At 39.6% G+C, this 288358-nt stretch overlaps 4 protein-coding genes and 1 long non-coding RNA gene across 12 annotated transcripts; 2 read left to right on the top strand and 3 right to left on the bottom strand.

Annotated features, from left to right (window-relative positions):
- Positions 1 to 86547: 86547 nt before the first annotated feature.
- INSIG2 (insulin induced gene 2) lies at positions 86548 to 103652 on the bottom strand. 5 transcript variants are annotated; one of them, XM_065671344.1, is made up of 6 exons: positions 103452 to 103652; positions 99040 to 99378; positions 94070 to 94194; positions 91608 to 91774; positions 90732 to 90831; positions 86548 to 89502 (listed from the first exon to the last, which is right to left on the bottom strand). In XM_065671344.1, the coding sequence occupies exons 2-6, from the start codon at positions 99281 to 99283 to the stop codon at positions 89461 to 89463; spliced, it is 678 nt and encodes a 225-aa protein (XP_065527416.1). In that variant the 5' UTR covers positions 99284 to 99378; positions 103452 to 103652; the 3' UTR covers positions 86548 to 89460. The 5 variants fall into 5 exon arrangements, with proteins under 5 accessions (XP_065527416.1, XP_065527417.1, XP_065527418.1 ...); XM_065671345.1 differs by having other exon boundaries at positions 103375 to 103462; XM_065671346.1 differs by lacking the exon at positions 103452 to 103652 and adding an exon at positions 102920 to 103306.
- On the top strand, positions 103637 to 129782 carry LOC136010328 (uncharacterized). Of its 3 annotated transcripts, none has more exons than XR_010610847.1 (5): positions 103637 to 104194; positions 112717 to 112790; positions 116821 to 116915; positions 122015 to 122112; positions 129462 to 129782. It is a non-coding gene; the product is annotated as an uncharacterized LOC136010328 (long non-coding RNA). The 3 variants fall into 3 exon arrangements; XR_010610845.1 differs by lacking the exon at positions 103637 to 104194 and adding an exon at positions 105891 to 106082; XR_010610846.1 differs by lacking the exon at positions 103637 to 104194 and adding an exon at positions 105891 to 106082 and having other exon boundaries at positions 112717 to 112838.
- An 11761-nt stretch (positions 129783 to 141543) lies between these two features.
- CCDC93 (coiled-coil domain containing 93) lies at positions 141544 to 192069 on the top strand. Its single transcript, XM_065671343.1, has 23 exons — positions 141544 to 141723; positions 142903 to 143016; positions 144723 to 144817; positions 147227 to 147338; positions 151863 to 151961; positions 153315 to 153371; positions 158845 to 158945; positions 161540 to 161579; positions 163001 to 163093; positions 163567 to 163617; positions 164634 to 164720; positions 169323 to 169439; positions 173707 to 173769; positions 173938 to 174011; positions 174563 to 174644; positions 175969 to 176040; positions 177153 to 177224; positions 177495 to 177603; positions 180774 to 180856; positions 183964 to 184001; positions 185410 to 185494; positions 189369 to 189482; positions 190901 to 192069. The coding sequence occupies exons 1-23, from the start codon at positions 141682 to 141684 to the stop codon at positions 190952 to 190954; spliced, it is 1854 nt and encodes a 617-aa protein (XP_065527415.1). The 5' UTR covers positions 141544 to 141681; the 3' UTR covers positions 190955 to 192069.
- A 7403-nt stretch (positions 192070 to 199472) lies between these two features.
- LOC136010052 (5-hydroxytryptamine receptor 5A-like) lies at positions 199473 to 211315 on the bottom strand. The gene is made up of 3 exons (XM_065670658.1): positions 210928 to 211315; positions 209945 to 210825; positions 199473 to 199853 (listed from the first exon to the last, which is right to left on the bottom strand). The coding sequence occupies exons 1-3, from the start codon at positions 211313 to 211315 to the stop codon at positions 199521 to 199523; spliced, it is 1602 nt and encodes a 533-aa protein (XP_065526730.1). The 3' UTR covers positions 199473 to 199520.
- A 9574-nt stretch (positions 211316 to 220889) lies between these two features.
- DDX18 (DEAD-box helicase 18) lies at positions 220890 to 232111 on the bottom strand. Of its 2 annotated transcripts, none has more exons than XM_065671342.1 (14): positions 231866 to 232111; positions 231610 to 231762; positions 230479 to 230616; positions 229922 to 230057; positions 229327 to 229427; positions 229023 to 229222; positions 228828 to 228942; positions 227573 to 227712; positions 226645 to 226725; positions 225367 to 225519; positions 224534 to 224647; positions 223760 to 223816; positions 222290 to 222467; positions 220890 to 221647 (listed from the first exon to the last, which is right to left on the bottom strand). In XM_065671342.1, the coding sequence occupies exons 1-14, from the start codon at positions 231981 to 231983 to the stop codon at positions 221505 to 221507; spliced, it is 1827 nt and encodes a 608-aa protein (XP_065527414.1). In that variant the 5' UTR covers positions 231984 to 232111; the 3' UTR covers positions 220890 to 221504. The 2 variants fall into 2 exon arrangements, with proteins under 2 accessions (XP_065527414.1, XP_065527413.1); XM_065671341.1 differs by having other exon boundaries at positions 226564 to 226725; positions 231866 to 232110.
- Between the last annotated feature and the right edge of the window lie 56247 nt (positions 232112 to 288358).

Raw genomic sequence — 288358 nt, 5'->3', positions numbered from 1 at the left:
AGACCATCAGACAAGTAGTATGTATGTAGCATTGCATGTATATTTGGTCATAACATGACTTCCAGATACACTGTGCCTGGGGGTTAACTTCACCCTCTAAGCAGCAAAAATTCCCAGCATCCACGAAAGGTTACAAAGAGAAACTGCTGAAGTCTGCAGAGCTGTCGGTCTCTTTTAAGTGGAAACTCCCTTTGCTGTAAACTCAGAGAGCATGGCTTTAGGCTGAAACTGGATGTTTTCATTTGCATTGATCAGCCCACTGCAGAAACAGTAGTGACATTAAGGTCAGTGATGAGTATCCCAGATGGAAGTGCTATAGAAGATCCAAAGCCTTATGCAATCAGATCACACTCATTCTAGCCTAAGGTGAGAGGAAAGCCAATTTAACAGTATTTCAATAATAATATCAGTATGCAACATCAGACAAAAATCATGTGCTGCTGAGCTGCCATCTCAACAAGAAGTCATGCTTGGGGTGGAGTAAGCATGTGGGTGGGGATGGAAGAGAATAGGTCTTTGTCAGAGATCACACCAGGGCTCCAGATCAAAACATTCTTCAGCCTCGGAGGGGATTCACCATCCAAACTTCGATCCAAACCTGAATCTCATTGCTACTCCTCTTAGCACACTCTGCTAAATCAAATTCCCATGCGCAAGACTGAAACACAAATCCCAGTTGCATAGCTTGGTCCCATTTCTAATTTATAATATTATCAATAATAAGCTTTCCAAGGAAAAATGAAGGGCCATCACACATCTATCATGCTGTACTTAAAACATGCTGGACCAAATTCTTGCATTTACATTTTGCCATCAAAGCCTACAGAAAAGCACTAGGGGCTCTGTGCCTATGTCTCCCTGTAGATATACATGTTGCCCCTGTGTCAAAGCCAGAAATGAAGTCTTAGGGTTATTGAGGCAGAGGAAGCTATTGAACTCATGAGAGACTGGAAGAAGCTCAAAGCCTAGTGTTTTTACTAGGATTTCTTTCATAGTAATGGAAGCTTTTAACATTGATGATTCTTCACAGAAAGGGGTAGCCAGTCAGGGTACGCGAATATGCCTATGCATGTGTAAGGGAGGAGAGAGGTAAAGGTAAATGTGGGTAGCTTTACACTAAAATTAAATCAGGCTTTCCATAAAGCAGAGGTATGGTTCCCTTTAAAAAAAAAAAAAAAAAAAAAGAATTACATTAGCAGTGAACAAAAATGTTCAGAAGAAGGAATTTGGGGTTGGGATTTTGGCATTAGTAACTCCCTATACTTAATCCATAGAAGTTTTCTATTATGTTTACAGAAGGAGGTTAAAAAAAAGAAGCAAGTCTGTTACTAAAGGATTTTAAGATACAGTGGAGATGTGAAAGGCAGAGAAGATTTTCATTTCCTGTGTTATAGGGTGCAAAAAATATCAGTATGAAAAACCTGGCAGGAAGATTTAAGATAGCAATTTTTACATTGATAAGTATTTGTTCATTTCCTGACAACAAAAAATATAAATCTCTTCAGAAATTAAATACCCTGGCTTGTTGAAGCACTTTTGTGACGTTCTGTGGTAGACTGGCTTGCTTTCATTGGAAATCCACAGCTAGAATAATAATCACAGCATCAGTTATTATACTTGTATCAGTTCTGTGCGGCAAGAGGCTAATACAGTGTATGGCCGAATTCTCCTACTTTTGTGTCACTTATTTTCTCTGTGGGCCAGATTTGCATTTTAATGGAAGTAGTTTATAGACTTCTTTGCTGCCTTCATAGTGCCACAAGTGGCATCATTAAGTGAGTTAAGCCGGATTAATGCTGATAGTAAAGTCAGATAATACAATAACAGAGGCCTTCATTTCCATTTGGATTAGGTGAAGAGAGCAGGCCTGTCTGGTGCAGGGTGATAATTTGTAAGCGCGATATGTTGTACTTGAGAGGATAAGATTAAATTTAGTGGGTTTAACTGTCATCCCAGTAAGTCAATTACTTCATCTTTTCAGCCTTTGAATTTATTTTATAAATAAAATAAATGGAATATTGAGCTGCTCCACAGCCATTTCGAGCTTCCATGAAGAAGAATTACACATGCTGGGCCAAAAAAAAAAGAGAAAAAAAGAAAAGAGGGAGAGGGGAGGGGAAAAGGGGCTTCTGATTCAGCTCCATAAACAAAATATAAGCTGCATTCAAGTGCCAGCATGGCAGCAGCTCAGGAATATTGTCCATCTCTCAAATCACAAGCATGACAGATTCCATTGTGACTTTAGTTTATCCATAATAGGAAATATTTGTGTTGTGCCTGGCCTTTTCTACTTGTATCTATTAGATTGTAGAAGGAATACACCAAAATAGTGATCCCTGCTATCATTTAACTCTTTTACTTTTTTCCTCTGCTTGCTATCTTCTGTATTTTTAATGCTTACACCGTGCTGCTAAGAGAGTCTCAAATGGAAATAAATAAAGGAAATCTGTTTGATTTTAATCCATATCAGATAAAACCTTTTTTAATTCTCCTGTCTTCTCTCCTTCTCTCCACCCCCACTTCAACACCAAATCCCTGCAATAACATTTCTCGGGCATGGAAAGTTTGACAACAAGCTTCCTGTAAATCAGATATAGATAGATAAGCACCAACATCTTCATTTCTATCCACAGACCCAGAACACAGGTGGTGTCAAGGGATGCTAAGCTTGTCAACAAGGGAGTGCTTATCCATAACAAGAGCTGATTTTAGAAACCTCACAAACTCAAGATCCTTTTGTAACATGATTTATAAGTACTTAGCTTTCTCCTGTGATTCCTGCTGTGGGGCATTATCACATGCAAGGGGAAAGAAACCTCTGTTAGTCTCTTTTAAGCTATTGATAAAGCTCAACACTACAACAAACCGAAGTCTTAAAGTCTGGTGTGGCAAGGTGCTAGGCACACTTGCCTCCCACTGATGCTGAGAAAGAGCTGGGATTAATCTCCTAGGAGGGAGGAGAACATATCCAAAGGCTAAGGCAAGTGATCTTCTTTCCCATAAGAGTACTTGATACGCAGACCATTACCTAATTCAGTCAAATGAACATCCAAAGACCCTGGCATTAGAGGGCACTTTACAGATGATTCTCAGCAGCTTTCTGGACTAAATCCATTGTATGAACCCAGATATCCTGAAGAAGTAGGGCACCTGGAGAGCTGGCTGTGAGTGAGGGAGAGATGGAGACAGGTTTGCTTAGGACATGTCTTTTTATTTTCCTGCAGCTCTCATGCATGGCACCTCTCTGATTTCACTGGAAAATATAACTGTGGTACTACAAGGTGAAAGGCACCCTTCTGGGTTGAAGTGTGTAGGAAAAGTATGTACTTTGACACTTATTCTGTGCCAAAAGGCAAGATATTTTCTACATAATAAAGCTGACACAAATCATAAGTAAATAACTATTTGCAATGGGCATTTATGGCATGTTTGCCTCTCTTTTATCTAAAGTGCATCACGTACAGCTTCCAAAAGTTAGGGGAATCACCCAACAAAGAAACCTGTAAGGCAAAGAACTAGGTCTTTTCATGATACAAAGCTATATCAAATAAGATGGGATGTATCAAATCACAGAATCTATATCTTAAGCAGAGATCACCATTTAAAATACAAAACTTTCCTTTCTAGGTAGGAGATAATCAACAAAGAAATTGTGCTTTGAAAAGTATTAAATAATTCTGATTTCATAATTTCATGCCACACTTTGTTGGTCAGTTTGACTTTCAGGTATCTTAAATCTGACTAACATCTTTGAATTTATCTTATTAGCTGACATTTACATCTTCCCATTTTTGATTGTGAACATTTTCTATAATTACTTACATAAAGATACTAAATGGTTTTTAATATTCACAGGTTTGATTTGCTGATATACGGAGTCTATAATCAAAATCCCAACCATGAGTCTTCTTACAGATATCAGTCCCATTTTCTCTCAAATTAGAATGTCACGCAAGCTTTGAGAGGCTGTAATTACAACCTCAACAGAGCAGAAAAGCCTCAACAGCCAGTGAGCCTCTCCTTCTGCTCAAAAATGAGTCGTCCCTTGTCTTTACCACTGAAGAGTTCTTCCTTCTTAAATCTGAGTGTTGTGACTATGATCCAAATTCTGCCTTTTTTTAGACCCAGCAAGGACACATTTTTTTGCGCAAATGTCAGTAAGGCAGAATTTGACCAGCTTGACTTTAATCTGCCCTGATTTGTCACACAGTTCTTCCAATTGAATTCCTTAGCTGGTATGAAGAATCGGTGCTGCTTTTCTCCAGAATGCGTGTTTGCACACTAACGCGGTGTACAGACAGTCAAGTGTGCAGTAAACAAAAAGCAAAATAGCTCAGTGTGTTTGTCAAAGCAGCTGGGCTGCTGGCCCCTAGTTACTAGGTTAGCTAAGCTATTTCAAGGAAATTAGGCTGTATGTCAAAATTACTTAGATGTCTTCCTCTGCTGTGCTATCTGAGCGTTTCACTAGTATTGCAGTTGGTGTTACAAGAAATCTATGAAATAAGGCAGTTTTAATCTTCATCTTTTAGGAAATGAGTCACAGAAAGGGATAAAGGCAGGTTTAAAGGTAGTCAGGATGATAAAAATGCAGAGAAGTTAGTAGCAAGTACAAGTTAATAATCCTCCTTCATTGACTTTTCCCCCTTAATCTTCCTAGGACTAACCTGACCTGCTTAGACTGGGATATAAATCTGCCAGGGGACACCTGTTTCATATCTTTTGCTATTGAAATATTTTTCAATCAGCTTTTAAGTGATATTAGCAAGCAGTAGCCCTTATACTCAAAGAAGAACCTCCATCCCTGTGTTATGTTACTGTTGGTAAGGCTGAGCTGAAGCTCTATGACTAGCCCAGCAAGGAAAGAGGCATTTCTGCAGTGATCTGCAAGGCTACAATCCATTGAACATTCTGTTTGAAGAACAGCTCAGTCAAAAATCTTGGCAAGCTTCAATTTATTTTTTAAAAAGGAGAAATGTGTCGAAAGCCTTTGCCATGCACGAGTCCAAATGGACTGGTATTCTCATGATGAACACTAAAGAGCAAAATCAAAGGGGTTGTACCAGTGCACATGAGATCTTTAGGATCAGATGTCACCCCACTTTACAGGACTTTGTGGAGATACAAAGTCTCTTAGGCTGATGAGGTTGTTCTGGGCTACTTACTTGAAGGTACTTGAAATTTATGTCTGCACATGTCACACAGGGCTGGTTCGATTAATACTTGGCTAGAACATGCAGAAATATTAAGTTCTCTAAGTGCCATTTCTGAATAAGTTTTCATTTAATAAATGAATTCATTTGATAAAGGGCAGCTTCACTCTTACTGATATCAGAAGCCTGTATATTTTTCAGCCATCAGTTGTCTTAGAGTATATGTGTGTTTTAAAAAGGAACAGAAGCAAAGACAGAGATTGATCCAAAAAAACCTGCATCAGTATCTCAATTTTGGTTTCAAGTAACTCTATATGGGCAAATGATAAATTGTGTGACAGGGAAGGTACTACTCCCACCAAGCTTTAGCTAAAACCAGGCCTTTCCTTACTGCATTTCTATTCTCTGAAGTGCAGGAGGTTTGATAAGTTTGTATTAGACAACTTCTGACAAACAGTTTTTCAAAAATATTCTAAGCCTTCTAGACACATGATAAAGAAACATGTATATTACAAATGCCATACAAACCCAAGGGTTCTCAGAAGCTGAAAGCAGAGATCAGTGCCAGCAAGTCTCAAAGGGAGAATTTCTACCCCTGAGATCATGTTATCTCATTCACAGTACAGAACAGAGGAAAAGTTTGGGAACTCAAATCCTTTTGAATGTGATACTCTAGCTGCAACAGGAGGAGAAGACTTGTAGATCTGTAGAGTGGTTAATACGTTTTTGTATTTACCAAAGTGTTATATCTTGTATGTTAGGTCAAGTTCTCCTGCACACAACAGTCTGGTTTTATCACACAGTTAGTAAAATGCAGCATAAAATCCATTTTAGCTATTGCAGTGAAGATCATTTGACACTAGCAGCAGCTCCTGACAACTGCGGAGTTGAAATCAGGCACTTCCAGACTGCAAAGCTTTCTCCTCCAAGACTGAATGAAAATGGGTACGTCAGAACGGAAAAAAAATCACATGCTGGGTGAACATGAGCGCATCTGAGATTTGCTGTCCTTTGAGGTTGGTGTCAATGAAAGAAGCTAGTGAGCAGCTCTATAGAACGTAAGGGACCACCACCCTTTAGAAAGCAGTGAAAGGATTAAGGAGGGCAAAAACTAATTTTAGGCAACTGCAATCAGCTACCCTACAAACTGCTGAACACTGCATATATAAGAAGTGTTGGCAGTAACATATGAGTCTAAGCTGAGTTCCGGCTCGGCTCACTTCCATACCCAGCCTGTGATTTTTTTCTTTCTGGCTAAGACCACCAAATACTGGGCTAATCAAACATGAGTATCATCACATTTTTCTCTTTTGTCCTTCTTTCATCATATATTCTTGGTTTACTATGCAGAATATACTGGTTCTGAGAAGAGGAATAAGAAGAATTCTTTCAGAGAAAGAAGAATAAATAGGTGTGAACTGGGTAACGTAGTCTGATTTAAGTGTTGGGAAATAGGAGATGTATATGCAGCTACATTAGTTCTGCTGCCAGCTAACTCAAACTCTACACTGCATCTAAGAAAAGCTTACCTGCCAGAAGGAAGAAAGTACAGCACATTGCAGCTGTATACTGAGGAACCTAATGGAGCATTTTACGAATGAAAAAAGAGTGCAGAAAGCTTAGGTCAATAAAGATGGGCTGAACTTTAGAAAGGAAATTAGTGTAAGTAATAATAGGAATAAATATTATACAAGAATCCATTTGTGCAGATTTAAGTTCTATGATGATTTTTCTTGAGCCTGTAATCATTCACTTAGTGACTGCATTATAATACATATATACAATATTAATTTTACAGTTGAATATGCTGCCTTTTCCTTTATATCTTTTAGATCTTAAAACTAGAACCATGGGGGTTTTTTAAATATAATTCTGTCTGGGGAATTTTTAGGCCTGATATTATATTTCCATGTGAATGGAAGAACATCCATATGTACCTCATGGCATTTCCACATGCCTTGCGGCAAATAATAGAAACCCTTTCAGAAGATGTTACTTTGAGGATTGACTTGTCATATATTAAAATTATATCTGCCTGATAGTTGAGAGTTAGAGAGGCCTTTGGACTGAAAATTCATGGGTTGCCACTTATATGTTGGTTTTGAAGATTTTATCATGCATTCTACATGACTGGCATAAATTTAAACAATTCCCAAATTATGTATAAGCTTTTAATAAGTTTTTCCTTCTTTATAAAGAAGGTTAAGGTGACCTACTCACCATGTTTATTATATATGAAGTTGTTGAAATAATTAGGGCAATAAAATTGAATTTAGCATTTTCTTTATTGGTTTGAAGGTTACATTCATAAGCTTTGTTTGTTTTAATAAGTTTATTGTACAGTCTTAGGCATGTGCTGTTATGCAGTAATGGATATGCCTTGAATATTTTTGTGATTGTGAATAGTATAAAAGTCGTTTTCTGTTAGATTGCACAAATCCATTACATTAGTAGAAAGATACATTATTGTAATAGGATTAATGTGCAACACATAAACATGATCAGTAATATTCTTTTTGATAAATTATCTCATTTTAATGACTTGGAATGTAGAGAGATTTCAGGATAGTTCCATCTTTGATTTGCATAATTGTATTACAGACAGACAAATTGCATTATATTCTTCATTAACAATAGATGGCTTGTATAACTATTGTATTTTTGAAGGCACTGCTCTTACGTTCATCGTGTAATTTGTCATTTTATGACACCACTGTTTAGCTTAGTTTGGAGAGAATAGAAACTAAAAGATTATTTGATTTTAGCTGAGTACAGTAATGTCTTTGCATTCAACTGTAATGCGTTAAGCTATTGTTTGTTTTAACAAATTATAATCCAACAGCTAAGGTTGGTTAAAAAATGCTCTTCCTATTTGTGGCAGATCCAACATTCACAGTTTTTCATAGTAAAGTGCCAGCACTTGTAAATGAACTGCAAAATAAAAACACAACATAAAATTAGATTAGATCCATCAGAATGTTTTCTACTTCTCTGCTTGGACTTGCTCTCTCTCTTTCATGTTTTTTCTCCCTTACACATGCACACACACAAAAACACATGCTCTGTCTAGCTTTCACTGTGTTCTTTAGGGTTTTGTAATTCCATAGGCTAAATAAAATAGCTGAATTTCAAATTATATCGTAAAATGTATTGTTCATTTTTTCAATGACAAATCTGTCTAAGATTGTGTGTTTTCTCTATGAAAAGCTAAATATCCTCAAAGACATTTTAGGATAAAACAAATTGCTTTCTCATTTTTCTCTAACCAAGCCTTTTTCAATCATTTTTGACTGCTAGGAATGCGAGTAAATTAAAAGTTAGCAGCTCGAGACACATTTGCACTCCTACCAAGTCAAAACCAGCTTCTTATTTTAGAAAACCTAATTGTTGCACTCTATTAGGGCACCTTGACTGTTGTGATTCTTTAAAAAGAAATTGGGTTTCGAAATAAATTATTATTGCTAAATCACAAATAGATAAGTTTGATAATGAAACACAAAACTTGAGTTCCCAATTTAAATGCAAATCAGAATTCAGGCCTAGATCACTGAAGTTTTCTACGTTAAACAGAATTTTAAAAATATGGGCCAACATTCTCATAATTTTATCCTAAATTTAGGTTTTTGGATTACATGCTAATCTTACAAGAGCATACTTATTGTTGCATGTAAAGTGCAATTCTATCACAGCTTATATAACCAGTCTCAAATGAAATGTTATAAAACCAATGGGAGTATGGCCATCAGTCAAAGAGTCCAGGATTTTTCCCTCTTACACTCAGTGCAGCTCTGGCATCCCTAATAATTTTTATTTTTTTTTTCACTTCAGTACAGACTGAAAATAAACTTTACAGAAAATAATAAATTCCACATTTTTCTTCGGCAGCTAAAATGCAATGTTGCAACACTTTAGAGTCTTGTAATATAATATATTTGTAAAAATGAGTCAAAAATGGGTCTTGCAGTTTTCATTCTTCTGGAGAAGAAACATAAAAAATTACCAAAACACAAGTTCACACAGATTTGTTGGAACCCCCTGCATCTTCTATAAGATAAAAAGGATAAAACTTGTACAACAAAGGTAGAAAAAATATAGCGGAATCTATTCACAAGGAACTGAATAAAAGCTCTTGATTTGGTTATGATTTTTCAGGTATTCCTTTTACTTTTCTCAAAATAACATTCATACAAGTTGTATTCGCCTACCCCGATGCTGAAACTGTTATGAGATTTTTTTGCAAAAGGCCAAAGGCTCGTATTTTCATATCTGTCTTCTTGAAATGTCTTTAAATGTCTCCACTGTGCTTTGCAAAATCTTAGGGTTCCAATAAGGGAGGATAAACGTTTTCCGCACCATGACCTCCATGGCCGATTAGATTCTAAGAATTATCAGTTAATGAACTCTGCATATGCAAGGACAGTTTCTGAAACAAACTGGCAAAAGGAGATCACATCCTAGTGCTGATGAATAAGAAAACACATAAAATTCAGAGCCTGCTTGCAGATAATTCCCAAACACAAACTAGAATTACATTTGCAAGCAATTTTCTACCAACAAATTGCCAAGCAGTGTGTACATTTACATCAGCTCTGTCAAAAGTCATTTTCAAGTGTTTCAGCACTGATATATACAGCTGACCTCCCCAGACCACACAGCATCATATGTAGCTGATGTGTCAATCTGAGAGGTTTTATACTGCTTGACACCTCAGGTCAGACATAGAGAAATACCGTTTTTTTCAGTTCCAATATTTTTTGTGTTTTGTAAATATGCACATTGCAAGGCAATTGAGACTTAGGGTCATACATATTTGATACTCTAAAGAACTCTGGGAAACATCTTTTTGTTGCTTATACTAAATAGCCAGAAGTCTCACAAAACCAAAAAAAAAAAAAACCCCAAAAACAACACCCAAACAAACAAATCAAACTAAACCAAAACCCCCAAAAAACCGAAGGTTAAGCTTGTGCTGTTATTTACCATCACAACAACTCCTCTAAGCAAATGCACACAGGCTAGAAAGAAACTTTCTCAAAACCAATTCTTTAGACTGTTTGGGGAAGGGTAAAATCTCTGAATTCTCCAGATAAAATGTCAGACTGCTCTGAATGAGGTTTCACCTGCTGTAAGCGGTCCATGTGACCATCTCACATGGGACAAACTGGGCTTGGAAAGGAGTATGGAGAGGCTTGACTTCAAGCCACCACTGACTCATCCTCTGGCCTGAGACAACCGTATTGTGCTTTTACCTCTACATGTATTGCTTGTTCTCTCCATTAAGATGCCCCAAGGCAGATTTACCTCCCTGTGTGATTTAACCATGGATATCAGAAAGTTAAATAGGGAGCAGTATTTTGGATGCATATTTATTCTTCTCCTAATAGCTTGACTTCTGCCATCTAACTTACGAATGCAGTTAAGGAAGTACCTGCAGAGAGTATATATCATAGCATCAGTGTTTTTAATTCTTGAAAGTTTTCTTTGCCCACCAAGAGGATAATTGTAAATATCAACAGAAATAAAGCCCACCACATGTAAAAATGTATCAAACGAGGGTGAAACCCCCCTCAAAAAAAAAAAAAAAGGGCAAAAAACCCCAAACCCCCACCCTAAAAAAAAAAAAAAAAGACAACAAAAAAAAAAAAAAAAACCACAACCAAAACCCCAAAACAAAATCCAAAACCAAGTCTTCTTTTCCCTTAAAATCATTCTTCTCTCTTCTCTCCCTCTTTCAGAGACCTGCTGTTTTCATACACATATTTCACTGGAGGAAAGGAGGAGAGCACCAGCTTCCATCAGGTAAGCAGTCACCTTGTCCTTAGATATCTTACTAATGGTTGAGATACTCTCCGGCTCATCATCAGCCACGTTATGAGAGGTGGTTCTTGGAGAACATGCTTTACCTTGAAAAATCCTTTTTTTCACTGCTCAGAAATGTCCCAGGGTGGTACTGGACATCTCTTCTGTAGGCCACCACATACAGATCTGGGAAAATTAGGTTTCTTTCTCTTCTATCTTCTACCTGCTATTTTTGCTTGTTGTGAAACAGTGATTTTAAGTGCAGGTCTTTGAATACAAGCTATATCCAAATCTTAGCTGCCTTAAATTAAACATTCTTCTAATTAGGTTTAATTTTTCAGAATATAAACAACTTTTCATATATCCAAAAAGGCTAGAGGAAAGAAAGGACATTCTCATTTACAAGATATCAAATTTATTAATGTTGTTGTTTAGTGCACTTTACAGTATCGAAGAAGAAAGATTCCAAGATTTCCACAGGGTGCCATTTCCTCATCTATTAAAACTCGCTCTTAGAAAGCATTTTCCATCATTTGCATGTGCCTATTTTTATTCTATTACACCTACTTATATTGCAGCTAGGATCACTAACTGCTAATCTATTTTGATGGTTAAAGCTAACCCAATATTTTATAAAATAGTCATAACACATTTAAGATTCCCAAGTCTGAGATTTTTTTGGTACTTTAACATTTATGGTAGCTGTTGGAGCTCTCAATGCATTTAAAATTCTCCTTGTGATGTGCAACTGTTACATAGAGTTTAAATATCTCACCAGTAAGCAAAGTGATTATTTTATATAATCCCAAGTATCTTAGAGATATAAAAATGCATCATATCCTTCTTATTCTTTGTCCCAAGGTGCCCAGTCACTTTAGACAAAGGAAATGGCAACTGTTGAAGGATTTAAGTGCATTTAAAATTCAGTCTCGAATAAATGTTTTTAACTGTGGGAAACAGGAAGAACTTCCACTGTTCCTTTCAAAATTTGTGGTACACACACAGATCAACAGAAAAGAAAACCTCTGAAATAGGTAGGTCGTGGCATCATACAGGGAATAAATATAACCACAGGAACAATTGGTATTTTTTTCAGACCTTCCATTGGAACTAATTCTTAGCTCTAGATCAAACAAAGAGGCTATTCTGGGATCTGAATATGGGCTTCCCAAAAACCTAAAATGCTCACAGGATTCATGTTTCCCTTTTAACCATCAAAATAAACACTCCATAGACTTCCAAGCAATGGATTTATTTCAAATAACAGCAAATGGCCTTCTAAGGTCAATATATTAGTTTTCCTCTAGATATACAGTTTCAATAGCAAGCGATGCATGAAGTCTGTTAAGCCTTTTGAATTGTCTATCAGTTCTGGGAATTATAGATTTTAACCCATATAGATACTTGGCTCAACCACAAAATGAAAAATCATTAAGAAAAAAGCACTGTATATTATTACTCCAATATGTATTCATGATATGGAATAGCATTTCAATACACAAAGAAAATTCCTGGATTCATCCAGCTAAATGCAAATGGGTTCTCTAAATACTTTAAATAACAGAACAAAAAAAAAAAGCTCATCAGAATTTACTACTCATCCAAGTGTATATAGCTTTTTCTATCACACGTCCATAAACATTCTTTGTACTTCTACAGTTGATTGAATCAAAACATGAGAAGATCTGAAAACACTTTTATAGCGTTCTTGAAGCTGTACTACTAACAGTAATATGTTTCCTGGTAGTACACTGGCCATATCGTGTAAATAAATGTATATTTCATTTTCAATTGGAATTTCATTAATCAAACCACAGTAATAGTGGAGTATTTAAAACACATTTCTCTAAAAAAGGGGTAGAAGATGCCAGTAAACTACTGATACAGTTCTGCTGCACAATGATTTAAACCATCTGAGGAGATGGCCTTCTGCCTTTGGAGTCTATAACAGACTGGGCTTGAACTTCTTCCCTTTTTAGAGGCACTCAAAACAACACCAACACAGTAATGAACTCTCATATCTCCCTTTCTGGTAGTCAAACGTGTAATTCCATTTTCTTTTTTCATTCACAGAGAAATTCAAGCAGAAAGATGTAGGTTAATGCACAGGTGCCATGTCTATGAATCAAACCAAGCGCACACAGGTTACTGTGACCTACCTTTAGCAACAGTATCTTCCCATGTAGTTGGCAACTGCTGCCATTATATACCACATTTCATCTGAAGTTGGAAAAGTACTTTATGGACGAAGAAATAGGAAAACTGAGAACAGAGTGAACTTTAAATGCCCTCTATTTACTGAGCCATGAACAAACAGAATCCAGCATCCAAAACCTTTGCCTCCGCCTTCAAGAAGTAACAAGATTCCAGTGTCTCACCACCCTAACAGGAAAGAATTTCCTCATATCCAATCTAAACTTCCCCTGTTTAAGTTTTAACCCATTACCCCTTGTCCTGTCACTACAGTCCCTGACAAAGAGTCCCTCCCCAGCATCCCTATAGCCCCACTTCAGATACTGGAAGGCTGCTATTAGGTCCCCACGCAGCCTTCTCTTCTCCAGGCTGAGCAACCCCAACTTCCTCAGCCTGTCTTCATACGGGAGGTGCTCCAGTCCCCTGATCATCCTCGTGGCCCTCCTCTGCACTTGTTCCAGCAGTTCCATGATGACTAATAAACTGTAACAGCAGCAAAACCATCAGTATCTGTTTCCTGTATAAAGTTGGGTTGTACATGAAGCTTTCAATTACAGTGTGGAGAGCACAGCTGCACAAAGACTTTCCTGATTCCCAGGAATACCTGTGGCCTTGGTGTCTGCTAAATTGGAATCATACAACAGAATCATAGAACTGTTTAGTTTGGAAAACTCGTTCAAGATCATCAAGTCTAACCGCTAACCTAGCACTGCCAAGTCCTCCTCTAAGGTCAGAAATGAACACCATACCCATTAAAACTAACTAACACTTGCTGTCAGCTTCGTATTTTGTTTCTTAATGTACAATGCTGCAGGTAAAGAGGGAAGGAACAAAAGAGAGAATTAGTTCTCTGCGGATTTCAGGCAGAACAATAAAAAATTAAATTAACTTATTCATTTTTATCACCTGATGAGCATAATTAGTGCTCATAATTAGTGCATAAGCAGTGCATAATGACAGCAAATAATAGTTCTTTCCCCCCTGTAAAGATAGCTTAATGACTGTATTTTCCCAGTCTTAAGGCTGTGCTGTATTTACTAGCTGTACTTACCGAAAAATGTTTTGTCTCTCAATATTGAAGTTAACATAATTCTTAACTACACCGCATAATGATCCTAACACAAAACAGCATTTGAGCTGCGGATGGAGGCTTTTGCAGCTCTTACTGTGCTGAAACCTCTGTGACACCAACTCAGGAAAGAAAACTGATGTAGAGTGATGTAATAATTCACTTCATCTTACCTGTATGATGACTAATAAGCAACTTTCATTTGTGATGTGCTTCTTTCTTTTATGAGTTTCACTAACCATGTATGAGTCCCAGAACAAGCATCTAAGGAAACCTGACGATAGAACTGCATTTTAATGTAAGCACTTCAATACACAGCTTCAGAGTACAGGTACTCTTTGGTAACATTGAACTATCCCTTTGGGTTTCAAGGTTGGAAATAAGGTTATCAAGCTAGCTTGCTCTATGCTCACACTGAGAAACCTTGCAATTAAATCTGGGGAAATGGATTTGCTGAATTTACTAGTGCTGAAATCAGCTTTTGCAACAGGAACAACATGCAAAATATCTTGTCCAATGACAGAGTTTTCATGCTGTATCTTCAGCAGCAAGTATCACTGATTACATTGGCAGCTGTTGCTATCTACCACCAGACAAAACAAATTCAAGCTAATTTGGATGGAGTATAATATATACCTTTCCTCAGGGCACACTCTTGCAAGACCCCTGGAGACTGAACTCCCATTGATTTCCCTTGATTTAAAAGGCACAAATGATTCGCATGACCAGATCCAGAATGGATGAAGATGGAGAACAGTGATTCCAATATCATCCTAAAAGCCTCTCTGACCCTCTCTGTACAGCCATCCTTTGTTTCATCTGTCACAGCTGTACCTAACAGAAGTATTTATTTTCAAGGATCTTCCCAGCTTATCGTAGTTTACCTACAGTTTCCCAGTCACGGCCTAAATGTCAACTTCTGTCTCTTCCAGATGTCTGTATTCCTCTGATATCTTGTTACCTTATGAAGAGATCAGAAGTATCTCTTAGTTATCTTTTTCTACAGGAACCTGCCCAAAATGACAGTAGTCTGTAGACAATAATCCATAGTCAATTAAAGCAAACAGTGTATAAGAGAGAAACCTATAGAAAAGTATTATTCTCCCTTCTCAAATCAAGGGGTTTGGCTATCTGAGAAATAAAAATAGATCTTCTTAAGCCTATCCTAGCTGATTCTTTTGGGAGATTTAACACTGACTTTTACAATATGCCAGAACACCCTTTTTTTTTTTCTTACTTTTTATTTCATTCCTTGGTAATAGACATTGTAAAAACTTCTGCAGCTGTACAGAAAGACAACATGTGGCACTTTATTATCGCCTAGATGATAATGTTGGTAGTCTTTCTGAGGCTTCTAAATTCCTATTATTCCATATAGTTGTATTAACTAAATGTGCATTATGCTGGTGGATGTATGGCTTTGCTGATGAAAAGAGCTTTCCTCATGCCTGGTGCAGTGTGGGGTAGAGAAATATAAGCCAGGAGATATTTTTACAAGATTTTGGCAATTTTGGAAAAAGTGCAAAAGTTCTGGTCTTCAATGTTGTTACTTTGTTTGGTTTTCTGCTCTTCCTGCAGAGGAAGAACTTCCATCAATACTGCCTCTTCCAAAGACCTGTGGTTCTCACAGGTCCACAGCTCACTACGTGCTCATTCGGTAATTAATTTACTTCTTTAGAAGGATCTATGATTGAGTCAGTAACAAAAAGGTTTGAAACTATGGTTGCAGGAAGTTCACATACTTTGATATAGAGGTCAACACATTAAAAAAAGAATAAAATATATGTTTTCTTTTACTGCCTCTCACTACTTTTTTCATGGTTTTGTTTTACTTCTTTCATCAGATATCAGTAAGGCATGAAATACTGATGAGAAAAGACTTGCCAACCATTCACACTTCTGTTACAAAGGAGGACTATGAATGCTAGACCAAAGCATTAAAGGAGTAGTCTTCACTGTACCTGGTTTTTCTGTATGGCTAGGCAAGATAGGCATTGAATTTTATTAGGTCTGGTTGACTCTATCCTCTCATTAGAATGAACATGTGGCATTGATGAACTTACTGTTTCTAACAACATCCCACTACAACAGCTTATTTAACAGAAGATTCAGGAAGAATCTCAGAACTCAGTCCTTCTGCAACTGGACTTTATGCCAACAAGTAATCTGACAAGTAAAGAAACACTGCAAAAACTAAGCTCATAGTTTGAAGTATCTATCATACACACAGCCTTTTTTTCATCTTTGTCACGTTTATTTCCAAATATACTTTAGAATAAGGAAAAGTCTCATGGCTTGTGAACCAAGTTTTTCTGGAGATACTAAAGATTGGTATGCCCTGTATCAAATGGAGTATTAGTATCTATTGCAGATTTGAATTGTGTATCTTGGGTACAAAGGAAAGACTGGAAGAATGAATAAGAATCCTGTATATGTAAATACGTACTTGCAAATATACAAATACCTAGTGAGACTGTGTTATATAATAAGCTGGCACTTGTTCAAAACTTTGAGGCATTGGCATTATTTTAATCATTTTTCCATTGAAGTAATGAAACTGCATGTATAATTAAGGAGTTGTATTGTATTGTAGAAATAACCATGTAATGACATAGTTAGAAATTCTTGGTTTTTCATGGTAATACCAAATATAATTACCATGTAATCTGCAGAAAGCAAACAAGGCTGTAATTATTCCATAATCCAATTAATTACAGGGTAGCGGGTTTACTATTCCTCCCAATAAAACATACATGCAAAGGAAATAAACAAGTAGAGAAAAGATGCATTTCTTTTTCCTTTGAAGAAGCTTATTTAATAAAAAAAAATAAAACTGATTCACTAGCTTTTTATGTCAAAGGACACAACTGAACCTAGCTACGGACATCCCTCTGACCAAACCTTGCAGGGTACAATCTGGCATCATTCCGTCAGGGGAGATACTTTCTTTACTTTTCTCTTTCCTTTTTAGCTGCTAAAGCTGTAACCTTTCCATTACAGTAACACCATATATTTGTATGATTCTATGGGAAGATGCTGAATTAAAAGCATAGAAAAAAGAAGCTTTGTAAGTATTCCCTAAATAGGCATGTGGCGGGTTGGAAGTCTTAGCCTCCTTATGTCACCTCTGCAGTCATGTGGGACCAATAGAGGATGAGCTGATGGTGTCTGTTCCATCCTCTGCCCCAACAGCAACCACATCATGTCCCTGACTTGGGCTGAGACTGTTCTTTTCATTTTTGCAAAGAGCTAAAGAGCTCACTTTCAACTACTCAGAGAGTCATTTTGGTTTTCCCAAAGCTAAAGACATAACTGAAACATCTACTTCTATCCAAAAACTGTTAGAGGTCAGATCATCCCCTAGACAGAAAGGAAATATTTCTACAGGCTGTACACAGGGTATTTTGTGACAGCACCCATATTCCCCTTTCAGTTCTGTAATTCCAGTCAAGTTAAATTTTATGATTTTTTTTTTTACTTGTTAAATTATAATAATTGTGAAGCATGCCACAGAAATCTGGAAGTAAATCAGTGAAAGGCTGTGCTGCATGTGCAGAGAAATGAGTGCAGCTGCTCCCATCCATTCCTGCTGTAAATTTGAATGACCATCCTCTGTAGTCAAGAGATTTATGTCCAGTTTGAAACTGCCTAAAGAATTTGACTATCATATGACAGAAAATACTGTGTTCTCTTATATACGTGATATAAAGATGCTTTTGAAAATGCTGGTTCTGGTTGTAATTTTATTTTGCTATCCTTAAAAAAACCCCACCCAAAACAAAAAACAAAACCAACAAAAACAAACAAACAAAAAAAAAAAAGAAAACCATCTCCCCTCCAAAAAAAACCCACAAACACACAACTCCCCCCCAAACAACCAAAAAAACCTCCACCTTTGGATCCTGTGAGCTATTTCTACTGACCTGCTTCTTCTCCAGACATTTATTTCAGCCCCCCACCACTTTCAGACTACTTAAGACCCCAGTCTTGCAATGACAAGATCAGGTCTCTAAGCCCACAATGCTCTACTTTTCTGGACTGTATAGATTAAGAACATACACAGTCAGGACAAAGTCATCAAAGTCAAACTGTTGCCTTCATGTGCTTTTCTGCTCTATTCCTTTGCTTCAGAATTTTAATTGGAACAGCATCAGAGACAGTAGGTACCCTTTGCACCAACAGAGACTGAACTGAACACTTGGTGCTAGCCCCATAATCCTAACAGCCCTCAGTCCATAGGTGTAGCCCTACATTCTTTTGTCCACAGTGCAGTTCTGTACAATGCCATGGTCTAGCTCCAAAAAGGAAGCTGCAATTAGATCAGAAGGTCACTAAAGAAAGCTCCAACCTACTTCTATTTACCATGCAAGCAAAGCCAGCAACAGAATTCAGTGGCCATTAGAGTTATAAATTACTGTATTGCAAACAATCACTTCGCCCTGCTCTTGTCTGCCTGGCCTGCTCTGATCTCTTTTCTAACCTTGTACTACAATTTTCAGTGTTCAGTTGTTAATCCTTTTGAGAACATGATGAAAATTGGTGTAGTAAAGCAATGTTTTAGGGCATGCAAACAATTACACATCTGCTGTTTCTATTTCTGGAAATTGTCTAAAGCTTTTCAAAGTATGAATAGATGGAGAGTACTCTTTCTGTTCTGTTTCTTCATCTGTAGCACCTTAATGAACAATACATTCCACATTAAAGGAGTCCTGGGGGTCAGGTTTTCACTTAGAAAACTTGGTTATTCCTCATTAGATACTAAATAAAGCTCAGGACATTTCTTCTGTTTAGATGCAAATATAATTTTGAATGTGTATAGTGTTAATTTTTAAAGTGTGAACCACATACACCACTTGAATGAATTGGGACAATAGACTTCTGTCTCCTAGAATATAAGTGTGAATTTCTTGGGGGGAGATAGGAAGAAGCAAATTTCAAGCGTTTCACAGTCCTCTAATACTTTTTTCCTATCTGCCTCCTGAGACAAGTTTAGAAGATTGAAATGAGGAAAGGCTATTACACAGCAGTAGTTCTAAAAAGGAAAACTTATACCAACATGCCCACAGAGAAGCAGTTTAGGCAGTCTGCCAAACTTACACAGACTTCTGCCCCGTGTTTTGAATTTATGGATTTTCATTTCGGGATAAAGTACATCAGCTTGGGTGTGTGGAGCTGATTCTTTTTCCTTGGTCACACTGTTGGAAAAGTTGCAATTGTGGAACCACACTGGTGTAGGAGTAATGGTAAAATCCATTCCTGCTTTAAGATCACATGTACTCTGTTGAATGTCTTGGCAGGGTGGAGAGGGAGTCTGCCTTTTGCATGTTGCCTTTTACATGCTGCTTTTCCCCTTTCTTCTGAAGGGAATGAATCTTACGCAATCACATCAGCAAGTACAACTGCAGGGCACAGGTCCATGAGGAAACAGGTTTCACTGATTTCACTTTCACCACAACTTCTTGATCCTGGCTATAGCTCAGGGTGTAGTTCCCCACAACAACCTGTGAAAAAAGCCTCTAGGCATTATCAGAGCAAAGCCGCATACAAACAAATGCACTGAAACCATTAGGAAATAAAACTGAAAGGACGTTATTGTGACAAAATCATACTCTAAAACTACTGGGAATGTCAGTTGATTCAGTGTGTGCACATACATGAACTGTATCAGTATGTGGGGTCTGGCTTCATTTTGATTCAATCTTTTTACTTTCTTACTTGATACAGCCCCACACTAGTATTGCCTATCTATCCAGTAAAGAATTGGGGATTTTGTTTTTCAACTCTCTTTCTGTGTTGCTACTCTCTAGAGTAACCAGTAGCTTCAGAAGTGTGCAGCCCATTGCACTTCATAGCACTCTGCAGAACAGATGATTTTACCCGTTTTACAGCTGCAGAACAAAGGCACAGAGCAGCTAGCACCAGAACTGTCAAACAGTGTCCACTAATCCCAGAGATCTGAAATCAGTTTGTTTGGGTTTTTTATTTTTGGACATTGAGTGTCGGCATTGCTACAGCACTTTTTATGTTCAACACACAGATCAACTTGACTTCTGCTACAGCTCTAAGAACTCAACATCTCTCAGAATTTGCCCACAGATGAACTGCACTGGGCAACCAGAAAATGACAAAATCATCCTAAAGGCCCAGCTATGCCAAGACTGAGGATATGTCCAATTTTACAGACAGTGTGAAAGAGCAGCAGGGAAGGAATCCAGCTTCCTTGAATGGAGGAGACGGCTTCTACAGCTGTTGCCCCATTGCCTCTAACATGTGCTTTCCAGCACTGGAAAAAACGGGGTGAGGCTCTGCACAGAGAAGAACTTCATTGGTTGCACAGTACTAAGCAATCCCAGAGCATTATCTGCTCTGTACACTGAATAAAGCAGGGTTCTGGTGAAAGATGGTGAAAACCTCCTTGAAATATTTTGAGTGTGGATGAGTGAAACATTATTCATACCATATAAGCAGAACATGACAAAGCTTTGAATTTTCAGTATTAATTCTTTATATATATATATATATATGCACATATATATACTTTCTGGATCAAATTCAAAATTAATAAATTAAATTATCTCTTTCTTCATCTTTCTCCACATTTCTATGGTGCAAAAAACCACGTTGACTCCATGAGAGGTCAGCAGGAGGTTTAGGACAATTGATATTTCACTATTTTCCTCGAACTGTTGACAGCTGGTGATTTAAGAAACCTCCTAAAGACATTGAATAGGCATCAGTCAGCCAAGGCAGGCACTGATCTCTGCAGAAAAAGTAAAATATGGAAGAATGGGTTTTCTATTTCAGTGCTCTTCTAGAATGAAATCTTGCTGTAGAGACCGTCAGGAAGATGGGTTAGAATATTGTTAAGACTCACTGAACTCAGTGCTTAGCATGTGCTCATGTGCTTCGATGAATAAACTTCTGCCTAGCACTGCTGTACTCAAACTACAGCTTGAAGTATCCCTCAGCCTGACTAAAAGTCACAACATTCAGAACTTCTTTTTCCCTAAATGTCATGTTTTCCCTCTTAAATCAGAAATAACTCATCGAATCTTAATTATAGGGATTAAAACAGTACTCTCACCAAAACTCAGTCTCTAATAAAATATCAACCACATGAATTTTGCTCTTATGTTTGTCTTGGAGCCTCACATTTTATTTTCATTGAGGAGTACAGAAGCTAAGTTAAAGCTATGTTTTGAATTCAGTGGAGTCTTAATTCAAATAGCATTCTCGTGCACATTTTTGAACAACGTGTTCATTGTGTGAGAGCATGTGCACTCTGTTGTGGGGAGAAAGCAAGGAAAGAAATTGGTTCAATACGTTAGAATTCATCTGAATTTAAACGTAACATTAAAATACATTTCTATGTTATTTAGATATACCACTTGTCCAGGCTTTCAGGAAAAGTAATAAGGGAAGGTAAAAGATGTGAATAGGAGGGTGTAGGAAAAAACCCAAACCACCAAAAGCAAGCACCTGTCTGCAACTGGCTCCTTCAGGACCATTCTAATCTTTTATGTCAATGCATACTAGTAGAGATTCTTAATTGATGGATTATTGACACCACAAGCAGTAACAGCTCCCTTGGAGTTGTTACACTCAGTGCTGTTGGTGTCTATTTAAAGAGCTTTACTCTGCCAATTATTGACATGACACAAAGTAATGGCTCCTTGGAAACCATTATGCTGCATTATGTCAAGGCAAGTTTTCCTGCCTACCCAAAGTGATACCCTGTGCGATTCCATGCTTTAATGAAAAATAAAAGTACTGTAGATAATAATAAGAAATACTGCAGAAATTCAGCACCGTGACTTCAAAATCAATGCAATTGGCAGCAAAATATCCACCAATGGATTGCAGTAATTCATCCTTTGTCCAGTTTCATCTGCCTTTATAATGAAAACAAAATAATAAAACCAAAAGAAGGTGTGTATCAGGTTCATATCAAATGTGGAATGTGTAAAAAAATCTCAATCTAACAGTTCCTGTTAGATGTTTGTTAGTGTTCGAGATGTAAGTGCTTCATCCCCGAAGCTCGTGAGCGAGCACAGTGCAGCTTAAAATGGCCAGCACTTCTCAAAATGAGATAAGGAGTAGCTGGTTACCAACACCACAGTGTGTTGAGTGATTGTCTGTGACTGAGACCTGGATGCAGATGATTATCTTCAACATCACTTCTCTGTTGACAATGCCAGTATTGAGATAAAAGGCCAAGTACGTGCTTTGGGAGCTCTTTCAGCACAGCTATCTCCATCCTGTACTATTGTTTGGCCAGTACACCTGTGCCTCTGTCAGGAGATTTTACCAGCATGTTTATACTGGTCATGAACTGCACAACACATAGCCCTCAACCAATCTGGTGAAGATCTGTGTGTCTGCAAGTGTGGTCTCACCTTCCCTCCCCAAGCCTTGCATTCCCGTCTTCTCCATTCTGACAGCATTAATGATCACACATTTGGCTGTAAGCAAAAAATTACCATATTTTAGGGGGTAACATTTCTTTTGAGCAGCTCACTGATCCAGCCAACTGCACAGCTGTCCCCTGTTAATACTAACACAAAAGAGAGGGAACACACAGCAGGATCCAGGGCTTTCTTTGGCTTAATCTGCTTCATAAAACACACTCTTTGAGCAGTGCAGGGAGTGATAGATAGCTCATCCACCATAAAGATCACTGGTAGAAAGTCATCAGAAGTGACAGCTTTGGTCTAACAGAGAAAGTCTACCCAGGCTTGGTGTTTCACATAATTCAGTCAGAAAATATTTTGATTCAGTACTAGAAAGCAAATTTATTATATCCTTGAACTGTGGTCTCACTCTGTACCCCAAACTATTTTCAGTTTGAAAAGGAAAGTTAAAAAAGGCTAGAAGAAAGGATGCATTATTTAACTACTTTCAGTGGAAGATGTAAGGTCAAGTGACCTGACCAAGATTGCATGTCAAGTCTATGGCTGAGTGGGGAATTTAATCTGGATTTTCCAAATCTCACTTTGATGTCTTAACCATATAACCACCCTTCCTCACTCTTATGCATATCCTTTTCATTCCAGAGACAGCAAACTATAAGGCAGGATTTTTCAAAAAAGCCTTACCCTTTTGAAGTGCCACAAAACATGTTTGAAAATCTGACCTTTCTGCAAACGCTTAAGCAAAAAGTGAAAAATCTGTCTCAATTTACAGATGACGTACATTTGGAAAATCAAAGCAGAATAGTTGTTTTATTGCTTCATTGTTTAGGTAAAACTTTAAAGATGACCAAAAGTTGCGGTCATAGAGAAAAGACATAGGCAAAGTAGTGACTGTTCTACTCTCTTCCATTTCTTATTGTCAAATATGGTTAATAAGAAGATTCAATATGTAATATCTGACTATTACAGAAGTGGTAGAGTATTCTGGGGTTCAAAGTAATGGCATTTCTCTTCTTACAGTGAAGAAAATTAAGCACAATTGTGATATAAATTTTTCTTTTCTGATAGAATTATCTACCGGCAAAACTATCACTTTCTACAAAATAAAGTTATTCTAATGAATCTGTTCAATCTAATCTCCATAAACATGATATCTCCAAGGTAGAAAATTAATTGAATGATGTTAAATACCCCCTTTTCGTGTCAACAAAATTGGTTTCTCTGGGGATTAAGGGATTAATGTGGTGTTAAATCCCTCAAAAGGTTAAAACATTTTATTATTCATTACAAAACACAAAGATTTGACTGTTGTTTTGTTCTTATGTCACTGTTTGTCATTTTATTGAAAGAAGAAAAACAGGACAGGAAAACCTTAATGATTCGAATAAAACACCTAATGAACAATATTTAAAAAGGTGTTGAAATTAGCAAATATTTTGTCTACCACAAATTACTCATCTTTTTAAACAATGAGTGTCTTCAGTTTTCAGGCTATATTAAACTTACAGATGAGAAACAGGAAGGCCAGGCTGGACACGGCTTTGAGCAACCTCACCTGGTGGAAGGTGTCCCTGCCCAGGACAGGGGGCTTGGAACTAGATTGTCTTTAAGTTCCCTTCCAATCCTAGCCATTCCATGATTCTGTGATTCTATGATGTACAAAGTGAAGATGCAGTCCTGCATTGATACATTAGAATTTCAGATAATTTCACTATTACCAAATTTATCTTTTCTTTTAGTTTTCTTTCATAATGCTATAGAATGAAGAAAATGGTTCATTACCTTTCTGTTCGGAAGGAATTCTTGCTAAGGGGAAGGTTCTTTAAGTAGAAGAATTAATCCTCATGAAATACTTCCCTCATCATTCTGGGACTGACCCATTAAAGTCAGTGAGATCCTTTCCAGTACCCCCAGTGAGCAATGGACCAAGTCCTAAGAACTGTGCTTGGGCAACATCATTAAAACCTACAGTTTTTAAAATCTGTTGCAGAAGCAAAACTTTGCACTAAGATGTTCTAAGATTGACACCTTTAATAAATTTGAATACATAAAATACTGCTTACGTTAACAGCTTCTTCTGCTAAGTCCTGTAGCCACTACTGCTCTGGCTAAATCAATGCAGTAAATAGCTCACAGTTTAACAGTGCCAAAAGTGGGATTGGTGTACTAATTTCCTGGTGGAATTCAGAGACTGAATCCTAAATCCTGTGGAAAGCCAAGGGTGTAAATGGGTATGTGATTTTAAAACATCTAGATTCATGATGGACTCTCACAGCCATCAGCAGAAGTCAGTGGGCTAGACATACCTGGAGAATGACAGATTTACATTTTCTAAGTGCCCATAAAGCAGGAATAGATTCACCAAAGCAAAACAATAAAAAATGCCTCTTTCACTAACCGCACCCTTAAAACAAAGTTTAAAATGTCTAGCTAGCAGCATCTGGAAGAATTATCTTCGATCATCTGTCAGTTAGCCAATAATCAACACTTCATTTGTATGGAGCACTGAGAGAAAATGCATGCATGTAGGTATGTCTGGTGAAGCACACCATATAGCTCACTTTAGTCTTGTTTGTTTTTATCGGGAGAAGGTCCTTCGACACTGAGGAATGTCCACATGGGAAAATTATAAGAAACTTGATTGGGTTTATTTTGTTATCTGTTTCACTGAGGGTTTGGCTCACTTACTCCACTAACAAGACACAGTGCTGGAATCCTTGGCACCAATACGCCATTCTTGGAGGAAAAATGCCTTACAGCAATACTTTAGCTTCTGTGAATTCAACCCAACTTTTAGTCCGTATCGCATAAGATACATGCTTTACTGCATACAGCATAGATTCAGCCAAGGTGTAAGTTCAGGCCAAAATAGAAGACAAGCTGGTTGCATAAGGGGTATTTTAGAGAGCTATCAATGCTAGTTATAGGGAGAGCAAAAGAGAACTTCAGGAGCACAGGCTGGGGGAAAAGAAATCGTTTTAAAAAAATATTTGAAGAGAAAAGGAGAATCAGGGAGGTGAAGACATGGGAAGGTTGTTCCAGATGGCAGGAGCTGCAGAGAACAGTGGGATACAAATATGTGGGCATTTAACTGCAGCCTAAGAAGCACCATATATCACACTGAAACAGATTGTCTCCAGCAGTCTGAGTACAGAGATACTAATCTGCTTGCTTAGAGATGCTCAGTCCCTAACTGAACAACATGCAGTAATATTTCCATCACTGTTTTGGATACAAAAGCATAAGGCTAGGCTATGCTTTCTCCCCAGATCTTGCTTTTGGCTGTGAAACTATCCCAGTCCCATTTCCTCAGCTAATGCCACTCTGATAAGAGCAGTAAATTCCTCTAACTTCCACTCCTCAATCTTTTTTCTCACTTCAGTGTCCAGTTCAGCTAGACTCATCTTGCCATCTCCTCTGCAGAGGTTTTAGTACAGGATTAAGCTAGTGAAAAAGGAATGACAAAACACAAATACTTGAGAAATGGAAACAAAAAAAGTGCCAAAATATCGCAAGAAAGCTGATTTTGGAACATTTCCAGGCTGAACCAAAGGAGGAAATTTTAAAACTATCACAATAAATATTATCTTCTTGATATCTCCTGCCAAATTTTAGTGGTTCAGTAAATAGGAATAAACTGACAAACTTTGAATGCTTATCCAAGGAATGCAAGCTTTGACCCATATTAGTTATACCCATTTTTAGTCAAAACTCAGCTACACAAACCCCCTAGGGTTTCTTGAAGTCTTGCCACTTTGATGTCTGTATAAGGAAGATTTATACTTGGAGATTCTGGAGTGTGTCACATGGTTCAATTTTCAGCATTGAAAACCAGCATCTTTTATTTCCTAATTCTCACCTCATTTATTATATTAGTGAGGGAATCATCTGTGCTGCTACTGACTCCACTGCAGAGGAAAACTTTTCCAAATCTTTCCCAGCAACAGACACCCTCTTTATGGCTTTGTTTCAGGAGGCCGAGAGCTAAGGGAAAGGGATGAGACTCCATGGAAACTTCCTTTTTGCTGGCCATTGTTGTCAGTGTGGGTGAAAGTTGCATTCCTGGCACTAAAAATCCCATTGTTGCAATTATACCACAGTGTGCTGTGGCGCAATGTTGAAAGAGATGCTGGCTAGCACACATACATGACATACACTTCAAACAAGGCAATCTCAATATTAGCATCACCTAAAGAAACAGAATAATTTTTGAGTCAGGAAAAGAGTTAAACCACTGATATGTATTGAAGGTAATGCACATTCTTTGGCTTTTTGTTGTGCTCAGCAGGTGGCAATCAACGACCTGATAAGATTAGTGAGACCTTTAACATTTCAGAAAGGACTGTAGGAGCCATGAAAAAGTCTTATAATTGAAGAGTATTGCTGCAAGCTCACCCAGGGCAAAAGCCCACTGAGCTCATTTTTTGGTTATCTCATCCCTGAAAGTAGATATCAGACTTGTAATGCATTTTTAGAAAATAATAAAGTATCAAGACAACACTCCTACAAGCCTTTTCTTTTTGGCTAATGATGGATACTCTAACTAAATCAAACACTATCTGGACTTGCAATTGAGAAAAATAGAAACCCAGAAAGTTGTCACTTGATTTTAGAGAAGTTGTGCTGGATTCATCTAGCAGATTTCATAGCAAAGAATAAACACTTAGGAAAGAGGTGAGAAATTTTGAGGGTAGATACATTTAATAACAGCAATATTCTACAGTAATGACGGCTGCTATAGTTTTCTCAAATTAACCCATGGTTTGAGTGAACTATCATGCTGTTTGTCCAAAAGGTAGTAAGTGACTACTTAGAGCTGTGAATACAGTCAAACTTTTCAGTTTGTTCATTTCCTGTATGCCAGAATTAGGTATATTGGAAGTCATCCAGCATTACCTTTCCTTGCAAACAAGTGTTTTCAGTCCTACAGGAACAGTGTGTGAGCATGGATAGAAAGCAGGTAGTTTTTCTGGCTGGGAAGAGAAAAGAAGAATTGTATGGGCTGACCTCTTTTATAGCTGCTTTGTGTGAGTTTGGAGTACACTGATTTCAGACTAAATGTTTGATGGTGAAGCAGGTTTAGAATTTCATTCAGGATTCAGAGCTACATTTCTAAATTTCTAAATAACAACTCTGAAAAGTTTCAGTACTGAAATGGGGGAATTCTCACAAGACTAATGATAGCAGTCATTTATGAGATCTGATCTCACTATATTTCTATATAGAATGAAAAACTGTTGTAAGCAAAAAATGCATGTCAGCTCCTGTCAGTTGAATCTAGGAAACATCCTGCTTTTCTCCATAAAGGGTTGGGGTTTTATAGAATCATTGTAGCCTGAATTTCTGTAAGTTTGGGCTTATCTGTAACTGTACACTTTGCAAGGAATAATTGGATTGCAAAAGTAAAGGGACAGAACATCAAAGTTTCACTGGTGTTAATAAAATAATACTGACTCACATGTACTGTAATTCAAAGGTTTCAGCGGGCTCTCATGCCAATATAGTCTCCATCTTCACCAACCTTACCCTTACCCATGTGCAGGAGTATCCAGCTGCTGGAGCAGTGGCCTCTGCTGTAATAGTTCCAGACATCCTCAAGTACACATTAGCAAAAGCTGGATTTAATGAACATTTTCTTTATTTGTTTGTGTTACATGATGCAAAATTAACTTTTTTGTGTTAATAAAATAAATTGTGGGAATAAAGTCTGACTTTTTCTTAGATTCTATTTCTTTAATAGAAATCTGCTGCATTGCTTTTTTAGCCAAATTATTCATGAGTGAGGGGTTGCTCACTTTGCTTGCATGTATGAGTTATGCCAGAATCTAGTCTTTGAAAACTATGGAAGAAAATAAAGGTTTAAGATTTAGCAGTGGCTGGAAGCACGTTTTGTTTGTGTTAATGCTAAGTACGGAGAACTGTTGAGCTAGAGGTGGACACAACATTATTCTGGCTAGATTTATGGTCTATAAGCTTAATTTTGGACAATTTTCTGGGAAGGAAGAGAAGAATGTAGCTTTTCTCTCTAATTTATGCAGAATCAGCTTCCAACCACCTGGAGCTAAGACGGTGGATATGGTTACACCTTTGGTATGTGACAGGATGTTTGGGGAAAAGGGAGTGCATTTGAATCCCCAAAATGGGACAGAAAATGAAGACAGGAAGATCAGGACTGAATTATTAAGTGATATGAGTGCAAAAAACAACACATTTGGGAAATGTAGGAAAAAATAAGATTTGGACTGTGTGCAGTTTTAAATTGCATTGTTGGCCTTGTCCTCAGCAAATAACCCAGAAAAACCTCATTTAGTTTGCCAGAACTCTGGGATGATTCTCTACATGAAAGGGAAGACCTCTCACATGCGAATAGGCTGCTTCCGCCAGAATTAGGTCCTTTGATTTATCTTTCTTCTCTCACGTAGCCACAGAGAAACCACTTTGTTCCTGGGCCACATATGAGCAAATCCTCTTGAAGAGCAGAGATGTTGGATAGATAAAAGCAGGTCCCAGATCAACACTTCCACTACCAAATGAAGCAAATCTTATTCTTAAGCCTAGGGTTCCCTTCCAATCTGAATTATCGTATATTAAAAATAAAACATTAAATGAGAAGGCAGCCGTACTAGACACTGCACACTTTATTTTTCAACTCATGCAGGCTGTGTACTACAGCACAGCCACAACTACCTGCATAGTCCTTAGCATTAGTTGCACACATCTTCATGTGACTGCTGTGCCTTAGATGTGCAGTGTAGGCATACCTAGTTTTGAAGCAGCTCGACAGAATACTGTTAGCATTGTACCTGGATTGTCAAGGCTCAAACCTGTACTCCTCTCCTTTAGCAGATTCTTGCCCTGAGTTCTGGCCTGCTTAAGTAGGACTGAAACACATACACAGGTCAAGTGGTTTAATGCCAGTGTGGATGTACCTATACTGCATTTCAATGATAATGTGCCATCCCCACCTTTTTTACCATGACTTCTTTGAGAAGGAAGCAGTGGACAGAGCCTTCCAGATTGCATGAGCTGCAGTCTATATCTTTCCATGTCACCAAAATAAGGCAGAGAGAAGCAGGGTTTGGCAGACCTATGACAGACATGAGATAACCTCTTTCTGCACTGAATGGCTTCACAAATCCTTACAGAAGTTCAGGCTTCAACCAGGAAGGGGTTGAGCCACAAGCTCTTCAGAACTGCCTGTAAGGGTGACTAATAAGGGTGTATTCAGGGGTCATCTGTTTGGAGGATGAATGGAACAATGACACTTCTGCCTCTCCCTGGCTTAGTCGTCTTGGTCATGGCTCTGCAAATTCACAGCTCAAAAGTTTTCCAGTAATTGCAACATGAATGGAAGTATTTTAATTAACTTCAAAGTCCTTGAATCTGGGTCTTGATGTGCAACTGAACTTTGGACAGTAAAATCCTTAGGGTAGGAACAGCAGGTTTTTATTAACATGGCAGTCACTTAAACCTCCACCCAGTTTCACTTTAAAAGCACTATAGAAATGATTAGTGTGAAGATCTCAGCAGTACAGTACTCTGTTCTTGAACATTGCTATCTCTGGCCACAGCTCAGCTGAATTAAAGTTCACCAGAGTCAAAACCCGGCCATATTAATAGATTGCAGGCACCACAGTTCCATCTGCCAGAAAACAAAAAACCCAACAAAAAAACCAAGCCACTATAAAAGAAAAAGGACTAGCTGCACTACACAGAGATCAGTAAAACTGATCAGATCTTCCACGACCTTGTCTTTGCCCTGCTTAAAAGAAAGGGTTAAGGGGAGCATCTCTGCTCTGAATAAGGAGAAAGAGAGCCAAGTGGAAAATGGATCCAGAACACGATGCAACAGAACCTCCCTCTGCACCAGCTGACAGAATTTGGTTATAGCACTAATTTTGCGCATGTAGCTATATTGCGCAGAGGAGCATGTTTTTTATGAGAGGTTGAATTGAGAGCCTCCAAACTATCAGACAAGATGCTGTCTGCTAAACCCATACAAATGTCTGTCAGCTTGGCATGGAGAATCAAACAGAACACCGCTAACAGCACTCTGACACCATCCCACCAGAGAAAAAAGAGAACTGCCTTGCTGAGCCTACATACCTTGCAAACATCATTCACAATATAAAACTTCTAATTTTTAATTTAAATTATTTCATTTTAAGGATAAAATAATTAGTAATTTACCTGACTTTACCTGCTATTTTAGTATTTTAGGTTTAGTAAATAACATAAAAATCTAAAAGAAGCCCTTTTGATAAAACCAGCTTTGATACTCATCCATAGATTTAAAGCTAGACAGTGTTTTGTTGGCCAAGGAGAAATCATTATTCCAGCCAAGCTGTAACAAATCTCTATGCTGTAGTTCCTAAAATATTTTCCTGGAATTTATGGCATCACTGGAACTTATTCCTTACATTTTTAAACACATAACTTTATTATTTTGCCAGTAATTTTATGTTTTACACTAAATCACTGGGTTATGAATGTTCTCATTCTTTTTAAACTCTGTGTTTTGTAAATCAAATTAATCACAATTGAGAAGTACATAAACTTGATAGGACATTTTTATAACTTTGTTGAGCATTTCAAACTGGGTGTACAGAAAAACAACTAAAATAAGAAAATATCCTGAATCAATATTATTTTAATTCATTTATCAGTGATATAGAATAAATTACAGTGATTTAGACCACTTTGTAGCTTCAGTAACAACCACAAATCACATACACGCATACAGATTTCCTTACATCTCTCCAGTCTCCTCTGCAAACAAATCTCTTTCCTTTCTGTCCACTCAGCCTTCTCAATTCTGTCTTTCCTCACTCTGAGTCTTTGTTTTCTATTAAAACAACACACTCAACTACTTAGCAGCAAGCACTAAGAGTGAAGAAGTGTACTCCTTTGGTGCTGTCCTAGAATTATCTTTACATACAAGATGTAACTTTCTCTTCTTCACTTTCTCCAGCTATAAAATGTTAACCCTCTGCAGCTGAAGAGAGGCAGAGATTTATTAACCTGTCTAAACCAGACTTTGAGAAGTGCAGAGGAAATTTCTGCTGAGCAGATGCCCCGCAGAAGGCATTTGCGACACTTAAAATTAACTTAACATTCCTTTTCAAGGGACCAAGTAGTCTATAAAACTTAGTCCAGCTTTCAGTCCTGCTGCTAATGTTATTTCTGTTATGGCTCTTGCTTACCATTGATGGTAGAGTTTCAATACGTGCACCATACTCAACAGCTGCTGCAATCAGGAAGAATAACAGATAACAGCTTAGAGAGAGACTTGTTTTAAAAACAGGGTGCAAGCCCCCTCATGCAAACTGGCACCAGGGGGGTGCTGTGGATGCAGTCCAAAAAACTGAACTCAGAAGAGTTATGAACTGTGTTAATGCATTCTGATCTTCTCTGATGTCTCAGCAACAGTCCATTTTAGGACCTCCTAAATCTCACACATATACACTTTGATGAAGCCCGCAAGTCCATGCCAATACCTATGATCTTACTTGTATTTTTTAAGGAGCAGCTGGTTTGCCAGCATGCCTTCTACAGGGCGGCTTCTGTCCCAAGAAGCAATTATAGTTCAAAGTTAATTCCATGACTGAACTATAAAACCTGAAAAGAAGCATTCATATGGGATACTCTGAGAGACTTTTAACAAGGACAACACAGCAGCAGATGGTATGATTAAACTTATACAAACAATTCACCTGGCAAAGAAAAAAGTGTTTTATCACTGTTTATCTCAGTGAGCTGACTTAAAATAATAATAAAACAAACAAGAAAACAAATAAAAACACCCTGGGAAATATATATATAATTTATATTAATATATCTATTTATAATTATGTGACTTTTTAGTCAGATCATTCAGAAAAATAAATATGAATGGTAGTTGCAGAATAAGACTCTTCTTTTAGTCAGTCTATCTATATCACATGATCATAGAAAATCTGTCAGGTTTAGTGTTTCTTATCAAAGGGCTTCCACAGCAGCACTGGAATCCTACATATGAATAATATTTGACTCATTGCCCCATCTAAATAAGGTCTAAATAGTCCCATACAGGCCTAATTCCTTGGTGCGGCAGGTCTCAGAAGTGAGCATGGCACCTGGTAGCAATAGCACTTGCAGAATCAGAACCAGAGAGCAGGTGAGCGTTGTTAGGTTTTGTTAAACCTGACAGTTTAACTTACTGCTGAAAAAGGAATTTATGGACTTCTAGTTTTGATTTAAATCATTGATTTATCACTTTCATTCTATCCTGAGCTTTTTCTTGTGAAAGACTTTGCATTAACAACTCCACTCTCTGCAGAATTTCTTGGTGGAGATTCCTTATCTTTCAATCCACTTTCGGACAGTGCTTTACAGTCACACAAGGTACTTCAAACACAGCAGGGCAAATTTTTTCAGATAAATAATATACTCATCAGGAAATGTCATGCTGAGACAATATGTAGAATATTTGAAAATTCAGGTCAAAATAAGCAAATAATTTGAAAATAGCAAAGCAGAATGGATAAATAATGCCTAAACATTTCATCTAAATGTTTGCTAAATGAAGCATTTCAACTTCTGATGTTAAATTATTGCATTATTTCATGAAATTTACCTATTTTTTTAAGAAACATTTAAAGGGTAAAACCAAAACTTTGAAATTGTCTATGTTAAAGCTCTTCAAAAAATAATCTTAAGCAATTCCATGAAAGAAAGACTTTTAGAAAGACTTAGCAAGTCATTGTGGATCACAATCCCCTCAATATTTTGGTGACTTAATAAGAGGTAGGGGTCAGGGTAGGGTTTTTGCCCAGCTCTGGTTATTAGCACAGGCCTCCTCTTGATTCTGTACTGCGTAGGCAAGGATGGGAGACCACCGTAATTCATAATGGCCCAGCAAAATGGCCATGATCTATCAGAGCTTGGAAAAGTGCATGAAGCTCTAATATAAGTACTGGTGCACACAGAAATAATTTGATTTAAAAAAAAAAAAACAAACCCACAGCATTAACATTTAAATTAAAGGTTTTTCCTCATATATGTAGTTTCTTATATTTCAGCTACATATCTTGAAAAAGTTATTGCAATGTGAGACTACATGTAAATGATGTGCAATGCCTGTAATGAAATGCAGGAAATGTCAAGGACATTCGTTTTAGCACTGCTTCATAGGATGTCCCAAGAAGAGACACAAGTAAAATTCTGAGAGCAGACAGGTGCATGAAAAATGGACCTGCTTCCCTTCCTGAAATCCTGAAGTGCTGGCTTGCCGGCAGCACCACAACTGCTCTTGACTACATAGCAGTAAGCAAAAAAGATGTTGAATAAGAAGAACAATGTTCAGTGGCTGTTTATTATCAAAGTTACAGCTGTTTTGTTTAGTGTGGAAAAACTCAGTCCGTTTGTTATACACTTGGAAGGGCGAGTTCTCATGCCTACAAAGGGACTGTACTGTACAAAACACATAGCTATTAGCATTCATTTGGATATTCTGACTGGATATCTTTTCTGAATATTATCCATATAAATCATTCATTGTTTTTCATGAAAGCACAAATGAAAAAGGTGTGGAACAACCCCAACAAATCTTAGGGAAAAATCTGGTGCCAAATAGTGTGTGAAGGCAGAACTTTATGCCATTTGAAAAATGAAAGCACCAGTAAAGATCTCCATATATTGTCCTTCAGCCTATTTCTGTGTGGTTTACGATGCTATGAGCAACACATCTAAATATAAGGGGAATTTTACCCTCTTGACAACACCACACACCAACTCTTTACATTTTTAAAATAGACCCTAAATGACACATTATCTTGCACTGTCTCTCTGCATAGGAGCATTTCAGCTAGCATAGGTGTTGTCTGGCATATAATCCAAAGGTTGTCCTTCACAATCTTCCAGTTTACCCATTATTGAAATGTGTTCCACTACCATAATTCCCTTAAATCTAATTGCCAATGTCCAGACTCAACTCAGCTAAGAAGGCAGGTACGTCTGGCAAAAGAATGAAAACTGAAAAGAGAAATAAACTTTATCCAAGCCACTGACAATGATTTGTCAAGCTTAGTCGAGCCTTACACTTACTCAGTGGTAGGAAGCAACTAGACAGATCTTATACTGAATCCAGCCCACTTATTCTGTTCTTGGGTTATACAATATATCATACCTTGAAAGCAATTCTTATGCAAGTAAAGTTACAGTGGACTCACATTTCATATGTAGAGAAACAGCTGCTTTTTTAATTTAAAAAATCGAAATTAAATCATAACTTAAAAGCTATGTTTTGTCATCTACAGAACATGCCAAATCATATGCCTGAAATACAAAACTGATGCTGAAATTCTAGTAATATTTAACATGGCCTTTATGAAGAAAACATTCTTCTTGAGCTTGGAAACTGGATGAACAATAGCAGCTTTAGGACCTCCAAAGCAGAAAGCGTACAAAGGTTATGAGAATGTGTCTGCCCAAAACTACAAATCAAAAGAGTAACAACAATACCATATGTTACAGAACATAAAGTATCCTTCACAAACACTATAAAACCCCCACGTATCTCTGCCTTGAGAGTCCCATTGGCCAGTGGAAGGTTGTGTTTCATTACACTATCACCATATAAGAACATTTTTTCTCCGTTTCTAATGGCATGCCGAAAACCTAGCAGTACCACTGAATGACCTTTGGAGTTTTAAGATTAAGTAGCAATGATAGAAGATTGTCTTTGACCTAATACTTTTTAAAAATGCTGAAGCTGATTTCATGGTGAATGGCTTCAGCTGGCTTTAAACTGCAGCCAGAAGTGGCCATTATTGATGTTAATTTATTTTATTTAATTTAGGGAAGGTACATCGATTTTTCCACTCCCATAAGACCCATTTCTTGTTGGAGTATTTCTCTTCACACAGTACTGTAAGTCCCTGTACTCTAAAGGATTACAAGAAATGGACACATCTGGACTGGCACTGACACCCTGCAACCAAACAGGGAGGATAAAGATCTAGTGACCCTCCTTGTTCAACTGCACAAAGGCCCCAGATTCTGAGCCTTATAACAGACATTCACCCATCACATCACCGGGCAAGGAGCAACTTGGGAGAAAGGTAGATTCTCCCACAGCTCATTTCAGCAGAGGGAAGGCTGCACTGGAGTGCTACTCCAGAGCACTTCTGTTAACCGCTTATTTCTTTTCTTCCTTGCAAGAGAATGGAAAGTGACTTGGGAGTGATCTATTCAAGCATCCACATGCCACAGATGTGTTGGAGTTGACATGGTTTTGCCCTAGTAAAGGTGTAGAAAGCTCAGTCAGTCCTTCAGCACTGACTCCTTCAGCAATGGGACCTTTGTAAAACCGTGAATTAAAAGCAGCAGATGTGGAGACATTCCTACAGTCCACTCAAGACCCCTCTAAAATCAGTGCATTAAGCTTTACAGCAGTCCCAGGAGAAAGCACAATGAGACACAGAGGAGTTCAAGCTTTGAGCTGTAAAGTGTCCACACCTGGGGCTTGGGCTATAGTGTGCACACATACAGATTCATCCTGCACGTAACTCTTCGTTGAAGGTCACCTTGCTTTTGAGTAACATTAATATAAAACTGTCTGTCCTGGTTTCTGCTGAGATAGGGTTAAATTTCTTCCCAGTAGCTGGTACAATGCTGTGTTTTTAATTTAGTATGAGAATAATGCTGATAACACACTGACGGTTTTAGTTAAGTAGTGTTTATACTAAGTCACGGACTTTTCAGCTTCTCATGCCCTGCTGGCAAGAAGGCTGGAGCAGCACAAGAAGCCAGGAGGGAGCACAGCCAGCTGACCCCAACTGACCAAAGGGATATTCCATACGGTATGATGTCATGCTCATATGTAAACTGGGAGGTGTTAGCTTGAAGGGGCTGATTTCTGCTCAGGGACTGGGTGGGCATCAGTCAGTTGGTGATGAATAAATGTCTTGTGCATCACTCTCATTTGGTTGGGGATTTTTTTAGTTTTTTCTCTCACGCTCTTTTTGATATCTCCCCTTTCATCATTATTATTATTACTATTACTATTATTATTATTATTAATTTTTGTTGTTGTTGTCATATTTCACCTTATTTCAAATATTAAACTGTTACTATCTCAAACCAGGGTTTTTACCTTTTTCTGATTCTCCTCCCCATTCCACTAGGGACAGGGGGAACTGAGCAAGCAGTTGTGTAGTACTTTGTTGCCAGCTGGGGTTAAAACAACGCTGTCTTAAGGTTCACTAAACATAACCATCTAGCATAAATTTTATCAATAGCTCCCCCAAATTTTAGAAAGTACAAGAAATACTCTTAAATGGCTCTTTAACTAGAAGATTATGAATAAAACTCTCGGCCACTCTTTCCTGTATCGATTTCAGAAAGATTTTCCTTGCTACATTAAAATTACCTTTTCAGATTCTCAGCAGGGACATTCAGTCTTGCTCAGCAGAACTTAATCACACTCTATGTGTGATTTACATGGAAGCTTAGGTAGACCCTTTCAATATGCTTATGAAAAGAGAAATTCTCTGCCTATACAAATTCTCATACTAACTTGTGGATTGCTCAGTATACTTGTCCAATCAAAAGGAAAATTACACAAAGCCAAAATGGAAAAGATTATAACTACATGAAATGGAGAGTAACACTCCTGTAGAATCCTTCTTAGTATGAGGGTCTCTTCCTCCCTGGAGGAGGCTGGCTAGAGGAGACATTTACAGATATTCCCTGTATTTAAATCTTACATCTATTCTTGAACTCAGCAATCCAGAATATTACAATTTTAAGCAATTCACAGCAACTGAAAGTGTTATAAGTGTTGTGGTTCTAGAGAGGGAAGCTTTTGCATGCCCACTTGGAGATGCCTGAGACCTTGGAGGTGGGCTGTAGATGGAAAACCATGCAGAGGATTCCCCGCAGCATGGAAGGTCTGTATAGCCCAGCACTCCTCATACGCTGAGCACAACCACCGGACAATGTCCCCTTTCTTTGCCTCATGCCACGTGAACAGACTCATCTGTAGACAGGGCTGAGGAGACAGTGATGAGAAATCTTTCCAGGCTAGGACTTAAATCCTTGCATTTCTGTTTGAACTGCAGATTACTGCGGCCATATGCTGCCTTTCCACAACAGGTGGAATACACTTTATCAGATCTGCCATTGCCAAGAGAGCCATCGTTTTACTCATTTAAAAGATTTATATCCTAGTTGTCCTCTTTCTCTCAGATAGAGGGCTTGTCTATGTGGCAAATTTGGTGTGGTGTAAGCCAAGCCACAGATTTTTCAGCAGACACACTTTTCCGCAGTAATGCTCTGAATGCATGCTCTTAGGACCTAGCATTGTTAGCTTTGGGGTTTGGGGGGGGGGGGGGGGGTTGAGCACCCTGAAGGACTATATGGTTGGAAATTGGTGCAGAGAAGTTATGTAAAATTCATGGCCTCCCATGCCACGGGCTGGCTTTCTCTGGTGAAAGTGTAAAGAAGCTCCAATGAAACTAGCTAAGAGAGATTAACAAAAAGGTGTATAAGATCCAGCCTTCCTCTTCCTTGCTTTTCCCTTGCTCCCCTAAAAGCTCTAGACCTTTCAGAAGTCTGGCAGACCTGAGGCTTAGTGCTATGTTCTGTAGTCAGTCAAAGCAAACAAAAAAAGATGAACAGAGAACAGAGCAGTGCAAAGCGAAGGGGAGCTGGTGCCTGCTGTCCAGGCAAGTGGTCTCTCAGGTGTGTGACGAGGCTGGTGTACATGATGTGCCTCAGAAATGGACATCCCCATGGTTCCTGTTTCCTCAGCATTTGTTTTTAGACTAACATCCCCAAGCACCTCACACAACGGGAGAGCCAGGAACTGAGCAAGCCCTGCTGGGCACAGCCCCCCTCTATTGAGTGAGGGAGCAGGGCAGGCTCCAGGATGGTGGCTGGGGTCAGCCCAAGTCCAGGCCCTCAGGAGGGTTCACCATGATGAAGCAAGTCTGAGGCCAGGCTGGGACATCAGTGGCACTGCAAACCAGCATCCCCCAGCCTCACTGGGGCAGGGAGGAGGGCCCAGGCTGGGCTGTGATAGGGTCCCGGGCCATGAACAGCGGGAGACTGCAGTGGTGGGGGCACAGCCAGTCAAGGATGCGTGATGGCTGCAGGACCATGGCAGTGTTGGCGTCCCCACACACCAGTCTTACTGGTACTGAGGACAGGCCAAGCTGTGTGCAATTTAAACTGAAGAAGTGCTTATTCTGATTTTTAAGTGCCCTTTTCCTTGCATGCTGACAACCTAATAGTCTTTATCCATTTCACAGAGAGCACATTCCATCTTACAGCTTCCTCTGCCCACTTTCTTGTTCAAACCTTGCACAAGAAGAGGTATCACAGGACAAAAAGAGCAGCCTTCATGAGGGGCAAAGTAAAAATAGGTGGTGAGCATGGAGTGGAGCACTCCAAGCCTGGCTGACATAGAGTGCCACAGCCAGACCCAGGGTCAAGGGAGCCCCAGGAGATCCATCAAACAAGGTGACGGTGCAGCTCTGCCATGTCTTGAACAGACAAATCCTTGGGAAATATCTTCTTGTGCTCACAGCTGGAAACCAGGCAGTTTGTCAGAAAAAAAATCCCATCCCTCAGTCCAGCTAATTACATAAAGAAAAGCATTGGCCAGGGTGGACAGATTTATCATCAAGAGCACCCACATCCATTTAGTTTCAGTAAGAGGTAATTCTCTGTGTTGACTGGAGGTATTGCACTATCACATTTATGGCAGTGCCACGTATGGAGACCATAAGGTGCTGCTGTGCCAGGTACTGTACATTATTATTATTTGTACTAGCACCACGCCAGGAGCCAGGTGCTGTACAACATAAAACAAAAAGTAATTCTCCTCTATGGACAGGTTACAGAGTAATAGCAAAGGGACCTCTCCTGACCTGGACAGCTTAGTCTAGATCAAGACAAAAGAGAACATGCATCAGATGTCACTGTTAAATAAAATATTTGTTTTCTTCAAGGAAAAGGTCTTTGTCTAACAGGAGTCAGGATTACGACGTAGACAGTCAGAAGATAAGGTGTGAAGAGACACCTTTATCACACCACGTTTATTCAGGGTCCTTTTTGAAACATTTCATCAGAGACATCAAAGTGCTGAAGAGTCTTAGAAACCAGTTGTGAAAAGTTTAGTCCTGCAAGTGGTAGAAAGAACCACAAGTCTAAGAACAGTTAAACACCTGCATTTTGCTCGGAGTAAATACTTCATCTACAAACACACATGTAAAGCACTGCCTACCTCATACACTGAAAAAGAAAACATTATAAATAGATCTTAAAAGCCCAGTAAAGATGTTTCTTCTGCAGGTGAAGATGGAAGAACATGCCCCCAGCAGACAGCCAGGTTCTGGCTGCACTTGCATATTAAGTCAGTCCTACGCACTGACCTAACATAGCTTCTCTGTGGACCTCTAAAGAAAAGCGGTTTCACTGTGTTAGACTTGCAGGTCTTTTCTGAGGCTAGACAGATAGGGTGAAAAAAAAGGAATCCTGAACCAACATACTAGGTTTAGAGCTGCTTTTTTTTTAAGTCAAAACAGCAATTTATCAAGTGTCCTTACAGCAGTGACTATGGCCCTACCATCTGCAGCAACCAGGAAGTAAGCAGATCTGAAATGACTGCAAAGTAGCACAGAACAAGTGAGATGTAAATTTAAACAGGAGCAAACAAGAGAAACAAAAAGGAATTATTAGTTATTCTTATGGGAAAGACATTACTGTTACATAGTGATTCAGAGATGGATGGAGAGCTAACCTGGAATAAATGACAACAGGAAATCAAACCTGCCTGCTCGGGGACTTGAGAGCGACACCAGCCTCAGGCTGGTAGACATGGCTGAATGGAAGAGATGGAACAGGGAATATCTGAAGGAGTTTGCTTGACGTTTTACTTTTTACTGTGTACGCAAATTTCAGATTTTAAAGTTTAAAATTATAGTGGAGTTTCAAAATGATTAGCAACAAACTGTGGGATTGGAACTTGGTTTTTTGTCTTTGCCGTAAAGATTTTCTGTCTGCTTCACAACTGGAAGGCAATACTCAAAGCCTCTAAGAGAATGTCATCAAAACATCAGTCCTTACTGGTAAATGAGGATGTTTTTTGTATGCTGATAAGCAGATCTTTTAAGACTTGCTTTGCCAGAATGAAAGTCCTCATGACATACGTTTTTCAAAGGAAAGCTATAGCAAGGAAAAAATACTTTTTTTTTTTTAATTTATAGAAATCATACCATCAAAAGAAAACTAAAATTCATAATAAAAAATGCAGATAAATTCAAAAGCTGTTCCAATTGTCAGACCATGTTACACTGTATTCACTAGGAAATATGAGTAAAAACTAACACAAACCCTTGTAAAGACCTTTAGAAAAATCTGACTGGCATGCCTATCTTTTGATTTGGCTGAATTTTAAAGAAAAATTTAAGATATTTGGGTTTAGGGCAAACGTGCCCTAAAGGTCCATTCAAAGCCCATTACAGAGGCCCTTGGCTTTTGCTATATAGTCCCTCCCCCAGTGCTCCCTTCATCTTGGTGCTCATTGTCATGTATCTCAACTCCACACACAGGGTCCAAACCAATGAACTGCAGTTTCACCATTGTCCCTATGGGTTGATGGATCACAGTCCTAGTCTTTTACCTGCCTAATCCTTTCTCACAGAGGGATGCCCCTAATTCTAATTAACTGAGTGCCTTTGGGACCCTAATCTATGCAAAATCCTTTTCAAAATTTGTACTGATAAAAGTCCCAGGAAAGTATGTGTGTGCCAGGATTCTACATGGAAAATACAGGAATTTGCTTATTCAGGCACAGTCCTTGTGAGTATTTCTTGATATGCATGCATCCTGCACCTTTAGTATAGAAACTGCAGCTTATTTGAAAATGGAAGACACTCCTGAAAGAGTCTAATATTGGTTTTAAGACAATGAAGGCATACTGTAGTTAAAATCAAAATATTTTGTAGGAAGGCTGGAGAAGGCAAAAATTAAAAATTCTGCTTGCTGAAAGAGAGATTCAAAGATGGTGTAGAGATGGGCTGAAACTGGTTGTACTAGCTGGCATTGGTTATCATCTAAGTAGCAAAAACTGAACACAAGAATAGTACTCAAAAGGTAGCCTTTCCAGAAAAGGCTTCAGGTGTCATAACTTGGCATAGTGTTGTCAAAGTTGAGATACCAAAGCACACACCTTAGAGCAGGGTATTCTGGAAAACAGCATTAGGAGTCTTCCACACAATTGCCTTCATAACTTTGGTTGGAGTTAGCTCTCTCTGCCTTGACAGAAGACACCAACACTTTTAGACATGCAGCTCATACAAGAGTCTCACCTGCTATCCCTCTCTGAATGAGACACTTTAGAAGCCCTACTTTAGGGAAGCAACCTAGCTAAAAGAATTTAGCCTTTTTAAAAATATGTTTTCTAATTTCTGGAGCTAGATCTCGACATGTTAACTCCTTGGCTCTTACCCTACAAGAAGTTAAACATGAAGCATTGTTCCTAATAAACAGTAGTCACAAAAATCTGTCTGGGAATGAAATGTATGAAGCAACACCTCTTTCCTAACTAATTTTGTAACCCGTGAAAATAACTTTAGCAAAATACAGGCTCCCTGTCCCACAGTGGTTCTTCCTCTGCATGCTGAGTGTTGTGGGTTTACCAAAGAGCCCCCTCTGCAAGCTGAATGAGAGCCCTAGCCTTTTGAGAGTCTCCCAAATCAACAAAATGCCCCCTTCTAATTCTTTCTCTGTTAGAATTTGTTTTGCATGGAATTTACTTGCCTGTTTTGCATGAGCTGTTTGGCTGTAATCTAGGCAGCATGCAGCCTTGCCAGATTTCAGAAAGATGAGTAAACTTCTGAATCCGATAGCGACTTCAACAGAATACCAAAAAGGGGCTTCTTTGTTCTCTATAAACAGACTATTTACTTTGATCTGGTAAAATGAATTAATGAAAGGAAATGACACCTTCCAATTTTGTATGTGCAGGAGAAAGAGAAGTGGGCTTAATTTTTTGTTTTGGTTTGTTTTTTCTTCCTTTTTTCAAGGATGGAAAAAGCTAAAGGGCATCTTTCTGAAAGTACAGAGCTCTCAGAAACAGACAGATCTTTTCTCTGGTAAAAAGTCTCCTCATAACACTGTAAGGCCCATGTATATGCAAGCAGTTCAGAGTTATTACAAATCTAAAATAGGAAGCTATTCACTTGATCTTTTGGTTCAATCCTATTAGGACCCCCCTGGAGCTCTAAATGGATACCAGCCTGTCACGGGCCTGTTGCTGTGACGACCCAGTCTTTACAGAACAAGAAAAAGAAATGATAGTGATTGGCAGACCTTCCTTGCCCTAGTATGTAACACAAAAGGAGACAAAATGAAGAGGAAGTCAGACTCTTATTATAGGTTTGATGCTTCTTAACCTTACAGCACCTTACACCTGGTAAGTGTCACCCTGCAAACCTAAACCTTTGGAAGATGACTGTTACATTTCAGTATCAGATGTGAAGAGCTAAGTCGGGTATTAGTTTATCCATCCTCTTGTTTTAGTTGTTTGAAATGCAAAAAGCATCCCAAGCAAAACTGCATTTGCAGAAAGAAGAAATAAACACAAAGCACCAAACCCAGCTCACCATGCCCTCAGAAATAAGTTTGTGGGTGTAAAGCAGTTGATCAAGCAGGATTTAGCCCACAGAGAAAATTAATGAGTGGCTGGCAATGCAAGGACTGCAAGAGGGAACTGTCTACAGACCCTGTTCGCCCTGCACGAGAAAGGAAAGAACTTGATAAATTCTACCATATGGTGCCATACTGTATCTTGCTAGCTATAAATAATAGTCTTTTTGTTTCTGGTTTTCTTTAGCTTTCTTTGGTAGCTGTGACAGATTTTCAGCAATGGTTATAAAGAAGTGCAAAATGCAGTTTCGCTACATTATTTTTTTTACAAGCTAAACAAAAGTAAAAAGATCAAAAGAAAGGGAATAAAATAGGAAATTTCCTATTAGCTTAACAACATGAAGATCCAGATAAAGTCATTGTGATGTTAGAATATTGTACATTCAATTGTTGCTATCAAGAGCTGTCAAAGAAAATGATCGATTAAGGGTGACAGATTATACACCTGCATCTGCAATGTTTGAGCTATATCTGTACCCTATGCGTGTTTTTCCCAAACTTAATTATAATATTTTTCACTATCATATAAGAATCTTGGAAAACTCCTAAGAGCCAAATTGCTTTCCCATAGCACCACAAAGAAGCTTAATTTAAAACTTCTATTTTCATTCCTTCTGGGTTCTCTTAAAGGCAACAAAGTTTTTACTCATAAACTTTCAAACAGCATTTCTGATATTTGCAGTCAAATCTTGTATTTAAGACTGTTACTAAACAAATGTTTGCTTGAGTAGTCGGATGAAATCCAATAAACCATGATCCTTAATAAAGTATAAAATTTTGTCTCATTAGCATGCTCGAAAAATGACATCCTGTAAAGATAATAAGGGAAAAATATTAGCAAGAACAGAAAACCTGGTTATATTCTGAAATGGCTTTTTAACACTCAAAATCGTAGTTCAAAATATTATTTTTCTTGAATAAGCAAAGCTGAACTTTTAAAGGTTTCTAGAAAAGCACATGCACTTATAATAACATTTAAAACAATAGCACAGATTCTTGGCTGATACAAGCCAATGTATCTCCATCGACTTCAGTGAAGTGGCACTGACTTAAAGCAACAGAGATTCAGATCCAACCTTCTAAAAGATTTTTAGCCTGAAATTTAGAATAATATGTTATTGAGCCTTTTGTATGATTCTTTAGATATTCACATTTACAGCATTTCGCCATTATTCCTTCCAAACCACTCACTTCCAAAGTGATACACAACTCCAAGGTAAAATGAAAAAATAATATGTCTCTATGTTATTATTAAGGTAGGGATAAAAAGAACTTAGAAAACCCAATTTTCTTTCAACCTTTGTCAAACTTAATTTCCCTTAAAAAAGAGTGTTTAATAACGTTGAATGCAGATACACTTTTTACAACATATGTACATAATGCCTGAAGAAGTCTGCATTCATAAAAACAATGCAAGCTTTTGTACCTGGAACAGATTTAAAATTTGCATGAAAATATATTTGTTAGGCAGGAGAGGAAAAAAGTTAAAGGTGTGAAAAAATAAATTCTAGGAAGAATATATTTAATTTTGTTCCATAGACAGTATGCTGAAATATACTGCTTTTTGTATACTGGAAGTCTAAACTATCCCACAATAGGCATTGCTAATCATTGCCAATTGAGAAGCTGAAATGAATACTGCTTTTTTAGACACTTGTTTTTCTTTAAAAACCAAACCAGAACTTCCGTAATATGAGAAGCAATAAACTCCTCATTTTTTTGAGGAGTTTTGAGGCTATTTTTTAAATTTCTGCTTTAGATGAACTCATACCTTTTTTTCGTACAGTGCAAAACTAGTTTTCGCATGGCAGCTTTATAATCATACACTGAGATTTTAAAAATTGAATTAAAACTTCAGTTTACCTGAAACTTCCGTATTTATTTTGCTAATCTTTCAAGTAATTCAGCAATCAAGATATGTTTTACACAGTTTTGTCACAAAGATACATTAGTTGTTTTGTTGAATTACCACCAAGTGCCATATATTTGCAAACTACTTGATACTAATACACAGTATTTCAGTGAGAAGAAAGGTAAAAAAACATTTAGCAGTTTCTATTTTAAGTAAGAGATAACTGACAACACACCTTCATTACATAACTTTTATTTTGTTTTTAATTACTACACATGGAAACAATGTTTTATGAAAATCTATTTATTTTTACTCTTCAAATTTATTTTTTCTATTATTTTACGAAGAAAACTTTTAAAGTAAAGAAGAAATCAATAGTACAAAGTGGGGAAAAAAACAAACACAAAGAATCTAAAATCTGATCACATATTTGCCTGCATTCTGCACAGCAGGAATTGTTTGTCCCATAAATATAATACTTGAGAAGTCATTTGGTAATACCTTTGTTTTATTACCATTATTGCAGCAAGATAATAGCAGTTCGCAGTTCCCCTGCATTTTCTTCCTTTCGCACAGTTAATACTGTCAGCCGTAAATACATACCAAAATATCAGAGTTACCAGAAGCATGCTGGGGAGGGTTAAACCTCTAGTATTTTTCCTGGGTAGTACAAGCTGGAGAGCAGTCCCCGAAAGCATTGTATTTGTCTCCTGTCTAAAGGCTGAGAAGGGCCTTTGCACCACCTCCTGGTGCTTTGGGGAACAGCCAGAGACCAGGGGTCTAGCAATCTGATCCTTTTTCTCTTTTGTTTTTCTCTTTTTTCCTGACTTTCACCCCTTTGGTTTTTTAACCCCTCTTTATTACTTAGAGCCCGATAGCACCAAAAGCCCTCAACCTGCCCTGGTGTCCCCAGTTCCCTAAAACGCAGGGGTGAAGCACTGGGTCTTTACATCCACTCTCATACTGAACCCCCAGCAAGCATGCCTCTGCAGACAAAACCAACAGGATGCACATTGCTTACTTAACACAGCTCCCAGTCTGGAAAGCATGGAGATCCCAGAGAAATGGATAATCTCCAAGCTTGCACCAAGAGGTGCTCTCCGGATTGGTAGTGCTGGGCAGCATTGCCACAGGTTGTCAATCCTAGGCAGAATTTTTTATCAGGGCCTTTATCACAGCCCTGGCCTTTGGTCATAGCTGCTTTTAGGCTTTTACCATCCTGAGCTGCAGGTTTTTAGATGAGCCCCCAATGGTCTGATATGAGGGCTTATAAAAATTAAGAGAAATATTCCTGGGGTTCCAGTAGGCTTTGAGTCAGGCCCAGAGCTAACAAACTCCCAGCAGCAGACCTTTCCTGGGACAGTCTAGTCCTGCCTCTTCTTGTGCTTGTTGAGCAGCATCATAGACAGGTCTGTGGGGTTTCTGCTACTGAAAAGCAACTGAACAGAACAAAAGGAAAAAATACAAAATTCCAGAGCTGCTGGACTGAATCCTTGTCTCTAGCACTGACAAAGCCGCTGTGCAATGGGGATTTGGCCCCATAAGTCTAGCAACAGTCTAAAGCAAAACAAAAGAGCTAATAAAGGGATTTCGTCATCCATTTGGCTTTGAACACCCAGCTTTAAAACAAAACAAGACACTACCATATTAATACCAGAAAAAATAAATGCTTTTCTTTCTTAGGTTCATAAAACACTCATTACCCATAATTAATCATAATGACATGCTTTATTCAGGCCTCTAGCTAGGTTCTGGCTGGAAGTATAACAAACTGGCTTCCCATAGCTTCCAGTACTTTACCCAGTATGTTGTTCAGGATGCAAAATTGATTATCCAAAATAGAAATCTCTTTTTTCCTTTGTTTTTGTTGTGATGAAAAGCCTATTAGTTAGTCGTTAAGTCCCTGAGTTTGCTACTTAAACAGTTGCCTATTTAACTTGATTGACGTTAATGGGTTTACACTGCAGTGACATTAACCTAACAGCCACAGAGTCCTTAAAAGCTTGACCAAAGTTGACTAAAACTTGACCTGATCCTCACTAAAGACTTTGGGCCCCTACAGAGATGATTAATAAATTATGCATATCTTAATACTATATGCTCACAACAGACCCCAGGATATAATATGTAATATTGATTGTAATGCAATCTTTCCTTGCTGAAATGGTAATTGATAATATTTATAAATATGAATCTGAGATTTAAAGTAAAAAAAAAAAACCACAACACCATAAACACTTCAATAATAAAATTTCCAAGGTATATAAGCTCATATAAATATCTTTGATTCTAGAAGTAAGAGTGGAAGCAGAAAGCAAATGTTAGTATATATCCATCACTAACTATGACATTTAAACTAAGAGTACAGTTCTGCTGGAGAGATTTTCTTCGCCCTTGCATCACTTACTTACACTGAACTCTGATAATGGAAGGTTAGTGCTTGAGCCAAGGTCTATTTAGTCAGCAGCTTTCTACTCATTTCAGCCTACAGGTTGAATTGGATCAACCCCCTGGAGACACCATGCCTGTTGGCTTCCTCTATTCCATGCATGATATCAGGTCAGTAACAGAAAAACACCCACTGGCTCTTGGAGTAATTTCTACCTCTTCAAATTGGCTCCACACAATGCATATATACCCATAGCAGCTTGCTCATGCCAGCAGCTCCCTTCTCCTCATCCTCCAAGGACATATAGTCATTCTGGCCAAGACAAGTTTTGAGCATCCTTGATAAGAACCAGGTTATTTTCCAAAGCCCAAGGAACTGAACAGACAATAGCTGCTCACATAATTAAGCATTTTTCTTTCTTTTTTGACAAATCTGTCCATGAAGTGTGTTCGATGTTGCAGAAACAATCACTACTGACTGCCCCTCAACAGGGCATTTACATATCACAAGCAGGACACCTCCTTCTCACATGTTTCAGAAAGTGGGTTTGCTTAGACCCACTACTTAGACCACTTGCTAAGACCCACTTTTGTCACCCCCAAAAGTGACACATCTACAAAAACTTTCCTGAGTCTGAGTGGACATCATCATGATTTCCTTATAGGGATAGTCCTCAGAGTTTTAATAGCTGTGATTTTTTATGAGTGCGCAAAGACTGCACAAAGAATTACAGATTTCTGTAGAAATCTAAAACAGACTTAAAGGAAAACGCCAAAGAAAAACTCAATAAAATTATGTGGGCCAGACTGTGCTCACTTTCTGCTGAGCTTAGCACACTGGTAAGGCTGTCAGTTATGGCTCCCTAACACATCCCCATGGGCTGCTCTAGCTTTCACCAGATGGCAGTGGTGCCTCAGGGACTATCTATCAGATGAGGTTAACAGCAGGCTCTCCTCCCCCCTCCTGACATGCCTACCAAATAGGGACTTTTGGGAGCAAAGCATTGCACCATCTTTATCGTGTTCAAGACTCTCCCATTTCCTACGGTATCCATTTCCTATGGCATCCACCGCAGAACTTCATAGGAAATCTCTAAATCCATAGGACTACCTAAAGAGCAAAGAGAACAACACTGAAAAATAAGCAGTCTTGTTTCTGTAGTTATATCTACAGACTTCTGTGAAATTCCATAGTCCCTTCTGTTACCAAACTCAAAAGGATTTTTCTATAAATACAAAGAATAGTCACATGGAATCAGAGCTTATGGATTCACTTCCACCACAAGCCCTGTATTTGGGCTAAGTCACCTAACCTTTCAATTTTTCAGTCTGCATGATGAGCACAGTAATTCTTCTTTAAATAATGTATTATGGGGTTTAAATCAGTTGTCATCTGCAAAGTACGAAGGCTGATGGATATAATGGAAATATCTATATGACTGTTTGTTTAAGTGTACATTCTTGCAGTATAGGCAATATTTATATTTATGATTGTGGAAACAGACTGGAATTTCCAGCAAGAAATTTCCATCTACTCTTCCCAGCCTTTCCATAGCCCCCATCACACCCCACACTCATTCACAAACTTATATTCACTTCTGTTACAGTTAATAGCCTATCTTTTCTCCTATATAGCAAAGAAATTTGCACTGTTTTATTCTCAGTGTCCTGCACTAGCTAGCATTTTGGGCAGGTGGGATGAGAGGTTTCTGACAGCAAATTCTACCTACAGGTAGTAGATGTGGACAGTAGATATGGACTGCATCATCCTTTTACATAATGAGCTAAATCAGGACAACATGTGAGGAAGCCCTAGCAAGCAACTTTCAGCCAGTGTATGAAGTTAAAAAGGCCAGCCAGGAGATGCAGACCAATTCAGTTGTCACAGAGAAGAATGGATTGGGAAACCATACCTCAAAAGACATACAGATGGACACAATCTATTTTCTTGAGAAAGTTGTTTCTTACCCTTTAATAGGTCAAGAGATCAAGCAGGTGTCATTCAAACTGTTCATCTCTTCAAAGAGTATTTATATATGCATACCCTGAGAGGTAGATACTCATGTACATAATGGTACACACAGTTACTTTAGGTGCACTCAACAGGAGCACACATGTGATGTGCCACAAGTCTGTTGTTTGTACTACAGCCCTGCTAAAGATTGGAGGTTTTCCATGTTTTGATAAAACAATTGTACTGTTAAGGGAAATGTTGTTTCCAGTGACGCTTCCTGCTTGTCTAAGTTGTGGAAAGTGGGCAGAGAATTGCCTGTGGTATGTGGGCTGAGACCTTGTACCAACCCAACCCTCAGGAAGTGTGAGAAACAATACATTCTCTTCTGTGTTGTGAAATATGTTCAGAGGAACAGGAGAAGCCTTGTCTGTTACATGGAATTGCAAAGCAAAAGGAAAGGGCTGGCCAGTACAGGTTCTGTTTCTATGCTGAATTTATATTCCAGCAACACTGAATTTTGAGCCACAGCTTCATCCCCATCTCACCACAATTCTGCAGCTGTGCAGATGTACATGCTGTACTGCACAAGCTAGGAAGAGACACATTTTTAATAAGTTGTTCTGACATTTCTACACTATGGCATTTGTATTTATTACAGCAGACCATCGCTGTGCACATTACAAATCAATAAAGTGAATGTGAAGCCGTTCATAGCACTCAAAACCTTGTCCGTTACTGTAATATCCAGTTGTTTACAGTGCAGTAATGAGGCACTTGTAGGCCTGACTCAAATATGGCTTTCATTCTCCAGCATGATCAAATGCCAACATGCTGTACAATGGTTCCTTTGTGGATTGGGTATATCCTGATTTAGCCTTGGGTAACACTACAGAAGTCAACAGGGTTGTAGTTCGCTCACATCATCAGGTAAAGATAAATTAAGCCAAAACCGCAGACCCAAGCAGTTTCCAGAATTAGGGAACTTTTGGCTCTGATCCCTTTCTATTAGGAAGAAGAATTTAAAGAGGAGGGAGGGAACACAAGGAGAAAGGGGGTGTGAAGACTGGAAAAATATGCCATCTCAGGCACGCATTGGCAGCTTCCATAGGAGAGGTCTTGAGCACAGCTCCAAAACCTATTTTTCAGCTTAAACAAAGCCTGAGCAAATATCTGTGTTTCATTTCCTAACATTAAAGATTAAAGGACTGCAGAGACACATGCCGATTCTCTTTGCCATGCCCTTTGTGCCTTCACAGGTCCTGGCTGTGGACTGTTGAGTTGTCATTTAGCAAATATTCTGGAGAGGTACACTCTGTCTCATGAAGATAGGCAAACACTCAACTGGGAAGTTTTTTCAATGATTTATTCCTTGTTTCCACATCAGAAGCATTAACCCTTATGGGGAAGGGCTTGCTGACTACGAGAGAGTAATTCCATCCCAGGTTTCCAGGTTTCAATTCTAGATAGGACTTTTTGTTCTTTTTCCACAAGCAAGATAAAGGGTTTGTGATGGTGTGTGGTTTGATGGCTACAGTTCCAATATGGTGTTGCACTGGGAAATTCAAAACCTAAAGAGCTGGTTTGCTTGCAGATCAGAGAGACTTCAATGAGATGCCATGACCAGCACAAGGTTATTGAAGACAGGGCTTTATCCTTCTCTCAAGCATCTTCAATGAACACATTAAAGGTAAAAAAATTATAGTGGAGAAGAGGAATAGGTGGAAGACAGGTATTCTGAATTCTCAGTTTGCCCCCAAATGCTCATTTCCTTCTGGCAGCTACTAATTTCTTCAAAATTTTCCTCCTGTACTTTCTCTCTTCAAATTTCACCTCTGTTCCTCCTTTTGGTTTAGTCTTTTTGGGTTTTCTTTTCTTTTTCTTTCTTTTCAGTCTCTCTTTTCCTGCAAAGGATTTCTCTTTCCACAGCTCCCTTAGCTTACTTCTGTTAAACCCAGCTCCTTCAGTGGCCCTTCCTGCATGGACTTCACTCTAATTTCAATCCTTCATTATCTTCCTGCAGCAGCAGGCTTTATTATACTGCTGTTCCTAACCCCAACCCAAGCTACCTGTTTTTCAGCATCCCAGCTCCAGTGGAGGTCCAACTCAGAAAAAACAGCTCAAGCTGGCTATACCAGTTGCTGCTTACAAATGGGGCTAAGGAAACAGATTGATCTACCCAAATACAGAATGGGAATCTTCGCCCAGGATCACGGCTACAAGATTAAGGAAACTGGGAAAAAAACCTTTTTTTGCTGGGATGGTCATGGCTTTAATTTAATTATTTTGTTGTGATACAGTAGTCATTTTTTCAGCAGGTTATGTCTTTTTCATATGCATGGATGTACTTCCATAACAGCATGTCATTTGACCTTGTAACTATGAAGACTGATTTTGCGAATCCAACGTAAACCACAAAAAAAAAATTTTTTTTTTTCTTTTGGATCCAAAAAAAGCCTATATTTGCTGATTTGTTCATGTCAGACTTAATGCACTCCTCCAGGCTATCTGCTTAGCACCCGTGCAGCAGGGCTGGTATATCGCATATGCATCAGAGTAACTTCACATGCATCATCCATCTGTCCAAGATTTCAGCAGCCTGGTCAGAAAAGCAGCAACAAATCTCAAGCCCTGTTCAAGCTAAAACACTGGGTAGAAAGAGGACATGCCTGGCAGTTAGCCTTCAGTTGCTGAGTTTCATTCAGCTTCATGGAGCCACTATAAAGCTTTCATTCCCGGCTCCTCCAGATGGTCTGTGGAAACTGAAGCTATGACTGGCACAAAACTTATTCAAGAACATGCAAAACCAGCCCTAGAGTAGAAAGGTTGACTGACACATTTAGTGAACAACACTTAAACATATTAAACATAGCAGTCTTTGCAGCAGCTTGAGTGGTAGTGTACTGTAATCATTGTTATCATGCAGAGGAGAGGGTGAAGACAAGCCTCATCTAACCACCAGCACACCAGCATACATGATCAGGTAGCTACAGCAGCAAGGCTAGATCTTCAGTGACAGCTTCAACCAATGAATGACAGGACCATACCCACATCAGCAAATCATCTGAACCCAAAATATTTTTCAGAAGTTAATAGCCAGGCAAGGCTGCCTTTTCCAGACTCTTGCGGAATACAAGGAATGGCTGCTTTATCTGTTTGCTCACTTTAACTCCTTTTTGGCTTTATTTGCTTATCTGCATACTATAGTAAACCATTTCTTTTAGCTAATTTAGAAAGATGTGGGGTTTGAATCCCCTATATTGTTTTAGATGTACATAATCTATAAAATTTACATTTTACTCAGCAGCTCATAATGAGCTGCTTGCAATTGACGTCTGAGTGAAACTTACTTCAGCAGCTGCAGAAGCTGGGTTCTGAATGTGAGGACTTGGTGTACCAGACGGGAAGAAACAAATCCTCTGGCTAATGGGTTCCCCATGTTGCATCTACCTTGACTTAGTACAGTCATGTCAGAAGGAGCATTAGTGCCTTAGAGCTGTGCTCTTCTGTTTCACAAATCCACACTTCTTTAGTATGTACAAATAACAAACTCCCTTGCGACTACTCCAAAAATATTTAACAGTAGCAGCTCCAGGGATCATTCACATTACTGAAATGTAATTAGTCCTACAAGAAGTGTAGGAACATTTACTACTCTTGTATTAGCATAAAGAATAATTACACTGCATGGATTTTCTAACACAGCTGTAGAAGCAGATATTTTGCACTGTCAGCACATGGAAAGGCAAAGAGATTTGGTAAGCCCACAGGCAAGTGTTTATTTGACTCATGGGAAGAAGAAAATATCCAAGCATCCTGAAAAAGGGACAAATGTGCTAAAGCAATTCAACAAAGTGCTTATTCTTTTAAATATGCACCACATGTATCTTTCATAACTGTTACGTTTTGCAGTATTTAGGCAATAGTCAGTATTGAAGGTTTTGTCAGCTATGCCTTAATGGATTCATAAAAGCAGCTTCCATTTCAAGAAAGAGGATTTCATAGTAATGGGCAAAATTGTAAGTGCTGTCAATGGCTACATTTCATCTCATTGATTTACACTGTGTAGGATGATTGCCTGATCTGACCCACATATATGCTGGAGATGTGCTGCATTCAGTGAAAAACAACTGGATTTCAGAAAAGAAATGAACTAGCAAAATCCACTAGTTCTCAGTATAGTGACTCTGTCCATGGAAACTTTACAGGGTTGCACTGAGATAATCTCAACAGTGCAACAGTGAGTGGGAACTGGCTAACTACAAGTCTGTCTAGGGCCAAAATGCACCTACTTAATTAGGGGGTATTCAGTTTTAGTGCAGAACATTGTTTGAAAAGAGGCCTTGGGCTGAGACAGCCTCTAACTATAGCTAAGCAGAAGGGAATTTCAAGACAAAACTCGCAGATTGGGGTGGTTGGCACTGTCAGCAAAGCACTGCCAAAACCTAACTCTTGATGTTTGCTAGAGCTTGTTCTTGCCTGGTCAAACTGTCTGTAAGGAGGGAGGAAGCGCTGGATGGCTAATAACCTTAACTATGTAAGTGGAGTGGTTTATGCAGCAAGGTGGAGTGCTGTTTTGCACACAGTGCCGGTGTGTTTATAAGCAGCCTGTATTTGGCACTGTAGCCAAATTTGGGTAGTAGCCTAGCTTCTTGGCACATAACTTTATCTTTTCCACCCCTCTGGAATCTCTCTGTGTAATACGCGTTCAAAAGGTCAATGTATTTGGAGGCTCTGATACTTTAGGGTTGAGCTCTGCAAGCAGTAACTTACGCTTGTCACATACCTTACTGGGACTTTGTTATGGTCTTAACAATCAGTGATGAGAGGTAACACGCTGGCAAACATGTACTCTGCTTAAACTGTGCTAGCAGAAGTAACTCAAAAGGCAGAAGTCTGGTTTGCCTTGCAATTCACAGCAGAGATCAGATGCAAGAGACCACATTTTCTCTCCTGATCTATTTCATATTGGTCCCCAGCAGTTAAATTTCTACTCCCCCAATAGGTGAATAGTCTGGAAACTACAAGCAAGATTAAATTTTTATTTTATCTGTCTCAAACAGGGATTCAGTCTGTGAACTCATGTACAGTAAATGCACACCTCTTACCTCAGAGCATAACATCAGCGCAAGAACAGAGTGAGGTTTTTTGATCACTTGTAACAGCTTAAGATTTTGGTTTAGAGATGGGCTGATTATTTGAAGTGCGCAGTGTACAACAAAGTTTCCACAAACCAAAAGCATCGTAATAATGGGACACAGAATACTTTTAGCACAACTAAAACCCTTAGTGTAGGAGAAACTTGAAAGTTTGGCCTGGATTAAAATGTAGGATATAAGCCTAAGCAGACAAGAGGTTAACTCAGAGTGCAGAATAACAGGACAAAGGAGTCTGAGCAAGGTCAGGGGAAGGTAAAACCTCCATGCAGCATGGCAGAGAACCATGCTGAGTTTGCGTCCCAGGGGCAATACAAATGCACCAGTGCACATGTTAATAAGCTTCATCTCAGTAAAAACTATTAGCATGGGCACAGCCTCTTGCTACATCAATTATTCTGAATTGAGCCCTAGTTTATTTTCTTCAAGGTGCTCTATTGCAAACAACAGCCATGCCCTCTGCTCCTGTTCTTCACACAGCTATTTTGCTACAAATAAATCTGTGGTACGCAAAAAAATGGACAGGGCTTAGTTGCGGCTCAGCCTTGCTTCCAGTGTTTGCTTTCAGGATCCCAGAGCTATAATAGCTTGGCTTATGCCTGAGAAGCTCCCCAGGGCATTTTTGCCTTGGCACGTCAAGGGTGATAGAGGGTATGGATTGGGAATGCTAGCAGGGACCCTTGAAAAACCACAGAGCCAAGGCTGGCCAGAGGAGGGGGCAGGCAGCCAGCTGTTTGCAAGCAGAGACTGCTCACCTTTACCCTCACCCTTTCATACGTGTTCAGCCCTGGTTGATATTGAGTTTCCTCCACGGCCTAGGAGCCAGGACCTGCCAAGTAAGGACAGCTCTGGTGTACCCAGCAGCTCGCTGTGCCCATAACCTGTCACTGCTGCAGGAGTGAGACTGCCCACAGGCTTAGCAGCTGCTGCCTAGCCTCAGACAGAACAGGACTTACTTTGGGTCACATCTGCCCCAAAAATGGTTTGGCTGAACCAGCTGTTTCAGCATGCCTCCTGTGTTTCTCCCCTATCCCTCATGTCTTTGAAGATGTCAGCCCAGGGATTTGTTGTAAGGTTCTGGATGTCCCCTGAGAAAGGGCTGGAGAGAGTGCATCAATGCCAAGCACACTGGAAGGGGCTTACCCTCTCCAAACCCAGGCATCAGTGACTCTTTACTGCCCCATGGAAGTCACCTGGGGAGGTAAGAGATGCAGCCAGGGAAGAGCATAAGTTCTGAAGCCAGAGGAAATAAAGCTTTAATCAGAATTATAAAGTTACTGCATGACATCGCTAGAGATCATCAGGAACTTTCCAGTGTCCTTCTCTTCAGACTCATTTTAACTGAGCTAACTTCAGCCGAATTTTCTATGAATTATAAGGCTTGCTTTGGGGACAATTACATCCCTTTGATGTGTTTTATGCTGCTGTGATTGATATATATATCATCCTCAAGTTTTTAACGCAGGGGTTTTGGCACAGTTCAGGAACCAATTCTCTTGGTCCCACTTAATTTACATTTAAATGTAATAGCCAGTACTAAGGGGATTTTTCTTGCACAAAGGGCCAGATGCAGAAACAGGTCTAAGATGTCTGAAATTAGATTTTGGCACTGAAACTTAGATCCTCCTCAAGGATGATCATTTTGCAAAGCCTCTGAAGTTCATCTGAAGATGAACATCTGAAGATGAAGAGATGGGAGAGGAGCAGCAGCAGCAGAAAATGGCTGCTGCATTGGACAGACCGCGGGCGGGCAGGTAGTGGGTAAATCCACAAGCGTCACTTCTTCCAAAAGATACTGTGAATTTATCCCATCTCTGCTGCCATCCATTTCATCTTGCCATATACAGAGAAGACTTTGTGTCTCAGAAAGGAAAACAAACCTTTTACCCCAAGCAGCCCTGGGAGGCTGCACTGTGGTGTTAGGATCAGGGTATAGACTAAACTATGAAAAAAATCATGCAAGTCGTATGTTCTGAGATACTGCTGAAGCATGAGGAATTTCCTGCTGGTGTTCAGCTGAGGTACAGTATTGACATGACTAACCAAAACAGGCTCAGTGTATGGAGAATTCAGCAAGAGAAACTTAAATATGAGTCATGGAGAAATATGTACTGCACTTTTCCTGAGAAGGGCATTTCCTGCACCCCTTTATGTAGCTCTTATTTTTGCCACATGTTAGTGCCTAGACAGAAGAGCTCTAAACCACGACCCCACTGTGCTAAGCACAAAACTCCACCCTTTGCCTGATCACAGTTTAAAATTGCCCAAGTATTCAGAAACCAGGCATGCTCTGCATGCACTGGTACCAGCTGGCAGTGTGAGCGTCATGACCTTTGGCACAAAGCAGCACAGTGATGTCTTGTGCTATAAATCTCCCTGTTGATCTGCAACTTTTTCCGCTGGTGATCTCTTTATGGTGAAGTATTCTGCTGTTGAGTTTTAGCTTTGCTGAGCCTTTTGACTTTGGCCATCCTTGAAAGAAAAGTTAGGCTAGCTTTCTGCTATTAATTTATCATCCTGTTAACTGTTCAGGACCCTGTGGATTACAGTGCTACAGGTTTTCTTTCCCCTCAGTCTTTACATTGATAAGGAAAGAGTACTTTATATAATCTGCTCTGCTTGTCCCTCTCAGCAGAAGTACTCGTACGCCCAAATCCAGGAGAAGGAGCCCCCATGTAGTACGTAAGTGACAAGATCTCCTTGATGATGTGTTGAGGAATCAAGGAAATTAATTCAGGTTTCCAAAAAATTTCTGAAACACAGCAGGCAGCAAGAAGGTGCCTCGGCAAAGACTCTGCCATGGTGCTGGTCAAGTTTATCACGTAAGGAAAAATGCATGCTGGTGCTTAGCCTACAGAAGAAAAGTGCTAGTGCTGAAAGGGAGCTCGTAGCCTGTTGGAAGAAAAAACACATGTCTAAGAAATTAACACAGGAAGGGGTATTCTAGTCAGAAGACATACGGGGACCCAGAATGGCAAAGGAAGGTGAGGAGAGCAGCACAACTGAGGTCAAGTAACCTGGGAATGGCCCAGGTCCATGGGGCCTGGTCTTTGATACAGATCTAGGCAGGGAGCAGTATGCAAGTTGGATGCCAGTGCAAAAAGGTCATAGGCATTTACTTCTGCATGCTTGCTTTGGCCTTGAAGTTTGGTAGTCTTTTTCCCCATCCCATCTGGCAATTCACCATGGGTACGAGCAGAGTCAGGCTGAAGACCCTTGTGGTGCTACGAGTGGTCCCACACCTGGGCCACAATGAATATCACTGTGACTTGGCAAGCAAGTGGAGCTGCCTCACTTCTTCTTTGGCTGGGCTGGAAGTCTGGGTGGTGGAGCTGAACGCAACTGCTTGAGGAATCTATAGGTTGCTTGTGAGAAAAACATGGAAACTGCTAGATATTGAGAGGAGCAGTAATAAGAGAAAAAACTTTAATAGGAGAAATGAAAGCTGGTGTAATAATTACTACTAATAACCAGAGTACAGTATTGAGGGACTGGGTACCAATTCCTACAGTCTACACCCACTTTGGAGTCCAGCATCTGAGTATTTCATGAGCCTTCACACCTCAGTTTCCCTTCTGTAAAGGCAAAATACCCCTTTCTTACCTCTCAAGCAACTTGCAGGAATAAATATATCAATGGCTGTCAGGAGCGCAGGTATGGGATGATGCAAACCGCCAAATGCACCTGGGCTTTTCTTGATTGAGAAGCAAACATGCCATAAGTGCATAGGGGCACTGGGTGTGTAAAGCCCAGCTGGGCCTGGGGGGTCCATGCAGACCCTATGCGCACCAGCAGTGTGGGGGGGGAGCTGGTGCCACAGTGCAGGAGATTTACATCTCGGCTGACTCCACAGTAATGTCCTTGTACGCACAAGTCCTCACTGTACCTGCAATGTTCCCTGCAGGGATATGCTATTAATTCATATCCCAGCCCCATGTGCAATAATTTTTCCATAGAGACAAGCCCCAAGACAGATGTGAGAGTGGAAATGCAAGGCAGAATAAAACTTAAGGCCAGCTGGAGCAACAAGGTGGTGGGGAAGGAGGGTTGTGTATCCCTTCACCACCGTCATGAGCAGGACCAGCAAGGGCTCCTGTAGTCCTTTCAGTGTTCTCTCCTCCCTGTGCCTGAATATGCGGGGGAATCAAATCTTGTAAGAGAAACTTTCATAAATCAGTGAAGACAATGTGGAAAAAAATGGAAAGATTTGTTTCTCCTGGCTTCTTAATGCAGACAAAACTGGAGATTGCTGCAGAATTGAGCATTTGGCTGCAGTTTGTGCCCATGGACTCGCACAGCAGCACAGGGTCGGAGGTAGAGAAAGAGAAGGCATGTGAGGAGGAGACACAGAGGAAAAGCACGCTAGGAAAAATGAATATTAGGCAAGAAGAGAAAGTGGGTATGCCTGCTGTGAGTGAGTGTGCAGCTCTGGAAAGAAGCATATGTGAGACAGAAAGTAGAAGAGGGACCTGCCAGCAGCAAGTGTGAAGATGAACACCCAGTAGCAACAGTGATGTTCTGGCCAATCAATGATGCTTGATGCATGGGGGACTGGATAGATGTCATTATTCTACAAAATCGTATACAAGCAAAACCAAAGCCATCTTTTTTAAATGAAAATGAAAGAGACATGACAGGGGAAAAGCAAAGTATTTGTGGAATGATTTAAACAAAGAGAAGTAAATCCAAAGAATATATTTTTTCCCAACCAATATGATGTACTGTATAGTTTACGAGACAAGAATGAAAAAAATCAATCCATGGCAATATCTGATGTGCCTCTGTGTAATAAACTTCTCTGCAATTATATGAACAAGGTGGTGGTGGTGACGAGAGGTAGGGGATTTTTGTGTCTCCAAATGTGCTGGGTTTGTATCATCCTGTCACCAGTTGTTCAATATTGTGATACCAGACAATCTCCGGTGTTTTTCCCAGTAGGTCAGTGAACTTATTTTCTTATCAAGCCTTAAGGCAGGTGCAGACATGAGGACGGCATTTGCCTTTGTTTTTCTCCTTCAGCCCAGCCCAGCAGCTCCTTAGTATGCGGGGCCAGTGATTCAACCACACAAGTTTCCTCCTCCCAGTGTTTTCTTTATAAGGATTGCAGTGAAAAGCACAATGAGGAGAAGTTTCATCTCCCCTTGTAAATTTGAATGAGAGAAATGTCTAATACCTGTTATAAAAGATGGCATTTTAATTACTGCACCACACTACGGCAGCACACACACACATCTGCATGCATGCACGCACACACAGGCATATAAACACACACACACATACACGTACCCAGTGGCACCTCTCCCCCTCCCCGCTATAAAGGTCTTCTTCCTCCTCCAATCCCTTCTTCGTCTTTATGCAACCCGGGGAACATGGGTTGATTGGAAAGGTCTCTTTCCTTGATAACAACAATTCAATGCGCCTTGACATTTTAATAGCCTGCCATCCTAGTGAACACAATCGAGCTGAGCAGTGAAGCAAAAATCATTAGGTAAGCAAGATAATCTAAACGAAAAATCAGCCTCAACTGGCTTCCCACATCTGGGGCACATCTGGGCAGAGGCTACCCTTTCCTGCCTGCTTCCAAACAGGAATCCTCTTCTGGGAAGGCGTCAGGAGAAAGAGGGGTGTCCATGGATTTATTGCTAGGGGAAATCCACCTTCTCCTGGCCCCCCACCCCTCCCACCTGCACACCCCTTCCCTTGGCACACCCTTCCCCCCAATCCACTCGCTGTAGAAGTGAGATGCTGACTTTGCAAGCCATTCTCTTTATGAATATGACCCTCAAAGGAAAGAAACCCTCCCACAAGCCCAGAACTATGTTATCATCGTTATTAAGGAGCTTAAAAAGGAGCTGGGAAGAGGAGACACCGGTGGAATTGCAGCCTGATTGTGATTGATGTGTTCCTATTAGCTCCTCACTGTTATCTCTCTGGATGGCAAGAACAGCCAGTGGCTTGTAACACAACAGATTACCTGAGTTTTCAGCCCTAGACGGATGTTTAAATAAAATATAGTCCCTTTTAGCGAGAAGCTCATTTTCTCTCCGAGGCTCCCAGACTATTTCATGTCAGCTGTGATTCGCTGTGACTCTCCTCAGTAAACATGTCTTATCATTAATAATTCTTTACAAGCACAATTTCATGGAGTCCTTTTGTATGCGTTCATGGCGGGGAGGGGGCGTGCATGCGCAAATGTTGGTCTCAGCCTCATCTCGATACAGTTTGGGAACCCAAGGTGCTTCTCTTCAGAATTTCACCTGCCTTGCCAAAAATGATTGATTACCCCTAGCAGACTGGGTGTCCGGCTATGCCCAACAAATGACTTTGGCCCCTAACAACAGGCCTTGGCCAGATAGAAATCAATATTTCACCATTAAAATCTATCAAAGAAGAGTTAAGGCACCATCTGTCCCTGCCGCCTTTCCATGGTGTGTGAACATTAAATCCGACACTTGTAGTACATGAGTAATCAATATATAGTAGTTCACAGATCATTTGTGGTCCCCTTTTAGCAGTGATGGATGCTTGGAATAGTTGTGATTCATTTTGTCACACCATTAAACAAGATTCTGTCCAGTTCCTTCCTGATTTCATTTAGAGGATCATTCTTCACAGTTCATAAGAGAGAAACGGTTTTACCAATCTGCTTCTATTTCAATAAGTCACTTTATAGAGATTTTGTGTCCTGCAGACTGTAAAAATGCTGGAGAGATAGTACAAACATACCTCTAAAACTATTCACTGCATGACATATGCATAAAGTGTGAAAAACTGAATGTAAATATGTTTACCTCTTTATCTACAAACATTGGTTTTAACCTTTCCCTTGCTGGAAGGGTTTAAAGGCAGAAAGGCATGGAAATACAGCCCTGCTTAGGGCAGATATAGTCCAGTTTGGAAATGGACTATAATTAAAAGAATGAATAAAACAACTGCAAACTCAGTGGTAGAGCTTTACTTCTGAAACGATAATGGAGAATCCTCAGTAAAATAAACACCTTCCTTAATTACTTCTGTTGATATTCACCCAGCTTTTTCTGAATTGTTCATTTTATGCTGACAGTAAATGTAGAATTGCTAAACATGTTTAAATTGTTACAAAGAAATGGCTTTTTTGTAAAAAAAAAATCTTTTCTTATAATTGCCATTATCATGCAAACTTCTTTCTTTTTGGAGGAGGGTGGAGAGTTACATATTAATGTTTCATAGATTATTAATCTTATAACATACCCACACTTTCAGTCCCCAAACCATTCAATCAGATCCTCAGATAACAGTGTAATTGGGCATCGTGATGGGGCTTCTCAGATTTAAACATTTTAAGAATTGGCCTTGTCTAAACTTCCCCTGACTGCAGTAAGGCATCCAAATAATATAAACAGCAAACTTGGATGCAGAGGTAAAGTCAGAGGGAACACCGAAGATCTGTCAGAAGACATCTAAAACCCATATTGTACAGCAATTTTCTTAATTAAAGGACATAAATAGCAGTGATTCATGCAACTAGCAGTGCTAGCCTGTCCTCCATGGAGTGTTCAATACAGTAATTTTTAATCAGGTTGATCATTTATAACCTGTACATTTTTAAGAATCCTATTTGGCTGCTGGAGAGCACTGGCTCACTAACCACAGTGGCAGAGGAGGAGGAAGGCAGAAGCACATCCTCAGATGGACGAGATTCCAACAAAGCCTTCATGGCAGTAGACCAGACCCCACAGAGATTTAATTCAAGAGCTCCTTGAGGGAGAACCTGTTTGCTAGAGTACAAACCACCTCAAACAGGGGTTCCCCACTTTGTATGTGCCTGTGTCCCAGCAGTGTCCAGCAGCTCCAGGCAGATGGGAAGAAGCAGGTGGAGAAGGGAAGAGCCCTGTCCTCTTCAATGGGCTCCATAGAGATCATGGGGAAGAGGAAACCCGGAAAGCTGGTGAGTTAATACTCATACAAGAAAAGGCACAGGGCCAGTATATTAGTGATAAAGCAGTACAGATGATTTCTGTTAGTAAGCCTGAATTGCTGGAGCAGAAATCCATAGTGAAGAATTCCTGGGGTTAGGCGTGGCTTTGTCACAGCTCTCAGGTGGCAGGGCTCAGGTTCTTCAGATGGCTCTAAGCAGGAAAAAATGCCTCAGCTCCACATGCTGCTGGGCTCATGTCCCAAAAAGCCTGCCTGCAGTTTTATGCTCAGTGTTCCAGTGAGAGCTGCGGAGTTGTGCCCAGGAACCAGGCTCTGAGACACTGACTTAGGCTGTAGTTGTACCTTTAATTTCTTCCTTTATATACATATCATTCATTAATTCCATAAAAAGAGCTGGGATCCCGGGAAATAACAAATGTAAAGTATTATTGCTAAAAATGAGCTACTTAAAAAAATACAGCCAGAACTTCAGCACAAATCAGATACTCAGGTTTCAGTGAAGATGCGCTGATTTGCACACATGGAAGCCCCTGTCCCTTACGTTTAGGCTTACTGTATTTCAGAGAACAGAGATGGCAAAATAATTACCAACTATTTTCCAGGAAAAATACACTGAATCACTGTATGGAAGCAGTTCCTAAATTCAGCCATACGCCTGATGTGTCCTGGGGCTGGAGCTTGTTGAAGGTACCGTGGTTCTCCTGTTACGTCTGAGCAATTCAGCAGGTTCAATGCAAAAGGGAAGAGAAAAAACAGATTTTTAAAACAGAAACCCAGCAAGAAATCTGAGTTATTACCTGGGAAAACACTGCAGGAAAAAAGAAGAAAAAATGAAAACATTCATCATCTTTACTCTTCAAATATTATGCAGAGCACCCCCTGTTTAGCTGAACCTGTAATACATGTAAACAGATACCTGTATTGATTCTTTTTTTTTTGTTAATAAACTGCATAGCTGTGATTCCCTTATTATAAATCTCTCCCTAAGCACAAAAGTGAGCAAAGGGAGGGGGAAAGGGTGGTAGGGTAACAAGACTAATCAGGACTTCACCATCAAAGCAAATACATCCAATTAACATCTATTAAAGAAGAATTTTATGGCATCATGCACAGTGAAGGCCATTATATCGAGTGGAATTAATCTTAATTATTTGTACCTCTGTACATACATGCAAAGGAAAGCAACTCGCATTAATCTACATTAAACTTAATACACAGTTGGTGTATTATCTTCTGAGTCAAAATTGACTGCTGGTTTCTGCATATATATCCGCGATGCTATCTTGAGTTCTTACACTACCGTGTGTCTAAAGATACAATTTGCTCCATATAGAACTCAGCAATTAAAAAGCTTTTTACAAAGACTTTAAAAAAGCTAAAAGCCAGACCAGTTTAGGCAGATATTATCTTCTCAGAAGCCTTTCTTTAAAAAAAGACACACACACACACAGAGAAAAAAAAAAAAAGCCCAGAAGAAGCTCTACAGATTTATTACCCAGCTTAAAGGGAAACCGAACAAATATAAATCTGCAGCTTTCTGAGGTTTAAATAATGACAATTACTACACCCAAAATATTGCATTTCATGCACTGTGGACAACGTTGTTAAAACCACCCACAGTATTTTGGACTGCAGGGGTTTTTTCCCACATTTTTACAGTAGTTGACAGTAAATTATGTTGGTTGGTTGTTCACTTGGTTTGCATTATTTGGTAGGACTAGCTGTAGAGGTCTGTGCTGTAGTAACAGTAATGAATGGCGTACTTTTTACTTTAAATCCCTGCCTAATGGATATAGACATAAGCAAATAGCTACTCAGGATTCCAAAATATAACTAACAACAAAGCAAAGCTCCAGCTGGTCTTACCTCCTGGTGCATTGTTCAAAGGGCATTTTCCTTATCAAGAAATAGCTTCTGTGACCTGATAAGCAAAAACGTAAGTTGATGTTGCTTGTGCCCAGCAAATGCACTTCTGATGTGGTGGTGATCAAGCATTCACCTGCTTGATAGCCTTACAAATGTTTACATCTAACAGTGGGTTTTATTCAGTTCATAGTATGCAAAATCCTGACCATGCAGAAGTCAGTACGTCCCAGTTCCATGCTGCATTTCAGGTCAGGATCCCCATAGCAGATATTATCTACTTCAGTAAACATAGGTCAACACTTTGTCCTGTGTGAAAGCCTAAGCACTGGATTTTAGTTATGTTTTAATATATGTTATTAACCTTCATTAGCTATCAGTATTTTAAAATCCTGTGGAGACATTATACCAAATATTTCTCATGGGCTAATCATAGCTAGCAGCAAGTTAAAGGCCTTTCCATGCCAGCATTGCAGATGTGTCGATATATGCATCAAAGTACTACTGTGCACTTCAGTTGTTATTACTGTGAATTTTGGGTTAATGTTTGTCACCATAAATCTCTGGTAGGTGAACTGGTAGATTCATGAATATTTAAAGAAAAGGCTTGAAAATGTTTGGTGCAATCAGGCTATTTTCAGTCCTTCAGCAATGTTTGATCTCTTCTTGAACGGTTTAGGAGACGTTATATTTCACTCTATGCTTCTTAATGCATGATTACCAGCTAATAAACCATTACTGCTGAAGAGATCTGTCCTGCCCAGGCCACTCCTGGAGCTTACTGCAAGTAAACCTGCACAGGAACTAGTGAACTGCTGTTCAGTCTGGCATTTTAGCATGAAATCGCATTCTGATGTCTACCTTAGGTTTTGCACTGTCAGGGAATATCAAAAGGGGTTGTGCTATCACCTTTGCTTTAATTCAGACACTTACTGAAGTGACTGTCCTTTGCTCTGGTTGTGCAACAAACATGAGGCTTTTTCCCCAAGCCCACATCACTTTTCTGTTTTTGCACATTAACCATAAATCCTGAGATTATGTTGCCTCTGGGTTTTTCCATCAGGAAAGGGTGATAATACAAACACAACAAACCAGAAAGTCTCCCTGCTCAGGGGTATCCAAGCAGCAAGGAACCTAAATGGAGAAGTTCCTGTGAAGGGAGGAAGTACAGAAGATTAATGGGGATGAAGGAGACAAACTTTAAAATAAAAATGGGAGAGTCACCTGCCAAAGACTGACATGCTCAGAATGATCTCAGGGACTCTTTTTGAGAGGCTATTAGAAGGTACATCATCCCTCACTGTAAAACAGTAAATTCAGAGCTCTGATGCTCTTCAGAGCAATTTTGCACTAGGATAAGTTTGCAAGTTCATATAAGGCAGGTGGTGGTGAACCTTTGAGAAAGCCAGTGGGCTCCATGAAGGAGTGAAGGCAGGAGGCAGATGAAGTATGCATCAGTACAAATACCATCATTAGCTACATTTCTGAGGTCTGCAAAGAACAACAGAGATGTCTGCTCGTACAAAAAACTTCTTAGCCAGCCTCAAACCACCAAATAAGTGGGTGGAGATGAAGATTTGTATACAAAGATGTGTCTTTGTGAATAAAGACAAAAACAAACCACAAATGGAAGTTTCTGAATATATCTCAATCCTGAAAGATTAGCCTCAGCAGAAGTGTCACTGCAGAAACCATCTGCATGCTGAAGAGGTTGCCCAGTAAGGGTTGTTTTCCTCATTATTATTTTCTACTTAGATTGCTAAGAAAAGATCTCTCAGGAGAAACAGCAGTAGGATCTTAAAAATAGTTCCAAATCTGCCATTAAAAATTCAACACAGATATTGTCTAAGCCATCTGTACTCATGCTGTTCTGATGCCATCATGTTAAACATGATGAGATTTTCTGCTGAGCTTCTGTTTAATACTAAGCACCTGCTTAAGTCTTTCACTGAATCAGGTGGCCAAAGGGTAGCGTGATGCTCAGGGAGCAGCTGCGTGGGTTTGGAGGTGCTGTGGCAGCATGGTGCAGTGAACAGGCTGTGTCCTCCTAATGAATTAAAACAGGACAAGGAATTGCTCTGAAACCAGAAGAAGCAACCCAGAGGAGTTACCATAAGAAACTCCAGCAATAAAAGTGAAAAGTAGGCTAGTACCTGATGTGTTTTTATGCTTCGTCCCTTATGCTATGACACATACGTTGTTATACTGTGACTGGCACTGTTGCATTTTGCCCTTTTCTGAAATCAGACTAATAGTTTTTGCCATGTACTATATTTTCTTTCATCTTTCCCCCACACACACCTTGAAAACTGGGTATTGCCCATACAAATTTGTTCTCTCCTTATCTAGTCTTCCTCTCTTTGTTATTTTTCCTTTTCACTGCTTATCCCATCAAAACCCTCCGCTACTCCCTTCGCCTTCCCTGGAGAGCTACTTCTCACCTCACAGTATCTGGAGAACCCAAAGAGCTCAATAAAGAGCACTGTCCTTTGGAAAACAGGAATGGCACCAGCTAGCACATTTGGTGGGTTATTGCTGTATTACACAGTTTGCATATTAAACACTTTTCTACTGTGATTTGTGTGCCTCGACAAGGTAGGAGCCTCAATGGCAGAAACACCCTCTTAACTTTGTTCCTGCAGTGACATGTCCAACCAACACTTGGTTGATCGAGTCTTCACACTCAGTTGGATGTAGGATGAAGCACTCTTCTGTGGTGCAGCTGTTTCCTTATATTTTTATTATTTACTGAAGCAAATGTTATCTGGATACATTTAGTGAGGATAAAGGAAACAAGGAGAAACCTGTGTTAAATTATGAATGTCTACATTTGGACGAAAGTGGGGAAAATATGGACAGCGGTTAAGAATTTTCATAATTCATCTTGTGTAGAAAATAAATGGAAGCGGGTAAAACCTCAGCCCTAGTGAAGCCAATACAAAACTGCTACTGACTCCTTCAGATGCCTGGCAGAAGCCATAATTTTAGGTGGATAGGAAACCCTGCAAAGACTTACTGTGTCCTAAATTCTCCATCACTGTAGCCTCTAAACACTTCTCAAATAATATGACTCATTGTTTCTGTTGACCTCCCCCTGGGGAGAGCAGAGAATGCACCATGAAATGGTTTCTTTTGCCACCAGCTGTATTTTGAGGTGGAGTTGCTGCGCATCCTATTTGTTTCTGTGAGAGAGGAAGCAAGTCAAAGATGTCTGCGCCTTGTACTGGGAAGGGTGGGTAATTGCACCTGTGATGACTATCCATTCCCACAGGAGTTTGCTTCCTGGGCTCTGGCTGGCCTCGCGAGCACCCATCCTCCATCCTTGTAAAGAGGGAGACAGGAGGCTGCCTGGAAATTAATTCCAGTGTGCCAGAGGCACAAGGTGGGCAGACACTGCCTCTGTCGCAAGCCTTGTGCCAGTCTCTTGTATACCCTGGTCACAAGCCAATGACCACTTTAAGGTTTCGGACCTGTTTAATAACGTCAGTGAGTGCGTAAATTCTTTCTTGTGGTGCTGCAGAATAATTAAATATCCATCAGTGCTGCTGATCTTGCCAATGTAACAATACCAGCTACTGCACGCAAAAGCAATAAAATCGCTGTTTCCATGAGCCGCCAAATGTAATTTGAACTCTTCAGTTCTTTCCAGTTATTTACAAGTACTGTATTTCACAAACAGACCACCTCTTTTGTAATGTTCTTTAGGAAAGCTGTGTATTATATTGGCATAATAGTCTTCTTCAGGGAGAGCATTTTGTTTTAATAAAATGTGTGCCACCATATTTAATCAATCAGATTGATTGACACCAGCACTAGCTGCATCTCCCAGCAGATGCTGCTACTACCTCATTCTTATTCCAGTTTCATCTCTCAATCAAATCCATGTGTAAAAAACATAATGTGCTGCCAACATAATGTAATAAAACTTCAACTGAAATGCACACCACCACAACTGAAACTGATAAGTCAAAGTATGAGGAAAGTTAACTTTCTCAAAATCATTTTTGACATGAAAATATTAAAGTTTTACAGTTCAGGTATGCCTAGACTAACCCTAACATGAATGCAAAAGTTTCAATAGTGTTAAAAAAATCCTAGAAAGAAATCTTTTCAAAAGTTATTGAGCTTTCAGCTCTCTCCCAGCATTTTCTAATCTTTGGAGTTTGTTAGTGTCATGCTGGTTGGATTTAAGCATGGGCTGCCCAAGTGAGATGAATTATAACTTTTACCCAAACAGCTCAGGTGCCTGTGTTGAGGCAAGTGGTGATACATGGCTCTGTGTCAGAGGCTGAACTAGCAGGTTGGGAAGTTAATGATTCGTAGGAGTGTAGAGGGTACCCTAATTGTTAGATGTCACACACAGGATGAAACTACTCTCACCTCTATTACAGTTCATTCTAAATAATCTGCACACTACAAGTTACCTACATGGCATGTGTAGCTCTCAGAGCAGCTTCCTGGGGAACATGTACTCACAGGAGCCAGTTTCAGACCACTAAAGTTGAGACCCCTCTTGATACACATGGGCCCCTCAATTCCTGCAGTTTATACCTCAGACCCCCACGGTTTCAGCCTTCCAGCAGTCCCCCAAATACAGGTGGGGGTTAAAGCCAAGCATCTCATTGCTTGACTGATTATGTACTCTGTGCATAATGTTTTCATGTGTAATTACTGAAGGAGGCATGAAAAGAGCTCCAGACCAATTTTTTAAGGCCCCACAATGACTTCCCGTTCATTTAGTTTATACTTCTCCCAGTGATGATCTGATAGGAAACACATGCCATGAATTCATGTGCCATGAATTTCCGTACTTTGTTAAAAAGCAGAATAGAGGTTTTAATCTGAGAAAGTACCTGACGCTTCAGAATGCCTTTTTCCCTTCCATCACTCATTTTCTCATTAAAAGGTTTCATTAAATGCAGTCCTGCTGGACAGTGCTTTGGACAGCCTGTGTAGCAACTGTGGTTACACAAAGAGGGAGTGATGGGGAAATTTTAGGCTTCAAGGAAATTGGCACATTTGAAAGTTTTTTAACTGTTCCTTTAGGCAAAATGCATGCATGGTAAATATATAAGCACAAATAACATGAAGAAATTGCAGGTCTCAGATATTTTCAACCTCTCAATTTTTATCTTCCCAGAGCACAATGATGCCTTTGGCAGGTGGGCTGGGAATACCTCACCAGCAGCACCGTGGGCCATGCTGAGCTGTGCCAGCCACTTGAGATCACTCTTTTATTCCCATTGGATACAGGACGTCATGCTGCTGAATCAGCCCATTTTGCTCAGAAATAATGTGTTTTCAAAGAAGGTTCCTTTAATACAGCCAAATGTCTGGGGGTGCTCTAGCTGCACAACACATGGGTGATCACACATAGGCTCCATAAAATGAGTGTGAGGATGGTGGTAGGTGTTGTTGAAGCTGACCTTAAACCCAGAGCTGAGAGAGGTGGGGTTTGATCGCTTGATGCTGCCATCCCACCATTGCTCTCCTCCTTCTCCTCCTATGCCTTCCAGAGGGGCTGGTGCTCCCTGGCACCAAACACAGCAAACCCACCTGGGCAGCCTGAAATCTGTTCAAAGAAAAAGAGCCATGGAAAGGATTCAGTGTTCAGATAAAAACTGCTTTGTACTGCCAACTTCAGTCCATATCATTTAGTGAAATGAAAATTCAGCAATAGTTTATATATTGTCTACATACAACAGACAGGTAGGAAATTCCTGACAGCAGAGGGCTCTTTAAGCCAACAGGCTGAAGTACAGAAATATCTGGTAGCTGCAAACTGGAGCTAAACACATTTGGACTTGAAATAAGCTGAAATTTATTAGTCATGAAAACCACTAATCCCTAGACTTCCTTGCTTTAGAAATCTGTTGGATTCCGCAGACCTCAACAGCAGATTAAACCAGAGTGGAAAGGAATAGGTTGTTCCAATTGGATTGTAAAGATAATTTTCATTCAAATTAAAAACACTTTTTAAAAGAAATTAGCTTGTTTAAAATTGCATTTGTTACTATGACAAGCTCCAGTAAAACCTTGGCTTACTGTCATCTTGGAATAATTCAGATATATAAACTAACACACTGCGTCAATGAAATAAAAATGGTTTAAATTCCATAATCCTTGGGTTTTAACATGTAGTCCAAGGAAACAACTTGAACTTCTGAAAAGATCTCAGGCTTTAGAGACTTATCAGAAAACCATGCAATGTGTTGCCTGTATAAGTCCTCAGAAGTTCATTATTTGCTCCCAGCCATTTCAGAACCCTTAGGACACCACACCTCAACACTGAGACCCCGTTGAAAGGTGCCAACCAGATGTCCTTTGTTTCCCTCAAGAAACACATGCTCTCTCTTTTTGCATAATGAGCATCCTGAGTTCAATGAATTTTGACCGTGAATGGTTCATGACTTTTCTGCCTCCAAGAGCATGCACATATTGGCTATGCAGCATTAAAGTGCTCAGCTCTAAAGACCTTGTCCATATTCATCAGATCCCAGCAGACATTTCTGCCAGGAAAAACAAAGAAAACTGCATATTTTGTGAACAAGACACCCTAAAGAGTGTGGTGTATCACAAATGTGAGGAAAGGTAGAGCCAAACGGAGGCAGAGCAGAGCTTTCTCGGAGGTTATACAGTGAAAACATTCCTATGTGGAAAAAAAAAGAGGAACCTATCTAAGAAGTTTTCCTCAGTGCTGCACTGTGTCTCCACGTCACATAGTGCAGTGGCTGGAGCAGGGTATTTCATGGCATTTTGAGTGTGCCTCAAACACAACATGGCTCTCAGCGTGGCTTCAGGAGACAGAACTGATGGCCAAGGCCTAGCGAGAAACAGCTCTATTAAAACATGGGTGAGGAAAAAAACAGCAACATGACTCCTGAGCCTAAAATATTTGACTAGATTTAATCCAAAACTGCACTAAGCCTTTTTCTGGCACATACCTAGCAATGTCCTTCCAGGTAGTTGCTTTACACGTTATTCCAGATAGTACTAATGGAATATAATTACATCTGGACTTCATACTGCTGTTTTCTGATTAACAATACAGTCACTTATTTAAGTATCTGAGCATGTTGCCTTCTAAGGGTGGTAATTTGCACTGGAGATCATAAAGCCTTTCCTTGCAGGAGCTCTGCAAACAAGGCACAGTTTGCCAATGCATATATGGAGGAACTGAAGCCCAGAAGATGAAGCTCAGCAGCTGAAATATAAATCTCAAGTGGCAGGTGGGGTGTTCTGGAGGACTTGAGACATTATTATGGGGTTGGCAGGTAGGAGAGATGGCCTACATGAGACCTTGCCTTCTGTAGTGGAGGCCAGTGCTGGCAGCTGAGTTCAAAGGAGCATGAGGCTTGCGTGTTACGGCAACTGAATCCCCTTTAAAGTGGTCAAAATTTTGCCTGAGCTCTCCTCCAGTATAAGAACTATTTATACAGCACAAGGCTGCTCTGCAGCAGCCTCCCAGAGCAGAAGCTGGACATGGATCTGTCTCATGGTCTTCACCTGCTCCAAAGTACCCTTGGTACTGACAGAGCTTCTAAACAAGGAATGAGAACCAGCATCCTTTGCAGGAGGGATGGACATTGCTTGTCTGACCCAGACACCCTGGAGTCTCTGCCACCTCCTCATAAGGATGCTTGTTTGACTAGTACCTTTTCCATGAATGTCTCTCTGACCTTTTCTGGTTGTTGTTTAACATGTAGTTCAAGCTTGTCAAAGATGCAGCCACTGAAGTGTATTTTCGTGTATACCTTTGTCTCTGAACACCCAAGCCAGCGCATTTCAGTCTTTTGCTGCTGCTCCTTGCTGCTTCCGCATCTTTTTATATATATTTTGGGGTTTGTTTTAAATTATGTATTCCCTCCCCCCAACACAATTTCTTAGTATACATAAAGGCAACAGCACTTTTCCCTTCCATTTAAGCCCTGAAAGAGAATGTGCTACAACTGCACTAATGGACATGTTTTCTAGCGGAAGAGAGGGGATGCTGTGTAGAGGGAGAACAGATGGTCCAGATGCCTGTGGTCAAGGTGGAGAGGACAAATCTTTCCTGTCTCCTGCCCTTCCCTGCCATTCCCCAGCATTTGGCCAGTGTAGACTCCTCCTCCCCAAGAGCCTGAGAGCTGTGACCCCATGGTTTGACTGTGTGTGACAGAAAAAAAATGAACCACAGGAGCGGGTGATGAGGGCAGAGGAAATGGTGCTGCTGCTCCTTGCCCCCGGCCAGCCAGCGCCGTGCGTGCCCCAGCAGTCCCAGGCATTCCCAGCACAGCCCGTTCCCACTGGCTCCGCTGCACTGCTCTGCTATGGGATTTTTGTGTTCAATTGGTTTTGGCCACCTTCCAGAATTTCCCTCAGGAATGCAATGGGGAGGACGGAAATGGCAGTTTTTATCACTTCATATTTCAGCCCAAGTGGAATGAAATTTTAGCAGAGCAAAAACATGGTGGCTGAGCACCTCTGTAGCCTGAGGTACTGTCTGCTCACTGAACACCGCCATCATCCCACTATCTGAGTGTCAATGTTGTGAAGGGAAAAGACATAGGATAGTTTTGTGATGGGATGTGTTGCAAAGCCTGGAATAAATTTTTCATCACACACCCTCCTCTAATACATGCAGAAGAAGTCCAAAAGTATTTGGACATTAAGATTTTGGAAAGTTTTGAAAGCTCAGTCTAATAGAAATATCCCCAAATTTTGGAAACTTTTCAATTTCTATTCAGTATCTTGGCCTGACTCAGTTCTAATATGTTTGTTACTGCACAGGCATTAAATGTCCTGTTCTGTCTTCCACACTGAGCTCTCTCCCTAGCATAGTAGTGTTTTGCAGTCAGATTGCAGACCAATCCAACACACTGTTCACACTGCGGGATTATTTAGTCTTCCCCATCATACAAGACAGGGTGACAGTTACCAACTGTACTGGTGGCTTTTGTGATGAGCAAACTGAATGCTCTGAATTTGGCTGGAAACTTATAATTCATGGCACATAAATAAAGCCTGAACAACGTCAGATGTGAACACTCATTTTAAACGTCCCACTGCTTGGCACAGATTTCTCCTACATCCGTGTGAAGAAGTTGCTGCATGGCCCCAGGACCATGGAGGAGCTGGGACTGCAGCTGTGCTGCAGTCATCGTTTTGGAAAATTGCTGGATTTGAGGCTAAACTTACAAAGAATTTAGCAAAGTATGGAGAGGAGGAAACTTCAAGGTATCTGGCCAACCTTGGGAATGTCCCACTACGAAGAAACTCTTCAGACTGAGGTGTTGATGTTGAATTAAGTTGATTTTGTGCAGATTTACACTTTCCCAAAGAACTCAAGGAACAGCTGAGTAGTACCAACTACTTGTACTACCAGTAGTACCAGCTGAGGAGAGGGCAAGGAATGGGGGTTAGTCTGGAGTATCCTCATCCCTGCCCACAGACAGATGTGAATTGTGCAGCCAGCGTATACTAAAGGTTTTTTTTATACTAAAGGTTTTGTTTTCTCTCATCCAAGGCATCTCTCCTGACATTTTTCTTGCTTCATCCAGTTCTTATGGCTTATCATTTATATCAGCAGACTGTTCAGACTTATAAGAATGGAAGTGTAACAGAACCATGATTTGCACAAAATTATAGGTGATGCCATGGCATAAACCAGGAATTATCTCATTCACATCTAGGACAGGAGAATATACGTATAGGCTAGTATGCCTCTGTATCAAGTATGAAAAGCTTCTTGCCATAACATCACAATCTCTAGAATAACCCAGCTGATTTGATTTCTTCACTCCACAAGTGAAACCATATGGACAGGGACTTGATGAGAGTCATTCAAGGGGCTGATGTTATCCCAAAATGTGAATAACATCTCCTGGAGAACAGAAGGTAGAAGGATCAACACTTAATCGAATTCAGGATTTCATTTGCCTTGGACTAACAGCTAAGGAAACTAGTTTAATTTCTTCTGTGACAAAAGTGAGATAAATGATGTGTATACATGCATCAGGTAAAATATTTGATTGCTTACCTTCTTTGTCATCACTGGTCTTTAATCGCGTATTACGTAATGTTACACCCAACACAGATTACATTGAGGGGGAAAATCATCACCATGCAGCCTGCAAAAACTAGAAAGTAATTTGTCTGCAAGAGAAAGGATGCTTTTATCTGCACACTGTGTTCAGCATCATTTATCATCTGGGAGAATCATCCAGCAGCAGCAGAACAATGCTAAAGTTACAGCAGGCCAACTGTCTTCTTCGAGGCTCCTCTCCTGATAGCAGCCAAACCCTATGACTTTCGCAAGGCAAAGGCCAATAAGCAATGCTAAATCAGTCAGCCCAAATAGGTTTATAAGACTTTTAAAACTCTCAGGCACTGCTGTGGCAAAGTATGGTCTTTTCCAAGCTACCTGTGTGGCAGTGCTGTATTCAGAGACCTCTTGTACTTGCAGATTGAAGACAGATCTATTTAGTAACAACAAAAAAGAAAAAAAGAGAAAGGAGAAAAGAGAAAAGAGAAGGAGTAAAGAAGGTAAAGAAAAAGAAAAAGAAAAAGAAAAAGAAAAAGAAAAAGAAAAAGAAAAAGAAAAAGAAAAAGAAAAAGAAAAAGAAAAAGAAAAGAAAAGAAAAGAAAAAGAAAAAGAAAAAGAAAAAAGAGGAGTAAAAAAAAGGAGAAAGAAAAAGAAAAAAATGAAAGAGAAAGAGAAAAAGAAAAGAAAAAGAGAAAGAGAAAGAGAGAGAAAGAGAGAAGAAAAAGAAAAAGAAGAAAGAAAAAGAAAAAGAAAAAAGAAAAAGAAAAAAAGAAAAAAGAAAAAGAAAAAAGAGAAAGAGAAAAAATTAAAAAGAGAAAGAGAGAGAAGAAAAAGAAAAAAAGATAAAGAAAAAGAAAAAGAAAAAGAGAAAGAGAAAAAATAAAAGAAAAAGAGAAAGAAGAAGAAAAAGAGAAAAAGAAAAAAAAGAAACCCAAAGCCGAACTCTCCAAACAAATTATTTCCTACTGAAGAAACTTTTCTGGTCCTATGAAAACTAGCTACAGTTTGGCATGTTTTCTCAAACACAGCATGCAGAAGTGGTAATATTTTATGTTGTGATTATAGGATACTGTGGGCTGCAGCCATCTGCTGAGAGGGACGTTCTGCTCCCTGAACATCCTGGCTGTAATTTACACAATATTTGAGTTTCTGAGAGATACAGGGAGCTCTAATATGCTGTGGATAACCTTCAGCACTAACAGCACATAAAACATGGGAGAGCTGACTCGGGGGTGACAGTGGATTTTAGCACTTCAGGATTTTTCCGTGGGCACTGGAAAATGTTACAGCATGAATTAAACATGTAAAAGATTTCCCTGAAGCACATGCTGCCCCTATGGCAAATAGAAATCACAAGGGAGTGTCTCATGCAATAACATTATCTCCCCTTTCCTGAATTATAGTTGGGTTCAGCTTTCTATTATTGTAGATCTTTGGGGTGGGATTTTTATTTCTCTTTTTAAGCATTAAACTTTGCCCTAAATCCTCTCCTGTTGAAAACAATGGGCCCCCCAAACCCTCACTGCTTTAATGGCAGAAGAGCTCAGCCAGCACAGAGCGCTTCAGGAAATCCTTCCTCATGCGCCCAGTCCTGCACAATGGGTCAAATGTTCCATCCCTGTGTGAAGCCTGAATAAACAGGCATTGCACAAGGAATCACGGTGGGGATGCGAAGCCACTGTGCCAAGGGAAGGCATTAATGCTGCTGCAGCCACTCCGCATTAACTGCTACAGCTCAGGGACTGGGCCTGTTCCCAGGAACGCTCCTGGGGGAGCCTGCATCCCCCTTGCTGCTAGTTTGACTGACGTCCATGAAACTCTGTGAGTGGTGTCTGACGGGCCCAGGCTGGTCACGATGTGTTTCATACTTCCACATCCTCCTACCAATAACAGAGTTGGCATTCTCTGCACTCTCCTGGGGGATGGCTATTTATTTTAAAGTCAGTTTTGGTTCCCCAGCTGCAAATATTGATGCATGTTAATGTAAGTTAATAATGCAGTCATGAGATAGTCAAGTTCACGATCCTCAGGACAGTGAGAAGAGCGTGCAGCAAGCTCACTGCCCTGGACTTCAAGAGAGCAGACTTTGGCCTCTTCAGGAGCCTACTTAGTAAGGTTCCATGGGATATAGCCCTGGAGGGCAGGGGGGGTCCAAGACTGTTGGCTGATATTCAAGGATCACCTGCTCCAAGCTCAGGAGTGCTGCATCCCAACTAGAAGGAAGTGCAGCAGGAGGGCCAGGAGACCTCCTTGGATGGATAAGGAGCTGCTGAGGAAACTTCGAGGGAAAAAAGGAGGCTTATAAAAGGAGGGAGCAAGGACAGGTGGCCTGGGAAGAATACAGGGATGTTGTCTGGGAAGCTAGGGTCCAGGTTTGGAAAGCTAAGGCCCAGTTAGAATTGAACTTAGCTGGGGATGTTAAGGATAACAGGAAGGGATTCTACAGGTACATTGCAAATAAAAGACAGACTAGGGACAACATGGGCCCTGTCTGGAAGCTATCCGGAGAACTGGCTGCCCTGGATTTGGAGAAGGCTGAGGTTCTGAATGACTTCTTTGCCTCGGTCTTCACTGGCAAAGGCTCTGACTGCACCACCCAAGTCTTGGAAAGCAGACACTGGGACTGTGAGAATGAAGACCTTGGGCCCACTGTAGGAGAGGATCTGGTTTGAGACCATCTTAAAAATCTGAACATACACAAGTCCATGGGACCTGATGGAATCCATCTGCGGGTCCTGAAGGAGCTGGCAAATGAAGTTGCTAAGACACTGGCCATCGTATTTGAAAAATCATGGCAGTCAGGTGAAGTTCCCAATGACTGGTAAAAGGGAAATATAACCCCCATTTTCAAGAAGGGGAAAATGGATGACTCAGGGAATTACAGACCAGTCAGTCTCACCTCTATGCCTGGAAAAATCTTGGAGCACATTCTCCTGGAAGGCATGCTAAGGCACAGGAAAAACAACAAGGTGCTTGGTGACAGCCAGCATGGCTTCACTAAGGGGAAATCCTGCCTGACCAATTTAGTGGCCTTCTATGATGGGGCTGCGTAACTGATGGACAGGGGTAGAGAGGTTGACATCATCTACCTGGACTTGTGCAAAGCATTTGACACTGTCCCACATGACATCCTTGTCTCTAAATTGGAGAGACATCGATTTGATGGATGGACCACTCGGTGGATAAAGAACTGACTGGATGGCTGCAAGCAAAGAGTTGTGGTCAATGGCTCAATGTCCGGCTGGAGATCAGTAATGAGTGGTGTCCCTCAGGGATCGGTGTTGGGACCGGTCTTGTTCAACATCTTTGTTGGTGACATGGACAGTGGGATTGAGTACGCTCTCAGCAAGTTTGCCGATGACACCAAGCCGTGTGGTTTGGTTGATACGCTGGAGGGAAGGAATGCCATCCAGAGGGACCCTGACATGCTTGTGAGGTGGGCTGATGCCAGCCTTATGAAGTTTAACCATGATAAGTGTAAGGTCCTACACCTGGGTCGGAGCAATCCCAGGCACAGCTACAGACTGGGCAGAGAAGAGATTCAGAACGGCCCTGTGGAGAAGGACTTGGGGGTGCTGGTCGATGAGAAAATGAACATGAGCCAGCTTCAGTGTGCACTCGCAGCCCAGAAAGCCAAGCGTATCCTGGACTGCATCAAAAGGAGTGTGACCAGCAGGTCGAAGGAGGTGATCCTGCCCCTCTACTCTGCTCTCGTGAGACCTCACTTGGAGTATTGTGTGCAGTTCTGGTGTCCTCAACATAAAAAGGACATGGAACTGTTGGAACAAATCAGAGGAGGGCCACGAGGATGATCAGGGGACTGGAGCACCTCCCGTATGAAGACAGGCTGAGAAAGTCGGGGCTGTTCAGCCTGGAGAAGAGAAGGCTGCGTGGAGACCTCAATAGCAGCCTTCCAGTATCTGAAGGGGCCTATAGGGATGCTGAAGAAGAACTCTTCATTAGGGACTGTAGTGATAGGACAAGGGGCAATGGATTAAAACTTAAACAGGGAAAGTTTAGACTGGACATAAGGAAGAAGTTCTTTACTGTAAGGGTGGTGAGGCACTGGAATGGGCTGCCCAAGGATTTCTGAACGTTCCATCCCTGGCGGTGTTCAAGGCCAGGTTAGACAGATCATTGGGTGGGATGGTTTAGTGAGAGGTGTCCCTGCCCATGCAGGGAGGTTGGGACTAGATGATCTTAAGGTCCTTTCCAGCCCTAACTATTCTATGATTCTGTGATTTTTTCAAAATCAACCCATTTGATTCATTAATGAAAGAATACCAAGGCCTTAAATCATTACATAAGACCTTCAGAAGCAGAAAAATTTACTGTTGGTTTGAAATAGCTGACAAAACCAAACTTATTACTTAAAGACAAACTAATCTTGGAGATAAGACTAGGGTGAAGGCATGGAGAACTAAATACAGGCTTAAGAGCCTTGAGCCTATGCCTATAGCACCCCAGCCAGAAAACTAAGCTCATATTGAGTGAAGAGTGTTAATTTTCTGCTAACACACACTTTTACATCATTGCTTCTTCTTTGTCTTGAATGTTCCTGGTGTGGTTCATCAGTGCTTTGCCCTGATTTTCAGAATGTGTTTCCATAGGTCAAAAGGAATAAATAGCTTTCTCTTTTGTATTAGGTAAACAAGCATAGTAAATGGACTCTCGCAGTTTGCATTAGTTGAGGATCTGTCCCGTCATCTTCAATGCCAAGATAGCTGAGCATTTCCTATAATCCTTCTGTTGAAATGGCTACAGCAAAGGCATAAAATGTTTTCTTCAGACAGCCCTGTGAATACCATGCTCATTTAAGAGGTATGTAAAGAAGACATCACCGTGGGATGTGTCCCCTCTGGTAGCTATCAATGCACAGCATATACTTTTGATGAGGTTAGATAACAAGCATCACGTGGAGAGAGGAGTACCATGCACACACAACCTTCTGAATGTGTGTCAGCAATAAAATGAGAACTACAAAGGCAAGCAGTAGCTGCCCACTGTAGGATGTCTCATCAAGTTCAGCTGTGCAACACAAGCTGAACACTCTGCAGTTTGATTTAAAAGAACATCCTAAAACAGAAAGCCCCCATACACTGCTCTGAAGGATTAGCACAGGATATAGCTTTATTCATAGAGCCCTTTTTAGTTTTGAAAAAGGAGCTTCTTACATCAAAAATAGAGAATTCTTTCATGTTACTGTCAGCTCCTAAACATAAAACTGCATTATTACCACTGACAGCAAGACAGGTGTTAACAGCTGGAGAGAAAACAAATGTAGAGTGCTGTGGCAAAATTTGAGGAGAAACAGATGTGTGAGCTACTTTGTCTTTGATATTTATTTTAATAGTGATTCTCAAATGTGTTTAATATTTATGCAGCTACAGTCTCAGCTTTCACCGGCATACTAGAGCCAGCGCAGTGCGCTATTCACCTCTGCCACCACTTCTTTTCTCTTCCTCTATTCCAACCCTCACAGAACAGCATCTGCAAACCTCTCAGGAAATGCCATTTTATTCCTCCTCCCCTCCCCCACTATAAAATGGATAGAGTTTTTTAGCTGTGGGAGTTCAGTGTGATTAGTATGCTAATACGGGAGAGAGAAAAGGAAATGGAGATGAGAGATATGGCCCTTTAGTGAAGAAAAGCAGGAACAACTGAAAGGAGGATCTCTGCTAATCAATTAACCTACAATGGACCTAATGCCATAAGAAGCTATTGTGCATAAAGGGACAAAATTCTCGGTGACAGATGGCACTTGGGCTCATGATATTACGGGGTTACTGCTCAAGAGCTTGTTTACCTCCCGTACAGGGGTAAGCAATAAAGCAATAAAATTGCTTATTTATTTTAAAGAGAGAAGTTGAAATGCTTATTTACCAAATCAATCAAGGTTTACTAAGGCAGAACAGCCACAATCCTAAAGCCCTAAAATGCTGGATACTTCACTGATTTCAAATAGCAATTATCTATTGCAGTTTCTTCAACCCGCTTTGACTGCATAGACATTTAATTTGCAAATTTTGATCAAAATTGTCATTTTTTTAATTGCCTATTTCACCAATTTGAATTTTAAAACAAACGATTAACTAGAAACTCATTTTTACTTGCCTTGGGCAAGCCTGGAAAATATTTGTCAAGACCTAAGCCTGTCTGCTTAGCATTTGAGTTGAGAAATGCACAAGTGCCTTCAAGTCAACATTAGCCGTGACAGAAGCAAGACTATTATTTAACAGTAGCTGAAAATGTCAGAAACAAGCGGTGTCTGGCATTTTGACAAGATGTCGTGGAAAAGAAACCACTTTTTTTCCACCCAACACTCCGTTAACTGTAGAGCAAAACTGCACAATTATCCTGACTATGGCTTTGGAGGGACCCTTTGAACTGCCGGGGATGGAGGAGAGCAGGTGGGTCACCATCTTCTGCTCACAGGTGCCTTCAAGGTCTGACTATGGGACAGATGCTCTGCTTCAAACTCATGCTCTGCTTCCAGGAATGGAGACAGCATCGTCCAACAACTCATGTCAGGCCTCAGGCACATCAGCTTGATGAAGACATCCCGAAAGCTAAGGACATAATGTAAATATTTAGAGGTATATGTTCTAGATGTTAACTGGCTGTCAGAATAAAATGCAGGCAGTTTTAAAATACAGGTATTTTTAAAATGTAGGTATTGTGCCTGGGCATTAATCAGCCTTTTTTACATTAGAATTTAAAACAAAGCATCAGCACAGGCAACTAAAACCAGTACTGTGATGAAGAGAAGACTGATATTGAAGAAGCGCAGGGAAAATGGTATCTAAAATCATCTCAGGGAAACAGTGCAACAGGCGGCAAGATAGTGTTTTCAAGAATTTTAGATAGCAGAATGAATAGGCCTTGATAATTTAAGAGATGCCAAACTGATGAACATATTCATCTTTGCTGCACACACTGGACACTCTGCAGCATTCACCTGAGCTCAAGCAGAACAACTTTCTAGCAGCTTTTCCTACCCATTAAGTCCCTTTAACATCAGTCAGCATTAGGTGGGGTATCAAATCCCATTAAGATTTGCCTATACAAGTGTCAGTTGTCTGTTTATGTCCTTCCTCAGCAAAACATTGGTATGCGCCTCATGGCAGCTGTGCAAGAAAGATATCACAAGATGTGCTGCAAGGTTCCTTTTCCTAGGTTGTACCCCTTAGTAATATGACGTGTAGCAGCTACACCACCAATCTTACCACATCTCTCTCGAGTTACTGCGATCTCAGTCACTGTGACCTTAGAAATCACAAACTGTCAAAGCCTGACAGTTCATCAAAGCCCAAAACATTCCATGAAAAGCTGATGCAGATTGTGCCAGAAAGCACATACTGTCCCCCACAGCTTTGAAACTTCCCTGATGGAATAGTTGGGGGTTTCTGGTAACCACTGACTCCCTTTCCTGTGGCACAGTATCTCTGGTGCCTTGCTTTTATGACCAGTGGAAGGTAGGAGGAGCTAAAACTGCTGTCAAGAAGAGGCCTTCCCTTTGCACTGATCTGTATGTTGGTGCTGTGAAGGAAAGGAGGGGACTGGGGAACTCCTCCAGCTTCAACTAAACTTACCTTATTTCCTGGGAGCAGATTAAGGGACCACATTTGTCAAGCCACAGGCTGCAGAAAAACTGCAGACAACTTCGTCTATCAGTGAGCTGATCCAGAACGGTGAAACCCCGTGGTTTTCAAGTTCCAAGAATCACACCAAGTCTTGGAATTCAAACAAGCACCTTAAAGTGGTACACGTGCATCTGAAAAAACAACTCTTCCTTTCACCTTCAAGTACACTCCCATGGAGGTTAAGGTTTGAATGCAAATACAACTTGTGATATCCCAGTCTGTCCTTTGGTACTTAAAGGTGATTCTCCTTCATAAATCTACATCTAAAAAAAGCCAAAAAGGCAGTGTGTGTGGACTATACAAATACCACTGGTATTTGTCTTAGTGCTGGGCATTTTGACCTGACATCTAAACTGAACTCCCTTTTGTATCTAGACAGCTTATCAAGTGACCCTTACCTTGCTGCACTTCGCTGTTCCAGAGTTCATTCTCTGGACCAGTGCATCAAACAAGGTCTGCAAAACAAACCTGAAAAAAATGTTTACAGGAATTCTACGTGTCTCACTATCAGCTTAATTATTTCTTAACACTGCATTCCCACATTTATTACTTACATAATACTACATGTCTATCATTTCTTATACCACTTATCACCATAATAGATACATTAATACACCAATTCATGTCCTTGAAACATCAGTCTTCAAGATCTTTCAATTCAACTTCTTCAAGCCACTTACCCAGCTGTATTTTTCCTTCTTAAACTGATTGGAGGAAACTGGTTGGTAAGAGGAGTCTGAAACCACACAAAGCAGTATTATTTCTTTTCCCCTGGTTTAATCAGAACAGGCAAAAGTCCAACACAAACCCTCAGCTCAATTTCCTACAAGTGAAGTACTGGGCAAAAAATAAAAATAAAAAAAATAAAGCAAGATCGTGGCACGCATTTATGACAACAAGCTCATCAACAGCCACTGTTTTGCATTTGCATCATTATTAATCTGATATGCCAGATCTGATTCTTGTAAGTCAGTCTTCCTCAAGAGCTGATACACTATAAAAAAAGCACACATTGTAAATCACAGAATGATGACAGTTTTCATCAGTGGTGAAAGAGAAGAGAGAAAGGCAGATTCTGCAGTGTGCCACTTTTACTTGTTGCACAATTTGGATTTTTGTGACCTGTATCACATTAGAAAAGAAGCGAGGTCTAAACAATTTCATCCCTTTCAAACACTGCGGGCCAAATTCGCAACCAGCATAAAATGCTGCATAACCACTGAAATAGATAGAGCTACGCCAGTTCAACTGAGAACTTGGCTTTGCATGTCAGTTCATTCAGCAATAATTGCACTTGACATGCAGCACAGAACAAGCATTTGTTTTTAAAAAGAAAACAGTGGAGTCTTTGAGTGCAAACCCAGCCTATACATAGTCCCAGTTCCAGGAACAGGATTAACTGTCCTTAGCTCAGGCTCCTATGTATTTGTGCAAAGGAAGAGTTAAGGAGGAGGAAAAAAAAACATATTCTTCCCTCTTTGGCACACTGTTGGCAGGTCTCACCACTTGAGAGAAGAAATGACAGTGTAGAGGGGGGCAACTCTGCTTTTTGTTAGACTCTGAAACTGACATATGCATTTAAGTGCCCCTACAGGGACTTGCACCCCTGCCTGAACACCACAAAGTCACTTCCCCCACCTTTTCCTCACCATTACCAGCCACAGTGCCCAGGGCCAGATCATCAGTTTCTCACAAAGTTCAAAAGAACTGTGTCAATCTCAGCAAGAACTTGCTAAAGCCATTTTCCCATGGTGGCATAGCCAGGCTTACCCTGGGCATCCCTATTCACTGAAAAAACATCTGACACAGCTGGGTTAGAGGAAAACAGATGAGTCAAAACACATTCTGGTGATCCTGGCCAAGAAAGTGGTGCCTTTGTAGAACAGGGAAGAAGATCAGAACAAGTCAATACAAACGCACTGCATCTGTAGGGCTCCCTTTCCCCTCTCACTTTGAAACCCAGGATGAAATCAATATGATCACATATTGTCTTTTTGTGTCTTGCAACATTATGCAAAATGTTAGAGCTTCTCCTTGCATAATTTCTATCCTGTGAATCAAGTTGCAATCCTATTCATCACAGCTTGCTTTAGTTTATACATTTTCCCTGAGTAATGGCATGAAACAAATTTTGCTTTGAGGTTTGACTGCCAAGCAGTATTAAATATCTGAAGTATTGGTTTATCTCACATAGCACAAGGCATACAGTGAACTATCAGGGGACAGAAATAGCAGAATTATACTGTGAATTCAGACAGCAACATATTTATAAATACAGATTTCCTTTCAACAAGTATTTTGCCGTATTTGGTTGAAAGGTAAAATTTCAGGATTTCTACCAACATAAAGCAAGCCTTATGGCTGTACCTTTGGACTTTGCCTTTGCGAATACTCTGCAACATGAGCACATACCCCTGCGCAACTACAGTACGCTCCCTGCACTGAGGTTTTTAAGTGCAAAAGTCAAGAACTGCTGCCAGTACAGGAAGCAAACCCTATGAGCTTCAATCTGGGCATGTTTCAGGTTGTGGGTCTGATGCTGATGTACCTGGGGCACTGGACACCTCTGACCTCTCAACTGGCTTGGCCTGGGGAAACTTTGCAGCAACCCTCCCACTTTATATTCTTTCTTATTTGCACAAATTGTTTTGTATCTGATATAGTGCTAAAAAACAACCAAATGTGAAAGTGTAACAGGAGCTGCTAAACTTCTGCACTCAGAAATTAAGAGTAAGAAAGGAAAAGATCAAAAAAATGCAAAATTACATTTCAACCTGGATTTTGGTTTCAATCAGATCAAGAAATGATCCCTACTTCTTCCCCCAGCACAGCTTTCAAGCATTCAAAGTACAAACTCCCAGTGTGTTGCCTGAAAAGCCCAGGCATGAAGTTTACCCTTTAATTTGAGGCTTTGTCATTTGACTGGGGGGAAGTAATCAGGACAAAGCCCTGGACCATGCTACTCAAAACATGACAACAGTCACACCAAAAATCCAAGCTGGCTGCACGAAGCAATTAAAGTACTGTTTACTATTCCATGACAGTTAACATGTTGGACTGACCTTTCATTTACTGTTTAGTACTGAACATTAAGCTGCAAAATTACTCATGCTTTGCATTTAGTACTGGCATCAAAACTAACCACATTGGATAGCTATTCCCACAGTGAGACACACATTCCCTCTGCCCAGCTGTGCGCATACTTTTATAGGCCTTGTATTTGATATTTAACATCACTTTCACAGATTATATTCATCCCTTAGTATTAAAAATTATTGGTTCCAAAACGTAAAAAGCATATGTAAAACGTCAGGGTGACACAGCTGGTAAAATTATGTGCCTTCCTTCCATGCTGGGAGAGATAAAAAGAGAAGGCTGGTGTATGCCCACAGGTCCCCACGGCAGCTCCCAGCCAGATGGCAAGTACAGAAGCTACGGCAGAAAAGTTTCTTTGTTTGCTCTCTTTCTAGCTTCTTACAGCAGCCATGTTATGGAGGCACAAAATGTGTTTCACAAGAGCCTGGCAGACCAGCAGTTGGAATATTCTCTCTGAAATGGGCATGTTTCCATTCGACACCCTCAGGCTGAACTTGGGCAGTAAAGACCTGGAGTTTCCATTCCCTGGGGTGATGCTCTCATGGAGAGGCTATAGATGAAAGGGAGAGATTAAGATTCCAGCAAAGCACCTTTGCCAGCATGCTTTTGACTGACCTTAGTGCCATGGCTAGTTAAAATTATGGTTATTTCTATCCTTGGCTGTGATTTGCCTGGCCAGACACTTGGCATGCTCAGGACACTGCATTTTGACAGCGGAGCTAGGATTTTTGGGTCACGGGTTGCCAACACAAACCCAGGTCTTTTCCTTTCACCTCGTCCTCTTTCCAACTTTCACTCATAGTGCTGTCCTGCTGTGGGTACTGCATCTCAAATACCGGAGGCTTTTTCATTACACATTTCTAAACCTCTTATTTGTTACATTGTTTTTGAAACAGAGTCATAGGCACTATGAATGGACAGTCTGTGAATACCAGAATAATACTCAGTTTGTATCCAGACCAGAACATTAATAAATACAAATATATTAAGGGATTCCCTGCCATTTATAGGGTTTTTTCATATTCATAGTGGCTATTTATATCTAAATCTCTATTTTCTGTACTGTGATGGAAGTTATCTTGCATATTCTCCTCCAGTTCAAATATTCTCATTGCAGATTCAAAAGGGCAAATTTTTAAAGACTGCTCAGTATGCTAATTATGACAGAATCACCTCTGATTTGATCTCGCCTGCTTCTTTTTCAGTATTCCTAAACAGGTGCCTGGTGCAACCAATATGCTAGCTCAATGGCCAAAATTATTATGAGATTGCTGACAGAAGGCAACTCAGTGTATTTTAAAAAGCAGTATTACTTCCTGAAGAAAGAAGCAGCCTAGTAAACAAGGTTGTAACTGTATTTAATGCATATTTTGCTTTTAACAGCAATTTGCCAGTTTAAACAGCATAGACCTTACAATGCTTAATTAGTGAAGAGGTTATAGTGCTTATAAAGTTGTATCTAAAATATACCTTATTCATCCTCTATTGAACAACATTTTTCAACAGCTCAATGTTATAATTACATGCTATACAGCAGCAGCTTGTTCAGCCCACCGCAGTTAAGGCAGTGCCCAGCATTTCCATCATGAACATTTTTCAAGGTTTGAACAAATCAGCCATAAAACTACAACACGGTTTGAAAAATGACATCCCAGAAGTGAATCCTGTATTGACTTCAGTCAAATAAGAGTAAAAATAGTAAAATGAATCTAATAAAGGACTCAACCCAAATTTATTGTGGATGATTGTTACCTTTGCACAACATGCTCAAAATTTCTAAAATGAAATTTAAAAGAAGTCAGTAGACAGCACAGCCTAATCAAGTTTCAATGAATCTGAGTACAAAGTGTTGTAAAGTGGGTGCCACAGATCCACAATAACCATCTCTCACATACTGCACATTTTAACATACACAAGGCTTCTTCTGTGTAAATATTTAGACTGGCAGGTAAAAGCAGTTCTACCAGCAAGTGAATAATAAAACCTAACCAACTCCACTTGCATACACTTATTGGTTGTGATGAAACTAATTGTTTACCAAGTCAGCACACTGGCTACCGAGGTAACATATTATTCCCTATAGTTAGGATAGAAACATCTGAATTTTTATGCTGTTCATGCTGTGATAATTCAAGAAGCATCATGCAGCCCACCAAGCTGAAGCCATTTGTTTAAGTAAAGACAGATGTGGCAAAATACTGTATGGAAAGGGACCCAACAGCTTCTTCAGTGCAATGCCAGAGCCTGCCTAAAGAAACTTACCCTTAGTTCACGCCCTAACAGTTTTTTGTTTTTATTAATAAAATGCTTCTTTTTGGAGTAGAGTTTGATTCAAAGAAAATCTCTTGTCAGGGATCTACTTAAACTTGTTCTACCTCTGCTTAAAGCAAAGTGCATCTGTAAGTGCTTTCCTGAAAAATTTCCCACAAAAGTGGGCTTCAGGAGTTGAACTGTCATGGAACTGTGACAAGCTGATGAAACTTTGGGGAGCTGCAGAACCAAGTTCTTTATGCATCATTTACTTATTTATTAATTTTACGCTTCCCCATTTGAGAAATCCTCCTTCTGTGACCACCTCTTTCATAACAATGCTTTTGGAAGCACTGTACTGCACATTTTTCAGATTTAGAGATGAGCATATAAGGCTGAAAAAGTTTCCTATTTCAAGCTTTCATGTACAATGCATACACACATTTATTAACAAAAACTTGTCTATTAAAACACCATCTATTTGTTCTTTGGACCAACTCCAGCCTCCATAGGTGACTGTAATGTCTTACAAAACTTTCATGGAAGATTAAAAAACAGTACTTCAAGACAAAAAAATGAAAATTAATATATTAAACATCATCAACACAGATACAGAAAGGGGAAAACAAAGCAGGTATAGCCCATTCCAAATTCACTGCTGGCACAGGTTAGCAGTGTCCTCTTCAAGTCTATTTTCTGCCTTCTTGCACAAGTTCCTTTATCTCATAGTCTTAAAAGGATGCTGCAAAGCCAAGAGGAAATTCCATGTATGCCCCCAAAGCTGGGTCACACACTAAAATCCTTCTTCTTAATAAGGGAAGAGATTAGCACGCAGCCGATTTCAGCTGTGTCCTATCAGACTTTCTGTACACGGGCACCTGTAAAAATGGGGTAACAGTATTTCTCTACCTCAGAAATACCTTTACTGCTATGAGAATAAACGCATTCATGGCTGCCTGGACCACAGTCACAGCAAAAAAGACTATACAAGTACCTAAAATACAGCTTTGCCTCCTTCAAGCTGATCCCTGCAAACAGAGCAGATAGCAGACAAGAACTATCAACAGTAACATTGCTAATGGAAGGTTTTATGACACCATATAGTAGTGGCTGCTTTAGTTCAGCAGAATTAAGTTTTGCAATAAAAACTCCCTAAGTTGTTTTTTGTTTTGTTTTTTTTTTTTTTTTTTTTTTTATAAGGGCTCAACACAAGTCACCTTAAGGGACTGTAAAAGAATGACCTGAATTGTACTCTGTTACTCAATAGTTTCAGAACCCGTCCACACCTGATGATGGCCCACATAAGTTCACATACAAACATGTACACTGGTTGTACTAGGGGAAAAAATAGCAAATGATTTCCAGTTTCAGTTTCCATTTCTGTATGCTGTGGTCCTGGACACATACCACAGAGAAATGAAATGCTACAGCAGTAACCCATACAATCCATATTAAGATTCCTCACCCGTGAGCAAGAACGATAAAGTGTGTTAACAGGCAAAAATCAGTTACTTACTGCATCAAAGCTCACCTGTAACCATGAATTTCACAAAGATATTATGGGCTATCATCATGTAAAGAAATGATCTTCATTCCTGAATTTGAATATTTTGTATTTTACTGGGCTATTAATAACAAATTCCTCAAAACTTTCAAGGTAAAGTGAAGCAAGAAGTTTCAGCTACAGAAATGTAGTGCAAAGGTTCAGTTTGGCACTGCAACATTACGGACAGACAAGAATTTATGGTAAACTGTCTGGATTTAGAAAAAAGAACCCTATAATTGAACCAACGTTGTCAAATGTATTGCATACTATTGTAACTTCACAGTAATCAAAATCAGACATCAAGATTTCTATAGAAGCAGCAATCACAGATTGCAGTAAAGTATACCACTCAAGGGAAAAAAAATTGCATTTTGGCAATTTCATAGTCAACTGTTCCTTATGCTCCTCCAACAGTCATTTGTCATTTTTCCTGCTTAAAAGGTGCACACTGTTTCTCTTCAGTCCTCATGAGACTTCTCTGCAATGACTTTACATTCATACTGCAAAACAGAAATTGACAAAATGAATCAATTTTATTAATTTACATAACTAATGAAAAAGATTGTTATGAGGGTGATTTTTCTACAAAATGTATGATAAAATAGCTTAGCTTATATTTCACCTAGGTAAGTTTGGTCTCCGTAAGTTCTGTGCACACACTGTTGGCTGCAATTTCTGTCTCTGAGCAGCGGAAATAGCAGTTCAGAATTATAGGATGGCCTCACTTCTCTCTAAACAGAGGAGCTCTTATTTAGCTCCTGGTTCTGAACGGCCTAGTAGCATGCAACTGAGAGTGTACAGAGCAAAGTCATGGGCTGTGCTCTGAATAATATGAATGATTCACTAACTAGATCAAAAGCAATGATTACTGTTTTTACCTTACTCCACATCCGTAAGCCAAATAGCTGGTTGGTATATATGAAGGAAGGAATGTGCACTGGGTTTCATGGCAAGGTTTTGGTAGTGGGTGGCTACAGAGGTGGGTTCTGTGAGAAGCTGCTAGAAGCTTTCTCCATGTCTGATGGAGCAATGCCACCGGCCCCAAGATGGACCCGCCACTGGCCAAGGCTGAGCTCATCAGGAACTGCAGTAGCACCTCTTGAGATAACACAGTTAAGGAGAAAAAACCGAGCAACAGCAACTGCAGGCAGAGAGAGGAACGGGGCTATGTGAGAGCAACAACTCTGCAGACACCAGGGTCAGTGCAGAAGGAGGGGAGGAGGTGCTCCAGGTGCTGCAGCAGAGATTCCTCTGCAGCCCACAGTGCAGACCAAGGTGAGGCAGGCTGTCCCCCTACAGCCCATGGAGGTCCACAGTAAAACAGATATCCAAACGCAGCCTGTGGAGGACACCATGCCAGAACAGGGGAATGCCCAAAGGAAGCTGTGATTCCATGTGTGCCTGTGCTGGCGCAGGCTCCTGGGGGAAAGGTGTTTTTAAGATTTGATTTTTCTTCTCATTATCCTACTCTGATTTGATTGGTAACAAATTAAACTGATTTCCCCAAGCCAAGTCTGTTTTGCCAGTGACAGCAACTCATGAGTGATCTCTCCCTGTCTTTAATTTCTATCTATGAGCCTTTTGTTATATCTTCTCCCCCCTGTCAAGAAGGGGGAACGATACATCGGTTTTCGTGGGCAGCTGGCATCCAGCCAGAGTCAACCCAGCACAGAATGACACGGAGACTAAAATTTACTAGAAGACACTCAATCCCCCCCTACAAACTTACCATTGCCAGCTGCCTGCCGATATTGCCCATAGTTATTCCACCAGCAAAAAATATACAGGGCAACCAGGAACGAACGTAGAGGAAATCTGGAGATGTGTATCTGGAAAAGGAACAGTCTGAGCTCAACATTGTGTAATACACAGAATCCTCAAATCACATGATACAAAGTCACAGTTTTAAGTATTAGGAAATTTTAGCTTTAAAAAAAATGTATTACAGACATTAAATTACTTGCAACAAATAACAAAGAAGGCTTCTTATTGATTATAATGCCATTTGTTCTACTAAGAAAAGCATGTTACATTGTCGGTAAGGTAGCAATTTTATTGAAATAAGCAAGCTCCAACCAAGTGTCTTACTTACAAGCACATCAAAGCTTTCATGAACAGTCCAATTTACACTATGCTCAAAATTATGTTTTTATGTTTACAAATATGTGAAGGGTAGGTGTCAGGATGATGGAGCTAGGCTTTTTTCAGTGATATCCAGTGATAGGACAAGGGGCAATGGGTGTAAACTGGAACATAGGAAGTTCCACGTTAACATCAGGAAGAACTTCTTTACTGTAAGAGTGACAGAGCACTGGAACAGGTTGCCCAGGGGGGTTGTGGAGTCTCCTACACTGGAGATATTCAAGGCCCGCCTGGACAAGTTCCTGTGTGATGTACTGTAGGTTACCCTGCTCTTGCAGGGGGGTTGGACTAGATGATCTTTTTAGGTCCCTTCCAACCCTTGGGATTCTGTGATTCTGTGATTCTGTGAAATTAAGTACTGTCAGCTTTGCAAATCATGTCAAATTCTACCCCTTCAGTTATTCTGATTTTACATTATAACTTCAGGAAATAATCATTTAACCTTAAAGGAGCAAATACTTACTGATAAACTCCATTGTAGACCAGAAACTGGGACACCAATGTGGCCAGGAAAGCAATTCCTACTCCAAGACCAAAGCCACTTCGTGATCTATCAAATGTCCACCAGAGTCCAATTGACAGGGCTGCTAGTGTGAGAGACAACTGGATATTGTTGGCAAAATCCACTTTCTGTTTTGATCGTTAAGGATAAGCTTAGAAATATCATATACAACTGTAAAGCAGTTTTGTGTATTCTGCTTATCATATTTTGGCTCAACAGAAAAAACATGCCATTTAAAAAATACAGCATTAGCTCTATCGGCTACCATACAGCTATGAAGTATACGGAAATAAACCTTGTAAGTGTTGCCAATATATCAGGAAACCAAAAACTTGTGACGATTCTTCACATTTTAGCGTCTCAGCCCTGTACTAGAGAGAAGAGACTACTCACCTACCAGACAAAGCAGATGTTTTATACAGACATACAATGCACATGTTACTGTTCAGAGTAAGGACATCTCATCCTTACCTGGTCCTTTATTACTCTAAGCATGAAATCTTAAATCTAGCATTAGACTCCTCCAAATGACAGGGATTTACTGAAAAAAGGTATTTGTTACTCCAACTTAATTGCAGTTTTGTTTAATTTACATGGTAGTTTACATTCAGCTAAACATTAAACACTGATGTTTTCTATAAAACAAAATGTAAAACAAAATTCACGTAAAACAACACTGAAAATCAGTTTTGTCATCCTGTGATAAAAGCGTGAAGTCACACAAGGTATCTCTGTGGTGTTTCACATTCTTCAAAGTATTTTTGAAATACTAACTCATCCTCTCTTCTCCTGTCAATAACAGATTATTAAAAAGGATGCTGTCAAGTTTTGTAAGCCTGAAACCAAAGTTATGGGATGACAACATAAAAACACTGGCCTATTTTCTCACAAAGACCTGGAGAGAGACCAAGAAGAAATGAGAAAAGTTCAACTAACTGAAATAATAATTGCAGGATAAAAATCAATAGCATCAGAAAAAAAATTCAAACAAAACTACACCAAATATGGCTATGTGCAGAACTGGTAATATGAAAAGAAAGCAGTCTGGAGAGCTGTCAAGTAGGAAATACAGACTGTATACAAATGACGTCCTGGAATAAGTGTAACAGCTGTTAGAAGCCTCCAAGAAGATTTGCTGTGAATAATCTGACCCATACAGCAAGATGGTGTTAATTCTTGTTTATTTCTTAAAAGCGGTGAAACTGCATGTGCTCACACAACATATACAGTCCAGGTCAGGGACACCACAGGACCAGATTAATGTACCTTTGGAAAGGAGAGCAAGCTTAGTGAGGGACAGTGGGTATGACTCTGAACCTTGGCAGCTTCAGCTCATCCAACCAAACCGGACAGGATGGCTGGTGGGAGCAAAACCAAACAACAAAATCCATCTTGAGGGCCAAGTCACCTCTGTAAGAATTCAGCCAGCTCTCACATCTTTCACTTGCCCTCTTTTCTTGAAAAAGAGGAAATTCAGTAGTATGCAGTAAGAACTTCTTAGCATGATTTTTGCAAACTGTGTTGGAGCTGACACTGAAGGAGATTATTGTTCCAGAGATGATCAACTTTCCTTCTAATTAGTTTACAAGAACCCAATTTTCACAGATAGATCCTGGTATTACCTGACAGAGGAGTCAGTACGAATGACTACACAAAACCACTAAGGTTCACACATGTAAGGTGTGCCAGCCCACATGAAAAGCACCCCATCACACAACATGCCCTAGCTGCTTCAGAGGGAAGGGATGCCGCCAGTTTTGAGCACATTTTTGCAAGAAGTATCTGAACATCTACACAAGTAGGAGAAGCATAATGTGCTGCAACACACTGACTGATTTCTAATTGCTCTTCCTGAATGACCACAGGAATGGTAACTACTCTCCCAGCATCAAAGCAATATTTACAGAATGGGGTAACAAAGCCTAGCTGCTTTGTGTAGTCCTGAGTACTACCTGATCCTGAGTTTTCCTCATGCTTTCAAAGTGCATATGCTTCACTGATGACCTCGATACTGGGCTTTGACCTCTTACTTCGGTGTTAAAAGGACATCAACCGTTGGAATCTCTTAAAGTACTTTTCCATAATACCTGCCACATAAATATTTCATAGAATCACAGAATGGTTTGGGTTGGAAAGGACCTTAAAGATCACCTGGTTCCAACCCCCCTGCCATAATAAATAAAGGTTGTAAGTAAAAAAAAAGCCAAATATTGAGACATTTCTAATGAAAAGATTTTTCAGAATGAAAAAAAAAAACACCTACAACACTGCCATGACAGTTTAACACTAACATATATTCTGCATTTCCCTTGCAAAAATGCTGAACATTATACCTTTAACAAAATTCACCATGACTGACTATGTGAGCTTTGTTTTAGTGGAAACCCATTTGTTAACACAGATTTCACTAGAACACAGGATACAGCACTGGCATGATTTATTCCCACAAAGACTGCTACACATCGCATTACACTGGACCATTCTCTCTTAAATTTGTGTGGCTCTCCCAGATGTCTGTCCATGCATGGATACAATAACCCAATCACAGCTGTGGAGACAGGAAAGAAAAAAGGCATAGAAGTTAAAGCACTAGCAATATTTAACTAAAATAATCTTTTAGACTCTGACAAATCTTGTCACTACCAAAACAGATCTTTTAAGGATACACAGTACAAAACATACATTGTAAAAGAAGGAAATTCAAACAACTATTTGAAAAAGACCTGTAAAACTTCAGCAGCATGTTTAACCACTGCAGCAGTGACCTGGCAAAAAGGAGCAAAACAGAGAGAATTTGAACTAGGGGCAGAGGATGAAAGAACTCTGCAACCTACTAAAATATGCTGTCTCACACTGTAGTTCAAAAACAGCAGTAACAGGTTGCAGGCTGGCACTTTCGAAAAGTAACACATAACAAACATAGTGGTTATGGTTGGAAGCAACATTAAAGCTCATCCAGTTCCAACCCCCTGCCATGGGGCAAAGACACCTTCCACTAGACCAGGCTGCTCAAAGACCTATCCAACCTGGCCTTGAACACTGCCAGGGATGGGGCAGCCACAGGTTCTCTGGGCAACCTGTTCCAGTGCCTCACCACCCTCACAGTGAAGAACTTGCTTCCTTAGATCTACCCTAAATTCACCCTCTTTCACTTTAAAGCCATTCCCCCTTGTCCTACCTCTACAAGCTGTTGTAAAAAGTCACTCTCCAGATTTCTTGCAGGCCCCTTTAGGTACTGGAAGATGCTCTAAGGTCTCCCTGGAACCTTCTCCTCTACAGGCTGAACAAACCCAGCTGAACAAACCCAGCTCTCTCAGCCTGTCTCCATAGGAGAGGTACTCCTGCCCTCTGATCATCTTTGTAGCCCTCCTCTGGACTTGCTCCAAAAGGGTCATGTCCTCCTCATGTTGGGGGCCCCAGAACTGAACACAGTACTGAAGGTGGGGCCCCACAAGAGCAGCTTAGAGACAAGGATGTCGTGTGGGACAATGCCAAACATTTTGCGCAAGTCCATGATGATGGATGATATCAGCTGCTCTTCCCTTAACCACCCCCAACATAATCCTGTCATGTTTCTCCTTTTCCAGTCAGTGGGAACTTCACTAGACTGCCACAACTTCTCTGATATTGATAGTGGCTTAGTCACTTCATCCACCAGTTCACTCAGGACCCATGGATGCATTTCATCGGGTCCCATAGAATTGTATACTTTCAGGGTCCTTACATGGTCTCAAACCTGCAATTCTCCTACAGTAGGTGGCTCCTCACTCTCTCAGTCCCTGACTTTGCCTTCAGCAACTCTGGCAGTGTGGCTGCAGTACTTGCCGATGAAGACTGAAGCAAAAAGTTTATGGAGTACCTCAGCCTCTCCATATCCCAGGTAAACAAGGCTCCCGTTTCATTCCACAGAGGGACCACATTTTCCCTAGTCTTCTTTTTATTTCCAGTGTACCTAGAGAAGCTTTTCTTGCTGCCCTTGACATCCCTAGCCAGATTAAACTTTATCAGAGCATTAGCCTTCCTAACTTGATCCCTGGCTAATCAATTTCTCTGTGCTCCTCACAGGTGACCTGTCCTTGCTGCCTTCCTCTGCAGGCTTCCTTTTGTGCTGGAGTTTATCCAGGAGCTCCTTGTTCATCCACACAGGCCTCCTGGTATTCTTGCTTGACTTCCTTTTTGCCAGGATGCATTGCTCCTGAGCTTGGAGGAGGTGATCCTTGAATATTAACCAGCTTCCTTGTGCTTCTCTTCTCTCCAGGACTTTATCCCATTGTACTCTACCAAGCACATCCCTGATGCCAAAGTCTGCCTTCCTGAGCCCAGAGTAGTGAGCTTGCTGTGTGCCCTCCTCGCTGACCTAAGGATCTTGAACTCTACAATGTCACGGTCACTGCAGCCAAGGCAGTTCTTGAGCTTCACACAGAATTAACATTCCTTACCTGCCTCTCCCTGTTGGTGAGAACAAGGTCCAACATAACACATCTCCTCCTTGGCTCCTAAATCACTTGGAGAAGGAAGTTATCAACACAATCCAGGATACAGAATACAGAAAGCAAATAGGACTTTCAACCCCAGGGAATTGCTATGCTCTTTGATCATTTCTTCATAAATGTGTTCTCTACTGCAACTGCAGCTAAAAAGACCGTTACCAGCATCACTAAGAAATAACACTGGCACTTAAAACTGGTGCTGCAGGAGTGGGGCAAAGACTGAGTTACTGACATGGAATCCAGTGCCCTCAGCCTGGCATCCTTTTGGAAATTTGTTATTGCAAATGCTCTTTATTCTGCTAGAGAGGAAACTAATCTCCAGGATTTGAGAAATAAATCACCAGTAAAGCTGGAGGAAAAAAACTCCCTGAGCAACTTTCTTGGCAAAGGCATTGCGCCAAATTGATGACTAATAACAGTGACAGATGAAAGGACTTCTCTAAAAGTAGCCTTGATCACCACTGATTATAAATATGAAAAATACCTTTATTCTGTTCATAATAATTAACTATATGTTCATGTCAATTTCAGGAAGGCTGTGCAGGTGTGAACGGTAAGAAAATGGCAAGAAAAAGAGGTTCCCTGTATGTATGCTAGCAGAGAAGATCAGAAAACAGAGAAGACTGATAATGAAAAAGAACGAACTTGAACACCTCAATGGGATCATTCCTGCTGGGAAAAGCCAGTTAACGCAGTAATATCTTTAAATCAGGTGGCTTAAAATCAAGTAGTGCAAATGCCTAAGCAGGTGACTAACTATAAGCCATATCTACTCCTTCTAACAAAACCACCAATCCATCAGAACCAGAAAGGCCCACAAGTTTCTTCTGAGATGATGGCAAGATCTGGCTGTCAGGACTACCTGATACCACAGCTGCAGACAGTGTTCTCAGACAACCCAAGGGAGAATAAGGTGCAGTCTGCTGCAAATAGGCGACGGTGCAAACAATACAGTGCACTTTGTAAACCTTATGTGTTGCTCCTGCAACTTAGGATTCTGTCATTTCAACCCATTACTCCGCACATAAAAGATCAACCATTTACCAGACATGTTTGTCAAGGCAATCAGTTTAAAGTATAAAAGAAAAATGCAGCAAATGCAGGGTGCAGACCAAAACCTAACCAACAATCTCAGCAAGACAACCAAAACAGGACGAAGACAACTAGCAGATAAAGCAGGTATGTAACTCCCACCATAACATGCCAAATGCATTTCCACAGAACAAAACTGACATATTCAGAGAGATATTTGGAGGGTTTCTTTTCAAGTTAAGCTCCTCATGACATCTGGGGTGTAGTGTTTCAACAAAGTATCACAAGGAAAGTAGTCAGATGACTAGGAAAAAAAATAGGCTTAAGTATTACCATTAGCAAAACAGTGATGCCACTCAAAGCTAGTTTATTGACCATACTGACCAGAAACCTGAGCTGCTCAATCTTACTGACACTGACCTCTAGAAAGATACCACCTTCACTGTAAACATTTGTTAAAGCAGAGTCCTCTGGTACTGCCTGCTAAGAATATTCCCTTAGTAAAGCGATAAACTGCTCCCATGGGATCAATGATCTTCAGGACTAAGTAGAAATCCAAATTCCCTCAGGCTTATAACACGGAATACTTGATACTTGAAAATGAAAGAAGAGGTATTTCTTACTGCCTACTGCAGACATCTCACTTAAACTTGCTAAACACACAAAAGCCTCAATTCCCCACATGGTCATGGGAAAAATGGAGCATGTTCACATCATCTGACTTGGTACATGAATGTAACTGAGGTGCTCTGTTCTACAATGTGCCCCTACAACCAAAAACTGCACACCTGGCCTCAACTCCCTGAGACACAGTCAGGTATTCCAGCTTTACTGAGCTAAAGCTACACCTCGAACTGGAATGAGCAACAAAAGGAAAGCTGAGCCACAAAAGGGAACACTGCTCATAGTTGTTTGCTGTACTCAAAAAAGGGTAGTATGCTGCACAAACTGAGACATCCACGGTATTTTAAAGGGCTGCATGTAGAGCACACTTCTGTAATCCAGTCTCAGAATTACAAATGGCACCACCTTCTAAAGTCTGCTAAACTTGTACTCTAGCCCAGCAGAAATAACAAAGGTTATGCTCTGTTAATAATACTACAGTAAAACAAGTCGGCAGAACAATTTCTGGACACATGCATGCACACTTGTGTATACATGGGGAGATCAGAAGGATAGCGTGACCAGCAGGTCAAAGGAGGTGATCCTGCCCATCTACGCTACTCTTATGAGACCTCACTTAGAGTATTGCGTACAGTTCTGGTGTTCTCAACATAAAAAGGACATGGAACTGTTGGAACAAGGCCAGAGGAGGGCCACAAGGATGATCACCTCCTGTAGACAGGCTGAGAAAGTTGGGAGTGTTCAGCCTGAAGAAGGCTGTGTGGAGATCTCATAGCAGCCTTCCAGTATGAAGGGCGCCTATAAGGATGCTGAAGAACTCTTCATTAGGGACGGTAGTGATAAAACAAGGGGTAACAGATTAAACTTAAACAGGGAAAGTTTATACTGGATATAAGGAAGAAGTTCTTTACTGTAAGGGTGGTGAGGCACTGGAATGGGTTGCCCAAGGAAGTTGTGAATGTTCCATCCCTGGTGGTGTTCAAGGCCAGGTTGAACAAAGCCTTGGGTGACATGGTTTAGTGTGAGGTATCTCTGTCCATAGCAGGCAGGCTGGAACTAGATGATCTTAAGGTCCTTTCCAACCCTAACTATTCTATGATTCTATGACAGTAATAGCTTGAAAAAGGCAGCAATGCTGGAAGAGAAATTTTTATCTTCCACACCTTTCATACAGCTTTTTCTAACTATATAATGAGCTTTCCACCCTTTCCTCTCCATGCCAGGTATACATAGACAACTGAACTTACCTGACGCTGTGCCACAGCAAGGTGGTACCCACCAAGCTGAGGAGAAGATGCTTGTGATCACATCAGGAGGGAAGAGAGTAACGTTTCTCTGGATCTGAAGCAAGTTTAATACTAATGCAAGAAATACGCCAATAAAAAACAGCACTATACCACGAATTACCAAATTCATGCCACGACTGGTTACAGATGAAATGTATGGGCCACACTTTTTTGGCAAGGTTGGCATTGCACCATTTTCTGCCATGACTTCTTATGTTCTCAGAGACATCCAACAGGCTGACTGAGGAGGGTTCACTTGCAAGCAGTGTTTTGACTCGTCAGTTAGGAGACACCCAAACCCTGAAAAATAATTAAAAAAAAGGTGAAAATGCAGATATAAGAAACATTAAATGTATTTCTCTTGAATGAACTGGAGATTTGGTTAAAAAAATTACTATTATATTTTCCTGAAATTTCTCAGGAGGCAATTAGTCATTTTGAGAGCAGAACCAATCATAGCTGCTTAACTGCCTTACAAAGAAAACAGGTTTTACAAATAGCTTTGTGTATGAGAGAGGCAGATGAGGAGGAAACATGGGGGATGGGAAGGTTAGGAATGTGAAACCGCAGAGAAGAGGTGAAGAAATGAGACCAGTATCAGATGGAGGAAATGTTAGCTTTGCAGTAACAATAGTTTTTCTCCCCTTCTTTAAGGGACAACTGGAAATTATATAATTCAGAAGGAAGTAAACACAGCCTTTAGTTTCAAGTCAGCCACAGAGGTTCACAGATCTCTCCCTGAAGAGACGCCATGAAGTATTTCTCAACTGGTAAGTGAAATCCGAGAAATATTTTTTAGGATGAAGACAGAATTTCAGCAAACCCACAGCACACCCATTTTCATAACCCCAGATAAGAGTAAACAACTCAGCATGCCAGGGAAGCTATCCCAATACAGAAAAATGTTTACCAGAGTAAAACATTTTTGGTGAAAACTGCCTCATGTTATCACAAACCCTAATTGTAATCAGGCAAAAAGAACCTGAGAGTGAAAGGAAAAGGAGCTCCCTCTGCCCGTGCACTAGGTAGCATCCTACATGAGTAACTCTGCTGGCACCACAGGAATGGCAGAGTTTACATCACAATCACTCCTTTCTAAGAAAACCTGTCCATTGAGTCTTGTTATACACAGATTCAGTGCCATACTCATGTACATAACAACGGTTCTGAGCGACAGCTTAGCCACCTGGAACTTAAGAAAAAAAACCCTGACTTTTTTTAAATTTGAAACTGCCAACTGGTGGAGGCTTTTGTTAACTCTTATTTATGGCCCTACAGGCACAAGGGGAGCCAAAACAGCGCACCCATCTCCCTTCCTCCCTGGCTTCAGCAGATCCCGAGGAAGCTCTCTGAAGGGGCAACAGCAGCGCAGAGGATGCAGCATTCACTTCTGCAGATTGAAAATCAAAACGGAAGTTAAATACATGCAAGCTAGTTAAGATACTGCAGGTAACTGCACAGAAGATGCCATTCATCATTCAGAAAAAGTTTCAAGAAGCAAAACACACAAAGAGAAAGCTCAGATTACACATAACTTTCCACTAGCAGTTCAGGGCCTGCAGAATCCTCAGAACACAGGATCTCTTCTACACAGCCAATTCTCTGTGTTATTTGTAATCATGAACATGTCTTGAGGGGAATGAGAGCAACCACAGTATCTGGGTTCTTAGTCAGCTTCCTGACTCATCCCAAACAGATGTCTGCATCAAGGCTGGCACTACACCACACTTCCCTCAAGCAAAAAGGTGCTGCTCCAGATTTGTTTGTTTTTTTTTTCCTCCTCCGGATGGCATGGCAGCAGAGCTTGGATAATACATTTAGCCTCCAGGAAAGAAAGCACAGAGTCACAAATACATCACTACTGCAGCTGAGAGACTCCCCTGTCCCTGGGAGCTTTTCCCACCAGATGATCACAGGAATTCCCAGGATTTACAATATTTTTTTCCAATAGGGTGCATTGCAGACTGTAGGTCCCAATTACAAAATCTACAGGACAACATACATAATGGTTTTTTTTTAATGCTACTGTTATACCCCTTCTTAGCTTTATCTCACCTGTGGAATCACGCTAAACTCTTGACTCTTCACTTACTTAACTATCCCAACAGCTCTTGGCACTTGCTGAAGTCTGCACATCCCCCCCTTTTTTTTTTTAAATGCATGACCAGAGCTGTTGTATACAATCCCAGGTTTGGATCTCTCTGACTCGTACAATAAAGTTCACATTTTTGTGAACTCTTTAAATGAGTTTTTGTGTTGTGCACCAAGGACAAGTTATGTTTCCACTGTCATAAAGTGGTGCCTCACATCCTGTGATCCATTACTACATTCAAATCTCTTTTCTTCCCTATTACAAAACTTGTTCCTTGGTAGCAGCCCCAAACCTCACACACCAAATTTCAGCCCATAGGTATTATTTATTCTGACACTCAAACATAATTCCATTTTTCCTGTAGGATATCTCAGTCCTCTTTGGCCCTGCAAACAGTTCCCAGCTTTGGGTCATCAGCAAACATCACTACTGCATCCTGTTTTGTGCATGAAGGTCATCAATTACAATACTGAGTGATATCAGCCCAAATCCCTGTCTCTGATGAAGTCTATTAATAATTTCCACACAGCCATTATTTCCCCATTTTACAGCATCTCTTGATCTCTCTAACAAGACTTTGCTTCTTGTAATTCTTCAAATATTATAATCGCCAACAAGTAATGCAAGGTCCCAAAATGGCATGATGCAGTAGTTTCTGGCCTGTTTTTTCACCCTAGACATATTGTTCCTATCTGTCTTATCACAATTTCCAAATTCACTTCACTCATTCGCTCTGAGACCTTCTCACATACCACAAACAGAGCAATGGGGGAACAGAGCAAGATGACTGACACTCAGGTAGATTCTTCAGTGCCTCAGACTGCCAGTGTTCATGATGCCCAAGCACAACAAAGGTATTTACTACTGTCACCTTCCCTGAAAACAGAAATTAACATCTCTAAAGAAGACATAAAATGGTTTGAGTTGGAATGGACCTTAGAGATCAAGCAGTTACACCCTCCCTGCAATGGACAGGAACACCTTCCACTAGACCAGGTTGCTCAAGGATCTGTTCAACCTAGCCTTGAACACTGCCAAGGATGTGTCAGCCACAACTTCTCTGGTCAACCTGTTCCAGTGCCTCACCATCCTTACAGTAAAGACTCTTTCAGTTTAAAGGCATGACATCACCTCCTTCTTCTGGACTGGAAGGTTAGCATGCCTGCAGACAATGGAGACCATCTCTCTCTGTCTTTAAGCTTGTATTTTACTGAGGGTTTCCACTCAAATGGGAATAGTTCACATATTGAACCAACACTACTTCTGAGCCTTCATCTCTTGGGAATACATATTCAAAACTGTAACACCACATTGAAAGCTACATGGTTGGCACTGTCACAAAGCCTCAGCTGCACTTCCCCTGCACGCTGGCCCACAGCTTCAACCCAAGCTTTTTAACATAGCAGGCAAGAGCATTATGTACCATTCATAAGGCAATCACACGATGTCTGGCATTGCGCAAAACGTTAACAACTAAATTATGACCCTAGACACTTTCAAAACACTTAGTCACTTAACTGTTTTCTAATTAAAAGATCCGTCCTGCAAGCACTCCCCATGCTCATGAACAGCCTTCTGTTGTGTGCGATTCACAACTTCTGACACAATACAGACACATTAGGAACAACAAAGCATAGTGAGGGCCAAGAAAGAGAAGATTTATTCAAGCAACCACGCAGGAAATGGCAAAACCGGTAAAATTACAAGAAACCATTTGTCTTCAGCGAAGAAAGGCCAAAAGCAAAATACCGAGCTTCTCCAGGTACCAGAAACTGCGGTTCTCCCGGGCGGCCTGCTCCGGATCCCCCGGTCTGAGAAGTCTGACCCGCCCGGCCATCAAGCCGATAGCTTCAAGCCAGCGCTAGCACCTCCAGGCCAGGCCCATTAAGCAACTCCGGCGAGGGGGGAGCGGGCCCGTCCTCGCACAGCCCAGCCCGCAGGCACCCGGCCCGGCCCCACTGCCGGGGGGAAACGGCTCCCACCGTTCCCTCCTGCTGCGCACGGGTACAACGGGCGGCAGCTACCGCGACCTCTGCAGCACCGGCAGCCGGACGGCCCGCTGCAGCTCAGCCGCGGCGGGGCCCGGCGTTATCCCCACCCCGAGGCAGGGCTCCGGCGGCGGAACCGCCAGGGGCTCGGCCGCCCGCCCGCAGGGAGGACAGGGCCGGGGAAAGCCGCTGCCAGCCCGGCTCAATCCCCTTTACCTCAACAGCGCCCTGGGGCCCTGACGCCGAACCACCCTTTCCCTTCGCGCAGAACCCGCCGCAGCCCCTAGACTCACTCGGCCTCCGCCATCTTCTCCCTTCCCGCGCCAATCCCCGCCCCGCGCAGCCTGCGCAGGCCCCGCCGAGCAGCTGACGGGGCGGGCGCGGTGCGGAGCGGAGCGCCGAGGCAGGCCTGGCCCGGGGGCCGCTTCTGCCGACGGCTGCGTCCTCACGGCCGGGCGTGGCTCCGTGAGCTCCCTCGGAACGCGCGGCGGGGCGGGTAGCGCCGGAGGGCGCTGCTCGGGAGCCCTGCGGCGAGGGGCGGGTGGGGAGGCTGGCAGTAACTTGGTTGTGCGCCTGTTCAGCCTGCGCAGCGCTGCGCGTCCTTCGGAGAGGGGCTGGTACCGGCATGAAAAGAGGCGTATGGCGATAGGTTTTGTACATGGCTTGTGCTTCCACCGGGGCATGGTTTACGGTGTAGGGTTTTCCAGTATCCCTGATAGACGTTTTGATCACAGAAACGGATGAAAAGAGCGTGGTCTAGCAAGAAGATTGCCCACATCGAAGCCAAACCTCACGTGCAGTACTGTGTCAAGCTCTGAGGCCCCCACGATAAGGACACGGGCCTGTTGGAACAAGTCCAGAGGAGGGTCACAAAAATTATCGGAGGGCTGGAGCAACTGTCTTATGGAGACAGGCTGGCAGAACTGGGGTTCAGCCTGCAGAGGAGAAGGTTCCAGGGAGACCTTAGAGCAGCTTCCAGTGCCTAAAGGAGCCTCCAAGAAATCTGGAGAGTGACTTTTTACAAGGGCGTGTAGAGGTAGGACAAGGGGGGATGGCTTTAAAGTGAAAAAGGGTTGATTTAGGGTAGATCTAAGGAAGCAAGTTCTTCGCTGTGAGGGTGGTGAGGCACTGGAACAGGTTGCCCAGGGAAGTTGTGGATGCCCATCCCTGCTGGTGTTAAAGGCCAGGTTGGACAGGGCTTTGAGCGGCCTGGCCGTGTGGAGGGTATACCATGTATTGCATATATGGTGGGGTATAGGAGAATAGCGCTGTTATTTTCCTTTATAAACCATATATATTAATTATAACATCTTGATTATTATTCTATTACTGAACTTTTTCCTTTGCATTAATAATGAATAATAAAAATGAATAATGAATCCTTTGAATGAAATAATTAAGACAATTTATTAAAAACATTTGCACACTGCACTTCCTCAGGCTTAGTATTTTATTGCAAAGACTTTGATAGAGCTTTCCATACTACAAAGTCTGAAGTGATTCAGTGCAGATCCTATTACAGTTCCCAGAATAATGATTGGATAGTATGGAATGTGTAACTGTTCACTACAGTGGCGTCTTTAGTGATAACTGTGATTTCTTTGTGCTGGTATGTTGTGAACAACAGTGTCACCAAACATGTATAAACTCAGAGGAGAGTATATAGGTCTGTAATAGACATATTAAAAATGTAAAAGGAGGAGATTTACAGCAGCAGAGACCCATTGTGGTTTAGATGAGCAATAAATTTTAAAATCATTCAACTGGTTTGTGTCACACAGAAGCAAAGTCTTTTTATTCTTACTGAGCTGCTTGCCTTGTCTGTGGTTTAGATAGGTACTTTGCTGTACTTGAACTCAAATTTTGGGTCAAGAAGCACAGAAGAGTTTTTTCAAATAAATTAAAATAGCTTTCCCTAATATCAGATAAATGCCTTTGGTCAGCCAAGTGCCCAAGGCAGAGCAAAGTGCCCTATCTCTTTATGCCTTAAAGATCAGGACAGCCAGTCTGAAAGCAGAAATTTTGTGAACATAAAGTGTGTGCATGAGAGCGAAAATGTGACATAAGTATATGGAGACTGAAAATGATTGCTGGATCTGTGTTTCTTTAGACATGAGTATATATGGTCAAGTAAGTATTTGCCTACAAATACATTTGGATTAGTTACAGTCGGGTCTGCTGCTGTGTTTGGTAGTATAAAATTACAAGAGCTTAATTCCTACAAAAGGTAAAATGACCATATGAGAAAAATTAGCTGTATTAGTAGAGGGGTATTAAGGCTAATATGTGAGAAAATAAATAACAGGTGTTGGTGTAAGTGCAAATACAGGACTTTATTGGCACTGCCAATTTACACCAGCTGAAGTCTCAGTCATTGCACCCATCTGGTTATCCTACAGGGTACAATGACCTGTTGCACAAAAATAGGAGGAGCATGAGGGAAAAGCATTTGAAAGCATATCTGAATTGGAAATTGCAAAATAAATACATCAGCAAATAGTTTTGCAGACAAAGGAGACAGACATATGACCTGCAGAGAAATGTCACTTGCTCCAACTTTGACTGGAATTGCTATGAAACATCGTGGGAAAAGCATCTCTTTTGGAAAGCAACGTGGGGTCATTCCATTGCACTGACTGCAGAACAGGACAATACAGAATGTTCTGGGTTTAGTTTTGAGACATAAATATTTGTTAGTTACGGTAAATCTGGCAATGAAAAACTCAGCAAAGTTCATACAAAGCAGAGGAGCCTAGAGCAGCTACATAGATACAGGAAAAGTGAAATTCTTCACATGTCCATAACAGTTCCTTGTCTAAAGTATTTTTGTTAAGATCTTAAAAGCTGCCTGATACATCGATTCAGTGAGCCATGGCCAGACAGGTTACCTGAAGGTTCTTCCAGAGCTGGACAGTAAAGGAAGGGTGAGAAGATGATGGATAGCTGGAGAGAGGGAAGAAACGAAAGAGGGAGAGAAGGGGGGGAGGGAGGGAGGGAGGGAGGGAGGGAGAGAGGGAGGGAGGGAGGGATGGATGGAGGAAGGGAGGGATGGATGGATGGATGGATGGATGGATGGATGGATGGATGGATAGGAGAAAAACAAAGTAAGAGAGCACGTAGGAAAACCTAACCTGTCTTTCTGTGGTGTTCCATGATAAAATGACCAAATGCTTCTGGAATTATGTGCATGTATAACTTGGGAAAAGCCTATATGTATGACAAGAAAAAGCTGTCTGTAGAAGTCTGGAGCTGATTCCTGGTAGGGCTTCCAGAGTTTATATAGATAAGGACAACATCAGGCCCAACGTTACTGTTCTTTTCCTAAGCATGCTTTTAGCGTATGGGACAACCACAGAGTGCATTCAATATAAAACAACCATCTGGGTAGGAGTCTTGTTCTCAGGAATTTTGCAAAGTTTGCTTTCTGTTATTTGTATGATTGAATGTCAGTAGAGCTCTCCAAGCACAGTCTACAGATCCTGAATATCTATGGCATCTCTTTAGCAGGAGTTGTGAAGAAGCATGTTTGTGCACTGTGCTGAAGGACAGCCAATGAACAATAGGGGTTTCACAACAAGGAATGCCTGTCCCATCCTCATTCCATTTTCCAAACAGCTATGTCAAGTACTACTGCTGTTATTTGGGGCCTATAGCTAGTATTGTAAAAAAAAATGTAAATTATAGAATTTTCTTCATTAAAATATTCTTCAGGAATACAAATCTCTTTCAGAGCCTTCTTAGAAGTTCTCCATGTATAGAGAAGGCTTCTGGGAGGCTGTCAGAAATGAAGCATTATAGAACTGGGCATGTTTTCCACAAATGCCTTTTATTTTACCAGCTGAGGCTACAGTCCTGACTTTTTTTATTATCTGCAGAAGGCATAGTAGCCATCCTAGTTAGCACACAGCTGGGTCACAGGCAAAGATCAGCATGGCTGACAAGTCCTGCAACTTATGGGGTGGGGTTGCTTGTTAGGCACAAAGAGGCAGTGTGCTGTGAATGAGTCTGGGGTCTTGGCAAGAGCATGGCATGCAGTGGGTAAGTTCTATAATACTGATTTTGCAGTAGGTTGGCATTTCCCAGAGCAAAGGAAAAAGAGATAGTAGAAATGTGAAACCATTGGATCACATGCATTCTTAGATATGAAAAGGGCTTGTGCCTGTCTCAGGTTAGCAACATGATACACAGTTCTAGGGCTGATATCAAAGACATTTTTATTTATTTATTTAGCCACTTGCAAAAGACGCTGGATTGTCAGCTCCGGAGGCTAAAGTCCTTGATTTATTTACTAAAAGGTACTGCATGGGAAATGCAGCACAAGTTTCCCTCTATCACTCTGCCAGCATGGCTCAGCCCTGATCTAGGTTCCATACTCATTCAGTACTTGCTCAAATAGTTATCTAGGGATTAAACAGCGCCAGTCACAGCCGTGGTTTCTGAGATATGGAGTCCGGCCCAGTCAGAGTTTGCCAAGATAACCTCATTGCATCACATGCCAAAGAACCACAAACAGCTGTAGTACTGAAGGACTATGATATTTAAATAAGATACTGAAATATAAAAGATAAAATACTGAAAATGCAAAGTAATCATCATCATGTTAGAATACAGCCAAATATGGGATTTAGGAATTAAAGACTTCCTTCCATATTTTTATAGTTTAATATTTAACATATTTATGTTACTAAAACATCTAGATTCAATGGACAGGCGAAAGAGCTTCATCGGGGCATATTTTTTGCAGTGATAAATTCTGGTAGTAAGCAAGGACAGTATGGATCCTGAAGTTACAAAGAGGATGTATATGAATGCATTTCAGTCCTAGGTGTGCGTGCATGTGTCATAAGTGTGTCACTTGCTAAGTGTCAAAATAAGGTCAGTGCAGATGAATAAGTATATGCGAAAAGGCCAGGAAGGAAATGCATGTCCAATCAAGCTAAAAAAAATAGGTGGTTGAGTGAATGAGAAGAAAACCTGCAGTGTCTGAGAAGGAAAGGAGCCTTGCACAAGAAGTTAAAATATTTTCTGAACTTGAGAGATTGAAAATCTCTTAAATACACGTGAAGGAAATTCAGATTTTCCTCCCTCCCTCCCTCCCTCCCTCCCTCCCTTCCTCCCTTCCTCCCTTCCTCCCTTCCTCCCTTCCTTCCTTCCTTCCTTCCTTCTCTCTTTCTCTCTTTCTCTCTTTCTCTCTTTCTCTCTTTCTCTCTTTCTTTCTCTTTCTTCCACCTCCTTTCTCCCTTTCTCTCTTTCTCCTCTCTCTCTCTCCATCTCCCTTTCCCCCTCTCATTCCATTTGTGGCATCTCAGGTCCAAAAGGAAGCAACGGATTCCAGCAACTGTATTTGATAGACTCCTACCCAATATCACAAGGCCTGCTGTATAGTCATTAGCAAGCAGTTGCACTGCCAGCTGCATTTGGCAATACTGTTGACTGAACTTATTGCTATTATTTTTATAGCAATACAGACCTTATATTTATGCCTAAAAAAAATGTCAGTAACTCATTTTAGCATATTTTGAGACAGGGCAATAGCCCACCCCTGTTTTGCTGTTCACTGTACAAATACAGAGTGTAAACCAGTATGTTCCTGCTGATTTTATAGTCTAGAGAGAGCAGCAGATTCCTCTGCAGGTGGTAGAGAGAAATAGCACAGAGTGATCCTTCTGCTCATTTGATGTATCTATTTTAAGTTTAAAAAATTGTCTTTTGGAGAAGGCTGCTTCTTTCCTTCACCTGTGGCAGATGGAAAAGATGCCAACCTTCGTAGACATATGAGTTTTAGACCTCAAATAAGGAGATAATGATGTTATCCTATGTAATTTATTCAACAGCACAGGTTATCTGGGTCAGCATTGAGGAACATGTTGCAGTGAGACTCAGGCATGGCTGTGTCAGCCAGCAGTCACTGCTGGCATTGACATTGCTGGGAAGGACATGTTATAGAGCAGTTTGGAAAATGTCTGTTTCTCTTAGCCAATGGAAATCTGAAAATTTACAGTGACAACTCAAATACCAGAAGTTCTTGTTTCCAACAAATATTTACATTTTGTGGCATTCAACTTCCTCAAATTTGACCTTTCCCTCAGAAAGCACACAGTGCAAAATGCAAGAGCTTGCTTAGAAACACATTTTTCCATTAAAAGCAGTTTTAATGACATATATTCCCTCAGCCTTAGTTGCTTTTGACAGTCAGTAAGTGATTCAGGTGCCCAAACATAGGATTCATAGTCTATCTTAGAAACACTTTCAGGCATTCAGGACACCTGCATGAAGCTAGGGATGTGACAGCCACCTGTGAGACCCTTACCTTCCAGAGGCTGCAGCTGGAGCTGGGGAGGGATGCCCTGGGGCATCTAGAATAGCATTACACACTTTCGGTTAGGCAATTACTCTCTGAATCTCTACAATTTCAGACAAGAAAACATCCCATGATGTTATTAATGGGCTGTCACTGCCCGATAAAGGAGGAAGGTCAGCAGCATAGCATTCTTGAGTCTCAACCTATATTCATGCCACTCTTTTGGCCCCTCCTGGCTGTTTTACATCAGAGTAGCCAAAAATTCCTGTGATGGCAGCTTCATGCTGTAACCTCCAGCAAGTGCTGAGCACTGAGTAGGTGGCTCACCCACTACCTGCAATGCCAAGAGGCCTAGAGCAAGAGGCAGGTTGCAAATCCAGGCACCCACAACAAAAACCTGGGAAGTTCCGAAGTTCCTGGGAACCCTCCTAGCACATGGCATGCAGCCCCAGCAAGCTTGGTGAGAAAGAAGCCTAGTATTTGGCAACCTGAAAGTGGAAGGAAAGCAGGGATAAATGAGTGATAGCTAGCAACCAACTCCACCTAAGTCTCCCTGAAGCTATAAAAAGACAAGAAGAATAATTGTCTTGAGTCAGCTTGTTTGGGTTTGGGTTTCATGGGTTATTTTGAGTCTCAGTATGACAGGGGCAAGAGTGGAGAGCCATGTGCTGGAGAGAGAGAGAAGACAGAAGACTGTAATATAAAATACTGTGAATGGCATTTTTATTGTTCAGTTCTCGGGTCCCAGAAATGGAAACCCTTTTCCTCTTTCATAATTATTTTACACTTTTGGCTGTAATCTTTGTGATTATATATAAAAATATATAAATAATATTCTCTCCTCTAGTGACCTACCAGATAGTGTCAGCAGAGTCCTGGATTTCTGGGCTACTGCCTCAACTTGTCCTTTTCTGAGGAAAGCAGGGGTTTAGCCGTGTTGTGTAAAATTCAGTGTTACAACCAGAACATGGGGTATGAGCCTCCTGAACTTAACGTTTTAATGTGACAACAAATGGATCTGTTGACAGAATTAGTTATCTCCTACATGTTTTTTAAGGTTTAATGAGGAAGGTTTAAGAAGTTCCACAAGGAACATTTTTTTAATTCTTGTCTCTTTTAGAGTATTATTACACACGAGCTGAACCAAAGTACAGAGGACTTTACATGTACTGAAAAATATGTACCCAGCTGCACTGCCGTTGTGGATCACTGAACTATGACCAGCCTAAACTATCTCCTGGATTTTTTCTTGTCCCTTTACTCCCAGGCTACACATTTTGGACCCTAATTTCTGCTGGCACTGTAAATTTACCCTAGTGAAAGAATTTGGCCTTTACGCTGCAGAGAAACAAATAAAATCTCAGTATTGGTTTGTGTTTGGGTTGTTGCTAGTGGGGTTTTGTAGGTTTGGGTTTTTTTTCCTCTCTTCTTTTTGCTCCAGTGGTTCATTTATGAAAAAAGATGATGAGATTCAGGTTTCTGATGGTATTTCCATTACCCAGGAATTGAAGTACTCTGAGCAGGCTAAGACTTGCATAAAAATAAACACACATAGCCAAAGTGAACACAAATGCTTTAAATACAGAAAAACATTATAACTTGTGATCTGTGCTACTTACCCAGCAGACCTTCTGCTGTGGATTTATGGCTGTTGTCACAATACTTCCCTGTTTTTTCTCAGAAGAAAGCTTTTTCGTAACTAAATTAATTAAATTCAGAGAGAGCGTTAAAGTAAAAATATTGCCCATACAGATAACACACATATACCGGCATATACCTATAATTAGCAGTCCAGCAGGTTAGATCATCTGATGATAATTAGTTTGGTTTGAGTCTAGATCTTCAGGGTAGATGCTGGACTCCAAATAACGTAATTAGTTTCTGAAAGGACACCAGCTTCTCAGCAGTTCACTGTCATTTTCTCAAATGTGCTTCCTGAGAGTCGAATTAAGATCTTGCATTCCAAATAAATTCAAAGCCATGTGTCAGGTGCCAAATATATTAAAAAAATAAGAGGTTTTCATGCACCAGTCTTTGAGAGTAATCTGCTTATACAGTTTCTTGACTCCTATAAGCTCAATATTTTCCAACACTTGTGATGCAGCAGAATAAAGATCATGTTTTAATCTAGTTACGAAATTTTAGCTATATATTATTAGAGACTTTAGAAGTAGTTTGACATTTTTGTAACCAGAACATGGGCCAAAATGAGTAATGTTTTGTCATCAGTGAATTTCTGCTGCTTCAGGAAAAGTGATCTTACCTTCACAACCAGCAGTGATTTCACATCTCACATCTTCAGAGGAAACTTGGTTCCTTATAGCCATGCTAGAAAAGCGATGCATTTTCTATTTGCTCTATAAGCAGAATTTCAGTTGCTGCATAATAAATAAGGAGGTTTATTTTTCCTATTCATAAATAAGAAATCTCATTCTCATTTGGTATAGAGACTCTTCAGATGCTTTACTAACACTTTATTGTCTGCCTCAGTAACAAATATGCTGTCTATCCAGAAACACTGTGGCTTCCATTAGACCGTTCTATTCATTTGATTCAAGTGGACAATAAAACATGCTGAATGACAGTGTGTCACTGATGACTATCGAGCTTTAAAAAAATCCCATTCTGACTCCTGCCTTTTCATCAGTTTTCCTATATCTGAGTGTACCCCCCTCACTATATTTTAATGGAGGTATGGCCTTCTTGATACATTTCTATCAATTTTTAGTGATTAGCCCACTGTAAAGCCTTGGTGGATAAAACTGATTACATGTTTTTTTCCAAAGGGTGGTACCAAGTGGGTACCAAGATGTCAAAGACTAGTAAGCACCCTGCTGCTGGGAAGTGTTTTATTTTTGGTAAATTATTCTGCAGTGCTGGAAAAACATTGGAAAGCTGGGTGAGGACCTTTAAACAAAAGTATGCAGATAACCATTTGCTCTGGGAATAGATGGAAGAGGTGAGTGAGAAGCAATACTAAAAATGGCAAGTAACTCATATTAGGAGTATGAATTGGTAGAATATCTGGTATGGTAACACAGGACATTTCTTCCACTCATGTTGGAGTTTACCCTGTTGCAGAAGCCTGGTACAAAGTCAGCACTACGTATGTTCGCATTGGCTTACACAGTTCGTAGGTCTCATGTGCTACTCAGGGATGAGGTGTTTGCATTTACATTTACAGTTACAGTTACTTTTTTTTTAAAGCCCTAGTCAGGCAGAAGTGTCAATGACTGATTCTTCTCTCTAATAACTAGATGTGACACTTCAGCAACTTCTGCCTGACATACTTCTGGTTTTCTGGAGCCCATCAGAGGTGCCTTACCCTGAGGTATGAACTGGGCCTTCAGCTATTCGATGGCAATATATGATTTTCAAGGTAATCCAGGAAATACTTCTTTCTTTCTGAAACGCAAGTAGGTGTCTGGAATTTTTTTTCCCATTTGTTATATTTTTCTTCTGTGGGGAAGGAACATTCCCCCAATTTCTGAATGCTTATATTGTGTTCCTTAATCAGACAAGTATCTAGAGGCCATAACTTGGATGCAGTGACCTTCTTTCAAGAACTGGTATTTGAGAACTTGGTCACAAGCAATCAGCTACAAGGGTTTTCCATGAGTGGTTTTTTTTTTTTAAGATGGAAGACCTAACACAGCATTATTACAGAAACACACAGTGCTTCAGCAAGCACACAGTAAGCGATGTCCTACCTTGTGTGCAACCATGCAGACCCCAGCCTTTACCCTGTGGTAGAAAGAGCTGTGGGACAGCAACTGCTTTGGGAAAGGCAGCATCTTTTCATTACATTTGAGTGCAAGATGTAGCATAATTGTGACATCTAGAAGCCACTGCTACATTTCTAGGACCAGACTCTGAATGTATGTGGTAATAAACCTTTCCTTACCCAAATGACCTCTATGAAACTGGTGCTTGCAATATGGACCACAATAAACGATAGTGACAGAAATAATAATAATAATAATGCATTTCTGTGGCTCCCTCCCTTTTCTGTTTGAAGGGAGAGATTCAGTTATTATGAGATGGATACAGTATAAAATATAGATATATTTGGAAGTAGCAATAATGGCAGCACACATGAGGTAACTAAATGATCTTGAAGAGTAATGATTCTGTATGCCCAGGGTGTTACATCTCTCCACCTCTAAATTATATACTATTTACAACACCTCTTGACTGAGTAGGGATTTATTTACATTGCTTCATCTCCAACTAAATGTTAAATATGACGTCATGCAGTACTGCTCCATCTCTGGGTGAAGGTACAAGTGGAAAGACATACAGAACTTTCTGCTGTGACATTCTCATCTACAGGTACGTATGCATTGATAGAAATAACCTTTTGTAATACCCACAATTTTCCATAGTTCTAATTTTTATTGTGCCTGCTGCCTGCAACATGGTAAGACTTATTCATAAATTCACACTCCAGTGGTCTGATAAATATATAACAGTCTTAAAAGGAGTTTCTTGATGGAGCGTATGTTATTCATCAGGTCTCAAGTTTTCCTTGCTTTTGGTCCTAAGGTTTATTGTTTTTTGGTCGTGGGTTTTGTTTGTTGTTTTTTTTTATTTGACATTTTTGGTTAACTTCTCTGATCCTCTTCATCCCAATAGCCACAAGGAAAAATAGCACTTGGGACAACTAAAACTAAATATGGCATGATGAAAAATATGTTTATATACCTTTATTATATTATCTCTTATTCTCTATCTGACAAATAGGAGGTGAGAATATTGTAAAGTGATATTCTATAGCAGGCACAATGCTTATCAGTTATTTTCCTTTGACCTTCTGCCTTAGAAAATTAATTCACTTGAGCTGTTCATACACTAGAACATTAGGAAAAAAATAATGTTAGCACTAGTGAATATAATCTCTGCAGGAAAGCTGGGCAATTATTCAATAGTCTAAGCTTATCTCTTGTTTCATTTTTATATGGCAAGTCTACATTTAAAGTATTAGATATACTGTGCTTCTGCTCAGTACCATCAAACCACAGTAAATAAATGCCGCTAAGTGCCACCATGAGTGAAGGAGCTTATAATGAGAAGTGTGAGTAGACATGTGCGCCATTCATCATTCTGTTCAGTCTGATATTGGGGCTCTTTTTATCAGCACTATTCGTAGTGGTGTCATCACCTCTGGTATAAATCTTCTGTCAGTGTCTGTCGTCCCCGTGCCCTATTAAACTCATGCTCTCACATAATCACTGAATGACCTTTGGATGTCTTTCATTAACCTGTGACCTGAACCCCACTGGCTTCTTGTTGGTAGGTAAATCTATAACATGACATTTGCTTATGACTCAACCTTTATCCTTGCTTAATAGTCATGCCTTTCAATTTTTTTGTTCTGGAGTAAAAAGATAGTTGCAATCTTAAGCCACAGCTTGGATTTCAAAGGTTGGAACACAATATTCACTTAAGTGTCTCTTAATAGACTTTATAATATTTTCCACTGCTGCTTGCTGAATCTTATCAATTTTGTAAATTGATGCAGGATGTTAGCCTCACAAATAATATTTTTGTTTCTGATGGAAGTTTATTTTCTCTCAGATTTTTTCTCTTGCTGTGTTCCCCTAATCAGGGATTGGGGATTGATTAATTCATATTCAGCTATGAAACTGTGCCTAAAATTTTTGGTGCTGGAGATGAGGGTAGCTGTCTCACAGTAATAATAATAAAAATAATGCAAGATTTTGCTCTCATGAGGAGCAAGTGGGCTTGAAAGTAGCTAGTCCAGTGCTCCATGATGCTGATGTCTTACTGCAAAGCCTTGGTGAAGCTGCTTGCTTTTTCTACGATTCCTTTACCTCACTTGTAAAATGGGCCATGGTAAAACTATACTCTGCAGAATAAAACATGAAAAATGGCTTCTATTTACTTCTTATGTGCTTGGAAACCAGGCTGATGCTCTTATTAACCCTGCTCAGCTAAGTGTGTGTGCAGAGTTGAAAGCATACTGAATTATATTTCTCCTCTTTCAGCCCTACCTCCCCCCTGTGAATGTGCCCCTAATTACATTTAACTGTAATTAGTAGCAATTAACTAACATTCTTAGCAGTTGTATTCCTGAAAACCCATTGATGAAAGGGGCTAACAGCAGCAAACAGGCAAGTAAGTAGTTAGGATTTATGTGGGCATTGGAAGTGGGGGGTTCATGGAAAATTGCACGTCTGGGTGGTGCTTCCTTGTGGAGGGATTGCAGGAATGGGCTCAGTCTCTACAGGGAAGTGGGAGAGAGAAAATGGGTATGGCAGTGAACGAAATTGGGGAGCATTAAATGTATGCATTGACTGTGAGGAAGTTTGTGAGAAGAGAATGGGGCAGATAGGTTTGATGGGGGTCTATCTGCAAGGTGCTGCGGTTCTCATTCAGTCTTTTGAGTGACCACAGAAATAAGCACGGGGCTTCCTACAGGAAAATTAATGTACAAATCTGACTAAATGTACACGGCATGGCTTTTGCATTTTCCACTATGCTGTAAATCATTCTGAAGCAATGTTAAAATAAGAAAAGACTGGATGACATTATTTTCTCAACTTTATAGATACCTTTAATAAGGGTATTTTAGCAGACTTGTGTTCTTATAAAAATTTCAACTAACTTATGTAATGGCTACAGTGTTTCCTGAGCAATGTAATGCACACACACTCGTTATATTCATGTCTTGATGATTTTGCTATGTAGAAAGCTGAGGCACAATGCCAGCAGTTAGTTCCTGAGTTTTTCTCTCTCCATTTCTTTTTAATGTCTTTAGGAATGGCAAGTAGGTTATACTTCTGTTTCCTGTTCCAGCATGAGGCTGTCTCCTCACAGCTGGAGGACCCATCTCTCCTCAGCTTGTGATCAGTTCTTCCCTGGTTTTGTCAGTGTTGCCCTCATTTCTCCTTTTTCTCTTTTCATTTTTTTTATTTTTAATACTTGGGTATGCCTAATTTGATATCAAGGGCAAAATCCCCTATTGCTGGCATTTTGCACTTCATAAAATACTTGGAACAAGTTTCATGGTTAGCAAAGGAAACTGCAACAACCCCAATAAACCACCAAGACCAATAGATCCCCATCCCTGGTGCTGGCTGACTGCCATAACTCTTCTGCTTCTCTAGAAAGAGATGTTGTTCTAGGCATCAGCCATCTCCAGTAGAAGGTGACACCATCACATGTGCTCAAGACTGGTGTCCTGTGAATGACTTGGACATCATCTGAAACAACAGCTTCCTTGTGGTGTCTGAACTCTGGATATGAGGGGTATCAAGGGATGTGGCTGCGGCCCTTTCTTGGGGAGAAGAGATGACGGTGTCTGCTTCAGTTCATAGAACCATCCTCTTCATTTTCAGGACACCACAGAGAAATTTTCACGTCATATGGATGTGGAACAGCTGAGAACTCATTTCCTGACCCCAGGCTTGTTACATAGATGGTATTGTCAAAGGTAATACAACTTATGTGTGCATAGTTTGATAACACGATGCCTTTCATTTAACATACTTTTTTTATCTTAAATCAAAATGAGAAAGGATAATGATAGGGTAAGAAAAGATTTCTGTTCACATGTGATAACCCATACTTCCTAGCTCATTTGTAAGCACCTAGCCCTTCCCAATTTAACATACAGTTGTTTTGGAGCTCACAGACAGTGCATGGGATGAGCAGTGTGATGGGACTGGTGGTAAGTTAAACTAAAAGCTGGATAGATGCCAGTTCCAAGAAAGGGTGTACACAAATGTAAGACACTGGAGTCCTCTGGAGCTCTAGCTATGGATCATAACAATATTGTGCTAGGCACACTAAAGCTGTTTCCATCACCACTGGAGAGTGAGATGAATAAAGTCACAAAAATGTGGAAATAGAATGGGAAAATGAAGGATACTATCTCTGCTTTTTATTTGTATTTACAAATACATTTGGAAAAGCTTGTTAGGGCAGAATTTGGCAAAGTGCAGTTGAGAACCTCTGGAAAAAAAAAACGTGGATTTTGAGGAGAAATATATAGAGCAAGGACCCTGTCCCTAGACGACTCAGTCCCACAGACCTGAGTGGGCTTTTGATCAGGCTATGGCAAAGCAGAAGATTTTCAACTGATGATAACACCTGAGAAGTCTTGGGATGACAGCAGCAAAGAAACACAAATGTGGTTAATTGTGTGACCCACAGGGAGTGCTGGAAGACAGTAATGGGTATAAAGAGGCCATATTTCCACAAATGACCATTAGTCTTCTGTAAATGTTCCTTGAAATGTAAAGGAATGATTTTCTCTCTCCAATTAATCATCCTAGAAATCCTCCTTCGTGTAATCTTGAAAACACGGGAGAGGACTTAGTATCAGTAAATGTTGCCAGATGTACAAAATGGCAGAGTAATGTGTTGTATAAAATGATTTTGGGTGGCAGAAACTGGATAGGAAGCCAAAAATACTGCACCAATATTTGAGCTTTTCTGTGAGAGGCGTTGCCAGCCTCAGGAGGGAGCACTGGATAATTTATAGGTTAACATTTTCTTTTTACGTGAATAGCATTTTTTCTCATTTATAGTTAATTAGGTTAAGCATGCATGGGGAGCAAGGGAGGAAAGACTTTCCGAGAGAATCTAAACGATTAGTAATTTGAATGAAGTAAAAGAATCTGCTAAAAGATGTAGCTCTGGAATTAAATATGTTTCTATAACAAATATAAGTATCAGACAGGAATTTTAAAGGTTCTTGCATTAATTATAGCAGCAGCACAAAAAGATGTAGAGCGTATTTACAGATTTGGCACATGGATTCTTTTCACAAGTAGCTGCTGTTTCATTTTACTAGAGGAGAAGAAACTGTTTGTCCCATCTTTTCATAGCTTTATATCTTTTGCGCACATTTCTTGTCTCAGTGGTTTTGGCTCACATGCAGGATCGGTTAAGGTGAATTACAAAGTAATGTGAACATTGCCTTTACTGAGTTTCTTCAAATCTTTTTTCCTGTATAAAGTCCTCTTGACGCTTCCTGGTTGGCTGAACATTTTTTTGGCAGATTCTGTGTGTCCATCTGTACACAGGGAGTGGAACTGTTTCACTAAGATCCATCTAAAAATGCGGCACCATACCTAGACTGGGACAAACTTTTATACAGACACTCAGAATGGTTCAGGGCAATAAGGTCACCTGGGCTGCAGTTACTGGTATACAGACTTGTCAAGTCCCATATGTTGCTGGTGAGGATCACACAGTGTGCTGTTGATTTCCCACCACAGTAAATCTCTCCTTCACATCACTGCACCGTGAGCTCTCTCCTATCCTGATGCCCCATTTGCCTGACACAACCAATTGGTTTCCCCCACGTGACTGGTTCTTCACTCCCTTTGCTCTGTTGGGTGATCCAGCACATGGCTCTTGTGGCGAGAGCTATCGTGTTCCAGGATATCTGTGATGAGCAAGGCAGAATTTTACAAGAAGAAAGACATTTATGAAGAATTAGTTAAAACGTATTTCCAGCTGGAATGGCTTCTGCTGTGTAAGTTTTGAAAATGCTCAGAACAGTTTTAACTGATTTCCAGTACCCTTTGCAGAGTACCCTTAGTTGTTGGGTGGAGTTTTTAAATGTAAGCATGTAGATTCAAATTTAAGCACTTTTATGTGACGGATGTGATTCACAAGATCTCCCAGCTGATAAGCATTGCAGTGTTTCTGAAACTCTGGCAGGACTTGGAGTTAGATCCTAAATACAGATTTAATGGTTTGTCCCCCGACACACAAATAATTCAAGAAGTGAGTGATTTATGATTTCAAGAAATGATTGATTATATATACGGGAAAACACTGCCATTTTTATTGCACATGAACAGTTCCACATGGAGAGTTATTCAAAGTAGTTTAATGTTTGTGCTGTGTACATAAAAGCCAGTTTCTTTTTCTAGACAGAGATCTTTAAAATAGCCTAAAGAAACTGAATGTCGAGCCCCAGTGAAAGTTTTCACTGGGAGCAATAAGCACCTACTTCCCTTACGTCTTTTGGAAAATCTCAGTGTTTACCGTCTTCCCCCCAGCTGTAATTCAAGCCCAAATGCTGCACCAGTTGTGCCACAGCAGCAGTCGGCAGTCCTCACTAGTAAGTGTCTCAAAGGAAGATGCACGCTGGGTTGTTCAGATTTATACTGGCTGAACACTTTTCTGGGTTTGAAAAGAATAAAATAGAGTATGTGGAGGTTGTGCATGGCTGCTTCTTATGGGGGATGTGGTCAAGGGATGCCCACCTCTGGCCAGAGCTAGAACAAAGCTCAGTGGAGCACAAAGCCCAGACCAGGTGATCTGGATCTGGAGAAAGCCAGGAACAAGAGCACAGCCCTGAACTGTACTGCCCTGCACTATGATGTGCTGCACTGGCACAACATTTTAGGAGCAATTTTGGGCTCTTTCAACATGACATGTGTGGTGCAATGAGTTTTAACGCCTTGCCTTAGGTCACAGAGAGGAGTACTAGACGTGGTAGAAAGAGAGGTGCCTGACTCAGAGCCCAGTCACCTCCTGAACCACAGGCCTACTGTTACAGGCCAAAGGGAATCCTTTCACACATGCAGGGAGAAATGTCAGAGAAAACAACAGTTCATCATAGTGAGGTTTGATAAATGGCTTTTGATTGAGCAGCCAAACCTGAGGACCAGACCCCAGAAGTTTGAGTTTGGTTCCTGGCTAACTACGTTTGTGCCTCTGGTGACTCCTGGCAAATCCTTTATTTCCCCACCAGCCTCCAAAGCCAAGGCAGAAATGACTGAAGGAGTGACTGTGAGAATTAGCTAATTAACATTATGCAAAACCTCTGCCAAGAGAGCTGTTCTTCCCTCAGTGGAAGAGACTGCGATGCGTGATTTGTCCAGACGTTATAGACTGCTCACGCAGGGTAGGATTTAATGGCACAAGGGGTCATCCTTTGCTGCTGTGATCACTGGAAGGTATTTTGATCCACTCTCTAGTGTGTGTACTTTCCCCAGCAGCCCCATATGCAGCAGGAGGTGAGTTTAGGCATTTTGGGCATCATCTGGCTCTCACAGAACAGCTCAAAGAAGGAGCTATGTGGAGCTGTGCTGAAGCAACAAGAGAGACAATTGCTGCCTGTAGAGCAGCTCCAGATCTTAAAGGGCAGCATGAGCTCTGCCATACCTAATTGCTGCACCTCTAAAGCATGTCCACAGCTCTCCATAAAGTGATTCTAGCATGGATAGAAAACTAAAAAGGCTTGTCTTTCTGCCCATGTGTTGGTTCCCACACACAGCAGGAAGGACCACAGCAGAAGGATCCAGTTGAGGAACAACAAGACTATTAATTTCCTAATATCCCTTCTGCTTGGAGAGTCAGGCCAGTTCACAGGGATAAAAGCTCTGGGGTGAGGTGGGTGGGCTGTGTGCAGCAGCATCAAATATCTTCTCTGTCTGAGAGAAGGAAGGGAGGCAGGCACAATATTTTGTCACTGGTAAAAACTGCGATATCCAGTGAGAGGGAATAAGAAAGGATAAGAAGGTATGATGTGCATTTCTTCCTTTCAAGACCTGGACCACACCACTGACAGGTGAAACACTTCTTGGACCAGTTGGTTTTCCCATCTCTGGGACGGGCTCCTTCCCTTGCACCTGAGCTGTGTCTCTTCTCCATTCCTAAACCTGACTGTCAGGGCAGTGGTAGGTGCTGGGTGCACAGATGTACTGCCTGGAGAACTGCATATCACTGTACAGCTTTTGCTGTTTCCTTGGGGTACGAATCCTGGAGGCTGTGTCAGTGGATGTTCCACAGCTTGGCTAATAGTAACATTCCCTTGAGAAATAATGATTTCACTGGAAAAAGTTGCCAGTATGTTAAAAGCCTAAAAAGGACAGCATTTTTCATGCAAACACTTGAGGTCAGTATAGATAATGAACTATATGGTGCTAGTTTCCTTCTTCCTCGAGTGGGAGGCAAAGAGGGATAACTGGACTTTGTAGTGAACGGATGGTTGTGACAAGCCAGTGCTATTCAGTCATTTGCCAGCAGCTTGCAGACATCGGGAGTAAAGGTTCGTTACATCGCTAATTTTTTTTCTTCCTTTGGGCAGGTGGCCTAACAGCCCAACAGCTGATCCTATTTTTTAAAATTAATTTTAATTGAATGCACTGCTAGAGATGCCTTAAATTGACTCTTTTTGTTTGAATTTCCTAAGGGACTTTGCCCCAAGATCTCTATCCTGGTGATAACTTATTCTGGCCAATGGAGCCAGAGTGCATTTATTGTGCATCTCTCTGTCCCTTCTCTGGCTTTTGCTACCATGAATGCTGCAGTTGCTGATGACTAGAAAACTACTCAAGTGTGAACTGTTTCACTGCCTGTCACTTTCCTCATTAGGCTAGTGAGAAAATGTATCTACGACTCTGTCACACACAGCCCTCATTAAGTTAGCAGCACACTGAGATCATTGCCTTTTTTAAAGATGGCTGCAGGAAAATGGCTGGGTATTTGATGTTCCTCAGTAATAAGTGGAAGTAGCAAAAGTAGGGCTCACTGCGCTTTCCTCTGAAATAATTGCATTGTTTGCAGAACCCGATCAACGGAATAGAGTGTTATTGCTGGGGAAGTCAGATGGCAGTGCATAAACCCACTTCTTACTCGAGTGGAGGGGGCAAAAGATGCTTCAGGTAAGATTAATTCATTGTGCAAAAGAGATCTAGGGCAAGAATGCTACCTATTTTTGGCATCTGATTCTCCTTGTGCCTGTTAAACCAGAGGAACTCTGTTAAGGGTGGTGTATTTTCTTTCTTGTGTCAGTATGAACAAAATTTAGTCCATCAACTATAGCTCTAAGTGACAGCAATGAGGGCTACCATGTGTTCCTAATTCCTACCTCAAGCAGATAGCCAAAATAGTGCTAGTCAATATGGACCACTTTAGCCATTTCCAGAAGGCTGGATTTAGACACTACCACTGCCAAATGTCCGTGCTAAGTTTCTGCTAAAGAAGATGTGCTAGATGACTGCACACCTTCTCTCTAACTAGAGGTACATTCTTTTCAGTTCATTTCGTTTCCTAAGCAAAGAGTGCCACTTCCTTACACATTGGCATTTCCCTAGAAATTGGTCCATTAACACCTATATGCTGTAGAAAGACAGGTAGCTGTTTTCATGTCTGGATTTCTTTATTTGAAGAAAGAAGGAAAAAAAAAAAAGGAGAAAAAAAAATCAATAGTAGCTTCTGTTGAGCTGCAGTGTACTCCAACCACCAGAGCAGAGCAGCTACATAATCCCACTTGCAGCAGGGCCACAGTGTTGAATGGGACCATTATACTGGTGAGAACTGCTACTTGCTGTGCTGGAAAGGGTGTTTCTGAAAACTGCAGTACAGCCTAATCTGCTGTGGCTGTTACATGCTTGCTTTGGTGCAGCCCACTGGTGCACCACTTCAGTGCAGACACAGTCTAGCTCATCTACTTGTTAGATATTGTTAACATTGGTAGGTGAAGGTTTGCATGCACCACATATAAAATTGCTCAGAAAAGTAATTTTACATGAGAAACTTCTTTTATACTTCCCATTATAATGTATTTATACTGATGATTGCTTCTGTCTCATGATCCCAAAGACCTGAAATGCATTTTACATGTAAACTTTTGTATCCACTGAATATTGATAGAAATGTGTAAGACAGTGTCTGGTTGCCATATAAGACCTGCAGTGCTGATGATCCATCTCTGTTCTGCCACATAAATGTTCAGTTGTCAGCACTCGCAGAGAGGATCAGTGATGTATTGTAGTTGATTAGGTTGATAGCAGATATGTAATCCCTAAGGATAATGATGGAAAAAAAATCTTAGGACTTTTTTGCTTATTTAAAGTTGATATCCAACTCCAAGTTTAATTGGATATTAAGTATTTGACTCATTCTGCATATATTCTCAATTCCATATACATGTGATTCTTCTCATTATCTGCATTTCCAAATTCAAAGGCAATTAGCCCTGAAATAACTAGAAATGTAGAGAAAGAAATGTTTGAATTTTTATTTCACATAAGGTTCGTATTTTCTTTTTCATTTAAGTGGGATTTTAATTTCTTTTGAAGAACTGAAGACAAATGTTAAATAAAAATAAAAAAAAAGTCCCTCATGGGACTGGAGGCTGAAAAGGGCCATTATCATGAAGTTAGAATATTTACTTCCCAAGCTGGTGATTCAAATATGTTTTGAGAGTCTGCATCTATAGTGGCAGATAGAAAGCAGCTCCTGATCTGTCATCCACGTGTTGAGACTACCAGTCCTGGGGTGGCTGGGCTCTGGTATTTCAGTTTTCTCTCAGTACCTGAAGCTTACGCTGTGTGCAATGCTGAGCATTTCTAGAGTGTAGTCTGGTCTGTCTGCTGGATGCCAGTCTGCAGTGTCCCTACAAAGCACTGACAAACTTGCAGCACGCCATCTGTTGTGTCCAGTCCATCTCTGCAGTGGGCTGGCATTCAGCTGGCGCTGTAGTCAGTAGCCGTTGCTCAAATTTTCATCCAAGCCAAGCTTTGAAGCTACCTACACAGGAACACTTGTGGGTGTTAAGGAACATGTAAGCTCAAGAAAGGGCTCAAATTCACATTTAAAACATAATCCTGGTGTAGCCTATGAGAAATAAGTCATTCCAGTTCCAAAGGAATAGGTGTCCTCAATGTTTAGAATTAGCATACTGAGAAGGGTTAAAATCTCTTAAAATCCAGTCACCAAGCAGTCATCGGGTAGAAGGCAATTTCTTGGATTCTGTTCCTCTGTGTCAAAATCATGTTCCTTTATGTCAGAATCATACGACTTTGGTCAGGAGGAAAGCCTGAGTTGTGCCTGCAGTGAGGAAAGCCTGAGTTGTGCCTGCAGTGCCTGGTTAGCTGGAGGGTAGCTCTGAGAGCCTGTCTCCAGCTCTCCTTGCCATGAGTATATTCACTGAATACAGGCTGTATGCCCCTACAGCCAAAACCATGCAGTATTTCACATGGCTCGTCCCAGCTTAGCAGTGAGAATAACAGGTTCACACTCTGTGTTAACTTCATAATTGCCTTCAGTCTTATATTAGCAATTAGGTTTCCTTTTCACACATAACTCGGCTTCAGACACAGCAACTTTTCAGGAAAATTATTAATTTACAGTAATATTACTTTGTTCATCCAGCTTGTTGGTTGTGCCTTATTAATGCCTAGGTACAAGACTGGGTTTTTCATTCCGACAGGGATTCTTGGAGTTTTAGTGAGCAATTAGTTTAAAAAAAACTGTCATGGGGAGACAGAATTAATACTTAAAAACCCAAACCGAAACTTTTAAATCTTCAACATGTCTGTAATTTTGCATATTTTTTAATTCATTAAAAGATACATTATGAAATAACAATCTTGCCTAAAATGCATATCAGCTATTAAAATAAAAGACTAGTAGCTTTTTCTTAAATGTTTTACAAGTCAAATAAAAAAAATTGTTTAAAAAGATATATTTCAAGAGATCAAAGAGTGTTCTGCTTAACAGATGATGCTTCCAGAGCTGTTGGAGTTAATTTGTGTTGGATGGTTTGGTTGGTTTTTTTTCTTTGGTAGAACATTTTCATAAAGAAATTTCCCAGAGCATAATTATCACAGGAGTTTCCATTTGGACCTCCAAAGAACTGTTGGCAACAGCAGTTTCTTCTTTTTTAGAGCTGGTGGGAGCCGTAACTATATTACTGGGTTTCTTAAAATCTAGAAACTATGCAATACCTTCTGCAGGAGGAAAAAATAAAGAAGTAACAGCAGTCCATGAAGGCATTATGTGTAACATGGCCTGAGCCATATAATAATATCTCACTAATATCTCACTAATATGTCTATAACCTGCTTTATAGAACCATATCTTAACCAAGCTAAGGGCTTAATTATTATTGATTAGTTCTGCCCACTGTTCCAATATCAGTCGTTATTGAAATAATCTACATACCCCTCATTAAACATGCTTCTGTTTCCATGGGAATGTATTTTTAAATAAGAAGTGCAATTTGAATATTATTGGTTGTTCAGGCAGTTGGTACTGTGGTTGCCCAATCTGTCGTAGTTAATCAACTCTCATCTCTTTACACTGGCTGCAGTTATCAATGAGTTGAGGATTAATATTCTGGGCAAAGCAGATGATAAATCATTTGTATATAATTAGTGTACAGCAAGGTTACAGCTGACATGAATTTTTATCTTAATTATGAGAGAAATTTGTTCCATTAATTTAATTTAGTTTGCATGAGTGGCTAGACACCTAACAAAGTTAATCTTACACCTGTCATTACAACATTAAGGAGAGTCTCATTTTCAAGCTGTAGACACAGATACTCTAGCATATAAGGATAATGTTGCTCATTCTGATGTGAAAATAGATGATCATAGACAGAAGATACAGAGCCTACTCTTTTTAAAATCTTCCCAAAGGATTTATGTGCGAATATTACAGAGACTCAAATCCGGTTTCCACTGTACTGAGTAGAATAATTTTCCCTCAGTCTTCCTTCTGTACTTCCCCATGAAAGAAGCTTGCAGTACTTACAAAGGGAAAGATTTCCCCTTATTTTTATAGATATGTATTTTAATTGCTTTAACTATATACCTATAGTTGGCATGTGACAACACTGTAGCACTTGTATGACATGATATCTGCATTAATGGTAATGGTAACTAAATAACGTGCTGCCTGCAATCCAGCCTTCATATTTCTGTGAAAAAGAATTATTCATAACTTCATCTACTACCTAAATGGCAATTATGCAGGCATTTCTGAGGTTTCAGCACACTGAGTAAACCTAAATTCTTTGTTAATTATCTAAGCAATTATCAGGTCTGATAAATCATACATGATTGATAGATAAGGTGGGGCTGTTTGGGTAACAGTTATTTTTCTGATAATTAACCAAGCACCTAAATGAAAAAAGACTATTTGTGGTATCCTTTATAAAAATGTTTATCTTTATAGATTTGTTGATTATAGTTATTTTATTCTGGTAGGATAATTTCGGGAAAAGAAAAACCGATACCCAAGCCTTTTTACAGCTAATGAGATGAGACTGAATACAGTGGAGACAGAAATATAACTGAAAATTGCATTCTGCACTAGCTTGAGCCCAAATACATATTTGTAATACAAGCCACAGTCTCCTTCACATTTGCAGCATAAAAATAACCCTCGAACAGAAACATTAATTGAACAGTAACTCAGATTAATGTTTTGTAATATTAGTTCACAGTTATTACTCTCAGCTAAGGTCAAGAAGTATATAGTTGGATATTCACAAAGAAATGACTGATTTAAAAACAAAGAGCTCTAATGGAATTCAATAGTGCTTTTCAGTCATTCCAGTTGGCATCTCTATTACCTGAAATGATTCACAGTCCATTATGGGAGCTTCCATGCTAATAGAATGTCTATCTTCTGTAATACAGACACATCAGGGCACTAACTGAGAATCTGTCACAATGAATTTCATCTAGATTTCACTTCATCTCTTCATGGACTGTAAAATTTGCTCTTGTACAATGCCTAAATTTACTGTGGGTAATTGAGAGAGATCTATAGATGCAGCACACTGTAAAAAGCAGCTTTCCAAAGATCTATTGTAAATTGTACAGATTTGGTTCAGTTGGGAAAAGATTATGAAGTGCTGGGCACCAGTCTTTGCTAATTAAGTGGTTTTGGTGAGCTCTGAAAATATTTAGAATGGATCATGGTGAACAGAAAAGTGAAAAGAGCAGCCTGGTAAAAATGTCGTGCAGATAGAAAGGCAATGAAAAAAAGCTTTTGAAATTTAAGAACCCCCCGAAAGAGGTAGGCAAATGAGTGAAAGTAAGCTCCGTTACCCCTTGTAAGACTTACTGATCATATCAAGTAGACCCATGATATTTTTTATCTGCCTTGTGTTTACATAGTGCAAAGTGGGATATTACCCACTTTCTATTTCTTTAGAAAATCCTCCTTAAACAGAGCAGGCAACTCCATTTTACTTTTTCCACTGAGATTATTCATCCCTAACTGAAAACGTTGCTGTTAAGTTCTATGCATGGACTGTTGATAAAAAATTAAAATAACATTTAATGCGTGGCGTTTCCCAGCTGAATACTTACTGCCCTGCTCATGAAATAGATATGCTGAACATTTACAACCATTTTTTTTTCTTTTTCCTTTTTTAAAAATTTTACTTGTTTCTATTAAAAGCTAAATTAAATCATTGGTATCCTTACTAATCACAGACTTTAATATTTGTTAGCCAATTACAATTGTGATATATTCTATAGCTTTTTTCCTAAGCTACAAACAGAATAATAGCATCACGCTCCACTGCAGGTGAAGTGATCTCAGCCTTTACATTAGGAGAAAATCAGAATGGTATGACTGCAGTTCATTACTGAAATAGGTAACTGATGAACTGAAAAGACAAAGGGCATTGTTAAATGAAATGTCATTATTAGAGCTGCTCATGTTTAACAAATGTACTGTAAGTTAATTCAGTAGTGTTTTCTTCAAAGTTCTCTATAGGATGTTCACCACTCATGTTCTTTACATTCAAGTTATATTTATTTTCTTTGAGGAAACAATGCTAACTAAATCTTCAATAAACACCAGCTAAACTGTTGCAACAAATGAGGTATCAACTTTTGTCAAAGGTTTACCTCTAGAGCTATTGCTCACCCAATGATCTCTGAAAGAGAAGCCTTTTTGAATGTTTTCAAGTTTTTTTTATTATTATGTTTGAATAAATGCCTTGTTTTCCTCAGATGAAAATGAATGGTAAATTCTGAGCTTCATGGGAAAAGGATTTAGTTTTTAGGCTCCAATTCAGCAATCTATGACTACGCAGCAAAGCACTTTGGCACGTGTTTAACGTCAGGACCTGAAGCATCTGTTTTAATATGTTGCTGAATTGGGGCCTTAAAGAACAAGCAGAATCTTGGACCTCATATTTTAAGGGCTGTGTAAAAGTGGTGTTCTGATATTAAATAAAAAAATTGTACTTTCAGCATCTGTGGGAAACTGTTTTCATTGCCCCAGAAGTGATAAAAATAATTTATAGACCTCAATATTTTTCACAACAAGGAAATGACCTCAGCTTTGGCAATCTGAGGTAGTTAGTGAAGCTTTTCTGCTACATTTATGGATTTACTTGAGCTACATATTCTTTGACCTATATTTTAGATTTATTGGCAGATACATAAGTCACAGTAAATAACCTAAAAAGCAATTGATGTGCTGTGTAATTTGTGCATGGATTGATTGACAGATTAAGAAGGGCTGCTTCTTCACAAGTTATTGAGACTTGTGCCCCTGCTTGTTATAAATATATCTGCTGGGGTGTCATGCACAATTTTTAACCAAAAATTCTAATATAACTGGAAGATTAAAAGCATATTAAGACTGCAGTATGTGTAAATATGAGCTTGAAAAGAAAATATGTTACAGTATATATATATATATATATATATATACGCTACAGTAAGGGCAATTGAACTCTTGAGAGTAGCCTTGAAGCCCTCTCTTTCCTGAGCAGTTCCACTGGCTTAATACCTCAGGAACAGAACTGCTGAGCCAAGTCTGTGTTGCAGAGCATTAATGGTCCAAAAGAGGAGGACAAGAAAGGTTCCTCTCCTTCTGCTATTGCAGTTTTGGCATTCAGATTATCACTGTTAATAGCTGAGGACTTCAGCCAGGGCTTGCTAGTATCTTGAACTGGTTTTAGAATTAAGATCTGGGCCTTTAGTGCAGTATGCAAGGCGCTCTTCAAATGCTTTGCATAATCATACAGGATTGAGTAATTATCTTGGTACATGATGGAGAGAGAGTCGTGCTGTGTTTCCTCAGGTGGATCAAGCACTGAGCTGTAAATAAGGGAAATAGATACTCTATTTGATGGTCTAGCGTCTGATGGGAAATCACAAAGCCTTGTTTTTTTCATGAGACTGCTATGGAACTAAGATATAAGTAACATCAAGTAGATATCTAATATCTTTTCATTCCTTTTTCACTTTAGGTGAGGAACTTAAAACTTGCAATCAAATATACTGACATCATCATTTGCCTGCTGGAAATTGGAAAACAAACATCCCCCTCTCCTGTCCTTCTACCAGAAGTGAGATTAATTTAAGTGTAAAGTAGGACTGTAAAAGTTACTCGCAATCTCTTCATTCTTGTGGCTTTGAACTGATATCTTACTAACTCTTTCACACACCTTTTTTGGAAGTGAAAAAAAAGGCATTATAAAAGTTTTAAAGCAACCCACGGGGATGTATCTTCATTCTTTCAGATGTAGCACAAGATACATAATAAAGAATAAAAGTTTACTCACTTGAAACTGAGCTTCATCCTCATCTGTTCAGCTATGCATAGGTTTTAAATATGGATGTTAGAAAGAAATGGTAACAGATTCTCTCTGTTCTCCTGTTTCTATAACCAGAAACATCACAAACAAAATAAACACGACTTGGATTACAAACAACTATGGATAAATTAATATTTTCTGCTACCTGAACGTGCCACGGGTGATCTGGGCTCTGGAAATGAACCCTGCACTGTCTGAATATGCACGGAGCTCTGTGAGCCCTCTGCAGCAACCCCATGCAGCAGGCAGAACACATTTTCTCGAGTTATTGCCACCATTTGTTTTACTTCACTGCCATCTGCTGTTAAAGAAGGGAAGCTGTACTGCAGGCCCAGGACGTATCTGTGATGTGCCCAGGTATGGATTGCCATATCACTTCTAACTCTTCTACATTTGATTGTGCTGTAAAGGGCATGAAGGAAATATTTGACCGTAAGTCTTGTGTTCTACAGGACACTATGGTGCCACTACCATTGGCAGGAGTTCTTCCAGTAGACTAGGAGATGCTGTGTTACTTCTAAACCCTAAGGAAGCCAAAGGAAGTATAGACTGCTCCTTGATGCTATTGTGTGCATGCTTACACCCTGCCCAAAGGAGCATTTTATCACCCTCACATCTTGTGAAGACTCCAGCAACACGGACCTAACTAATGCCATCATTCTTTGTGCATGTTTTCTCTTCTACATCTTCTTCCCTCTTTTGGTCTAGAGAGAAAGCATTCCTCATGCTCCTTTTCACAGCACCATTGCCCTGTGTTCTTTCAGATAGATCCTGAAAAATCCCATCTTTTCCACCTCGCTTAGAAAAACAACTCAAAAAGTAAACAGTAATTATAACAGCTCTCATTCTGTGCAATGGAAGCACCAGCAGTTTATTAGGAAGAGAGGACCGGACCAGATGGGCCATCAGCTCTTGTCATTCAATATGTCAGATAGTTCCTTCCAGTCCAATTTCTTGATGCTGGCATTTTCACTTTATTTAACAAATAGAAGTACACTTAGTATGGGTAATAGGTTGCACCCACAAAAAAAGCAAGGCTATACATGAAGTCTACGAATTGAAAAAAAAAAAAAAAAAAGTAGAGTTTTTATATGGAAAAGATGTTAAAAGTGGGATATATTCTACTACTGATGGGTGCAGTTAGAGATAGGAAATATGTAAATGCATGATATTTTCCATTACTTCCTATGTACGTTTATCCAGCTTTGACTGAATGACTTAAATCTTTGGCCTAATTCAGTATAAAGCAACAGAAACCTTTACTGGAGTAAAGGGATTACTGGAGTAAAAAGCCTTACTGAGGCTGGAGCCTCAGTAAGCTCTGGCTGAGGCTTTCAGCAAAAATACTACTACTAAAGGGCTACTTGAAGATTAACCTAAATACTGTGTTTAGATAATTCATCTGATGGCCTTGAAATGTAAATGATATTATACAAGTTATATACATTTGTTACAAACAGTATATTTTTATTCTGCAGTGTCAGGGATAGGCTCTTGTCAGAAACAGGTTACTACTATAGTATTAACTCTTTCCCCACAGCAACACCGACAATCTCCTTGCTTTTCTGATTTATTTTTTTTAATTACTAAAAGGCTTGATAATCAATATAGTGGTAGAAAAAGCAAGATACAGTCTATCTCCTCTTATGCCCTAGCAATAAAATTGCAGTTCAGTCCTAATCACAGAACATCTGTTGCTATCAAAGTTAAATTACAAACTATATGGCTGTGAAAAAATGTAGCTCAATTTTCAGATACTCTGTTAAGTGCAGGCCTGGCAGTTAGAAAAATCTTATTTTGCCTTATAAATGGAGTGAATTTGATACGGAATTTAGTGAAGAAGCATCAGAATGAAATTGTCAACATGCAACTATCAGGGCAACTAGATTTGCATGAAAAAAAATATTATCCAGCATCGGGTTACCTGTTAGCACCAGAGTACGTTCTGCTGGTCAGAATGTATTAACAGTCATACTCATGTCCAGATCATCTGAAAAACCTTTGTATGAGACATGGAACAAAATGCTCTTGAAAGAGTTAAGTAAAACCTTTTGGAAAGAGGTTGGTCTAGAGCTGACCAAGGAAAAAAGGTCAGAGATACGGGGGTGTTTCTTAATTTTTGTCTCCATAAGTTTAAAATAACTGTTCTGACTCTAACTCTTTCACCATGCATTTCTTCTTTTCTTTGGTTTCTCCTGTGAACCAAGTGGAGTTTCTCCTGTGAACATGCACCACTCTTTTGCACAACCACCCAGCATATTTGCAGGTAGACTTTCACAAACCAGCATCTCTTCAGATCTGGCTCAACACTTGAAATTCTGCCTCTGCTGGCAAGTTCATGGGAAATCACTGGCAGTAAGACTTCTGTCTTACTGCATGGCATCTGAGCCACTGATTGCCATCTCACTTTGGAACTTCCAGAGCAGACTTGGCTTTTTCTCTCTCACAGATCAGCACAGACCTGTTTTCTCTGAGCAACTATGAAGCATGCTGCTTCACTTCATATACACTTCCAGACATAAAGGCAGGTGAATCCTGATGTGATGTTCTGATAAGAGCATATGCAGCTCATTTCATCCTACTTTTTAAATCAAAAAATTGCACATTTTTTTTCTTCTGTACAAAGTGTGAAATATAGCAAAAGGACTGACTACAAGGCAGCCAGCTAGGGAAGCAGAGACTGATGAAAAAGAATACACATTGTCAGATTTTTCTTTAAATCTGCAGTAGAAAAAGAACTGTGAGAGAGTCTAGCCAGGAGAGGTGGAAACAGAGAAGTGGCTTTAAGCTCAGTAGAACAATAGTCAAGGCAAAAGGTTAATTATTCACTCTGTGGAAGTTACAGTCCCTGAATTAAAGAAGGCAGCTGCATCTCCCCCTTCGAAGCAGTTACTGGATTCAGTCATTGCTGTTCCACATGAACTGTGCTGAACTGCTAATGTGTAGCAGTGCTCAGTGCTTGCTGCTCAGCTTCCCACCACCCCTAGGCTTCCTAAAGTGAAGTAATATCTTCTAAGTCCACCTTTGGGGAATGGACAGTTTTATAGGGTGGCATTCTAGTTTACAAAAAGTCTGTATAAGAGAAGCAACATGCCTCTGCAACCGCAGGTCATCACAGCCAGGGGTACAGTGCTAAAGGAGTATTGATGAGTTCTAAAAGCAGGGCCAGGTGACAGGAAGATGGAAGAGGTTATACTCCCTACATTGAAGCAGATTTAGGAGAAAAGAGGTAGTTGAACATCTACTTCTTATATATACTAAGCAAAAGTAACACCAATCCCAAGAAAGAAGGTGGCAGCAGTGGGAAGCGGAGCTTGCTGGAGCTTTTAATACTTGCTTTGTGAATGAGTAGTGATTTTAATAACCATTCTGAACCAACTCTACTGGACAGTGTATGGCATAGCCCAGGTGTTTGTGTACTTGTAGGAACTTTTCTCCTAATTTCAAAAGTCCTGGAAGTTAGTAAGTCATCCCCTTTCATCTTCAGTTTCTAGAAGGCATAGTCACTGATAAAAGAGCATGCTTTGGGGATATGCACTATAACTCCAAACATATTACTTCCAGCCTTTCAAATGCACAAGAATATGAACTACTGGAGACAGTGGAGAAATTGCTGGGAGAATTCTACAACAAAAAGACCTCATTAGCCTTGAACTATTAAAAAATTCAACACAGTCACTGGAGTCAGCCAAACTGCTGCTTTTGAGTTGACTGATAAGAAAAATGCTAACAACCTTAGAGGTAAATCTTTGTCCTAAGTGGCCCTGCACAAAGGATGTGAAGCTGTGTAATAAGGCATTGCCAATTCTCTTCATTTTTATTACAGGCCTTGCAATATATGATGTTTGTTTAAAGCCCAGCTCCCAGAATCAAGAGATTAGATGAAAGTCTCTGTTTTAATTAAGGAACAAACAAGAAAGGTTTTCTTCATTTTGTGGTTGCTGGAGAAAAAAATCTCCAAGGGTGCAACCCCCCCCCCCCCCAAAAGCAGATAGAAAAAAACTTCATATTGATATATGATTTAGATATATTAAATCGCCTGATTTAAGTTGATTACATTATTTATAGATACTGAATTTTTAATGTCCATTGTTTAATAACACTGATACTAATCCCAAGAGGTTTCTTTTTTAAATGGCCCATCCTTTAATTAGCATCAAAACAGATTCAAAGAGATCCAAGCTCAAACCAGTTAATTCCTTTGTGATAACAATTGTGAAGGAAAAAAAGAAAAAAACAAGCAGCACTGATAGCTGGTATTATACCTTTAAGATTGCAGCTAAGCAGGATATGCAATATAAAGAGATCATCAATCTATGGCTGTTTCCAAACCAAGTTGCCACGTGACTGACATATGCAGAAGGTAATGGTAATGGTATCACTCTGTGGCACACAGAAAGGGAAATAATCTTGTCCGGAACACATAAACCTGCCAAGGAGGAATCTTCCCCTTCTGGTATCTCATATTAGGTCTTTGCAAGACTGAACTTCAGATATCTGATTCTAGAAGCAAGAACCCCCATTGAAGTTGCCTCTCAGTTGTAAACAATACACACCTTTCTGGTCACAATGGGCATCTGGTCTTTCTGTTAGAAAGGACAGAAAGCTATCATGAATCAATCTATTTAGCCTGCTATTGTCTCTGCACAAGAGCTTCTTCCAAGCTGCAGAGAGCACTGAATGTGATGAACCTTCACTGTGAATGTAGCCCTACAAGGTGGCTTTTTAACAACTGAGCTAGAATCTGGGTCTTCTAGACTTGTGTCTCTCTTGCTTTCTGTTTTTGACTTCTTCCCCTCTAAGAAGCTTTAGAAGTCTTGTACAAATTGGAAGCTAAAGCTCCCTCATTCTTTTGGGCAGCAATGGACCTCTTTTCTAAGTCATCATTTAGTATGATTGATTTTTCTCCAACTCAACAGCTACTGCAACCTTCCTCAATATTGCTCACTGTACAAAACAGTGGACTTACCAGTTGGGTGTTCGTACTACGGTGTGTTCAATATTGAAACAAACTTAATGCTTCTAGATGGCATCACAGGCTGAAGTGGTGGGAGGTGGTAGGAGGAAGCAGGACATACCACTTTTCTTTCAGGATAATCACCATACACCATGTGAAGACTTATTCGGCCATGCTGCACAGTTTTATGATAGGTGACATTCCAATTTTCAGCTTTCCACTTTGAAGATGTAATGTTTTATTATCTTATTAAATAAAAGATTAACTCAACATGTGGACCAAGTTCATATGATAAATTTAAAAATAAGTTGGTAATTATATAACCACGTTTTTCATGAACTGTACATTTGAGTCCCATGTAACACTTAATAACTTCTATGGTTCTCACATTCTTGACCTTTATCTAATTTTTGGCAAGGTTCCCTGAGGTTTAAGTGTTTTGCACAGCTTTTGAAGCATGAGAGAGCTAGCCTGCACAAACCACAGCCATAGAAAAATAGTTCTGTGCCGTCTAAAATTCCAGAAAGTGTTTTCTAACTGCTTTTAATAATTCCTAACTAAACTCACATGAACTTGCCATTGAACTGTCATAAAATGGGTGCCATCATCATTATGAAAAAAGAACATATTCAGAAAAATCATTTATTTGTTACCATATTCAGGTTCAATTTGTGCTGAAATTAGCTATGATTTGCAAATAACAGTCAGGTTAAGATTCATCCTTTTTCCTTCTGAATAGCTAGAATGGCAAAAGGTAATTCATTTTTTTAATAATTGTTTCTGTGGAAAAAGAAAATCTCTGAAAAGACAGCTAAGCCAAGTTTCTCTAACACTGTAAGATAATACTTGGATCACACACAGAAAAACCTTGAAAGGTCCAATGCAATAAAACTTGAGACTGCATTTCCTGGTGCCCATAAAATCTGCTCCTAAGCCTCTAAAAAGAAAAAAAAAAAAAAAAAAAAAAAAAAAAAGAAGGAAAAAAAAAAAAAGAAAAAAAATTGCCTTAATTCAGAAAATGTCTGATTCAAATTACAAGAACTTCTCAGCGATTGAAGGGACAGTAGAGATAGGGTCACTGTCAGCTCAGATTTGTTTTCAGGAAGTTCACTCCTGTACTCCTATGCACAACTGAATAATGAATTAAAACATTTTAAAACACATTCAGACAGGTTTTCCAAAATGCAGGCTGTATATATCATGAATATATTTTCTAATGGCAGCAGTATATAATGATGCGCCTGATGTCACCAGATGGTGCTCTTCCACCATTTGTCAAAGGGCCTTTGCAAGACTTTATTCTTAAAAAGATAGATTTTTCTAGTGGCAGTTCTGGATTATGCCAGAGTCTACTGCTTAAAAAGTAGTCTGAAGATGGAGGGAGTAGAGTGAACAGTAGCAAAGTTTGCTCTTCATTTAGGGTTAAGTGGCAGTCAGGCTAAAATTCCTGAAAAATAATATTCTGTGAAACTGTTTCATTTCAAATCACATATACACTTTTAAATTACTCAAGTTAAACTTGATGTTTACTCAGAAAATATACAGCTAATTTTTTTTCTGCAGGCAAGCTGCATGGTAGAGCAGCTTATGAGTGGTCTTGGATATCTTAAAAGTTTGTTATTAGTACCATAATGAGAAACTAGTATAGGAAGATGATAGATGATTTATAAAAGTTAGTATTTTTCATCCAAACCTTTTCATCACAAAAGGCTGCAGATTATTCTAAAGTTAAATTGTTGATGCAGTGATTGTAATTCACAGAAATGGTGAAGTCCTGTTTACTGGAATAAAACAGAAATCAAGTAAGTGGAAATGTCTTTGTTCCGTACTTCACATACCTTTCCACTCAGCCTTCAGCCTATTTTCCTTTTGCTTAGCTCTCTTCAAGGTTACACTTCAAGTGTTCATCTTGTATCTCTACCTTTCTGTACTTTCTACCTCTGTATCACTGATAGTTTCTCTTGCTCGTCTTACTACTTCTGTGCCTTTTAAATTCTCTTTCACAAAAATTGACGTGAAAGAAAAAGTCAAAGAAACTCCTTCACTTGAGATTTTCTTTCTCTTGGGAGTGAGGTGTACCTGTGAGAAGTCCGTTACTGTTTTAGATTATCTGACTCTGTCACAGAACTGTTCATTCTTAACAACTATTTTAAGTGGAGCATGTGCCATACTATTACAACACAAAGAAGGTAAAGTCTAAATCCATATATTTTGCCTAAGAAAGGCACAGAGAAAATACATGCCTCTCTGCCCCTTTTTAAGGATTTGTTCCAAGACAGCCAGCAATCCAACAACCTCTCTACTTTTAATCTTTGAACACCACATAAATTTTAAAGTGTGATTCTGTTGGGAAAATTTTACCTTTTAAAAGTATATTTTAAATTCCTGAGCTTTTTGTTTTCCAACAATTCCAAATCAGATTTGCCCAGTCTAAATATAAAATCAAAATTAAAAAAAAATTCTTCCCAGTGCAACATCACATTCACAGCTGCAATGTCAAATTTAATATCCTGGCCCAAATTGAGGACTGCGTAACGCACTTAAATTGCAACTGTTCTCATTTTCTTTGTATCTTCTTAGGTAAAGACCTGATGACTCAGTCTTACTTAATTGTTCTGTGGATGATATGTCAGAAAAAAGCACTTTATTCTCCCATAGATTAATTTTTCTTGACTGTGACAGCTACAGATGACCCAAGACTTTCAGAAGAGATTGTGTAATGACACTGTCCCAAACAGACTTTGCTATGAGTCATTAATCTGTGTCAAGGCATACTGCGCCTGTCCTTAACTGGACTTTGCAACGTGTACCCATGTAGAAACTGAGAAACTCCTCAGCTGCCTGATTTTCAAATTGGGCACAGTAGGCGCTCTCTGAAAAGCAAGTTCATTGTAAAGTTTCTCAAAAGTTGAAGTATCCCAAATGTCTAGTTAGTTGCATATTCTGACCCCAGTCTTTGAGGGATGTGACCAAAAGAGAAACAAGTCTGGTAAAAACTTCAGTATTAATCACTTAGTTATAACATTCTCTTATTCTTCAGACAGACTGCTATGAAAGAGCTTGCACAGATGAAACTGTAGAGAGGACCAGCCACCAATTTTGTCAACTTCTGTCATATAGACCATGATGTGTTTGTTGGGTTGTTTGGGTTTTTTTAAGAGAACATCAGCATTTTCACTATTGGACTGTATTATCCTCTAGAAATTCCACAGGCCATAAAATTTTCCCTTTTCTTCCTGCTTAAAAAGGAACTATCGCTTGGCCATCTGCTAACTACATCACCAGGAAGGTGACCATGAACAGGAGCTTCTTCCGGTTTTTCATCCATTACTCCCTCCTGTTTTACTCGTGCTTGCCTTGTGTACGGTTGGGATAAACTAACAGCTTGGTGAGTGAGCCAAAAATATTCATTGCCAATCTCAATAAAAAAATACTAAAAATTACACAAAATTTTCAAGAAAAATGTCTTCCTGTCTCCCTGAATGTTTTAAACTATTAACTGCTGCGAATAGGAATCATTCAGAGGTGAGACTGAACAGGATCTTTGTGAGGCTGTACTTTCCAGATGTCATCAATGGATGTGATAGTGGGCATGTTTAAAAAATCATTATTTAACATTAGATGTTATTGCTGAAATGGCACTATACCTTGCAAAATATATCAGTCTGTTTGATGGGATGCAACATTCTGCTGCAGCCTCTAGCACAATGGCTACTGTAACAGGTCTGTGACTTTTTCATTTCACAGTGCACAGTCTCACTTCCAGTGATGATAACTGGGAATTTGCAGTTGCCTACTGAATGGTTCCTTGTATCTGCTACATCTCAAACAACAGATCAGGAGTAGCTGACTAACTGTAAAGAGAAGGGATATGATCAAGACAACAACTAAAAAAAAAAAGAATAAATGTACACAGAGGATGATATGGCTCCTGGCAGTATTGCTAATTCCAGAAATATAGATGGAAACTTTCATGGCACAAGTCATTTCATTAGGGATCAGGAAGTGATCTCTGTGCTGGAGCTGCCAGACAACAAAACAGGTTGAAAACAGAGCTTGTCCAGTAGATGAGCTGCAGAAAATAATGCAAAAACTGAAACTGATTGTGGAACTGGGTTCAGTCCCCTACAGCTGGCTTCAGCTTCTCATGTAACTGGGCATACAACTCAGAAGATGCAGTCATGGCATTACTGAGGTCCATAGTCCAATGCATTCAGTGGGATTCTTTCCATTTACTCCCAAGATCTATCCATGACACTTCGTTTTATGGTATACATAAGGAATGTTTAGCCCTAACAAAAAGATGCTGTACAAAGGACCATTGCAGAGGGAGCTATACTTAATCTATCATGCAGAATTTATGGAAATAAATTCTTTTAGACCTTCTCAGCATAGAAACACTGGGAAATTACTAAAGTCTGTATATTTATTTATCTAACTGTGCCTGCCCAACAAAGGGTGAAGCCCTTGCTGTTGCTGTTTTAACTGCATCTCTTGTCTTAATTCTTGTTACAAGAAAAACCAAGTATGTGCTAAAAGATACACTGAAACCTATTTTCAGTTGTGACCAAGTCTGATGCTGTCAGAAGTCCAGGCTGAACAGCTAAATAAATCATGTGGCTATAATAAAAGGGAGGAAGCTCTTTAGCCCAGCCTCATGGGGTCAAGATTAATTAAATTCAAAAGTCAAGACAGGATTGTTCAAAGCAGCTGTACCAAGAACCAGAGCTTGCTTACCTTCACAGATCAAAACAGAACAGGGAAAGGAAAAGCTGAACCTGCTAGAGATTTACAAGCACAAAATCTGAACATCTGAAGGAAGGGAGGATTTTCTTTTTTAGATGGTACCCCTCTTGGGACTGTTTTTAAACCTAATTGGTATTTAGAAAATTGATTATCTGAATGTCATAGGGGACAATGGCTCTGTCTGGATAACAGGGTGAATCTGCATAACAATTAGGTATTGGGAAGCAATGATTTGAGGTTCAAGTCATCAAATATGAGTTGCAATGGTAACAGATACATTTTTTTTTCTTATTTTCCTGCCTTTCCTTTTCATTTCCTAACCATGTACCAGGTGAAGGAACATTCAAGTCTTCACTGTAAAGGAGAAAAATGTTTCCACTCCTTGTGGTCGCATAGACAGAAAGCAAATTAAAAGAACCTATTACATTTCTGCAAGTATATTATTTCAAACCTTGTCTAATACTCCGTTACTACTTAAAGCCCCTAGTTTATACTACCCTTGGCTTTTTATTTACCCTTTTTCTTTAGTGTGTTGCTTTGAAAAAGAGTCTTATGACCACATCATGACTCAGGAAGCGTTTTTACAAGTTGATGTTTCTTTTCAGTAGTTATCTTATAACCTGTGCTGGCCACTGCGTCTGAAGGTCACACACATCCCTTCTAACACTCTTCTGTTTCAACCCTTCTTCTTGTTCCTGTTTTTTATTTCCTTGTTTGAGTCTCCCTCTGCATGACAATCAAATTAGAGCCATACAGTTCCTTGTGAGAAGGCAGACAAAGAGCAGAATGCAGTATTGCTCTGGTGAGCATGTTAGCCTGTGGGGCAGCGTAAGTTTTCTGCAACTCTAATTAAGACGTGGCCTGTCGTTACACCAGTACACAGCCTGGGCCAGCCTGGCATATTTTTGCTTTTATTATTATTGTTTTGATTACTCTGTCAGGGCGGCAGTTGGTGTGGACTGGCTCGGGTATGCTCCGCTGCCCTTCAACGGATGGAAACAACGCTCTTGCATGGCTTGTTTCTTCACCACTCTGAGATCAGTTTCCAGCCACAGCCTTACACAGTTTATTTTTTTATAATGCTCTGTGCACGGCCAGGAGCCTAGAAATGGAACACATGGGGCAGGTGTGAAAAGAGACCTCTGTCAGGTATTTCCAAAGCTGTCATCAACAAGAAAGTTTACCCTGCTGCCAAGCTGTGGATTAGTTCACTACCAGACTGATCACCCAATAAATCCTTGTGCACTGGTGTAATTTTACAGGTGTTAGTGGCCAAATGGTGTCTGGGCACAGACATCCCTTCCTAACACTGGCACTACCAATGAACACCCATCATGCTGTAGGGCTTGCTAGTGCTGGTGAACATGCGATGGGAGGACAGGCTCCAGCATTAAGTGGTCCCTGAAGGCTAACAGGTGCTCACCTTCCCAACAGCGCTTCGCTCATACTTGGGCCCCAAAACACGCTTGCTGCGCCAAGGCTGAGGTAGAACCATGTTAAGGGGGCGCAAAGGGTCCTGAGCATGGGATCTGTGTGCGGGACAGAGACGCAGTTAATCCCCCTCAGCTGCTAGGCGATCAAACGAAACCCAGGAGCTATGGAGGAGCGTCAGCACCCTGTGGGTCACGAGGCTGATCTCTCAGGTCATAGAGCACTCAGTAGCTTCTTCTGCATGCCAGTGAGAGGCCTCGGTCCCCTTCAACAGATGAAAGAAGGACGGGCGACCACCAGCAGAACAGAAGCGCCCGGGACCAGCGGGTGCGCGCAGGGCGGGAAGAGGCCGTGCGCGGACGCGGCCACCGCGGCCCAGGCGCAGCCCTGGGCACCGGGGTACCCGCAGAGCGCCCAGGGGCGCCGCCCGCGGGCACTGGCGAGCGAGGGCGGGACGGCTCTCCGGCTGTTACGCTTCATGCAGTCAGTCACATGAGCCGCCAGGGAGCCGCGCAGCCCCCGCCCTCCTTCCCCCACACCCCTTTGGCCGTGAATGGCACGGCCCGGATGCGCTTGTACGCAGGGAGGGTGCGGGCGAACCATTGAGCGGGGGCGGGGGAACCCGGCAGCCGCCAGCTGGGAACACCTCTTCGCCCGGGCGTTGCGGCGGCGGCGGTAGGGGGGAAGCGGACGTGACAGGCTGAGCGGCCGGGCGCAGGCTGCTGGAGGCGGAGGGCGATGGTCGTCCCCAGGGGACAGGAGTACCAGGCTCCCCAGGAGGTACCGTACCGGCCTTTCCCCCAGCCTCCTCTCCCCCCCCGCCGTTAGGCTGAGCAGCGTTGGCGAGGCGCGGCCGCCCGCTGCCTCTCCGGCCTCGGTGCACTGGCTTCCCCGGACTCCCTGCCTGCTCCTTCCCTTCTTCGCCTTCCCGCCGGCGGGGGCTGTGCCGGGAACCCGGGGGTCATGGCTATCGAGCGGGCTCGGCCCACCGCGCGGGCGGCCCGCGGCCCCGTGAGGGCGGTCCTGCGGGGCGTGGGGAGCCGGGCGCCTGTGCGCCCCGTGCCCGGGGGGGGCTCTGGGGCTGCGGGCAGCGCCTGTGTTGGTCACTTCTGGCGCACCATGGCGTTTCCTTGTCCCCTCTTCTTGCGAGGTTTTACATGTTTCCGAGGGAGGGAGGGAGAGAGAGGAGGAGGAGGCTGTCGAAAAGATTTGGGGGAAGAGGATGGTGGTGTGTGTCTGTGGCGGTCTGTGTGTGTGTGTGTGTGTGTGTGTGTGTGTGTGTGTATGCGCGCATCCCTGCAGCCTCGGAGGGGACCTGAAGCCCTGTTAGATGTCTCTCTTGCCTGGGTCTGAGGTGTTTGGGTGCTCTGTGCCTCTAGTAAATCGTATATATTCTTGGAGCTGTAGGGTTTCATCCTGTAACTTGGGGACAAAAGTGCTTTTACAGGCTTGCTGCACTGATAAGGCTCTGGAGCACTGAAACTGGCCAGGCTGCTCATCAAGAGTTTACTTTTTTTGTTACTGCTGCACTGTGCTTAAAATTGCATTACCCAAAAAGTGGAATTCCACATGAGCTTCTCCTCATGTTTTTATAAAAATGTTATAGAAGTGTTAAATTAAGGTGTATGATTTTGTGAACCCTGAAATTGAAACAAGTGTGCGAAAAAGTGAGTAACTCTTGTAACAATAGCAGCTGTCTAGCTGGAGGCAAGCAGTAGACCAAGATTTTGAACAGCATAAGCAGATTAAGGTATTTAACTGGGTGAAAAAAAGTGTTGTTAAATCAATGTAGAAATGCATTGCCTATTTCTTTAACATCTTTCAAATTAACAACCCAGTTGCTAATGGAAGTCAAGTTTTTCTGTGATGTATGGTTTGTGTTAAGATAAAGTTTGGAAAATATTAATGGAAAGAATGAAAGAGAAACAGTGAATTAGTGTTCTGTTGTTCATTTGTCAGGTTGAAACGAGAGAAGATGAGGAACAAAACATCAAGTTGACTGAAATTTTGGAACTGTTGGTGGCCGCTGGGTATTTTCGAGCCAGAATCAAAGGGTTATCACCCTTTGATAAGGTGAGACTAGTGCAATATTTCTTTTAGTTTTCTGAGTGTATGAGGATTAGACGTTTTTTGCTGGGTAGTTTAGCAGTTCTGGGTGACTTTAAAGAAGAAGATGCTTGCAACATAAGTGGCTTTCCTATCTAAATAGTTCTGCAAATGACCCAGTTTCAGACAGATGGGAACTCCTCAGTCTGAAAAACAATTTTGTGTAACAAGGCCTGTTTTGAAGGAGACAACTGGATGCAACTAGTTGCTGATGTGGCTTTTTGTGGGTGTCATGGCCTAAGGTATAGTCGTATATGGGGAGTTTTGCCCCTCTCTCAGTTCCAGTTATAATAGCTAGAAAGACTTGATAATTGGAGATAGAATGTAATTTTAAAAAGACATATTAGTAAGAAATGAGGAAATACTTGTCTTGAGAGGTCTGTTTAAGAATGGAACAGTTAGCCCAGTGAGATTATTTTTGGGCTGGTTTTACATATCTTTAGAATGTTATGTACGTTAACCTTTCATTGTCCTAGAAAGGAAGTAAGTATGTGATACTTACAGTGAGCAAAGTTCAGGTCGAAAAGAGACTTCTGAATCATTTGAGTGCTGACTCTGTGAGAAATTCCTGAACCAAGGTTTGAAAACGCAGAACTACAGCAGCCCTGAAATAGACTCTCCTGCTTGCTGCTATTTCTTTGATCATTGCACAGCTGTACTTTTCAATGCAATTTTAGTTTCTTCAAACTGCTTGGCATTACTGACCTTAGCTGTTCAGGAGGCTGTGCATAGACACAAAGTAGTTCCAACGAGACCGCCTTAGGATGTAATATTATTGCATTTATGTGTAGAAATGGATGCATCAGGTGTATACTTGCCTAAATACAATTGCAAAGTTACCTTTTCATGACAATGCACAACCTATACAATAATGAGAACTGCTGTTGAAAATAATCTAGATGCTAGTGTAAAAGGGATACTGGTTAACTGCTGCAGAGGGTGATGAGAAGGGTAATGTGTTACAAAACCTTGTATAAAACACCCTAAGTTGCTGTGTGATGTTGGTAACTTATTCCACATTTTAATCCCTATTTCTATGATTGCCTTTGCATACATTTAGGTTAACTTGCATATGTTTATGCAGGCTGTCTTTAAATATTTATGTAATTTATGAAAGTTGATGAAATGGCTTGGGAGTTTAAATATGCCTAAGTAGCTGTAGGAATAGTGCCTGAAATAGAAATTTCTGCAGAGCTGGTGGTTTTCATTGCTGTGTTGATACTGTGCCTAGCGTTTGGTGTTGCTTATGTTACCAAGCAAAGAATAATAGTAGCAATGGTTATATATAAAAATTAAATATATGAATACAGAAATTATGATCCTTGATAGGATTTTTATACAGTCACTTTTTAAAGATCATGTAATTTAAGATACTGCTGTGTTTTACCTATTGGTTTGGATTTTTTAATGACAACTGTGTCAAAACTAGCATAAAGGTAAGAGAGGAATTTAGAATCACTAACTGCTGTTTTTTCTATATATGTTACTTCTTGTATATGTGTATTATATGTAGCAATTGTCTGCTTTCTGTATGTATTTTAGTCTCCATGTAAGAATCCTGAGGATGGAGAAAGTACTAAGCTGTAGTTTCTATAATAAATAAAGCCTTTAAGATGTACTTGATTTTTACCTCTTCAAATTAAAATGGAACTATTCTGTTTGTCCTTTGGTAGGTGGTAGGTGGAATGACGTGGTGCATCACTACTTGCAGCTTTGATATTGATGTTGATTTACTGTTTCAGGAAAACTCTACTATTGGTCAAAAAATGTAAGTTGGTTAAATGGTAGGTGTGGTCGGTTTGTTTTTTTTTTTTCTTCTTGGAAAAGAAGTGGGTGGTATTGGGGGGAAAGTTAGCTGATACTTGCTTGTTTATAAAAAAAGATTTTCAGTCCAAGTTTCCTGTTTTTTCAAGACCACCTCTTTGTAAAACACTGCGCTTGTTTCTTCATTTCTCAGGCTGTAGTTCCACAAACTCTAGAACCAGAAAGAAGCTTATTCCAAAAAAAGACAGTGCTGTTTCCCTCTGTGCTGCATGTTCTTATATCCCTACTAAGCAGTGAAAGTATTTGTGGGGCTGTACTTAGAACTGGATTGGGAACTGATCCAGATTAAAACCTACTAAAAAACCCCACTATATAGTTTTAACATGAATCAGTTCGTGGATCCAGTTCTTTATGCAGCTGTATAGATGCTTGTGCTGGCACAACAGGATGATGCCGAAGCCAAAACAAAGGGTAGAGGGAGGCCATGCTCCTGGAAACTGGAGTACAACATTAAAAGATCTTCCTTGAGGTCTCTGTCTGCAGTTCTGCCGTGTAAATAGCTTCTGATTTTCGTTTATGGCTTTGAGTTGTAGTTGTAGGCATCAGCAAACAATTTCAAGCATGACGCTGTTTCTGAAAATGTTACTGAGGAGGAGTTCCTTCCTCATGGTGACCCAATGAGACCATCTTGGACTGATTCATTTCTTATGCATGGAATTTGCTCATAAGATAGCTAATTCCTGTATTAGGGAGGTTGTAAATGTTGTTTATGATGAGAAAGGAAATACATTCTAAACTACATTATTGGCTTATGCATTTCTGTGACAAAAGAGCCATAATTAAAATTTGCAGGAAATAAGATTAGCCTGTCAAGTTACAGTTACATGAAGAGAACTGTTTGCTCAATGTAGTTAAAGAATGTCCTTCTGTGCCTTTTTCTTTAAAGTCATTTAGCATTGGCAAGACTGTAGCACATTATAAATAAAGATTTCTAATAAGACACTTAAATCATCATAGATGACTAAATACATAAAGCATTAAGTGCACAGAATTAAGTACAGACTAGGATTGAAGGTGGTTTTTATAATTGCCAAGTTTTTGTAATTGCCATCTTTGTTACCCTTAAGAACAGCAAGGTAGGAAATAGTTAAGTTGTTCTCAAAATGTTCTATTATTTTTCCAGCTAACTGGATGCAAAACTAGCAAAACAAAAATCAGGCTTCTTTCCCAAAACAGCAACAATGATTTATTTGTAAATCTAAAGTGTTCTGAGTGGAAGTTTAGGCCGTTTTGATGTCCTTAAAATGTTTATATTGGTAGTGGCTCAGTGCTTCTGTGATGTTCTCAAGATAAGGAAAAGTTAGGTTGTGTTTTCCCAGTAGTATTCTGAATACATTTTGATGGTGTCCTATTATTTAGTTGCTGGGTTGGAAATAAACATGGAAACATACATTAGGAGAGGATCTTGCATCTATTGCCTTGTAAGAATTATATCAAGGTTTTTACTTCTCTTTAGAAGTATAATTTTTCAGGCTCTGTTCCTAGACTTTGGTCCCTGCCTCATGTCTTGCTTGCCTTTGTTCTTACAGAGTATTAGTTGTACGTTGGGCAGTATTGACTGTCGCTGAACTTAGTACTGGGCAAGTTAATTTTTTTCTTTCATGGAAAAGTAGTTTTAGTTTTTCCAATAAAGTGCTCATCCTCTGTGCTGACACCTGCTTTACAAATGTGTTTGGCAATATTGGCAGCAAAGAAACAGAGAAATAGCTTGACCTATAAGGGATTCAGTGAAAGCAGTCTGATGGTTTTGTAAATGAATCCCTTGTGTTAGGGTAATCCAGCTCTTGAGCTGGTAAAGCAAGATGATTGCCAGCAAATTCAGTTTTACTCACTTCAAAACTGTGAAGCATGCTGTGTATTTAGCTTTTAGGTGCAATATATATTTAACCTCAAAATTTCCGTAGTAACATCAAGGTATATTTGGGGAGTTATGCTAGACAAATTTTTAAGTCCTTTGTTTGATTCTGGACTTTCTTCGAGTGCATATCATTTACTTAGTAGAACTGTTCTTAAAGCTAGTGTCTCTTCATGTATGCATATATTATAATATACAAAGGTGTTTGTAGATATATCTAACATGGGTATTTTATCTCACCAGACATGCAGATCTTAAAATTTTGTGTGCAGTACTATAAATGAAATCACTAGGGGTTTAATCACCTCTTCAGAGACTAACTGTATATATAGTAGAATTAAAATCTATTTTGTAAATGGAAGTTTGATTGCTTTTCACAGCTGTATACAGTGGAAGCCACTAAAGGGAACCTTCTAACTGTATTTGCAAAAATTATTTGCAACTTGCAAAACAAAGTTGTAGCATATATACATGTGTGTGTTTGTTGTTTTATTGTAGTGCCTTAACTGAAAAAATTGTATCAGTATTGCCAAAAATGAAGTGTCCTCATCGTTTGGAACCACATCAAATCCAGGGACTGGATTTCATTCATATATTTCCTGTTGTACAGGTAATAGTTTTGTGGTGTTTCAATACCTTGCTGAAAAAAAGATAAAAAAACTTTGCATAAAGAGCTTAACAAAGATATGTAGTATTACTCAGCTCTTTATTTAACTTTGGAATGAATAATTACAGAGAAGTAGTTTAAATGAATGTTTTTAAAGAATTGAGTGACATTACATATGATAGAATTCTTATGTGTTGTTTGATCCACGTTTAAGAAAAACACACGCCAAACTTTACATTTTTTGAAGTGGAGTCAGATTCTGCATTTATGGAATGTCTGCCTAAAAAAACTAAAATTTAAGCTTGTTTCAGAATCTGATAATCCATTTTGCCACACTAGAAAACAGAACAAATATCTTGCAGTCTATAGAGTAAGTTATGAAGATAGTCATTTGTATCACTCTAAAACTGTATGGGTGGAAAAGTAAATTGCTCTGACCTCACTTGAAGTACTGTGTACAGTTCTGGTGTCCTCAACATACATGGAGCTGTTCGAGCAAGCTTCCAGAGAAGGGCCATGAGGATAGTGGTAATGGGATACCGCATGAGTGGTGCCCCTCAGGGATCGGTGTTGGGACCAGTCTTGTTGAACATCTTTGTCACTGACATGGACAGTGGGATTGAGTGCGCCCTCAGCAAGTTTGCAGATGACACCAAGCTGTGTGGTTTGGTTGATACGCTGGAGGGAAGGAAAGCCATCCAGAGGGACCTTGACACACTTGTGGGCTGATGCCAGCCTTATGAAGTTTAACCATGCCAAGTGCAAGGCCCTTCACCTGGGTCAGAGCAATCCCAGGCACAGCTATGGGTTGTGCAGAGAAGAGATTCAGAGCAGCCCTGCGGAGAAGGACTTGGGGCTGTTGGCCAATGAGAAACTGAACATGAGCCAGCTTCAGTGTGCACTCGCAGCCCAGAAAGCCAAGTGTATCCTGGGCCGCATCAAAAGGAGCGTGACCAGCAGGTCGAAGGAGATGATCCTGCCCCTCTACTCCGCTCTCACGAGACCTCACTTGGAGTATTGTGTGCAGTTCTGGTATCCTCAACATAAAAAGGACATGGAACTGTTGGAACAAGTCCAGAGGAGGGCCACGAGGATGATCAGGGGACTGGAGCACCTCCCGTATGAATACGGGCTGAGAAAGTTGGAGCTGTTCAGCCTGGAGAAGAGAAGGCTGCATGGAGACCTTATAGCAGCCCTCCAGTATTTGTAGGGAGCCTACAAGAATGCTGGAGGGGGACCCCTCATTAGGGACTGTAGTGATAGGACAAGGGGTAATGGGTTCAAACTTAAACAGGGGAAGTTTAGGTTACTGTAAGGGTAGTGAAACACTGGAACAGTGCCAGTGACCCGAATTCAGTAAGGAAGTGGTGAATGCTCCATCCCTGGCAGTGTTCAAGGCCAGGCTGGACAGAGTCTTGGGTGATAAGGTTTAGTGTGTGGTGTCCCTGCCCATGGCAAGGGGGTTGTGGAATGAGATGGTCTTAAGGTTCTTTCTAGCCCTAACTGTTGTATAATTCTATGATGTGATCCTGTTACAGTGTATCAGTTGAGCACCCAGAGCTGACCATATGCATGCTCATAGTTCTCCATTTTATTAAGGTTTAAGCTAACATGGGATGTGTTCCAGTTACATGTGGTATCTTGAGAATCCTTGGTACTTCATTATCATGTTTTTGTTTTACTTTCATCGGCACACAGAGTTTAACTTTGATAAATACGGAAAATTAAGACTGTTAAGCAAGCTTGTTTTTCATCAAATATCTCCTTACCTCCTGCCTAATTTCCTTACCTCCTGCCTATGAAAGGATTTTGCTGAAGTTTAATATAAATTCCCATTCATAAGAAGTGGGAAAATTTCCTGTTGTCTATTTCTTGTAGCCTTCTAGTTAGGGGGCTTTGGAGGAAACCCACATTCACTGCACTCCCCACATAGAGTTGCGTGGTATGTGCTACTGTTACGCAGCTTTCAAGCTGTGCTGATGCTGCCTAAGGAGGAAAGTTTGTATCTTGTTAATGTGAGTTTTTAGTTCTAAATTTGTAATTTCCAACCAAAAAACAAAAGACAAAAACAAAACAAAGAAAAAAAACCAAAAACAAAACAAAAAAAAAACAACAAAAAAATAAAATACAGCCCATGCTAATTTCTTGCCCTGGTCACTTGATGGTAATGAATGGTTATATTTATCAAATACAAGATTTCTTTCACAGGAAGAATAATTCTTCTGCTAAAGTGAGAACGTGAAATATTTTCTGACCTGCCTGATCAAAAATCCTGATTTGGCATATTTACTTCTGGAAAGGCAAAACATTAATTCTGAACAGGGAAGAAATCAGCTTCTGGATTTCTCAAAGAACACTGACTCTCAGTATCTGGCCAGTAAATGGTATATCTAACCCAAACTTGGTGAAGAATTCTTGATGAGCTTAGTTTTTTTGTATGTAGAGGATTGTTTTTAGAAACTGTGGCTTTCTGATGGGCCCCTGTGAAGTTCTGCCTGCTTCAGATACTGTTAGTTCCTTATTCATCCCAACCCAGGGAGGCTTTCAAGAAAACTTGTTGGCATCACTAGTATGCTGTGTTCTGAAAAAGACCATAGAAGAGCTATGATAGACTGACCACACTATGGCATGTAGGATTTATGTATTTGATAATGGCATTTTACTCAATTCCCTGTTTAAATTCAAAATTTCACTTACTATCTGTAAATTTCAAATCAGTCCCCAAATAATACAGAATCTCTTTCATCTACCTGGCACTGTGTCCCAAAAGCTCTTGCACTGTGCAAGCTAGACTGGTGAACGTAATGGGAGGAATTTAGATGAATCCTTCCCTACAGGAAAAAATTCGTTTGAGCTGGCTCACTGCCATAGACTGTAGCAGAACTTAAAAAAAGAAAAAGTATATACGTATATATACACACACTAAAAAAAGATTTCAGCAGCCAAAACTGGTGCTGTTCTTACTAGTAAATTCTGCTTATATTCTCGGAGAAAAGTATGTACACAAACTTGTGTTGAGATATGCTTTGTTAATTAGTAATCTGCATTTTCTCTCGTCATCATCTTCCCCTCACTTTCCAGGGGTTCATGGTTATAGCAGAGAAGACAGTTGCTGGTTCAAACTTGGATCCCGAGGTTGATCTGATCTCTTATGTGACCTCCTGCATGGGCTGTCAACAGCCCACAAGATTTATCTTCTCCAGCATTATTTAAAAAGTACTTCAGTCTTTTGTGGCTTTTTGTGTGGTCGTATAAATGTCAGAAGAAGTGTTTTTTTCTTATATGGACGTGGTTATTCTTGAACATTTCATAGGCTTGAAGATGCATATTTTCATGGTGGAGCTGTCGTTTTTGAAAACAGTAAATGATCTGTAATAGGAAAAAAGAATCATAGAAATGCACTTAACCTAGCTATGTTGGCTTCTACCTATTATACAGCCAAGATTAGTGAAATGAGATCATGTTCCAGATGGTGTCTTATGTCAGAGTATAATACTATAGCTAATATAACTACTTAGTGTGATGAAATGTACTTTTTAAAAACATACTTTTAGCTTAAGTAGTAGATGTCTTCTGCTAGAATGTAAGTTTTATGCAACTCAGATTTTTGGGAAGGCACTTCAGGATTGTTTTTTTCTGAGGGTGTATCTTGTAGGTTTTTTCCTTTCTTAAAGAGGCAGGCTAAAAGAATAATATTTAAAGTGGCCCACATCCATTTTTATTCCACAAACACTCTTCATTTTTCTTTTTTGGAATGAATTTATTGAAGATACAAGTACTTGGATTACAGTAATTCGTTTGGCAAAATTCCAGTGAATTTTGGTTATGCTTGAGAAGATTTCATATGTTTTTGTTTATAAATGAATTTGTCAACTAAGAATTCCTAATAGTTGAAATTCACAATAGAATTTTCTTTCCATACTTACTAGAACAAAAATAATTAGAATGCAAGAGCAAGTCAGTATATGAGAAGTTACAGTGCAAGCTAAAAAAGGGGAAATCATGCAACAAAATTAGTAATTTTGCAATACACTATTTACAAATAACATTTAGAAAAGTGTCTTCTGGGGGTGATACCAAACTTTGCTCAAATGAGTTTATAAGGGAAGGCAGTTTGTTCTTCTTTGGGCTATTGCATCCCATTGTGTGAACAGTATGGCTCATTGAGGTTTGTATGGTTTGCTATTGTTCAGCAAGATGAAGGGTATTTAGAGTTTTAAATATAAAACTGGTTATAGGAAAAAACCATGGTTTCTTAGCTTATGCTTTATCTGATTGCTTTACTGAGCTTTTTAGTACATAGAAGAAGAGCAAATATGAAGTTTATGAAATAGGTAATACTGAAGCACTTTGTTAGAAGTAGATCTCTAGATTACCTTGTTTGCAAATAAATGTTCTTGTTTGTGTGGTTAAAATGCGCCTTTAGCTTTTATCATACAAAAAGTTAAAACTGATTATGCAGTATTTTGATGTTTACTGCTGTTGCTTCCCTCCCTTTCAATTGATACAAACTTTCTTTTTATCTAGTGGCTGGTAAAACGTGCAATAGAAACAAGGGAAGAAATGGGAGATTATATCCGTTCCTACTCAATATCACAGTTTCAAAAAACTCATAGACTACCCGAGGTAAGATTAAGCCAGTTCTTGTTTCTGTTATGTCAGATGCTTAGGTGTGCAGTACCAGCTTCACAGCTCTGAAATCAGCCCAATATACCACATCTGCCTTTGCTATTGTTTTCATAATCAGTCCTAGAGGAATCCATGTACAAATTCAAAATGTTATGAGAGCGCATAGATACTTGTTAACTTTTGCTTTATAGTTGCCTTGGTTTTTCTGCAATATTTGCTACTTTTCTGTCCGTCTGACATGCCAGGTAGGTTGCTTCTGGAGTGGGTATAGACCTCTGTGCAGTATATACAGCTTGTGTGACTAGAGCTGTGTTGCCTGAAATGTGTTTGAAAACACCTGGCATGCTGTGAAGAAGCTGATCAAGCTAAATGAGAGTTGATGTGTTGTCAGTTTTCTCCAACTTGGGTTTTGTTTTAGAGTGTTCAAAGTCAGCTCCTTTCTCCCTGTATCCAAACCCTAAAATTTGTTCTTAAAAACTAGATTCCTAAAAATCTTCATTCAAAAACTGAATTTGGGGAAAGACAGGGACAGGTTTGGGTTAAAAGGAAATACATTTGTCTTCTGTAAATAAATTTGCCAGAGGAGTGATAGGTAGAGTTTTATCTAAAAGTGTAGTGGTAAGAGTAATTTTACACCATGTGTAATACCTTAATAACATTCCTTCTAATAGTCAGATGCTACCTGTTTTGAAATTGCATGCTTAGAACAGTGTTGTGATCCTCTCTTCTTACTATTCTGCAATAATTATAGTTTCCTTGGTGTAGGAGAAGGGCTAGAATGAGCTTGGATTTGTGCATTTAGTGCAGTCACCGGTTCTGTTCGTGCATATCCCAAGGCAATTCCATATTTAAAACCTAGGACCCAAGTTTTGTTTATAGTTCAGTAACAGCATTAAGGGTAGATGTACAAAATATTAGGAAAGACAGCTGGATTTTATTAGCTTTGGGTGGTTTAGATAATATTATTTAGGTTTTTTATTGTTTTTAATGCTTAGAAACTGAAATAACAGTAGGGGAAATTTTTCTTTTCCATATTAAGTCCAGCCTAAGTTCATTTCTTCACAATGTAGAAATTATTTGAGACCCTGGTAGTGGGCTGGCATTACATTTGTGTTAGGTACTTTATAAGCAGAGAGCAGAAAGACACTATTTCTGGATACAGTTTTAAACATCTACCACCCATCTGATGAGAGAAGTAAATAAATTTCTGTGTTAGAGGAAATCGCTAACATTTCACCAGATAATTCGGTTAGAAGCTATTTGGCAATTTAGTTTGCTAAACTCATTACAGTATCTGAGGTTTAATCTCCATTCCTGGTACTTTTAATCACCTCCATTAATATCTTGCAGGATGATGAATTTATGCAAAGAAAAGAGAAGGCTATCAAAGCTGTCACTGATATATTTGTAAGTATTTTAGATTTTTATGGTTGAGAAACTACTGGGTTTAGTGGGTGGTGGTAAATTCTTTTTAATGCAGCCAGTCCTGGGTTTTCTCATGAGGAGGTCCTGCTTAAGTTACATGTCAAGCTTCATATTTAAACCAGGTCTCAAATACCAGCTATATCAGAAAACCTTTTAGGTGTGCACTGTATGAATATATAATCCGTATCAACAGTCTGCAGGGAGAATGTGGAGTTCCATGCTATCAAACAAAAATCACAAGGTGGCTTATAAGCTGTTAAACCCTCAGCAGACTGTTCTGAAGCTATCAGCAGTTGGACTGTTTGTCTTTAACAAAATAGCAGTGATCTCAATTAAAATGTCTGCATTTCAGCACTTGTCATTTTTACTCCTTGTAATTAGCAGTGGAAATACCCTACTTTGAAAATATTTTCTTCAAGTAGCACATGTTGGTTGGGAAATGTGGTATCACCTCTTGTGATTCCCTAATACGTGGGAAATGTTCTACCTCTTCAGATGCATTTCTTCTAAATCTTGAGTAAACATTTTTTGGAAGCTTGTTCATGAACACTGCAAGGAGTAACATTTAAAATACATAGACTGTATCTCTGAGTTCAGATGTGTAGCTAGCACTTGATAAATTCTCAGGCCATCATTTCAGAGGGTATGAGAAATCTTGGTGTGTTTTGGATGGGATACTTCCAAGGCTGTTCAGTAGATAGGGAACCACACTTTTCTGAGAAAATCAATGCTACCTGAGCCAGCAGTGTGCATTTGTGCACGAGAAAGTCAATGGTACCCTGGGCTGCATTAGGAAGAGTGTTGCCAATAGGTCAAGTGAGGTAATCCTCCCTCTCTACTCAGCCCTGGTGAGGCCTCATCTGGAGTACTGCATCTAGTTCTGGGCTCCCCAGTACAGCAGAGATAAGGAGCTCCTGGAGCAACATTGAAGAGCTACTAGAATAATTAAGGATCTTGGTCATCTTTCATATGAGGAAAGGCTGAGGGAGTTGGGCCTGTTCAGCCCAGAGAAGAGAAGGCTCAGGGTGTACACATACTTCCACACTTACAGTGTGTGTAAGTATCCTAAGGGAAGGTGTCAAGAGGATGAGGCCAGACTCTTCTTGGTGGTGCCAGACAACAGGACAAGAGGCAGTGAGCATAAAATGAAATGTGAGGTTCCACTTGAACTGTGAGGGTGATTGAGTGTTGGAATAGGTTGCCCAGAAAAATTGTGGGGCCTCCTTCCCTGGAGATACACAAGAGCTGTCTGCACACGATCCTGAACAATGTGCTCTAGGTGACCTGGCTTGAGCAGGGAGGTTGGACTAGATGATCTTCTGTGGTCCTTTCCAACTTCAGCCATTCTGTGGTTCTGTAACTTCAGGTATAGCTCTAGCTAGACACCCTGAACTCTTCATCCATGGCATAGATCTTAAGTGACAATGTAAGAAGCTGTATGATAGCTTACATAACGGACCAGACAAGTCATCTAACTCTTCTGCCATGATTTTGAGGTAGCTGGTTTTCCGTATTAGTGACGTGAGTGCTGTTGAGCCTAATATGTGGTTGAATTACAGTGTATGTTTATAGAAAAACACATTGCTATGAAAGTCTCCAGGTGATGACCAATGCAAATCCTTTGTTAATCTATTTGTGTAATTACTCTTGCTTTTTGAATTTTCAGTTACGGTCTCTGAGTGTTGTTCCCCATGGTTTGGTTGGGTTTTTTAATTATTAGCAAATATATAGTGAATCTTCTGCTCCAGCCAGCAATACTTGTCTTTCTAGTGAGATCTGTTTTCTGTTTTACAAGTTAGCTTCCCTTGCAAATTGCTATTTTTGTTTTGTTTGTGCACCTTTATAACCCTTTAAATTGAGAGAGAATGCAAATCCATGTAAGAAAGCAAATTCCAAATGTGTGTTGGATCAATTAGCACTTGAAATTTATTGAGTGTCTGCTTGTTTTCAACTTTCAGAATAATTGTCCTAATTTTTGAAGTGATTAAAATGTGTCCATTTTCTACCTGCATTGTCTTTAACTAGCACTAAGGATTCTGTGTCCAAGTGGCTGATACCAACCTTGTAACTGACGAGACAAAGTATTAACAATGCTGTTATGAGACATCAGTACCTAGAATTTTTGGTGTAATTTAAAAAAATACAGAAGATACTTGATTAACAGTGATGAAGGGATCCCTTTGATTGCTGAGGAACAGAGGTGGTTTCAAGGCTTTGTTTTAATGTTTTAATAATTTTGGGATTTAAGTTAATCCCATTTTATTAATGCATTTATTTGTGAGAACTTGTCTGAAAAGAAGGAATGCAGTCTACTTTCAGTGTGCAGTTACCTAGTAAACGTTGGGTCCTTTCAAATGGCTTGTCTAATGTCCCATGGTGCTTAGTTGGGTTTCCTTTACATATCTTTCTGCATGTTTTCTGGAATTGCTTTTTAGTGCTTGAAGAGAATGACATGGCAATGATGCAGGTACATGTATGCCAAATCATGCGTTTCTTTGCTGGTTGAAGCTAGTGAATTGGTTTTCACTTACCTGTTATATTAGGGCTGTTACTTTAAAATTTATAGGTCATGGTCCTTGAGTGGATATGCATGTGTCTACTTCTGCAGCTAAGGGAACAGTTCCATTTTCAAGGTCCAATAATGAAACAGATAATGGAAAGTGAGGAAAACAAGATACAACCTTAAAAGTTTGATACTATTTTGTACCGCTCGGCTACCCTGTCTAAATAACTCTGAATAGCTCTCCTGCCTTTGAGCATAATGGCTGCTCTCCCGAGTTTTGATCTATCTTCAGGGTTGATAAAGGTGTATTCTGTCTTTTCCTCTGGATCACAGATTTCTAGTTTTTAGGTGCATCTTCATGGTAGATAAGTTTTGTAGTTTGTTGTTTTGACATCATTACTCAGGATATTGCTAGACAAACACCTCTTTCTTAAACATGAGTTCTGTCAGAATTATATCTGTTATTGTTATAACTACAGCTGGCACCTGACTTGTTAATGGCAGATTAGTTAATGAGATCTCTTAAGGCAGTAAGGCATGAGTGCAGTCTAGGAGCACATACAAAGTGAATTTTCAGGGGAGAAGGTGCAAAGCTTTCCAATCTATCCATAGGAACTGGAAGAAGGTGGCAGCTTAATCATCTAATGATGAAGGCTCTCTTGCAGGTCACTTTTATATTATTATTATGCACTGGAATCCAAAGAGAAATCCACTTTCCTAAAAGAGGACCACCAAGTTTGAAAGATTATTCTGTTGCCTGAATTCATTATTATAACTGGTCTAAGGGCCTGTCCTTTTCTCCTCAATGGGACAATACAGTGAGATTTATGGTCATGGTCAGGCTGAAAGGTTAGAAAAGGGATTATTAAATATTAGTAGTGGTTATTGGAAAACGAACTATAGCTGCTGAAAGGTGACTGACTAGTGGATTGAGATTATTTTGCAGTGGTCTTGTTCAACTACTCAATTATCTGATGCCAAGACTAATGTTTATGGTATGATGTCTGCACTTTGTATAGCACAGATATGCTATAGAATGCCATCATAAAAGCTATAATTATTTTTATAACTTACATTGCCTTTCTGTAGGTGTGAAAGTACATTAAGTGTGAGATTCTTGGTCATAAAAAGTTTTTTTCGTTCGACAGGCAAAAATGTAGCAAGATTCAATACCTGGAAACAAAAATGACAGAAATTGATTATCAGAAATAAAGTAAAAATTGCAAAAGCTAACTGACAAATTCAGGAGACACTTGCCAAGGAATACTATCTATTTTCACTTACTACTTTGGGATTACATGCCTTTGAAAAGATTGAAAGCTATTTTGGCAATGTTATGGTGTAGGAATTGCTTGTTGAAAATAATAGTTCATGTTTGTACAAAAAGTTCAAGCAAAAAATCTTTTTTATTTTCTCTTAGAATCTTTGCAGTTTCTTGCATTGAACCTTTTGTGCCGTGTGAATATAGTTTTCTGAGTTTAAATGTATATGTGGAAAGACCAAACTTTGATTTCAATTTTGGCTTTTGTAATGTGTTTCTCCTAAGTATTCTGGCCCTCAAAGGGTTCATATATTTAAATTCATGTATTTGAAATAGATGAATTTAAAAATATATGTCATATAAATTTGAAAATATATTTAAGCATATTTTAAATACATCTATTTAAAATTCATATATTTGAAATATATGAATGCGGAACAGACCAGAAGAGAGGGTCATGTTCCTTTTTGATGCTGATTATTTGATGGTGATGAGGAAGTTTTCCTCTGCTGTGATAAGGGCTAGGATTTCATTTCAGGAAAAGGAGAAGAGAAAATGTAATTTAATTGATTAAGGGGAATACTTTTGAAAAATATGAACTGGAATAAAAAAGAAATAAATTTGAAGTCACAGGTTCTTGTTTAGATTTATTTCAGTATCTGTACTAGCAGGATGGCACTAAATACTAGACTTCAGTCAACCTCAAGATCTTTATTACAGCAACAGAAATGTTGTGTTACAGACTCACTGCACCCTAATCTTTCACCAAACAAGCAGCAAAAATAATTCCAGTCAAAGTAAATGTTGTCTTGGTTCCAAATTCTAATCTGTGAAAGCTCTCATGAGAGAGAAAGGATTGCTGATTATTTTTTGTTTAGCTTTGGGTTTTTTTGTGCCTGAGTTAGAATAATTTCTCTGATGTTGTTATACATACAGACTTCTTATAGTGGCACAGTTGATCTATATGGAAGGAGGTAATAAAAAGGTACTTTAATATAGGCTGTATTTACAGTGCTGTAACAGTTGTATCTGTGTTAATAGTCAGGATAACGGCTTTTTTGTTTCCATTTTGTTTTTAAATTAGAAGTAGCTCTATCAGCACAAAATAATGCTCATGAATCCTTGTTATACTTGATGGGCTGTTGTACAGCTATAGGGTCACTTTGGGATACCATGATATCAAATTATTTTAATACCAAATGTCTTAAGATATTTTGTTCTTAAACTGCAGTTATATCTGTTTTAATTCCATCGTAACCTGTGATCATTGAGTAACTAATAATTACATTTAGTTATCTAATCAGAGATTACAAATTAGTATTAGCTTGTAAAGGAGGTAGCATTTCTAGACACTGGCATTATCAGCTAAATCATAAATATTGAATAGATATTGATTATGTTATTTTTCACTTTTTTTCAAACATGGTGGAGGACACGGTTGAAAAAATCATGTTTGTTGCTAAATACCAGTTTGTACTTTTTTAAAACCTGGAAAGACATGTCCTGCAGCAAATTGTTTAGAAGTAAATTCAGTGAGATTTTATCATGTAATTCCAAAAAGAGAAAGATGTTTATTTGGGTAAGTATATGGAGCTGGAAAGCAAGCAGTGGTATATATGTCATTCTAGATAACAATTCATTTATTTCAGAAGAGCCTTTTACCAGCTCTGAATTCATTCACTGTCTTTCAGGAGGTTTACAAACCCCAGAGAAAATATAAACGTCAGAAGGGAGCTGAAGAACTCCTAGATGAAGAATCAAAGGTTCATGCTACGCTTCTGGAATATGGCAGGTGAAAGGCTTCATTTAATTGCCTCTGGGGTTTGTATTGTGTGTACTTAGAAGCATTCTGTTTAAAATTCGCATTGTGGTTTTTGGGTTGGTTGGGTTTGTTTTTTTCCCTATTACTTGAGAATCAAACTGTTTCAGACTTATTTCTCTTTGGTTTCAGATTTTGTTTGCTTACCTTATAAATTCTCTGGGGACTGGACAGTCCTCATATGTGCACTATTTAATAGTGGGAGCCCAAGTTCTGATTTTATGCTTAGGTTTTTTTATTTAACATACTTGTTCTTTGCTTCATAAAAATATCTTAAATTCATGATGCTTCATCTGTCAATCAGTGTTGCCTTTTTGTAAGCAATCCCAGAAAGTGGGGAAAAAAATCAAATGAGTCTTGCTATTTTTGTAATGCTAGTAGAGTTAGGCTTGATTTATCTCATGCGTTTTAGAGTCCAATTCCTTCCTCCCCAGTGAAAATGGAATTTGTAATTTGGTAATGGTGTCAGGGATTATTCTACTTGGCATGTGGATTTCTTTCCTGACTCTTCAGCAGAAAACATGCCTACTGAAATCTCTAGATTTAGATCAGGTCATTGCTGCCTCTTAAGTGCTCACCATAGGAATCCAAAGAGCTGGTATGGAAAAACAAGGTCCTGGTGTATTCCCAGTCTGTTCATTTATAGTTCTTGTACTGTTTCAATGTCATTACTCCATATTGGTGCCAACAGACATCTCCCAACCAAAAAAAGTATAAGTCAGTTTATGACCTTTAAGGGAATTCATGTGTATGATTTTTCTAGAGTAATTCTAGGGTTTGGTTTGGTTTAGGGTTTTTTTATGGGGTTTTGGGGGGTTTCTTGGTTTTCCTTTTTTTTTTAAAGGCAAAACTTGAAATCACTATGTAGGTTGAAAATATAAATAAATGAAAGATGTTTTTTATAGATTCTTACAATTATTTTAGCTTTAGGTACTGTGGAACAGTAGAGACCCAAGTAAAACTGGTTTTGCTGGGAAAAGATAAGCTTTTAATATAAAAAACAATGAAAATGGATGATGGAGAGTTGAAGCACAGAGAGAGGAAATAAGAACAGAAAAGTAGGAGGCATTGAAAATACAAAGGGACAACTCTTCTGTTATATAGTGTGCATCAGTACACACACATGAAAAGTCGCTTGGGATTAATGAGATGACCAAGAAATTGTGAGCTTTGGGGAAGGAAAATACCTCTTTGAGTCAGTATTTGTGAAGGTGACTTTGGTGTATCAGAGTCCTAGCAGAAAAACAAAGGGAGAAGAGGTATTTGATGTTGGAAGGACATTTATTTAAATTTGTGATAGAAAGGACAGGACTTACTGAAGAGCATAACATTAATTGGATGGAAGTGGAAGAAAATAAGTGCTGGATTTAAATGTATTCTGGTATTGATTTCTTAATGAATTCTCAAAGCATAAAACTCATGATCAGAAAACTATTTTTTGTATGGTGCAAAAATAAACATCTAAGAAAGTCGCAGTAGTGAGATACACAAATACCTGCTTCACATGTTTTGGTAGAGAAGGAAACTCATAGGGCAGGTGACAATATGTCTACTGTGAACCTAGTAATAAATTATCAAGAGTACAAGGACTCCAAGGTTACTCCCAGAAATCTGTGGGGGCAGTGGGGATTATTGTCCACTTTTCAACACTGTTAGGGAAACAAGAATGCTGCTGAAAAAGGCAAATCCTGAATGTTTGTTAGATTTAGGAATAAAGTTGAAAATTTTTAGAATTAAAATGGGTGAAGTGAGCCCTCTGTTTTTTTACTGCATATAGACTGCAGTCACAGAAAATCACAAGGAGAGGATTTTTTTTTCCTCCAAACTGCCTCTTGGTTATCATCGGAATGGTTCCTGCTTCTGCAGTAGTTAAGGAATTGGACAAACAAGAGTGATAGTTGTAGCTGTAAGTTAGTCAGGAACATCACTTCTTTTCACATCTGTGTTGATGGTGGCTTTAGTGCTTCGTAATACCAAAGATGATCGATCATATCTAAAATTTCTTTCTACGTGTTTTTTCTCTAAGATAATATTTCCAAAATACCAACGTAGCTCAAATTTTATTCTCTCCCTCAAAAAAAACCCCAAAACCCCAAAAAACAGATGTTATGTATTTAGAAAAACAAAAACCAGATGAATATGTATTTAAAGCTCTGAATGCCATGCTTCAGAAAGAAATTGTGATTTCATCAAAGCACACAAGCATGAATATTTTCTGAGAAGTAGAGATTGTATTGAAGATTTCCTGAGGCCTTTCCAGTATTCAGTTATATATAGCTCATAATAGCTCAGGAATAACTTCCAAATGGAAAGAGAACATTGTTTTTTCCTTTCATGAGCATTATAAGACAACGTGAAATGTCTAGATTTGGAAATCATAATGGAAAGAGTAGATGGAGCTGAAATTATTCTTCAAATATGCTGCAGTACCTGCTTATTTAGTTTATTTGAAGCATTCAAAAACTAACCTGAATTTGGCTGTTGGTGCATTTCTTATGTTGAAAATTGAAGAAACTTAATGCATTGTAAAAAAACCAATGTCTTTCATTTTGTTATTGTTCTTTTAGGAGATATGGATTTAGCAGACAAGCAGGAAAAATGGAACAGGTAAAAAATACACTACTTTTAAGTACTCAAATTGTGGAAAGAATTGCATTGTTTTTGCTGAAGTGTTGGTTACTGTAAGATCTTAAAGGAATACAACAATAACCAGCTGCAGCTTCTATTATTACCATCTCTTAAAAATGCTAAACTGGAACTAAAAATCTGCATGCCTTGAAAGGTGCAATTTACCCTCCTTTTTGGAAGGGTTTCTTTTGTTTGTAATTAAACATTGCATTTTGCAAACTTTTTTTTTTTTTTTTTTTTTTGCTTAGAAGTAAGGGAGTTTACGTGTTTTGCTTGGTTTTGGTTTTTAATGTGAGGTAATGACATACCCTGTCTGTTTAATGAGTAACTTTTAACTAAAGGTTCCATGATGCGATCAAGTTTTTCTTTTTTTTTTTTTTTTTCCCAAAGAATCATTCAGCTTGGTAAGAAGTTTTGTAGGCATTTATTACATAACATGTTATTTAATGTGATAGAGAAACATGATAGCATGCCATAAATAAATCGTAGTGCCTCTTGAAAAGCGGCATCCTTTCTGAGCATTTGATGATTATGGAATCATAGAATGTCCTTGTCAGAGTATTTGCAGTTTTATTATTTCAGTGCAGGTATTACTTTAGCTACAAATTTTTATTGCAGACAGAGATAGTGAAGAAATGCAGTAAGTATGTTGTGGACCCAGCAGTACATTGAGTATATTGACATTGCACTTCTTGTTATCTCAATAGCCCACAGACAAACCTAGCATTTAAATTCTAGAAATAGAGATGTTTTTCCAATCTAGGCATACCTTTTTCTCCTCAAACTAAGTGCCAGACTGCAGTCATATAGAGTTAATGGAGTTAGATTTTTTTATAGAGCTATTTTTTTTTCTTCAAAAGCATTACTGACTTTGAAATATTGTGTATTAGATGGTCATCATGCTTGCTGTGTGCATTAAATTTTCGGTAAGGCAGAAGTGGAAGATTATTCAGGTTGGTGGTGCACTAGAGTGACCTAGAAATTTGTCTGCTGCTACTTCTTATTAGTCTTCTCACTGAACTAAGCAATTTAACACTTGATGTTGTATGTTTGTGATATTGTTAGAAAATACGTTTTATGAAAAATACCCAACCACTTTCTCCTATATTTTGGGGTAGGTAATTGTCTTGTGAGGTTGGTTGCTCTCAGAAGGCTGTGTAATAAAGGAACATTGCCCCAGATGTGCCCAGATTGAGCTAGATACCCAGCCTGAACAGCTGGAATTCTTGTGAAATCAACGAGAGTTACATTTCAGTTAGCATGAACTGAAGTGTGAGGATGTTCCAGCTGAAATGTATTCATAAAAACAGAACAGCTATGTTGCAGATTTCTCCTTGCTGTCCTCAATACTTTAGAATACTGCAACTAGATATAATATTTTCTTAATTCTTCTTTAAAAGGCTGAAGATAAAAAAATTGCAGTACCTCCAGGGCTTGCAGCAGCAGGAAAAGCTGAGCCTTGTGATGAAGATGACCTTCAAGCCGCTGAAGAGGTGTGCCACATAGATAGTAGGCATTGATGTCACTAATGTGGGGAGAGGGCATCAGTTATCGCTGCACAGTCCTTCTCTGAAAGAGGGAAAATCTCTAAGCTTTGCTGAAGTGGGAATTTTGACCCGCACGAGAATATGGGACCTGAAATTGATGCACAACATTAAATATTTGTTTATATTTAATACCAAAACCAATGCTTTTGCATTGGAATCTGAGTGGTTTTAAAACACCACGTTTTAGTTGACAGTGGGAGCTGAGTACTCTGAACCTTTACTATAAGGAATTTTCCTTAAATTTGTTAACTTCAGCCACCTCTTCTTTAACTTTCGTAGAATTACTCTGCTATTACATGCAATAAAATATGCATATGATATGATACTAATTGTATATATGTGTCCTAGTCACTAAGCAGAAGTAAGTTAAATGACAAAAGATAAATTATCGCATGTAACCTGTCATACTTTGCCCTAAGCTTCGCATTAAAACTCTGATGACCGGAATGGCTGCAATGGCAACAGAGGAGGTAAACAGCACTTAAAACTGATAAAGCTTTGTTTACACTGTGGTTGATTATGCCAATTATTCCTAAAATCGGGTTAGTTATGAGTCTGAAATCTTGGAATGACACTGTTTAAATTATCATGAAGGGAGTGCACAAAAAGATGGTCGAATTAGGATGACAGTAATTTTTATGAGGCTGGTGACTTAATCTTTTGCCTTGAAATAATGAAAGCAATATAAATAAGTGCCTCTTTAAAATGGTTTCTGCAAGGAGAATTTTGGGGGAAAGACATTGCTTTGCAGCTACCCAGGGTGCAGTATGATCTTACTTTATTTATCTTGCGAAGGTAACCACGGGAGTAATCATTTTAGTGGGAAGAGTGAAGGAAAATTGTTTTCATTTCCATCAGAGCAGCTGATAAATATTTACAAACACCACCATTAGTCTAAAGCACTGAAAATACTGTATATGTATCTTCCTTTCTTAATTGGTTGTAGTTAATGATATAATGGAACCTGACTGAGAGGACTGGGAAGAAATTCAGTTGTGCAACATTGTTTCTGTTTATGCTGAAGTCACAGAAGCAAAGGTAGTAATTAGTCTAGTTCAAAGTTGATGACATGCTTTCTACTGAAAACCACTGTAGAATTCAGTTTTGCTTGAAGGTTGTTTTTGTACATGCATCCAATTTGAAAGGTGCATTCTTTCACACATCTGTATTGTCATAGTTTGGCTCCAGATGTGGTCTAATAGTAAGTTTTATTACTGCACATGAAAAATTCAGTGTACAGAATAGAATTGGGTAGGTTTTTGAAAATCTGAGTTCAAGTTTGTTGAAAGGTTGTAAATGGGAAATTTCCAGTTTTCGTCAGTGAAGTTTTTTGGGGGTGGAATGTTTCACGGTCTTTTATGGCTAGAGGTTATTACTCAGTGTGAAGGTTTTGTACATTTCTGTTAAAATTGGAGCTTGGGGAAATTGCCATGTAAAAAGCACAAGCAGTTGCAAAATTCCAAATGTTTTCTTGACATGATTGCAGGGCAAATTGACAGCAAGCACAGTTGGCCAGATTGTTGGACTCCAGTCAGATGAGATCAAGCAAATAGTGTCAGAATACGCTGAAAAGGTAAGTGTGTTACCTGATTGTGTTTGGTTTACCAAGTTGTGTTTGATAGCTTGTTAATTTAGGCCTTAAGTTTTGAAGTTAATTTTCATGATTGTTTTGAAACAGCACTGTTTCATATATGGTGTAGATAGTACAGTCAGGATTCAGGAAAGTATTTCAATGAGATTTAAACATTCACAAGCTTTTAGTGTCTTAGTACCTATTCCTTGGTTGTGTTTGATTTTAAGCACCTGATTAAATGTTTTAATGAGTAAAGAAGGGCCTGGGTTGATACCTTCAAATAAGAGACCTACACTCTTAATGCATTTTAAAGTGTTCAGTGTTAAGCATAGAAGTTCTGTAGTCCTGCTCAGAGAAAAATCTAAGCCTCCTCCATGCAGATTTTCAGACTCTGGGCTCTTACTTGTTCTGGGCTCCAATTCTCTGTCATGCCCTGGCTCTCTATTTCTGAATTTAGTATTAAAACCAGAGCTTTGTTGCTTTTAGAATCCAAGGCAATTAAATGTGCCTATTAGCTCCATTTATTGTGTTCAATTGTGATTGTTTTTACAGTAATGTGAAAAGAAAATCTTGCTCTTCAAGCAATTAATACATACAATACATCACTGCCAGATATGAGTTATAGGTCGCTCTTATTTGTCCAATAGTCTTCGCATATTTCTTTCTTTTTGTTGACACATGAGGTATGGAGCTTTCCCATTTGGGAGATAAACCCTATAACTCAACGTAGTCTATTGCACATTCTTGGCCTTTCTTTATTAAAAGGGAATGGAAGAACAGAAGCCCAAGGGTCATATATCTATGTTATATTTCTTCTGTTCTGAGAGAAGGCAGCAGGACCTTGACTATTATAGTAGAAGAATGATTAATACTCTGGAAAATAAGAACTGATTCACATCAAACCAAAAATGTTTTGCTTTTCAGATCTATTAGATGTGGCCAACATAAAAAATTCTGTGTGCATGCATATACCTGGAAAAAAAGAGTTAAGGATGTTATCAGTTTATTAAAGTATCAGCAGTGTTTGGATATGTAGAGTTGCAATAGTTTTAATCCCTTGTAACTATACATGGTCTGAAGAACACAGTGCTTATTTGTCTGCCAGAGTCTTTATAATTCCCCAGTGAAGATAACTGGCTAAGAAAATTCTCGGTCTGATGTTGCCATGTGCCAAGACCTTCCTTACAAGGTGGCACCTTTGCAGAAGTTCAGTGCGTACAGTTTTCTGCATTTGTCTTTTCTTTCTGCTGCTGTGTTAACTTGCTAGGTAAACTGGGAAGACTTTGGTTGTACTTCACTTCCTGAAAATACTGGCAGAAAATTAACATTGCTTTTATCTGTCTATTCATCACCAGCTTACTAAGGCCAGTTATTCAAAGTAGTTTTGATTTTACTGTTTTAGAAAACTTACAGGTATAGTCATCTGTAACAGGTGGTTTTGCTAGGAGTAGAAAAGGAGGAAAAGTAGAGTGAGGGAATACTAAAACTGAAGAAGTGCTGTCTCAAAATTACCCCCTTCAAAAATGCCAGAAGGAGGATCCTCTTCAACAGTTTTAAATGTAGTTTGTGAGTTGCTTCTATCTTGGGAAGTTGACTCAGAATATTTTTGGGTTTCTAGAATGCTACATTGGAGAATACTGTGCACCCTACACAGCCAGTTGAAGTAGCATACAATAAGCATTTCAATCATTTAATATGTTTAGGGGTTGTCTTTCAGGGAAAATACTAAATTGGATATTTTTATGGGGTTTTTTTTTAGTTTGAGGAAACCCTCAATGATAAAGTGAGATGCAGAGGGTTCCTGAGCCTCTAGAAAGGGGCGAGGAAGGGTGTCAGTAAATTACATTGAAATGACTGGAAAGATTTACATGGAACGTTACTGGAAACAGATATGAGCTGTTCCAAGGCTGGAGACTGCTTTTTTCCCTGTGGGCTTCAGACAGTGGACTTCCAATTGAGGTAGTTATGATGGAGTTACAGACAGATCTAAACCTCTGAAAACTGCTAGTAGTAGGTGGTTGAACATGAAGAAATAAACAAAATTATTTACTGCTACAAAGCTTGTGTTTTTGTACAGAGACACTTTTAATTGGTTTTCAGTTGTATTTTGTTTTTAAGAATGTGAAGTTCTGTAATGATTGAATTCTCTTTCTTTAATTATAGGAAAGTTTATAGCACTAATGTGTGTGAGAGAATCTCATTACAAAGAATAACATTAATTGCATGTATTTCCTTCCTCCTTCCCATTTAAAACTTCTACATGTGAACAGTGGGAGGCAGGATTTTTAAGTCTAGAATTAGCCATTTATTTTAGCTAGCAGTTTTTGAGCTGACATAGATAAGTGATCTTCATGCATAATTAATACGGTGTTTTAACTTAAACAATAATATCCTCATTTGCCATGACAGAATTGGTCTTGTTTATTTGAATGGGCTATATATTTTTAGGGCAACTGAGCAGTTGCAGGGAATGCAGAAGAATGCAGAAGCAAGCCTACACCGGTTGGTGGTGGGGATAGTGTGTACTAACAAAGTTGAAGGATGTATCCATGTATCCCTTTTTGTCACATGTAATTCAAGTTCTTGTTTTGAGATAGAGTATCAAATTAATAATCTTAAACAGTCATACACTAGTGCTCAGCTACAGCTTTCCTACATTATGTTCAAAAGGCAACTGTTGTTTCAGTCTAGTAAGAGACCAAGTAACAACAGTATTGTCAAAAGCAAAGTAGCTTCTATAATTTGTGTTTTCTTCCTTCTCTGCTGAAAGATGCATTTTTCTCCACAAGTTGGAACCCAGTTCCTCAGTAACTTTAAAGCTGTAGTGTTGCTGCAAAGCAGATCCTTAGCCCACTTTGACTGCATGAGGCTTAACCCTAGCTTTTTCATTTGCAGACCATAAGGATTTTTTTTGCAGAAACTTCTGTATTAGTGATGGTAATTTCCTATTTTCAAGTAAGCTGTAACAGCCCACTTCTTAAGACATGACCTTTTCTTTATACCAGACCTGTACAGTATGGATTTTAACTGGTTTTGCAAGATCAGTCTTGGGCTGATTTAGCTGATGTTTCTTTCTCTTGCATTTCCAGTTTTCTTGATTTGCATGGTACGCATATTAGATAGGCAAAATGTATGGTGAGCAGGGTGGGGTCCTAGATTGTATGACATGATGAAGGAATGTGATTTGGCTAAACAATGAGAGGAGTGAGTACATCTGAGTGTTTATTTGTTGAATAGTTCAGTGTTAACTGATGCTGCTGAGAGTCATTTTTCCTTTCCTAACATATGCGAAGCAAGTTTGTGTATTGCTGGGTTAAGATGTCAGAATTGGTCTTTTCCTTCTGTGGAGGTAAGAGTATAACAAATCATTAAGATGCTCCTCAATATGAATAACATAGAAAATGGAGAAGAGGAAGACAGGTTTTGCCTCTTATTTTCGTTTAAAATTAAACTGTTAAGGAAACATCTGCTTACCTATCTGCCTTGAGTGGATACCAGGAACAAATATGAATGAGAAGTATTTAATTCTTGTACCATTTCTGCTGATTATACATTGTAGTGCTTGTCAACATTTGGTAAATATTCAAAAAGCACTTGGAATTGAAGTCTTTGACAGACTCTGCAAATATTAGCACCTGAAGTACTTGCAGATTAACCATTTTTCTAGCAAAATACTGGAAAATGGATTAACTGGGAAAAAAAAGTCTGGGTGCATGAAGCAAATTACCAAAACAGATGTATGTATTTAAGTGAGGACTTCCAAAAGATACAAACAAATGCTTAGGCAAATAATCACGTAGACATCTAGCTATCACCTATTTTTAATTATTATTTAATTATTGTCTAACACATATACACATTTCCTATTATGAATGCTATTCCGGGTAAAGAAGGTTTCTGGCAGCTTTCCTTTCACAATTCAGAGAGAACAGGGTCCAGATGGTTGTCTTCATTATGTTTTATGAGACACTTTCTTGGCAATGCATGCTGGATTGAGTAGTTTTCAAAGGCTGGCATCAACAGTACACACATGCACACTTTAAAAAAAAGAAACCACTTAGAGTGGTAAGTGTATCTACCATGCTGAGTATGTCGTTGTCATACAGCATAAAGATACATCCAAGCCAGTATTTCAAAATCTAAACATACAATTTTTCGAGTTCTAGATCTGCTGATTAGGGTATGGAGCAGTATTCCCCATCTGATACAATGAGTTCAGTAAATAACACTGCTTAAGGAGGTTTTTTTGACATATTGGTAATTTTTTCTGTTTAAGACCTCACTGTACCAGACCAGGTTTAACTGTAATGCTCATGGGAAAAATGTATTTCTTCTAGTTTACTATAATATTTCCCACCTCACCCAGGGCACCTGACTTTAGCTTAATTTGCCTGTCACCTTTGGGATATAATTCAGTTGTTCAGCCACTTCCTTATCTTGATGTGAGATAAAGTGGTAAGTCATTCTTTCTGTTGTCTAGTGGGACACAGCTCTTGATAAGGAATATCACAAATATGTCCCACTTTGGTATTTCCTGAGCTACTGAAGAAGCAAAGAGTAATGGTGTGAGGTCCATCAGGCTGTTGTTACTGTTTGTTTTAGCAATCTGAGCTTTCTGCTGAGGAGCGACCAGAAAGGCTTGGAGCTGCCCAACAACATAGAAGGAAGGTGGCATCTCTGAATAAGCAGATTTTGCAAAAAAACAAACTCCTGGAAGAGGTAAGTATTGTGTGTGTAACAAAGAAGAAAACATTAATAAATGTAGTTGGTGACAAAGTTTTTGCCATCCAGAAAAGATTCGCGAGCTGTCTTCTGTACCATCAGTTTGTCATGCTGAACATTCATTTCCGCATTTCTGAATGTCTTGCTTGCACGTTTATTATGAAGACAATGTGGCTGCGTTTACGTTAGAGAATTGTATAGCCCTGATTGTGAGAAGGGCGCTAGCTAATCAAATCATGCTTTCACCTTTTTTTTTGCATACCTCTCTTGGAGAAAAACAGTATCTCCATTTGACTTCTTAGCTGTAGTGTTGAATGGGCTGTTCTCACAGTTTCAAGGAATAGTTTAGCAAGTTTCACTAAAATATGCCACAGATTATTTGTATCACTTCCTGCACTTTACATAAGCCAGCTTGTCTCACTGACTAAGGTGGGTTTTTTTGCTTGTTTGTTTGGGGGTGTTTTTGCACAGTCACTGCTTGGTTCACATCTTCACATTTGTTTTAGGGGCGTGGAAGGGCTCTTGAATTTGAAGAGCAAGAGCTACCATTCCTGTATTTCAACCTACTTAGGCTATTGCTATTTAACCCCAGGAAAGTACAAGTGGGAACGCTATGCTATTAATGAAATGCCGCTTTTAATTATGCATACTGCTGTAATCAGTGTGATGATATCTTTAGCTTGCAGAATCTGATGAAAACATACTGCATCAGAGTCAGTAATTGGCAGAGGTTGCCAAAACCCAAATAATACTTGAGGAAAAATGGTTGCTGATGACTTCTGTCAAGTACATCACTGCTTCAGCAACTTTCATCTGTTTTTTCATTTGTTTTGCTCTGCTCTTGTCAGTAATGTCTTAACCCCTTACATCTTAACTGTTTTCCTATTAAATGTTGGTGGTATGTGGGCTCTGAAAGATAGGTGTCTGTGTGGCACATTTTATGAGACAGTGATAGGTTGAGTCCTTCAAACAACAGCAGTAAAGGAATGGAAGCTTTGAAAGCCTTCCCTGCTATGCTATAACTACAGGAGCACTGGGATTTTAAGCCTTCCTGCGCAGCCACTAGTAGACCTGACTACTTTTTTAATTTATTTTTTAAAGGAGAATAAAGTATTCTATAACAGCGCAATACTACTTTTTATTTAAAGGATATTTATCCCTTCAAAACTCAAATCTCCTTTCAGTAAAGCATACGCTGTGAACCATTTTTTGGAGTCTGTGACTAACATTCAATACCTAATTTAAATTAAGATATAGAAATAAAGCTTATGCACAAGAAACTGGAAAGACAAATTTGCTGTCATGTTCTTAGTTTTTTTCTAACTTTAATAATAAGCTTCATGGAAAAAGCAGTGCACATTCTTCTTCAATTATTTTGCGTAAAAAAAGAAAAAAGACTTTGGAAGGGTAGAGTATGACAGTGTATTAAGTGGTAAATATTAGAATGCATTTCTTTTGGAATACACTGAACTAGTTTCATTCTTAAACTGATGCATTTCTATGCTGCCCTTTAGCATGCCCCATCTGTTCAAAACATTTTTTCCTCAACAATAACACTACAATTATTATTTCTATTGTATGTTGAATGTAAACCATGTCTGTCACAATTCCTCTCCATTCTAGAGTGAAATATGAGAAAGTATAATGGTATACTATAATCATGATATTATGATCTGAAATGAAATACACCTTTTTTAAAACTTTAGTCTGTAGTCTTAACACTTTGGTAATATCAATTTTCCATGTCTGTTTATGTCAAGCATAACTTTACTTTTTTTTTCAAAATGATGACTTAGTAAAAAAATATTGACAATATCTAGCATTAAATGCAAGCTGAAGTGTCAGGCTTTCAAAAATCATAATGTTACATAAAACATTCAAAAACCATAATATTACAGACAGTTAAATTCTGTGTGAATTCCCATGTTGGTTTGAGGTTTTTTTTCCTGAAGTAGAAACACAAATTACAGTATGAGATCTTTCAATTTCAGAAGTGGGGAAAACGAGGATGAAGTTCACTGTATCCTAACTCATTGCAGTACATTTCTGTCACGCTTCAACTCTTTTAAAAGGCTATAAGGCACCTACTTACAAAAGGAGATGCAGATGTGCTGTGTGTATATTATAGAATGGAGACAGATGAAGGCTCCCTCACAGCATCTGCTCTGAGCTAGCAGATTGCAAATCCGTTCCAGATAAGCCTCGTTTGTCGTGAATGGCAATGGTTTAGCACAGCCCCATTATAAAAGGTGGCACATTTGCTCAGGTTTAGGGATGTTCTAGTACAGTTCTACAGATTTTGGTTGTGTCCACCAGCTTATGTCCAGCTGCATTTTATCTGCAGGCAATATGTAGACATAGCAGAAGGCATGCTCAGTTTGAATGTATGCATGTATTAGAACACCGCACACCAGCCCTTGCATTGTAAGAACAGCTCATGTTCTTGGAGGCAGTTAGCTGAAGTTTAACATTGGGGTGTACAAGTTAGGTGCAATTGTGTAGTAAGAGTAGCATTAGGAAACTGGAACAGACAGCTCAGGTTTCAAACAATGCAAATGTGCACTAGCATAGTTCTCCAGCCATGCTGTTTCCTTGATCTATCTTGCCTAGTTGAGCTGTAGGAGAGGCTGGTAAATGTGCTTAGCAGTTGTGGGTGGCTTTTGCAGCTCTTCTGAAATGTTCAAAAGCTTTTCTCTTTTTTATTTTTCTTTTTTTTTTTTTTTGAAGCAGTTGGCTTTTATATTCTATGAAATTTTAGCATAGTGTGGCTACTATATTAGTAACACTGAATATGCCTGTAACTATGTATATGTTGAGTGAGTTACATCTTCATGCCTGGTGCAAGTAATTTCCTCTGACAGTTTCCCAGACACATGAATGTATGTATTTGCTTGCATTCTCTGTACTGTTGAGGAGAAGAAAGCAGTTTGGAGTAGGGAGAAAAAATGGTTATAAACCACACAAAATTGGTAGAGTCCTTAATTCATTACAGATCTGCTTTTTGCAGCCAAGCAAACTTCACAGTCCACAGGAGAAGTTAAATCATTTCCAAATCTGTTATACTATTTGTCAGTTTAGTAGTTGAGGGCCCTTTAATTGTGTTGCTTATTTCCACTACATAACAGTCTCAGTGGTATGTGGTTTTAGAAGGGGAAAGAAATACTGACAGCTGCAAGACAAGTGCAATCCTTTTATCACTTTAGTAAAGTAAAAAACTCCTGGCTGGGCTTTTGGTTTTGGGTTTGTTTTTTGTTTTTGTTTTGTTGTTGTTGTGGTTTTGGTTTTTTTTTTTGGGGGGGGGGTTGTTTGTTTGTTTTTTTAACTACTTGCCAAAGACAGCTTTTGAACTTAGTGATAATCAAGACACCTGTCCTGAAAAATGATTGTGAAGTTCTGGCTTCAGTACTGCAGTAAGTTTCAGCAAGAGTTCTTATAAAAAATGTTCCTTAAGCTTTGTGAGATATGAACTGCAGGCTTAAATTTACATTTTGAATTATTGGTGCAAAATATGAAAAAGCTCTCTTTTTATAAATTCAGATGTGGAAAGTAGTGAGTGTTGAGTCAAATCTCCATGTTGTGAACAACAAACTAAACCAGCATGAAAAGAAGTGGAACAGAAAGCTAAATGTGCATTTCTTTGTTTGCAGCACTTCTGCTCCACTTTTAACCCATGTCCCATTTTTATTGTTACTATTTGCAATGTTATCTTAAATAAGGTTGTTTAAATCATAAGGATCTTCTAAAACTGGTCTCTGTAAGTTATTTTACAAGTGAAATATACAGTGACATTTTACTAACTGCCTTCTTACTAGACTTTCCATAGTTACACAAAAGGAAAACATCAATGAGCTTTCCTAATTTATATGGACATGTCTGTGGTATGGTGCCACGGCACTTTTCTGCAAGTCTCAGATCACCCTAACTTATCTGGAGAAGTACAGAATGGGGCTATCTTCTTAGCCTGGTATGAAACTAGACCAGTATAACCAGGCTAAATAACGTTGAGATTTAGCAGATATCCAGTAAGTTGCCATTCCTTTGGCATCCAGACATCTAGAAGGTCAGGTTGAAAATGATTGCTGTTATTAATTAAATATTCAATCAGTGTTCTTGCAATCAAATGCTCTCAGGGTAGATGACAAGAAAAGACTGTGTTTGATGGCTAGCCTATTATTTAATAGGCAACCATTATTAACAGGTCAAATACTGCTGTTCTCCATTATAGGTGTAATGAGCATGTTGTTTTTTTTCTCTTCCGTAATAGTTGCAAGCTAAATGCACTGATCTGCAGGAAAAATGCAGTGAAGCAAAAAAGACATTAACAGAGGTAATCTTTCTTTGTTTTTCTGTGTACGGATTCTAGCTGAATCATTTTTGAGAAGCTTTGTATGTAGAGAGATGTATTAAATGGAGAAGACATTTGACAAAGCTAAGTACCATGAATCATTTCATGTCTAGAACTGTATTTCAATTTATTGTTAATTGCAACCCTTAGGTTAAGAGTTACAGTGAAAAGCTGGACAAAGAATTGGCAGCCTTAGAAACAATAGAATCCCAAGCAGATTCTAGGTAAGTTACTTCCTTTGTGACCTTTGAAATTCTAAAAATTGATGGTTTGAAAATTAATCATTCAATGTTTCTTGCTTTGTCAACCTAAACAAATAACTACAATTTGGAAATTAAATAGTTTCCAGCTTGTTTTCCAAAGAGAGTAAAATATTACCATAGTATTCAGTTGGAATGAAAAGTGTCAGTCTATAGTTGAAAATAATTGTAGGTGTTTAAAGTAGAAGAACCCGAGACAGTTGATAAATCAGGAAGGCCTCATCTACTTATTTTCTTCAAATTTGAAGGCTTCATCTCACATACACTAAAGAGGAGTCTCTCTCAAAACTTCCACAGTAATGAGGCCAGAACATAGCAAAACCATCAAATGCTCAGTGTAATATTACATTTTTATTTTGACTTTGACTTATCAGTGGTGATATTTGGGTTTTTAATTTACAAGGTTTTATTGGAAATTTATTTAGAACTAAGCTTGTTCTAATGTCTTTTAGTTTGCTATCTATTTAAATCAGAAACTGAAAATCTAATGTGGTTTACTGGATCTTCAAATTTAGCATATTACAGAGTCTGCGAGCACTGGTGGCCATGAATGAAAGCCTGAAAAGCCAGGAGCAAGAGTTCAAAGCACATTGTAGGGTAAGTTTTAGTTTAAGTAAGGATTCATTTAAAACTTTGGAAATAAGCATTATACTTCTTCCTGATTTGTTGTCTTGTTGTGTCCCTGTCTGTCATCTGTCCCTGTCCCCTTCCCCCTTTTACTGGTAGTTCTAGGTTTTCATTGAATTCTGCCACCAGCTTGATTTGCAGCAGAACTATGAACAGTTGCCCGGTTCTGCAGTATACCGTATCTGCAACAAAGCTGATGTCCAAGAAGGATGGAACCAGATTAACCAGGACTTACCCCCTACCCTGAGGCAGGGAGGTATAAGGAAGGGTGTTAAGGCATCTGAATTAATGTGGCCTTCAATGTTCTGCTCTGCCTGGATTTTTGAATACAGGACAGTTGGTAGACATAGACATCAGCCATATACTGGTCACAGCTGTGGCTTTTCTTGTTCCTGTTACCATCCTGCTGAGAGCAACTTGGGGTGGGTTGACAGGGAGCATTAAAATCCAAGTTCGAGGTTGGGCTGTGCTGAATACCCATCTGTGCTATTCATACCTGAAATAGGTTGTCTTTTCTTGAATAACGCAGCCAACAGTGACCTGAGGAGAGGTAGACTGCCAAAGAGGAGGGCTTGGTGAAGGCCCCGAGCTTTGGAGCAACCCACCAAAAGAGACCAGACTGAGATGAAGCTATTACAGTTTTCGGAGGACATTTCAGTTTTACCACTTAATTGCTGTGTTTTGCTGCCCTGTTTACTGCTGTGTTTATGGACTGCCTGGAAACGTGATCAGAGAGAACTGTTTTCGTTTTCTTCTATTTGAACAATAGTGGGTGGGATTCAATAGAATGCAAAGAAGTAAAAAGGAAATAGTGCCTAGAGGCATAGACTGATCATAGGAACCTTACTTTCCCATACATACTGCTTTGGAAAGTGCTAAAAAATTGTAATGGAAACTGCAAGATTGTAATGGAAACCTGCAAGTACCTTTAGGTTCATTCATTTTTTATAAATGCTGTATATTGCAGTCCCATGTCATGCTGATGCTACTGTAATATTTCTTTGCTTCCTCAGTTCCTTTTTCCATGTCACTCATTAGTTGTTTTACTTGCAAATATGCTAGATCCAGCTAAGAAATAAATCCGTTCCTGTGTTTGATAAAAGCAGACAGTTTTATATAATGAGTAATAATGGATGCCTTATGCTTAAGCAGGGAATGCTGTTTAATCTTAAATTCAAATATAAAGTATGTGTCAGCTCATTAGAGGTGTATGTTGTCAAGCTTCCTGTTTTCCCATTTTAAGAGGATAGGTCTCAGTTAAGAGCAACTTTTTTTCTTTTTTCTTGTTTTAAAGGAAGAAATGGAGAGACTACAACAAAGTATTGAGAATTTGAAAGCTGAGGCAGTGGAAAATGGGGAGGAACAGGTAATAACAAATGTGTAAGTTTTTATTTTCAATTTGTGCTTTAAAATGTTGATTCAGGCCCTGCTTCCTTTCAGGGCATTCTTGTAAGCGTTTAAGTATCTGTCCCCACTCCCCACTGGTAAAGCCACAGTTCAGGCTAATAATCATAGAAATACAGTAGGCTGAAAATAGCTGTAGTATTCTTTGTTGTTCTTGCAGAATCCATGGGCTGACTTAGCGATGCTTTTGTGTCTTTAACTTTTTTATAGTACCAGAGAAGAAAATCTCTGGATCTTGTGTTAAGAGCAGTGCATATCTCTGACAAAACCAGATCTTCCTCAGAAAGCATGTTTGTTTTGGTTGATTTGTTTGGGGTTTTTTGTTGTTGTTTCTTTTTTTAAATGTGAATTCGTTGGAAGGATGAAAGCACAAGTTTTCAGTGGCTCAGTACTTGCATGGCATGAAGTTAGGCTTTAACACAGGTGCATCCAGCCTGATGCCAACGAATAATGCACAGAAAAGGAAAAGCTAGAATGATTTGTATTTTCAGCTTGTAAACATTTGATATATTAATGCCTCTGAGATGAGGTGGGTTACAGATAGAAAACAGATATTCATGCTGTTCTTTTGAACACGGAATAAAAAATTAAAATGTAAACCTAAGTCTTACAGATAATCTTTTTCTTGCTTAAAAATTTAAGTCCACAATCCAAGAAATCTATACATGTCAGAGGGTTTATATTATGTCCTGGACCATGTTTGTCCTTAACTCCCCTACTGAATCAGAGTATAGACATTCAGACAAGGAGTATGGGCAATCTGCCGATAATATATCTTAATTTAAAGCGTGACTGTTATAAAACAGTGGAAAAATTATTGACAAACCTTAACAACTGAAATACCGAAGTATTAAAAGCCAGCAAAATGCACTTGTTTACAGTAAAAGATGTCAGGTTTTTAAAGCAGATTATGAATCATTGTTTAAAAAAATATATGAGCAAATGGTGGTGTTATTGGGGGAGCCATTAAATGGGAAGTGGACAAATACAGAAAATAAACCCAGTCTGCATATTTTTGCACTGCAGCCCTCATGCTACTGTAATTCACAATTATTTTGGGTTCTTAAATTCTAGGAGCCGAATAAGATTATAGAACAGCAGTACAAAACTGAGAAAGATAAGCTTCAAAAGATCCGTCTGTTACTGGTGAGTGACTCTTCATAAATTTACTTGTACAAAATTATTGACATTTTCTTACCTTGTAACTTCTAATACTACTTTTTGTTGGGGTTTTTCTTTTTTTTTATATTTTTTTCTTTTACAAATCAATTACAAAAGAAATTGAGCCTCAGCCAATGTTGTTTTTTTTTTTTAATGAACTATTTAGTAACAAAATATTGCTGGGGGGGGCTTCATCCATTTTAAGAAGAGAACAAGAATAGGCTTTGTTTTCTCCCCTCCTAACTTTCTATTCAGGCAAGAAGAAACAGAGAAATAGCCATTTTGCAGCGCAAGATTGATGAAGTACCCAGCCGAGCTGAGCTAACACAGTATCAGAAGAGATTTATTGAACTTTACAGTCAGGGTATGTATATCTAGCAGGAACATCCTGCTGAAAGCTAAAGCCCTGAAAGAAGGGCAATTGCATTTTTAAGCATATAGCATATAACAACAGCACTTGCTAACTTTGTGATCTCTTAAGGACCTTTTGGTAGTCATGTTATACACCCTATTTTCAAGGTTTTTATAAACTGGCTAGAAGAATTTTGAGTGTGAAACTTGATGCACAGGATCTCTGGAGTAAATTTTATCTGCAACAGGTTCAGTCATTTTGGATAATGTGTTTTTAGAAAGTCCTTAATTCACCATGTACAAATGAGGTTTCAGTAAATTTGAGGTGTGTTTAACTAATTGCTCTTAACATGAGATTGCTTGCATTGTTTTCACTGACATGAGATATCTGGTTCTGAAGCAAACTATGTCAAAATAAATATCCTGCAATATCTTGGTAGGATTAGACTACAAATTGTCTGTAACTTTTTTATGATAAGATGTTATAAACCAGGTAAATGTGCTTAGTTGAATTTTTGCATAGGTGTGTGTATGCTGTGCACTTCCTGTGCATAAATGGTATGGAACATACAAACTGAGAAATTTTGAAGTTATTCCATTAAGTTGATAACAGGCCGGTATATTAGCATAAGCTAAAATAAGTTTCTATCAAGAAGAACTAGCTAGTGTTCTAAAGATATTTTGCACTTACGAAATATGTGTGTGAACCAAGCTCTTGAAGGTTGAGCAGTTCTGAAGGTTTTATCTAACTTTAATGCAAATCCTTTGCCCTGATGAAGCATCTCTGGTGACATAATCATGTGGTATCTTCCATGTGTTACCTGATTCAATGCATGGAATAGATATACTTCTTTAGTGAGTACAGATCCAGTACTTCCTTCTGCCACTTTGCTTCTTACATACTGTGCAGTTTATTTAATCAAGTCCAGCTATAAAGACAACTTTGTCTTGCATTAAATTTTCTACAGATTGTTTTCTCCGTTATGTCAAAGTGACTTCAGACAAATAATCTATGCTCAGAGCATCTGCCTGCTTGGAAGATGGGGGCTTCGTTTGTATATGAAGTAAAGAAAAGATTAAGATTGAAAAGACTTAGGAAGCTTTGTAGATCTAAGATGCTTTGAATTTTATGGTACTTTGTTTTCTATAGTACAAAATACGTGTAGTTACTTACCGTAACACACTGCTCAGTTGTAGCCAGGAACTTGCATTGTACAAGCTAAGCTTTTGGAAAAATGATCTGAAAACCTCTAGCAAGTCTGCCTATGAACTGTATTAGTTTTTAGAGGCTTTTCATTCAGCCAGATTCAGGTGATATTTGGAATTGCCAAAACCTGGTATTTTCAAACTTTGATCTACGGTGTGTTGGGACAAGACAGTCTTCAGCGATTCCTTCCAGTCTCAGCGATTCCTTCCAGTCTCAGCGATTCTTTCCAGTCTCAGCGATTCTGTGATTCTGTACTAGAATTTCCTGTTTTGTTTCTGACCTAACTGAACCTCTTTCCTTGAGAACATTAAGCTGTGGTTTCAAGAGAACCAGTGAGCTAAATGACTCCTTTTTCCTCTTCTTGCTTTGCCTGTCTTACCTTATGTGGGCTCTGGTGTGTGCCTGCAAGGCTCTATAAAATGGTACAACTTTCTAACCCAGTGGAAGCCTTGAAAAGTTTTCTTCTGAGTTGGTGTGTAGAATCCACTCATAAAAGATGTGTGACTACCAGAGCTGCTGCCAGAAAGTGAAGAGCAGCAAGAAGGAAATGGTTAGGGAAATGTATCTTCGAGGCCTGCAAAAACCAAACTACTAGAGCACACCAGAAGTAAGCCTGTTGGAGATCCTTGTATTCATGCAGTTCTTCAAAAAGTAGCTTTATTTCAGCATTTGGAAAATCTTTGTGGAATGTGCTGAACAGCCCTTACTAATTTGTCAGCCTGTTCCAGGCTTTACTGAGTTCTTCAGTGCTTTCAGGCTCCCAGTACTCAGTATGTTTCTCAAGGCTACAGCATGTGTAGAACATGTGTCACAATCATACTGTAGCAATGAGAAAGCTCTTTGGTCCCCAACATCTCATTACTGCAGAAGCGGCAGTCATTAAAACATTCAGCTTTGAGCTGTAGGTTGCTGTTGGGCTTCAGCTGGAGAACAGAATTGTTCAAATCAAAAGTTGGTATTTCTTACAAAATTTGTATGTTCAGTGATGATGTGATGTGGTAGGGGAAGTCATGCTGTCTCTAAATGCTTCCATTCAGAAGCTTAGTCTAGCATATCAGTTCAGTAAGGGTTTTATCTAAAGATGGGAACTTGTTAGCCTTCAGAGTTTAATGTAATAAGCATGGTTTCACTCAGGTTTATCTTTTTTAACCCATACCTTTTTTCCAGGTTTAAGATTCTACACAGTGCTTGATATATTAGCCGTAACAATTTTTGCCAACTCTCCTTCTCGGTTGAACTCTTCCCTTGAGAATCACAAATATTTTAGGTTTCTTTAGGCATTGAAGAACCAAAAAATAGATGAACACTTTGCATATCTGAGTATCAGTCATCATCTGAGGGAATGCATGTCTGAGCTTTACCTACCCCACTGAGCTGTGACCAACATCTGCTATAATCACCTAAACCAGAAAGTATTTGAAAAGAAAGCATTATTTAATTCTAAATTGTAAGAAGAGAAAAAAGGCTGTAAAGCAGTAAGAGCTTTCTTAATCATGGGCATCTTGCACGTGATTAACTTGAAATATATAATACAATGCACTTTTTTTCCACACAGTGCTATCAGATTATCTGTTTCCTATCTGTCCCTGCTCAGCCTGTGCCTCTCCACCACAATGGACAAGCTATGCACGGGCAACTGTTGGCAGCACTGCGGGCTGTATGATACAAGGGTAAAGCTTATGAAAGAAGCGTGAACAGAGTATCGAGAAAGCACAGCTGGTAGTGCCAACATATATTCTGTCAGCAGTTGAGGCTTAATTTAAACACTGAGCTGTGGTGTTCTCATAAAATCTGATAGCTGCAAACCCTGCTGGAGATTTAAATGCAGAGGGCATGTCCTTCCAGAGTGTATTAAAGTGTGCCATTATTGATAGTGGAAAGTATGTTATGTGAAGCTGACAAAGTATTTTTACAGATTTCATTTCACCTCATGCTCTTTTATTATTCTACCTTTTTTTTTTTTTTTTTGTTTGCAGTTTCAGCAACACACAAAGAAACGAAGCAGTTCTTTACTCTTTATAATACACTGGATGATAAAAAAGTATATTTGGAAAAGGAGGTAAGAAAATGTTAATCACTGTTTCCTAAATATTCAGTCTGTGGAGAAAGAGAGTTTCTACTTGGCTTTCACCACATTCAGTTGTGGCAGAGCAGAGTTAACAGTCTAAGTGAAAATGAAACAACTGACTTGTAAGAATATTTCTGACATCGAGGGGGAAATGGTCTGTGCTGTAAAGTAAGTGCTATTAGTACAGCATGTTTAAACTACTCACTGCATTCACAAAACGTTAGTAATATTTGATTAGCAAATATCTCTGTCTTGGTATTACAGGACCAAGTTACCCTCCTTTTTTTTTTTTTTTTTCTCTCGATTTGGTCAATATCTCTTATTGTGAACCAGTGAAAACCCAGTAGCTTTTGGAGAGCAAATTCTAGCTGTTGTCAGCAACATCAGAGTTAGTTTTCAGGGTCTGAGCCTGACCACACTGAAGTTGCTGGTGATTCTACTGGATTGGGGTCAGAAGAGTAGTTTCCATGAAAGCAATGTGTTGTTTTGGGTTTTTTTTCCCCTCCCTTCTTGGGGGCTGACTTAATTAAATGATCTTGATTTTTTTCTCTCTTTTTTTAATGACAGGCAGAGCTTACTAAGAATTACAACATTACTTGTAAAATAGATAATGTTTTGATACTTAGAATCATAGAATGGTTTGGGTTGGAAAGGACCTTAAAGATCATCTAGTTCTAACCCCCCTGCCTCATGCAGGGACACCTTCCACTCAACCAGGTTCCTAGGGGCCCCGTCCAACCTGGCCTTGTATGCTTCCAGGGATGGGGCAGCCACAGCTTCTCTGGGCAACCTGTTCCAGTGCCTCACCCCTGTGCAAGAGCAGGTTGTATAATGGCTGCCAGGAGTCCTAGCAAATGCCTTACCTAAGTCTGTAAGAAGATTATCACATGCTTTGTTTTCCTGTGGTCTTTCATTGGTTTTATTTTCTTATTCCAAATAGTTAAATGTATTCATAATACAGCAAGTTGCAGGTAACAATGTACCAGATTTAAAATACTACATTGACTAGCAGCTACTAAATTCATCTTACTTTAAATTCTCCCCAAGGTTAGTTTTATGCAGATTTTTCTTTCTGAGGGCAAGCTTGCAAATTTAAAAAGCATACAAAGATTGTTTTTGTAATGGCACATAAAAAACAGTGAACAGAATAAAGAGCAGATGTATTTCATTGTTGTATAAGTTGGGAGTATTGCAAATACAGTTCAGTGTCTTGGGAGTAGGGGGTGTTTGCGTTTTCCCCAGTTCCAGGCTTTACTTAGATGAATATAGTTTAAAAAGACAAATAAATTAGGAGTATTTTAGCTTGATGTCAATCATGAGACAGGTTTCTGAATGTCTTCTGATGCAGCCTTTTTTTAAATGTAGACTATAGTGGAAGTTTCCTTGTGTTGCTTTCAATATTAGAACAAGGTTTCAGCAAGTAAATACTGTCTAGTAATGTGAAAAAGATGCCTTTGGCATGAGCGCCTCACAAAGATTTCTGGAATATGCTTGTGCTTTTTCTTGTCTTGTTCTCTTGTTGGTTTGGTTGGTTTTTTTTTTTTCCCCCTTTCTCCTCACAAACCCAGCCCTTTCATAAAATACTATGAGCATAATTGCTTTAAAATAACAATAGTAGCAACTGTTAACAGTGACATTTTGGCTACAAAGGTTAGTTCTGACATGAAAGGTCTCTTGAGTATGCTTCATATTTTAATCATATTTTGTGATTAATTTTTTTAAATGCTTGTAAACTTTTTTCATGTCTTTGACTTGTGGTTTATACACTGATTTTACTGCCTGTAATATAACACATCAGCACTCTTACTAAGCAATAGCTGTGCAGTATTACTTTTCATGACTTAAATTTTTTGCTGTATAAACTATAATTATATTCTTAAACTCACTTATTGGAAGTATCTTGAGGCAGGGATGTGGACTTGGCAAATATTGATGAGTCATGCAATAATTTCTTTCCTCTAAGTAACACTAATTTTTAAGCATCTTGGCTGCTTTGGAGTCTGTGCAGAATTTCTGTTTGAATTTTTCAAAGTAAGGTCAGGAAGAACTGCAGTTTCTGCCATGCACATGCTTACCACTGTCTCATTCAGATGGAAGAGAGATTTTGATTTGGGAGAGATCAATTTAGCTTTCCATAGCAGTGGAGTAAGTTATTCTGATTGCAAAGCTCTGGTTTGTTTAGTACAGAGCACTTTAAAATATTCATCAAAGGGAGAAACTGCTTGGAAAATTTAACCACAGGAGACTTGCAAGAAATATTCAAAGCCAAAAGACAGAATCACATTAATTGCTACTTGGTGAATTTTAGTACTCTCAGCAATATAGATAAAGCAAGAAAAAAAATCAAAGGTGGTTCCATAGAATATATTCTACGTATAGTTTAATTAGGTGGGTGAGTTTATACTGAGAGCAACAAAAGATACCTGATGCCTGTTACAAATTTCTGTTTCTGTCTTGATTCAGTGCAATCTTAGTATAAGAGAAGCCATGCATGTAAAATGCCATTCTGTACTTGTTAGAACTTAGTCTTTAAACAGCCTGTAAAATGCCAGGAAAGTAAGTAATGATGCATGGCTGTTTGTGGAAACCTGTAAAACTCATCTGCACAATGAAAGGAGTGCCTGAATTCACCTCCTGTTCCTGCAGAACTTGGTGAGTCTTTAGGGTAGTGTGTGGAGACGCTGTTCCAGTCTCAGAAGCAGAAATAAGTTTTGGTTTTTTTTTTTCTGTTGAGGTTTTTTTTGTTTGTTGGGTTTTTTTCCTCATGTTTTAGGCTGATGACCCAATTGCAGCTTCTTGATGCAGCTGTGCTGCTAATAGCTTCAAAGCTAGCATCTTCAGTACTGTTAAATACAATTTGAGTTACTTGTGGCCAGTGGGGAGTTACTCCTTGTTGTGGTGGTTTGGTGGGGTGACATGGGGAGTCTTGGTTGACATGGTCTTGTGGTTTCAGTGCTGAAAGTAACCTTATGGTGGTTTTCATACAGCTGTCTTCTTGTCAGGGGAATATACATGTAGTCAATATTTTTAACTAAATTTCGTTTTATTGTCCATCAAAAGTCATGCCAGAAAGGACAACTTCTTCTTCTAATTCACAGGTTAACTTACTGAATTCTATTCATGACAACTTTCATCAGTAAGTAATGGTTCTTTTTCTCTTGATAGTTGCAATGAGTCATACGGCTGGTTTGGAAAAATGGGAGTGGGCATGAGTTGTAGAGACTAAAAATATGTTAGAAGTTTTTATAAACTAGTTTATAAAATAGTTATATAGCTTAATACTGTTTAAGACAATGTTTGGGGAATCATGGACTTGGAATTACCTAACTTTTATAGCCAACATATGTTTTTAATATCTGTCTCTTCAGTTGCAGTTGTGGAAAGAAATCATGTACTCGTCATTTTCCTGGCATTAATTTAAATATTTTTCTGTATTTGTGAAGTTGTGGTTATTACATTAGGTACAAAACATTAGACTCGGATATATTTTTAGACATATTTCTTGTAAACTAATTCTGTATTTAAAGGGTTTGATGTAGTGTGAAATCTTTAGGTAAAATTGTGGTTTCCTTGGAAGTTTGAGCTCGAATATCAGTCTGCAGTGCAGCCAGTGTTTATTTTTCTCTGGGGGATTTTGACTTAAAAAGAATCCAGTATGAATTTTTGGGGAGAGTCATGGGGGAGGGGATGTCCATTTAATAGTTTTAAACAAATCTTCCTGTTATATCATTTTGTAATTCTGTTCTGAAATTCTAAGCTTCATTTTTGTTGGTTACTTGGTTTCTGTTTTGTTTTCCTCAGAGTAATTCTCTCTTTACTTGCTTCGATCCAACTGCTTCCTTCTGTGTTTAGTCAGAATTTTTTATTTTAAATTCTTTTTTCCTGCTTGTGATGTGCAAAACTTGTAATTACAAGAAAATGCAGGAATTAAGTATTTCAGCTCTTTTCCTTTGCAGCAAGGATTGTAGATCTGTGTTGCTCAGTGATGAGATCCTTTTGATTCTGTCCAGGCAGAAGAAACAGATACTGTAATTCACACCTGGGTTTGGATTTTTTGTTGGGTGGGTGGGTATGTGGGCATTGTATTTTCTTTCATTACATTTAGCTGTTTGAGAGAAAATCTAAAATTACTTCTGGGCTTTCCCTATTAGGGCATGAGATTATTTTTTTTAGAATATTTCCCTATCTTCTAGTCCTCTACACTCTTTAATATTCACAACAGCTGGTTTTAAAAGCTTGTGCTTTTGGTTAGCTAATAGCAATTTATTTCTGTACAACACATGAGGGAAAGGAACAGATTTGAACTGACAGGAAGAACACTTGTGATGAGCTCTGAAGTCTCCCTTTCCATCTCTTTGATAGTTTATACCAGCTGAAGAGCTGCAGTGCTACCCAAAATGAGTGATTAAAAAGATGAATTTTTTTACATAGAACACTAAGCAATGTGAATTCTTGGACATGGGTAAATGCGTAAGACAACTGTAGGTGAGACACATCCCACATCCCTGTCAGTCGTTACCTTTTTTGTTTTTTTTTCTCTCCAGAGCAATGTCATCTTCTGGTTCTCGGGAGCAGTTTTTACGGCAGATGGAGCAGATTGTAGAAGGCATCAAACAGAATCGAATGAAGGTCAGAAACTCTTCACACTTTCTATGCTAAAACCTGGGAAATATTTCAGAAAAGCCTCTTGGAAACCTGTGCATGGAGAAGTCCATTATGTGAGCTGCAAATTGAGCAAGCAAATAACAAGTAGTATTTCTTTTCACATTCATAAGAAACTTCTCACCACTAAAATGTTACTGACTAGAATAGAGCAGAGGTATTGTAATTTTTTTCTCTCCTGCCAGGAAGCTTCATTATTGTCAGTGTAGTGATTTAGATGCTTGAAAACAGCTGTGTGTCACTGAAGTCAATGAGAATTCTTCTATTTGGATTTCATGGGGACAGTCAGACCTGTGTCTCAGGTACGGCTCCCCAGGCAGGTGGAGCTGACTGAAGCTGCTTGCTGCTGCTGAAGAGGGTCAGCAGCACCTCACAAGAGTCCCAGCCATCAGCTTGCTTTGTGCCAGTTGCAGCAGTCATCTGACACCTTGTTGAATCCACTCAGGTGTTTTTTTTTCTTTTTGTTGTGTGTTTTTTGTTGGTGGTGGTTTTATTTTTTCTTGTTTTTAACCTGATTTAGAAAAGGCTTAGCACGTGTGTGGTGTCCATACAGCAAGTGAAAGGTGTTTGTGTGGGAGCAGAGCCCCAGTGCTCACTCAAAGATGGCAAAACTGCCTTTGGTAACATTTGGGAGCTGTTTTGTAAAAGCACAGCCTCAGTGGACTTGTGTTGTTGCTTGGGGCAATGCAAGCATGAGGTCCAGCAGCGGCTCCAAGTAAAGCTGTCCACAGGCTTATTTGCATACAATGAATTGGCTCAAGTACTTCTTTGTAATGATAGTTACTAACTTGTAGGATGTGGTTCTGGGCAACCTGATCTAGTCGAAGATGTCCCTGCTCATTGCAAGGGGGTTGGGCTAGATGATCTCTGAAGGTCCCTTCCAACCCAAACTATTCTGTGATTGTGTGTACTCTTTTATTTTCATATGCAAATATATTGATATTTTCCTAAGTCACATAAAAGGGCTCTGAGATTCTTTTCTCTGTAGAGGCACAAGATTTTTGGTAGCGGATTATAGCTGTTTTTTATTTGAGTTCAGATGGAAGTATGATAGACTGTGAATCAATATAGAGTATGTACTGAAAGTGCAGTCTGTCCAGGTATTGGGCTGTTTTATTTATTAAACAAAACTTTCAAGTACCAAGTATGATAAGCATTTGTATATAGAAAAAAAACAGAACGGGGTGCAGCTCAAGCTGTAATAAAGCTTTTGCACTAATAAACTCTACTCTAAGAATTTATGATGTTCACTATAGGCCACTGTGTTTGAAGAAGTGGCTAGTTCATTGCCATTTTTTGCAGTGAATTATTTTTATTTGCTTGACCTCTTATTTTCAGAGAGGACAAAATGACAGCAAAAAGGATAATGATACTGGTGGTTGTATGTGTGGATCATCTTTCTATCTTCAGTGCTTTTAACATGACTGGCTTTGCATCAAACCGAGGTTATGAAAATAGAACAGTGCAGTTCTGACTAGTGAAGATAAGCTTCACTGTGAGATGATTATACATCTTTGTTTTGGAAGAATGACATTATTTTAATGGCTGCAGCACACAACTGCTCCAAATTGAAACTGTCCAGGAGTTCAGTATTTTGTCTTCTGTTTTGTCTTCGTAACATGCAACAGCCAAGCAAGTGTAAGGAGTGACAGCAGACTGAGAGGTCTGCTGTGACTGACTTCATGTTCTTGCAATTGAACTCTTCAGTCTTTTTAGGTCCATGAAATCATTCTGGACTTTCTTAATATATTCTCAAATATATTAATAAATCAAATAAAAAATCTGCTTGTACAGATAAGGGAGAGGGAAATGAATGGGAGCTATCATGTCAGATGGCTCATTATTTGGGGGGAAAAGACAATTTCAGCATCTCTGATGGTTGCTGAAAGCTGTGGCAGCTCACTTCACTTGTGCCTCACTCCTGCACTAGCAGTTTAGCCACTGGCATATTGTGAGAGGTCAAAAATGACATTTCATTCCTAGGTGCAGGTATTTGGGTCAGCAGGAGGTGGCAGTGACAACTAATGGAGAAAAACATTTTCTGAATGAAAAAGCTAAGCTTATCTTGATTAGGAAAAAAAAATGTTAGTGATGGAGTAGATAATCATTCACTGCCTTCTGATGTTGATTTCTCAGTGAATATACTGACAACAAATGGATGCTCAAAAAGTTTTAACAATTCACATGATTCCTTGGGGAACAGCTCTACAGTAGAAGGGATGGTTTTCTTATTCTTTGCCTAGGCTGTTGGATGACTTTTTCAATAGACAGACTAGTTGTGCACTGCAAGGGTTATTCATCCCCATCATGGTTTAGTCTTACCTATTCAGCTTTTATCTGCTGTGCATTCAAAGTGCTCACAGTACATCCACTTTGCTGTACAGCCCTGAAGACCGTACACCTTCTACCTGAAATTTCAGTTTGCAAAGCCCATAATATGTAATTGCATTGTAAAACAGGCCTAAGGAGAAATCAAATATACTTGCTACCAAGGACAAGTAACTCGTGAACAAGCATTTCAGTGTGATAACAGATACTCATGAGACTTGCTGAGGACAGAGTAGGACAGTTTCCTTTATGAGGAGTATGTTGGGAGATGTGTGATAGTCATGCATAAAGGAAACGATTTATCAAAGGACAGTAATAGGGCCTTATCTCTAAACAAAATCTAGGTGTTCTAGCAATGTTGGTTTTAGCCTCATCCTCAGGGATGGGGTGCACATGATAATACCTTTTTCTGCATTAACACATGTGATGCTGCGTCTTCCTCAAGCATAACTTTAAAAGCATACTGGCCCTGATAGGTTATATTAGTAGAGAGTACATATCTTTTGGACAGCAGGTAGCTTTGTAAAGGAGATGCACCTTGTCAGCAGTGTTCATATGCAGAGAAAGCTTGGGATCTGCTCATTTCTTTTAACCATATCAATTCATTTGTTTTATCCATATCAGTAAGATCAATGTTGATATGGAAATCTAGAAATGCAGCAAGTTCTGCTGTGTAATTACATGCTTGTTTGGGCTTTAGGGGATTCTTGCAGGTTTTAGAATTGCATTTTTCCCTATCAAAGTTTAGGAGGTGAAAGCTTGTCAGAGTATGCAAAAATAATTTTGGGGAAGAGGAATACAGTAGGGCTCTTTTTTATGTGGTTGTGCCTTAGCACTGGATGGAGAGAAAATCTGACTCTCCAGATGAGCACCAAACTTGTCTGTGATGCTATGATGGAAGAACTTCATTAGAACTATCCCTGAGAGAAGGCAATCTATCCTAGAATAAGAACCAATCCCCTTCACATTTACGGACTGAAGTTACGTTTGTCACAACTTTGACACACAGAAAAAAGAAAAGAGTTTTCCTATGAGTGGGTCTTGAGCAAGAACAGCATTGCATAGGAAGGCAAAGATGTCTCCTGCCCTCCCCATTTGATACAGCTAACAAAACAACCAAAACAAGATCTGTGTTGCATCAGGAATCTTTTTTTTCATTTATTTATTGTTTTGGTTGTTTGAGAGTTTTTGTTAATAATTTCACTGTGTCATCATTGCAATAGGCTTGTTCAGTGAGCAGGATTCCTGGCTTGCAGAGATGCGAGCTGTAATTTAACTCTGAATGCTACCACTAGTACCACTGGTACTGAGACTTCAGTGTTAGCTTTTTAATTTAAAAGCTGGCCTAAATGTTTGTTGCATTTAAAGCACAAGCCAGGGTTATCACTTACGAAGCACCTGTCTCCCATTGTCTAGCATAGATAATTGTTCCTTATATAGCGCATATATATGTGTGTATATATTCCTTATACAATGTATATAATGATCTCTTGTCTGTCCTGTGTATCAACAGATGGAAAAGAAGAAACAAGAAAACAAAATGCGAAGAGACCAGTTGAATGATGAATATTTAGAGCTTCTAGAGAAACAGAGGCTTTATTTTAAAACAGTGAAAGAATTTAAAGAGGTAAGAATATTTTTGCTAAACTGTTCAGTGACCCATTTTTGGCTTGACTTGTGCATTAATATATGTACAAGATTCCCTGACACGATGCTTACTGCACCATGTTCACAATGCCTCTTGGTGGTAATCTCCGCATCCTTCTTGGACTCTTGAATTTGATTCTGGAAATTCTTTTTTCATTCATAGATTAGCCTACTCCTCCATGTTACAGGGGAAGGAACATTTGTTATAAAGCAAGCTGTATGTTTAGGTTTCCAAATGGAATCTCTTGAAGATCTGCGGGCAGTTAGGTATTGGAGCAAAGAGGGTTGTGAAAATGCATGAGAATAAGGGAGGGAATCCAGAGTCTCAGTAGTGATAAATGCCTTTAGGAACTGACCTTGTTTTCTAACCACTGTGAAAGCCATGTTTAACACTTTGTTAATTTAGCCTTTTCCAAGCTTTTAATCATAATGTGTTTCTCTTAATTATTGCGTCCATGATAATGAATGACAAAGAAGTGCTGCCAAGCAAAACAGTCATTCGGTTTCAACTTTTTGAGGAAAAACATCTTTCTGTAATTTGTTCTGCTTTGTGCTGAGACAGTTCCTTCCTGTTTTGGATGATACACACTAGGGCATAGGTACTGTTCAGCTAATATTCAGCTCTTCTGACATACAGAATTTTACATCATAGTTGCAGAAGTTAGGTGGATTTTTTTTTTTTTTTTAATAATTGATCTTTCTTCTGCTGCCTTGGGAAGTAACTTCTACTGAACCTTGCAATCCTTAAAAATAAATGAAGTCGCGGTTGTGGTATTGAAACCAGGTGGCATGTACTATGTAAATATATTTCTTCACCCAGAATTGTGCCCTTAACACTGACATTTTTGCAGACCGTCTTGTGACGTTCCAGGTCAGCTAAAAGTAATCTTGGTTTCAAATGTATTTAATTTGTAAGTAAAAAGATTTGCTTTAGTTGCTTGTAACAACTTTACTGTGAGTGAGGGTGGTGAGGCACTGAAGCAGGTTGCCCAGAGAACCTGTGTCTGCCCCATCCCTGGCAGTGTTCAAGGCCAGGCTGGATGGGGCTTTGAGCAGCCTGGTCTACTGGAAGGTGTCTCTGCCCATGTCAGGGGTTTGGAACTAGATGATCTTTAAGGTCCCTTCCAACCCAAACCATTCTATAGTTCTATGAACTTCAGATGAACGGACAAGCAGCATTCCTTTTGGCTTGAATGTCTAATAAATGTTTAACAAATGAAAGTTTAATGAATATTACCATTTGAATACCATTATGGATGAATCAGAATTATTTTCAGCTCATCACTCACTCCAGACTACTTGGAGATCACTCAAAATAAAAGGGTTTAGTTTTGCTGATGTGAAGATGTAACTAGTAAAGAGTGACTGCCTCCTTATCTGTTTGATTTCTGTTAACAGGAATGCCGTAAGAATGAAATACTGCTGTCCAAGCTGAAAGCCAGTTCTTCCTGAAGGACTTCAGCTGGTGAAGTTTCTAGATGATTGTTCAGTCCATTGAATCTCTTTTGTGAGGTGACAGTTATAACTGCAATGTAGATATATATAGATATATATATATAAAATATATATATGCACAGCTATAAAAGTGGGGTTTTTTTTCCAGTATGTATTCAGTTTTACATTCCTTCATCACTGGCTGTATTCCTTGTTATTGCCTCCACTGCACAGTAAAGAGTTAATGCAGTACAGCAAAATAGAAATATTGTCTAATTTTTATTTATTTGGGTTTGGGTTTGGGTTTTTTTTTCCCCCCAGTAAGAACAATGGGGATGTGTTTTACTTGGGTTTTAGCACTGAATTAGGTCAAGATTCTGGAATAGATAGATATATACTGTGTAATATATCCAGTACCAACAAGCTGAGCCCTGCAGTGTGCAGCGGCTTGTTAATTTTGGCTAAAAACATGCCACAAAATGGGATTCTTGAAACTTTATTCACCAGCTAATGACTTCACATTGTTTTAGTTTACACTCTAGCCATAGATAAGATTCCAAGGGATAAAAAATAATTTCTAAAAAATGGAAACTTGCCTTGCGTAATTCCTGGTGTAAAATTATAGATCTATATTTTTATAAAGTTTAGCTGTTGTATAAATTTCTTTGAAATTTCATTTTTATATATAGAGAGAGTGTACTTGTTAAATTAATAGCTCCAGGAAAAAACACCTTAGTCACTAGGATTATCATTTTATGCCTGGCTGGGATAAAATCAGAGCCTGTGTCACCTGTAATATAGGAAAAAAAAAGATTCAGACCTTCTCCTCCCATGAACTGATGTTCACCTTTGAAGACAACAGTTTATTTACCCTGCTGAAGATTTGCTATTGAAAGTTTAGAAACTTTGTGGAACACTTTCTGAAACATTTTTATATCTGTATATACAGTATTTTATAATTCAAACAGTTGCTTTTTGTACTTAACATCAGGATTTTGGACTGACTTCTTAATGTAAATCACATCTTCAGGGGAAAGAATCCCCATGTTCTTTTTCACCAGTAACACTGATAATAGTGCTCTTTGGTTACTTTCTATGGCAGCAAATATAAAATAAAGAATGTTTGGAATCCAGTGACCTTCTGCTATCATATTTTTAAGGTGGAAGTTGCTTTGGAAGCCTTAACATGCTTTCTAATTAGAAGCGCATTGAAAGATTGTGTTAACATTCACTCATAAGGATGTTTTCATGTGTCCATGGAATTGGTAATGGTTTTTTTCCTCCTTGGTAAGCTTGGTAAGCTTGATGTTCTGGTATTTGGCACAAACTACCAAAGAAGGTCCCTGGAATGTTTTATTTGTCTTCTGTAATTATCTGCTAAAGATACAGTATTCTCAGTGAAGACCGGACAAGCTCATCATACTGCAACACTTGGTTCTGCTCTTGAATACACCAAAGTTTGGTATTAGCACATGAATGTATGCAAACTCTGCGGCATTGAAAATGGAGAAGCATGGATATTTGTTAAGCATTGCATGAGGAGATTGTTCTGTGCAGGTAGGATGCAGTGAGCTACCGGAACTGTGGTCAACTAGGTTCAACCCTCTCATAAACAAGACTATGGTTTTGTGGCATTCTGAAACACTTTTCCTGGTCCTTCAGTACAAAGAAAGAAAACCTTTCTGCTGAACCAGCTTGTACCTTGCTCCCCCACACTAGTTAGTGACTGGATGTCTTTATTCAAAAAGTCAGTCTTCCTAGAGTTAGTAAAATAGTGAAGGCAAAATTGGATGCCAAGCACATTCAAAGAAGGAAAAAAATGACAGAGTTCCTCCAAAGAGGGACATTTGCACTGAGTGCTGCTTGCAGATTTTCTGTAGTCAGCTTTGATATTAGGAGACATTATTTATGTATGCAAACTTTGCCCTCTATACAAACTGTAATTCTCATTCTAATTTGTAAATTGAATAATTTAACTTTGGCACCAATATAACTTGTTTGTGAATTCAAGCTATGATGTATTTGTATACCAGGCACTTAAATAACTTGAATGTGCATATCAATTTGATATTTATTACTTTAACCAAAGTGGCTGTAGTATCAAGCAAAATCTCCTAGGTAGAGTAACTAAAGAATCTGTGTGTAGAATAAATGGTGTGATTATTTGTTCAGTATAATATTAAACTTTATCCTTACCTGCTATAAACTTAGTACCCTGGAAAATTGAAGGTGAAATATCAAACATTAGATCTATTGCTTTGGCTGGGAGCTAGTGATTTTCACTAAGATACAAATCTGGGATTTGTGAAGATCCAGTTACTACTCCTCATAGAAAATAAATCAGAGTCTGGGTGATAACTTACTGTAACAAGTCAATTTCTTTCTACAGTAGGTGGAAATCCAGGGCAGGCAGATGCTACCTCTGCTCTCAGACCCCGCTGTGAAAATGAAAGAGGCTGGACAAGTATGAAACAGTTATATCAGCTGTTCCTTGCCTTCTGTCACAGACGGGGGGGTGGTGCCCATTCTTCTGGTACCAGTGGTACCAAAATGAAAGAGACACTTCTGCTAACAGCCAGCTTCATTCCTTCTCATGTGTCACTTGATGGCTGTTAGACTTAACTGCTGGATCAGGCTGTCCCCCATCGGTTGTAGTGTGGAGGAGCAAGTACACATCATGCTATGGCTATCTGGGGAAGGTGGGTTTTGGGAACTGTATCCGAGATGCTCTGATGCTATAAACTTGGCAATCCTGCCAGACAGAAACAACTGAGTTAGTTTTGGCTTTCAGTAAAATGATGACAGCTCTTTGTTGAGGTGAAGGGCAGTGTCAGGAGGTAACTTCTAAGCAGAGTTCTCAAAGAAGGGAGGGTAGTGCTTTAAAGTGCTTATCTTCCTTTAAGTAAGTAAGCATCAATGGAAACCATACCTTTGCTGGAGATTCTAAGTCTTTTTGCATAGTTATTACATTAGATTTTTGATCTACAAAATTAAAAGCATTTTTAATGCCCACAGTTTGGTAACTGGAGCTGTGCAGCTGAAGCACTAGAATCTGGGAGTGTAGATGTACGTGTGGATGTAGTGTGCAAAGGACTATACAAACCTAGAGCAAGCAGAATCTGTATTTATTCTGCAAGGGAGGAGCAAAGAGTTTCTCAGAATTTTACCTCAGTATTGCTGGATTTCTTGTGGCTGCTTAAAGAGAAAGATCTTGCCCTGAATTCATTTGGTGTTACCAGGGTTTGTGAAATAACATCTACAGGAGCTGTAGTAAAACTTTATTATTTGATAGAGCCTGCTAAGAGCTTTAATTTGCATTTCAGTTAATGATTTTGATACGCTTGAATAGACTGCTGTAAAGTAAGGCTGCTCTCTGGATGCTTGAGACAGTCTCTGAACTTAAAGCATACACTTACCTTTTAGACTGTGACACCTTTCTTTAAATGCAGTTCCACAAGCACACTCGTAAAATATCTTTTGAGAGTGAAATCAGTGACACACACCTAATCCAAGCATGACAAAGCAATCTTTTTCTCACAGTATATCAAAACAAATTGAGTATTGCTCGCAGTCATTGCTGCTCTGAATAAAAGAAAATCTTTGAAGGCAAATTAAAATGTGACCAGTATTTTTTTTAAGGGTTCTTCCCTTTTTCATCTTTATTTCCTTGAAAAGCTACTTATTGAAGAGTGACCCTAGTGTGTAGTGTTTGATGGGGGAGAAATGTATGACATGCAAAAGCAATTTACTATGTGGCCAAATAACACACTGTACTCTTTATTCTCTGGAGACACTGTGGCACAGGTATATCCAGCCATATAGGACGTAGTAAATCTTTACTGAAATTTCTTTAGAAAAATAAAATTACTTGCAGGAGAAAAAGTGCATTACTTCTTTTAGGTCCCAGTTTGTGTAGCTGCTGGTACTTAGGCGGAACAGGAGCTGGAGTATCATGCTTTGCTGGTACATCCACCTCCTTAGAGCCAGCTTTGTTAAATTAGGCATGTAAGTAGAACACATGTACAAGGTGATACACAAATCTCACCCATTTCGGTGATGGATGATATACTCTTAGGCTGGTCTTTTTATCTAAAAAAAATGAACAGAAGAAGCCTGTTTATTTACAGTGTCTGCACAACCATGGCTGTAGCTTCTGCCAACTTAGCCAACTTAGTCCCTGGAGCTCCAAGCAGCCATTGTGCCTCTTTACCCAGCAGTTCAGGCAGTGTAGGTGGCTGCTTCCCATCCAGCAGCTCATTCCTGTAATCAGCTGCTCCCAATACATGGTGTCTCAGTGACTGTGGTGTACTGTAGCTTGTGAGGTGCTCCTCACAAGGGTGTGTTAATATATATTTTTGGGGCCCAGCCCTTCATTGTTTTGCATCGGTCTTCCCGTAGGAAGGGTTTGGGAATTCTCATGTAAAAACAGCTATTTAGAAGGAGAATCTTAGTCTGATTGAAAGATGAGGAACTCCTGGGTACAATAATAAATTACTTGAAGAGCTTCTTTCACTGTGGAAGCATAGCATGGATGTCGGTCTCTTATAGAGATGAGCACAGAAGGTTATTAGCATTTTCTGCTCACATTCATCTTCCAAAGATCTTTGATTTCTGCACTGTCTGTGGATTGCAGATGAGGCCTTAATTTCAGTATAGCTGCAGGGTTCCCAGAGCCTTGTTGCAGGATATAGCAGTGCTTTTCTGCTGAGCAGAGGTCTCCAGTGAGTTCTTCTAGGAGCAGGTTCAGTGTTTGTTAGGAAATAAAATTTAAATTTCTAGTCCGCTGCTTGCAAGCAGAGATGACTGGTGTAGTCCAGACTGGTAACTTCTATTTGAAGAAATAAATGACTGCACATCTAAGCATGCCAAACCATGATTCTTTAGAATATCTGATTTTTTTTTTAGATATTCAGGATATGGTATCATCTATCTTAGTTAACATGACTTCTATTTTTCATGTTTTCCTTAGTCTGTCTTGAAGCCAGGGAAAACAAGGTGAGAATGTAAGTTCTGAACTCTAATGGTTGAACTGCCAAAATGAGGAATGCTTGTGTGCTTGAGTTTTCTCTTTCCTCTTGTTTTCTCAATTAAAGTTGGAAGCTTTAATAAGAGTAATTACGGAAATAAAGTACCAATGGAGGCAGAAAATTATCCACAGTTCCAACTTTTTTTTTAATCAAGGTTGACAACTACACAACAGTTAACGCTCCCATCTCGCCAAGTTATTAGGTTTGGCACAAATCCACGGGTAAATCTCCATGCTCTCAGTGCAGGAGCCTGAGCATGGTAATGCCTTTTCTGGCTTTTAACAGGAGCCAGCAACCAGCAGGTTAAGCCATAGCCCCCACACTAAGCTCAGACTCCATGTGATTAAAACCCAGGATTTTAAATCCTGCCTATGCCACTGCTCTTCTAAATGCAGACATGCACAGAGTCAATGTGGGAAGCAGATTTTGTTAAGAGCTTTCTAAAGCTGCTGTAGTGAAATGAAAGCTCTGCTTGCTTCTTGTCACCTCTGGGTGAGCAGGAAGCCAGGCTGCTTTTAGGGGAAGCCTGTCATTCTGTAACAACTCCCTGCCGTCACAGATGCTTGGGTGGGCAGAGCACTGAACTAGTTATATTGAGAATTTCTCACAGTAAAATTACAGAGGCTCAGATTCACCTCCTAAAGAAGCTAGATTAATCTTTGTGGAGGTGGAGATTTAGATCAGTAGCCCTTCTACCAGTTCTGAAGGTAGCTGGAGACAGCCCTGCTGCACCTTCAGCATTTCTGTTAACACCAGTGCAAGCATAGAGCTACATCAAAGTGCACAGCAGCCTTCTGGCTTTATGGTGTTTTCTCAAGTCCAGATGTCAAGCCATGGTAAAACCTGCCTTCAAAATCTGTGTCCCTTCTTGGAAGGGTTCCTCCAGTCAGCTGGCATGTATAGTTGCAACAAGTATCTGCTGCTGCATGCACAGAATGTGATGGGCCTTAACTACAGTGTAGTAGGGTTGGTATGAAGTTTGCATGAAAGTCTTACCAGGCAGATGGGGTATGCACACTAAAATTAAGCCAAAGCATGACTATTGGAAACTTCAGGAGTGGCCACGTGCAGGAGATTTGTGTGCTTTTCAAGAACCAGTTTAAGATTACTTCTTCATTTTCTCCTTCCCTGTCATCTGTTTGGATTTTTAGGTTTTGGGGGACATGTCTATCTTGCATGAAAAAATCAAGTCACTTGAAAAATTCATTAATGGTTCTGAAGAAGGTCTGCAGCTTTTAGTAACTTCTAAACTGCTACATACGTGTCTTCCGGTTTAATTAAGCCTCCAACCAGTAGTGTGAACTGTAGCTGTTTCCCTAATATACAGGGAAATTGGGATTTACAAGGGAAGAAGTTACTTAAAATTGAAATTTAAAAGTCTGATCCACTATCTAACATTTGTAATCCTGTTATTAAAATTTCCGTGGAAATTGAAAGAAACATCCTCTGCAAGGACCTAAGATGCACAGGTGGCTGTGGCTACACACACACAGCAGTGTGAAGTACAGCAGTGCCTACTCTTGCCATGCTTGTGTTAGTGAGACCAGTGAGAGTGGTTCTCTACAGGAACTGGAGGAACATGTGCTTTGAGAGCATTTGTTTAAACCACTTGTTCAGAAAGGAACTGGAAATTGCACGGATCCAAGTTGCTCATGTATCTATCTGACTCAAAACTCAATATGACATCACTAAGTAAATTTAAGTAATTTTAGGCTACACTGTAGTAATCCCTGCTTTAAAGTTAAGCAAGTAAAGGCTGCATGATTTTTTTGTTTTTCAGAATACAAAAGCTACTTGCTCTACCTCTCTGGCATGGCTGTTAAATGCATCAGTCCCTAGCTGATGGAAATTCACCTGGCTGCTGCTGCCTGTGAGAGACTGCCAGGATACCAAGACTGGTAGGAGCCTTGCGATCAGCCCTCTCATCTATGCGATGCCCGTTAGGTTGGTAACTGTCAGAGATGAGGCTGAGTGTGATACGCTACAGTGAGCTCAAGATGCCAGTGGTGTATGTTGATGGAGCTGAAATTCATGACTTCTACTTATTCTCCGCAGTTCTGCATTGTCTGCCTGAGGGTATGCTTTGGATCAAAGGGTTATTTAAGCAGCAGCAAACACAAAACTGGCAGAAGACGGCAGTGCAAAAGGTTAAACCTCAACTTCAAAACTAGTTGTGATATTGCAGAGCCCCATCAGTAGCGCTACTATGTTTTGTCCTTACTGTAGCTAAACCAGCTTTAGCAGGAGATGGGAGGTGGTCTGGGACTCCATGTCTGTAAAAAGCTGCCACAACAGAAATACTCAGCAGCCCTTCTCAGGTAAGGGGAGGAAACAAAACCCACTAGAGAAACAGAGACGGCAGTATACATGGAAATCTTTTAATTTATTTATATAGATATTGCTGGGACATGAGTGTGAGATCATGGAAAAACAATTTATGGCTTGATTTTGAGTCACTGGAGTTTCTGGAGTCAGAGCTGATGGCATCAAGACCTTTCTTACAGCAGGAGGAAGGTGATGCAAGCTGACAAATTGTGTGCTTCTCAGTAGGGTGGTGGGCACAGCATTTACGGTGCAAGGACCCCAGACAGTGCAGTACAGGTGATACTCCTGCCAAGCAGCCACATGGTGCTGCCAGCAAACCTGATGATTAAACATGTTTGGTGTTTGTAATACAGGTGCAGGCTTAGTTTTATGGTAGCATGAAATAATAACAGACAGTCCCGCTTCACTCAGTGGTACCGGGTGTCTGTCTGGAGCTCACCTGGGTTGAAGAAAACAGGGAGAGTCTGAGCCCTGCAGAGCGAGAGAGTACACTGCAGGTGAACACTCCATGCTAGGTTCTCCTGTGCAAGCGGTGAGAGCACACTTCCAGTAGCTCCAAATAATTTTACACTTCGCTCTAAAGTTTCATGTAACCCCAGGGAACATACATAGTTGTCCTGTATTTCACTGAGGAAAACACACAGCTAGAGAGCACACAGCCCTTCAATCATACTAGGGTGTGTTTCTGAGCTGCTTGTTCGTCCATTTTAATTTCACACCAATTCAGCAACTGATTGAATACAGCATATTTATTCCCTTCCAAATAAATCTCAGAAATGAAGCCGGCATCCTGCCCATATCACAAACATTTCAGTACTGCTCAATTAGCAGTTCCCACTGGTGCCTCTGCTAATGAAGAGAGTGCTACAGAATGGCACCTGTAGCTGGTTAGATGAGATCAGTCCAGTTAGATTTGACAGTCATGGTATTAGACACAGACAGTGGTTCACTCGCAGACCATAATATGTTGATTCAAAGAGCAGACAGGAGGTATTCACTGCTTCAATCTTATTTGCCAGTCCCTGGAGCAGGATATATGTATGTATTTCCAGGAGGGAACAGTGAATTGTCAGTAGATTTATATCCAAGTATCTTCCATCTTCTTTTTGATTGTTCCTAAATGCCCTCAGCTAGCTCTTGTGCATGAAAACTGTAGCCATCATGTGCACGTTTCCCTCAAGAAATCTCTGTATTGTGCAATACAAGAATAATTTTCTACTCTGTGTCCCCTTTTATCTCTGCTTTACAAAAAGGTTCTTGAAGGCACTGTTGTAATTTTTGTTAAATGCCGTATAAATGAGAGGATTAAAGAAAGAATTGGAATAGCCAAGCCAAAGAAAGATGCTTTTCCAGATGGCTGGGATGTTGCAGGAACAGAGGGGACTTATTAATTCTGTAATGAAGAAAGGGATCCAGCACAACACAAAAACTCCAATTAAGATGCCAACCATCAGAGCTGCCTTTTTCTCTTTCTGTTCTCTCCATGTTTCTCCATCTGTCTGGAAAGTGATGGCTGCATGACGAGCTGTAAACACCATCTGTGGTTCATGTGAAGCTTCCTTCACCTCAAAACAAAAGCAAACACAGATTCTTACCAAGACAGTTTGTTTGAGAGAAGTATTACTTTTAAAAGACAGCGCGACATCTGTGCATCTGTGCATCTACCACTAAACTCCCTTCCTTCCATGCTCAAAGAAAGAAAACGTCCCAGAGTGCCAAAATTACCAGACTTCTCATTACATTGGAAAACCTTCTGAACGCGACTGACAAAGTTAAGTAACCAATGCCATGTGTGTTGTGGTCATTCTTTTTCAGTTTACTTTACTGGATGTCTTGATAACTAGTGGGAAATCAGGGTGGTAAGGAAGGCAACAAAGGCAAGTGCCTTCTGCCCATCTCTAACCTGGACGCTCTGACGCTGCTACATGACCTTTAGGATTTCACCTAAATCATAAATTAATTTCATTTCATTGCAGGCCCTTTGGTTCACTTCCCTATGGTATTAGGGAGGGACCTGCCACAAATACCTGCTCTTAAAGGTATTTAGCCTAACTGCCTGGACTCACACCTCAGAATCCCTCCTCTGGTGGGTGCAGGAGCTTGGCACTACCACTTGTTCTGCAGAAGGGACAAAGCATACCCCAACAAACCAGGCTAAATCTGCAGGATATTTTTTCCATCAGAAATTTTTAAATGAAAGAACAAGATTTCAGTTAAAGGAAAGTTTTAAGAAATGTCATAGAATCATAGAATAGTTAGGGTTGGAAAGGACCTCAAGATCATCTAGTTCCAACCCCCCTGCCATGGACAGGGACACCTCACACTAAACCATCCCACACAAGGCCTCATCCAACCTGGCCTTGAACACCGCCAGGGATGGAGCACTCACAACCTCCCTGGGCAACCGATTCCAGTGTCTCACCACCCTAACAGGAAAGAATTTCCTCCTTATATCCAATCTAAACTTCCCCTGTTTAAGTTTCAACCCATAAATGTGTCTGATCTTTGGAAAATACCAATAGTCCATTACACCTCTCAAGAAAAAATACCGTAAATGCCTGAAATAAAACTGAATACTTTCAGTAATTCGGTGGAAAGTAAACCCATCAAGAAGAGTCCCTTATGGAAAACAGAACTTGTGTGTCTTCTGCTATTTCTTGAGGGAGTCTATCTCATCACAGGCACTTCTCCCTTGGGGAGAGGGACAGATCGCAGCTGCTGCTGCCTGGTCAGTGCCAACACAGTATATGACAATGGAAGCATAAGGATGCACCTGCAATGATGCACCCTTAGGCACTGTGCCACCATTTTGAATTAGCTCCTAAAATACTCTGGTAGTAATCAACAAAAAGCTTTGCTGGAAAAGCAGCATTTTCTGGTCCCTCTTTTCCCTGTTGTGTCACCTGTCCTTTATTTCACTCAGATCTAGTCTGTATTCTGACAAAAAACATATTCTATTGCCAGAAAAACATGGTTTCAGCCACCTTCAGTTCAAACTCTGGCTTGAGCAGAAGCTACACAAGCGAGGAGAAAACTTCAGCTACTCCAGGCTGCCGACGGTGCTTCTTGTCTTCTCTCTCACTGAGGGCAATTAATTCATCTGTGCAGTGAGTACAGCCCAGTACTCCAGGTGGCAGTGAGGCTGGGGAAAACAGGTTCTGGGCACAAGTTATTCCGTGCTCAGAGTCTAACCAGAAAAAGATACTTCCTCGTGATTTTAATTTGAAGATTAAAGTATCTGCGAGTTTAAAGTTCTGCTGCTTGCTTCAGTTATGAAGACAGTGCAATAAAATGAACAGTTTAAGGATACAACCTTAGGCTCTAAAATTTGCCTGAGTGATAATACACAGACACTGCAAGACTTTGTCATCACTCCAAAGACAGCTTGTTGTTAAATCAGCTACATATTCCACATGCACGTGCCGCCATTGTGCAAGCTTTATAATAGATGGAGGGCTTCTATTTGATATGAGCATAGCAACTGAGAGAAGGAAGCACTGGCAAAGGCTGGACAATCACTCTTCAAGATGGATATCCCTGTCTTCACCCTCAGACATGAGACATGGCTGCAGAATGTATGAGCAGCAGATTATGGGTGCGGGCAAATAATGGAGGAAAATGAAAATCACATCTGTCCTGACAATTAAAATGGGACACCCCTCATGTAGCAAGGATCACACCATTTGTCTCCAGAAAGACTTGCTCTGCACATCCTTAATCACACTCTGCAAAAGGGATGAATGTATAACACGAGGACAAATTTGTGGCAAGCAACCCTGAAAGATTACGTCTTAGCCCTGAGGAATAGCTACATAAGTATGCCTCTTGGGAAGAGCCATACAAAGAACTTTGTCACTAGCACTGGGCATGGTTTGGCACTATATTTAACTTTCAACTCTTACTCAGAAGATAGAGCTTGCAGTGTGCCGTATCAAATTGGAGCCTTTTTGATACGTAAGGTACGTAGGCTTGTAACTGAACTGCAGAATTTACTAGTAGCAACTCTTCTATCACCTATCACAGGAAAAAGTCATTTAATTTATTTTTATAGAAGATACGACCCTCCTTAGGTGTTTTCCCTAATAGAACATGTATTTACAGCCTGGCCAACCTCCTGCTGAAATCAGAGGAATTTTCACAAACCACTGGTTGTTAGATCGGGCCTCTGAATACTAAACAGCAAGTGAAAATAGATCCTGGTATTTTTGTGAATTACAAGACAGTAGTCGGCTTCCTATCTGCAGAATTTCTACTTTCTCTGTTGTCATAGGTTTATTTTTTTTTTCCCCAATTATTTTTTCACTAGTTCTACCTGGGAATTCTGAATAATGTTGTAGTAACAGTAATAATAAAGTGCAAATAGCAGGCTGGTGCTTTAGGAAAAATACTGGGATCTCTCATTGAATCTTCCATTAAATAAACTGTGTAAATATCCCTGGCAGACTGGAGATATTTTGCTTTAATTTTCCATCAGAAATCCTTTGAAAAGGACACATAGCATGTTCTTGAAAAGGCAGCTAGTGTCCCTACTCAGCAAGGTCCTTCAGCATGTGCCTTGAACAATCATATAAACTGTGGAAACTGCAAGAAAGCTCAGCTTTCCATGATCATCAGTATCTAATGCTCACCCCCTACGTTCTTTTAAACGGACAGCCGCAGATGCTGTGAACAACCCTCGCTCAGTTGGCTCTCCATCAGGCTCACCCACCATGACACCTGCCTCTCGGGCATTCCCAGCATGGGGTACTGTTCCAAGTGCCAGCCCTGGCGTGTGCCCTGCCACTTGGCAGACCTGTGATCCACTGGCCAGCTGCTCCTGGCTTGCACTACCACAAAAAGGATCAAACTTCACAGAGGGTTTCTAGTGGGGCCCTGTGCTCAGCACGCCTGCATGCAATGCCCCTGTTAACGTGCCAGCTTTGCAGTTCTGTGCTCCTCCCTGCCTCAACTCAGCTACTCAGCTACTACAGGACTGCCAGCCTCGCATCCCTGCTGCAGAGACAGATTCCTCAAGGAACAAGTTCACTAGATTTTTTAAGTTAAACACAGATTTACTCTGAAGTGCTGTTCATATCAGAAAATATGCATCGATATGCATCAGTTTAGAAGGGCTATAAAGCTGGTGTCTGGGGAGTAAGTCTTATGAGAAACACTGAGGGCACTTGGGTTGTTCAGTCTGGAGAAGAGAAGGCTCAGGGAGACCTTATCTCTCTCTACAGCTATCTGAATGGGGGATAGAGAGAGGAGGTGCTGGTCTCTTTTCGCAAGTAATACGCGATAGGACAAGAGGTAATGGTCTTAAGCTGCGTCAGGGGAGGTTTAGACTGGATATTAGAAACAATTTCTTCACTGAGAGGATGATCAGGCATTGCAACAGGCTGCCCAGTGAAGTGACAGAATCACCATTCCTGAAAGTGTTCAAAAACCATGTAGATGAGACCCTCTGTGACATGGTCTTGGCAGTCCTGCCAAGGTTGGATTTGATGATCTTAAAGGTCTTTTCCAACATAGTTGATTCTATGAATGCAGACTGCAAAACTGGGCAAATCCAAACTTTCGTTATAATTTCAGTTTTTTTAATTTTCTTTATTGCCCACTCTATGATTTCCTGCAGACTTGACTCATGTTCTTGGCCTGGCTGGTGCAAGATTATTCTTTAAACAACTATCAGGCCCCAGGACCACATTGTCAAGACTGTTTGTCATAAACCAGCCCACAAAAAGTACACTGAAAGTAAATTAACCTACTGTAGACAAACACTGCTGAGGTACACAGCACTGGCACGGGAACCATGCTCAGGGATTCCCCCCCCTCATGCAAGCATGCGCTAATCCACTGCAGTTTGGCATTGTCTGAACATAAGCAAAAGCCAAAAAGACTACATAGCTGTTAGTCACAATATCTGACTGTTACTGCTGTGCCACATGGAACAAAGGACAAGCCCAGCCCTTTACCCTCATTTTGGGCCTACTGATGAGCCCTAGTGAGCAGGCTGCGACAAGGGAAAAGGCAGTTGCAGACTGCAAATTAAAACAATCTGTTAAGATGCCTTAGTATACACTGGGCACATCTCTCTTATACGAGCATCTCTGCACAGTGTTGCACACTGTTCTCACTCAGTCACTAGCAACACGCTATGCCTTGGGCACAGATTTCCTTGCATCTGCCCAGGCTCTATTCCTGGAGTACTACAAGTCAGGAGCAGTGGGGAAAAAAGCTGGTATGAAAAGACTGCTATTCTGAGGCCAGAATTAGGTTCTAAATTCATTATATCAGCTATTTCACAGAACCACAGAATGGTTGAAGTTGGAAAGGACCACCAGAGGTCATCTAGTCCAACCTCCCTGCTCAAGCCAAGTCACCTAGAGCATACTGTTCAGGATCGTGTCCAGACAGCTCTTGTGTATCTCCAGGGAAGGAGACTCCACAACCTTTCTGGGCAACCTATTCCAACACTCAATCACCCTCACAGTTCAAGTGGAACCTCACATTTCATTTTATACTCACTGCCTCTTGTCCTGTTGTCTGGCACCACCAAGAAGAGTCTGGCCTCATCCTCTTGACACCTTCCCTTAGGATACTTACACACACTGTAAGTGTGTAAGTATGTGTACACCCTGAGCCTTCTCTTCTCTGGGCTGAACAGGCCCAGCTCCCTCAGCCTTTCCTCATATGAGAGATGCTCCAAGCCCTTAATCATTCTAGTAGCCCTTTGCAGTCCTTGCTCCAGGAGCAACAGGCTCTGAGAAGTGCAGAGATGCCCACTTTCCAGTCAGAGTATCATAAAGAGTTAAATGAAGGGAAAGAGCTCTCAAGTACAAATTATCCTACAGACAGAAAGGAATTTTGGTTTAGTTTCAGAATACATTCTTCTGTAGGTTGATCAGCAATTATTGTTCAATGCCACTTCTGCCCTTTGTCTCCTCCCAGTAAATCACTGCTACTGAACATACTAATGTATGTTCCTAGAGCCGTCTGTTCCCAATTCCTGTGTTCCTAACAAAGTTATAAAAAATATGCCATCACGGAGTTCTGATGAAATCCCTTGATTTAAAGTGTTCCTTATAGCTTTAATGATTGTTGTTAATGATCCTTCACATCAGGTACTGTGCATGTGTTTGTACTGTACCTCCAGAGTTTCCAATAACAGAACAACAGTAAAGGTGATAAACATCAATCAAATCTGACTACAAGTTCAGAGTTTTGCCGATTACCATGTGATTCAGCAGAGATGGTTCCTGCCTCAGTGTAGCTTTGGCAAACTTCAGACAACAGCACAAGAAAATGAAATGCACAGCAAAGGATCAAAACATAGGAATGCCTACACTTTCTTGGATGCTCCAGCAATATGACAAACAGTACATTTGATAGGGAAGAGAACACCTGCTTTCTGTCACAGGATTTTCTATTGCTGTAAGGAGGAATAACTGCATTTTTCCAAGGAAACTGCTAGCCATTTTGCTTCCTGCCTCACTTTTCTCCTATCTGGTATCAAGGAAGCTGGAGAGGGACTATTCATGAGAGACTGTAGTGACAGGACAAGGGGCAATGGGTTCAAACTTAAACAGGGGAGATTAAGTTAGATATAAGGAGGGTGGTGAGGGTGGTGAGGGTGGTGAGGCACTGGAACAGGCTGCCCAAGAAGCTGTGAATGCTCCATCTCTGGAAGTGTTCAGGGCCAGGTTGGACAGAACCTTGAGCAACCTGATCTAGTGGAAGGTGATCCTGCCTATGGCCCATGGAACTCGATGATCCTTAAGGTCCTTTTCAACCCAAACCATTCTATGATTCTATCTGCTCCCAGTTTTCTGGGCAGTTGCACTTTGTTTCCTGACCCATCTCCTCTATTTATACAGTCATAGGCAGAAATAAGAAAAGGAAGGCCTGCAACTCCTTCAAAGGAGAATCTGTTTTCTCTCCCATACGGTCCATATGGGTTGCAGAGGCCATCAGGCCAAGGTGTATAACAACACTACAATGTTGGAGCTCTGAGGCCTGATACTACCTAAAATGGGAAGGATTCTCACAAAACTGGTAAAGGTTTGGCTCAGTCTTAATTACTCATACACTATGCAAGTTACTTACAGGGGAGAAAGAAAAAAAACCAAGCAAACATTCAAAACCCACAGCCATCAACAGAACTTGATTTTTAACTCTTCAAATGACTTTGAAATTGTTACATGTAAATAATCCTGATGTTCAGATTCTGCCGTCCTTGGTTTTGTCAGGCAAAACCTGTTACAAGTGACTTCATTGATTTAAAAGGGCACTATCCAGCAGGATCTACTGTTTTTCAAGCAGTCTCATTTATTTCAATGGGACTGCTTATGGCGAGAATCATTACCTGCTGTCAACAAGGTGTGACAGAGTATAGCTATCTATCAGTGATGGTATGTCACTAGTTTTTTTTACGAGGCTCACTCATGTCAGTATTGACTGCAAATTCACTTTTTAAGGAGTTCCATAATTACAAAAAACAGTCTTATTTAGGGTCCCAATTCTGCCTTTTTTTTTTTGTTTGTTTCAAGAGAAAGTAAGAAACAAGCTCTCATTCAAACTAGAAGTACCTCAGATGTCTCATGTCCATGTCTCTCACCTGATTATAACACTTCAAAAAGTGTTTTTCAAAAGCACAAGTAAAATTTTCACCAAAAATTACTCAAAATAGTTATTTTGTAACTATCCTATTCTGTAGCTCTGTAACAGCATAGAAACACAACTTACATATGCCAGCTCTCAGCTCAGAGACAGCTGCCCTTCCCGTATGTGTGTGTGTGTTTGCATATATATATATATATATATATACACACGTATATACACAGTGGCAACCTGCAAAGCACTTTGGTGCCTGGCTCTGTTGGCTGGAAGGCACTGTACAAAACATGAAGGTACCATCATGATTGTTCCACTTGGTGCATCGGTTTCTTCACGGCATTTCTACGGGCATGACCTCATCTTTTCCTCTTTAAAGTAAATTGCTAGAACCAACCAGCTATACTGCCAGGTATACTTCCTGCCATAAACTGCAGCTCTGGCACACAGTTCCAATCCAGCGCTGACAGCTAATTCCCGACTGCAATGCAGATGGTCTCTCCTAGCAGGGATTACCACTGTTCCTCCTCACCTCCAGCCTGGAAAGCACTGCCAGCCTTTGGCATCGACTGCTGAAAGCCCCTCTGATGTTACTCAGATCAACAGAGGCAGAGCGCACATCGCACCCAAAGTAACAGTGACAGAAGAAAACTGTTCCAAGGGCAAGCATGACAGGGGAGGATTCTCAGAGAAGAAATTCAGCAAAGAAAGCAGAGGTAGGAGAAATATTAAGGGAGAAAAAAATGGAAAATTAGAGTGAGTTGATGGGCAAAACAACTGGAACAGAATGTACCCCATAAGACATGACAGAGCTGATGCCGACAGCCTAATAACCCCTGCATGTGAAGCAAAGCTGCACCACCTCACCAGGTTTGCCACATATCCTGGCAATGTTATCTTTGTGTTTTAATGTAAAAAAAAAAAAAATCCTGTTCCTAGAAGCTTAAATGAGATCAGGATAAAACCTGGTGAGTAATTCTCTGTCTTTTAAGGAAAGAAAACTGAAAGAGGCAAGAATGCCAGCTCCCTTGATTCATGGGTTCATTTAACGCACATATGTACGTTAAGGCATCAGCCTTTCCTTTAGGTGAGGAGTAAAGGTTTGCATCTGAATCACAAAGGTCTTTTTATTTAAGCCAGCAAATGAAGCTGCTGGGACAATGGGGAAGGTTGCCACTAGACACTGATTGCAGATTAAAGAATCACTGTTATAAAAGAAGTTAGTATGTCTATCACTGCCAGTACAAGAAAGGTGAACTACTGGCTTGAGCATTTGCTGGTGTTGGAATAACAGCTACAATGTCAATCCCTCCAAAATGGGGATTCAGCTCACACTGACAAGAACACTTTTGTCAGGACAGCCTAAACTAGCTCCTAGACACTACACCAGCAAAAAAGCACTCACCTGCCAGCCTAGCTGTGCCCACGCAAGGGATTTGCAGACAGAACTATGACAATTAGGAGTCAGACTCTTGACAAACTGACATACCAACAACGTGTCTCTGTATAGGCTAAAACATCAGCAGCAATGCCTCAGCTCATTTAGCTTCCCAGAATCTTATATTCCAAGCAACTAGTCCTGTATGAGTATATGGGTATGTAAAACACCAAACATGCAAAAAACCACTACAAATATTCATCTAGCTCTTGTGCTTGGGAAGATTATACATTAAGTCCAAGCAATACATTAGTCATACTTAAAATAACCTGGAAATTTGGTGCAAACCAGGGGATGAAGGTCATAGGAAGAACAAAAAGGAATACCACCAGAGGAGACACCCTCATCTTTTCTGACACATTTTGTGCTTTTACATGAAGACAGCTTCATAAATCAGTTTACATTAAAAACATCCTCAAGACATTACAATTCAAATCTACAAGTCTGACCACAAGACATTACAATTCAAATCTACAAGTCTGACCACATATAATTGCCTGTGCTGTCACCTTTTGCTAGAATCAGGGGACACAATCCACAGACTTTTTATCTGTGATCATAATAACATGATTCTTACCATGAGTCCAAACCAAAGTTAGAAGGATTCAGCAGAGTGAGACTCTGCAGGGTTAAGCCCAGCTGAACAGAAGGATTCCATGTTTCTTTAGGTATCTCTAACATCCACACAGCTCATGTTTTGTTCAGGAACTGGACTTAGCAAGTACAAGCAATCACAAAAAACATACTGTAAAGAAACATTTCCACAGGTAGGAGTAAGAGCACGTGACAGAAAGACCAGTTTACAGAGAGTAAAGCACCAAGCACCTTGACAACATGACATGGGTCACAGCGTCATCACGCAAAGAACTTGACTTAATGGGACACAAGGGGTCAACTCCAAGCCCTTTCCTGTCCGCTAGCTGTATCCCCAAAATGAATGAAACCTCCTACATGACAAGGGCTTTGTGGGATTATAGGCAATGTTTGGGATAAGTAGGAGGACATGGTTTTTAAGACAGCTGGTAGTTTTAAAATAGAAACAATTGCTCATTGCTTCAGCACTATGCAGGGAGCAGTATGTCCCCAGTATTCAAGGTAATTTAGCCCAAGTACATAAATAAAGTGTCTTACTTGTTGGTTAAAATCTATTCAGACGCTGATAGATACTACACAAATGCATATACATTTTTCTTATAGCCATGCTGGTTGAAAAAATGTGTATGCATTTACTCTGTACACAACCTAGGAACCTGATTATCAATCTACCCCACTAACACTGTAAAATGTAAAGAGGAAAAACCCCAAGGAATAGCAAATTCAGCCTAAAGACATGACTTTTAAATGGCTCTCCAGACAGGTGAACACACCTGACACTTACTCCTATGGCACACGTAAGAAAAAAATGAGAATAAAACTCTTCTCTGACAGTGGTGCTTTTTCACTAGCTAATAACTGCTCATTTCGAGTCTGTAACAGAGGTAAATTCACACGAGACCCCCACGACGTGTCTCAGTCACTGTGCTGAAACCACCAATGCAGGGGTGCCAGCTAGGAGCAGATGAGAAGCAGAAGCCCAGGTGCCTGGGTGAAGCACTGGGGACTCTCTTGCCCATTCCCCACACTTACCTGGGCAGCCTCGGGCAAGGGCACCACAGCGTTCTTTCTGCGGCCCCACACACGGAATTTGGCCGCCTTGTAGATCTTCCAGTAGACAAAGAGCACAACGCAGAGGGGCAGGTAAAAAGCCCCGCCAGTGGAGACGATGGTGTAGGAGGGCTCCTGGCTGACCTGGCAGCGCTCCTGCTCAGGGCTGTATGTCTCCCCCCAGCCAAAAAGGGGGACGAGAGCGATGGCAGCGGACAGCGCCCAGGTGAGAGCGATCATAACGTTGGAGATGCGGCGGCGGGTGAGCAGTGTGTACTCCAGGTGGCGGGTGATGGACCAGTAGCGGTCCAAGGCGATGGTGGTCACGTTCCAGATGCTGGCCGTGCAGCACAGCACGTCGAAGCAGACCCACACGAGGCACAGTGCCCGTCCCAGCCGCCACCGCCGCCCGGCTGACAGCTCCTTCACCAAGCTCAGCGGCATCACCAGGGCTGCCACCAGCACATCCGACACTGCTGTGGAGGCCACAAGATTGTGGGGCACCCGGTGGAAAGCTTTCACTCGCAGGATGGTTGCCAGCACCAGCAGGTTCCAGAGAAAGGTGGCCACGGTCAGCAGCACCAGCAGGGTCAGAATGAGGATGGTGAAGATGGAGAAGGGCTCCCGGCCCCTCCACGTGCTGCTGCTCACCAGCGCGGAGTCAGCCGAGGAGGCGTTGGTGTCCACGACAGCTGATGAGGAGTTGGCACCCATGCTGGCCTGACACTGACACTGTGCGGTGCAGGGGCTTAAGGGTCTCCGCCGTGCCAGGGACGGGGCTCGGCCCCTCTTACACCTGGATACGAACGCTCTTCCCCTACCCAGGCCGCTTGCCGCCCCAGCGCCGTCCCTAGCACCGCTGCCTGAGACCGGGAGCTCACACCGCGCCTCCCCTCAGCAGCCGCCCGCCATGTGCCGCCTCCTCAACGCAGCCTGCCCCCCCCCGCAGTGGCGCCGCCGGTCACCCGCGTCCGCCCGCACCCGACGCCCCTCACGCCAACGCCGGGCGGCTCTGGTGCCGGCGAGGAGGGTCGCTGGGGCCGCGGCGAGGGGCACGCACGGGGAGGGCGGCACAGCCGCTCCCGCCCCGCCCCGGCGGCCGCCTGGGGAGGTGTCGGAGCCCTGTGCGGCGGGCGGCCCGCTCGGCTGAGGCTGGAGCCGGCGGCTGGGCCAGGTTCTGCCCACGGGCCCCATGAAGTGAGGGGACACCCCCTCCTCCTCAGCGCTGCTTCCCGCCGTGTTCTTCTCAGCGCTCCCACCGGAGCGTCTCCTCGCCTCGAGCAAGCGGCGCCTTCCCTGCAAGGTTGGTGTCGGTTTTAGCGCTGAGCGCGAGTTATTTCTAGGCTGCAGCATTTAAATGGGATATTTTCCGGTTAGAAAAGTAAAAAAAAAAAAAAAAGAAAACCATCACTGAAGTTCGCTTAGATTTTTAAGTGGCCGGGAACATCTCTGTCCTTGCTTGTGTTCGGGGCAAGTTCATGGCCCGGTTTCTTCACTTCCGGCAGGTGCCCGGGCTCTGGAAAACATCCCTTCCTCTGGACCTTTCCAGTAACTGCCTTCAAAATCAAAGTTTTTAAAAATAATTTCAAACCTGTTACGCAGTCTCTCTTGAAGTCTATAACAGATGTTAACAGGGTGTTACGCATAAAGGAGACACAGCAATGAGCTTTGCCGTTCCCTGAGTAATAAATGGTAACATGTGAGAAGATCATAGAGCAACCTGGGTATTGTATTTGAAGTGTGTTTAAGGTATTATATCTAAGGTCTTTGGGGGGTGTGCTTTATCTTCTGCCTGCTTTCATTCCTGGTGTCCTTTACAACCTGTAAGCAGCATTTTCACCTGCTTTGTTTCCCCTTAGTCTGTTACCAGGACAAATTCAGTGGGAGTAACAGGACAAAACACAGGTTCTTTTCCCCTACCAGGTTGTATGGTGGTGTTGCAAGATCTCTATAAAGTTGTTTGAAGTTGTTGAGCACCAGTAAGTAAGATCAGAGAAGGTCAGTGATGTTTCCTTGCAAGTAAGAGTGTACCTGCCATCACAGACTAATGGAGTAGGTTTTGGGGACAGGAGATTGGTTGCTTGTTTCTGAGGTAGAGAAGGAGTATTTTCTGGGTCAGAATAGTCTCATGTAAATGAATATTGCTCCAATCAATGTTCTTCACTTGCATTCACATTCACTGAAGAAACCATCTGACAAAACACAAACCTCTAACAACACCACTATGTTAACCCAAGGCAAGCAGAGTCCAGCTTTCCTTACTCAGGGTTCCCAAATTCGAAAGCTGGAACAATTATTACAGAAATGACAGATAATGGCTGTAGTCAGAATAACCAGGCTGTTTTGCTGCTTAACTTTGGGATGCCACTTCACTCATTAGATAAACAAATCATATATTTATATATATATATATATATGCAGACATGATTTTAGTTGCTTCTTCCTATAATAATTCTAACAAGTGATCTAGTGTAAGCCAGCAGCAAAGAGAAAAATACCTATCTGCATTACTTACCAGCTTTTATTATTAGGAAAAAAAGGACTTCTGAGTGGTGAATGTCTCACATTTTGCCTGTTGAGCTTCCAATAGGTAGAATCTGACAGAGCTTGTCAAGAAAAGTCTTCACAGTACTGCTGCAAGTTGAATGTAAAGCAGCATCTGAAATCATTAGGCACTGGTGAAAATTTGTCACAGTTGGGAAACAGTATGTGACGGCTTCACAAGGAGCTTTCAGTGCTTTGTCTTTATATTATTCCTTTTTGACTTGTGTCTTGTTTTGTTTTTAAAATGTCAGCTAAAGAATTACCGAACAATACTTTATTCCTTTAAAAGGCACCCAGGCCTAAAAGCAGTAAGGGAAACAGGCAGGTAAAAAAGTCTTTTAACTTCTAAATGTTTCAACAATAATCAGTTCTGTGAACTTAATAAAGGAATAGAAGAATCTTGTCACAATTTGAATAACAGCTATTAAAGAAAGACTGCAAATAAAGAAAACATAAGACTAACTGACATAGACTAACTGCAAAAGTTTCATGTTTAGGAGCCCATATTGGCCAAGATACGATTCATTTGTGCCTGCTCCTGCAAGAAATGAGGTTGTCTTTTCCTTGTGTAAGGGTAGTTCAATTGTGGGTTATGGCCTGCCATTAAAATAGCCCAGATTATTTCAAAGCCTTCTTTTCCTAGAAGATGTGTGTCCCATCCCTCTACTCCTGTTTATGATGTGTACATTACGTGCCACATCCGGATATTTTCCAGTTCACACGTTAAGTGCGTTGAAATCCCCACTTTTTCCTCCCTGAAATAACCTAGCTGAAATAACCTAGTCCTGTAACACAGAGGCTTGAATAAAGTCTCAAATGGATTAATTTTTCTTGATAATTACTCCACTGCTGTCTTGTCCTGTGAATGCAAAAGCTTAGTGCTCCTCAAAGATTGCTATGGCAACACGTTACGAAGGTCTCAGAAACCAGGGTATAATTTGAAAAAGAGAAGAGGAAATTTTAAAATTGAGGAGACTTGCATTTATTCATGTATTCTTAATAAAGGAAAAGCAAATAAATATTGCATGAAATGATAAAAAAGACAAAACTAAAACACACTTATTCATCTACTGAAATTAAAGGAGGACCTAGTTTGCTTTTAAGTACAGTTACAGCATTACAAGTTGCTGTCATGTGAAAGTACAGTGAAAACAATGAAAATCTGTTCTTTCATTCACAGATATGCCTTAAGGACTTCAGAAACTACATTCTGCATCTTTATAGTTTCTTATTCAATTAAGTATGACAGTGTGTATCCTCAAAAGATAACTGATATTACCAACTGGTTCATTGCTCTTAAATAAGCAAATAAATATGTGACTAAGGGCTTGGTGCTAGGTGATAGAATTAACAGTAAATACAAAATAGCATCATCTTCCCTTCTGGATGTTTGGAGCTTTGTGGGCTAAAATGTCTGAGGGATGGAAAACACAAGATGGTGGAAAAACAGTAATCTGCTTGTAAGTCTAAGAGTAGAGATACTTAATATCTTTGTTTGCATCCATTCTTACTTTTCCCTGGTGGCCAGAGAATTGCTGAGAAAAGGACTTGTGACAAAGGTGAGGAATAGCAAAACATACTTCTAGTCCTTATCGCCTTACTAAACACCACCTGCAACTCATTCTTTTGGCTGCTGACTTTGAAATAAGTCTCCTCAGACTCAGTCTTGTCATAATGATTAGACATTAGGAATAAGTTCTTTACTGTGAGGGTGGTGAGATGCTGGCACAGGTTGCCCAGAGAAATTGTGGCTGCCCCATCTCTGAAAGTGTTCAAAGCCAGGTTGGACGGGGCTTTGAGCAACCTGATCTAGTAAAAGGTGCCTCTGCCTATGGCAGTGAGGTTGGAACTGAATGGTCCTTAAGGTCCCTTCCAACCCAAACAAAGCTTTGATTTTTATGATAATTTTATTTTTTTCCTGTCAGTCTGTAAGTCCTAAATTAGTATAAGCCCTCTCTGCACCCTCAAAATTCCTGTCTGAGCTCCCCTTTGTGCAGTTGTGCTGAAGAAGTGAATGTTTTCACCAGACAGCAGCTACTCGGGCCAGCTTCATTATAGCTCTGTTTCCGTGCACTTTCAAGGACAGCATGCTGCTTAGGAACAGCTCTGGAGGATGATGATTCATCCAGATAACAGAATTTCGATTCATTATGTGAAGCAGTGCTGTATCTTTATGGCAAATTATAAAATTTTAATATAGTTTATATTTTTCAGAAGTTTGCTTTTATCTGCTAGAGATGGCAGATTATTTTCAGACCATTACAAAGGGACTGCACTGAAGTTGACCATTTTGACTCATTTTTCATTCTTTGTTTTGTTAAAAAATCCTGTGGCAGCTTCTAGTAGATGCAGTTTTATTCCATCCTCTGTTTTCTGCTAGCTCTTTAAGAGAAAACCAGCCTCCTTTATAAAGCATTTTTCACAAAACTAACTTATACAAATACTGCATTTAATTCGATAAATATGTAGAAAAATTGCAGCTCAAAGGAAAAACAAACTTTCAAAAATCTTTTAACAGCGATTTCCATATTTTCATGATTAAAAATTTGATGAAGAGTCTAGATGTCACAGAAATGCTAGCTAGTGTTGATTTTAATGAGAAAATCTTTTGACAGAATAATTTCCATTCACATCAGTTTTATGTAACCTATGAGGATGTGAGCCACTCAATGCAAGGTTTGCAAACACCAGGGCTAGTTAGATCTGTATAGATGCATGACTTAGGTTTGCCACAGGGGTGTGTGCATGTGTGTTAACAGATAATGAGTCCTAGTGCAGCTAAGGCCAACACAGGAATACAAAGGAGTATATATAGTGACAGATCCACTAACATTACGCTTTCCTGCTCTTAGAGCGGCCACAAACAAAATCCCCTCAACTAATAATATACAGTTGAGTAAATCTGTTTGACCTTGACTGTTGGCTTCTGCTACTGCTAACTTTTGGATTTTAATATTTTTTAGTGTCAAAGTTATTTAGGAATCCACATCTATTGATTTCTATTTTAATTGGTGTCCAAGAAAGTTGCAGTGCCTAAATGCCTTTGATTCTCATTCTAGCTCACTTCAGACATGTACAGCAACTGTTTTCACATTTTTCTTAAGTTCAGTAGAAAAAGCATTCACAAAACATTCCCCATATGGGCCACCTATTACTACTAATTAACTTCACTGGCATTGTAATGTGGAGTGAATGTAAAGTAAGGCCTTTGTATCTTTTTGTCATGAATACAAGTCTGGAATATGTATGTGTGGCAGTTATTTTTCTATGCAATACTTCTGAATAGACAAGTTTCATACCTATATTCAAAGAATTGTTTGGGTGAGTTTAAGGTTAATTAAAACCTGTATACACTGTTGATCAGTTTGCGCCTGAAATAGCATTGGTGCGACCTCAACTTGATTAGACAATCAGTGTAGGTTCCTTCCAACTGAAAATATTCTCTTCAGTATCCTTACTTAAAAATGATCCCTTGCTCAATTTATGTAGAAAGTAGGACAAAAAATTGTGGAGAGTTTACATAAAGTTATAGCATGTAATTGTAAAGCACCAGAAAAAGATTAATAAAATTTTGCACTGAAGTGGAAAATGCAGTGCTTAAATAATAATTTTGCACTTAATATAATTTTGTTACAGGCTGTTTGCAGCTAGGGCTTAGTCAAGGATTCTTTTCCTGGTATTAAAGAATTACCTATTGTAGTACATTTCACTATTTTGCTAACTTTCCCTCTGCCACAATTAAGATAGGAATGTAAAGATATAAGTGAATACAATTTCTAGGGAAAAATTGTTATACTGTTTTTGTGTTTTTGTTTGGGTTTTGTTTGTTTCGTGTTTGTTTTTAAAGCAATGTCATTTCGGGATTACATTTATGCTCTTAAATTACATTTTGTAGGTATTAGTGTTACTATGTAGCATCATAAATTCATTCTCATGTCTCTTAATAACAATCAGAGCAAGGTGCTGGGAAAACAAGACTGAAGTCTGTTTTCTCTTCCCATACAGAAAGGGTTTTATTAATTAGAAATGACAAGGTACCAAGAACACTTATCCAGAGCTTATAAGACGGACTCAATAGTTCTACAAATTCACTTGGTCTGTTAATCCCTATGAGTGAAAATCTAGGTTTGGTTATGTCAAGGAACATATTTAATATTCTTGTAATTCTCAGCATTCACAGGTGATTGCAACCACTCATAGATAAGAAGAGCTTAGAAAGCCCTGAGTGGCTAAACATCTTCAGATGACAGCCAAAAGAGGAGCATTTGGAAGAAGTTTTGGAACTGTTATACAAGATTTTACAGAGCCTATGATTTTCTTCTTTTTAATTCTGGCCAACTGGGGAAAAAATAGTAGATAGCTATGTTTCTCGGTGCTGTAGCTTACAAAAGTGTTTGGGAAGATGAACTGCTATTGTAGAGGATGCTCAGATACTTCTTTGAGAGGTGAATGCAGTTCTTAAGCTGGATGACACCGATATAACAAAGTGAGTGTGTGTCTAGACAGCACCCTGATTTTCCATTTGTCTTCCATTCTCTTAATGGCACCCTTCCTCTACCTTTTCTCACAACTCCATATCAAAAGTTTATTGTGGTGGCTAAGAGGAGAAAAATAAAAAAGGTAATCTCTTCCCACGTGACTGTGTAATAAAGAGATTTGACACAAGCAACATTAGAGTATTTATGACTTTGATGCAAGCCAGCAATTTTTTTAGAAGCAAAGAGCATTCCAGTTCAAGAGGCTGGATTCTTATTGTCAGGGCTCAAAATCTATAAATCTAGAGCAAACAAAAGCATTGCAAACAGTTACATGAATTCTCCTGTCAAGCCAAGCAGCTAAAATCCTGAGAAAATCCTAGAGCAAAAGTCAAGAGCAGATGACAGATTTTATTCTGCATGCTTAGCCAGTTGATTCTAGACTTATTTCAGCATTGTTTGTTCAGTTTGCAAAAAACAACCAACCAACCAGCCATCAGCCCACCTTTTAAGCACTAATAATTGACTCTTTTCTAGCTGTTAGATCTCCATAAAACCCCTTGTAAATTTTGATGGGATTGAAGTAGCTGGACAACTATCTCCTTGGCAGAATGGGGGTAGAACTAAAGAAGTTACAGACCTGTGCTGTCCTGTCAGTACACCACCTTCCTTCATAGTGACAAACTGGAGACCTCTACTAAAATGTTATTTTGTTTAATCTTTTCGCCCTTCCTGTGAGAGCTTGCTTCCTCTGACCTCAGATTACTGGCTTGAAAGCAAATCTTTTAGTTTCTAAAGCTTTGGTAGGTTACTTAAATTGAGCTATCAACTCATGCATGAAACAAAAAGGCTAATTAGTGTCAAAATATAAACCTATTTACAGCAAAGTAGATAATATCCTTTTCTCAAGTATTCTTGCTCTATAATGTCAATAAACTTGCCCTCTACCTGTGACATTCACTCTGAAAAATTTGATGGCAACACTTTCTGACTAGTCTTGTGCTTGTCTGTAACTCGGCAACATTATGGCACAGAAAATTCGTATCATGACAAGGTTTTTCATGATTATGAGCAGTAGCTTGGCAATGGAATTCTCCCTTATAGGCCTGTTCCAAGAACTGTCAGAAAAATCTTCCAGTTCAAGCAGGACAGTTTTGATCACCCCCTTAAGTGGCTTAAAGGGTCCAATTTCTTTGTCAAGGTTCTCAGAAAAAGAAGGCAATTTCTCAAGGCACACGGTATTAGTCCCTAGCCTATCAATCACTGTTATGAGACAAGCCTTGAGAATCTGATGGCTGAGGTCTATTAGCTGCTCACAAGATTGATAACAGGGTAAGGTGCAAAGGAAACGCTGGATTTCCAATCAGCTTGATAATCTTCTGAAGTTCCTGCAGTACCATCGTAAAATAGATGCTACCCGATACACAGAGATGTTTCATCAAACTGTTTTTCATATATGATTTCTATAAACAAAGAGAAAAGTAACTGCATATGCAGAGGCTAGAAAGCTGAAGCTCTTCTCAATTCCCACTTAGCTCAGGAAATCTGGTTAATCGGGAAATCACAGCGTGATGTAGCTACTACTGGCTGTGCAGCCATTATACATCTATAATGTTTAAATGAGTATTCTTTCTTTTTTTAGGCTAAGCTAGTACTACTCTAGAGAAAAACCATCCAGTCTTTCAAATACTTCTTTGTATTAGGGTACATAAGAGAATGCAAGCCAAATATATCATTGGGGAATTGTGCAGACTTGTGCCTCGTATCATTAGAAATTGACAATGCCTCGACTCTCTCAAAGAATTTTATTAGGCATTTTCCCCCAAAGATGATCTGTTCTGAGGGTAGAAATAAAGTCTGCCAATGTTTTGCTACTTCAGTGCACATATCATAGCTTGAAATCTGACGTATTACTTCAAAAGACCTAAGGAATAACAGTCCATTTGACAGTGGAATAACTACATATGACTTTGTATTCCTAATTGGTCCTGAGTTGTGTTTTAAATGTAAATTAAATGTTTTACTGTGATCACATGGGGCCCAGATTTCTGGATTCTGTGACATTTTAGTCTTTCTCTGCATTGATGGATGTATACTTTTTAAATACTCCTGCCCACCACCACTGTAGCCTCAGGAGAATACTTACCTATAATGGTCAAGCTATGAAAATAATAATCACAGAATCACAGAATCCCAAGGGTTTATATATATAATACAGTTATTCTACTTTTGTCTATTCTTTTTGTAGCCTTCATTTTGTTCTGTTTGCAATGTCTATTCCACCCTCCTCCGTTTCAGTTTATTTCCCCAATAACATATCCTACTATATTTATACCCCATTTCACTTATCAAGTCTCTCCAGCACCCCAATCCTGTGGTAGTATTTTAACTTTGCCCATACCAACCTTATAGCCTTCTATGAGGAAGTGACTAGGTGGAGGGATGATGGTAGAGCGGTAGATGTAGTTTTTCTTGATTTCAGTAAGGCATTTGATACTGTCTCCCACAGCATCCTCATAGATAAGCTAAGGAAGTGTGGGCTTGACGATCAAGTAGTGAGGTGGATCGAGAACTGGTTGAAAGGAAGAAGGCAGAGAGTTGTGGTCAATGGCGCAGAATCTAGCTGGAGGTCTGTGACTAGTGGAGTTCCTCAGGGGTCGGTGCTGGGACCGGTGCTGTTTAATATTTTCATCAATGACCTGGATGAGGGAACTGAGTGCACCCTCAGCAAGTTTGCTGATGACACAAAACTGGGAGGAGTGGCTGACACACCAGAGGACTGTGCTGCCATTCAGCGAGACCTGGACAGGCTGGAGAGTTGGGCGGGGAGAAACTTGATGAAATTTAACAAGGGCAAGTGTAGAGTCTTGCATCTGGGGAAGAACAACCCCATGTACCAGTACAGGTTGGGGGTTGACCTGCTGGAAAGTAGTGAAGGGGAAAGGGACCTGGGGGTCCTGGTGGATAGGAGGATGACCATGAGCCAGCAATGTGCTCTTGTGGCCAAGAAGGCAAATGGCATCTTAGGGTGCATTAGAAAGGGAGTGGTTAGTAGGTCAAGAGAGGTTCTCCTCCCCCTCTACTCAGCCTTGGTGAGGCCGCATCTGGAATATTGTGTCCAGTTCTGGGCCCCTCAATTCAAGAAGGACAGGGAATTGCTTGAAGGAGTCCAGCGCAGAGCCACAAAGATGATTAAGGGAGTGGAACATCTCCCTTATGAGGAGAGGCTGAGGGAGCTGGGTCTCTTTAGCTTGGAGAAGAGGAGACTGAGGGGTGACCTCATCAATGTTTACAAATATGTAAAGGGTAGGTGTCAGGATGATGGAGCTAGGCTTTTTTCAGTGATATCCAGTGATAGGACAAGGGGCAATGGGTGTAAACTGGAGCATAGGAAGTTCCACGTTAACATCAGGAAGAACTTCTTTACTGTAAGAGTGACAGAGCACTGGAACAGGTTGCCCAGGGGGGTTGTGGAGTCTCCTACACTGGAGATATTCAAGGCCCGCCTGGACAAGTTCCTGTGTGATGTACTGTAGGTTACCCTGCTCTTGCAGGGGGGTTGGACTAGATGATCTTTTTAGGTCCCTTCCAACCCTTGGGATTCTGTGATTCTGTGATTCTGTGATAAATTATAAATGTGCCTTTTAGTCTTAGTTTATGAGATACAACTGCAAAAATTCTCACTCCCATCAAGGCTGTGGAACATTTGAAAAAACATCATCTGGGCTGTGTGCTTCAATTTATGTCATCTGCTTTTCTTAATTTTCTTCGCATATTCATAAGAGTACACAAGACATAACCATATGGATAAAGTCAGATTTAAAGAGAACATGAAGGAAAAGCAAACATTTCACTAGAATGTTAACCATTTTGTCACACTGAAAAGAAACACTATTAAGCGTGTCCCATACGTGGTACAAAAGGTAATTTTTTTTTAATCTTGGACAGTGTATTTGTTACACAGGTAACCATGACTGAAATTAATCACAACCTCATACAGCATTAATTATTTTTAGGTATGTTCTTTTCTAAAGGGATCTTATATTCTTCAGCGTATCTGATGGGCAGAGTTCTGTAGCACTAAAAACCCTTGTAATGATTTCATGTGAGCAATTTTTTATCTTACACTGTAATCTGCCCTTGCATTGTCTCCTCCAACGATTTTCAGAGGTGTGCACAGAAAAAAGGGTAGATGTGAAGCAAATTCTTCTATAAACCCTAAAAGTATTTTTAATTTCTTGAATAAAAAACACTGTAGTATTGACTTGAGATAATTATATTCAACTATCTTTTTTCCTTACAAGCAGCATGGCAAAATTAATTGGCCATATTCTCCCTGTCTATGTTTAATCTCCCTCCAAAAGAGTTTTCCTAAAATGAAAAATAAAAAGATGTTCCCAGAAATAAAATCATAAAAAATCCTAAAAATGTGAATAGAGCAGTTTAAATTGGAAGTAAATGCCAGATAGTTTTGATCAAGGTAGTCTGTATGAATGCCACAAGCCATTTTAATGAATGTATGATTAACGAGAAAACTGCCGATGGTCTGATTTCTTGTTAATGTGTTTGAAGATTTTAGCTTTGTGGACGCTCTTCGCTTTCTGGTAACCAAATCCCCCACCTCCACCTCTTTTCTGTAGTCTTCTCCCATGGTTGCTGTTCACATCTGGAATTTTATTAGTTAAAGAACTTAAAAAGGAATAATTCGAAATGTTGCCTTTTAGGTACTGTAAAGGTTATTAATATGAGAAAATATAGCAGCATTATACAAAAAGCTGCATTGCATCACTACAGGCAGAACTAGAACTTTGTGCCTGTGGTGCTAAATAAGGCTTTTAATTCCTTCAGTTGTCCAACAGAGTTGGCCAAAGTACTTCTGCTTCCAATTCCATCCACTGGCAGGTTGGACAATAATCTATAGCATCTCCTATTTCATGCTTTTGCTCCTCTATTTCTATATTCCATAATTATAGAACTTAAACATGTACCTTTCAATTCAAATAACAATGCATGGGAAACAGTACTCTAGAACACACTTGCATGTATGCATTACAGCACCTGCTACCCCCCAGCAACTGAATCACGTACAGCAGCTACGTTCTCTAAAACATAGATGTTTGTAGGCAATTTTTGCAGTTTAAATATTTGCTATTTAACATGCTTTTAAAATAAACTACTGTTGGAGCACAGGACATTTATGTGATTAATAACAAAATCAGAATTTGAAGTTGCATAGGAACTTCAGGAAGTTGCATTTAACATGTATAACACAGAAATACAGTTTTGAAACACTACAGTAAAAGGATACTGAGGTCAACGAATGGAGGAACTTTAAAACCAAATGAAAGGCTGACTTTGGGAAGATCCAAGTTATTGACATTATAGATCTGCTTCAGAGAATGGGAGTCATAAGCTCTAATGTAAGCTTTGTATGCTTCCTGGGCTGACTTGTGAAGGAAGTAATTCTTCTCAATCAGTTTTTCCAGCTGGTGAGGGGGGAAAAAAAAACAACAAACACAAAACCAAACCAAAACAAGAGACATACTCATTTATAGCTGTTAACAAGTGTATAAATTATATTCAAGCAGATTATTTACTGTGGGTGTTGCAGTAACATTCACTGTTCACTTCAGCAAAACTGCCCTGTGGCAGAAGTGCACGTACGTGTATCAGAATGCTTTTATAAAGGGGGGGGAAGTTTTTTTTGTACTGAAACTGAATTACAGTACAAAGCCTCAGCAATATCAAAATTTATAGAAATATTAAATTGGGTTGTCCCAAACAGGTTAATCAAGGAGTATACAACTACAGCCACACCATAAAACTATATGCATTGAGAATTAATGGGCAATGATGGTGTAATTTTAAGTCACACATCTAAAATGTACAATTCCATGTAATTCTATATGTAGTCTTATCTATTATGGTGCAAATGCATTGTAAAATCAGCAGTATTAATTCCAAGACAAAAATGCAGATGCAGTAGTGTAGACATCTTATTTGTTGCAGTCTAAGTTCTCAATGCTCTTCAGATCCAGGTATCATTTGATGCTTAGCTTACATTAATTCAGCATACTAACTTATGCTGGACATCACTGCTTTCTAACTATTCTTAACTGGGAACCTCTTCAGTGCCTCTTACACTTGTTACTTCAAATTTAAGTTACTGCAAAGAAGCTTTACAGCACTCTTACCAGAAGAATGAATCACAAAACTAAACAATAGAAATTCACATCTACAGAACTATCTACGTCATTCTATTCTATGGCTATTTTTGTAGCACTGGAGCACAAAACAAGCTAAGCTGATGTTGGGCTTTATTAAAACCAGACAGTTAAAAATACATCTGTAATGTATCTTAACATCTTTAAGTATTGGTACTGCATCTCTTTCTGCTCACAGAAGTCTGAGTATATCATCTTATAAAACATACGTTGCTCACAGTTAATCTGAACATATGTAACTATGCAGTAAAAGCTGCCAAAACCCTGTTTGCTCTGCCAGACAAGAACATCCTTTCAAAAGCTGAAAGCACGTTTACATCACTGTGCTTTTGCAAGATAATGTGAAAAACTAATTCTTACAAGCCAATACATACTGTGTAATATGCAAATTTAGTGCTAGATATTAAAATTAATCTTTCATTTCTAAACCTTTTATCGCTTTACTGTTACCAAGATACAATGGGAGGATTTTCTAAACTGCACAAGACTAGCTTTCTCCATGTAAATTATTATACAGATATGCAGAGTAACTGTAGGATAAAGTCATTTCATACCTGAGACTGGATGTCTGAAATTTTTGACCAAGAAAATTCGAATTCACTTAATGGTACCTTAAAAAAAAAAAAAAAAAAAAAATTATACTGTGAACAGTGAATGTGTTTAAGATGTACAACAAATAGAAATAGACCTCCTATATAACCGAAGACTTATTTTTTTTAATACCCCAGCTGTATCTGTAAGGAGCCTTTACATCAATATGCCAGTATATTACTCTACCTTAAATGAAGTGATTAAAGATGCTCAGTATGACACTGTTATCACTTTAGCTTTGCTTTAGAAGCTATACCACTTTAAGTGTCAAAACTCTGTACTGTAAAGAAGCACATGAGGAGAGCAACCAAGAAAGTATGCGCAGTTCTGCGACATTAGAATAATTACATTTAGAAGGTGGCTGCACTTCTGGAATTGAACAAAATGCAGCCGACACTGAATAGAAAAAATGAAAACTGCACACGCAATATCCTGGTTTTCATTTCCTCTGGGTGGTCAAACTCCCAGCATGCTTTCACAGACAAGTCATAGGAAATTTATTTATTTATTAGTACCACAAGTTACACAGTTGCAAAGCAACTATAAATACACTCAGTATTTACCTTTGTGCTGCTGACTTTAGACATCAAGATAGTTGTTCAGTTAAACATTTTCTAAGCAACAGAATTTTTGCTTAAAAAAATTAATGTTAATTAAACATTATATTTTTTGCTTTTAAAAACCTGTTGCACAGTAAGAAAAAAAAATAAATTAAAAATTCTAGACATAAGGTTTACCCTTGCTTGTTTTAAGTAACGAAGAAAGCCCAGTTCTTCTGGTCGTAAAATGAGCAGAGCATGCCCTCTACCATTTATACCTCTGGCAGTTCTACCAACACGATGAATATATTCCTAAGAAAGAGCAAGTCCAATCAGTATTTCAAACACATAAGAAACAAGTAACTCTCCCCCTCCCAATTTCACATTAATATAGTGTAGTGCATCATCCATTATTTTTAAAGACCACTTTAAATGACACATGGATGAGGGAAAGCAAATGCTGGAGATGCAATGCATTAATTAGGCTAAGACCTGATTAATTTAACAGAATCCCTGACTAGAAGTATTTTACCTTTTATTAAAGAATAAAAATCTTAAGTCTCCTGTAACTGAAAATTAAAACTTTGCTTTTGGTATATTTGCTGTGTTTATTTGTCAAAACTTCTGAGCTTTTTGAGTTTTGCTTATTTACACTGGACATTTATTCAAGTAAGAATACTTTTAAATACAAATCCAATTTCCACTGGAAAAGCTGTAAGGAGACTCAGGGATGCATATATAAACTCATACTCCGCCCGAGAACTGTTTTGGTGTTTAGCCAATTAGATTTTACATTAATTTAACAGCACAAAGAATAAGATTTTTAAATGCAACTCTTAAAATGGTAATGAAGGTCTCATCTAGGTGCAGCATTTCCCAGGAGCTGATGAAGTGGAAGAAATCAGCAGCTAGATCTGAACATGGCTGAATCCTGCAGCAGTTTCATCAGCAGTTTCAGCTTTTCTCTGCAACAATGTTTGTAGCTAGGATTGAATCTGTTGCTTTCAAGTTTCTCCGTTTCCTTAACTTACTTTTGGATCATCTGGAGGGTCATACTGGACAATCCAGTCAACTTCAGGAATATCTAGTCCTCTGGCAGCTACATCAGTGCACAACAGTATTCCAGATTCTGCATTACAGAACTGGAAAAATGTTGTAGTACGTTTGGTTTGTTTCTGCTTGCCCTAAGAGAAAAAAAACACATTAAGGATGAAATATTAACTAAAAAAAGTATATCAACAAATAAAAAAAATAATCTGCCCACTTGTAAGCTTAAATCTACTTTCTCATTTCACATAGGGTACCACTGCCAAAACCAGAAAATAATTTAGGGTAGCTCTGCATATCATGGACTTGTACAGACCAAGCAGGACTATTCTGCAGTGAAGAAACAATGCTACCAGTCAACAGCACAGAGCTATATGTAGTGGTATCTCTGAGAGATTACAGTCTATCTTCCAAAGCATTAACAATTTGGTTGCATAAATATTCTTTTCAAGAGAGCTGCTAAATGCCTGAAGTTCAAAAGAAGGCATTTGCAAGTCTAACAATATGTTACATACGTTACAAGTTAAAAAAACCCAACCAACCAAACATATTTAGAACAGTTCTATCAAAGTATAGCTAAAAAAATTCCAAAAGAACAAAATTAAAAAAAGGACATTTGTGGTCAGCTGTAACTGTTACCTAAAGTTTCAGTTAATTCTTTCTTCTAAACTATGCGTTTTGTGGTTTTGACAAAGAAACAAACAAAACAAAACAAAACAAAACAAAAAAGAACAAAACCAACCACAATTTAAAATACTCATCCAAATGGCAAGAATTGGAATAGTAAAACCAAACATCACCCTGGCCTTAGAAGAAACACCCAACACTTCAGGGATTAGAGTGTTTGGATTCCTCTGACAACAGCTTTGCTCCACAAATTGAGCTTTAGTGCTTGAAAGGCAACCTCTTGGAAGAAAAGAGAAAGCCTTCTACACACAGAGCATAAATTAACATCAGTGTTCAGCCCTGGCTTGGAAAACAGCAGGATTAACAATATTGAACTGGTGTTATTACATAGTCTTTGCTTTATTTCCTTTCTCTACAGACTAATCAAGACTATCAGTTTTCTGAGCAGGGTATCTGCTTGTTAGAAACTGGACTGAAATAAAAAAGGCAAATGTAAGGTCAGTAACAGCTTACAGGTACTATCAGATAAATTAATCAATTAATAAAATACTTACATGAATGGCCAAAACAGGCAAATCAATATAGTTGAGTAATTCATAGTGGTACTTTACTGACATACATGATGAAAAAAATACCATTAGTTTCTTCTTCCGGTTCTTCTTAAGGAATGTGAAGAGCAGAAGGAATCTTTTCTCAGATGGACACACTACATATCCCTGGAAAAGTTTTAAATATTGTTAAATAAAATGGTACGGAACAAACTTTCGCTTCAATGTAACTTGCTTTGCAATACAATTACATTAAGGAAGTGTTATGTAGTCAAACAAACATGCCAAATTAATTTTTCCAGCTGCAATAGGCCAAACCATTTGATCTGTTGTCTGTTCCTTATCTTGGTATATGAAACTCCTAAAGATGATGAACTTGGTAAGAAGCTTACTGTACCAACTTGAAATATGGAGAAGGAATATATAATTCTCCAAACTAATGTAAGTTCAGTGAAAAATAATTAGTTTATACAATAAAAATGCATTTCAAGAACTCTGAATTACTGACACTAGGCATGAAAAAAACTGCATAGGGTTCTTGGTATTTTTATATGATTTCAAGACTTTCATTTTACTGCATTTTTGCTACTGGCTTACCCTTTTTTAAGGTAATACACAGCTACCGGGAATTTTATTAACAACATCATGTCAACTGCACAAACAGAGAAATTATCTTGAAACAACAATGAAACAGATCTGAAGTGTGCATATACATGTAGTCAGTAACATGGAAAATACAGTTAGAAAGACAACAGGATCTATGTATGTAATACAGACAGGAACAAACAAATCTAAAAACTATATTAGTATTTCATGAGTTCTGTCCTTCAGACATTGACTAGATGCATGTAACTTACTCTAGTTAGCAGACTGAATACAGCCCTTTCGGCAAACAATAGCTTTTGTCCACTAGGATGGTAAATACCCTTGAAGACAGTGTTTGTACAGCCCAGTTAAAACCACAAAGGACTTGGTATGTTTGCAGATCGTACGCCTGTTAACACTTGCGTTTTACCTGTTCAAGACCATCTACTGTTGCTGTCTCCTTATTATCATCAACCCCAACATAGAGTGGCTCTTTCTTCAGAGAGATCTTAGCCAGGTCTTCAACCTTTCTGGTTTGTGTAGCAGAAAAAAGCATCGTCTGTCTGCGCTCTGAAAAAATATTTATTTTGAAAGACAGACTCATTTTTTAAAGGAGAATTCAAACAGCAAAACCATAAAATCTCCAGCTGCAAACTTCCCTGAGCAAGTTGTCTGCTTTTTTTTCCAATTAAATTCTAATTAAAACATACTTACACTGACAAAGACAGGTGTAGTTGTGTTATGGATTGTACAGGATGTTTATTTAGCTATCAAAACACAACATTCTTTCTCCCTGGGAAGACGTTAATAATCACTTGCACTCCAATTTAGACACAAAACAATGATTTAAATAGAGACTGACCTAATTCTAACTACAGTGATTTAATTCCCATGAATATTAATATTTTCTTTAAAAATCATGCTAGACATTGTGCAAGAAAAAGCCTTACCAAGGGTGCATTGTTACTGTTTGTCTTGCAAAATCAGTCTAGATCATACCCCTTTGTGCATATGCTGTTTAGTCACATGGCAGTATGTCTGTACAGAACCTCAGTGACTTCAGTGCTCTTACAGCAGGTGCAGGACACCCCCCTGCCTGCCTGTCATCACTGAGCTCAAATATGTATCCTTATCCTCTATCTTTTCCTTGTTACATGAGTACATGGATAATGCAGACCAAGCCTGTTCCATTTTACGACTGCAGGAACAGTGGGAACCGTTCTTGCCAAACAACCTGGAATAAATAAATGAAAAATCGGGGAAAGAAAATCTTTAAGGTAAATATTTAAAACTTCCTTAAGATACTGTTCTTGGAAGTATGAAGAAAATTTCAACTGCAATTCAGAAGACCTTTTTCCTCATATAGAAACATTAGGAAGTAATGAATTGTAGAAAATAAACGGGCAGAGGAAGATGAATGAGAGTATGTAAATGTTAAACTAAAAGATCTTACACAAACAGAATTATATCCCTGAAGTGCACATGAAAACTCTGTCCTTCAGATAAATGTTGTTAAATAAAGTAACATATATTAGCTATCAGAAAAAATGACAGAGTAAGACAATGACTCTGAAGTGCATTTACAGAACTATAAAAATTAATGACTTTCCTTACAATAATTGAGCCATAAAGGAGACATAATGTTAGTCAAATGATTTCCAGGAAATACTTTTTTTTTCCCTTACTTGGTAGAAGTTTTATGATCTGTTTCATTTCTTCTTCGAATCCAACTTCCAAGATACGATCCGCCTCATCAATTACCAGACACTGCAAGTTCTTATACATGAAACCTGGAGTGTTCTAGAAGATGAACAAATGAGTCAGACAAGTACAGGAGCTTTATTATATTTTAATAGATCAGACATGAATATTTTATCTACCTGCATATGATCCAGCAGTCTTCCTGGTGTTGCTACAATGATGTTGATTCCATTTCCAAGTTTCTGTGCTTCTGCTGATCTGTTACTGCCCCCCATTATCAAACCATATGTGTGAACATGATGATTCATCAGTTCTTTAAGAACTCCGTAGGTTTGCATAGCAAGCTCTCGAGTAGGAGAGAGAATAATAACACCCGTTCCTAAAAAATACAACAGACAAGTTATAACTCATCCAATTCCCCTCCTAGCTGTGTCCCTAAATGGCAGTGCCACAGTAAAATTCAACTGTGAAATACAGTCTTACCATTTCTAGGCATGAATTTCAGCTTATAGATGAGCTCTACTGCAGGAATAAGAAATGCAAGTGTTTTGCCACTTCCTGTTTTTGCAGCTGCTAAAATATCCCTGTATGCAGCAAAGTTAGAAAAAGAAGCATTTAGCTGAGTGTACAGAGGAAAAAATAATCACATTTTGAACAATCATATGTTGCCAATATAAAAACCTAACATGGCTTAAAGGAAACCAGAACAGTTGGTACTAAGAGCTTGTTGGCAGATGGTCTTGGACGGCAATTGGTCACTATGTCACTAGTGACAGTGTCTTTGAGACACACTGACAAGACCAGTGAAAACACTTCCCAGCTTTCAAAGACAAATGCAAAACAGTTCCCCATGAGCTCACCCTACGTATTTGTTCACACACAACACTTACAAAATTTGTTAATCTCTATTACTGTCTATATGAGAACATACGGAGAAAAAGAAAAACCCAAAACAAAACAAAAAACAAACCCACAACAGTTTAGCTGTAGAAAACTTACATTTAATATATTTAGTTTTACAGCAAAATTTACACAACATTTCGGGTCAGTATCATGATTAAAAAGCTGTATTTCTTACCTGCCTTCCAGAAGCGGCTTAATACTTTTATGCTGAATTTCAGTCATGTGTGTAAAACCCATGTCATTTATGCCTTTCAATGTATTTTCACTGACAACACCGGCCAGGGAAGTAAAAGAATTGTCTTCAAAAGCACCTGAAGTGAGTGGAGAAATAAAAAATATTCAAACTTAATTTCTTCAATTCCATCTGTCCTCTGAGATTATGCAGTCAAAACTGACCTCGATTAAAAAAAAAAAAAAAAAAAAAGGAATTTTTCTTATTCCTTTCTACCATAAAATCTGAAGACACTGTGTTCTTCATTAACTTTTTGCTCTACAATTAAACGTGTTATGTTTTAAAGCAGATATTAACTAGTAATTTCAAGATTAATAGGAGTGTGGATATAATGCAGATTTCAAAGGAGAGGTACTGAAGAACAGCTGTACAGTCAACAGTGTCACATCGCCTGTACTCCCAACACCTGACTTACAAAGCTAACCTGAAAACTGCAACTTGCTCTGGAAGAGACAGACTTTAGATTTTTGCACAAGCATGAAAAAGCAAAAGCCAGATACCTGTTACACCTAGTGGTAAACTAGGCACTTCGTCCTCCTCCCCCTCCTCCTCTTTCTTCTCTTCGGAATCCTGCTTTTCTTCATCTTCTACCTTGGCAGATTCATCTTCTTCAGTTTTTGCTTTTTTAGTTTCTGTACCTAGAGCATTGTTTTACAGAAGGCAAGTCAGAGATATGAAAAACTTGTTCATCATTACAAGTTGTTCCAGACAGTCTGTAAACCACGCACAGATGTCTTGCTTTTTTCATGGGGTGGGAAAGGGCAGAAGGGGAGGCAAGGTTTCTAGGGAACCTTCTGAGGCAGAGCACAAAAAAAATCCTAAATTCCTTCCACAATCCACTTCCCATAGTAAAACAATTAAGCTTAATGTATATTCTGTGACATTTTTCTGTGGAAACAAGATAAACTATTCTTAAACTTCAGTTACAAAATCCTTTCCTATCTGTAATGCAGACATCAAGTTTTCAACTCAGTTTGTGCTCAGGACATGTGATACGTAATGTCTCTGTCCTAAGGACACGAATCCTCAGAGCATGAAAGCACCTCTTCTTATTCATAACCATAGTGAGTGTCACAAAGATCAAATACATCAGGGACAGAAACTTCAAATATGTATATGTGTATCTATACATACACCTGTATGAAGATATATACAAATCCAGCAACATTTATGGGATGCAATTTTGTTGGGCTAGTTGCCCATTAGGCTTTAGTTTTATAATACACAGATGTTACCAAAGGTTGGATGCGTTGCTAAAAGGCCACACTGGCTGCACATCCAAGCACAAGAAGCACCACGAAATCTCAAAGCTTCACTGTGAAAGACGGCAAATACGTATTTGCTTAATAAACAAGAAAAACATCCATACTTCATGTTACAAAGCACAATCCTATGCAACAACTGTTTGCTATCGGTTTAGTATGTATTAGAGTTCAAATATTACAACTGGAGTAAACCCGGCAATACTGAAGACCTCCAGGGCTTTAAAGCATAGCTCATACCACCGCAAGGCCCTTCTCACTGCCCAGCCGACTGATCCGCTCCCACAGAGCGGAAAACGAAAACAAACGCTTTTGTGAGTCTTCAAGAGTAACTCAGCCCTGGGGGGCAAGCTGTATTCGTTAACCCACCTTCCTCCACAGCAGCCGCTGCCGCTTTCCGCTTTTTCTTCTTCCTCCTCTTCTGCCCGTCGCTGGGGTCGGCTCCATCCGCGCCCTCCCCGCCTGCCGCCGCCGCTTCCTGCACCTCCTCCTCCTCCGGAGGGCCCTGCGATGCCGCCTCGCCTGCCGGAGGGACGTTTAGGAGGCAGAAAAGGAAAAAAAATAAACGCAAAGTCAGCGACAGCTCCGCAAGCGCTCAGCCGGGGGAGGCCCCCCACGGCCGTACCTGCCTCCTCGGCCGCCCGCAGCTTGAGATTGCGCTGCCGCAGTTTCAGGTTACGCTTGTGGATCTTCCTGCGCAGCAGCCGCATAGGCAAGCTGCTGGCGACGACCGGAGTCGACATCCCGCCGCCCCGCTTCACGATCCCTTCACACGTGGGACAGCGGCACTCCGCGTGCGGGCCCGGCCGGAACACCCAGCCGCCCGCGGGGCATGACGGGAGCCCCACAGCGACACCCGGCGGCACGGCGTGACAGAGCCTGCGTTAATCTTGGGGGGTGGCGGGCCGCGGGCGCCGCGCCCTCCCGTCCCGTCCCGTCCCCTCCCCGCCGCAGACACTTCTTACCCCGCCGTACCGGTGGTGTTGCCTCTGCTCATGGTTACAGGTGTTTAACTGCAAACGGGAGTAAGAAGCGCTCCCTGGCATCCACCTGCGCGGTTCCAAATCTGTTACCTCCAGAAGAGGTGGTCTGGGGATACCCCGCATGTCCTCTTGTGTGCTGGCCAGAGGGGCTGGGGACACTGCTGTGTGCCCCACCGTGCAGGCCCCAAACTGTAGGCAGCGGCTGAAAGTGGTGATCGCCACCGCTGCTGGCTGTGCTGGCATCGCCTGGGGATGCAGCATGCAGCGGCGCAAACTTTCATGCTACTTCCAGCACAAAAACTGGTGAAACTTTCAGGCTTGCAGAATCCCCAGCACTGACGCTGGCGATAAAGTTCACAGCCGTGTCTTCAGTGATGTGCTGCACCTTTGTTAGCCACCTCGTCTGCTGTCTGTTCCTCCTGATGGGTGCAAAGAACATGGAAATCCCCTGGACTCTCACCAGCCTGGCGGTGAGAGTGAGTGGGCCAAATCCGGGACGCCGTCATTTCCAGGGCACAGTTTCTTGGAGCTCTGTTAGGCAGCGCTTTCCAGATGGCCAGCTGGAGCTCCCCGCTGCACCTCGATTCCAGTGGCAGGCAGTGTGACTTTCCTTCTAGGGTCCTCCTGCTGCTTGGCTCCGCATCCTCTTCTAAAGAGTGATTCCTGCAGGCTGGAATGAAGAATACCTCGGCCTTCACAGCTTGCTTGACCAGCAGATGGCACGAACAGTACAGAAGTTTACAGCAGATCGCTTTGCTACCTTAACCCAACAACCACTGTGTTTCTAGGAATCCAAATGACTGCAAATTGTGTAAGGCTCAGCAAAATTAACTGCAGAACTGTTACTAGATTAATTTCAAAGTGTTAATTCCATATAATATATATATTTTAAAGCTACTGATATTAGAGATTAAAAAAATAATTTTTCACCATTGTTGTCCAGTTGTTTTCTTGCAGAATATGAACCACATTATCTTGTCCAGACTTTCAAACACTGGATAACAGGCCTGGCCGCTGGCTTATAAAACTGTGAGGGTAGCTGCCATGTCCATCTGCTGTGTTTGAAAATACACTGAACCATTCTCAGGAAGAAAGGCTTGTGGTACAAAACTCCAGGAGCGCTGTTCAAGGCTGAATTTCAAGCAAGTGAAAGTTCCTTATCCAGCTCAGAATAATTTGGGTTCTGGACATATTTTCTTCCTGGCTACCTTATATTGTGTCCGCAGAATATCTTTTCAGGTATACGGGTTTGCTCTTCCTAGACTGTACTGATTTATGAATATGTGACTATGTTTATTACTGGATCCAGATTTCACCCAGGTGGTGCTCTTTTCTGGAATATGGTCATTGTGCAGATAGAGTGAATTAAAAATCTGGGGACTGATGCTAATACTTGCACTTAGGGAGAAGAAAATTATGTTCTTAGGGCATATTTGTATCTTAACACATATTTGTGTCTTAACCAGTAGTCCAGTCCTGGGATCATCACTATTTTGCTTTCGATCACATTATCACACCCCCAGCTCTGCAAGAATTACGACCTGGAAACCCTGGTCAGGTAAATCACTAAATAAAGAAATCACCTTGGTGTCTGTGTTGGGTCCTGGCTGTCTTGGCAAGTCTTCATGAAATTGCATTAGTGTGGCACGAGGCCCAGATTGATAAACTGTCCTGAGAAGTTATGTTCGATCCCACAGAGCAGAATATATCGCCTATGTCAGTTGGCTATTAGCAGCATGGTACACAAAGAAAACATTGTTGTGCTTGTAGGTAAATTATGATCTTGCATCTGTGTAAACAGATGTCATGGCATTATGTATAAGAATTCAGAAATTACAGATTTCATTAAGTGTCAAAGTATCATATGCTCGAACACTGCTTTTCCTCAGTTCTTGTAAAAGATACTGCTTAGAGTTAGCAAAGAAGTGTGCTGCTCTGAAAATTTCAAAACATGTTTTGTGAGCTTCTTTCTTTTTGTCTTTGTTTCTTCTTCCAGCTGAAATTGCAGAAAGTCAGAAAAAAAAAAAAAAAAAGACTAAAAAGACAATAATGATAATTATATTGTGACAGGTCTAGACAATAGTTTAAACCACTAACTCGTGTTTTTTCTCTGAAGTATGGCATTTCTTAGATATGATATGAATTCCCTCTAGTACGTGTCTCATTTCTGTCCAATAGATTAATTCTTAATTGCTAAGGCAATCGTTACTAACAATAGGATTTTCTTAAATGGTTATTGAGTTATTGTCAAAATGTCTCAAATTTTCTACACATGATCTTGCAGGAAGGTATGTAGATGTTTTGGATTAGCAAAGCCTTGATAGAGCTGAATAAGTCCGTATTAGATGTTCTGAATTTATCTCTGAAGGTTAATATCAGCATTTTATCTCCAAATACAATTCATCATAAAAGCCAAATTCAGAATCTTTGCTTCTACTTACCATTAACAAGCTCCTGTTGATTAACAGTGTAACACAAAAATAGTTGTTGATTTCAGTTGTATCATTTCAGGTAGGTGGTGATAATTTATACAAAAGGTATTAAAATCCCACACAGAAAAGATCATGAAACAAAAGTGCATAGTCATTTTGGGTACTTGAGTTGTGGTGCAGAGCTGAATTAAGACTGACAGGTATTATTTTCAGAAAGCAGAATCTCTGAAATTTTTTTTTTTTTTTTGTCTACGTTTAACATGAAAAGCCACCACTGATGTCATTTATGAATCCCTGCACCATCAAGCTGAAAGTTTTGAACTAGAAAGCTAGAGCTTTTATTGCCTACAGCCACAATCTGGAAAAACTTTCAAATCCGACTTTTCATTTTTAACAGATTATAATTTTCCCTGTTAGATCAAATTTATCTGTCAGACAGTAGTAAGTTATGGATAGGGACTTCATTTAAACTCTAGTGCCAGATACCACTTTTTTTCAAATGTGTCTATCTTCCATAAGAAAAAAATCTACAAATATGCAAGTGATGGATACAAAGGTGTCTGCAGAAGTGGTCTAGTGTGACGTGTCCCTGCCCATGGCAGGGTGTTAAAACTAGATGATCTTAAGGTCCTTTCCAACTCTAATCATTCTATGATTCTATGAAATAATCAATTTTCCAGTTTGATTGACACATATAGTTCTGAAATCTGGACTTTAGCAGAGAAAAGTTACCCACACCTGAACTGATGTAGATACAGGGTAGATACAGATATATCACATAGAGAATAAATGACTCGATTTATAGAGCATGTTATTGTTAATGGGGGTTAGAAATTGCTGGTGCAAATCATATCTCCATAGGGTATCATTGAATCTGTGAGGGAATTTAAGTATGGCTTGAAGTTTAAGACAAGGAGAGCAAAAGTGTTTGAAAAAAGCAAGCTAGCCTATCATAATCAAGGATTTTTACTGTATTTTCCCAGTTATAAATGTCATCATCACCACTTTGTGTAGCATGTGAAATTTGTGGGTTTTTTTAGGAAAGTTCTCATTTATCCATTTACCCCACTCTTTTAGACCTCTCTGCAGCGCTTAGCATGGTTGATCATGGAATCTTTGTGTGTCATATGAGCTGGATGGCAGGAGTCCAGATTACTGTACTTGTCTGAGCTCTTCCTAAAGTGATGCATTCAACAGTCAGTGATGATCAGCTGCATGCCTACCCCACTTAATGGCTGGAAACCCACAAAAATTGATTTCCTTACGTCCTTTTCTAGCAATGGAATACAACCACATCGGCAGCTGGACTCAGAGGCTAGCAATTTACAGATAGTACCTGTTTGTCAGTATTCATTACCATCTATGTAACTGCAGCTAGATTATGTGATGTTTATGACAACAAAAATCCTCAGTATTTGGGAAATACTATGTTGTATGAAATGCTGTAGTTCTTCCCTGCAATAAGAGAGATTATGAATTGCTTTGCCACAGAAGTTTGTGCTAAGGTCAGTATTTTGGTCCTCATCTCCAAAATATGTCATCACTAGGGCCCAGTTTATCCAAATTATTGCTTAAATCTCTCTGAAATGAAGAAGACCGTGCAATCACAGAGTCACTGCGGTTGCAAGTCACATCTGGAGATTGCCTAGTCCAATTCCTGTGCTCAAGCAGGGTGAGCTACGGCAGGTTGCTCAGGGCCCTGTCCTCTCAAGTTTTGAATGTTTCCAGGTATGGAGGCTCAGAGAAGACTCTGTCTTCTTTACTCCCTCCCATCAGGTATTGATACACACTGAACCTTCTCTTCTCCGGGCTGAATAGTCTGAGCTTTCTTAGTTTCTCCTTGTATGCCAGATGCTCCAATCACTTTACCATTTTTGTGGCCATTTGCTGAACTTGCTCTGGTATATCCATGTCCCTACACTGGGGAGCCCAGAACTGGACACAGTACTCCACCTGTGTCTCACCAGTGCTGAGTAGAGAGGAAGTTCACCTCCCTTTTTTTTGTCAAAATGGAACTTCCTGTTACAACTATATAGCTGTTTTTGTAAAGAAACTTTGGCATTTCCAAGAGAAATATAATTGTATATTTAACACCTACACACTGCAAACACTAAAATCCTCTAGAAAACAAGGTGCTATACCCATTTTCATCCTCACAGAGGCAATGGGAGAACAAATAATACATACTACAAGAGCAGTGCGCAATTTGTAATGTACTGCTGGCAGGCAGGAGAGTACCATGAGGATAACTAGTGTAAAAGCATGCATGGCACACAGATGAGTAGTTTAGATTCTTTTTTATTTTATTTTAGCAACACAGAACAAGTTGTTTCTGGCATTTTTAATTTAAACTTGCAAAATATTTTTTGGATACTCTGAATCTACTTTTATGAATTGGGTGAAATAATAATTAAACATTTTGTGTTCTATTTTAAGGGGCCGTTTACAGCTGTTTGTTTCAACAGTTTCACCGTCCTTTGTAAGAGTTGGCAAACAGCCTGTTTCACATGATTGTAAGATACAGTCATTTTTATTGAGACAGAATTTAAATTCACAATATTGTTTCTTTACATACTAAGATCTATTTTTTTAATATTTTCCTGTTTTTTAAAAAAACTTAGTGAAAATTTTTCAAAATACTGAAGAGGCTGCAAGTCGAAGCGAGTGATTCGTTAAGAGATTAATCAAACTGCAGGTGTAACAGCTAGCTTATAACTGACGGACCGGTTCATAATCTTAAAAATAATAGTTTTCTCAGGCATAAAAGGCTTTCCTTTTACAGTGTCCTCATTAGTTTAAAGAATCCTACTAAATATATTACTGTATCCTTTTTAGGAGTGTGTCTTTATATTGCTTATCATTTACATGCCTTCATTTGAAATAGCTTTGTTCAAATCATATAAAGTCACAATTAAAGAGAGTATGACATCTGAGACAGTAAATGAAATATATAGGGTCTACTAGAATTCTTGGCAGCTATTTTGACGATAAAATTTGAAGGGGAGGGATAGAGCTTTGGACATTCTGGGTGCATGCAGCTGGATGGCGATGGATCTGTGGCATTTAGTGGGTGGAATGAACACAAGATGTCACCCTAGCTGTGAGAGAGCTCTAGCACAAAAATGCCATTAGTTGAAGAGTTGATGGGGGAAGAGAATGAAGGCTTGAGGTTACATTTTCTTTCAGTTATCCATCACATGTATTCCTTCATTTACCATGGCACATCATTTCACAGTAAAAAGCACCTTCCTGAGTATTTCTAATTCAATTCTATTGTGCCATTTATGTTTTGGGTTTTGCTTGTTTGGTTTTTATTGTTGTTTTAAAGATGGTTCCTGAAATTTGAAGTCAGATTTTACTTGTTTGAATAGTAGCCCTATGGTTCTTACCCTGTTAGTGAAAAAAGACAGTGGAGAACAGAGTGCAATATTTTTCTGAGGTTTCTTCAATCTCATTCATTTTCATACATTTACCTGAAAGTCTCAAAGCCTATATAAGGATGCAGTGGCAGCTGCTCAACCCTCCCTTGCCTGACATTATTAGTATGCTCCTACATCCATAGTTTTACACCGCTTTTCTGATTTACATAATTCTGCATGTCCTTAAAACCAGTGTAAGCTACTGTTACTTCTAAGACCTGTTTAGATTGCCATTGAAAGGAGCTTTAATATTCTTAAGAATGAGAATGGTTAATACTTAGTCTGCTATGTAATATTGCTTTTTCTGATTGAAACTCTGTGCGAGCTTGGACAGTTCCTTCTTTCTCCATACAAGAATGCTCAGTAGCTTGTCTCTGAGCTATTGAAGTTCAAGCCTTTATAAACTGTGTCAAGCTGTGATAGTTATAATTATTGCACATGTTGTCTTAACCTATATAGTGTAGTCATAATGCATTAACCTTTCCAGTTTCACTTGCCTGTCCTTTATTATCAGTGACATTTTCCCTTAAAGGTTCAGAGCAAGTATGACTTTATGATCAACTGTGAGCTTTAACTAAACCAACTTTTTTCCAAGGATGACTGTTTTCAAAGAAACCAGGAGATGGCAGTCTTTCTTAATCGATCAGAGTTAAATTCTGCTGGCGATCACAATTTCTGTACTGGTGCCCCAGAATAGGGAAGATGTTAAAATTAAGGAAGAGCTGCATTTCTCCTCTTGTTGGCACAGCAAGTCATTGCATGCTTAACACCTCTGGTATCTTCCAGAGCCTTTTCTATCAGGTGTCATATCTTGAACTATCACAGAAATCCAGGGAAATTTGGTGGTCTTCCCAGTCATTGGATTGCCTTTAGTGCAATATTTTTACCTGTTTCAACATACCTGAACTGCAGTTCTCTCTTCCCTGGTCATTGGAGAAGCCAATGACTAGCCAGCCTTCATAAGACTGTGTACTTCATCTGAAGGCAGGCTATTTCAGAGAAAACTACCTTAGAAACAAAACATAATTAATTCACATTTATTAAGTAAAAATCTAGTAATCCAGAGATTATGAGTTTAGACTGTCTGTTAGTTTGCTCCTTAACGTATCTGTCACCATTCTTGGACAACTCCGAGCCTCCACAACTCAGAGCCTCTTCCAAGTGTCCAGCTATATTCTCAGTCATCAGATTTGTCAGTATTATAAAGGAAATGTTTTTGGTTTTTTAAGTTAGTGATGACAGACCACCATGTCATGTTTGTGTGTAAAGGTCGTCAACTTTTCTTCTGCATCTCACCATGTTCAGTTTGATGCACATTACTCAATGTCTTGCCACTGTTTTCCTGAGCATTCATGCCTGTAGACATTCTGCAGATGACTGGCTCTCACAGCAGAGTTCTGTATTTAAACTTCATGCAGGAAGATGAGCTGTTCCCATCTAGCAGGAGGTAAATATCATTGGATTTGCATGCCAGGATTCTGCAGGTGAGAATTATGTACATGGTAAAGAGTATCCAGACATAGATCTGCAATATGGATACATTGAGAATGCAAAACTCCTTGGTTTGATGAAACTGCCTGATATGCCAAGGACATTGAATATATCATCCAAAGTTTGTTATTTTGTCTGCTTCACAAAATCTCAGAAACAATTCCCAGATAACTATAATGGCATTTGCCTTAGCTGTGTATATGATGTTTCAGTTGCTATGCAGCATCGTAATATAAGCCTCTAAAAGCTATGTTAAACACTTAGCTTGCACTTAATCATCTGCCAAAATGTTTAAAGGCATAATATCTTATTAATAATTATTAAATCATTGAGTCGTGCAAAGAGAGATGTTCTGCTTTTACTTACATAGTGGTAAAACACATTTACCAGGCATGCAACAACGTATCAGATACTGGAATTTTCTTGAAGGGCATTAATTGAGCCTTATTAGAGGATACATATTAGTAAAGGAAGGAAGCATTTAGTGATTGAAACTGTGTTCAGCCATAGGTACAGTCTAATTTCTACAATCCCCCATACTCTGGCAGCTTAAAACATTCTCATGGAAATGAAGTGAAAAAAGGTGGGTTTTCTAAGTAAGACTGAGTGAAATGGAAAGGGTTTTTCTTTTGTTTGTCTCAAAATGACATTGCTTCTATATAATGCCCATCTTTTGGATTAATAGTTTGTTTTACCCTTTCCCAATCATTTACATAAGGAATGAAGGTAACCAAAAACAAAGGAAAGGGGTCAGGAAAACAGTAGAGGTAATCAGTGTTCTGTATCTCTCCAGGCAGAGAACAAATGTACTTACTGTATGTAAGTATGTAAAAGGGCAATTTAGGGCTTTAAATGAAGCCTGAATTGCTTCAATCTTGAATGGCAAAATGCACTAATCTGTAATTATGTCACTTCACAAAACAAAACAAGAAACCCAAGAGATTTAGATGGCAGAATGCCAAACAGACAGACAAACAAACAAGTAAATCCTGAGCTGATTTGTACATTTCAAACAAAATAGAGCAATGATGCACATGGACACCTGGACCATAAGACATACATATATTTTTCAAATGTGCAGCAGATTTTGATGAATGCAGCAGATCTCTTTGTGACTTCTTAAGCCCTAAGCCTCCAGCAGGTGTAAACATTCAAGAAATGTCTTCTGTCTAGATACCAAATACAGAGCAAAATTTCTATTGTTAAAATGTTTTTTTCAAGTGCCATAGAACTAAACTTTAATTTAAAAGTAAGTGTTGACTTCAACTTAAAGATTTGGTTCTGCTATACCCCAGAGTCTCCTGACCGCACTCCTGTAAAAGAGCTCATTCCCTTACTGACCCTGACAACAATAGTGGGGCAATCCCTTGATAATGTCAAAATGGAATGTCTCACATCTAAGCACATGTTAGATTTCAGTCACCTCAAAGAAAAGCTTGAATATTCTCAAAGCCCTGTTACATCCTGAAATTAATGGCTCCTGGTTGATCATCTCATATCAGAAGGACGATGAGCATCTCTGCTATGCGTGGGGCTTACTTGGAGCAGGAGAGATGTCTTTGTCATAAGATCAGTCATGTTCCCTGTGAATAAAGGCTGCCTCATCCAGGCCGGTATTTCACAAAGGTTTGGGCACTGAAGTGTCTGGGATAAGCTGGATGCCATGCCTCAGCTCCCTCAGTTGTTCTCCCTTGATTTCATGAGCCTGTTACAGGATTATGGCACAATGAAATCAGCAGAAATCATTAGGGAGAGTAAAGAGCTGTCAGGGGACTTTGTTGGACTGTGTGTTGAGCCACAGAGTTGTTCATAATGCAGGTGATGTGGTAGGGACATAAGTGTTGTAAGGGCTATGTTGGAAGCTCAGGATAGAGTAGGTGGTACAGGTGTTATTTAAAATAAAACATGATATGCTGGCAGGTCAGATTCAGGACATACACAGATCTCGGTCTCCTCAGAGCATACACACCCTGTGAAAACAGCATTCTCAAGTGTAGTCTGCATTCATCGTCTTGCAGTACTCCCACATTGGCTGATGTACAGCTATTTGTTGGTTTCTTTGATACTTTCTCTGGAGTCTGATTTTTCAGGATAGGAATTCATCTGCAAAAGTAAAGTCACGTGTGCTGTGCCATAGAATTAGTGTTAGTCACTTCTTTTTTCTGCCAGGAGAAGATAAAACATTGAGTAAGTCTGGCCCTGCAGGTGATGCTGAGAGACACTGGGAGATACAACAAATTGAATTCCCTAGACAGCTTGATTTTAGTATAGAATATTTGCTTCTTCCAGGGAAGTTAAACCTCACCTCCACCACACATTTCTACACTTTTACACCTTTTACAACTCTACACCTTCCAGGTAGTTCCCTATCTTCTAAAAGGATAAAAACCCTAATTTTAAATATTTTTTTGATTGCATGATTCCAACATCATATTTTCTTTCTGTTAAACAGTGCAGCTTTAGCAGAGACACAGACCTATGAGGCAGCAGCTGTGGATCTGTTAAGCTCTCCTTCATTATTAATGTCTTGTTATTACTGGATTAAAGACAGATTCTTTGAGTCATGTTTTCAAAACCCATCTGTAGATTTTCACATCTGATTTAAGTGAATGATTTGAAAGCTCCCAGTGTCTCTACCTGACTTCCGTGATTTTGCCTTTTTATGTCACAGTGAAGGTGCTGAATGAAGCACAGATCCTACTTCAAAATTATGTCTCTTGTTATATTGCGCTTAATGGGAAAATGTTTATAATTTCAGCATGTAATTTTCTGCTATTCACAGAAAGCTTTAGTGGTATAAACAGTAGTCAGGGCGTGTTAGAGAGATACACTTTGATTAATAAACAACAGACTAGTAAGCTAATATGAAGAACTGTGTAAAGATTAAGGTTTTCCTATACTGTTGGAATGGAAATAAACCCTTGGCTAAAATATTTTAGGAAACAAATCCAATAAGGGCCCAATTTAAAGAAAAAGGTCCACTTACATGCATAAGTACGGGTGTCTGACTTTTTCTTTCTCACAAAATTGCCCCCAAAGTTATAAACTAAGAATAATTACCCTTAGCAAAATTTTCTGATCGTTTATTCTACCTGGATTTTCTGGAGTACATTTTCAGATCATGGATTATAAGTGCATATCTCATTATCACTAATGAGAATTTCAATGCAGCATATAAATTTACTGTGCTATTTTGTCTGATTTGTATTACACCTGTCAGTCTGCTTTCCTCCTGCTAGTTCATTAATATTTAAATATTAATATTTAAAGGTCAAAGTTAGCCTACAGTGATATTAAAATATATTATTCATTTTCATCTGACTTGAGGAGAACATCTTTGGGATGGTGTTCACTAGATTGGGAAAAAGGCAATTACCATACACTTTGCTGCTTTTTTCTCCTCCCTCCAGTAGAAATTGGACAGTTTCCATCTGAGAGAGAGAAGAGAAAGATTTGTAAAGGGATGAAGGATAATTCATACTTCAGTCAATGGGAGTGAGGCACCACTCTTCTCTGTATCTGGAGAGTCTTGCACTGAAGCAGTTGCAGAACTGAAAATCTTCACAGGACAATGAAGAAAAACTGTTTGTCCACTGGAATTTCTCAGTGGAAAGTGTATCTATGAGCCTCAATGCAGCTCACATTCAGGTCAGTGAAAGAAGGTGTGGCAGGATCCAGAGTAAATCCCTCCTGCTCTGTGCTGGGGTCTTGAAACAAACATGAAGTACATTTGAACAGTATGGCATCCTGGAAGAAAAAAGAAATTCTTAGTGTTAAGTAAAGTGATGAAGCAAAGTTAGTGCTCCAAATTAAGCAGCATTTGTTTACACAGGTATTGAGATAGCTGAACTGTATTCCATATGTGGGATTTTGTGTTTTGAGCAAGACTGGATTAGCTCAGAAACTGCATTATCTGTGTAAATATTTGTGACGTCAGAATTGAAGGTTATGAGGTCGGGATTGAAAGGAATTATGAATGCAGGATGCAAATTCCATAAAACAATGTTATTTGAGTCAAGGTTCTGCTAATGCTAACTGATTCTGTAACTGAATCCTCCCAGAAATACCAAAGAAATCATATGGTTTTTATTTACTTGCTATGTTCCAGAAGGTAGTCTGGTGTCACAGAGAAAATGGAAGAGGTCCTACAAAGAGTGGAATGGACCTGCATGGGTAATCTTCACCACATAAAAGTTACTTCTCTTTTAAGAGAGTCTACCATGCTAGCACCTGAGAGGAAGGTAAAAGTAGAGCTGTGCATATGCTGTGTATGTAAATTCTTGTCTATAGCATGCACTTGCTTGGACTGCAGGAAGGAGTCCTTGCAGTGTTTGCTCATGTGCAAACAAAAGGGTCCCAGGAAATACCTAAGAGATGATGTCTTCTTGATCCCAGCAATGAGACACTGCTGAAGAACAAGTAGGGTATGTGGTAGCCGCCAGGTTAAATGTCCAATTCATGCTGGATATTGATGTGTTTGGATTTGTGCCAAGAGACATGAGGCATCCAGCTTTCCTCAGTATACATCAAGGGATTATGCAGACTTAAACCAAAACTGTGTCCACAATGTGGACACAGTAGTAGTTCAGACTGAGCACAAGTTTGACTACATGTTAATTTTGTAAATGTACTTCAGGTGCTGGGAAGCTAGTTATCAAGCAACAGGAAAACTATTTAGTCAAAGTGTCAAATCTCTACAATGGATGTGAACAGAAGTGTAATTGTTGACCTCAATGGAAATAAAATCAATCTTCAAGTGCCTAACAGCTAAATAATCCTGAGCTGCTATCCTGAATCTTCCATTGTGATTGTTCACCACTGTTGAATGCCAGGCTAATTTTTTTTTTTTTTAATCCTGGATCTACATATTGTGCTGCTTGAGATTATATTAGTTTTCCACAAGCAATGTAAAGAAACTACAGTCTCTGAGTCTTTGAACTTGCCAACTAATGTGTGGTTGTGAAGTGGTAAATTAAAATGGACTGCATTCCTTTGTTCTGCAACATTTTAGCTGACTCAGACATAGAATAGAACTTTCCATAGATGCACAATGAGTTTGTGATTATAGCTTTTGCTATCAGATATAAAAACAGAAATTGTATATTCATCTACTTTTAATAGGAAAAATTATCTTCATCTGTATAGCTGTTTATCCAAAACCTAATGTCATTCTTGTGAACTTAGAGCTGCTTGCTTGTGTAGGTCTGATGTAAAGTTATAATTAATTTTGTGACTCTCCTCAGCTTAATATCGTTAATCAGTGTGATTTTCTGACCTCAGCTGGTGCTGGATAATCAAATGCCCTTGCTGTATTTCTAAATGTTTCTTTTGGAATACAGAATAGCAGTAAGAAAATACAGTTGCAGATACATCAAAAGAAATGTTTAAAGTGGTATGTAAGTAACTGATCTCTTATCACTTTTGGCGTATCACCAAAGAAGAAAACATACTTTGAATAAGCTAAGCAAATCTTCCTAAATTCAATAGCTGAACAGTTCCTCTGAGGGGTGTGTCTGTGGGAAAAAAACAAAAATCTTTTCTGCTGCCATAGAAACCAGCCTTAACCAGGACATTGTAAATAAGAGCATCCTCCGGCTTCATATTTATCTTGCATATGTATTCCTTTTTAAATTTGAAAAAAGACACTTAATTTCTCAAATTAAGTCTAGATTTGACTGTATTTACAGAAACAAGCTTAAGAAGTAATTTTTTGTCTAAGAAATTAAAAATACACAGACCCTAAAGAGACTGCAGAGGCAGTCTGAGTTCCCCCATAGACTTTTAATGCATGACAGAGTGCATTGGGTGGAAGCAGTTAGAATGTTCCTATTGTGTCTCAGCATGAGAGACAGCAGATGTGCACCTCTTCCCTTACTGTGCCACCACCCTTCATATACCTTATCATAGATAGTGGATTTTCATAATTTCAAGTCTTTTTTTTTTGTAAGAAATCAAACATTCTGTTAGAGTGGGGCAACTGCTGCAGCCATTTGCATAGAATCATTGAGTGGGTTGGGTTGGAAGGGACCTTAATGATCCCTGGGCAGGGACACCTTCCACTAGACCATGTTGCTAAAAGCCCCATCCAACCTGGCCTGTAACTTGACTCAGGCTTTCCAAAGAAAGGAGCTAGTTGGTGCTTTGACTGATGAGCGTCCATCTAACAGCAAGATTTGCCCTGAAAAGGAGTGTCACAAGCTGAAAATCCCAAAATGAAGGCCTTGAAATGGCACATGAAATGCTGTCTCTACTGGTATGAAAATTCTGGCACATATCAAATGCTTCTCTTGAAAAAAAGACTATACTAGTACATTTTTGCAAATATCATGTTCATAACTGAAGAAAAATTAGTTCCTTTTAGTATTAAATCTATTTTTTTAACCAAAACTTTTTTATTTTTTAAATGCCTGAATACTGTCTATCGGTGTGATCCTGCTCTAGCTCTTCATTTCTAGAGACTTTAAAATATGCTAGTTTTAGGAGAAGAAACTCTGTGCTAACTACTGATGTAGCTACGAACTGAGCCAACAGCTAGTAGTATTTATCCACACATTGTGTGTTAGCTGTTTATCTGCTTTGGGTGCACTATAAAATTGCACAGTGCAATTTGGAACTCCAGTGATATTTTTATTGACACTGTGGTGACTTTTCTAGAGAGATGCAGCTGTGCTGGGCTGGACTGGACTGGACTGGGAGCATGACTGTGTAAAATGAAGGTCAGTCTGTCTGCTCAGTGCAGCTATGCTTTTCCAGCCATTTCTGCAGTTTTTTCTACATTTAACTTGAGGAAGAATATATATAATGCCAACATAAGTTAAAAAGGCTACCACTCACTCCTGCTGTCTCAGGAGGGATGCCTGTCTGACTGCTGTGACTGTCTAGAAAAAGAAGCTGAAATGCTAATTTTAACATCTGAGTGTGAAACTAAAAGACAAGGCTGGGTACAGCCCATTTTGGAGACCTCCAGAGGCAATCCTATGTATATATTCTTTTGGACCCCAGGTAGCCCAGCTGCAGTATTGTATTGAAGAGACCTGGTGAAAAAAAACACTGTTAGGAAGGATCCTACACTGTTTTTTGTCTGATATAAGTCTTACAACACTGCCACAAGAATAAACTGGTAAGTGAAAGCAGCAGATCACAGCCTAGTTAGTTCTACGTATTTTACAAATACAATAGAAAAGCAGTCAGCCACCCGCAGAATGGTTGTTGACAGTGGCTGATTGTCAGTAGGTACAAAATACTGCATCTCTTGCCAGAAACGTATAAGTATCTGCGATCAAGTCAGGATAGCAATATTCTGTGTGAAAGTCTGCTGTTTGTTTCAGGTCTGAGTCAGCCCTCAAGGCTTTATGAAGGGCATGCTGGAGCTGGATGTCCATGCTGTAAAAAGAAAGTATTTCATCATAGCCCTGGCTTTTTTACCATTGTTGGTTTCATTCTAGCACATGCTGCATTTCTTTCTTCTCTGACTGGTCTCTGTGTTCTCACTTAAAAATACATACCTCTACTTTAAGATGCATTTGTAGATGAAAAAAGTATCTGTGTAAGAATAGCCTCTTCCTTCTCAACATGGCTATACTCAGAGAATAATACTCCCTGACTAGTCTGACAAGAGACAGCTTTGAATGGTTTTTTTACTCTGTTAGCAGAGTGCTTGTGAGGTTTACTCAGCCAGTACCACAAAGAAAGCCACTTCTTTCCTTGTCTCTCATCATCATTAGACCCATTTGCTAAGACACAGCTGTGCAAATACACTGACAGTGAGGGTGTTACACAGGTGAAACTGGGCATCTCATCTGAGCTACACAGCCTTCCTTCCTCCTTGATGATAATGTCATATAGGAAGTAAAGAGCCAGTAGAAGGTTTAGATCTCCCTGCCTTTCTAGATAACAAGATCGTTCTTTCACAGAAAGACATGGTTTAGTTCAAATAAGTTAAGTCTCTGGGACTTTTCCAGGTGCTAATGGCTGAGGTGTGGTATAGGATGTTGATGCCAGGAGAGGTGTTCAAGGACAGCTTGTAGGGAAGAAGTAGTCAGGGGTGATGCAAAGGCAGCACATGGGAGAGGAAAAGACTTTTTTATATTCTCTTTTATTTTATTGGTAATTGCTAGTTTGACCAAGGGGCTGGGAATCTCTCTGGGCTCAACAATATGCTCTAAATTCAGAAGCAATTTCAGACAAATGTATCCAGACCCCCACGGCATGGGGCTGTGGGATTAGCAGATGTGTCCATAGAATAACTGACAAATTAACTATGAAAACATAAGCTTGGGAACAGGTAAAACTTAAATGTGAAGTAATTTTATTTCTATTTCTTACCACTTCAAAGTGATGCTTGTCTACATTAACAGTCTACTTCTTAGCTGGAGCAATGAAGTTGATTAAAATAATTACTTAAATTGTGAAGTCAGGTATTTTGAGGCTGAAAAATGCCAGGTTTATGGTTGGCTGTGCAACATTAACTCTATGTCCAGTGTCTTAAATTATAACATCATATTTTAGTGTTGCAGATGGGGTGATACACTTCACTCATAAAAGATAAGTAGCAATATGTTTATTGATATAAAATAGCAATTTAACAAAGTTTGATAGTAAATGCAACAGTGGTTTAACAGTATTCAATGGCAAGGTACATTTGAGTATTTACTGCATAAAGGACAGGGTCAGACAAAGCTGTCAGGGAGACCCTATCTTTATGTCAGAAAGGAAACCTTTGCTTTCTAAACTCCTCAGAGAGGAGCCTAGGTGTAGTTGGGTCCAGACTTGGCCAGTGTTCATGTCTAAAAGATTATATATGTGCAGTCAATCCTTTTTATCACCTAGCTAAGATTTCAAAGTTTATCATGCTATTAATCACTTAACGAGAATCTTTTGTGGCAGGGAATCTCTCAACCTTGAGGGGTGTCTTACTCAAGGGGAGATCCTGACATGCAGTCCACTGCCATGCAGAAAAGCCCAACAAGGCCTGGGCTGCCCAGTATGCAGGAAGATAATTGACTCATAGTAACATTTGCATACTGACTAGAGAAATTAGGGTTTTTTTTTTCAAACTTGTCTTGAGTTATACCTTGACCAGGGGAGGGGTGGGTTTGCAGGTTGCTCAGATTAGCCCTTGGCTATTGTTATCTATCTCTCCTGAATCCACTTCGGGTTGTATACAGCCATTGTTACTGGACACATCCATTACCACTGCCACTGATGGTTTTTGCTTGAGCAGGGTTATGGGAAATAAAGGTCTGGTTGGGGTGGGCACACCACCACTATAAATTCTCTACTTACTCCCTCCAGTTTGCAATACAGACTTCAGAAAGGGAAGGGAATCAGAGCAACTGAACTGGCCGTGACTAATTGCTGTATACTAAGTCTTTGTTCCCAATAGCTCCCAATTTTCTTTGTCTCTGTTGAACACAATAGATAGTAAATGTTAGTCTGGTGATACCAGATTGCCCTTCCACCTGAAAGCTTCAGGCCCTTTATAAATGGTACCTTACCTTTGCAAGCCTTCTGCAAATGAAATACTTCATTTTACAAAGACAGCTAGGTGCATAAAAATGAAATGATATACTTGGACCCATAGTCACTTCAAATCAACCTAGAAGTATAACCTAGATATATGGGTTCCTGACCTTCCATTTTAATAACAAATCTCTTTCTCTTGTCTTATGCCAGGTAGTTATTGATTTTCAATACAAATGGGAATCAGAAATCTACGGTCCCTGTCAATAGATCTGCTGCAAACTGCTGGAATTATATTTTATAAAATTTCAAGCAGGGTCTCTGGCACAGGTAGAATGAATCAGTTAGAACCAGCTGTAGATCTGTTTGTATACTGCAAAGTGACAAAGTCTGAAAGTGAAGTCTGTTAGAGGACACTTAAATGGAAGAGATTTTGTTTTCAGTTACATCGTGTGAAAATACAAGTTGAAACTCTACCTATATCTGTATCTTCATTTCATTTCTTTCTTTCTGCTTTCTTCTGCAGTGCATGTGAAATGCCATAAATCGTTCAGAAGAAATTGTATTATTACTCCCTCTAGCAAATTTTGTGTGAGTCTGTGGAGATGAAACTAGGATTGTGACTACATTTCCTCCCAGCAGCCAATATAGCTGGTCAGCATGGGACTGGGAAAGCTCTGGGTAATGGGAGTACTGGAAGAGTGTGGGGAAATAGCGTGACAGTCCCTCCCAGGGATTATGCATGGAGTCAGACGAAGCCCCATGCTTGGACTTTTTTAGTCAAGGTGGATTTTTGCTTGAAAATGTTAGTGCTTCTTTAAAGGCATAATAAACTACTAATTTTTTTTGGCTGAAGTTGAAAAAGGGGTGCTTTAATAATGAAAAAAAACCAAACCCCGAAACCAAAATGTATGATCCACCAACAAATATATAATACAAATATATTAAATATATATATAATTATCCTCAATGGCCTGAATGACACATAATTATCAATTTGTAGAACTTGGAGACAATTTTAATACCAAGCATACTAAATACTTTTTAAAAATGCTGTACTAGGACCACAGGTGCTCTCTGGCAGAGACCAGTGACATATATTCACTGGAAGGTGTGATTGCAGCACAGGAAAGCAAGTCAGTTCACTGTAGGCAGAATGAATGCTGATGGTAGTGATACTCTAGCATCACAGGCTTCAGAGTGAGCTATGTGTCAGTCACAAACTCCGGGTGAACCTTTGTAAATAAGGAGTGTCAGTGATATGCACCTGTGTTGGTCTGCTGCCTGCTGTGGCCATTAGCACCAAAAAAAAAGATCAGGCCCTGAGGTGCTGTTAAAACCCTGTGTATTCTTTGTTCAAGCAAAAATGGTCTGAGGAGTCTCAGGACTTAAAAATCGTCTCAGGAATATGGGGAGAGAAGAGAATAATAGTAGAGAATAATAGTAGATGTTGTTCTAGCAGTAATGGAGGCCTGTTTACAGACTGATTTGTCTACATATCTGTGTGTAATAAGGCTGCCAAAATTCCTGCCAAAACGTAACCACCAAAAATAAATATAATCATATTAGTGTCTTTGCTGCATACTATGCCAATTTCTTTACTTAGCATGAAGTCTGGAAGGGGATATTCATTAGCATGAAAACCTGCTGTGTAATTTAAGAAATAATATTTGTCTTAATCCTTGTTCTGTTTATTTCCTCTCCCTCCCCCATTCTGTCTCCTTCCCACTGCAGTGTGATGTAGTGCTACTGGATGCTGATGAGACCGTATTAAGTCCAATCCCATCCACTTATTATTGGCCAGCTAAATTGGCAACATAGTGACATTTCATACTTCTGACTGGGAAAAAAAAGTCTTTGAAGAAGCCTAATCATGACATTGAATGTCTAGGGAAAATGTGGCTTTGGTTTTGGTTTTGTTTTGTGGGTTGTTTTTTTTTTTAAACTGTATTTATTCAAGTCTGACTTGATTATATTCCTTCCTCACCATGTTCATCTAAAAGAGGCAGAGTCTTCCTGTGTTCAATGATCTCAATCTGTTTTCTGAAGATGCACATACAGAGAGAAGCCAAGACCTTTCAGCATGCAGTAAGAGAGATTTGTTCATATTTCCTACTGTTTCGGTCAGGCTGGTGCCTGTGTGCCTTGGTTGAAATGCTTCTTGCTCCGAAGAAATTTGTAGGTGAGACAAGCAGATTCAGGAGGGAAATCAAGGAAGAAAAGTACCAGAATGGAGGGTGGCATTTTGAAATTCAATATTCATGCTATTTCAGACATACAGACAGTACAGAATTGCTGTAGCTAATTAAAAAACAGAGAAGCAGTGGTTGCTATTAAGCAAAAACTGACTGTAGTGGGTATCTGTGGGTAAAACAGCTCTTTTACAATAAAAATACAGAATCATCAGGTTGCATAGATTTATGCAAGTCCAATCTGTTTAAATCTTCCCTAATCTGATACTTCTCAATGAATTCTAAGTCATCCATATAGATCTCATTGATCTGGGATTGCTGATGGCAAGCTTTACCAGTGAAAGACCCAAGTGGAAAAGTCATCAGTTACCTCATTCTTTTCTGTGTCCTTTGGCACCAAGTCAAACATCTAAATTATTTAAACATTTGAAGTTACCACTATGGGAGACTGCATGGAGATGCTTCTGTGTGTTTGATCTCTGCTTTCACACTTGTCTCTCACTGATAAATGTCTTTCATTTTTTGATAGAACAACTGTTTAACACAAGTACACTATGCCCAAAATACCAGGTATTGCAATCCAGCCTGTTAAGGTAGTCTGAAATATAATCTCCTGGTCTGGAAGTGCAAGAATGCAGGTTACATAGTTTGATATTTTTCCTTCCTAGTAATTATGGTGTGAGTCCTTCTGCAGCTGTAAGCATCTCTGAGCTTAGTAGCACATTTTTTTTTAATCAGAAAATCAGTCTTAGAATCAAAACCAAATCATTTATTACAGAAAGTTGGTGTTCGAGCAGATACACTTCTACTGCCTAATGATGGTGTGCTGCACTGCGTGCATCCTGGTGAATTGAATTACGCTGAACCAATTCTTATCAGAATGAGGTAAGTATATGCACTCTATAGCTAAGTTTTATGATAATTTGTGTAGAGTCCCCCCATATTAGAGAACAGGCAAATTGTTGCTTAAGCTACCTGTGTGCTCTGCTGAGAGGGAGCATGAACTAGATGATATGTGTATGTTTATAATTTCCGATTTTCTTGGATTTATATTTTCCTGGGTTTGTTGTTTGTTTTTTTTTTCTTTAAAGGGTAGCTGAAATAGTGTGTGTGATGCTGTGGTGCAAAATGCTTGTGTTGCTCCTGAGTCAAAGCTACATGTAGCTCTGGCTGAGGCTTGTGAAAAACAGGGTTCAACTTGATCTGTAAGCACTATTCACTCACTGGTTCTGTGGCAGATGGCCATTTTGCTTCATGTCAGGTTTCTCACTAGTCCTGTAAGAAATCTATGGCAAATTTGCAGGACTTTCCTTCTGGGGTCTGCAGTTTGCATACACTCTTTCAAAACTCAATGAAATTGTTGCATTTTCTCATTGAGATGAGGATAGTAAATGGAAGAATTTCAAGGCTTAATATGTCTCTTCCTCAGAAGCACTTCAGATTGTACAGCTCTGAACAGAGGTGCTTTATCAGAGATTAGTTTGTTCAGATTTTCTCCATGGCTGAAAATTGTTAAAAAGAGTTCTATTACTGTTGTGGAAAAGTAGCCTAGGAAATAAAGGCTATTGCTGGCTATTTGCTGAAGGAATCAGTTAAAGTAATAGTATCAGTTAAAGGGAATTGGCACTGCTTTAGAAGTTTCTACTAGCTTAATAGCAATCTTTTCCCAGGTAACATCAGGTAAATATAGAACTGCAATATGTCCTCCACTTCAAGCTGTTTATATGGCTTGTGCTTGTATCTTATGTGTACTATCTATAGGGGAGATCCAAAATGGGAGAGTGACGTCTGTGCTTCTCACCAAAGGTTCTTGATGGTGTATTGCTGTCTGGATGCATACAAAGATACTGCTCTCTCCTATGCCAGTTTCATATTACTCTGCTGAACAGTTTAATACTTTGGACGTGAAGTGCTCCCCCTCTCCTCTGTCCCACAGCAGTAGTGGACTGTGTTTCAGCTTCTAGCAACCATGTGTCCCTAATATTCTGTACAGATGAACTGCATGTGGTTTCATCTGCTCATAGCATTTCTGCCAGTAGCCATGGCTTCATTCAATAGCATTATATCATGTGTACAGCTAATTCTGGCCCAAGGACTAAACATTTGGACATAAAAGTTTAGTCCAGAGGTTGTGCTCAGTACCCTGCCTGTCAGCATGCAAGCTGCTTTTGTTGAAGAAAAGTTAGGTTTGTACTGAGTGGGAAAAAATGTCATTTACTGCTTTCCTTTGCTCCCCATTGAAAAGTATGGGGCTGCCTACTGTCTACCCCAGTTTATCACCAGTTTTCATATGGCCTTCCTTAGCTTTGACACATCTCACCTTGGGGTGATTATGCTGAGCATTCCACTGGTTTCCCCTGGACTTCCATCAGAGGAATTGTCATGCTCGTCAGTTCTTGCTGCTCTTTCTGAACTTTAATTAGCTCTGCCCCAAGGGCTTGTGAGCTTGAGGAGCTCTTCTCTGACAAAAGTGGGTTTGCTCACTAGGCTAAGTGTAGATTTTCTGAGGTCTCAATGTACTTATCCTGCCTAGCCTATCTTTGGGTTGAGCTCCCCCATCTCTAATTAATACACGTCAGAGATGAATCTGTGCTATAAAAGTTTCTTATGAGGATGAATTCTTCTATGAAAATATTTATCAAGTTCACTCACCTTGACCATCACAGTGAATTCCTTTGTTCAATTATTCACAGTCCTGTGAAGGACTGTGCTATAATCTGTCAGGGCTAACAGAACTCAGGACTAACAGCTGTTAAGTCTGGATCAAAAGTTCGAATAGGATCTAAAGCACATATTGGTTGGGATGTGCCATTGGCTTTGTAGTTGGGTCTGTCTTGAGAGGAATTTAAAGCATTTTTTTTTTAATGGATGTATTTGAAGGCCTTATTTTGATTACCTAAGGAAGAAAAAGACAAGTCAATACTGCCCCAGAACTGCATCTAAAGGTATGAAATTTTGGTGCAGGGATGTTAATGAACTTTTTCCAGACTGCTTGGTCTCTGCAGCTTTCATTAACTTCAGAAACTTGCAGTCATCTGTACGTCTGTCCATAATTTTCCAAGCTTACTTCACTCACCAGTGACAGAGCAAGGAAAATGAGTTGTGTTTTTCATTAATGACTAGTGATTTTGAATATGACAGGGTTTTAATTTCCAGAAATCTCACAAGAACCCTTTTCTTTTGCCTCTTTTCCACCAACCTCCCACCTTAATGACATGGCCAAAGATTTTCTTTTGAGAAGTCAGGTTCTTTTATTTCCAGGTTTCAGATTAAAACTGAAAATGCAAAGTTCTGAAAAGCATTTGTCACTCGCAGAGGTCCTGGCAGTAAACCCTTTCATCTGATTTTATCTCCAGCATTCCTCACAATTCACTCTGCCAGTTCTGTGAAGCTGATTCTAGTGTTTTCATCCCATCCTGTTAAATTGAGAAGAATATTTCTATTGACTCAGAAAGCAGAAGGATTAAGCTCTAGCGTGTGCTTTGCTCCATTGTGCCAGGGAGTGCCTTATAATCAGTTTATAGCATATGCAGCTTCTGTTTGCTGGGTGCTGATCCACTATCTGTCTGTCTACATCAAGGCTGACATCCTGATGCAGATAGTTATTTTATGTCATTATAAGTGATACAATATTTCTGGAAATTAAAATGGGATTTTTGTTTTTTCCTGGTGCAGCTGCCTTAGTAAAAAACAATTTAAAACCTTCTCTCTGACTCACCTGAGCTGGGTTCAGCTGACAAAAATACCTACTTTTTTCACAGAGGTAGAGAAGAGTCATTAGGTCATCTGGCTGATCCTCTTCTTAGGTAGTCTGTGCTTGGAGAGCTTGTGCTTAATGCTTTTTAATATTCTGCCCATTGAAATAGTGTGATGCTTAAAGAGCTACTGTCAAACTGATAGGATTAAGACCACTTCTTGCCACTGTTTGGTTATTAACAGACTAAGACTGCTTGCTGTGCTGTCTCTCCATTCTGAGTTTCTACAGGCCTGGCAATCAAACGTGCAAGAAATTGGTCATGTTAATGAATTTTTTAAGGCTGTGCTAAAGAATCTCAGTTTGACTAAGCAGTATGTATGTAATACAAACAGAAATTAAACTATGATAATTCCTTGAGGTGAAGGTGAGACCAGGGTAAAACCTCTTAGGCACCAAAATGTGTTCTGTTTGCAAACATTTTGAAAAGAGATCAACAGGTATGAACCAGCAGCTGTCATTCTCCCTCTTGGGTATGGGTTATCCATCACTGACACAGAGGACTCTTGAAGGTGCTTTTTCATGCTTGCTCCTTATGATATCTGGACTCCCCAGTCCTATGGGCATAGGAGGCTGGAGAGCTGACAGTCCAGGCCATGCAGATGAAGTTTGGTGTTCTGCAGATGCATGAGAAAAACAGAGAATCATTCAAGGACCACATGTGGAGCTTATCACTGAGCTTATTCTCTTGACCCCAAGGGATGATGATGCTCTAATGCTGCTGCCATAACTCTGCTGTGTGTTTATCATGAATGCACTGCCGCAGGGCAAGGCTATGTCTTCTGCTGCTGATCTTTTATAGACATAACATTGGGATTGGAGGCCTGGGACTGTGGGGGAATGTTGGTTACCATATACTTCTAGACAACAGGACTATTCCTCTGCTTTCAGCAAAAATGGGGTTATGCAAGGCTATGACTGTGTGTAACCGTACAAGTCTACAATCCCTCAGTTCAGCACCTTGTTTATCTAAGCAAGAGCTGCTAGTTTTCCCTGGCTCTGTGTGGGGCTGTTGCATCAGTGTTTTCCTCGTACATGTGCTGAAGACTGCCTCCTCCCAGGTACGTTCTTGTGCATATAGTCTGTGGAAACAAAGCACATCACAGGACTCCTCCTTGCTCCTGGATGTGACTTAGGTGTCCAGCTTCGTTAAGCTGGTGTCCGTCTAAATGAAAAAGCTGTGCGTACTGCTGCAGTCATGGGGTTTAGGAAATATGCCGTGTATAAAGGGGTGTTGGTGCTGATGTGGACTATGCCTGCAGTCTCATTACACCTGTGTTTCTGACTACAGGTATTGAAAACATAGTGTCTATATATGTAATGTATCATGAAAAGATGCTACCTTTATTGAAGGCTATTCTTTAAAACACAATTAAGATGGATAGCATGTAGGATAAAATGGCAAAGACTGGTACTTTGCGGTGCTGTAAACTCAGTCTGAAAAAGAGGATTCATCTCAATTTTGAAATGTGTTTAGTTCTTTGCTTCTCTTCTATATATTACATGAAGAGAGGAAAATGGGAAAATGATCAGAAAAGTTGCCTGAATACATTTTAATAATAATTTTAGCTTAGAAAAAGAAAAGTCCTAATTCTGTTCAAGTAGTTTGTCTCCATTCAGACAATACAGAAGTTACTGTAGAGCTCATGCCTTTGATTTCTTACTTTACTTTGGCTTGTGTACCAACCAATTCTTGTTAAATATTTATAGACAAGATTAAAGACTTTATAAAACTTAGCAGCTGGCAGCTGTCCTCGCCTAAAGGATAATGCAGAGTTTTCATTTTAATTGGATAACTATGTGACTGAAATATGCAAACCCCAAGGGAAACACAAAACCTGAAATATGTTAAGATTTTTTTTAAAGAAAACACCCTTTTACATTCTCTACTTTCTTTTTCCCTTAGTGGCTTTTATCTGAAGGTGAAATTGCCATTTCTTTTTCAGTTCTTCCTTTTTAAACTTTTATTTAAAGTTTGTTGTTATTTCCCACCTCTCCCCCCAGGAGTTAAACATTTCAGATGAGGTTCTTTCTGTTACAGGCCAGGCATGAATTAACATGCCTCTATTCTTCCTTTTCCTCCTACACTATTTCATTTTTTTGGTGCTCTTAGTTACTGCCTTTATTATGTCAGTGAGAATCATTGTATTCTGCCCTTTGAAGATTAGTCCATCAATACAGTCTTATAGGTCTTCCATATTAGCTGCCTATACACACAGTCTTGTCCTTCTGCATATCAGTGCTTTACATACCCCACACAGCCCAGCTAAAAGAAAGGGCAGCTGTATCTAAACAAAAGCAGGAGGTTGTATTTCAACCCTTTTTCTCGACGGACCCTTTGCTTCTGTCTTTCTAAATCTGTTTTCCTCACAATGTTAAGCTGTCTTGTGACAACTAGAATCAGAAAGATTGTCTTTGCAGAAATGTCTGCATGGAGTGTGGTAATAAAGCAACAACAGTTTCTTTCTTCACCCAACCAGCATCTCATAGTGCAGGGACCCATGTAGTGAAATAATACAGTTCCTGACCCATCATTTTCTCCCTGCATGGATGCTTGTCTGTTTTTCTTCTTAAACCCATTTTATGGCTCATTTTCTTTAATACTGTTCCTTAAGGTATTTTCAGATGTATGTGTATTAGCTGTGCTATACAATCTAGTTTGTTGTTGCATGCATAGTTTAAGGTAATCAACATAGTTCTGTGAATTTTAGAGTCAGGTTGTTGTCTTTGTTATTTCCCAAGAAGAAAAAAGATGGAGAAGGGCTTTAGAAGATGCCAGAGGTCAAAGGGGAGACAGCTCCTTCTGCTTGAGGATCACAGCCTTGCTCCTGGAATAGTGCTACAAAATCTGAGCAGAAGTCCTTCAAAATCCACGTGGAGATGGCGTCCTCTAGCCAGTAGCTAACTGGTTAGAAAGCCAAGACAAGCTATAGGAACTATGAATTCACAGCTTCACTGACACCTCCACTGTCTGAAGAGACAATATCTCCTGGAGTGTGAATTTCTGGGGCACTGGGATAGAAGAAGAAAATCAGTCAGCTGCAGATGCTAGTTTATGTTTTGAGGCAAAATTAAAGATACATTCTAATAGAAACTGATGCTGATCTCTAACCCTGTGTTAGTGCTTCTGTAGAAGGACAGAAAGCTGGATTCTACTGCTTCTTTTCCTATGTATACTATTTATATATAAAATCTCTATAGGAAGTGGTTTGGGAGGGGAGGGGGCAAGCTGAAATAGGTTGTTTCTGAACACTCCCAGGAAATGAAATTTTAAAAAGGTTCTTTATCTCTGGTAAAAGCATTTCTATGTAAAAAGGTTAAGAGTCTGGAGTGGCAGCTGAGCAGTGATTCTGAGGACTGTAATTTGGATTTACATTGCTCAAATGGAAATTAGGCAGGACTTTGGAACCAAAGTCTTTCTTCAGATATGTCTTAAAATGACTCACTAAAGATCACAGTAGAAGTCTGTAACAAAGAAGAAACCCCCAAATTAGCTCTGTAAATAATAAACTGACATATCTGTGTGGGCTCTGCTTTTTTAGTTCCACTGTTACTTCTCCTTTCCCTGTTGGCACTTCAAAGCACTGACATTTTAGATTTGACACATAAGTGTGTTTTTAAAATGGCCTGCAAAAAAGAGAAGGCTGTGGAGCTGCTGGACCTATGTGCATTTTTTACGTGCCTTCTCACCTTCCAGTGATGGTGAAAAATAAGGGTTTCTTTTTTTCTTTTTGGGTAATTTTTTTTAAGGCTGTAAAATTTCCCAGGGTTCCTTCATAAAACTATATGGTTGCCTTGCATTTGTTAAGAAACAAGTAATGATTAGAATATTATAGTGAAGAAACATCTAATGAAAATTACCTTTTTTATTTGTTTCTGCATCTCATTGTAAAGATAACAAGAATGAACAGCAATATCCTCTTAATATTTATTTTAATAAATGACACAATAAATGGATACTAACTCCTCTAATTTGATTTGTACTGAGATAGTGATGTCCTTTAAAAACATAAGGGACTCTTCTCTTATTAGGAGATGCAAGTGAGATCGGTTGATCTTTTTGAAACTGCACAAAAATCTTTAAAATACTCTCATCCACTGCTGTATTATTAATGTATTTTGTTTCTGTTCTTAAGAGTTGGACTGGAATCTGTAATGCCAAAATTCTTAGTTGGATATAAGGATTTTCAATAGCTGTAAAAACAGCTCAGTGTTTACAGTGGTCAAAGTGCACCAGAGAATGCTTATATACTGTATATGCTTTGAAAGGAAATACCGACATCAAGGCTTAGTTGTATGCTGGGATTTTGACTTTTGCTTCTATAGTAGAACTTTTAAATATTCAGATTGGTACTTAAGTCCCCTTTCTGTCATTCTGCCTGTTGTTAGCTGATAATTTCCACTTTCATGCATCTTTGTTTTAACCCTCTGTGGTTAATTCAGCTTGGAGGTGCTTGGTGATCCAGGCAAGATATTTCTGGTTTAACTCCTCTAAGGATTTCACGTCAGCCATTACAAATAGGGACAGTTTACATAATCTCTGCGACAGCATCTCTAATATTTTTTCTCTTTTTTTAAAAAAAAGCAAGTCTCGGTATAATTTCCCTACTTTGTGACACACGCACTGCTGAGAAGCATACTCGTCCTCTGTTTTTATTCCTTTTCTAATGGAATTTCTGTGATTAAACAGATATATTGCAGGAAAAAGACGATATGTTATCCCCATACTGTCTTAACCTCGTAATAATGTTGGTACCACAAGTAATGTCATTCATCAAGAGTCACTACTATCTGCCACATTTTTACTCCTCTAAGACACTTTCTGTGTAGGTCTATAGAGAGGATAAGGGAGTTATTGCTATAGAAGTGAGTTTTCTGAGTTTTCCTTTAGCTCTTCTGGTTGGTGTTCTGGGTATATGGTATTTTGCCATTTTAGTCCCACCTCTCTCCATATGACAGAAAGCATTCATTGTATACAGCACCTGAAACCTCTTACGTGCTGGACACCTAATCTACATGTTGCAAAGTGATGAGAGGTCTGTTCATTAGAAATGAATCCAAATACCATCTGTAGCAGAAAGGGAAGGAAACCTGCAAGACCCAGAAAACTAGAGAAAAGCAGAATGTTTGATTACCTGGCAATACTATAATAACATTTTGCTCAGTGTAAGCCTTACATGAATTAAGAAGGAGGTTTACTATTTGCTTTGTTGCTTCAAACAGAATCTCTATATTGCTAAAACTCACATGTTGTATAAAGGCCTGTAACACACTGGTGAGCTGAAAATATATTTATAGTTAAGAACTCCACAGAGGAATGTTTTGCTTGAGTATGCTTGAGAAAGGTGTACTTTTAAAGATCTCTGATGTACAGTTGGTAGCTCACAATGTCCAGTTAGTCAGAAAGGATCTGCATTTGTGAGTGGCTTTTAGGAAGAAGGTGTTAAGTGATGCTGATTAACTGTAATTCCTCCTGACTCAGCCTCTCTGAGAATCAACTCTCCAGATCTCTGGTTCAGTCCCTGAAGGGTATCAGTTTTATCCAAAGCGATATCTTAGTTCCAAACCTATGCTTATGACTCAGCAGCCTGTAAGACTCAGTGCCAGCCTGTCAAAATCTAATAATAGAAAGTGCTCATCTTCTGCATTGCTTTTGCGTTTAAGCTGGCACCTGTATCTGCATATCTATGCCTTGGCTGACCCTGCCTTTGCAAAGTGGGCTGTTAGACTTGGAGTTACTGAACAATATTCAGAACTGAAAAGAAGTCTCTGATACATAGCTTTTCACCCACCTTTCACAAGTTTTTGGGCCAGGCTAAGTACAAATATCTTTTCAGACATCACTTGCCTGTACATGAACTGTCATCTCTGAGGAGATCACAGTTAAGCAGTACTTGAAAGTCCTATGAGGAAACCGGATTCAGGACAATTGCGAACATGTCTGATTTTGGATGGTAGAATGTACCTTGAGAAGAATGCCAGCATTGCCTGGGGATGGGTTACATGTGACAGGGAATGATAGCAACCCCTCACCATAGGGAACTGAGAAAGAAATATGTGACCAAGGGGGGGAAGTAATGAGGTGTAAGAGAGACTCCTTAAGAAGGGAAAGAAAGGAAAATGAAATGCCACTGAAAAAATAGTTGGAGGCTGCAAGGGTTGACAGAAACACAACAAAGCCTCATAAGGAAAAGCAGAATAGAGAAGTAGAAAGGGATCAGTGAGATTGCAAAACCCCCACATCTTGGGGGAGCCTTCTTTATCTGCCTTACAGCACTCAGTCTACAAGAAAGCTCCTTTCTGCTTAAAGGGGTGGCATAGAAACTTATATAACCCACAGCAAGATTTAAATGACGTTTATAATGAGTTGGTCAAAGGGAAGAAGAGAAAGTGGGTTTCCTTCTGTCATTTAAATCCTTAAAAATGTACTTTATTTTTTCCCATAACTTTCAGCCTTTGCTTTTTTTTTTTTTTTCCTAATTTTTGTATTTAGCGTTTAAGTGACAGGCAAATGTGGCATATTTCTCTTTTCTTCATCACACTTTCAGGCAGAAAAGCAGAACCCGTTTTTGCTCCTTTTGAAGACTTTACCACTGAATCTTATTTAGGGCTTAAGAAGTCTTGAAAAAGGCCCACAGAAAATGACCACTTTTCTGTTCTCACCCTTCTTGCTTCCCTACTGTGAAATTTCAGCAGGCTTTTGTTGCTGAACATTCAGATTGAAAATAAAAAAAGCAGTTGCAAGAAATATTGGATTACAACGAGTTTATTTATCTGCAGCCTTTGGCCTTAACATTAGAAACCTAGTATCTGCTTTCTGACACACTTTCCAAGCAGCCTGTGTGCATAATAGCCCTGGCATGGGGAAACTTGTGAAGTAAGCAAAGAATGATGACTAAAGGCCCTCCTAAGGCATTAGTATTGCCTTGAAAAGTAAGCTCAAGATGATGTATCTAGTAGCTCATAGTTGGAATAGCAACACTTAAACTATACCGCATGAATTTAATCAACACATTTTTTTTTTTTGGCCATAATACATGGCTGTAGAACAGCTTGTTTTTGTTACTCACCACTTCCCAAGCAATGTTTTATGAGTAGTTTGTATTTTTTAAGTGTGCAGTAGAAAACAGTACTTTGCCAATTGAAAGGAAGATACAGATATGGTGTTAGTATCAAAGGCAATACCTATAAAAATAAACACAGGCAGACAGAAGGCCATATCCATTTTGGGCTTTGCTCTTCTGGATGGTATTTTTACATCAAAGAATTGTTTGTCCCAAAAGCTCAAAAGTGTAACAGGCAGGCTGATGATGAGGCATTCTTTCCATGATGGTGAAAGGCAGAAGTGGCAAGCCAGAATTAGGAGTTTTTATGTGTCTTTAACATCCCCAAAGGATCTGTGGGGGAGAATGTGGGATTTATGGAACAATGTTTTTTTTCTGTTATCTCTCATTCATGATGGGGAACATGATGGGAGCAATATTCCCAGTTCATGAATATTACCAACTGTATATTACCAGTTGGGCAATCCAGTGGGATAGGAGAGACTGAAAGTGCGCTTCACCTATTCTTCACTGTCCTTCTCTGTTAGGATTAAGCAGAGGGCAGTGATGTTTGCTTTCCCTTCCTTGTCTCTTGAGGAAGGCAAGTTCTGAGAAAGGCCACAGAATATCATGGCTGTGGCAGCCAAGCAAGGCTTCAGTAGTATGGACACAAGTTAGCTGCTTCTTGAATGTAAACACACTAAATACTCCATTGGCCAGTCAGCAAGATAGCTTCTGCAAAGAAAACAGCTTCTTATAGAAGTATTTTTGCTAGGTGCTCATTTTCTAGTAGGATTCACCCCACTTTTTTTCTACTTGCTGGTGGTAGACTGAAATTGTTGGCTATCCAGCAATTCATTGATAGCTTAGGGAAAATTAATTTCTCCATCACACATTCTATTAGAAATTAGGTTTTCTTCCTAATGATCTTTGATTCCTAATTGCTCTTTCTGGCAGTCCAGACTCCTAGTCAATGGAAAAAAAAAAAAAACCCAGTCCTGTGTGGATGAGGAGCAGAGTTCCTTGTCCCCAAAAGAGGAACAAAATTTATTGCAAGGTGGGGAAAATGGGACAAGAGAAAAACCAAGGCAAAGGATGAAATTATTTGGTGTGCCTTAATGTAATATTAATTGGTGTACTGGAATGCTAAAAAATATCTGAAAGGATCTAGTATCATTCTAGGAAGTTCATAAGAGAGCCTGGCTGAATGTGTATTTTGTGGGAGCTTGCCTGTTCACTTTCATCACAAGCTTTTTCTTGCACACAAATCTCACTGTCTTCTTAACCAGTGGCCCTAGGTGGTCTTGTACAGCCCTGCTGAAGATTTTTCTGCTGGACAAACTTGCTCTTGGCAGCTGCATTGGCTGTATTAAAATTAGCTTGGGTAGGTCTCTGCATGATATGTGCTAAGGTGTTGAGGCACTTCACAGTTTGCATATCTCCAGTAGGGTATTAATACCACACTGGACAAAGCACTGTTTGTGGGATTTGGTGGGATTATTTAACAGACCATCTTCCTCAGTATAAATCTGGCAGCACTGTGTCTTGGACAGCATGCTGTCACAGCTCCTATTCCATCCCAGCTGGACGGACTGCCTGCAGGGTTTGGTCCTAGCCTGAGAGAGTCAGCAAGGTTGTTGAACCGCTGACAGTTATCCTCTGCCCAGGTAGTTACGGAACAGGCAGGGATGTAGTTGTAGATTTTGTTTGCTGGCTGGAGTGCTGGCCGCTTGGCAAGAGACAAATTCGGTATTAGGATCAGATAGCTGTAAACTACCTGTCAGGAGACAGAGGTAGGAGAGAGATTATGACTGTGATGAGGTGTGGATTATAACACTACCTTTTATTTGGGGCTGTCCTTAATGACAAGATGCAGCTCTGTGAAGGCTAAGGAGTAAATATATAGCCAAAGGGATATATATCCTCACATGCTTTCTTTAAAATCATTGTCATGGGGTGTCGGAAGACCTTGTTTTAACCCAGCAGCAAGGCAAGATTGCAGCTGAATGATTCCTTTCCTCCTTGAGCATCATATTTTTCTGTTCTGTTGCAGCAAATAAACCAGCAAAGTTAAGCAGGCTGGAGCTAATGAGAGGCCACTGGAAAGCAGTATGTGAATAATGTAAATGTCTTACTATGATAAGATGGTGTATTTTCATTAGGTTGGAACAGCATTGACAGGGCAGCTGACGAGCCCTTTGGCAATATGAAGGCTAATTACTTGCCATGAAGAAATGAAAACTTGTCAAGCGGGAGCTCTGTCATTGCTCAGTTCAATAAATCAAGGCAATAAATCATACCCAACAGAGTCCCAGTGCCATTTTAGGCTATCTGTAATGTGTGTGGGTGTGGGGAAACTAAACACTGGAAAGAGTGTCATCTTAAATAGGGTCTGATTTTATGTGGTTTTTGAAAAAATATTTCCATGCTTGGGTTTTATTTTTTTCTTTTTAATAATGTGTATATGCTGAATGAGGTAAAGAATGCATCTCTAGGTGAGTATAAAGGGAAAATAAAGATGTAGTGAAAGAGGTTTATTGTTTACTTAGGAGCTCAGGATAAGAACTTTAAATGTTCTGTTTGATTCTGATTCCTCACTACATGACCTCCAGATTAGCTGATCAAGAGTGTTTTCAGAGGTGCAAGTAGCTTTTCAAAGCAAACTGGTTCTCAAGGGGAACTGGTTCCTCTGTTTTCTGATTGCCTTCTGGATTAGAGAAGCACTGAATATTGCTGTCAGCTGGGCACTGCTGTTCCAGCTCTGCTGCCGCCCCTGCTGACCTTGGGTAACACACTGCTGCATTCTGTGCTGTAGCCTTCAGTAAAATGAAGGACGTAACACTTGCCTTATTTCTAAACTTCCCTGGAAACTATATATTAAAATACCTAGTAAAAAATAGTGCCTAACCTTGTTTATTGTTGCTGTTGTTGTAAGCGAAGCTATTAAATCAGGATAACTGAAATAGCTTAAATACTGTCACAGAGTTGAGTTCTATGCAGACTGGAGGAGTCTACTCATGCTTGTTCCACAATCTGTTTTGCAATTGTAAATATTCTCTGAAGAGATCTGAAGGAGTCCTTTCTGATCTCTTTGAGGTGGTCAGCTGCTCCTGCGTCTTTTAGTTTCTAATTAAAACAAGCAATCTATGAGTAAAAAAAAAAAAGTTACTCTTGCTTGGTTTTGGTTTGTACTTTTATATTTGTTCTGAACAAATACCATATAATGTTTTCCCTGTCATTGATGACAGCAATTCCATTTCCTCACAAATTATGTGTTTAATTACTATGTGGGGTTCTTTTGCGGTAACATTTATTTCTTTAAAGAACTTTTGGGGCAAGAGATGGGATTAAAACTGTGCAAAAGCTGTAAGTGACTAAAATAGTTTAGATTACAGAAAAGTTGCTTTCTCCTTCTCCCTAGACTTTTAAATATTAAACAAAAAGAAAGGAGTTATTTCTTTTCCTACTGCAACTGATGTAATGTTGAGATTTCCATTGTTTTTCTCTACAGGGGATGTGATAGGTGCCAAGTGAGAATGATTTGTTATCGTGTATCTTAGAGTTGGGAATACCCACAACAACCAATTCTCACATGCTCCCATCCTTCCAAAGGAGGTGGTGTGAAAAGAATGAGCTGGAGAAGAGGAATGCTAGTGACTTGACACACTACTGGGAAGTCTAAGGATATTATGGTAAGGAGACCTGCATGGTCTAGAATAAACATCCAAAGGAGTTCATACATAAAAAAAATATACAACATATTGATAATGACTTGAAGTCAATATCAGAAAATCTAGATCACGGGTATTACCTGAAATTTCCTTTTGAGCTGTTTTAAATTATAAACAATTATAAACACAGGAAGTAGAATGGAGGGTGATAATTGGTATTGGTTAATGAGGGGATATTTTGTTTGGTTGTTTGGTTTGGGTTTTTGAGATAGGCAGAAGATAGTATAAACCACACATTGGCTGTGCTGGTCAACTGTCTGTGTTACAGGACAGGGTAAGTTTACAGGTGGACAGCAAGAACTGGTAAATTACCATTACATTGACATCAGCTGTTCCGTTCTTGTGGGCAGCCCTTCCTCCACTCCAAAGCCTTGTGGAACGAACCATTCTTATTCAGCAAAGTTTAAGTACAAGTTTAACTCCCACTGACATTAGTACATTTCAGTATATGCTTAAAGACTTTGTGGAAGTGCAGCTTAGTGCGCTTTCATGAGGAGTTTAACAAAGCTGAGTTTTTCATCTCCTTATCCTCTCAGATACTGCAGACATCAATATCAATGATACATGGAGGTCTACTCAGCTTCAAATCACATTCTTAACGGGCAGAATCACCTTTTTTATGGATGTAGTGTCTCACTACAGGAAAGACTTGAACGAGAAGTAGTGCTGGGCCATGTGAAACAACAGTAGAGCAAAGAAGCAATCAAAATTCTTTTTTTTCCTCTTTTTTTTCTAAAATGGCATTTTTGTAGAATGCATTTTCTGTCTTATTTTTGATATTTCAACATATACCAGATGCCTTACCACTGTTCATGGAATTTTCAATTGCAAATTAGCTCTGAAAAATGTATCATAACACTTTTTACATCTGTGCTTATTGATTTACATACTTATCATATTCACCAAGTACTGAACAACTGGTGATTCCAAAAAAAGAATTTCCTTAGCAAAGACAACAACCTATTTTCAGTCCTATATCTCTCAATACCCAGAAATATGCCAGTATACATATCTTTTTACTTCTGTCTAGATTTTTTCCTTGAAAAAACTTAGTAATGCAAATGTAACAACCTTATAAGTATGACAAAAACCTTTCAAAATGAAAATACTCTTTGTAGTATATAAGTATTGCAGAACTGAATAACACTGTATAGCTGCATAGAAATTCTCTTAAACTAAGGATTTTCATTGCTGTGCATTTCCATTCTCAGTAGCCTGATTATTTTCTCAAACTTAGTAAGTACAGCTGAAAGAAATGAGCTTTATCAAAAGGCATGAATAAAGAGGGAAATAAAACTCTGGTTAGAGATGTTCAACACTACTTATGCTTTATTACAGGGAGATTTTAGTTTTGTTCCAGAAAACAGGGACACTAACAGAGGTTTTAAATGGTTTTGAGTCAAATGCAACACAGTAACATGGACAGTAGAGTTAGCAAATCTGGTGCTTGATTCATCTGATAAGGTTATATGATAAAGTTAAGGCTGATGATTTAAGCTCAGCTGTCACAGAAACTCAAAAACCTCATTATTGCATCAATCTGATTTTTGTTTCTCAGGCTGCTATGTGACCCCTATCCTAAGACCAAAGGCTTTAGCTGGGGAGAAATATTTTACTGGCTTATTCAGCAGAAGGCAGGGAGCTCCACTGTCCTACTCCTGCAATAGAATAAATTGAATGGAATAGAATAAATGTGATGGGTTTCAGCCGCTGTGCTGGAGAGAATTTTCTTTCTGACTGTCTTTCCCCCCCACCTCACAATCCTGAGATGCTTGTCAGTCCATGTCAAGGAAAGTTATTTTCTGTACCGAAGTCTGCATGATCATGTTCCTGACAACAAGACACATTGTCCACACCATGAAAGAATGAGGGTTCTTCATGCCATTTCTAGCCCGTGTGTTCAAGTGTGCTGAATGTATCAATATCCAGACTCAGAGGAGAGCAAACCAACAAAATATGCTGACAGTTTTGGATGGCAGAGGTGGAAGGAGACATGAAGCAGATCCTTTTTGATTGCTGGTCCAAAAGACTGAAGTGCTGTATCTAAATGCAAAATTCCAATGAAGCTGTGTTTTTTGTTGAAATTTTTCATGAAGAAAGAAAACCTGCATTGAGGTTGCTTTGCCAACAGTAGCAAAACTGTGAAGAAAGCAGAGGTATTTGTGGAGATGTATTTAGTCCACTGTAATAAAACAGTAGCTGTAGAACAGAAAATAAATAATCCTTGTGTAATACCTTCATCTTCACTGGGTAGCTCATTAAAATCTTATTAATGGAAGAGTTCAACTTTTGTCAAGTTCCTTGAGGCAATTTTGTTTTATGAAGATAGCTATTTTCTTACTAGCAACTGAAAGGTGAATTGCCCTTGAGCAATGTATATATGTGGAAATACCCTAAGATCCTTATTAAGATTTCTTTATTTTTAAATTAGATTGCAGGTAAGGTTTTTAAAAGCATTAGCATATAACATATTGCAGAGTCTATCAGCAGTTCTATGATAAACTTTCATTTTTGGGTTGGTTTGTATAAAATCTCATTTTAGGCTGATAGCAGTAAAATAAGTTGGAAACCATGGTGCATAAGAACTGTGGCATATTTATCTCATATTTCAAAATCACTTCTCAGAAACTAAAATCTTGTATTTATACCATCAGTAAGGTCTGAATGTAAGTCTTTTGTAACTAAAAATGATAGTTCCTGCCATAAAAATTAAAACCTGAAGGTCTGAGGCTACAAAAAGAAGACTTACAGGATCAAGAGTTATTCAGAGTTATTCAAGCTCCTGACTTAATTGAAAACAGTGGGAGGCATCCATGTAAATGCCTGTAGAGATCCGAGTCTCAGGTAAGGCAAAGCTACAGTTAAAATGTGTAGCCTAGTGCCTGCAGGAGTTTCAGGAATGCTGCTTTAAACACATGAAGTGGGAGGCATAAAGTATGAGCATGCTGCTTAGAGAGCTGCCTAAGCCTAGATGGATCCTGAGAAGTGGGGTGTCTTTGCCCTTGGACTCAGACCTAAAAAAGGATTTGGAGGAAGGTTTCATGAGACTGTTTTCTTTGTCCAAAATGTATCTTCCTCTGCTTCCCTTCTGCCATCTCTGGTGATCTGATTCTATCTTCTGGTCTTATTATTAAGACCATTTGGCTTGCTAAATCCACAGAAACCAAAGTCAGAAAAACAAACAAACAAAATCCCCCTCTACTTTCTGCCTTACTTAATAGCATGCATGTTTAGTAAGTTGCACCAGTTTTCTGTGGTATAAGACAAGTATTAAAGCCAAAGTATGTGAGAAACAGGTAGCTAAAATATGGGAGAATATGGTGGAGCTGGATTTCAGCCTTCTGAGACAAGAATGCTGTAGTTCAGGTTGATATACAGGAGCCAGCACAGCTGTAATGCTGCACTGTGTTTTGTACCACTCAGTACCTTGGAGAATTAGACAATGCTGGTGGTGAGGAAGAGCAACCCTGGGTAAGCTAGTGAGGAACTCTCCAGCCCTGGCATGAGAGGGGGAAAGAAAGGGGTTTTCTGAGTCTGAGCCAATGGCCTGATCCAGCCTTTGAAAATCCCACCCTGGACTACTTTTGCCCACTCAGGCTTTCATCTTTCATCTGGGATGACGAACACTGCTTGAGGTATCTTGAAATGTGGGCAAAACTGTTCACTAGGTAACTTCAGAACCTCCCATTTGTTTCACATGGACCACCAAACAGGTATAAAACGGTAATAAAGTAAAACCTGAATCAGTTATCTAAAAGGGAAAGATCTATTATCACTGTGACATTATTAATTCTTGATCAACCAGGCTAAGTATATTTCAAAGTGATTAATATTCTGAGCCGTAGCTGTAAGGACATTCTGTACTCCTCTGAAGCTTTCCATTTATGAACATGCTAAATTTGCATCGACAGTATGCAGCTTAACGGCAGGTGATTTTCTAGTGCTAACAACAATTTTGTGACTATTGTGTATGCATGGTGCTATATAAAGTTCAGCCAATCGATTCTGACTGCTGAGAAGCAGGAAAAAAGAAATCTGCGATTAGCATTTTAAACCACTTTTAGGAATGCAAAAATTTGACAAAATTTATATAACAGACATTCTTTTCTCCTACTTAGGCTATGTATTAGCTAATTCTTTTCTATTGTGTTCTTGGAGATCTCCGATGTACAGGTGTTCATACACACACACAATTCCCTCTAGCACATGTCCTGGGAAATTTACAAGATCAGCAGGGTCCCTGTTTCTCTGATCGCTCTCAGTGGATGTAAATGCAAATAGAGTAATGGCAATGAGAGATGAGCTGCTTTTTGCCATCGGAGGCTTTATTGATCCATTTGTAGATAGAAGGCTTTAAAAGTCGATAACCTTTGCTTTATCTGAGCAAATACTTCTGATCAAATAGTCGAGGAGGTAAAGCATAGCAACCTATACAAAATGTCTGGAAGGGAAGTTAGGGTATGGGCATTTCAATTTTTTGGGCAAGCTAGGTTAGTGGAATAGGTAACCGTTTTTATGCTTTTTCTCATACGTAGCCCTAATATTGCTCAATCCTTCATAGATTAAATCAAGATTTTATTTTATTTTTTTCCCATTCTTGAAGTGCAGTTGAATGGAAGAGCTTACTTAAGGAATAGCATATATATTAATGAATAATTTCCATAAGGCATAATCTACTATTTTGAATGTGATTTGTTAAAAAGATGGTTTCTCTTTAAAGGAAAAATAGATACAAAGACTTTTATGTAGATTACAAAGATCTTTATCTTATTCTCCTTACAAATCAGCTCACACATGTGTCTTGGGAACCCTCTAACTCTGCTCTGACATATTAATGTTTATTTTTATGCATCCAAGTAAGTAGTCCCAAGGAGCTCTACAGAAATATAAAGAAACAGTGGTCCTTGAGGATCTTCCTGTCTAAAGCTGTTTGTGAGTCTTAGCTTCCTTTCCACATTTCTGATGGTTTTTTTTAATGTCTGGTCCAGAGTTGAAATCCAGAATCATGATGAAAAAGGTTAATAACTGATACCCTGCAAATTTTATTTGTGAAACAGCATGCGTTTCCTGTGATCTCCAAGAGTTTATAACCCAAATTTCTGTGATTCTTCTCATTTTAGCTGAAACCTCTCTCTCCAAAAAGAATCAATACAACTGAATAGTTGGATCTTGTGACTACAGAATTGCAAACGAGTTTTGGCAGGAGTGAAATTTTGGAATTTTGCTTAATATCACCATCTTGGAATGGAAAGCTTGTAATTTTCAAATCAGTTTTCCGACAGAGAAACTAGACATATTAAATGCCAAGCACTTCCTTGACCCTGAATTCTTTGATTCAGTAAGGGATTCATAAAGCTTCTGGTTCCTTGGGTGAAGCATTATAAATTTTTACAAGTTGGATTTACTCCAAAGTTGAAAAGTCTGACCTAGGTTACCGGAAGAAAAGCTTTATAGAATTTGCAAAAAGTGAGACTTCAACATGAAACATGGTGGGGTTTTTTTTCATTTGTTTGTTTTTATTTTACTAATCATCCTTTTCCAGCAGAAATCTGTTTCATCATAAGGTTTTGACTGCTGGTAGTCATAACACTGTGAGAGGTGACAGTAGTGTGGGAAATTATTTCTTATACAAGGAAAAAAATAGCATATAAACTGAGCAGAAACCACCCCAGCTGTGTGAAGTAATGGTCAGAATCTCTGAAAACAAGACCATTTGGTTTTAGGTTCTTCAGTATCTTTTTAGCTGCAATATTAGAAAAATGAACAGTAATTTGTAAAACATTGTGATTTTTGTTCTGGTATTGTCAATTATATTTCTTTTCCTTCTTCCTTCCTGCCTGCCTTTTCAGCATAATTTACTTCTGACTCACATCCAAATCCCTCATTATTTTAATTCCTGGTTTACTTCCAGAACAGCATGGACTCATAAAACTCTGTGCTGCACTGATGGGTACAGGGTAGCTATCATATTCCAATGCTTCCTAAATAGCAGCTTAGTGACAAAACCGCAACATAGATTGCTGTTTGGTTTTATTCTTCTGCAATGGCTCCCATGTTTGGAATACAGCATAAATATTTCCAGTATGGATAAAATTACAACTTTAAAAAATGTATTGTGATTTTTATAATACAGAAAAAGTCTGAAATCCTAATTTTTTGCCTCTTCTTTACATTCCTTACTCCAAATGAAGGTAAAAGACTCTTAAGAATCTCTCATTTGGCCATGGAAATATTGTCTCAGTTTGGATACAATCAGATGCCTCCTTCTGAAAACTCCTTTGCAAAGTATGTGGCATGCTGCGTGGTGGGAATTGAACTGCAAAGGGTGTTAGAGAGAGGACTGGAGCTTTGCTGAAATTCTAGGCAATACTGCAATGCTATAAAACAATCTGGAAGTTACTGTACCTTAGAAAGCCTTGGGTTCTTATCCTAATTAAGCTGCGTTCCCTCCAGAACTGGGTACCAAGGTGCTTAATGACCCCTTAATCCTCCTGTACTGAGGTCTATTCTGTGCTACCATGCAGACTTTTACTCATGATGACTATCTTAGAGCTAAAGGGAATTACATGTAGGAAGATAATGCATTAGAGACAGCAGAAATTAGAGTTCTGTTCCATTTCAGATTGTCTCTCAAATAAATGAGAAACCTTGCCTCTGTTAACTTGTAGTAATAGAAGCAATACTGTATCACTCCCTTCTCTGGATTCTGCCAGCAGGAACTATTGAAGCACAGAGATAAGTAATGATACTAATTAAAAGTGGAGAAAGGTAGTCACCAACTCTGGACCTGAGAGACCAAAGTTTAATGCACCTAGCAAAAGGGTGACATTTTTAGTCTGCTTCAAGACACACTAAGAAAAAAGGATATTTAAATTTGTGGTCTTGGAAGACCAAAATGCAACAACCTGTGGTAAATTGACAATAAGCAGGAATTTTAGAAAGCAATGATGGGAGAAGATGAAAAATATAATATAGAAGAAGCAGACTGAAAGAATTTATTTCCCAATACACATATGCAGTGTAATAGACATAATGGCATTAAAATTAGTAATGCTGAGAATGTGTCTGACTTCTTCACCAGTGTTCTTTCTTTGAAAATCAACAGATCAAGTGGGATACTGATACCTAGTGATGATAATGACAATACCTTGTTCTTGAAAGAAATTGAAAATGGCACTTGTAATAATGTCTGAACTGTTACAGTGTGCTGGGTTTAGCAGTAGCAGTCATTTTCTCTCCTTCTTAGTAGCTGGTGCAGCACTGTGTTTTTGACGTTCAGCCTGGGAACAGCGCTGATAACACCGATGTTTTTAGTTACTGCTCAAATGTTTGGTCTGACCAAGGACTTTGTGAATCTCATGCTCTGCCAGGGAGGAGGGGAAGCCGGAAGGAAGCAGAGACAGGACACCTGACCCAAACCAGCCAAAGAGGTATTCCATACCACAGCACATCATGCCCGGGATGTAACTAGGAGTTACCCGGAAGGGCATTCTCTCTGCTCGGTCGAGCTCGTTTCGGCGGGTGGTATTGTATTCTCTTCCCTTGTTATTTCCTTCACCATTATTATTATTGGTGGCAGCAGTAGTGGTTTGTGTTATACCTTAGTTACTGGACTGTTCATCTCAACCTGTGGGAGTTACATTCTTTCAGTTCTCCTCTCCATCCCTCCAGGAAGGGGGGGGGGGGGGGGTAGGGGGGACAAGGAAGAAGGAGGGGAGGGTCGTAGAAACTGCGTGGCTGACTTGCCGACAAGGCTTAGATGACATACAGCATCTCTGGAAATTGTAAGAATGGTTCAGTGGCATTGGAAGAAGATGTAAATGGAATAAGGTCCCATATATTTAAATTTCGAAGGTATCTAATATTTGTCTGTTTTACTGATTGCCACATGTTAAAATCTTGAAGTTGGAAGAAAAATTTCCCTGTGGAGGGGGCTATGAAAAAACCATGTGCACAACTTAATCACTGAATTTTAGTGTGCTGTGTTTGCCCTGTAAAGAAAGAGAAATTTCACTGAATTTGAACAAGGCTACGTAAGTGAATGAAAAGAGAGCAGTAGTCTGGTCATTGATGTAGAAGAATTAGAAAATATTGGCTTATGGACAGTGAAATCAGTAAATTTAATAAGTGGCTCCTGTAGTTAGTCAAAGTAATTAACACAAGGGCATATGGGGCAACTTGAGCCAGCAGATTCTGGCAGTGGAATAACTGACTGTAAGAGAGCCATTAGCTCATGATTAAGTAGCTTATCATCAGAAGTCAGCATCTGTAGTCATAAGTACATATTTATAACTATTTCTGACTTGTATTAGGGTTATATAGGGGCATTAGAACCTACTTTTTTAAGGGAAAAGGAACATACTCTATTTCATATACAAAATTTTTCTGCTTTTCTTGTTTCTAACCATCATGAAGCTTTTTTGTTCCTGAAGAAATGAACTCTGAAGAGTAGCATATCCATGGACTCTTGACTGTACTAGTCCATTGGATCTGGAGGAGAGGCTTTCTACAGAGATACAAAGTGGAGTCACAAAGGGTGGAATCCTTGTAGCAAATTGATCTGTGAACATGAGACTACTACAGTATCAGGAAAAAGGAAGATGTTGCTAGCAAAAAGAAAAGATTGACCTCTGGTGATCAGAATAGTTCGACCAATTTCACAAGCAGGCTTTTGTCTCTAGGTTTTTAGTTCTAGAGCTGATGTCAAGAAGACAGGACAGAAGGCAGGAATGTGGTTTGTAGATAAGTGTCTGGAAAAAGATTCTGCATATTCTGGGAAGAGGAAATCATTTTGATGAGCATGTTACCATTATTTAGAAGTACAGTTGGTCTATGAGTGAGATATAGCAAGAATAGTGTGTCCAGAGATGATAATATCAAACCCCTTTAATATGGGTAGATGTCTGAATGCAGTCTTTGAATGTACGGAAAATGTACTGAACTTCAGGAATTGCACTGAACTCAGTAACAACATGCAGTAAGTACAATCGTATAATATTTTGTCAAGTAAGTTTGTGAAGAAAAGAACACAACTAGGGTATATCAGCAGAATCCCTCTTTGTTAAACTTCACATATTGAATGTAACTTGGCATTATGTATCAAAGGTGTACAGTTTTTCAATGACCCACAGGATTTTTTCCAAATACAGTGTTCTGTTATACACAGGGGAATGACCTACTAGACTGTAGAACAAATTTCATGACATAGAGCCTCTCCAGGCTTAAATAAGGAGCATTCTCTTGTCCCATTTACCTTTCATGTCTTCTGTTGTCCACCTGTAACTTGAAAGTTCTGATTCAGGGTCTGTAAATTCCAGTACAAAAGCAACCTCTGCGTAGTCTATCCTCGAGTTTCAAATGCAAACAATTTTTTGTTTGTTTTGGTCACATATGTGAATTTTATTGGTGGATGTGTCTGTAAGCTGGAATGTAAGATGGACAAATGATGTTTACTTGCACTATTTCTCACATGCAACTTCCTTTCCCTCCTCAGCTCTTGATCCCTTGGGCAAGTATGTCTCTGCCCTGTGCTGGTACACACAGATCTTGCAACCTTCCTCTTTTCACTTCCACATTGAAACTCATGTAGTCGAAAAGCATGATGCTGGGGAGTGTGCCATCTGGCAGGATCTGAGTGCACAGAGAGGCTGTGCCTTGATGCAGGACAGTGTGCCCATCTGTTTCATACTCTGACTTCAAACACCATTTGGATTGTAGTGAAAATCTGCAGATAAGGACAACGGAATGTACAGGTGGAAGACTTGCAATTTTACAGAACAGTATTGTTCAGAATTTCCCAGGCTAGTGGGATTAGTCTTCCTCTACTTTATATTGTTCGTACGCGAGGGATGAGAGAGATTCCTGAGAGCATAGCTCATCCGTACAAACAGACCTCTGAATTTGTCCCACTTCTTGATATACTCCAGCGTTATGACTGTGCCACGTTTCCTCTGAATAACAATTCAGATAACACTGCTCATCCAAAACTGAGTCTTATCAAAAAGCAGTGACTCAGTCATACATCACAGACAAATCATGGGAAGATTCGTGTGGATCTAGTTAGAAATTGCCAGTCATCGATCAAAAGACTTGAAACTGAATGAGAAATGGGAAGGAGTGGAGGTAGTAGGTAGACCAAGCTGAAACTTTTGAAGAAATGGGTGGGAGAAACTAAAAATAGAACTAGAAGGCTGCAGGAAATAACTATACTTTACTCAGTATTTGGTAGTGGTACTTTTAATAAAAGAACACTATGTAAGAGACCACATGAGGGCAGAGCTATATCAAAGATCAATATCTCTCTGAATATTCCTGGTATTTATGTTGAAATGGTTTTATCATGTGAATGGACCTCATCTGTACTGGCTCTACTTGTGCAAATAATGCATAAGGAAAGTCTGGTGTACATACAGAACGATAACTGATGAAGTCTAAAATAAGTATCTAACCTCTAATGAGCTTTTTTTGATTAGAGATCGTCTCTGAAAGTCCTACAGGTCTTTTTTTCCATGCAGCAAATGCTCTAGTCATATGTCTTTGTGTAGTGTAGGAAGCAGAGCTAGTATTTGACTGTCCATACAAATGGCTGATTGACATAATCAAATTGATTTTCCATAGCCCAGAGGAAGTTCATAGCACACATGTCACAAAAAACCTTTGTTTTGATACAGTATGAGGGTAGTAAAAAAATGTAAAAATTAATAGTACACGTTAGAGATCATGGGTTTGTGAAGTCTTAGAAATTGCGTTCTCAGAATTGAAACAAGATATATTCACTCTTGGGAATTTTACTGTGTTGTTTAAAGAGAAGTTACCATCATTCAGGCTTGTAGGAAGTAAGAATTAATTCTCCAGATTTATTGTTGGAGGCACTGTATATGTTATCCCTTAATGAACTAACAAGGAATACATAACATGAAACAGATGATACTGTAGGCTTTCCATAGTATAACAAACAGACTTTATCCAGCCCCTTGAGGCTATTTGGATTTTAAGGGATTTAAAATTTTGGCTAAGCATTGATACTCTTATTTTGAGTCCTTTCTTTTAGTTGCTGTGTCTGTAGCTTTTTTTGTGCTTAATGTACATCAACCTGTAATAATTAGGGCTCTACATATTATAAATCTGTGGCAATTTTAAAAAGTCCTCACAAAGAGGTCTAGGCTATGGTTTAAATCAGCAACATAAGGCAAGGAGCCCAGAAGCTAATTCCTTAACATGTAACTCCTCCTTAAGTGTTGCAGGTGATTACTCAAGCTTGTAGATACAATGCATGCACAGCGGAGAGTGCTACTGCCTTAATCAGCTTCATGACTTGTATTACTTAATTGAAAAAGCTAATCACATAACTGTTAAACTGTTAATAACCATGAATCACTATGCCATTAATTTGAAATTGCTATAATCACAAGATGTACAATTGTAGAATTTCACTGGTAAGGTTGAACAATTCATTTCCTAATGACAAATGTGTCATAAATGGGTATTGTGCAAATAGTAATTAATTACAAGTATGTGTTTCTTTGCTTTCAATCATATTTATTTAATTTTCATACAAGCAAAATACCTGAGACTCCACCCCCCCCTTTTTTTTTTTTTTATTTTTATGATCTTCCTGAATTCCAGGGAAAAAAGTTTCTGTGATTCTTTCATCCCAGCATGGGCCTTTCCTAGAGCAGTCCTAGCTTCAGCAGGTAAAAAGGGAAGCAGAATAATCAGCACTTCCTTACAAATGGTAAGACTGCTGAGCTCAGTCAGCCAATTTTGCATTACCAAGTGCATCTAGGTGATAGAAATTCCATCCTTGTCCTTATATGGTGATCCAATATTCCTTTTAGGTGGAAAAAACCCTGCCCATGGACCAGGACTGAATCCAAATCTGTCGGTGTTCAATGCTTGTCCTTGCTGCACTTCCTTTAGAAGTGCTAGGTATGTCTTTTTGTATGCAGGAAAGTTAGCACACAGCCAGCTACATAATATGTGGTTCACTGTGGAGTGTGGTTCCTTAGGAGTGCCAGCAGTAAGTCTGAGGTAGTTAAACTAGTTTTGTTCTGAAACCTTTATGTAATTTATATACCTTGTTTGGGCATGTACAACAGTCCAGTTCCTCATTCCAAGGGGTAAGTAAAGCTTGTCCTTACCGTACAGTGATTGCATCCATGAAGGCACAGTACAATATCACTAGTTTTACCAGCTGTCTTTGAAATGCTTCGGTATTAATTTATATTAATCATAAAAAAATATTAATTAATCAGGCACCTCTGACTCACTACTCAGCCTCCCACTCCCTCCTTCTACTTAGGTCCAGATTGTCCAAACTGAACTTGTGCGCTTTGCTATGATAGCCCAGGAAGAGAGATATTACCAGAGTTTCATGTGGGAGTGTAGAGAGGTCTCAGTGGATTGAAGTCTCTTTGCTAGGTATGAAATGTGTTCTCTCTACCTAAGAGGATACAATTGCAAACATGGAGATATCGCAATGCTCAGTAGACCCTGGAGTCTAAGGTTGTAGCATTTTCTTGAAGCCGACCCGAGGCAAACAAATTAGTAAGAATCAAATCCGTCTGTTATAGATTTTTAATTGCTCAGACTCCTAGGGAAAGTCCAGTGCACCACTGGATAGACAAGTATGTCTTATCTCTCGATTCCTTAGCTATTGCTTTAACTTACTGTGGTTTATTTTCAGTGAGATTATAAATTCTATAAGCCAGTTGAACATATACATGGATATGTCCATTAATATTGCATCACACTGCAATCCTGCTTCTAAATTCATCAGAAAAACAGAATAAAAATATGCATGTGTAAATTCACTCTTGTTCATTGCTCAGTCTCAGGCCACAGTGGACTAAACTTTCCATGCAACATGTGAGAAATTAGGCATACTGACAGCTGTGAACAACTAATTGCCCCTGCCGGGTGCTGACAGTGTACCCCGAAGTAATGTTTTTCACTAATTGCATACTGCACTGACCATGGAAGCCTTCCACTATTCCATGGCAGAATAGTAAGATTTCTATGTTTTTTTCACTTAATTGAAAGTGAATATAAGGGACTGCTACTATTGTCTTCTGGGATCCAGCGAGGCTTCTACAAATAGCAGAATTTTAGACAACTGGCTAACACTATGTTATATCAACAGCTATCCCTCACTTTCATTTGGGAAAAGAGAACCCTTAAAATAAAATCCAAAGGAATGTTCAGTAGGCAGACTTTTCCAGAGCTGCCATGCTGTTGGTAATAAATTAGATGGAAAATGAGGCTGCCTTGCTATTGCTCAAAATTAAAATTCAGGAGCAAGTTAAAAAACAAACCACAAAATAAAACAGTGAGTAACTTCCTGGAAGCTCTAGGGTGCTGCTTGGGTTTTGTTTTCTTTTTGTCAGCTTTGAAATCAGTGTATTAAATAATTCTTTTGCAATCATCCAAGAACGATTGTTTTCCTGGACATACTACATCATTTAGGTTCCATATATATTTTCACATCCATTAGTTAGTGCTTAATCTCCCTACTACTGAATTAGCTTTGAGAAAAATAGGATTAAACTCTTATATGCAATAAGTAGTCCTGATAAGAAAAAGAGAAATCAAACATTCCATTTAAAAACATAGTACATATGCTTTATACTTCTCATGTCTTATGTTGCACTATGCAACTTTATAATGTGTGTCTTCAAGTAGTGTAAGGAGAGAACAGGCTGGAACTGCCCATGGCAGGGGGGTTGGAGCTAGATGATCTTGAGGTCCTTTCCAACCCTAACTATTCTATGATTCTATGATTCTATGAACACATGGAGTAGAGCAGGACTTAATAGGGAAGGTGCTTTAGCTGTCCGTCTGTGTTTGCACCTGTGTGAAATGGAGGCACTGAAGCTTGCACTGCTCTGCACCAATTTGTGGCAGTGCAGGGTGTTTCAAGTGCCAAATTTTGAATATACAGAAAGTAAAGAAAGGTACATGGAGGTTACATTAAACTGCAAGCTTATGGAGCTGAAGATGATGGGGTTTGGGTTTTCTTCTGTACTGAACCAAAAAGATTTGCTAGAGAAGTCATTCAGTGATAGCCGCAAGAAGGCAAAGGTGAATTCCATGGAGATTGCATGCAGTGCTGGTATATAACTTTGGGATTTCTTTGAAGACTTTAGACTTCTGCTTTTTTCATATTTGTCCCTCAAAATTAAAGAAGTTAAACACTTTGAGCCCCTGACCCTGTGAGTTTGTTGTCAGCTGGGTCTTTCTGAAAAAAATCTGCCATTTGCAGGGAAGAGTAATTTAAATGAAAGAATATTTAAAAAACCTTGAAAGAAATTACTTCTGCCTGGGAGAGATGTTTTTAGAAACATTAAGATGAGTTAATTCTGACAAGAATGCTAAGTTTTTAATATGCTAGTTTATATGCTTGAGGCAGTCAGTAATCAAATGCCCAAGTACCATTTGTACTGACATTTACAAATCACAAGCAGATTTATATATTATGATTCCAGAACTTTATCACAGCAAAATCATACTCTGCTGTTTAAAACAGATGACAGAAGAAGAATTAAAGATTCATGCTTATAAGAATGCAAGCAGCTGTCTAGTGTTTATTATATGGGACAGAGAGTAAGAGGAATGCATTTAAAAAAGCTTAAATAGCCTTCTGAGTAAGGTGCTATGTAGATGATTTATACTGGCAAGTCAGTTTACCTCTCTGTTTTCCTCCTGTCAAGGAATAATTCTTTCTTTCTACTATTCTTCATCAGTCTTGCCCATTTAGGCTGTGAGTTATGCAGCACAAGAATTGGAGCTGCTTCAGATTTTTTTCTTTTGAGTTATTAGTTTTCTTAAAAAGCGACTCCTGCTTCCCTCAAAACACCCCTGTTTTGTTAAAAGTGAAAATATCTGGAAAAGCCAGTCCCATCTGAAGCTGTGCAAGTTTGGATAACCTTGTTTTGTGAAAGCATTCTCAGGATGGATTTCTAAAGTTGGCTGAGGTCTCCCAGAGCAGTCACAATGTTCTGAGCGAAGGCATTCACCTGTGATAAGTGGAAGGACAGCACAGCACAAAATTAATCCTATATTTTTGCCCAGGCAAATGCCCTCACACTGGACTGTCAGGGAATCTGGGATTTCTCTTTTCTTTTATGGCATGCCTGTGATGCACACGAATACTCAAGAGCTGTGTATGGTTCTTGCGTAATGCTCATAGGAAGCACAGTCACTGCTGTCAAAGAACGGTGCTGACTCCTTTTTTTGCAATTAAGGTGTTATTTAGTTAAGAATTTAATCTACTTTGAAATCATGAACATAATATAAACTAATATAATTGTAAAAATAATGATAAGATGTTTTTAAGTGTCTTAGTTTTGAGCAGTGTGTGGCATATATGTAATAGCACAGGCTCAGGGCATTCAGTGTTGTCTTGGCTTCCCAGCTTAACCTCAGGCCTGCATTCTCCTTGCTCCCTTGCCTGGTGATCATGGGACTGAGACTGACCTTGATCAATGCCTCTGTGCCAGACCCTGACCCACACTCTCTGCTCAGCATCCTGCCTTTTGCTTAGCAAGGTCCTTCCACCCCTTGCTCTCTTGTCACCCCTGGTTCCCATTTGTCTTCCCTTATGGTAACAGCCCGCTATTGCTGCTCCCTGGTGCAAAAACATCAGAACTTTCATTTTTAATTTATAAAATTGACAGGTGTAATATTTAAGCCAAGGACTTCTTATATGGCAGTATGATTTCTGGGTATTTGATAGAGTTAATGAAGTGAACATGTTAATGAGCAGTTGCAGGCAGTTCTTCACCAACATTCAAGCTTCACATCATAAAGTAATACCATTCATCCAAATGCATTTTGGTTTTGACTCTATTGGTTTCATTCTTTCTTAAAACATTCTCAGCATCTCATCACTGCATAAATACAGGTTTTTGTACAAAATGAATATTACTGCCTTTGTGAACACCCCTAACTATGAAATCCATAGCATTTAAAATACTAACATTTTCTTAGTAATAGAAGAAATTAAATATTTTATGTAAGCAAAGCTTTTTGTTGTTTTTTTACTTCAGCAAATACTCTCTATTAGTCCTTTCCAAAAGATTCTGCTCTCCTGAGAGTTGAAACATTTATTTCAAATAAAACAAAAAAAAAAAAATAATCTATCTGTACTGACAGATGGGCCAATCAGCAGTCATCATAAAAGAAAATATAATTATTGCTACATGAGATCTTATAGTAGAATTTCTAGCTATAAAATATTTAAGATTGCAACACAAGGAGAAACACATTGGATTTTCTACTATTTAAACCAATAGAGCATATACTGGCAAAGTAGACAGAAAATATAAAAGCATAAGCTGCTCTTTTGCTTCACTGAGTCAGTGAGTAAGCTTTACATGCTAGACCAAAGTGCTGCTGCACCTGAAGATTTTAATTTACAGTTCTCCAGAAAGCGACTCAGAGATACAAATAAAGAAGAAATATGCAGTTTTGAGAAAAAGCATCGTGTAGGTTCAGTCATTCATTCTTCCTCCTGAAATGTTACGTTTGTGGATTGCAAGCTGGTCCTGCTGCTTCTTGCCAGAGCACAGCCCACAGTCACCATGGGTTACATGATAAAATGGTAATTGAATAATTCTCTGCATCCAGTGCACTTTTTATCAGTAGCTAGAAAATCATTCCTGTAACAGGAGGAGTGAAAAAGGATTCCCATGGAATGAAGGATCTAATGCACAGCTAATTTATTTTGTGGACATGATGTCAGTCTCATAATAATATGCTTCTTCCTGTATAGAGCAGATAACTTTATTTCTGTAACTTGTTATTATTTGTGAAAGTCTTCCACATTTTCTACCTCATCCTTATTTGTTTCGTTCAGGCTTAGAGAAATGCTGAATACGACACTACTGGCCAATTAGAAATCAGCTTCAGGTCTGAGATATCCTTTTGGTTTTTGTTAACTTTAAAAATGTGAGTATTTCAGGGGAACAGATTTTTTACTGCACTATCAAACTGGGGTCTAACTTCACAGATCTCAGGAGGAAACCTAAGAAGCAGCTCCCATATTCAGTGATTGGTTTTCTTTTTCCTTCTCATTCTCTTTCTGAACCTAATTTCTAACTTTCTAACTGTGATCCAATGTTCCTACATTTGAAACACAGACAGCAGGGTATAATGTGCACTGGTATTGACTTTGCTGAATAGGCTCCACATGGAAGCAGCCCTCCATTTTAACAAGCTTTTCCATCCTTAATCATGTTGTTATTTCCAAGAACAAATTGCTTGGAGGTGCTCAATCTCCCTCCATGCTGAGGTTGTGGAGAAATATGGTGAAAACTTGAGGCAGAAATCAAAGAAATCAAAGAACTTATGAACAAAAATACCTGGGCAGAAGTTAAAATTCAGTGTAACTATGCACAACAATTAAGGAGTCTGACACGGTTGGGTTTTAGCACATATGTATGATAAAAAAATCCCAAACCTCTGCTTGTGTGCTTAGGTAAATGAGAAGGGAGGAAAATGTAAGATTAAAGAAATATACATCTTTTTGACAAAGCACTCTCCTCTGCCTTGGTGTTGAGAAGATTTTCAGATAGGTTAGATACAGAGAAGAATCTGGAAAGAAAATGACTGTGGAGTAGGAAGGACATGTATGTCATGTGTTGACTGCTTCAAGCCTAAAATTAAAGCTATATCCACTGACTCAGTTTTACTCCCACAGACCTCCTTACATCTGTTTTACCCATAGGTAGGGCACCTCACCTCTGTCCACTCCAAACTGAGAAGTAGGTGGATGAACTGCAGCTTCTTTTGTTTCAGAAGCCTGGGAAGGAATCTTTAGTTGTTCAAAATCTGTATGTGAGTCATAGGGCATCTGAAGCTCTCCCAGAGTTGTCTGTCTGATGAAAAATGCTAAGCTGGTTACAGTAACTTTCCTGGTTATTTTAATCCCATGTTGGTTAAGCAGCACAGCGTCAAAAGCTCCAAAGAGGAGACAAAACATTCTTTTGAGGAGGAGCTGATTGCTGCCTGGAAATAGAGGTGTCTAGAGTATTAGAGTCTATAAATACTGATAAGGGAAAAGATGACTTACATTGAAAAAAAGGCAGGAATATAAGGCTGAAAAAAGAAAAGTAAGGGTGGAGATCAGAAAGCAATTCTTAAAGGGAAACCCTCTGCTAGTGTTTGGTACAATCTCCATGGAGAATTCATCTCCTGGTAAGGAGTCACAGTCTGTAGCCACTGCACTGCATGCAGAATCATGTGTCTTGGTGAAGGTACTCAGGCCCTTTGGTGTCAGTTTCCAAGTCTGCCACAGCCTTCTTGAATGACATCGAGCGTGTCAGCTCACACATCACTATAGACAAATGTCTCAGACCAAATCCTGGTTCAACTGCCATCCACATTATTTAAAATGAAGCAACATGTTAGCTCAAGCTTCTAATACCTGCTAGAAAAGAGCCTGAATGGTTCTGGTGCTCTGAGGCAAACCCAAGCATTAGCCCATGTAATCTGGATGGTTCTGGCACAGGTGGGACTATGGGGGCTCAAACCAGGTCTGCCTTGGTGACATCCTTATCTCTGCTCTTCCCAGGGACAGGGTAGGTGCTCTGAGCTTATGTTTGGCCAGCAGACCACACCTTCATCTGTAAAATCGGAAGATGGCAAAACGAAAAGCCCCTATTGCAGCATGCATTTGTTCATCAACTACCAACTCAATTGCTAAACCCATCAAATGGGAATTTACGGTAGCCTATAATCTACCAATGTCAATGCGGGATGTACTCAGCTACTGTCCAGCTCTTATCTTCTGTTTTCCCATTCTTGTCTAAACTGGAGGGGGATGCATACAACTCCTGGAGAAAGACAAACTGTCCAGCTGAGGGCTGCTAGTGCCTGAACATCGGTTTGTTTTGTTTCCCTGCATTGCCATCAATATGAATTACATAATTGTTAATGACAATGGCCCTGAAGGATGGTTCTCCTGATCAGGCAGCAGCTGTTCTGGCATATTCTGGTACTTAAATGTGCTTGTTGCTCTGTGAGTCAGCCTTTGATGTTTTCAGCTGTAAATACTAGGAAAGCAAACAAAACAAAAGATCTCTTAAATTCCAGTGTTGTGCTACCAGCCTGAGTTTTTTATTGCAGGACCTGTACATGACCCAGAGTTTGCTGTTCCTTCCTTTTGTGTTTAGAAATAGGAATCACTGCATACCAGGTTCAGGGTAGGGGGCTATTGCAGGCTGTGACCTTTGCAGTTCTGGTAGCTGCTTACTGCAGGGTGAGGACTTTCATCTCTTCACAATTCCTTCCATGTGTGCAGGACAGCCACTTACTAACAAGAAGGAAGATGGCTGTGGATTCTCTTGTTAGACCAGAAAACACAGACCCAGAAATCACAGAATCATAGAATAGTTTGGGGTGGAAGAGATCTTCAAAGGTTATCTAATCTAACCCACCTGCAATGAGCAAGGACATCTTCAGCTAGATCAGGTTGCCCAGAATCACATCCAGCCTGGCCTTGAGTGTCTCCAGGGATGGCACATCCACCACCTCCCCGAGCAACCTGTGCCAGGATTTTTCCACTTTCATTGTAAAAAGTTTCTTCCTCTCATCCAACCTGAATCTCCCCTCTTTTTGTTTAAACTCATCCTATCCTATTTTGTTTAAACCCTTGTCCTATCACAATAGGCCCTGCTAAAAAGTCTCTCCCCTCTTTCTTATGGGTCCCTTTTAAGTACTGAAAGGCTGCAATAAGGTTGCCTTGGAGTCTTCTTTTCTCCGGGCTGAACTACACCAACTCTTTCAGCCTTTCCTCATAAGAGAGGTGCTCCAGCCCTCTAATCATTTTTGTGGCCCTCCTCCAGTCTCTCTCCAACAGGTCTATGTCTTTCCTGTACTGATGACACCAGAACTGCACACAATACTCCAAGTGAGGTCTCACAAGAGCAGAGCAGAGGGGCAGGATCACCTCCCTTGACCTGCTGGTCACAGTCCTTTGGATGCAGCCCAGGATAAAATTTGCCTTCTGGGCTGTAAGCACACATTGCCAGCTCATGTCCAATCTTTCATCCACCGGTGCCCCCAAGTCCTTCCCTTCAAGGATAATTTCAATCCCTTCATTCCCCAGCAGCCTTCCTGGCAAAGGCCATCTATAGTGTAACTCTAGTACAATAGTTCCTGCTTGGTTTGCTCCAGTCTGGAGGCTTAAATAGTACTACTGGCCACATGTGAAAATAGGAACTATCCATTTCTAATTTTGCTTCTTGTTTTATATTGTGAACATAATTTCTTTGTGCTATTTGCACAATGTCCAGCACACCAGTGCTCTCCAAACCCCCGGTTCAATATATTAGTTTGTGAGAACTTGGGTGCCTGTCCTGTGTTCTGTATCTGCTTTGCTGGTTTGCATTTCACTGAGTGTAGAATCTGGTCATCTGTTTTACGAAAATTTGTGGGTGAATTGAAATAGCTGCTTCCAGCAACACAACCTGGAAAAGTGCTTACAATGACAACAGTTCTAATAGCAAAGGACTTAACTGATTCCTTCTCCTGACATGATACTTTGTTTGCGCTAAAAACACAGATCTTAAGATAGCAGCCTAACACTGGGTCGGCTGTGCTGATGTTGATGGAAGACCTCAGATTTATGCCTCACATTTACTGAGCAGAGGAGCTGTGATAGTTTAAGGTGTAGCCTTTCCCCAGCTTTTTGCTGTTAAAAGTGGAAAGCCAAGCTGGGCTCATGTGGCTGAAGCAGTTTTCCTGGACCAGCTGGCAGGATGGCCATCTGCAAGGGTGCAGCAAAGCTGCAGCTCAGCCGTCCAGCTGTAACCCACTTCCCCATGTTTAGTGTTACAGCTTCCTTTCACAGCCCCTCTGAACATGGTCTGCCAGGTCCTTATGGCCGGAATGCTGCTCTGCCCCTGCATAGCTGCTGGCAGAGAGCCTGAGTGGGATTGTCACCACTTTTAGTGTCTGTTACTCCCATGGTGTTAGATCCTCCATAAGGTAACAGATGGCCTTGCAGCACCTATCCTAATATTAAAAGGAAACGTGACCGACCTTTGGGAAGTGCTTTCATGGGTGGATCTTTTGCTATTGCAATGTGGATTGTCTGTCAGTCCTTGATTGCTCTCCATTATGGTGTCTTTCAAAGTGGGAGGGCATGAGAGATGCTGTCTCTGCTTTCTGCCTCTAGACACTGTTGTCTTTGGTGAAGCTGTACAGGCAGTATATATTGCAGGTCTATCTTTAGGAATTGTCAAGCTAGAAACATTAATTATGCTGTTTGGAAAAATAAACTCAGAACTGCTAAAGAGAGAAGGAAGAAACTCAAGAAACCTTTTACACCTGAACAACCATTTCTAGATGGCTGAAGAAAAACAATGTTGATGCAGTGCCAAAGATAAAGCAAAACTGAAACGTTCCTGTAATGCTTTTCCTAAGCAGATGTGATCAGCAAGACCTGCAAAGTGAGATGTGCATATCACAGAATCACAGAATCACAGAATCCCAAGGGTTGGAAGGGACCTAAAAAGATCATCTAGTCCAACCCCCCTGCAAGAGCAGGGTAACCTACAGTACATCACACAGGAACTTGTCCAGGCGGGCCTTGAATATCTCCAGTGTAGGAGACTCCACAACCCCCCTGGGCAACCTGTTCCAGTGCTCTGTCACTCTTACAGTAAAGAAGTTCTTCCTGATGTTAACGTGGAACTTCCTATGCTCCAGTTTACACCCATTGCCCCTTGTCCTATCACTGGATATCACTGAAAAAAGCCTAGCTCCATCATCCTGACACCTACCCTTTACATATTTGTAAACATTGATGAGGTCACCCCTCAGTCTCCTCTTCTCCAAGCTAAAGAGACCCAGCTCCCTCAGCCTCTCCTCATAAGGGAGATGTTCCACTCCCTTAATCATCTTTGTGGCTCTGCGCTGGACTCCTTCAAGCAATTCCCTGTCCTTCTTGAATTGAGGGGCCCAGAACTGGACACAATATTCCAGATGCGGCCTCACCAAGGCTGAGTAGAGGGGGAGGAGAACCTCTCTTGACCTACTAACCACTCCCTTTCTAATGCACCCTAAGATGCCATTTGCCTTCTTGGCCACAAGAGCACATTGCTGGCTCATGGTCATCCTCCTATCCACCAGGACCCCCAGGTCCCTTTCCCCTTCACTATTTTCCAGCAGGTCAACCCCCAACCTGTACTGGTACATGGGGTTGTTCTTCCCCAGATGCAAGACTCTACACTTGCCCTTGTTAAATTTCATCAAGTTTCTCCCCGCCCAACTCTCCAGCCTGTCCAGGTCTCGCTGAATGGCAGCACAGTCCTCTGGTGTGTCAGCCACTCCTCCCAGTTTTGTGTCATCAGCAAACTTGCTGAGGGTGCACTCAGTTCCCTCATCCAGGTCATTGATGAAAATATTAAACAGCACCGGTCCCAGCACCGACCCCTGAGGAACTCCACTAGTCACAGACCTCCAGCTAGATTCTGCGCCATTGACCACAACTCTCTGCCTTCTTCCTTTCAACCAGTTCTCGATCCACCTCACTACTTGATCGTCAAGCCCACACTTCCTTAGCTTATCTATGAGGATGCTGTGGGAGACAGTATCAAATGCCTTACT

Source organism: Lathamus discolor, chromosome 3 (assembly GCF_037157495.1).
Source record: "Lathamus discolor isolate bLatDis1 chromosome 3, bLatDis1.hap1, whole genome shotgun sequence".
Classification (NCBI taxonomy): Eukaryota; Metazoa; Chordata; class Aves; order Psittaciformes; family Psittacidae; genus Lathamus; species Lathamus discolor.
The sequence above is the reverse complement of the archived record's forward strand: the minus strand, read 5'-3'. Positions and strand labels throughout refer to the sequence as shown.

Coding starts and splice junctions, on each gene's coding strand:
- LOC136010052 (XM_065670658.1), bottom strand. CDS start 211,315: ATGCTGCAGCCTAGAAATAACTCGCGCTCAGCGCTAAAACCGACACCA. Junction 210,826..210,927: donor TCGGGTGCGGGCGGACGCGG/GTGACCGGCGGC, acceptor TCCCGGTCTCAG/GCAGCGGTGCTAGGGACGGC. Junction 199,854..209,944: donor CCTTGCCCGAGGCTGCCCAG/GTAAGTGTGGGG, acceptor TTTTGTTTTGAG/GTGAAGGAAGCTTCACATGA.
- CCDC93 (XM_065671343.1), top strand. CDS start 141,682: ATGGTCGTCCCCAGGGGACAGGAGTACCAGGCTCCCCAGGAG. Junction 163,094..163,566: donor ACCTTCAAGCCGCTGAAGAG/GTGTGCCACATA, acceptor CTTTGCCCTAAG/CTTCGCATTAAAACTCTGAT. Junction 163,618..164,633: donor CTGCAATGGCAACAGAGGAG/GTAAACAGCACT, acceptor ACATGATTGCAG/GGCAAATTGACAGCAAGCAC.
- INSIG2 (XM_065671344.1), bottom strand. CDS start 99,283: ATGGCAGAAAATGGTGCAATGCCAACCTTGCCAAAAAAGTGTGGCCCA. Junction 94,195..99,039: donor TTGCTGTGGCACAGCGTCAG/GTAAGTTCAGTT, acceptor CTGTCTCCACAG/CTGTGATTGGGTTATTGTAT. Junction 90,832..91,607: donor GTCTACAATGGAGTTTATCA/GTAAGTATTTGC, acceptor TTCCTTTTCCAG/ATACACATCTCCAGATTTCC.
- DDX18 (XM_065671341.1), bottom strand. CDS start 231,983: ATGTCGACTCCGGTCGTCGCCAGCAGCTTGCCTATGCGGCTGCTGCGC. Junction 226,726..227,572: donor CAGTAGATGGTCTTGAACAG/GTAAAACGCAAG, acceptor AAACTTTTCCAG/GGATATGTAGTGTGTCCATC. Junction 224,648..225,366: donor ACCCTCCAGATGATCCAAAA/GTAAGTTAAGGA, acceptor GCTCTTTCTTAG/GAATATATTCATCGTGTTGG.